This window comes from Nyctibius grandis, chromosome 6 (assembly GCF_013368605.1).
Source record: "Nyctibius grandis isolate bNycGra1 chromosome 6, bNycGra1.pri, whole genome shotgun sequence".
In the NCBI taxonomy this organism is placed as follows: Eukaryota; Metazoa; Chordata; class Aves; order Nyctibiiformes; family Nyctibiidae; genus Nyctibius; species Nyctibius grandis.
The window spans coordinates 79,395,247-79,683,604 of record NC_090663.1 but is presented as its reverse complement, the minus strand read 5'-3'; the positions used below and the strand labels follow the sequence as shown (position 1 = coordinate 79,683,604).

Genomic DNA, 288,358 nt, shown 5'->3' with positions numbered 1-288,358 from the left:
TGTATCCTGGTTTTGTGGGGATAAAATTTATAGAATCACTTTTCTGTTACATGTTGTTTCAGTTTGTGGCCAGCTGTGGGATGGTGATCAAGGCCACTAGCAGTGAAAGCCAGGGCAACTGCCCCAGGCTGGCCCACAGGTGTGTTCTGTAACATTAATGTCAGGTTCACCATAAATGGGAAAGCTGCTGGGGGTGGGGGGGCTCTTTGCTCTCTTCTCCATCCTTGTCCTCTCTTCTCAACAGTTGTGATCCCTGGAGGGACTTGCCACCACTCTATGGGCTAAGTATAATTTTGTGTCTTTTGTATTTGTATCGATATTGGTTTTTCTTATTTTATTAGATCTGTTTAAATTTCAACCCATGAGTCTCCCTCCTTTTCCCAATTCCCTTTCTTGGCTGGGGAGACTGAGTGATAGAACAACTGGTTATTGTTTAGCCCTGGGTGCAGGCTAAGTGGAGACAACTTCTTGTTAAGAAAAGTCAGACAAGAGATGTTATTCACAAAGTCTCATCAGCTTGTACTGCCATGGAAAGCAAGATGACAGCAATTAACCAGGTTGATGCTGTAAGTCCCCTTCTGCTTGCTGTATGAACAGCCAGTAAAGTAATGCCTGGACAGCAGGTGCTCCAGAGTGTGAATCTGGAGAAGGACAGCTACACCAGAAATGTCTTGTTTGAGGAAATGAAATGAAATAAGCAAACAAACAATATTAAACACTCCCAAAATAAAAAAAAAAAAGAAAAGCATAATTACTCTGAAAGTCACCTTCAACCACTTTGGAAAGAACAAGGAGAAAGGTGAAATCCTCTGCTGACCTCATTTGGTCAGCAGTTATTTACCTTGACATTTATTTGAGAGCAAGATCTAAGCTGACCAGTAGCATTTCTATATAGCAGCCTCCAGACCAACTGCAGCCTTTATTGTTGTCAGTGCACTAGGAAGAGTTGGTGGCAATCTCTTCCCATTCATAGCAAATAACATGGTTGAGAATTTATTTTTTTCCTTAAGAATTTGAGAATTGTTTTTCCCTTAAGCATAAGCTTTCTTCACAGCAGGGCATATGCTAAATGCTGGAAGCAGTTGCAAATTAATTTCTCAGTTTCCATAATATTTATACTTGTATATATTATGCTATACAGTTGGCTATGAATAGTAAAAGGTAACTAAAATCTATTATTGTGAGCAGAGGGCTCAAATGAATGAGACAACAGAAATCTTAAATTCATTTATAAAGGAAAGAAGCAGGCAGGGGGTCAAGGAAAGAGTTAAAGGACGTATGGCCTTCATCTTATCGCAAGAGGAATGAGATAAATTCTGATTTTTGAAGATTGCTTAAATATCTATGAGGGTTTCTCCATTCTTTTCTTAAGGTTTACTTTCATAGAAAAACTTCCTTTTAAGTACAAGGGCTTGTTGCAGAAATAACAGGGTGAAAGCAGATAGCCTGTGTTATGTAGCAGGTCACATTCTGTGATCATTGTGGTCCTTTCTGCTGCTAAAATAAAGCAGCTGAATATTCTCAGATATAGCAAGCAGTTTACGAAGCTCTTTGACAGCCTCATGTAGCAAAAGCTGTAATTAAGATCTGATATTATCTTAATGGGGACAGACAGTGATATGGCCACATCTACAGTGAGAAGTGAGAGCATGTATTGCACAAATCAGCATTAATGAGGGTCCTTGGGCTTCCTTTGCCTTTTGCCTTCTCAGTCCCCAGCATTTCTCCTTCTCATCCAGAAATCATCCCTGAAAAATTCAAGGCCAAGGGGAACTATGTCCTAATTGGAAACAAAGCCCCTTTGAGTAAGAGGGATCAGTACATTTTACTCAATTAGAGTCTGTGTTTGACACTGTGAGCCATAACTTATCTGGGAAAAATGTGCCTGTAGTTATAGAGCAGCCCTTCAAACTGACCTGCATCCTTGGGGAATGAATTTTGTTCTTGCATTCCTTTGAATCTATATCTACTGAACATTGCTGATAGCATGAAGGAGCGGTTTGGGGATTGCAGTGCTTTTCATTCGTCTCGATGTTTTCTGCCGTAAATATTGTTGTCTATGTGATGGCTGTGAGGCCGCTAACTAAGCAGGAGAACAGAGTATAAAGCAACTATTAACGAGCTGACTTCTCAGTGTCTGTGGGCAATAAGGTCAATTTAACAGAAAAAAAGGGGATCAGCAAAACATTCCATAACACCTAAATATAGATTTGCTATTTGAGTTCAGTTCTTTGTCAAAGCACAGCTTTGTTAATTCACCACTTAATCCTCTGACTGATGGAGGTCTTCAGGACCTCTTTGGAAGTTATTACTTTCTCTGGTCCCACTCTTTAAAGTATTTAACACCCCTAAATCTCTAAAAAGCACACTTATGATATCTGCTACTTTCCTATCAATATTCTGTCTCTATAGTTACTTGGAACTGGACACCTTTGGGCATCTGGCCTTTATAATACCAGTTATATCAGTCACAGAGGGACACCTGTACCTGATATTGGCTTACAGCTCATGCAGTGACACCTCTAGAAGATGAGCTGTCAAGCTCCTTGGTGCCTCAGGGATATCACCTATGCCACAAGTACAGGAGCTGAATATATAGGTGTTCATTCTTAGCAGCTGAATTAAAGGCACTTCACCAGTTAAATGACAATAATGTGTGAACAGAAGTTTCAGGATCGGTACAGAAGAAAATTTCATCCTCGATCCTGTTAAATGGCAGAATAAGTGTACATGGTTACTGGGGCGGGGAGTATAACGAGCTACAGTTTTGCTTTGTAAAGACATTTTAGAGTCTTCAATGTCTTTAAAAGTGCAGATATATCTTAGAAAAACTACAACTTGAATTCATTAATGAACAGTCACATTTGTCAGCTTTTTGCTAATATAAAACTCTTCACAAGCGCATACATTTCCAGTGTGGAACAAAGATCAGAGGCTAAGGTTATGTTTAGGTGGCAGAGAGCAAAAGGTTAACCATTTCTTAACTTGTCACACATATGTCACGAAGGCTTACAAAGCTCTTTGTCACATCACTGCTTTGGTTTTCATCTCACATTCATTGTTTCTGAGGTTTTTTTTCTGACTACTTTTTCTTAGATGAGGGTGATATACTGCCATTTAGCCTATATGTTGATCCTATTGATGCCCTACTTACCAGGAAGGGATGGTGTACTTAAGAGTTAAACATCTGAGCTAACTGTTATTCACATATCCTTCCTGTTTGTTGGCTGCCTCCACACCCACACATAATTTTCCCCTTCCCTCTACCTTTTCCCCTCCCTCTTCCTTGCTCCCCAGTTTTCCTGTTTGATTCCCTTTATTGTCCCATTTACCAGTTCTCTCTGACTCACTCTGACTTGTTTTATGTCAGTGAATAGTGAAAAAACATTCGCTTCTCACACCATCACCTTCACAGAGCCCTCCACCCTTAGTGTCCGAGCTGCCAAACCACCATAACCAAACCAGTGCTCAGCCCACATGGCCCCTGCCTCATATTGGGGCAGATTCAGGCTTATATTTTAATAACATACTTTACTTTGGAGGATTTGAAGTTTTGATGGATTGGGAGCTCTGGGAGGGCAAGAAACTTTGGGTTAGCAGAGAGAATATCACAAAGGATATACACAAAACCTCATCGTGTTCCTTGGGGTTGGCTACAGTCACTGGGAATTATCTCCATGTGCTCTAGCTGCTATGGCAGTTATTTCTTCACTGAGTGGTGGAGAGTAGACAGCTGTAATTTGTACATCAACAGATCTGAGGATTCAAGTCATGGAGCTTGGAACAAGGGATGAATTGTTTTGGTCCAGTATTTTTAGCAAAAAACATAGACATCTGGAGCCACAGTAAAATATTGTGATCTTGTACTTGATGAATGTGCTTCTTCAAAAAGAAAGACAAAAAAAAGTCAAAACTTGGGAAATTAGAAGTTTAGCTTAAATATAGTATCACCACACCTGTATGCCTTTACTTTTTAATTGTAAATGTTGCAAAATTTCTTATTTCTTTTTAAAAGTTGTCCTTTATGTGTCATGTGGGGTACCACTACTGACAGTGCTGGTGACAGAAATCACAAGCATGGCCTAATCAGAAGAAAAATGACAGCTTTATTCCTTGCAAAGGTCATGGCAACCACCAGCATCCCACCACTGCTCTCAATGAAATGTATTTATCTGCCTTTGCAAGGAAAGATTTGTCTTCCTGTCTTCTCATCCATTACCAAGTACATCAGCTGTTGCTCATTGCCATCTTATCCTGTGAATTCATACCATAAAGAGCAGCTTGCATGTCCCTTTGAGACTTCCTGTCCCAGCCAAACTTTACCTTCTTCACTCCTTTCCCTTCCTTCCCCTAGACAATGTCCTTCCCTGAACTGAACAAGCTCTGAACTTTGTTTTGCACTAATAGAAATAAAACTAGCTAATGACCAGGAAAGAGCAAGAAACCCTAGCAAGGGGCTGCACTACCACAGGTGTTCTTTGTGCTCCACCAGCCTGTAGGTCTCCTGGGATTCAGTGACGAAAGGCAAAAGGTCAATGGTTGGTGTATGTGGATAATTAAGGTCTAGGCATGAAGCTCATAAGCCCTACCAATAAAAAAATTTGAAGGTGCCCTGTTTTCTTTTCCTGCCTATGAGTCTGCTGTGGTCTTGTTGGAAAACAGATACATGGCTTCTTGAGGGGACCTGCTCCCCATCAGGTTTTAGTAGGCTGCTGGAGAATTCAGCTCCCTTGCTATGCTGCCTGACAAAGGCTGCCTGAGGTAGTGTCAGGTGAAATTCTCACCATAGGATGAGCAGAAGATAAATGTGCTCTATCACTCCATTATGTTTATCGATCACACTCAGGTTGTGCTAGCTTGAAGACAAATAGCCCAGGAATATAAGAGACAAGAACAATCTTTATACGTCTGTATATATGAAATATAGATTTGGAAGCTTCATTATATATATATAAAATGAAAACTTTACACAGGTTGGACAGTATTATTCCTAGGCTTGCAGATTGCTCTTGTAATGTAAACAGCTGCCTACCTTGCTGCATCAGTAAATCACACAACGCTCAAGATGATTTCATAGTTTAACAATCCTCTTCTCCTGTTGTGTGGCTGGGAGGGACTTCCTCCATTTCATGTAATCAACATGCAAATTTGAGAGCTTCCCATAAAATCCTGGCAGTAAACAGGATATGTTTGCTCTAAACAGATTTCATCCAGTAACAAGTCACTATACATTCAGCTAGCATCAACAAACTGTTATTTTCCCTCGTGTTCATCTAACATCTTTTTCTTGGTGTGGAACAACAGGAGAAAATCGCTGCTATTTGTCCCCAGATTGAAGTATTTAACTAAAGCTAAAGACACTGTGTGCCAATAATGATAGCACTCTGGGAGCCAACTAAACTCTTTTTCATTGTGAATGTAAAGTAGTAAATGGAATTACAATTGGAATCAATTGGATTCAGTAAGAGTAGTTCATAGGTATTGCAGAAAACTGAAACGAGGATAGTTTATTAGAAGTTTACTACTTGAGATAAAAAGCAATTTCACAGAAGCTATGTTTAGTGAAGTGTACTAATAGAGTACAGATAATATAGACTTTTAGCATGTTATTTAAAAAATTGTCTGGAAGATTGGCTCTGCCACTATGTTAGAAAGGAAAGAAAAATTAAAGTGGAATTTCTAGTTTTACACATGCTGGAATTGCTACTTGCTAGTTTTCAGTGCTGAGGAGAGGGATATTAACATGACAAGGCAGCCATAAAAACAGTAAAAGTATCTTCACCCAACAGATACAATGCTGTGTAAGTTTGAGACATGGCAATGAGTCTCACTAGGTATTTACACAATGCAAATTAAAATGTGTACAATCATAAGCTGGTGTTTTGAGAGAAATACTTTCAGAAATATGTTTTTTTTTAGCTTCAAAGTAGTCTCACCAGGGGTAAAAGAGCAAAGAAAGTAGATACTCAAACACAAATGTCAACAGTAACTTGGGCATCAAACCAGTGCCACATTAAAATATTTTGAGACTGGGATCAACAGTTGGCAGAGCAATAAGTGGGTGACAAAAATGGGTTGATTTATTTTAAAGGGAACCTAAACATTGCGTTAATGATGACAGTTGACAGTGAAGACACTGCTGAAAATTGAGTGCGAGGCAGAGGTTTTCTCGATAGCCACAGGATGTCCTTGGAAGAGAGTCCGCATCTCAATGAGCTAGATGCCACTGAGCACATTAGAAAGAAATTAGTTAGGGTTGAAGGTAATTATCATGTCAGGGTAGTTTCTAGTCTGAGATCCATCCTTCTGGTTAGGAACCATGTCATACTGAGAAAAAATTAGCTTGCTTACAAATGCATAGCAGATCATTTCCAGACCAAACATGATGCTTCTCTCCACCTTTCTCTTCCTCCCACTGTTTCTTTTTGTTTAAAGCACAGCTATAAAGACTCACATCACATCCCAGCTGCTTTTGTCAGGACAGCTAATGAGTTGGGGTGGGATGAGAAAAAAACACAGTGGGAATGGGGTCATGGAGAGGTTAAACTTCATGAATTTATTCATTGGGATTCGGCTCATGCCCTCCTGAAATGAGATGTCATCATTAAAATTGTGGATGGCTGTTGCACAATGATGCTTCGTGACAAGCTGTTAGAAAGACATGAAGGAAATAGTTTTCATTTAGACTTTAATACATCACTGTGATAAGAAAACAAGCACAAATTGAACAAACATTGTCAGAAAAGTCCTGAAAACAATATCTATATAAAGTGTTTGTAAGGGAGAAATGCTGCACTTTTCATTTAAAAAAAAAAAGTAAAAGTTGAGGATCTTGACATTCTTTTCTACTTTTCTGGAATTACTGTTGAGACATGGATAGCATGAGTATCTTGGAAATAAAAATATTGTTTCTTTCATCCCAAGAATTTTGATATAGCAGAAATGTTGACCGGGTGTTTTTTAACAGGAGCAAAGCACCTAATTGTTTGAAAAGGAGAAAAAGCAGAGTTACAATCAATTGTGATGGAGTCTGAAAGGTACAGACTAATTGGAGGTGTGACCCAGAGCTGAGCTAGCCCATTTCAGTGCACGGGCTCACAGCGGCAGAAGGTAACTCTAAAGGGCCATCCTTGCCCTGACCCAAGGCAGAAATCAGCCATACCTGGGTCAGTCCTGACAGGTGCTGTTCTGGCTTCTTCATAAAGGCTCATCATCCTCTCCCAAAAATCTGGTTTGGTGCATTACTATCCTCTACTATTAGGTGTTTTTCTAAATGAAATCATCCTTGCAGAAACCTTGCTGAGACCATTACTTCATGTCTTATCCCCAATAAACCCTTTCCTCTTTGTCCTCTGTGTATTTAAAAAATGTCTTACCCCACCCTCAATTTTCTGTCCCTTTAACTTCCAACACCTCTCCTCTCAGGCACGTTTTGGGGTCTCTCCTGGTTCCTGTTTCCCTACAGATTCCCCCTTGGTTCCCATCTATCTCAAAGCCACCACTGCAGGCAAAGTTGTTTCTAGCTGAGACATCACCAGAGGAGAGGAAAGATTACCTGTCTCAGAGCCTATACCCCCTATACCTATAGCCACTAACTTGCTTAAGCAGGTTAACCACCACTTGTCCATGTTGAACATCCCCTTATTTGCTGCAAACCAGACCTGCGCTTTGGGAAGAACATTTTGAATTTGAATCCCATCGCCTAAAACATCTCCAGCCTTTCCTGGCTCAGTGTGGCCTGCAAATCTAGGAAGCCTACTTTCTATTCATATATCCAGCTTATTATAACTGGATGTCTCAGTTATGAATGGTATTTTTCCAACTGTCCTTGAAGGCTGCCTTTTTTTCAGAGGATTTATGGGACTCTGAAGCTTACAGAGTTGCCCACAGAAAGGTTGCTGGCTCATCAGTGAGATTTACAGCCTGCTAACTACTCTGTAATAAGGTAAATACAGAACTGCTGGGTCATTGGGAAATCTGCCACAGAAGAAAACTGACAGCAGTTTCTGTTGCTTTCCCAAGCCCCTTTTCTCCTGATGTGAAGAAAAAAACCACTCAGCTTGGTCTGTGATTTAAAAAGAGAGTTAAGTTTTAATAAAATGGCAGGGGGGTTGGAACCAGATGATCTTTAAGGTCCCTTCCAACCCAACCCATTCTGTGATTCTATGAAACTTTCCATTTTAAGATAAAGCTCGAGCTTCTAGTGATATGTTTTAAACATAATTGGGGAGATTAAAGGAAGTCAGGACTGAATAAATACTGCGGAATGCTAAATGGGATTACTATCAAACAATAACAAAATGCCCTACAGAAGAAAGCTCGCTCGCTGATTATTCTCTAGTGCTTGGTAATTACCATCCATGTTATCGTGACTCTCCAATTTGGAACAGACTTGATTTTACAACTGAGAAAACAACATATAGGAGAAGACAAAGCCCCGTGAGACAGTGATTTTATTGGCAGGGAAGGGAAGCATGCATATGTCCAGTAGATAAACTAACCTGTAAATTAATTTTAATGGAATTGAGACTTCCTGGAAAAAAAACTTTTCTAGCAGAACCTATGGCACATTCTCTGCTCTTCATTGGTGATGTCTCTGCTTTCATTTTGCGTTGCTCTGGAATAGATTGACTTTCTGGATAGCCCTTGTCTCCACGTTTCATTGCGTCGCAGTGTTTTGTACTCCTAAGCTTTTTCAAAGACATTGCTGTACACCTACTGCTGGATCCTTTCTCTTCTAATCAGCTACCCAGGGAGAGCTTTAGACTGTGAACAAATTCTTTGTTTCCCAGAGTCAAAACATAAATCTTGATATGATGAAAAAAATCATATTGCTCTGTGATATTAGCTACTAAGTGACAATGTATCTGAACACAAGAAATTTCTTAATCAGAGCCCATATTAGCAGAGCTCCAACACTGAGAAGTACAAAGTATCTGGAGGACCACTCCTGCCTTTGGAAAAAGCACTTCCCATTGAAAAGTTATTTTTCTCTCTTCTCAGTACAGTTATTGACTAAAACTGTGTAACCTTAAGTAAGACAGCCACAAAATGCAGGTTCTTTTAGTAGTACTTTGGCTTAGGTGACTTTCAGAATACTGTATGAGCTGAGTGGGTTTTTTAGGCTCAAATAAACAGACCAAAAAAATTTGGTGCAGAGAGGCAGAAGTAAAAACTGACCCAGAAAATATCACATAAATGGAACTGCAAACACTGATCTTAGTAAAAACCTGGAGGAAAATGCCAGCCAGAATTACACATTACCCTGAAAAGAACAAAGTAAATATTTTTTTCCTAGAGCCACTGAAGTATCTATTCTGGGTCTACAGGAATATGGTGTGTTTTATCTGCCCGGTGTCCTCAGTTCTCTTGCTTCACTCCTGAGCTTAAGACATTCAATCTGCAATTTGTTCCATACAGGTGGACAAGTGCAAGCAAGAGAGTTAAGCTGATTGTGACAAATTAGTTCATTTGCTTGTAATTGCTGTCAAGTATAACTTGGAGGCTGAGGTGGTTGGAAAGTGGAACAGCAAAGATTTTCTAAGTAAATGGCAAAAACTTTCAGACATAAGCACACAAAAGCTCAACAGCAAGGTGGTAGCAAGGGACAAACTGCCATCCAAAATATGGAAAACAGCTTGGGCAAGGAGAAGGTCGTGCGTCGAAGAAGAAAATTTGGGAGAAAGTTAAGGCTGAGGTTCTCCTGGAAGACCTAGTTCTGCCAAGGGCTCTGTTTGAAGCGGGCAGATAGCAAGCAGTGCTTGAAGTGAGGTATAGAATTGTCATGAAATCGCTTCTTTATTTTGAATAGTTGTACTTTTCCCACAAAAATGACGTTTTTAATGCAGCAGGAGCTCCTACATGCCAAACCAGAGCAAGCCAAAATCAGCAAAAGCCCATATGCCACTTCCTCTGAGAAGAGCCAGATATGGCTTTCCATAACCTTGTTGCATCATCTGGTCTCTCTGAAGGTATTTCTTGTTTCTTTTGAAACCCTACTCTCATTTCAGGCACAGCCTGTAGGGACAGAGTGAAGGTAACTGTGCTATATGGCCATGGTGTGATGCCAAGGTGCTGCTTTCTGTCCTGCTGCTTGATTGTTCAGTCCCTTGCTGCTGTACACATATTAGGTACAGAACACGTACATTGATTGCTCAGTTTCACAGTGATGTCTTTTATACACTGGTAAAAATTACACCTATGCTAAAGCTCCTGACACAAATTCATAATCCTGATCTGAGTTTCCTCCAAGAGGAGAAAAATGTTTGCATAATAAAGATATGCATGGCCTCAGATCTTAATCTGGAGAGACAAGAATAAGAAGGCAGGGCTCTGGGATGATGAGAAGGAGTTTATATTCTCATTTCTGGCAACAACTCACTCTGACTTGAGGGAGTCATTTTGTCCCTGTGTACCTCGCTTTCTCCATGTAAACAGGGGTAATAATTCTTACCCTCACAAAGGTAATTTGAGGTCCATCACCAAAGGCTGCTATACACATTTATAACCACCTGGGAAAGTTTGTGTTTTGTTTCCTAGAGAATAACCAGGATATGCAGCTTCTACATAGTTTTGAGATGTTTACGCATGGCTGTCCAAATCAGCCCATTGCTAATACGAACCTCACGAGGTCTTTGGGAGCCTCCATATATTTGCTGTCCTTTGATGTGCACTCACAACCAGGAGGAAGCTCCTGTTTGGAGCTCCTGACGCTGTTTCTCTGTTCCAGTGAATTTCTACACCAGTTGCCCTGTTGCAGCGTAGCAGGACATGCTGGGGAAGGAGGAGGAGGAGGAGGGAAAGAGAACTGAGCAAAGACACAATTTCTTACAGCCCTGCTACATCTCTCTGGGAACTGAGCCCCTTGGGGCAGACCCTTCTTCCCATGCCCAGCTCTCCTAAAGGGAGCCCAAGATCCTCATGGGCTGCATGATGCCTCTTCATGATGTCACCTGGGTACAAGCTTGCTGTCACTGCTACCCACTTTTCAGCTCAGCCTTGCTCTCTGCTGTGTGAATCTGACCTTTTTATCTCAAAGAAAACCCCATGCATCTTTATTCAGGGGAATATTATTCACAGCAGCCCTTTGTGGGTTGGCTGCTGATGGCGGTTCCTTTCCCAGCTGCTGCAGGGTGTTAGTGCAGCTAGCCCTGTCTGAGTCACTAACCCCAGGCTGGATGTACAGGGTGCAAAAACCCTTCATTATAGGAACTTTGTCAGCTATATACATGGGCTTTCTTCTTTCTTGAACTTTGAAGTGGTTTTGCGATCATACAAAAAGCTCTTTAGTCAGCACAGCTTCCCTGCCAGGCAGCAAAGTGGTTATTGGGGTCAGGGATGGAGTGTTAGGAAAGACAGAAATCGCACTTTTGCATTCATTTGGAAATTATATGTTCATCTGTTTGTATTCCTGCAAGGTGGGAAGCATCTCAAAATTCACTTAGAAGAGCCACCACCTTCAGCTCTTCCCATCCAGGACTTTGAGTGCTCTGAAAAAAAGAACAACGTAAAAAGGGAACAGCTTTCCTGGGTAGATGTATTCAGCAGTGCTGGTGCATTTGAATGTGTGGTCTTCCAGGTTCATAACTCTTGATCTCAAACTCTAGTTCACTTTTGTAAATGTGAGAAGTTTAGTCCAGCAACAAGGGGAAAAAAAAAAAAAGAGGAAAGCAATGGAGCTGCCCAGTCAACATACTGCTCATAGAGCAAGACAGAGCTTTTAGCCTGAGAAAAGTCTCCAGTTTTCTGGCTCTTCATCTAAACATAAGGTACCACCTCTATCTATAAAATTAATATTTATTTATATTATTGTATTACTTAAGGATTGATTCATGGACCAGAAATGCTACATATGCAAATACATGCAGAACCGCAGAGCTGGTTGTTGCTGCAAAGAGCTGATCTTAAAGGAGCAGAGAAAAAAGATGAAAATGCAAAAACTTTATTCCCGATCTCACTCTCTTTTAACTTAATCACTTCTCTAATTTTGAATGTTCAAGAAATAGTCTCTTGTTTCAAGTAGCAGATTAGTCGATGTTTCTGCCACATTATAATCTGTGATATGATGTAGATTTATGTACGAGAAAGCTGTACTTTGCCTTTGTGTGGTCTATGTGTATGAAAGCTTTGAGTAGATTCCTTTACCTCCAGAAGATTGCATTGGTCTAACTAGTACACACTGATAACAAATTCATTCCACTTGATTTTCAGGACAGTCAGATTTTTACACATAATTTTTTTTCCTTCTCAGTTTGGCTTGTCACTGCCTTTTTTTCCCTTTCCTCCCTCGGTTCATTGGTCTCACCCTTTCCCTCCCCTCTCCTTGTCCTTCCCCTGTACATGCTGTCCTCTCAGGTATTCCTATTTGATGGCTGAAATATAACAGGGAGCAGCTTTTACTGCTACTTCTGTCACTACAAGTATAAGCAAAAGGGCGATGAGGCTTCAAATAACAGCCACGAATGTCTGTAAGTTGATTTTTTTTTAAATTTCTTTTGATTTGGAATTAAAGGTAAATCAAAGAGCCCAATGCCTCACCTGTGGTATGCTAAGTCCCATGCTGAGCGAGGCTGCATGGTGTGCAAGGGTATGTCCTTTATTAAGGAGCTGCACAAGTAGTGTCGTGTCCTGAGGGTCGGACAAGACCTGACCAGGGTCCTGCTCCCTGTCCAAGTGGAGGGCTCTGCTCCCATCTCACCGGCACTCTCCCACCACCCTCTGTTTCACTCTACCCTCCTCTTTAGAGTTATAAATAAAAACTCTGCTGAAAAGCAGACAGGAGTCACAACCAGGTTTTCAACACCAGAGGCCGGGAGGTACGATAGGCTGCTGTGCCATTCCATACCTGCGTGGTGCTGAGCAGAGCTGTGGTGGGATAGCTGGCGAGATACTGCTCACCAGCTCCAAAATTTTAAGCCGCCTTCTTCATCTTAGAAGTCCTCTTGTGAGACATATCTCTTCTTAGCAATATTGTTTCTTCTGCTGTGAAATTTATTATCACTCCTGCTCCTCTGATTTGTATGGATTTACACTAAAAAATAAAATCCCTTAAAGTTCTGAAGCACTAAACATGCTAAAAGACAAAAAAAGCTTCCTAAGCACATGAAAATGTTATCCTCTGAATATTTTTTCCTGCCGTACAAACGAATATAGCTGTCGTTAAAATTCAGCATCTTGGAGGTTAAAGCCTTCTGCTTGCTAACTGGAAGAGGTGGCAGCCTGTAAAGTCTCTCACATGGTTCCACCAATACTCTTGGCCTTCAGCAAGAAGGGGACACCTCTGAACATGGCAAAGCTAGTTGACAAGATGACCCGTCATGGCTGTAACTGTCTTGGCCTGAAACAGTGTTCTGGTTGAGAGCCAAAGTCCATCTGGTCAAGACTTGAGGCTCATTTTTATAGGGCAGAGCCCTGGTACAGTACTTGCCTGTCCTCCCAACGCATTTGGGTGAGGAGGTTTGGTTCAGTGTTAGCTCTGCTTTAAACAGCTGATTTCAGCAACATCTCTTCGCTGGTTTTATTTTAAATCTGTCTGAAGGCAGCTGCTGTCATTTGTCCCCATGCCGCAGATGGGATACTCAATGCCAGGGGTGCAGCATGTAAGGGGGATGCCTTTGAGCATCAACCCAGGCCCCTGCCCAGGTACCACTCTGCCTTCGCTTGTCCCAGGGGCACAAACCCTTGGTCTTCCCAGCCAGCTGACCTCCATGTAGAGGTACTGTGTGAGAACTGCCCCAATAGCCCAGCTGGGGCTTGCCTCTGACCAGCAAATGCTTCTGGGGTTTACAGCATCTCTGCCCCTGATCTTCCCATGGCAGTCAGCTGCTCGGTGCCAGCTGTCCCAGCACAGCTGTAGGGAATTATTTCATATAAAACTGCAGTTTGGAAATGCTCTGGATGCATTCTTTTCAAGCCAAGGAGACTACTGTCCTTCAAACAGGACTTTGATTTGTAAATAACGTCACTTGTCTTTATAGTAAAAGATGACACTCAGTTAATAGGATGGCAAAGTTCATACACTACTCTATAATTAAAAAACAAGGGGAAAGACAGACCACTTAAAATGGTTTCCCGCTGTGACAAATTCGGTGGATAATAACGTTTTTGCACTGCTGTAAAAAGCTACTACGTTGGCTGTAAATTCTCCAGCAAGGGTAATGAGTAGTGTAGTCAGCCTTTCATTTGTTTTGTAGTCTGATGCCCAATCTTTCCTGAAAATAAAAGCACAATGATTGCATCGCTTGATCAATTGATCCAAAATATATCTTGAAGAAACAGCTTTGCTTCCCCTCCAGTGCCTCATTTCAGTTGTCTAATTGAAGCAATAACATTTGCATTTCTGAGGTATGTGACTTTTGGTCTGCACAAACAAATGCCATGTCCGTGATTTTAGTCTAGTCTTTTTTCTCTAGCAGCTCACTTTTCCTATCTTTTTGCACATTGGCTTCAATTTTTTTTTTTTTTTAATTCAGTGTCTCAAACACTCCCACCCCCTCCTTGCACCATAATTTTTTGTGGCAGGGACCAACTTCTCTCTTCATCTGCCAGCAGTCTCTTAGCACAAAACCCTAGGTGAAGCCCACTTCACAGTAGATAGCATTTAAAATCTTAATGGACTGAACCTTTCTTTCGCACCTTATTTAACCTCAGAATATAGCAAGTTCACAGCTTTTTTTTTTTTTTTTTTTGTCTAAAGTATAATGAAAGAGACCCCTCCTCCCATCCTCCCATTTCCTCCTGAGATTAATTGAAATGCAGCCCTCTAAACCTCCACTAATTTGTTTTGAAGCCAGCTATTTCCTCAAACAGTTGCAGAAGATGGAAGCTGTTGATAGGAGCTGCAAATTGTTTGGTTTTTTTTTCCTGTTCCATTGCTTCACACCACTTAAATCCCTGGCTTTACTCTGCTATCTCTTGACATGTGCATCTGAGCTACCACGGATAAAACCCACAAGGCTCAAACTCTGACCTGCGAGAGGCTTGGTTTGCCTTTCTGCCCAGCGGTTTGGTGAGGGGCTCTGAATGCAGCAGCAGAGGAGGTGGGAGCAAGGAGCAGGGGTTTTGGCATTTAAGGTTAACATTTCACATGCCTGCTTCAGGGGTCAGATTTTTCCACCCTCTCCCAGCCTGAGCGCTTCGGAAGCACGCAGCTGCGGAGCCAACGCTTGCAGAGCCCGGTGCGGCGGTGGGCCGGTGCGAGGCAGGCAGGATGGAGGGCTCTCTGGTTCAACCTGCAAAAAAACCCCAATTACAAGACACATTTATTTGAGCACTGGGATTCAAGGCAGCATAGGGAATAATTTTACCAAGCCATTGATTGGGAGATTAAAGCTTGCCTTTAATATGTGCATGGTAGTACTAGCGAAAGCTGTTCTCCTCCTGAAGGCTACACATGACGGGGTTGTTCAGACAAAGCTCTTCCTCCTTTTTCCTATTTTTTTTTTTTTTTTTTCTGGCTGCAGTTAGCTTCATTTCAACTGACTCATTCTCATTCTGTGCATGGCACGCTCTGCGTATGCTTGCTGCCAAGTTTACATCCTAAGCTGGTTGTGCCCAAACCTTCTGTACAATTATATTTTTTTTCTTCTCAAATGTAGACATTTTCTTTCTGGGACTGAATCCCAATTTCCTTCTGTTTATTGTGGTCCTTAGTTTTTAGCTTGTTTGGGGTGGAGGGTTTCCACAGTCCTGTTGGTGCTGGGGGAAGCTGAGCTGCACTTGAGCTCGTACTTGACTGATGTACTATGTTTCTGTTTCATCAGCTTTCCACACAACCAACCACCAAATTAAACCTACATTTCTAAAGCCTTTCAAGAGAGCTGCAAAAATTACCCATTACGCCCATTTATTTGCTGTATGGGGTTTTTTATTTTTTTTTTTTTGTGCTGGTCTAGTACTTTGCATCTCAATGTTCCCATTAGTAAAAGATAAAAGGGGCATCTAAGGGCCACATAAGCAGGGAGACATGTAGCCACTAGGCTCTGAAACAAGGTGGTGGGTTTTTTTTTTCCTGCTTTTGTTTCCACTGGCATTGGCAGCATTAGTAGCCCAACAGAGTCTGTAAGAAAAATGTCTTCAAAGTGCAATTCTGTTGCTGCTTGACTGCATATGTCTATGGGTTTTTTGGCCATCACTGAAGCATTGACTTAAGAATCACTGAAAACTACCATCAATTTCTAATGAGTAAGACTTTACCAAGCAGGTATTTAAACAAGGAACAACAAAACCCACTTTCTCTCCGCACCAGCTGCTTTTGATCCCATTGAATACTGTCAAATGGGTTAGAGTCATGCGTGAAGTTTGTCACTTCTGAGCTGCTGACAGTACCTACCTCAATGTACTACATGCTATGAATTTTAATCAATTTTATTGAAATAACCCCAAATTCATTGAAGTATTGCCATCTGTGATGTAGTACTATTCTTCCCACTGGCAGTTTGGAAAAACAAGACAAAGTGGCTGCATCTCGCCATTAGGATTTTTATTTCTGGGAAATACGAACATTTCAGTTGCTGAATAAAAGTAGTCACTATGCCATATTCAGCCCATCTATTCCAGCACAAGTTCGATACTAAAATATAACTGCCCGCTTAGGGCTGGCTGTGCTTTTATATGCATAAATATGTGAGAGGAATAAATTTTCTGTAGGCTCGTAGAGATATAAAAACTTTGTAGCAGGTGAAACCAGCCCCCTTGTCTTCCAGCTTTCTAAAGGACACTCTTTGCTGTGCACGTGCCCTCTCTGTTTCTCAGCATGTTTTCATCAATACCAAAGGACCACGCACAATGACTGTTGCACATCAGACGATCCATCACGGACCCATCCATGGGTCCACACAACAGAAGTATAGGGTTTCCTTCAGTATCCAAAAGACTCCTCGGGATTATATTTAGTGTTGTATTGCAGACTTTTTCCAAAATATCTATTCCATAGAGGAGAAAAATCAAGCAAAATACTAGATCTCTTGGCAAAAATCAAGTTTAAGTATCAGAAATGTCTTTATCACTTACTGTGGAGAACACTTATTATAAAATAACCACCCCAAGCCCCACAGTATCACTGTTTCATCATATGTTTTAGACCACTTTTCCAAGACCCATAAGTAAGAAAATGTACTCATTGGGAATGGCAATTCCCTGTGGTAAGATATTAAATGAAGTTACTTTTTGTTTTGTTTTTAACCTTCAAAACCACTACAAATTAAGGCATCATATTAAGTGGTGAAATGGAGAAAGTCCTTTTTAATTTAGTCTCTCTGCCTGAACTACACTAGAAAGCAGAGTTATTTTCTTAGGAGACCAATTCTTCGATAAGATCTGTCTGTACCCAACTATGTGATAAACTGGGAGCTAGAGATCCAATGTCACCTTTTATTTTATTTACTTATTTATCTGTCAGTGGTGCAGGGATCTGGGGATACAGTCACTCCAAAGTTTTCAGAATATTCTCTTAGCCATAATTTATAAATTAAATCCCCAAATAACTTTTTTTTTAAAATCACAGATGAAATACTATTTTCTGAAAGGAAAAAAAAAAAGGTTTAAAAAGGTTTAAAAGCTGTAAATCATATCTCCTAGGGATATCTCTTGGCATTTGTAGTCCAAATCATACCATTACTAGACAGAGGTCACCTATGTTGTACTGGCCTAGCATTTTGACTAGACTAGTAATAAATCAGTTAGGTTGTTAAAACATTAACTGAGCTAACAAGCAGTTCTTAACTCCGTATAAATAGGTAGTTACCTTTTTTGCTCATAACAAAATTTTGTGTGAAACACCTTGGACTAGGATTTGGAGATGCGCCTGTTCCCAGGCGTTGTATCTTGGTCTGTCCACCTGACTGTATTTTAATGTTTAATGCTTTGTCTTGAAATTCAGGCTTGCTACTTCAGAAGAAAATGGCCTGGAAAGATGATTTAAATAAATAATGATCAGTCATTTATTATTATTCAAGGGAGACTGCAACATAATATATATTTTAACACCAATGGGGTTTACATAATGAAATTATTGTACTAGTAATGTAATTATGACAAAGCCACAGTTTGGGGCTATTTATTTATTTTTTGTTACTGTATGTGTATATAATGCAAGGCTTTCCACGGATCCTCCGTGTGGCTTTTTTATGCTCTGATTTGACCATATCTTGCTTTCCCTGATTAACGCACAGTGATTTGCAACTCTGTCTACCGTATTTAAGCTTTAACTTTAAAAAGGTTGCGTAGCGTCTCTGAGAGCGTGCCCTCTCCATGCCATTTTGTCAGGCAAAGTCATCACGAAGGAGGAATGGCAGGAATCCCACTCTGGGCTCCGCTAGTCATTCGAGCTTGACCTGTGACTCCGTGGCATTCCTCACGTCTCCTGTTGGGTCATTCCTTTGCTGCTACAGAAATTCCCAGGTATTGCTGGTAGCCATGGCCAGCTGCTTTGATCACCTGCCTTGCAGGGCACGCTTGCGATAGAGGAAAATTATGTACACTGATCCGGCACAGCTACAAAAGCAAAACTTAGTGTTTTCGTCAGCTTCTTCCTAAGTCAGTAGTCCCTAAAATAAAAGTGCGATAAGTTTAGGCATTATTTTGCCTATGGTGAGGAAGATGCTCAGCTGGGGGGATTGCTTTAGGGGCACGATGACTGTGAGCAAAATGAGGACCTGCTTCATCCCTTCTTGCTGCGGATTCCCTGTACTGTGTTACTGCTGCAGTTTAGTTGGTCATGGGAAAGGTGGCAATTATTTCTTTTTCCTTAAACACTGAAAACAAAAATCTTTACTTCCATTCCTGGACTATCACTTTCTAGTGAATACATCGGCTTCAATTCAAAGGCTGATCCCCAAGCTTGTTCCTTATCTTGTATTAGACTTTTCACATACTCATACTTTACACTTTCCATACCCTTTATATAGCTGCGTGAATATTTACGTAACCATATGATAATTTATTTTTTCATACGCATTTTGTTTTCATTAATTTTTTTTAAGTTGCTCTGGTACTTCATTTCGTGAACCCAATCTTATAAATGCTACTGAGAAATAAACCAAAACAAATTACATAAGGAACAGAGTCTTAGTAGTGCCAAGATTTTTTTTCTGCATCACAAATGCAAAGTTTTTCTAGTTAATTAAGAACAAACACGCACACAGCACGACTAGCTCCCACAACATGAATTTCATTTCATTTCCTTGAAGCTAAATAAAGACCAAACAAAACCGTTCTTGTTACAATTCCTATCTTCAAAGGAGTTTGTTTATTTCCTTTTATAAGTCCGGACAGCCTTGAGCTCTCTATGTTTAGATTAAATCAGCTCCAGAATCCTCCTGTCCCTCTTCTCTGTAAGCAATGCTGAAATGGGAATGATACCTCAGGATTAAAGCTGAAATCAGTGGGATTGAGTGGAAAGAGGTTGCCAAGAATCAAGAGTAGCCCTGGCCTAGACTCCCACAGGCTGGATCCCCTGCAGGTCTCCAGCACTGTGCTGGGAACAACACCATGGTTCCCTGTTTTTTTAGGGGAAGGGGTATCTGTTCAAAACACACTAACCAGCGTTATTAGAAGACAGACACTAACACGCTTGAATGTTGGTGAGTCTCTACGATGCCTTCAATAACCACCTTCATTTTCTCTTTCTTTGTCTTAAAACTGAGAGCTGCACCTCCAAATGACAAAAATGAAACTATTTTTGTCCGCTACATTCTCATGTGTAAAGGGTTTCCATCCCCTGCAGCTTACTAAAACACAAATCACTGCATCAAGTCTAAATTTTTGACTAGTCACAATTATTCCTGATTTTTTCTTCATAGTATTCAAAAAAATTGGTTGAACCTGTAAGCTGCCCGTGATGAAAGAAAATATTGTCACTTATTTTCTCTAAAAGCTCGGTTTTGTTACGTAGATTGTGAAGATACGCAGGAGAAATGAAGCCAGCCCAGGCTGTCTGGTGGAGCTGTGCTGAAGCGTGCAGGCGTAAGGACACCAAAGGCAGCATGGGGAGGGGGACTATAGTCTAAGAGGTCACCTGGCATGTATTTCTTGTTTGAGCACAGCAAAGACGTATTTGGGATACTTTGGTGTGCAGAAACTTCGCCTCTAATAGGTCAGGTGAGGACAGGCAATAGTGTGAAGGCTACCAAGCTTGTCGCTAGTTTATATCATCATCCTGGGCACGTTTTGCAGGTTGTCTGCCTCTTAATCTCTTCTTATAATTGCAGAAATAATTGTACTTGCCCTCCTTTGCACAGTGCTTTCAGATCCAGAGGTGAAAGTACTATAAAAGCATTAAGTGTTATCTTACAAGTGGCAAGTATATTAAAAATTACTTCAAATCTTGCATGGAGAAAATGTTGCCAAAGCTGAATGTCATTTTTATTGCATCCTTTTCATATTACACAGGCAATAATGTATCCGTAATAAAGCTGAAACACATGACTTTTTTTCATTAGATGTAATTTTGCAATTAGTTCCACAGTATAGCTCAGGAGACAAATGAGACCGATAAAAAGCATTTCGCTGTTTCATCTTCAGCGTGCATGATGGTTCAGACGTTACTAAACTGAATTTGCACCCATCCTCTGTGATTGCAGATTGGCCATGAGCTGCTGGTGTGGTGTACCTTCCCTGGAGAAGTCACCCTCGTTTTGCTCCAAGCTGCCCCACCATCACCACCACCACCACCCCCACACTCTGGGGGCTGTGAAAGCCTTGTAACCCACCGGTGAAATGAGCTGCTTGTTTTTCTACTGCTGAAAAGCAGGAAAAGTCAGACGTGGACTGGAAACATTTCCAAAAGACAAAGTTAGTCACAAGGAAGGTTTCAGCGTGATAACCCAGAGGAGGAAATCCTATCAGTGGGAGCAAGGGCTAGAATAAACAAGTCACTACAAATACTTCTTTCCCCTTTAATAAATATTTGACTGAGGTCATCAGCCTTGCCTGAACTGGACCCATATTTGATAGTGCAGACTATTCCTCCATCTTACAGCTGAAAAGTGGCTTTGCTTGTTTTAAAAGTCAGAGCTTGCAAATCTGTTTGCACACAGGCTTTTCTGTCCTGTAAATCAGCAAGCAATCAAGAACTGTTATTACTCGAGTATATTATAAAAATCTAATGACATGGTTTCTATTCTTTTTAATTAATGCTAGTTAGTGAATACTTATTCTTTGTTCCTCCGTCCCAGCCCACCACCCAAAATTGTTTCTGAAAAGTAATGCTGATCACAGCACCCAGAGCCATATGCCCATAAGGGAGAGACAACCCAAAATTTGGCATTTTACAGCCATGTCACTGTGCCACGCTCGTCACTAATGATTCAAATGAGTTTAGGTGACATATCCCTCCACTTATTTGTCTCAAAGACACAGTTTGGTCTATAGGGAAGAAATAATTCAAGCATTCCTCTGGTCCAAATTTCTCATTTTATGTTTAGGCACATTCAGTTTTATTGTGCTTTCTGAGCTTTCTGCCTAAATACCAGACCCCATCCTATGGGATCCTAATTATCTGGTGTTGGAAAAGCTCTCTGGCCAGCAAAACGCACTGGGATCTTTCCAGCCTTCACTTGGCTTTAGGGTATTTTCACAGATATCAGCTGCTTTGGCATCTGCTGCAAGATTATTTCCTTGTACCATGTATCTGTAAGTATATGGTCTCATTGTACAAATATAAAAGTTGTCAAAATATATAAGTCCCAAACAGACAGCAGCCATCACCTTGAGTTTGGAGGAAGATCCATTTGATTTCAGAAACAAGCATGGCAATTCTTTCTCAGATCCTGCAAGCTGACATCCTAATTGCACAGAACATGCTCAGCTTCACTCTCTAAAACACAAAGCAGCTGATAGCTCGCAAGGAAACTGCCTGGATTCCTGGTAACCAGAAGCTACAACAGCCTCATTTTTCCTACACTGGTGCTGCTGGAGCACCGACTTCTAAAAAATGTAGTGCTCCTATCTGTAATGCAGTTTTTCACGTAGCCAAATAATCCACAGAAAAAGGTGGCGAAGATGCTGTAACTCTATGTGAGAGAGCTGGTAAAATATGTTATGTCCTAAAGGCTAAAGAAAATATGGCACACGTTGCCTAGCTGTCTGAGAGCCAAGGCGTTTAGCAATTTTCTTATCTCAAACTGTGTCCTGTAAATTGGGCATAAAAAGGACTCACACATCAGCAGAGTTTGCAGCTTAAAATGCCACCACCGTTTATTGTAGCTGAGGAAAGGACATTACAGGCTGGTGCTTCATAGGGAACTCCAGGGGAAACTCTCAGGCCCCAAAACTTTGTGCTTGCTGTCACATCTGCTTCTTCACTGCATGCAGCAATTCCCCAAGTCTTTGGCTTTGCAATGGGTGTCAATGTTCAGAAACCTCCATCGCCCTTGGACTGGCCATGGGAGCAGAGTGGGCAAGCTCCCAAAACATGAAAGAATATCTGCAAATATAAAACTGCAAGCTTTCAGTAAGTCACGCATACCCCAACCACTGACACATTATCCATACGGTCCAGCCTCCTCCGAGCCATAGCAGGATGCCCACGACTGTGCTGGTTTGCTACCTGAGCCACCAGTAATAAAAATACTGAAAAACCTGTATGTTCATATAGAAACACGGAGGTATGGACCCAGCTTTCCTTTTACTAAAATCAAAATACACATCAGGTTTGACATCAGGAAGCTTGAGGACATAGCCTCAAGCTTCGCCAGGGGAGGTTTAGGTTGGACATTAGGAAGAATTTCTTCTCAGAAAGGGACATTAGACATAGGAATGTGCTGCCCAGGGAGGTGGTGGAGTCACCATCTCTGGATGTGTTTAAGAAAAGACTGGACATGGCACTTAGTGCCATGGTCTAGTTGACATGGTGGTGTCAGGGCAATGGTTGGACTCGATGATCCCAGAGGTCTCTTCCAACCTGATTGATTCTGTGATTCTGTGATTCCACAGCCTGTGGCACATGTATAGATCTGGATGTTTAAGAGGAACAAGCTTTCTCAAGCATTTTTTCCACTGCTATATTCCTTCTAATATTATTTTAATCTGTTTCTCAGGGTGTTCCCAGTACATCCAGAGAACAAGAGCAAAGTCTTTCTGTGGCTAATCTAGTGACCATAAATTCTCAGACCGTAGTGAAAGCTTCTGTGACCTCATGGATAAAGTGTTTGCTTCGTATTTTGAAGGTCATAAATTCAAATCCTGTTAATAGTCTCCTTTTATTAAATGTCTCATAGCTTATTTTCAGCAGCATAATTACATACTAGGTCAGTTAATTATTACTGAATTCTTCCAGCAACAGCAAAAAGGGCAAAGTATTCACTAAAAACAACTTAGAAAGTAATACTTACAAAATGATTAGCAATTTAAACAGTCCAATTAAACGAGACAATTAAGTTTAAGTAGATTCCTCATTAGAGTAATTTTCTGTACTGATAACTGTACAAAAGTCTTATGAGGCTTTTTGGGAACTGGGGAGCTTGATGCATTTCCATGAATGTAAGCGTGCCATGACTGGGGCTCATATGTACGTATCCGATGAAAGATTTTGGCTGGGGGAATTTATAAACACACGTATGGGAGCTCTCAGTCAGAGAGAGAGGTCTATTTTCTTTAATAGAATCTTGTTTAACTTATTGAAAGACATACCACAGGCCTTTCCTGAGTTTACTGGGGAGAACGGCCCTATTCCATACTATAAGAGCAAATGACACCTTGTTTTGAACCTCTGTTTCTTGGGCACGTGAGAACATAATACAAATAAAAGCAGCCTTCTCTGGGACTTTATGGCTGTACAGCAAAATTAATGTGCTGCTTCATTAAGTAGCTGTCGTGTTTTGCATGGATACACCTTACCTCTCCTGACTTGGGGGAACACAAATTTGTTTCTCAGGGCTCAGTGGCAATGCTTTTTCTTACATCGAATAACACTTGAGAGAATAAATAATAAGCCAGGGAAACAGCCATGTGTTGGAAAGTCAGTCTATATCTTTTAGTTTTGTTTTAGGGTTTTGAAGAGATTTCTGATTATTTATCATGTTTTATTTCCTGGTACCATCTGTCTTTATGTGTGTTGGATAAATGCAGCAATGCCAGACAGCATGGAAATGACAAATCATTCGAGCAGCTCCTTGGGCAAGCTTGCTCCTGGAAGGCAAGCCTGACCTGCCCACTGCTGGACGTGATTTCTGGGAGACCTGGACGAGACCGTAAGAGCTCTGTGTTCACCTTCAGGTGACTTTCAAACTAAAACCAGGACCGTTTGTCTTAAAGCTCATTTCACATTGAGACGTGTTTCGCACAATAGGTTAAGCCCTACGGGGATGCTAAGATAAAAAATGTGTTTTAATTATTTTGTATTGGTTAAATAAAGAGACTTGAAACTTTATCTCTGCCTTCTACAGCCATCCACGCATGAAATGAAGAGAACTCTATAATACACAGCTAGAGAAATAGAGTACCAACAGTACAGTGAGGTTCAAATCCAGCAGAGACCTCAGCACTGTGGGAAGAGGGCAGACACTTTTCTGTGTAGAAGTAATCCCACAAAATTCCCTGGTAAGGTTTGTGTACAAGACATACATGTATTTTTGCAGATAGGTTGTCTTGTAAATTAAAAATGAAATTAATTGTCAATAGCAGATATGAATCTAAGAGAGCAAGTGGAAGTTATCAGTGGTAACACGCAATGTTATTGATGTTTCACAGGTGAGGATTTACTTTCCCTATCTATGATATCATACAAAAATACTTAGCTATCCCCATCATGTGGAACACAATGTCTGAGGCAGGAAAAGAGGTGCTCTGAGGTAGCCTCATGTGTGCTTTCCTTCTCTGGGGCAAGAACGAACCACTGTTGTAGTCTGAGTTTATCCTCCTGCACAGCTGCAGCCAAAGGAACTAAATATTTCCCTCTTCCAGACTGCTGGCCAGTTTGGCAGTGGGGATTGACCTTATGCGTACAGCAGAGGATGAAATAACACTTGAAAAGGGTTCAGTGATGAGGAATTCATCATACTGAGCTGTGCCACAGAGACTCTGAGGTCTGGATTTGAGATCTAGAGGTAATAGGAAAGAAATCCCGATGAGCTGAGGATAGCGAATGACGCTTCTCTCTTGGAAGAGAAGAGCTATTCTCGCACATCTCTATACTGCCATACACAAATCTGCAATCAGTAAAGGTAACCTTAGTATTATATTTTCATTGCAAATTTGAAAACACCTGTTATATCCCAGAGGTATAGGACATGGCCTGTGTATTTGATGAAGATCTATTTAGCTCGTGCACTAACAAGCTTTCTGATCGTTTCAACTTAATTAAAATGTACCTTTGTCAATGACTAACTTATTCACAAAATCTACTGTCACAAATTTTATTTTACAGCATGCTACTTATCAAATAAATTTTCGTTGTTGCTTCCGTGATTGAGTGCCAAGTGATGGCTCTTTAGTTTCCAGAAGATTTTTTTTTTAATGGAAGAAGTCAGAGATGGTAGTCAAACAGCTAAATAGCGCTCATGAGTAACAAGAAAACAGAATTGTGCATTAGAATACAAGCTGGGAAAATTATTCATCTAGCTATTTTATTGGACATTCAATTAAGAAAACTGTATGAGTTGGGGCTCTTCAGCCTGGAGAAGAGAAGGCTCCAGGGAGACCTTCTAGCAGCCTTCCAGTAACTGAAGGGGCCTACAGGAAAGCTGGAGAGGGGCTTTTTACAAGGGCAAGTAGTGACAGGATGAGGGGGAACAGTTTTAAACTGAAAGAGGGGAGATTTAGATTAGATATTAAGAAGAAATTCTTTACTGTGAGGGTGGTGAGACACTGGCCCAGGTTGCCCAGAGAAGCTGTGGATGCCCCCTCCCTGGCAGTGTTCAAGGCCAGGTTGGATGGGGCTTTGAGCAACCTGGTCTAGTGGAAGGTGTCCCTGCCTGTGGCAGGGGGGTTGGAACTAGATGATCTTTAAGGTCCCTTCCAACCCAAACCATTCTATGATTCTATGTTTCTACAATTTTTATTTTTGTTCCTGTGTTTTATTTCTCATTTCTTTTTTTTTGTTCCCTAAACCATAAATCCAAAAGACTGAAAGGAAAAAAGTTTAGTAAAATTGGTACAAGCATATTATATAGAGAAAAACATTTTTTTAAGTCGTCTGGGTTTCTTTAGTCTTGGCTTGGATGATCTTGACTGAGGTTATAGAATAAATAAGCCACTGCCAAAAAAATAATCCTAAACACTGTAAACTGAGAAAATGACATTCTGCCCCTCTCCCAGCTCCACAAAACCCAAGTACAATCTAGAGCAGCCATATTGTCTTACAAAGCAAATGTCTGAATATTGGTCCTATCAAAAATCAATAATTATACTCCTCTGTCAAACTGTGGCCTGATTATGCTCCCTGAGAATAAATTTATTGGCAGTTTTGCATAATCTGTGTTTCTTTTTTAATTCAGTTTGAATTCGATGAATGGTTTCAAGGACATGAAAAAATAATGAAGAGTTAATTAGCCCAAGCAGTGGAGAAGAGCAATTAGCACTCCCTGGCTCCTTGCAAAAAGACAGAGCATCTTTGGGAAATACAGAAAAACAGCAGCAAATTGGAGTTTGTAGCATATTTACCATATAAGAAAAGAAAGCACACGAAAAACATATTTATGTTGCAATTCAAAGAATCCTTGCGTTAGGCTTTCAAGCGGTAGCTTTGCTTTATTGCAGGTGTTACTTACTCTCTATCCACTAGTGCTTTTGCCAGTCTTAATAAGATGCAGAGATCGAATTAGCGGGGTGATGTGGGATGCAATAGATGGAACCAAAGAGAAATCATACCAGGAGAACAGGAGCGGTCAGCTTTACTGCACTTGCACGAATAAAGTTAGACACGTGTGTGTGCAGGTTTGGGCCCAGAGACATACACTGCTGTAAAAACATGGAAGTGAATGAATACAAGGAGTTAATAATGCCAATTATTGTGGACTGAGTAGAGGTTTGCTCAAGATAGGGAGTTCATAGATGTCAAGTATTTCAAAAAGCCTTGCAAACGCCTGCCATTAGCTGTCTATCTTTAGCCAGCCCTGAGTGCTGTGTGTATTTGAACTGTTTATGTGGTTTGTGTTTTGTTTACATGCCCTCTTCTGCTACCGTGCCACCCATAGAAATCTCTCGTCTGCCACCCCCACAGAACAAACAGCGCAGCAAAGTAAATACGCAACGTGAGAAGGAAAATGTAAAACTGGGAGAGGCCACAGATGTATTTGATATGACAAAAAAAGGGGATCAGGAGCTGAACTTCAGTTCAGCGAGAACGCTGCTTGCCTAATAAATACCTCTGATCTACTGCATCAGGTTTTCAGTCTAAAAGCTGCCACCCTTCAGATAAACCAACCTCAAAATGTACTCCTGAGTAATCATGCAATGCAAAAGTGAACTATGTGAGAAAAGTTAGGAGTTTGCCTCAAATAACCAATGAAAAAGTAGGACTGAAGTCTGTGAAACAAGCGAGAGGCACGCAGAAATGGGAAAGCCAAGCTGTCGTGCATATTGAGTCAGGGCTGCGTGCTGGACTCCCAAAACTGCACATGAAGGATAGGGCTCCCCACATGGGTGCCTGTTCCCCAAACCCTTCTGCTGTCAAAAGTCCTGGCAGTTTCTATAGATGTTTCAAGAGTAAGGGAACAACAGGCTCAGCTGCTCGGGGAGCGAGGAATCTTCCTTCCCAGGAAAACGCTTCAGGATGCCAGGCTGGATGGTACCGAGCACGGGATCTTTGCTAGCCTCAGAGGTGCAGTGAAGTGTGCCTTCTGATAGCAAAAAATAAAGCAGGCAAAGCACTCACATAAATGGGCCCTATTTATCCCATAAATATGATAAATCCCCGCTGCTGCTCAAATCACTGAGCACAGGGCCACTGACTGCGCTTTGGACAGGGCTCTGTTACTCAGACAAGGGGCTTCAATCCACTTATTGACATAAAGAATCGTTTTCAATTATATTGATCTTCAAGGGACTGTTTATAGAAATAAGGCATTTCAGATAGTTTTAATTAACGTCATTCATAACCAGTGTCCTAAAGCTCCCTAGAAACTCACAGTCCACCACTATTTAAATTAACAGGAGTCTTTAATTGCAACAGAGTTTTCCATGGCTTCCAGGTAGGGAAGATGGAAGTATGTAGCAGAAAACAGTATTGACATTTCATAGTCGCTTCATTAAAGCATTCAGTAATGGGCAAATAACAGAAATTAAGGTAAACAAAAGAGTGTGCATTTGTAGAGGTACGTACAATACGCCTCAGGAGTGCTGTGAGCACAGAAGCGAAGTCCAAGTGACTCAGCCCCCAAGACAAGCACATTTGTCTCTGGGACTGTGCATGTTTTTGTTGTTCTACTTGCACAATGGCATATTACATTAAGAAGAGTATTAGGGTAGAAGTATTTACATGTTTTTAATGTATACAGACCTTTTGTGTAATAAACATTTCATTGTTTTCATGTCGATGGCATATGCAGTTACTCTGTTAGTATAGTTACTTCTCTCTGTGGTAATCTATAATTCTGCTCGGAGTTTCAGTGTACATCTCATACAGTGACTGCCATCAGAAGTATAATCAGCTTTTTTGTGACTCCTTCATTAGCTTTTAACCTTCAGTTTCCTATTTCCTATATAACTGTCACAAAATAAGTACCGACTCCATGGCCACTTGTACGCAGTAATCCTGTAGGCCTTTGCTTGTGCACTACTACAGGAAAAAGGAAACAGGGTTTTAACTCCTTGAGAACTGAATCATCACCAGCCTATGAAAGTGTAAACAGTGGTAAGCATAAAGGAAGAGCAAAAATGAAAAACAAGTTTGTGGAGACAGAAAAGTCAATACTGCAAAGCAACAAACCCAGTCCAGAGATGGGAGAATCTAGGAAGACTCACATGTCTGGAGGTGGTGTTAAAACAACAGCATAGGAAAGGAAAACCAAAACAAACCAATTAATAACCAGTATTTTATATTTTGACCTTCCTTTAATCCAGCAACATGCCAATTACGGGCAACATTGTTTTTAAAAGACTGCTTTACTCAGGAAAACTTTAAAGCCTGATGTGCTTTGATAAGCAACATTCTTTTAAAGCAAACCCGAACTAACAGTTTAAAGCCAAATAATAGAGAGGCCTGAATCAAAATTCTGGAAGGGTTGTAAGGTTAGGTCAATGAGCTTACTGGCACCTAGAAAATAAGTGCTACTTTCAGATACCTACTGAACAGAATAAGCACGACCATAGCTTATGACAGGATATTCTTCTAGGAGACTGAAAATCAGGCTTCCAGTTCCTCCTCCACAAGCTTTCAGAGGTTTTATTGAGTGACGGTTTCTTGCAATGTGGATGAAAAATCTTATGAAGAACAGATTTTCCCCTCTAAGGGCTGGGACCTAGCCACTAACATACAAAGTCATCTTCCTGTTTGCTTCCTTACTAGACAAAGAAGTCCAGGGGACAGAGCAAGGGAAGGGGCTGTTGTTGCTACTAGGGTTTTCTTACTTTCATTAAAGCTGCTTTGGCTAGAGGAGTAGCACTCTTCTGGAGTTTTTGAAGCCCTTGGTGCTTTCTCCCATTCTCCTGCTACTTCACATCAGCCTAGAAGTCTAGAGAAGATTAAGAGTCTGCTTTAAAATAAGAGGCACTTGAACCCAAGTTTCTGATGAGCAATGCTCTAATCACAGCATCTGACTGACTGCCTGCAGGTACCAGGGACTGCTTCTACGTCCTTGATACCCTTTCCTGCAGGTACACCCTGCCCCAGAGCCCAGCTGTAGCTAAAACAGAAAATGCTTAGCTGTAACCAGAAAGTCAAAGCAAAGCCCTCTACACCAGACCTGTTTTTTAATTTTATTTTAAAGGATCCCAAATGCTATTAAATATAAAAAAATAAAAGTGATAGACTTTGCCAGAAACAAGACTATCAGATGCTGAGAATCAATATAGCCCCACTACCTGAAAGATTCCTCGCTAGCCACTTAAAAAAAACAACAACCAAACCACCCCCCAAAAACCACAAACAAACAAACAAATAACACTTAAAAACCCTTTTTGCCCTGAACTGTCATTTTAAGGATTTTAACTCCCCTGGGCTCCACCCACCATCCCAGGTGAAGGACATAAGTTCTGGAGTCACGGCATGGGTGTTGTGATATATAAATAGTGCAGCTGGGGCAAGTAAGGAGAAGGTAGTGCTTATGTCTGAAGGTGAGCTGTTAGCAGAGCAGATCTAATATAGAGTGATGCACTTGAGACTGGATGGAAGGGAATAGGTGAGTTTATTTTGTTTTAATAAACAAGCAAGAGAAAATAGAGAATAGATGAAATTATTTTAAGCTACTTTTTCTTGTGGGAGTAAATTCTAAAAGAGGGTTTTTATCTTTCTTGATGTAATATAGCAACAAGTATTTAGTGAGACTGAAGGCTGTTTTATATCTTGAGAGATGCCTCCTGTGACTGCTTTTGAGGAAAAATAAGGAAGTGATAAGGAATAGTGATAATGGAAGAAGAGTGAGACTAGTAATTTATACAGCTCTTCATGCTTTTTTATAGCTTTGTGCGAAGAGGTAAGGGTGGCCTGGTACAGGGTCTGAAGACTATGTTCTGCATATCTGTTCAGTATTTGCTTAACCCACCGTAATAATTCTTAGGCTGTGCAATAGCTTTTAAGGTTGCAGCCAAAATTTAAAAAGATTAAATGCAGGATTTCACTGCTATGGAGAAAAGTTGTACTGATTCTTCATTGTCTTGCTGCTGATTCCGATGTCTCTTGACCTTATGATACTAAGCTGTGAAAGAGTTTCTGTAAACCAAGATGTAGACTAAAAGAAATGCAACAAAGCCCTTATTGTAAATGTAAATATCTGATGCTTAGGTTCTGGGAATAAATGGTATTTTTCTTATGATCCATAAGATGTATACAAATAAAAAGATGATTATGAGAAGGGACTAGGCTACTAAAGCCATATTTCTGCAATAAAGTATTTGCATAAGCATGCTAGCAATTCAGTGAAGTTCAAATAAAGTGTGATCAGGAACAGCATAATTAAATTACAATTTAAAATATGTGAACCATCTGCACTGCAATGTGAATCATAGTGCTAGATTGGGAATATTGATGATGAGTGTTGTATTCTGTAGTAAAATAAAATCTACTAAAGCTCTGCCTATTTTCTGGTCCCTTCAACGTTTGCTATTAGTAAAGCATTCCCCTTGGCCTTGTCTAACTTATTACTGAGTGTTACACTTCTATGGCTCCATAATTGCTTCAAAGACCTTGTAAAAGCTGAATTGAATGTGTTTTATGTTGCGTATGCCTTCTCTAAGTTCATAGTGAAAATAAAAGGAATAAGAAAGACACTGAGAGAGCTAGGTAAACTTATGGGAGAAAGATTCAAGTGAAGAAATTAAAGCAGGCTGGAGAGTATTCAAAATAAAAATAAAAGTTCTTGCTGGATTGTTGTTTTTATGCTAGTAGAAAATATAGGAAAGGGTAGCAGCTGAACTTAATTTAGAAGTCTGTTGGAGACATGAGTTTATCACTGATACTTTGACTTCTGACTTTTTTTTGACCTTGAGAGAAAGCCATAGGAAACATACCAGGAAAAGATAACTGACCTACTAAGCCAACAGGTATCTTTCAGCTACTGAAAAACACTGGTTTGTTTTAATGTAATTCTCTTTTTTATTAAAACCCATATACAGGAACACTCCTGTTGCCTCTGACTTCAAGACTGAAACCCCTATGAAGATGAGTGGGAGTGGATGTTTGGAGGTTATGGTGTGGCTGCTGCAGACATCCATCCCCTGAGATGCTGCTTTCCAGGAGTAACCAGGAAAGACCACATCCTCCTGCCATGTGGAAGCCCGAGTCCTTTGTCCCCAGCCTTTCCACACCTGTATTGAGCACTTCTGCAAGGGAGCAAGTGTCACTGAGGACCTGCTGATCTTCAGCTCTCACTAATGGACTGTGAAGCTTCAATATCAGGTGAAGGATTTCTCTTTGATTTGCTGCTTTGTTGGCTAATAGTGTGCTTCCCTTCCCAGTTTTACTTGGATGCCAGGACAGAGGACTGAAATGTGATGTAATGGGGGTCCAGCAGCAGGTTGCAAGCCAATGCTACATGGCAGCCTCCTGCTACCACTTGATCCTGCTGCAATTTCCACAGCTGATGGCTTTTAGCAGGATTTCAGGCTAATTTGAGGAGACTGGGGTAGAGGGGAGGCAAACAAAAGGGCCATTAGGGGCTCTGGTAGAGAGGGAGAAATTAAATGGGAGCAGCCTCTGAAGGGAATGATCAACTGGTGGAAATGTCTCTTAAATATTCTGAGAAAGAAGAGGAAGGGGTAGAAGTAATTTGTTAAGCAGTCTGGGCTATACAGTTGGACATCCTGTTAAATCAGAAGTGCAAACTAAATTGGTACTTTGTAGGATAGTTCAATGCAATTTCTCTCTCTCATACATTTTCCCTTTAAGAACAACCATAGGAAGACTTTGCTGCTTTACTGACCAAGGTAAAGGTAGGAAAACTCTTTAATTGTTTTGCATTGTATGTATTTTGGTGAGGTGATGTTTCTTCCTGGACTGTGACATGAACAGCTTGGCTATTTTAGCTCTTGGATTCATGAAAATCTGAGTACATTTAGGACTGGATTTGCCATCCCATGCTCTTGCAGACTTAAACAAGGAGAAGGATCAAAAGCTGGGAGGAGGGGGCAAGGACAGCTGGCTTTCAATGGTTTTCATAAAGAAAAAAGAATTTACAAGGGAAAAAAGAAAAGCAAGAGTGAAGAGTTAGCTTCATTTGTGTATTTGATGCCACCTAATTTTAAAAATTAAAAGATAATAAAGGGTCAGGACTCTAGAGAACATTTCACAGCAAAGTACAAGTTAACTAGGAAAGGAAAGTCAACGAGGCTTATACAAGAGTGAGAATTTTGTTTTGTCCCATACTGTTTAGACGTGTTTGTAAACTTGTTTTTTCAGGCCTAAGTTACCTTATACATAGAGGCAAAGGAAATTTGAACCACGCTGTATGAGCATGCAATCTTTTACAGTCACTCCCATCCAAAAGACACCAAAACTATCCTGGAGAGATCCCTACTGCCATGTCCAACAGGGCTCCTCTTCCTGACTGTTCTCAAAGGGGAGAAAGGAAAGAGTTTTTACAGACAAGCTCTATGTAAAAGTAAACAAAGTGGGTTAATTTAAAAAAAAAAAACAAACAAAAAAACCCCCACAAAACAAAAAAAAAGCATTAGAAGCTGGTGCAGAATTAATACTGCATTAGATATCCCTATATTTTATGGAACAATGTTACAGGGAATCTTGATGAACCAAGAAATTCAACACCAGAGCTGGGACAGCAGTCCTAGATGATTGATTCTTTAGCTATGGAGACTGCATCTGGATCAAAACTTCATTTCAATTCAAAACTTATGCAAAAGATAAACGATACAATAGCTAACTTTCTTCCAGTAAGTTTTGAGTACACTGAGTAAAATTAGTCATAAGCAGAATCTCACTAAAGCAAGAAAAGTGCCATAAGATACTGCAGGTCTATAAATCCATTAACAGTGATTCATTTCTAGTCTAGTTCCTGCAGCACATTACTGATAGTTGGCAACGCCAGTATTGCTCACTCCGAGGGGATTCCTGTTGTCTGTGTTAGCTGGGGACTGTGATCTGATGTGGCCAGACAGCTGTGGTGCTCCTCAAGCTAAGGACGTTCATGAGGAGTACTTTTGGACTGGATCTATAAAACACTCACATGCCTTACAGAGAAAGTCTAAAATACAGTTGTATTGAAAGTCCCAGGTAGATAACTTCCTTATAATCAAAGCAACAAATTACATAGACATAAGTTGTTAAAAGGAATATAATAGTTATGGCTTCCTACTTCCTGTAGAGTAGTATGCTGGCATGAGGGTGAGTGGTTTTGGTAGTTTATTTTTATTAGTTCATTGGACCTGATGTTTCATCTTTTTGTATGCATTCAGAAATATATGCTAAGTGACAATTTCCTTACACCTAAATGATCCTATTTTCATTGAATAAGTATTATTTCCTAGGACTAGGAGCATAGAGTAAATCCCATTATTTTTTTCTTTTGCTACAACAAACCTAAATCTGCATTTTATCAATTCTTAAACATAGGTCACAGGCTATTTATTATTCTTAACTTGAGAACATTTAAAAAAAAAAACCCCAAACACCAAACTGGCTGTTCTAAGTCCTTCTTACTATTGTACATGAAGAATAAGAAAACTTAATGTCTGTCTTCAGTGCGAAATATGGGCATGTTAGACCATTTTTTAATTAAATTGGTCAAATTGGACAAATTATTGTTTGTCTGGAACAATTATACTTTCCAAAACTCATTAAGATTATCATGTGTGATTTGCATGTCTAATAAATAATGCATATTCCAACTAGTCTCTTAAAACCCCCAGAACAAAGACTATGAACTCCCAAAGGACTGCTGGCAGATAAGACATATATATATTAGGTTAAATTTCTAACTTACCTCTTTAGACTTTAATTGGGGTATCTGAACAAAGTCACTACATATTGTACTTCTTCCTATTGTTCAGATCTTGCCTTTCAACAGTTCTCTGAGGTAAAGCAGCAATGCAATATAGCTTTACTTGATAGAAACCATCTTTCAAAATTAGCACAGTCTGGTTTTTGCTACATTTAATATTCAGTATTATATTAAATCATGTAATGACAACATTATCAGTTTGGTAAAAATAAAAATAGAGAGGAGGGAAGAGAACTGGCATGGGACAGTATTATGAACTGTACTCCAGCCACGAGCTTTTGTTTCTCATCTCTGGGATATGAACTTCCAAAAACTGCAAGGAGCAGGCAATTGTAAATACCTGGCCTCCTGGGTAGGTCTAAAAGCATTTTCCATGTCCTGGGTAGGTTTTCATATGCATGTACATGTCGTGTCTTCCTGCAGAGCCCAATCAGAGCTGGAACATTCAGTTATAATGCAGTGCTCTCAGGCCATTTTTTTGAGCAAGGCTGTTATTGCACCTGCATAGGGAGGCTGCAACATCAAAGGCAACACATGAAAGGGAGGAAAAAAACCCAGTAAATTTAGGGATTTGATTATTTGTGTAAATCATCATAGATATGGCATCTTCCTTTGATGTAACCAGCATGGCAAAAGGTTGGAAGGTCATACTTAAATGTAAACTGCTTTCCAGCTCCTGCATTGGTCCTCCTCTGGAGCAAGATTTTGGTGCAATACAGTTTCCCCCTTTCATTCCCCCATACAGAGCGATCGCTCGTTCATTACTTATGCAACTGCTGGAGAGAGCAGTACCAAAAGATGTTGATGTATAGCCCAGTCTCCCTTTCAGTATACTGAGGTCTTCAAACTATCCCTCCAAGTATAAATTATAAGAGGATGTTTCGATGAAGCTGAAATCTGCCTGCTGAAATCTCTTGGAAACCAGGCTAGAAGCACAACAATGAAGTGATGGTTCTTGCACAACCAGGCTGCTGCTGGAGAGGGGAAGGTGCTCTGAACCTGGGAGATGCAAACTGGGCTCCTCTCTGTGCTGAGAAGTAGCCTAATGCTGAATATCACTGAAGTTCCTCTAATCCCCAAACTCGCTCATATCAGAGTGGGAATATCTGGTTTGCATCAACAAATGGTAAATCAAAAAGCTTGCTAGCATTCAGATAAAAAGCATTTGCTGTTTTAAGCATACGTGATCAAGATAACTTAAGCAAATGAGCTATGGTTAATTAGCTGGGTTACTGTTATCAGTGTCTGCCAAATAGCATGGAGTTTTAGAGAGACAAAGGTCTCAATTAAAGGAACTAGGTAAAAATCTCATGTCGTTGGTCCATGCCAAAATAGCATTGCCTGACTTGACAAGTTTGGTGCAACTATGTTTACATGAGCTGCAATAATTATCTTTGTTGTCATGGATGGTTTGCTATGGGAACCCTTGCAAGCAGTGATTTCAGACTACAACTCAGGCATACTTTGGACTTGCTCCTGCAAAATCCTGCTTATGAAAGAAATCTCGGTGAAGTCAGGGGCATTACCTTAGTGAAACAGACTTTAAACATCAGTATTTTTAAGGTCTGATCCTGTTCTTGCATCTGAGTAATTTCTTATGCCACAAGACATCAGTCTCCCTGTGCTTCTAACTAAAAAGCATCTTTCAAATACAAAATTCAAATTTAAAATGCAGAGGAAAGGATTTTAGGGCTGTGAACTTGAAGGAATAAAGAAGTTCCTAGAGTGGAACTCTTTGGCCTCTTTGTCATTATTATTCTATAGGTATGGGTGAAGTATCAATAATCACTTTGGGAAGCAGTATGTCCAAGCTGAAGTCAAATTGTTTCTGTGAATTGGGCAGACAATTGGAGAAATGCATAAATGTAGTGGCAAATTACCCCCAGGGTATCACAGTGATCTATCCCATGGGGCTGCTGAGTGGATTAATTAGTAATGCTTGGTGAAATAGTCACAATTCATGTATTTTGTTAGCTTGATATTTTTCCTTTTATTTTTCCCCCATGAAATTGCCTATGAGAAGCTTATGGATTTTTAAAAACGCCTATAATTGGGATAACAGTCTGTCTGGATTTCAAATGCTTATTTAGCAAAGCAACTTTCCCATCTGTATCCTCTGTCACGTAGAGATTGTGCAGAGTGCAGTCCCAAAATGATGCTGAAAATGTATCCCCATGTTTCTTCATCTGCCTTCTGAATCAGAAAGCTAACAGGGAGCTGGCTCTCACCTATCTGAGACCATAACATCTACAGTTCTGCCTAGCTCTAGGACACACAATGAGCATGGGTGAGGATGGTTGTGCACTCACCCTGCAGAGTTTGCTGTATAATGCTTCACTCCAAAATTTTTGCCATCAGGCAACAGTTATGTCCTTTAATAGATTGTGCATCAGAGACTGAATTTTGCCTGTAATATATCAGTGATAAGCTATTGCAGGCAAAGACCTACCCACTTAACTCAATGAAGATGATTTGAAGAAAAAAATACCAGTGGTGATGACTTCAGAAAGAAAACCATACATTGTTGGGGTGGTATTTGAGCCTATACTATTGAGGGAAACAGATGATCTTTCAGATCAGGCTAGTAGTGACTTAAATATACTGTAATATTTCAGTCCAGAATTCCAGACAGCTCCAAGAGGAAACTGCTGTTTCCTATCCTATAATAATACATTATTACTTTAAAAATACTTCAAATGCATCCTGAGGCACAGAAAATTATCCTACGTCTTGAATACAGATCATGCACAGAGTACATAGAATAAAACAGGAAAAGTGTTCTTTGAAAAGCACATTTCATATATGTTTGTTTTGGTAAAAGATGGATTTTCTGCTCTTCTGCATCAACCTTAATTGTGTTAATCAATAGACTGGAATGCATATGGAAGCCTTCAGTGAGGTAGGGGAAAAATAAGTTATATTTTCTTAGTATGTAGGTGGCATTCTAAAGCACAGTAATAAGAAAGCAAGCAATTGCATCTACATCACAGATTTTGTATTCCATGGCAAGAAATTGCACTTTGTCTCAAGTGGTGGTGCAATGGATCAAATAATATGCATGAAAGCAGACCAGTCACTGTCATTTCAGAGAAAATCCCTCGGTGATTTCAGAAGGAACCAGGCTCTTGAACACCCATGAGCAGGTGGTGTGTTGGGGGTGGTGGGAATTAAAGTTCTCATGAGTCAATTGCTGCGGATTAACTTTTAAATTCCTTGAAAATTACATCTAGGAGAAATGCGATATGGCACGCGTGCTTGTTTATTTCTGGCAAAGCCATTTATTCTCATGCGAACGTCTCATTAAAGGTGAGGTCCAGGTGTAATTCCCCGAGGACTGAAATGGAAGCAGCAGCGAGTTAAACTGCCTGGCATGTATGCTCTTCCCCAGCCCTGGGAAACTGAGTGTGCATAGATCCTCCTCGCTTTCATCAAAACCCATCTGATTAGATTCATCAGGGGATTAAGAGAGCATGTTGAGAAAGCCTATCGTAATGTGGAAGCGATGAAGTCTTTCTTTGAACATCTGTACGCATAGCGAGAGCATCATTTTTCAGCGGCAGCCGTGCAGAAGGGAAGGGGAGCCAACCTCTCCGTGATCACAGCTGCGGCATTTATTCCAGCATAGACTTTGCATTTCTGCATGGGGAAATTCCCCCTTCATATCTCAGCACGGTTTAAGTTAGCAGTGCTAATTGCAACAAGGTCCCCAACCCTTGGAGGGGGGATGCTGCTCCAGCAGCTGGGTCTCCAAAAACATCCCAAAGTGCTGGCTCCCAGATTGCTGGTCTGCTGTTATTCTTACACTGATGAATTTTGATGGAGGAATTGCTTTGGAAATAGTATTAGACATCAGCGCGCTCAAAGTGAGTCTCTCATTCCCTTATGGATGTGATTATCCTCATCCTTGTTTTGTCGGGGAGGAGAAGGGCAGGAGGGGGGAAGCTGGATGCATGGCCCTCGTGAGCCAGTGTGGTCAGAGCTGCTGCTGCTCACCATGTTGTGCAAATCCGAGGGGGCTGACAGCATCAAATAAAGTATTGCAAATTACATTAACAGTACTCCAGGTAGCAGCTTTTGAAATTTCCGGTGACTGATGCGTATGAATGACTAAAACCATTAGCCTTTCCTACTAATATTTCCACTAATGACTTCCAGTGGGTTTCTCTAAGCCACAAAAGGGAAGTGAAAACAAAACCATTTGGTCTGTGCTGGATAAAGCTCTTCAGCTGGAGAAAATGGGACAGTTTTAATAATTGGACCTTTTTTCTTATTTTCCCCCAAAAGCATACAGGAAAATTGACAAAAGAATCCAACTAATAATTGGCTTTATGTCAGTGTCTTGCATGCAGCACTGGAGAGACAAAATCCTCCGTGTGGGCACTTTGTCTCAGCACCTTCAGCCCCTGCGCTGGCACAGCGGCTGTTTCCTTTTGCATCTCTGAAGAAGCCTTTCCCAGCTAATTGTTTTGCATAAACACAAAGGGTCTCTTCCCTTCAAAGGCAGCCTTTTGAAAGCTGGCAAGAAGCCTACCTCTCCACTGAGCAGGGCTTTTTGTGGGACACCTTTCTGCCCTGCTGCAGGTTTGCTTTTACAGCCCTAGCACCTTGTGTCAGCTCTCTCTGTGGGGTAAATTCAGTCGGGTAGCTCGGCTGTGACATCTCTTTCTGTGTGCATATATGTCTGATAGCTTCAGCAAAATGGCTTGATGGTAGGTAGGTCTGTATGTGACAGCCAGCATCCAGATTTCCCTCTGTCTGACAACCCTTCCCCAAGCATCTGCCCGCCTTTGGGTGAACCCCTGCTGTCTGCTCTGCTGTGGCAGCACCCAGGTGCACAAGCAGTTTCAGAAATATCTGTGGATGTAGTCATGTTCAAAAAGCTGTTCTTCCAAAGACTGTTTTATATTTATGCTTAATAGTATCACAAACCAAGCCTTCTATTTATACCTTGCATATATTTATGTACAATAATGCTGTATCCAATTCCTTTCCTCTTACACAGAATCTCAATTAGGAATTAATCTGCCTGGTGCAATGCCTGCTTTCTGAGACAGTAGGCATAAAGCTATTTTTAAGTGCCTGCAATGTTCTCTTGAGCCTGCAGTTTTCCCCTGGAGAAGCCTCTGACTTGTCTGATGCACCCCGTGGGTTACACCATGGTCTGTGCTGCTGCCTTAGCAGCACAACTGGGTGCTCTTTCCCAGGGATGCTATTTGCCTGCTCCTCTCTTCCCAGCTTGCTGCTTCCCCCAGTTTTGCTGGGGTCCCTGGGGGACAGCTCCGTGATAGTCTCATGCAGACCCTCGGCTGCTCTCATCACAAATGCAAAAATGAAATATATCCATTGCTTTTTTCTTTCTGAGCTCTCCATTCCAAAGAAACCCAACCAAACAGAAAGTGCTATTTAAGCACCTTATCCCCGTTACAGCAAATGTTAAAATGCTGGTGTTTTCAACAGAGCTGTGGTTTTGATTTTTTCCACCAGCTGTAGAGCATTTACTGTATTGCCACCTCTTTGTAGTCAATACACTGAATTCTAAACCTTGTGTGTCTTTGATCAGACCCCATATCACTTCAGGCTTTGTGGATTTCCTTCCCTGTGGTTCCTGCACAGACAAGGTAGCCAGATCTGTTGGCCACACATGGCAAGAGCGAAGGTCCTCCCATTCATGCCATGAAGCAAGGCTGTTCAGCAGTCAGATAAAGGGGACCAGAGGGGGAAAGATTAAAGTGGGTGGGCTAGAAGCAGTGTCCTGTTGGGGTGGTGGTGGTCTGTGTGTATGCCAGGCATGTAGGTCAGCAGGATGGGAGCATGGGTCTTCCATCTCACCAATGGCTTCTGGCTTTGCCCTTGCACAAGGCTGTGATCAGGAGAGGGAAGGAGTGCTGCAGCTTCTTCAAACTCAGCCATGCACAGGTAACAGCCTATCTCCAGTGGTTTCACTACTCCTGTGGGCTCCTTCTCCTCTTGGCCTATTTGACAAGTCACTATGTTTTCCCTCACAAGCCAAAGTCTGGCCTCTGGGCTGTCATTTGAACCCTGACATACAAGAGTTTGTGATATTTCTCTTAGGAGCAGGAGGTGGTTAGCCAAAATGTGCTAAACATACCCTAGCTTGAGGAGTCACATCTGCCTACACATACATAAAACTGTCTCCATCCCTGGAAAAGGGTAACTGTACATTTATCCTGTTCCTAAAGGTGCTGTGCAGTGCTCCTGGCTCAGGTCAGCTGCTTCATCAGGATGGAGGAGGTTGAACATCACCATTACTTAGGTATTGACTTGTGCTGGTGCTGGGAAGATCAGGGGAGGCAGCACTGGCCACTGCTGCATGTTCCCCAGATCCAGCCCCAGCCATACCCAGCATCTGCCCCAGGACTCTGGCTGAAGGGGACCACTGGTGCCCACAGCCCTGTTCCAGTGATGAGGTCCTGGCTCCCAGGGGCAGCCCCTTCACCCTGGAATGAGCCCCCGGCTCCTCAAGTTACCCTATTTATGGTCACATCTCAGAGCCGTGATTTAAAAAAAGCTCAAGTAGACATATCCAGTTAATCTGATAAAATGTCAAAATACTTCTGCGTAGAAGATAATCATCTGGAGGCTTCCTACGAGAATAATGGCAGCCTTGTTCAGAGAAAATACCTGGATAAAGCAGCACCTTTTGAGCAGGTAATCATCAGGAAGATATCCTGATAAAACAACCTGTGTATTAGAAATGAGCTGCAGCCCTTGCTGCAGAACTCCCCACAAACACACACTTGCATACCAGCATCACAAAAATTAAATGAACATCCAGCTCTTGTACGTAAAAACTGATGTAGACCCCTTGCCTCCAGTGCAGCTATGTCTCCTTTCACCAGGTGAGGCTGCGAACTGACGTAATCAGAAACTGTGTCTCAAGAGGCAGTTTTAGGCAGGGCAAAAAAAGATGATGGATGGCTCGACCACCTCTTCTTACATTCACCAAGTGCCTCTATGCTTATGGTTTTCATTTCTTCTAAGAATATCCAACCTAAATACTGAGCTGAAATTTTCCCTGTTGGAGGTCAGCTTTCTGGTGGTTTTATTTAGTCCAATAGAAACAGTTTGGTAATTCTGAGCAGGAGAAAATAGAGTATTTTACCTTCCTAATAATTCTGGCAATCCTCTTAAAAAAAAAAAAAAAAAAAGCCACAAAAAGACTAACTGTTCCCATTTTGAGGCAGAACATTTATATTTAAGGAAGGAGTGATTTCTGTATCACAGGAGTTTCCTGACATGGTAAAACTTTTTCTTTTGACATGACAGCATCAGTAGTATTATACTATTATTTTTCATATAACATTATTTAGAATAGTGCAATAAATAGAATGACTTCATTTCCCTTCGGACTCTCATTTCAGCTCCTTATGGACAAAGAGATACAAGGCAACAGGGCATGTAAGAACTGTAAATTGGAAATGAGTCCTTGCTGTAAGGCATGGCTTCAAACATGACTTTCTCCATTTCAACCTCAGACTAGCTTTTCATCTCACTTCTTCCCTATGCAAATTGTTAGCAGTGCAACAATAGTAAGGATAAAAAAAAAAAACACAACACAAAAATAAGAGTTTCAAAAAGACATGAGTATTTTGCTTCAGGAGCTCCCTGTAAATCAGAGACTGCCTTGCAGGTGTTTCGTAATTGCCTGTTACAGGTTTTCCTGCACCTCCATCTCCCATCAGAGACAGGGTATGATTGATCAGAACCAGGAGGATGATTGTATTAGCTTTATTTTGAAGTTCCTTTTAGGCTGGAAAAGGAAACTCGACACAATCCTCGTGTTATTGAGAAACTAGGGAGAGTTCGCTTTATAAAACTCTGAATTGAATTTAAACTCTGGTCCCTTTTAAATTGTCATTTTTCCCCACCACCTCCTCTTTTTTTATGAACAAAAGCTTGTAAGGTGATAACTTTTAGTATACCACAGTGATTCTAGAAGGAAGATATTTCAGTGTCAAATGTACCCCTCAGAAGCAAAAAGTATACTCCAGTGAAGAAACTTATTTCCAAATCAGAAACAACCCTTTCCCTGGGTGCCTGCAGAGTAGTGGTTCAATTCTTCATATGGGAGAATAGCATCTAGTTAGTGTTTTTTTGAGGTACTTATTAACAACAGATTATAAGCCTAAATCCTGTATGATTCTCACATCTGTATCATTAAAGACAAAATGTCTCAGACCAGAGGCAGCAAATGAAGAGTCTCTTATATTTCATGTGCACTGGAAGTTTCAGATAGTCTGGCTTAGATGCAGTTTATTCTTTTTCTTTGCAAGAAGAGCTTTCAGTCATGGCTGAGGGGGAAAAAAAAAAGTTTTACATCTTTCCCATGTTGTTTTGGATTTTCTCTGTTTCCTTTTCATTACCACGGTCACCTAATTACTCCCTGTACATGTGTGTTTCCTCTTCGCTCCCCACCATCTTTCTGCTGCATCCTTTCTGGGTTTCCCCTTCCATTTGTTTTCTGCTTCAGCCCCACTTCTGGGCCTACTGATCCCTATGTCCTTGTCCTAATTTCTTTTCCAGACTGAACTCATTTCCTTTCTTGGCCATATTTCTCCTGACCTAGTCCAAGCTTCCTTTACACCTGCCCAGAACTATTTTCCTGCCAAACCCAAAACACAGTAATTGTGCTATGAAAGCCTCTTAGAAAGGCCAAACACTGGAAGATGCAGAAAATGGTTGTGCCGAATGCTGTGTTGCTCTGCACTTATACGGCTTCTGGCCATCCATGTATGGGTGCCAGTGGAGACCCTATCAGATGTAGGGTAGCATGTATCCCGGAAACATTTCTGAGCATAAAAGGAGAGATGCAGAGTTTCAGTAAATTCATGTAGCTGGGTTGTGATAATAAAATGATATTTTATACCAGATGTGGATTTGATCCCTGGAGGAGGAAGATACTAGAGATTATTAAATAAAGCACACTGGGTTTGCTGGTTTGTTTGTTTTCAGTGCAATAAACTTCCAGAGCTTTGTTTTGCATTATGATGACATTGCTGGCACTTCTGTACTTTATCCTGCAGAAAAAAAATTTATCCCAGCCTGCTCTGTTTTGTTCTGAGCAAGAACTTCTCCGTTTACACTGTCCTATTCTGTTTCCTGTCTCACACTTGGAACTTTGGTTTCTTTACTCAATTTAAAAGTCCCCTAAAGGCCAGTCAAGCACTGAGTATTAACCCTGTTAAGATCTAGGTTTGACCAGAATTTATAAAGTTTCATTCCTTGTAGCCTCTCGTGCTTTAAAATTAGTTAGTTCAGTATTTCCTACATTTGCTCTACAAAAAAAAAATCATAGGAAACAAGTTACTATCGGAAGTTACTTCATGGTATTCAAATTGTGAAAGCAGTCTGTAGTCAAAGATTAGCTTTTGTTTTAAATCTGGCTGAACTAACGAGAAAGACATACAGAAAATGGCCCTCCACACCCCCACGTACTATACTGTGTGTGTAATCTAACGAGGGGCGATGGCTGCAGATGGTAATTTATGTCTCAGCCATAGTGTCTCATGCTGTGATCCTGCCACATCTTCAAGTAATGTAGCTTTCAGGGCTGTTCTGCCGTTGGGACACTTCCAAAGAAAACCTAAGTGTTATAATAAGTGACGTTGGTGATTTAAGAGGTGGCACTTTCCTTTCTGTATTAATCTTAAGCCAATGCCCAAGCATGATGCTAAAGAGAATTATGTTTCTAGAGGTGTTATGCTTTGCAGGAGATGCAAAATGGTGATCCATTGCTGATGTCTTCATTTTCTGTCATTCTGTGATACCCTATTTGGAAGTTTTGTTCCTTAAAAGGCAGCTCGGAGACAATTGTATTTCCGCAATAATTTGTTTCACGCTTGTGTTAGGTCTTTGAAGTATGTTACTGCAATGTTATTTTCTTATGATTATGTCATACGTATGAAATGTGGGTTATGGCCACTGCTTCTTGGTGATCTTTAATGAAATAGGGAGAAACGTCCATCAGACCAACTTGCAGAATGCAACTAGTATGTAACCAAGTGCTCTTGCTAATCCTATATTTTATATAGCAAGCTGAAGTTTCAAACCTTAATTCTTGCATCATTTTCTCAAGGTATTCATGTGCGCTTATGCCAACCTTGCTTCTGAATGCAGATAGGTACTTCCTTGTGCAAGTAGTTTTGACTTGATGCACTTAAATGGTCTTTTTGCTCAACTGTTTCAAGATGCATCTGATGGCTCTGTCCAGGAATGCATCCTAGCACGTTGTGTGTATCGAGAGACAGATAATAAATAGTTGGGAAAAACACAGTCACTTGCATAAGGAGTCTAATAACTTCTCCCTGTTGGTGGTATCTATAAGATACAGATGTGGGAAACAGCAAGAGGTCCTCATTGCTTGTGGTAGAGGGATACTGACAGCGAGAGAAATAAAGGTAGTCATAAGCCAAATATTTTTTTCCCCATCTGAAAGACCGGCTGTTCTACCGGAAAATACTATATGACAAAGTCAGATAAACACTGATTTCATCCTTGTTTCCTGCTGTTACATGAAATTTAACAGGCTCATGTTTTCAGTACTCCCCTTCTCCCCCAAACGCATGTTGAATTTGATAGAATATCTCCTGTTGGACTACACATTGTCCTGTATATTCCCTCCACTCCATCAGCACCTCTCTGTGATGAAGATCAGCTGTACCATATCCCAGATGGTTATAGAGTAGCCAACATCTCGCTCAAAACTCATCTTTCTTCTTGGCACTTGAAGGTCGAGGGATGTTTTTGAAATTGCTTTCTCTTCCTCCAGTTGCAAATGACCAATTCTTTTCCAGCCCTTGGAAGTCATCAGTTCCTCTGGGCTGCAAGTCCAGAAAGCTCCAGTGAAGAAAACCTTAAGGTATAAAAAACCTCTGTGGAATGGGGGATTTGTTTGCTTCATATTACAGAGACTTCACCTAGCATCAGGGTTTCACTGGGTTATGGGCTATGAGCACAGAGTAAGGCAGGTCAGGATGAGGAGCACTTGTAGAGGCAGCTGCAACATTTAAAAAAAAAAAAAGAAAAATGTAGTGCTTGAGCAAAGATTAATCAATCAGCAGGCAGCAATCACAACTGTTATATATAAATGCAGTCTGTGTAAAATGGAGCCATGGCAATTAAGGTTGTGACTGCTTTTTTTTAATGTTGCTGGAGAAGAGGTTTTAAATCGTGATGTTCCAAAAAAAGCCCACCCTCCTTCTGTTTTTAACACGTTTTCTTTCTGAAACTTTTACTTCTTCCAAAAATGAACTTGCCTCCATATGTCATAGCCATTCCTCAGGAAAGATGTCTGATAGTATTAAAAGATGTATATGAAACATTTGGGCTGTGATACACGTTTGAATATCATACTGTTTAATGCCCTCAGTCGCCACACAAAACTGTGGTGGTACTTTGAAATGTGTATGTGGCATCAGCTGTGGCTTTGCCAGAAACCCAAGGTGCAAACACCATTTTAGTACACTGCCCCAGGAGCAGAGGCCAAATCCTCATCTAATTTCCTTGGTAAACAGTGTTGACTGTGCGGGTGGGATGTGCTGTGGTACACTGAGACAGGTCCGCTTTCTGATGTGCTTGCTGGAGGGCAGTAAAAGTCCTACCTTTGCCCAGTGTACTCCCCCAACTCCTTGCTGTCCTTATTTCTCTTACAACAAAAGAAGGAAATAGAAGGTAAAAAATTCAGTTTGTCAGACTGCTGTGATAGCAGATGGACAGGCCATGGGTAGACACTAGAATAGACATAGAATATGTTATACTTAATAACTAATAATGTTATGACACCTTCTTTTTGCCTTCTCACTTCAATCTTTTAGTTCACAAAAGCCTTTACACAATGAACGCGTTATTTTGAGTTCCAACCAGATCAAATAACAACATTAATGGTTAATATAAACCAAAATGTGATACAAAAGGTTTTATTGCTTCCAAGAGAACATAACAGCTATATTTATAATAACAGAAAAAAAAAAAAAAAAAGAAAAGAAAAAGAATCCTGCTTACAAACCCATGGCTAAACCCAAGAAAATTCTTGATCGCTGTTAAGGCAATTCCAGATATTCACATGTCAGCCTCCATTATCCTGTTTCTTAGGCTGTAGGAAATTCCACTTACATCATTGACTTCCTGCTGCTGTGGAAAATAGGTTTTGGTAATGGCTTAGAGTTAGGATTAGCCCTCATCTACCTTGTTCTCCAGTCCTCGACCATGGCAGTTTAATTACCCAGAAATTATTAGTGCAGTCTTTTTTCTTTTTCCTCCTTTCATTCCCCAGCATTTCCCCTCTATTAAACAAAATCAAATTTTTGCAAGCCAGAGCAAAAGTAGGATTTAAAGCAGTTAATGCTGCTCAGAGCAAAAATCTCCTCCAGTCTAAAAGCTGTATCGGACACAGGGAATCCCAAAACTGGAGGGAAAATCGTTGGTAGGAACTGCAATGCTCATTTGCAGAGCGTTAAGGGCCAGTAATAATGCCTGCATCACCTGAGCAGCGGGAAAGCTGCTGTTTCTCCTAACTTCATCCAAAATGCAGCCATGAACATTAGATTAGGGCTGCTGCTGCATGTCAGAGATGCCTGACAGGAGCTGCCCTTTTTGCTGAGTGCCTTTTGGCAGTTTCCAGGGGTCATCGAGTAGCTGATACACCAGTGGGACGTTTCTGCTGGTTCGGGATGTGGCAATGACCTTCAATGAACCAGCTGGGGAGGGATTTTTACTTCTTGGAGGACAAGTGTGGCTGAGGCGCTGGTGGGACTGGGGCACAATGAATTAATGCGGGTGGTTTTAGGTCTTGTGCTTCATCCCCTCTTCTCAGCCTCACTGTGCAGGACAACGTGTATTTGTTGCTTGTGTCTGGCAAGCATAAGCAGCAGAGAAAAGGAGATGATCCCTATGGTACTGGCAGCAATTTGTGCTTTTTGTTGTATTTCATGTACTTATAATATTTTCAGGGATAATATCGTAAGGCAACACAACAGCAAGGGCAGCTGTTCTTATCCCTTTGACTGCTGAGAAGAGATTTGGAGCCTGAAATAGTAAACATCTTTCCTTGAGAGTAATTGCTTTATTGGTTTTACATTCATACCCCTAATGATGTATTTCAGGGAGGTAATGGCTCCTTACCTTAGCCCTGGAATAAATATTTGTGGGTTTTTTAATGAGCATTTTGCAACTCCCTTCCCATTCCCAAGTGAGGTCACTTGTACACGAGGAGGAGGAGGAGGTGTCACACTCATCCCTTCCCACCCCTCCTCTTGGGCTTGTTTTTCGTCTGACGTGCTTGCCAGAAGCTCGTTCCAAGGGCAGAGATTTCCAGCCCAGGGTATATTCTTGTTTACTCAGATCATTTTGCTGAGAGAAATGCCCTGCTGTGATATCAAACGAGAAGAAAACAAAGTGGGAGATTTGATTAATGAGCTGCCTGTTGACGTGGGGATGTGCGGGCAGATTAGGCACGAGAGCAAAATTACCCAGCCAAGCCTGGGCGCTGAGAGGGCTTCTCAAAGCGCTAAGATATTTGCATGTGTTTCATTCTCTAGATTGGCATCTTAATTCAAGCTCTTGGATGCAGCTTATTAATAGTGAAACTGGGAGGCGTTGCCATTTGTCAGCTTACATGGGTAGTAATTAGCCATTAGAGTGCAGTCCCGTTTTTTGTAATTAACTTTGTGTCAAAATTTCTCTTGTTCATTATCTGTGGAAAACGCTCACAAAACAATCAACATCCATTTTACTAGAAGTACTGTTGAATGCCCTTGTTTTCTTCAAGCTATTACCTTCTGATATCACCACAAAACCCCCCACTTCTTGCTATCTCCTTCACCTTAGCGTGCTTTGGAGGGACTGAAGGAGGGTGCTGTAAGTCTGAGGGCTTTCTTTTTTTATCCTCTCTAAGAACACAGAATCACAGAATCAATCAGGTTGGAAGAGACCTCTGGGATCGTCAAGTCCAACCATTGCCCTTACACAACCGTGTCAACTAGACCATGGCACTAAGTGCCATGTCCAGTCTTTTCTTAAACACATCCAGAGATGGTGACTCCACCACCTCCCTGGGCAGCCCATTCCAATGTCTAATAACCCTTTCTGAGAAGAAATGCTTCCTAATGTCCAACCTGAACCTCCCCTGGCGAAGCTTGAGGCTGTGCCCTCTTGTCCTAACGCTAGTTGCCTGGGAGAAGAGGCCGACTCCCACTTCACTACAACCTCCCTTCAGGTAGTTGTAGACTGCAATAAGGTCACCTCTGAGCCTCCTCTTCTCCAGGCTAAACAACCCCAGCTCCCTCAGCCATTCCTCATAGGTCAGACCCTCCAGACCCTTCATCAGCTTGGTTGTCCTCCTCTGGACTCGCTCCAACACCTCAACATCTTTCTTGAAGTGCCGGGCCCTGACACCTGAATACTTAGCAAATCTCATTCAGTGCAAGTAAATAATACATAACTTTAATATTTGTGTTTATAGTCATACCTAGAGGCTTAGCATATATCTACACTTCAGTAGTATCAGTGATGGCAAAGCAAGGGAAATGCTTTAAACTAGCTATGTTGTTTAGCCCTACCTAGACACAAAGTTTGTTAATGGTAATGTATAACTCTTTGGGCCCCAGTGTACCCTGCCCTGTTGATGCTACCCTAGAGAACGTGCAATGGTTATCACCTCTCCTTGTTTAATTCCAGGGAAAATAAAGGTTTGGTTGCAAGTCAAGGCTGAGGATGATGCACTGCATGTACTTTTTTCCCCCCTACCCTTCGATTCTTATGAGAAAAGAACACACTAAATTCAGCTTTTCAGACTGCTCTCTAAAAACAAAGGAGGCAGTGGGATCTGTTAGATAGGATGATCGCAGACAGATATTCATGGGAGATGTCTCCTTCCAGTGAGCCCCTTTTCACACCCTCAGGCATCGTGCAGGTATCGCACTCATTCAAGAATTCAGAAGACAACAAAACCCGTCCCTCTCCCAAACGTTATTCTTTTCACTCCCCTCTCGTCAGCTGAAAATATGTGCATCGCTAGCTTTGATGCCTAGCTGGTGGAAGAATACCCATCTCTGCAAATACAGGCAGGGATGGATCATCATAGCAATAGACAGACACTGACGCCCCCACCAGACAAGCCTGTCCTCTGAATGACCACTTTACTGCTAGAGAGCAAGAACTTTACCAGAAAAGGGACTTAGTGATGAACAAGGCAGAAACTCACTAAGGGAAAGTCTAATTGACCTAAAGGACATTCTTTTTCTGCCAAATCCAAAGTGAGCTAACGAAAATCCCTCGCGAGGAATTGCATGTCAGCCTTTCTTGTCCCGGGGCTCCCTGGCCTGAGTGTGCTCACTCTTAAGCCACCTACAAAGGAAGAGCAGAGAGGTTCCTCCAGAACCTCGCTCTGTCTCCTGCTCTTTCTGTCCCCACCCTTCCAGGTCACTTGCTCAGTCCAGAGGTGGTCCCCAAATGCTCATATAGGAAAGCCACCAACAGGGAGGCTTGGAGCTGCTGCTGCGTAAGTCCCTGCAAGATGTGGCTTAGCCTAGCACTCTCCTGAGGTTTCAGCTCTTTCCTTATAGCCTCTTATTTTCCCTTTTCATCCTAAGAGCAATTGAAAAAAAGCAGAATATAGGGAATTTTTTTCTTTCAGGCGAATATATCACCTCGTTATGAAATCAAACCAGATCTTTAATAGATCTCATCTCCCTTCATTTAAACAACAGGCAGCTACCAGGTACGGCATTACTACTGTCTATAATTGTAAAAAAGCTTGCATAATATAACACAAATTGGCTCCCCGGGGTCACAGGGACTAAACATAATGGTCCATCAACTCTAATTTTCTTTAAAAGTGGTTGGTATGAACTTGCGTTAGAGGAGGGAGTTAAAAATCCTGCATCGCACAGCTATTTGCTTGAACTGCTCTCCCAAAGGACAATTTTTTCCTAGGTTTACACTCTGAAATGCAACAGTTCCCTTCCATACCTGTTATTTTTGTGGGTGGGGGGATGTCTTTTTAAAAAAAGTTCTGATCTTTCTTTCAAAAAAAAAAAAGCTATTTTTTAAATCATGCTAAACTTCTCCGAGTTCCACCAGTCACTGAGTGAACAGGTACCTCAACATGGCAAAGGTAAAGCCCCCATCCACTGAATCCCCCTTGCCATTATTTTTGTGTTGATAAGAACGGGCAAGCCTATCTTACCTCCTTTATTTCCTTCTTTATTCTGCTCAGTTGCATGTTTTCTTTTAGTCGTCTCCTCCCTAAAGTAAGGGGGCCAATCTCATTTGTCACTCAGGCTTCCCAACCCTGTTCGCCAACGCAAGGGCCATTTGCAGGCTGAGCTGAATGCACTCATCCTGCTGCAAGGTACGTTCCTATCTCCTTGTGCCCCAAACATACAGAAATTGCTTTAAAATAGGAGTATCACGTTGGCTTGCTTCAAAGGAGCAGCTTCTCGGCTTTCTCATTTCTAACCCTGCTCTCCCAGCCAGCCTGACATTTGAAAGGAGAAGAATCACTTTGCTTTAATTGTGGCTTTTTGAGGCAAGTAGCATATAGGCTATTTTCTAAAATAGCACAGAAGACCATAAAGCTTTAGAAAAAGGTTTCCTATTTATTGCAGAACACCTTGTTTTCCTGTTAGTGCCAAGACTAAAAGACACAAAGACCCTCTTTCCCTCTAATCATGTTACAGCATCACAATATGGCTCTCTTTATAGGGGTCATTAGATCTTTTCTTTGGGGAAGAGAGTTCTTTCCTTAGCTTTGGTGAATTAACTCTTTTGTCTGTAACAAAAGGTGCTTCCCCCAAGCAAGCTTTTTTAGGCTCTACAAAGCGATCTCAACTGCCTGGAAGTTGCATGTTTATTTTACTCCCTTTGTTCACAGAAATACTTACTTTCTGAAGAAAACATTACACAAACTTCACGCTACCTCGAGTGTCTGTCTTTACATACTGGCTGGTTGTTTATATGCCATTAGGTCTCTGAAGAAACTTGGAATAACTACCACAATATTCAAACAGCGCAAAACTTTTTAGGAAGGCTGTCAATGAATCATAGAATAGAATCATAGAATGGTTTGGGTTGGAAGGGACCTTAAAGATCATCTAGTTCCAACCCCCCTGCCATAGGCAGGGACACCTTTCCTCTAGACCAGGTTGCTCAAAGCCCCATCCAACCTGGCCTTAAACACTGCCAGGGAGGGGGCAGCCACTTCTCTGGGCAACCTGTTCCAGTGTCTCACCACCCTCACAGTAAAGAATTTCTTCCTAATATCTAGTATAAATCTCCCCTCTTTCAGTTTAAAACCATTCCCCCTCATCCTGTCACTACTTGCCCTTGTAAAAAGCCCCTCTGAAATGAAAACTCTCTGGTGCTTATTCCTTAGCCTGAATTCTGGACAGCAAAGGCAATGTGCTTGAATTTCTATCCATTAACGCATCGATTTTAGAAAGGAATGCTTTTCAAATTAAAAGTTTGTCTTCATTCAGTCGAGTGGTGTATGTATTGGTTAATAATCATCATCTGGGTTTGTTTCCAATTTGCAACTTCTTTTCACATCAGACTAGTTGCCACTTCAGCTTCCACCTAAGAACACAGCACCTTGCTGGCAGCACTCTGCAACTGGGGTTAAGCTCTAGAGCAGATAAATATAGATATATAGAGACATATATAGAGATATTTACAGGCTAGAAAAGCCCTTTGCTACAGCTTTCCATCAGGGAAATCCGTAACAGAAAGTTACCGTTACCGCATTCTTATTCTCTAGTTTTCACCTCTGAAGAACTCCTCTACAATAACCATTGTTGCATTGAAAAATGCTAAATGTCCTTCTGAGTTGAGACTTACATCTCTGCTACAATTAACAGTAGGAAAATAAAAATCTCTCCATGCTTTTTATCTTGGGGGTCATTCATTACTGAAGCGATGTTTCCCTGCGAAGCCAAAGTGCCACAACAAAGCAACCCCTTCCCGAAAAAAGGGGAAACAATACGATTGAGCAGGCAGAGGAGGTGTTCTGAGAGAGCTGCAGTGACCTTGGACTAGGCAGCAGCCTCCAGGAGGGAAACAACCACGTCACCTCACTAGCACGTGACTTTACAACAATTAACAGATTTTACCCTAACCCCAGATGTTATCTACAAGTGGAATAATATCTCCTTGGTCAGCTGTCCCACTGCACATCCCTGTTGTGCACACAGTAATCGCCCCAGCCATGCTTTTGAGAGGGAATAGAAGGGTGATTGCTAGGGAACACCACTCTCCTCGTTCCCTTCCTTCTCCCTGCTCTGTCTGGCAGGAAACCCTATTGCTGTCATAACATTTTACCTGCTGCCTTCACCGGTTCCAGAAGTACCAAACACTCTGCCTGCTGCAAAAGACCAGACCTGGATTGCAGACGTCAGTCAAAAAACCTACCAATTCCTATTATATACATTACACTGTTCAGTGGACAGTAAAAAAGGGGTTAAATACATCCAAAAGAAGATAGGAAAGAAAAATTGAAGAAACTACATAATTGTGTACTATTTTTAAGAAAAAGAAATATTGCAGGTATTAAATGTGCCCTACTGAATATTTTCCACAAAGCCAGAGTAAGATGATGGCATCTAAGTAAAGGCTGAAACATCCAGCATTTCAATCATAAATATACATCACGAAATCCCAGGTGATCACGGTACGCTACCATGCGTGGGGCTCCCATGGACCACAGCCCACGTGTGATCTGGATGAGCAGCCTGGAGGGAGAAGACCTTGCACCACCAGGCTGGGCAGGTTAAGTGTTTGCAACCCCCACTACTTTTTCAGGTAACTTGGGGTTTATCTGGCTCTGCTATTTTATTTTTGTTAGACTTTTTTTTTTTTAAATGTGGCTTTAGAAGTCAGTCACCTTTCTGTGCCCATATCAAAATGATTTTGGAAATGAGAAGAACAAGGACAATTAGAATCTACAGGATCCTCTATTTTTGCTGGCAGTACTTGGCACAAGTGAAATCTGTTCTTTCTTTCCCTCTCTCTTTTTTTCATATACATATCCAATGCATTACAAAAAATTTTTTTGCAATTTTAATAATACTTTGAAAAATCAAATAGTAGTACAAATAATATGTTGCTTGAAAATTATTCCTGAGACATCATGAAATTCCAAAAACATTTTAACCTTATGAAAAGTATTGGCTGCCACTCAATATTCTGCTCAACTTTGTTATCACAAGCAGAAATGTATGATTTCTCTTCCTTGAAGCCACTCTAATTCTCCTTGTGTGTTATAAGGTCTCCTTCCTCCAGGAAATTAATCTTGTTTCCACTTGTGAAGGAAATTTTCTCCTTCTTAGATCATACTGAAAAATTTTAGTGGTTTCTTGAGAATTTAAGGCTCCTGTTGCTGCACTTTAACTTGAATGCCAGCAATTCTATGGGCTTTTCTTATTTTCTTTTTTAAAGGCTACGGTTACTTTTTTTTCACTCTTTCAATTGAAATCTTAAAAACATTCTTTTAAGGATCATCGGAAGAGCCTTTTTGTTATTTCTCCTTGCATTCTGTTGCACATACCTTCAGTACAGATCTTACTGTTTCCTCTGCTCGTCCAGATTGGTGAGCTGCTTCAACCTTAATCATCTCTTTCCATTTGATTTATTTCCCACATACCTGAATTTGCTAAATAGTCTGCACAGCCTTGTCTTAATTAGCAGCTTCTGGGCCAAGCAGTCATATAATTTAACTTATTATTCCTTATACTTCAGGACTTCTATTCCTGCGTTTGCGTGACATCTGAGCTGTGACTCTGCTGTGCATCTTTAAAATTGGGACAAGGATGCTGTCAGGATTGCATTAAGAGAAGTAACAACAGTAACACTCAGAAACTCCAGCTGAAGCTGGGACCAGTTGTAGGTGTTGCTCACTGTCTCCGAGGTGTCTTCTGTGAAAAGTTAAGCAAACAAATCAGGTAAAGGAACAGAGGTAAAAAGAGGTGATGTGATCACCTCTTTTATTTTTGATTTTATTATTGTCTCTGCAAGGAAGAAGATGCTGTTCTCCAAGCTCCTAATTTTTTACTAACCTTTTGATCACGCTTCTTCCTGACAACGTGTTTTGCTAGCAAACAATATTAATTATTATGTCATAAGCTGAACGACCCAAAGCAAACAGATGAAATCCAGCCTGGCGGCAGAAAATAAACAAGAAAGCCATGGCAACACAACTGAAAAAGTAGTGGGCTGCTCTTCAAAAGTCTTTTCAAAACTGATATTGCCACATTGTGCTCATTCAGTGACCTTTTAAAGAACAATCTTCTTTTGCCAAATACTATTTTGGCAGGAAAACTTAGGGAATAAGTTAATAAATCTAGCTACATCTAAGAGCCTTTTGAAGAGTATTTGCTTCCACTCACGTCTCCTCCTTACCCCACTCTCTCAGTTTACACTCCTGGCTTTTGTTTGTTTCACATAATAAATAATAGGGTTAGTCGGTAGCACGCTAGTAGTCGGAATCTGATACAGCATGGGGCTCATGTGAGATGCTGATTCCAACGTCTGTTGGACAGAGAATTACCTGCTTGGTTGCTGGAAGCCCATCAAAGCCTGAGTGGCGTGTCCCCTCTGTGGTGTGGGTGTGGCGGCCGATGGAGGACCCTGCAGCACACACAGTGCAAAAATAAAACCACGCACTGACAGATCTCTTCTCCTTCATTCAGCATGATTACCACTGTAGTGGTTTTTCATCCGTGAAGATGTATGTGTATCATTTATTTATGGCACATTTGATGTATCAAAATGCGTCAAACACAAGCCGCTGCATTTGGAGTCATCCAAGGACTTGAACTTGGGTGTGTAACTGAGCATGCAACAAATCAGCCAACGCAGAGAAATTGCACAAGCACCAGCACAGAAACAGCAATGGTCTGTTCTAGGTTCTGAATGAAATCAAGACCAACGTGTTTTCCATTCATAAACCCGCTGGTCTTCACAGTGGTTAAAAACACAGCTGCAGACACTAAGATGTACTGCTAACCTTTGTAAAGTATCTAAGAATAACTGAACTGTTTCCCCTAAACGTAACTACTACCACAAAAATCAGCTTTAAAGCTGTCTTTGGACTTACAGATATTTGGCGTATCTTTGCGCTGATGTCAACAAAAATATCCATGAATGAGGTCTGTTAGCGGTAGACTATGATAAGGCGTGTGTTTATTGGGGTAATAGCCTGTTATAAAAGCAGGAATGTGGGTGGTTATTTCTATATCTGAGCCTGATGGGGAGGGGAAGACGAGGCAGAAACATCTGCCTGCCTCATCCTGGGTGTCATTTTAACACCAGTGTTATTGAACCAGCAAGAAGCTGAACCGAACTGCTCCCACCTTGGTTCTGGGTGACAGTTGTCATTTTTTATGCTCTGTGATTTCATAGTGTAGTTATTTGAAGGCAGAAATTATCTCAAGATTAATAGGTCTTCTTTCCACAATCCTAATTCTTCTTGAATCTTGGTAAGCACACAGAAAAACTAATATATTTTATCTCTTAACCCGAAAAAAATTAATTCAAACCAAAGGGAAATGAACACTTTTTTTCTTCACAGCTGCTTCCTTCTTTCTTGGTGAGACACCTTTACTGTTCCAGCCTGTTGGGTTTATTATATTTACTTTTTTCCTCAGATTCATTCATTATCACAGGTAACCCCAGTTTTACCTCTTGATGATCTCAAAACCAGCTATCAGAATACCTGCGGAAAATGAATGCTCTGAAATGACAGTGCTTCTGGTGAAATCGTTGCTGGTGGTGTCTTTACTGCTTGGGGTTTTTTTGGGGGGAGGGGGTTAGATAAAGCAAGCCACTCATACAAATCTTTATCTATCCATCATTTGAGTTGAAGTAATAAAAATAAAATTATGATAGTGTTTAATGGTGGTGAACCAATCTTTTACCTGACACAAATAGTCATACTTATTTCTCTATAGCTGTCCCCTTTTAAACCAACTAATGCACATGTTGAAGTCAAAGGGTGGGGGAGACCACTTGGGAGCTCCCATTTTTGTGCTGACTTAATATCGTCTGTCCTACCCTTGACCTCAGTTAAAACACCTAGGAAGATGGAAATTCATCACCATCACATCAAAACTTCTGGCTCTGTAATATACCTTATCAGTATTTATTTTTCTGTGCTACTCATCTTTGTACATCAGCCTTACTCTTTTTTTTTTCCTTCTTCTTCTGTATGCGAGTCTAGAAGCAAACACTTCTTTCTCAGGCCTAGGACAGTTGATTTTCCTTTTCTGGGGGAACTACAGATGTTGGAGGCCTGAATTATGACAGAATAGCTACAAAAATGACAATTTCTGATAATGGCTTCTTCATTATCTTGTCTTCTGCAGCAGGAATACACGATCCATAGCTTCTGTTACAATGAGAGAGATGTTTGTTGATAGGCAAACAAAAGCATATGCTTAGCCTGGAAATAATATAATCTACTAGCAATTCAACAAAATGTTACACTGATGACAGACAAATACTCGATGCCTTGTCTATGATTTGCAGAACAAAGCAGCTGTACTAAAATAAGAACTATATTTCTGCAGATACTTCTGTTTTTCACACGTTCCTTCAATATTTGGAGCCACTTACTTTAAAAAAAACCAAACAGATAAGTAAAACTGGAAACCTGTAAACTTGCCAACAACTTCCCAGACCTCAACTTTAAAATCAGCTCTCTGCAACTAGGTGACAAATAATTTATTGTCTCACTGGATTATGCAGATGTTGAAAAAATCATGAGGTTTTCTGGGTTCCACTGCATCCTGCTAGGCTGCCTGGGCTTGCCTCCACAGTACTGGGATTTGGCCAGCCTGCCTTTTTTTGGACTCTTTGATGTTCATATGCTCTGTTGGGCTTCCTGGGATTTGCTCCTTCCTGATTAGAAAAAAAAATAAGTACTTTCCCAAGCCCATCAATTCCTGGCTTCTCTGAGCCGTGAGTCACAGGAGGCTGATTGAATCCGTGGTGCTCAATTCCCTCCATCCTGAGACCTGCCCCCAGCCCCCGGCAGTCAGGGAATCACAGCTGGGAGCTGCTGATATGCCGGGTATGTAGAGAAAAAAAAAGAAAGAAGAAGGATTCTGTGTAAGGAGGAGAGAAACGGTGACAGTTAAGTGGCACCTGAGTAAACGTTTACTGCAAATTAGTGAATAATGCACGTTTATGAGGGCTACTCTTTGGGATTTTTTTCAGACTAAGGCAGATTTCACACCTTCCTGTTTATGTATTCTTTGCCATCTATGCCTGAGCTTGCTGTGTCTCCTATACCTTGCCCTGTCATCCTTTTTTTCAAACTAGAGAGGCAAGTTCAACCATGCCCCACAACAGCAAGCCCAGCCAGAGCAGCCTCAGATGGGCCACTGGGAAGTGTGGCCAGAAAAATTAGCTCTGGAGATGCTCAGGGCTGTAAAAGACAGGCTAGGTAATACTCCCCAAAACAGAGTGGTCAGCGTCTTTCCATGCAAGCCACTTTTCACAGCTCCTGTGGTAGCTGTTACACTTCTCAAAAGAGAACAGAAAATGCCTCGGTCTGGAGACTGAGCCGTGCAGAGCCTGTGAGGTGGAGACTGAGCCCCGTGAGACGGAGACTGAGCCGTGCAGAGCCCGTGAGATGGAGACTGAGCCCCGTGAGATGGAGACTGAGCCGTGCAGAGCCCATGAGATGGAGACTGAGCCCGTGAGATGGAGACTGAGCCCCGTGAGATGGAGACTGAGCCGTGCAGAGCCCGTGAGATGGAGACTGAGCCCCGTGAGATGGAGACTGAGCCCTGTGAGATGGAGACTGAGCCGTGCAGAGCCCGTGAGATGGAGACTGAGCCCTGTGAGATGGAGACTGAGCCGTGCAGAGCCCATGAGATGGAGACTGAGCCGTGCAGAGCCCGTGAGATGGAGACTGAGCCCTGTGAGATGGAGACTGAGCCGTGCAGAGCCCGTGAGATGGAGACTGAGCCCTGTGAGGTGGAGACTGAGCCGTGCAGAGCCCATGAGATGGAGACTGAGCCCTGTGAGAGGGAGACTGAGCTGTGCAGAGCCCGTGAGATGGAGACTGAGCCGTGCAGAGCCCGTGAGATGGAGACTGAGCCCTGTGAGATGGAGACTGAGCCGTGCAGAGCCCATGAGATGGAGACTTAGCCCTGTGAGGTGGAGACTGAGCCGTGCAGAGCCCGTGAGATGGAGACTTAGCCCTGTGAGATGAAGACTGAACCCCATGAGATGGAGACTGAGCTGTGCAGAGCCCGTGAGATGGAGACTGAGCCGTGCGGAGCCTATGAGATGAAGATCAGGCCACAAGTCTCCACCTGCCAGGCAGCGTTGCAACCACGAGGGCAGGCAGTCATGTTCCTTCTTGCAAGCTCCCACTGAAGAGGGGAAGTACAGACGGATTTTGCAACACCTTTGATTACAGTTTCTAAAGTTTACGGAGGAGCCAAAACACACAAACGATATGAAACAATGAGAGAAGCTGGATCTTCATGTTTAGCATGAGGTTTGCACTGGAGTCGTGTGTCTGGAAGGCAAAAGATACCTTCTGGAGGGTTTTGCTGGGACATGTCCTTTTAGCACATGTCCTCTTTCTCCTAGGAGGCCAGAATGAAGGCACTTGCTAGTTCTCAGGTAGTGACATGATTTTTTTATACCAAAAAGCCTAGAGGAGAAAAATATGCCGGCTGGGACTATCTAGAGAAAATCCCTATTGATGTACATTTAAATGCAGCTGTCACTGACCGGTTAGAGCCAGTAAAGCAAAGGCAACAGGACGCGGTACTAAAATGTGCTCGCAAAGCCCCTCTCTTTGCTGCTGAATAGCCCAAGGTGGCAGGGAGAAAATGGGTGGCGATGAACGTCAACGTACGGGAGCAAACACGCGGCCCTCACCTTCCAGCTTAACACACGGTCAGTGAGGGGCACGAGCAAAACCCACCCAGCTCCAGGGGTGGACGTGGGGGCTCCATTTTTTCGAGCCCTCTGAAACACTTCTGAGTGTCGAGTGACATGTACCAACGATAAAAGGGAATACTTCCCCGGCGCTAGTTTTTAATTCTGTAAGTAACAAACGCTTCTTTCTTTAGTATTTCTTTCAACCCCGTTTTTGAAGTTGATTTATATCTGCCTCCTGTTTTGCTCCAGTTTCCATCTCCTGGCGGTGTTCCTTGCCAAGCCAGCCTAATGCCCACATAAGCCCCATTAAGCCGCATGCCTCTGTATAGGCAGAAGTGCGTTTTCTCTGGGCTGAGATTTGTCTGCCAAATCTGGGCCTGTTTTCAGAGATAATGACTTCCTTTTTGTCTCTTTCTCCTTCTGTGTGCTTTTTTTTCCACTCACGGCCTTTTCAAAACGTAGTGTGACCCTCATGCATCATTTTTATCAGCCTTATAAGCCCAGCATAGTACAGTATATGATGTATGTAAATTCATGCACCTAAAGGCAGTGAGGGAAAAAATCTTTCAGCTCTCTGTCAGGAACAGCAGATACCTCTATGTCATTCAGAGTCAAGGTTTTTTCTATCTGAAACTATTAGCTACAACAGCACTATATTTAGAATAAAAAATAGAAATACCTTCTTTTCAAGATGTCGTAATTAATTTCTGCATTTTTTCAGGTGGCAAGACTCTGACATTCTCTTTCAAAGTCACTTTTCATTTTGAAATGTATTTTTATGCAGTACTATAAAATCCTTTAAATCAAAATTTTAAAAAAAGTGACTGACCAGATAAAATTTTGCAATTTTATTTCACAAAATACTTGGAAGCTTTAGCCTGTTTTTCTCACTGGTTTCTGGAGAAATGCAAAAATACACTTTTGGAGTAGTATTTATCATGGTCATATTTGTAGAGTTGCATCTGTGTGCTAGCTACAGATTTGTTACCAATGAGGTCTTGGTGGATGGACCTTGGCCATTGAATCATATAATGGTTTGGATTGGAAGGGACCTTAAAGATCATCTAGTTCCAACCCCAAAGCACTCAGTTTTGCCACAGTAGCCAACCACAGTTTAAAGCTGGAAACTAGTTCTGCAAGAAGAGGGTTAGTTTAGTTAGGGACACCCTGAGAACGATGGGGAAGTTTTACCAAGTGTAAAAAACTTTCTCAGTGTGCTGTGAGAAAGCCCACACCAGCCACCAGCACTGCTGAAGAGCAAGCTGTCAGACATTGCATGCTAGCGAAGGATCCCCCATCGCTGGTAGGTCCTACGGTGCTGCACAGAGGAAAATTCAGGTCTTGGTGTTACAAAAGCACATGGGGCTATGAGGTTTCAGCTCGTTATGTTATACCCCTGTCTATTGATACTCCCTGATAGCATCTGGGATTTCTGAGCACTACAGGGACTTTTGTAAATGAAGTCGCCTTAACAATGTTTGTCCTAGACTGAATACGCTGAGGCAGACAACTGATAAGGGACCTACAAGCTTGACATCAATACACAGTTGTGCTGTCATAACAATACAACCTCAGCCTCTAGGTTACACAACTTCTCAGAAATAAGGAATGCTCATTAAGGGGAAAGATAATTGGGAGCAGTTTCCTCGAAAGGAAAGCCACTCCAGGCAGCTGCAGTGTTGAGGGCAGGCCCTCACAACGGTGGCATTGTTTAGAAGCCATTGACATCTGCAAACAAAAATCTATTTAACTCAGTGTTACAGTCTAAAAAAAAAAATATCAGGAATCTGTTATCCTTCCGCTCCAAATAGAGTGGGTGGAGATTCAGCAAAGCTATCTACATCTGTAGATAAAACAGGGTTATGTTTCTGAAGGCGTTAATATCAATGCCACGGATTTCCTCTGAGGTATTTTCTCCTCCTCCAGTAGATGTGTGACTAGGCTATCTTGGCAAATATCAGAAGTCATGTAGGGCTACAGCAGCAGAAATATTTTTCAGCAATGACTGTAAAGCAGAATGCCGTGGTGTCTTTTCACTTTAAAATATTTATATTTAGGTTTAAATGAAAACATTTATTTGAAATCTCCTAATCATCATATGTCTCTCAAATTCTTCAAATTTTACAGGCACAAGATGAAGCCGTTTCTTTAAAGAAGATCTACCTAGAATTAAATAAAAAGTGTTTAACATACAGGCAAGTATCTCTAATGTACAGACACAGAGACAGGTAATCTTTACCTTAGAGCTCTTTACTTTAAATCTAGAAAGCAGAGTCTGAAAAACCTCCACACCAAGCAAAAGTATCTCAGATCCGTCAGTGTTATCAATAGTTATTCTTTCCAATGTTACAGCAGAGACTGCAACCATGTTCTCTGGGCCATATCCTGCACTTGGTTAATGTCTAGTGTAATTCCTCTATGTTGACTTTTACACCACCCAGTGTTTTAGATCCTTCATTATGTGGAAGATAGAGAACAATTTCTATTCGGTTATTGGAAACTTTATTGGCCGAATGTGTGTCAGATAGAACCTGTAAAGGCACGTCCTACATGCTTACAGACTGGATGAATCAGGGCATTTGTGACATTATACGAAAACTTTCAGCCCCCCCGCTCAGGAGGTGGAGCGATACACACTCCAGGCTACACCTCTCTTCTACGTATGGCATATGAGCTAAGATACTGCAAGTTTTGTCAAGTATTTGTGTCAGACAGAGTAAAGCATGCTGCTTGTTTGTTAATTAGCATAGAAATTTAACACTGACTGGTTTACTGCCTTACAAATATATTTTGGCAATTACAAGAACCTACTGGATACACCCACAAGGTGAAATCCTGGGAATTTTTCCATTAATTTAAATAAAGCCAAGATTGACCTCAATTCAGTGGAAAGAAGATGAACATTTTATCTTCTTAGGCATCTCAGTATTTTGAAACCTTTCCTCTTACATGTAGTATTTCAAATATGAATATATATAACATTTTATGGTAAGCTCTTGGCTTGTTTAATCTTATCTATATTTTTTTAATTTACAATAACTGGACATATGGAAATGCTTGGAAACAGCTTAATTTGCATAAGGTCAGTGTTGTTCCAAATTTTCTTCACTTAAGAAATGATAGTAAATACGCCAGTGAAATCCATGCTCAAATAATCTCTGATATCCTACTACATTTAAAAACTGCAATACCCCTGTTCCTCTCTGTTCACAGTACAGACATTGATTTCGTGTTATCTTTACAGCCTGTATTACCAAATACAATTTGTGTTCCAGATTCTGATGCCAGATGCTGTTATCTTGGAAAGCATTTGATATACGTAAGTGTAACAGCCAATTCTATAGAACGTTTCATGTGTTCCCGTGTTCCCACACAGCATTGACAACATTTTGTTAATTAGGAAAATCAGGTCTGCCCAAGGAGGGAGAAAAGGTCATCAATATTAATAACGGCAAGATCTTTCTCTCATTATCTGAATCACACATTTCATAACAAGAATCACAAAGTGATGTTCTTTAGAGGACAGAAAGAAAATCAGTTTTGCCAGGCATCCTTTGAACAAGGACAGAGAGGTGCTCTGCAGACTGTGATGAGCAAAGTATTTGTTGTCTGAAGTGGACATACGGCAGCACAAGCTTTCAGACGTGGTTTCAGGCTCTAAGAAGAATGATGAGAAAGCTCTGCTCTAAAATACTGGTTAACGTGGACCTAGCAGTGAATATAACAGGGCTTTTCATTTCTGTGATGTAGCGCTCCCAAGAACGTCAGGATCCAAGATGAAATTTGGCTCACTGGATTAACTTTAAATGTGAAAGGAAGACGCGGATGTCCAGTTAGCAGATACGCAGAGGAGAGAGCTCTGTAAAAGAGTAAAAGTGTGGCTGTCCCACCGGCACTGAAGCGATGCCGGGAAGAGCGGGGTGTGCAAGCAGGGTGCTGCTCCGCACGTCTAACGCGCAACGCAGAGTTCACAGGGCGTGTGATGATCATTGATGTCTTTTTTTTTTAAATTAATGTTATCAGATGATATCAGCAAGGCTCTAAGGAAATACAGCGACCTGGAAAACAGAAAGGAATCAAGATGTATTGAGGGTACCAAGCACTACCTTTACTAACGTTGTAGGGAATGAGTGAGTAGCACAGGTGGACAATAAACAGGAGGAACTTTAGTTGGACCTTAGCAATTGGTACAGCATTTGCTCAGTAGCACAGACAGATTTTGAAGTCGCTGTTGCTAACAGAGCAAGGATCTGTGCTGTTTATTACGTTGAGACTTCTTTGTTCAGGAACAAAGGGATGCAGGACCAGCCAAGCAGCACGGGGTCCCAGCACAGAGTGGGGAAAGCCTCGGCAGCCTTCCCCAAACGCCAGGCACCTGCCTCAGTGCAGGAGGTGGCACGTCCACCCAGGAAGCGCAAATCCACCTGCAGCAACCACCGAGCAAAATACCCTTTCGATTTGCAGCATGGCACATTTATGCCACGGATTTATTTCAGGATGAAACAATGCATTTGGACTAAAGCAGCACTTCCTAGTAAAAAAGGTCAGTTTGCTCTACAGCAAACTACTGTAATCCAAAGTTAATGGGAGGATCCTAACTGGGGATTGTAAGCAATTGTTCCAGTAATCAGTTATGAATTATTATTTTTCTACATTTAGTCATCTTTTCATATCTGTTACCTATCCTCCAGAATACCCCATTTGACAGAGGTGAGAAAGCTGGTGTACATGGATTTCGCTTGCTGCAGAATTTAATTATGCCTTATGGGGATTGCCTTCTGTCAGTGATTAGTGGGATATTGATCCGCATAACTGGAGGGGCTTTTTATTTGTATTTTTTTTTTAATAATTGATCTATAAACAGACATTTGAAAGAAAACACATTAGGTAAGAAGAGCTTTCATCTTTCAAAATTCTGCCAGCAAAAAGCCTATGAATAATCTGTAGATATCTTGGACCTTGTCCTTTGCTGATGGAGAAAATTGAATATTTATTTCAGGGAGTGAACTGGAGTCAGAGTCATCATTCGGGTTTTTTCATTGTTTTATAAGACATCCCAATATTTTTGTGGCACACAACAGGTGCAGGGAAGATTATTCAGCCGAGGGCAGAAAGACCTAATCATAGGGCTGCTGTTTAGATGGTACCACCTTGATTATCCAAATGTCATGGGGACACTGAATATGTTTGCATAATTAAGGGCTTGGCTAATGGTAGTGCTTTTAAATGTAATTAATAGCTTTCCAGGGATACGATTATTTTGAAAAACGAGGAGATTGTGGTAACTGACGTTCAGATAACTGTGATAAAACTAACAGGACCTAGCACGAAATGAGTGAAGAATTATGTGAACTATTAATTAATGAAGAAATATGAAGTTATCATTCATTTTTGAGGATACTATCAAAACATATTAGCGGATGGCTTCCAGTCACAATATGTATTGAATTTAACAGAAAGCATGAAAGCAATATTATATTTAAAAAATTAAAAAACAATATGTAAGTGCTGTATCGGATTTAGAAAGGCAACCAACAAATTTGTTTCATCATCTAATTAACAGTTTTCCTTCTTTCTTATTGAGAGGTGGTCGTTCTCACTTTGTTCAAGGTTCCTTCCCATATATGTAACAGAAATAAGATACTTTCTTCCAGTACAATTTGTATTTTTTTAAATGATGAACGTGATTCAACCGAGCTTTTATTACCTTTTTTTTTAAAAAAAGTAGAGTAAACAAGAATACTATGCAAATATCATGCAAATGTGCAAATTTGCATGGCAAGGCAGGGCGGGACATGGTGGGGTGGGGCATGGCGGGGCAGGGCAGGGCTGGGCACACTCCCTGCCCCTCCACTGGTGGAAGGGAACACAGAAAGATGGCTTTGTGTCCAGCGCCGTTTGGAAATACAGCCCATCTTTTTACATGCTCAGACCTAGGCAGAGACGGAGAAAAGGGATTTACATAGATGCTGCGAGAAAATACCAAGGGCATTAGTTTTCACAAAATCTTTAACTTTTTTTTTCCCCCACTTTTTAAAAAATAACAGAGAGCTACTGTGCCCTGCTGAGACCAACATCTGTGCAGACAATTAAACCCTTTTAGACTCCGAGCTGGGGGGAAACTCGGAGGAACTGGCCCTTTTCTACTACATCCTCTGAAGGATTACAGTTAAATAAAAGATTTTGTAAATAGCTGGGCACATGCATAATGACAAAGAGGTCCCGCTGATTTGTTTTTAAATAAATTTGGTTAACAATGAAGTTTTATTTTCTGAAAAATACTTACTGATATTGGCACTTGGATCCGAAATTCACCACTAACATCTTTGTTGTGTACCCCCTTTGGAAGGAAGCCAGACCTAAGACAACAGAATAGGCAGCTGGACAAGGCCTTGGGTTTTATTCTTCAAATTTCACAGGAAATGATTTATCAAAACTTGATTCATGATGATATGACACCAAAAGCTCATTATACCGCATTCTGGTTTTCTTCTTTAAGTGTCTTTTATTTCCCTTAACTTTTTCTGTCATTTAGCTCGGGTTGGGCAAGGGATGCAGAATATTACTGCCAGGTATTTTCTCTATTTAAAGTTTATACCTGGGGTTATGGTTAAGAAAGGGACTCCAAACAAGAAGGGATGCCACTGTGGAATGGGTGGTTTAAACGTGGAGCAAGTTCAGTCCCTGGTCTGAAGGGCTTAACATCTAAATGAACAAGGTGAGGAGTGAGAGAGGAAACTGGAATTAAGAGTTCTGCAAAAGGAAGGTGAATTAAAAAGACACTATTGCAGATCCCATTTTAATGGCTCTTTCTGCTGAAAAATGCTTCTGTTGAAATTATTCTGACCCGGGGCTGTGTATTAACAGCTCTCAGGGTTAATCACTGTATATGCTTCCTAGTCCATATATTTATCAAATTACATTTTGTTCTGGGAAATGCCTACCACCAATTTCAGGTTTCCAGTCAAACAGGCAGCTCAGCAGGTCCTTCCCTGCACCCATCCTGCCAGCTTGCGCAGTCAACCAACTTGCCTTTATGTTCTAATGTAAAAACTTATTTGGTGCCAATTTCTATATATTATTGGGCTTAATTTCTAGTTTGGTAGACCTACCATAACTTTCATATGCAGTCTACTTTTTATCTTCCTTTGATTTTTTAGATTTATTTTAATAATGATCCACAATTCCAAACCATTAAAAAAATGTTAGCAATTTTCTAGAATTTGGTAGGAAAAAAAAGAAATACTTTAGAATCAGTGTTGTAGTTACCAACAACCCCTAGATATTTTTTTCTCTGATGAGTACTATCTGCTGATTTTACACAAGACATTTGATAAAGCTTTCTCTCTTAGTGTACATCATTAATCTCACTATAAAGTACATTTCTGTCTCATACTCAATTTTATAACATTACACATCAAAACGATTTGGCACAGATCTCATGTGTGAGTTAGTTAATCAGATCCAAGTCAATCAAGTAAACAATATTGTAAATGTATGGGATAGGCTTTACATGCCCCAGAGACCGGTCGCTCAGAAGGAGGGGTAAGCAGTTTCTGATGAATTATTTGCCTAATTGTGGCTCTACAACCGTATAGGTATGATTTAATGAAAAGCAGCTTCTCTATTTGACGTCCTGTACGTTAAGGCAAGACTAACCCAAGTACATTAAGTAACGGTAAGGCTGACTTTCCATTGAAGTTTGTGTTATATTGTGTTTACTGGAGTGCTCATATGTGTACCCAGACATGTGTATGAACATCTTGAACAAATTTCAAGAGAAAGTTCTCATTTTGCCCAACTCCAGGGTGATCCGTCATCTTATCAAATTCCTCTTATGCCTCAAGGGGCAGTTCTGTACAGAAAAGGTGAGAGCAATATTCTGCTAATCAGAGTTTACTTATTTCTTCTCAGGAGTGGCTGTTGGTGTTTAACACGTCTGTTGTGACCAGGGCAGGGGTTGCAGGAGAAAGCGGCTCCCGACCACCCTTTGCTCGGGACTCAGCCGCCTTTCAAGGAAATGTTTCTTACCTTTTTTCTTTTCGGTGACGCTAACCCTGAGGACGTGTGTGCAAAGGGTGTCATGGGGCTCTTCCTCAGGAAGCCTGCTATTGTTCCAGGGATGTGAACTGCCCTGGTACCCCCAGAGGATATCATCTCCGCTCTAGCAGCTCTCTTACAGAGGTCACAGACGCTTGCTCCTGAAACCCTGCACCCTTTTACCCTGGGAGAGGAGTTTGCAGCCCTGCAGGGAGACAAGGGAGCTGGCACACGGTGGAATGCAGGGCCATGGCACTGCCGGCAGCAGCACCAGCCATTCCCTCCCGGGTCCCCATCGCTGTCCTGTCCTCGGGGAGTCAGAATCATGGGGTGCCACAGAGGCACTACGGCTGCTTCTCCAGCAATAAGTAATCTTTCCTCATTTATCGTCACCTGATGTGAGTTCCAGCTGCCATTTGCAATTCCCACTGAGCACTGGGTTTGTGCTATTTTACCTTAGAGTAGCGAAGGTACTTTTTAGGATGACATTAAGTAGCGATATAAAGTGACTATGCCTTACCCTTAGGGTCCCTTCATACTCTGTTAGTATTTTAATATTACTGGCATTTTTTTGTAAAACTAAAATTCTACCTTAGTTACTCAATCAGTGAGAGATGAAACATTTAATTAACATAAAACATGTTGTATTTCACCTTCTGTACATCCTGAAGGCTCCAAGGTGTTTCCTTTTAGTATCAAAAAGCCTTCATAGTAAATGACCATATGATACTGGAAGCAAAGACCTTAAAGTCTTGTTCTGTGTTATTCCAAGCCTGACTTAATTCTGAGATCCTTATTTTTTTTATCGAATGTGAAATATAGTAATTTGCTTTAAGGCTATGTAGGATAAGGCTTATGCGCCACTTACATCTCACACAACTCAGTACAGAGCCTGCATGCTGTTTGCACCTGAATGCTTCACATTTTTTCTAAGGTATTTTTTAAAAAAAATGAGGGAGGTGGGTTTTTTTTCCCCCCTATAGAGAGTACACATTTCTGAATGCTATGCAGATATTGTCTCTTATTTAAATCCTTATTTAAACCAGTTCCTGGTGTTTCTTCACAGATTACTACCTATTAGCAACTTGGGTCAAGCAAATAACAACAAAGAAGTATCCCAGTGATGAGTCTGGGGAGATAATCAGCAGGGGCTGAGCCTTGTTAGCTGTACCTGCATCACCAGCTCAGTATGAGCTCATTTATTCGGGTTTATAAGTAAAGCCCTGCAGAAAGGGCTAAGGTAGAGACTTGGGCTGCTCTGAGACTTTTATGTCTTTCTCTAAAGCATCTGAGCTGAGGGTTGAAGGATGCTGGGAAGTGGGAGCTGCCTTCAGCTCTGCGCGTCAGCAGTGCGATGACAGGTGGAGACAGCCCTTGAAAACAAGTAAGTTATGGTAATATATGTCAAAAATCTTCCTAGCCAGACTTTCCTTGCTTTTCTGCTTTATCCTCTAATTACATACATGCTGAAATAGCTGCCATTGTAGGCCAAATTTATACCAAAATTCTATTCCTCTGAGCTCCAAGTCATCTTGATATTAATGGCTTTGCCGCTTCAAACACTGCATTTGAAACATTACGGGTACGTTATTTCTCTTCCTTGAACAAATGGCATAATGACAAGAGTCAGTAAAGCACCACTTAGCATCAGGAAGAATATCAGTGAAGCTGTTGGACTCCAAAGAACAGATTTAACTTTCAGATTTGTAGATTTGCAGAGCTGTTTGACTGGATAATAGGCTGTATTTCTGATTTAGAGACAGGTTTGGTTTTTAATGAAGACTGAGTAAAAGCCCAGCAGCTTCACAGTAACTGATGTACTAAGCTCTATTACAGATTTACTGGATTTAAGACAAATAGTCTGTTTTCTCAATGTCTCACTGTCAGTAGTTGCATCCCATTACTAAACACATCAGATGAGAGAATGCCCTCTAAAGAGTATGGTACACAGATGCTCGAAGGAGTAATGAGATGCATTCATTCTTTTTCTTTCAAATAGATAACTAAAGGCTAAGCAAGCAATGAAAAGCTCTCCAAATGTTTACACAGATTATGGGAAGAAAAAAAAGGTTGAAATTGAGCTTCTGGAACATTAGCAAAATTAATTAGTAATTAGTTAACAATGCTCTATGTTCGTGGTCCAGTCAATAGTAACTCGGGGTAGATTATGCTACTTCTCAGCCCAACTATACCATCTTGTGGGTTCCCAGGAAACTACAGTTTCAGTATAAAAAACATCTTTAGTAAGTTTGTCAGTCTAAAATTGCTGAAAGCATTGCTGTTTTTTATGACTAAGTGACATACTATGAACAGAACACTATTAAATCTCTTCTGCAATTTGCACCATCCATTTGTGACTTTCCAAGCCATAATAATATGTATACATCCCACTTATGCCAGCATTTTCCAGTTATTTTACAAACTTCTGACTTGATCTGTGGAAGTTTTACAGTGCAAACAGAAAAGAGAATGATGCAAACCTTCTGTTGCTATTTAGGCTTTTAAATCTTGTGACAAGCAAGTCAGAACAATGAAACTTAAAAGAAAGAAGAGAACAGAATAAAAGCATTAGCTTTTGAGAAGCATTTTCTTTCTCCTGGCCAGTTAAGGTGTCCTTAATAAGTGCCAGAGATCAGTACAGTTTTGTCTGGGAACTGCAGGATTTCTGCTTGTTTATGGGGTTTTTTTGTGTGGTGTTTTCTGTTGGGTGTTTGGGGGTTTTTTGTGTTTTTTTTTTTTCGTTCAGAAGTGATGGGAATTTGATGGGAATTGGACTTTGAGTGGGATAATGCTGAATTTAGCACTTGAATTGTAGAGGATGTTTTTAAAAACCTTTAAAAATGTGGCAGCTGCTGACTTCAGCAGGGTTTCACCAACAGCCAGGCCATGAGCTATTAAAAAAACCCCTTAATTTAAAAGCAAAAATGCTACAGCCATGATATACAGTTAAGAGCACTGCTGAGTACTCTAGCTGTTAAAGGAAAAAGAAAACACTGTTGCAGACAGGTGTTGAAAAATAAAACTAAGTTCAGACCAGTATATTCCTAGGCTATAAAACATGGCTGGAAAAACATTCTAATGTTTTTTTCCAAGCACAGCGAGTCTATTAAGTGCTAAATATCAAAAGACCAATTCAGCTCTCGTTAGTGTGACTGGGAAGGCAAATGAGAATTGCATCAAACTCAAAAGGGCTGATGCTGCTGTCCCTATCTGGGATGACACGATCCTCAGTAACACGTTATGATTATCCCAGTCTAAATTCTTTAGTGTCAGAGCAAGCAGAACTTGAATGTTAGAGGACTAAACATGGCATAGTGATAACAGGGCTCCATGAGGGATTATCTATTTTGCTTTTTTTTTTTTTTTTTTTTTTTTTTTAATTGACACACTCTGCTTATAGTGACATAGCAATCTCCCTCGCAGCCCTGGTAGGAGCCAAGGGCACAGCCACAGCAAGGGAAGGAAGAAATAGCTGACTTCTGCCAGCTGTTTCTGTATCCAGTTAGAAGTGGGTGTGCATCTTGAAAATAATAACGCTGCCCATGTCTGCAGATAGGATTTCCCATATCATCTCAATTTCCAGAAAGATTTTCTGCATTGAGGTCATAGCTCCGAGCCCCACGATAGTGTTTATCAAAAGGTCCTGGGCAGAGCTGATGGGGATAATGTGAGTCCCAGGGAGCCAACTCTTTCTCTCACCTTTTCCAGGAATAGTAGCAATCACGTATCTTCACATTTATGGATTTTCAAATATGTCTTTCAACAGATGACACCTCAGGAGATCCAGGAATGACTCCTGAAAGTCCCTGTGAAAGGCACTTGTGGAAAAGCAACCCTCTTGTCAGGAGGTTATAACTATCTGCAGTTACACTGCTGCCTTGCTTGCTCTTGGCTACTGTCTGGCTTGTGTTATTTCTAACTCATGGGTTGGCCACCTGTACTCAGACCTCTGTTTTTATGCAGAATAATAATGAAAAGATTGGGTTCAATACCTGTTGATTTAAAGTGACATCTTTCTGCCTCAGTGACTGCTAAACTGCATCCTGAGAAAAAATATTATAAAAATATTTAATTCCTATAATGTCAAAAGAGAAAGCAATGGAGAAAAGGTGTTTTCCACTGTATCTGCCCCTAACTGAAATACAAAGTGGTGTTACAAATTTGAATGCAGCTAGTAAAAGGAACCAATGGAGAAAAGCTTGGTAAAAGAACCGGGGAGGATTAGATTTACTCATTCATCAAACAGATGCTGCACTCTCTTAAGAAAGAAGTGTCTCAGACGAGGCAGAGGAATAAGACAAATAAATCCATTTTCAGATAAAAAGCTAGGAAAATCTTCTAGGAAATTGAGAAAGTGAACGAGAAGCTGGTAAGAAAAGGTGGGAAATTCTTGCCCTTTGCACCTGTATATTTAACAGTATGCAATTACAAAAACCCTACATTTGCCATCAAGTTTTTGTAGTGGGAAATTCACAATTTTATTAAAGACCTAGAATTTCCAATTATCATGCTAGTCTAGGGACTGAAATAACACTTCTGGGGGGAAGCAGATTCCAAAATGTGCCTGTGATAAACCAGTCTGAAGCCTCATCTCTTGGGCTGCTTTGAGGATGTTCACAATTCTCAAGTAATTTGGTCCTCATAGCAGTTTGGTCCTCATAGCACCTCCAATAAAGTCCTGCCAGAACATGGAAATATCACCTCTGAGGGGTTTTATAGGCCAATAAAACAAGCTGACTTGGACTGGTATTGAGACATGGAACATAGGCTTTAACAACAACAAAAGAATTATCAAATGTTGCTTTATGCAAGTAACGACAAGACTGGTCCTGTGGTAAAAGCTCTTGGAAAAACTCACACTAGACCACTGATGAGGAAAACATTTGTTTTCTTCAAACACAAATAAATATAACAAAAAGCAATATTTACTGTACAAGTCAAGAACTGTAGCTCTCATCTTGGCTGCTGTGAAATGATACGGCTTTACAAAATCCTAGTGAGATACAGAACTGGAAATCTACCTCATCCTGCCTGAAATCATTCCCTCCCCAAAACTGGCAAATAAAAATGAAGTTAATTCCCCCAAATAAAAGGAGCATAGGCAATCGATCTCAAACACAGACACCTACAAACGCAACTTAAATCCAAACCCTGGTATCAAGTGCTAGTTTAGATGCTTGTATTGTATTTCAAGATCATAAAATTAGGCTTATTGACTTTCTACTTAACACTAAGACTATAAGGCAGCATGGCTTGGAAAAATGACTGATAAATGTTGATATAAGGATGTGCTTTAAATTTTGACCGAGGTGTAATTCTGCCAGGAAAACAAATATTTTTTTAACTGCTTTCAGTGGTCTGAAAGATCTCCTCCACTCTTCGCAGCTGCTCACTGTATAATTTATCTCTTTTCCTGGCATCTGGTGGCTGGGTACAATAATGTCAGCAAAGCAGCTATGCAGGATTCTGTGCATTTGGAAAAAAAAAAGGGGGGGGGAGAATAATTCTTAGCTTCCAGGAACTGAAATGCTCATTTTAAACAAATCTTTGAATATATCAATGAAATACTAAAGACAGTCAAATATTAATACTATACATTTACACAGGCTGGAGACACAGTGGTTGGTCTGTTGTCTATCGTACAGTCCTGGAAGGCTCCTTTGGTGTGCAAGCACAGAATTAAATCAATGAATGCCAAGCTGGTTTGTAACGTATTTAAAAATAGGATTCATCTAAGAAACAAACAAATCTAACAAAAATTGAGTTTGATATTGGTTTTGTGAGCAGCAATACTAGGGTTCTTTTCTTTACAGTATTTAACTCAATCTCTTATGAATCCCGATAAGCTATCCCCGCTCAGAGAGCAGTCTGTGTTCAATACACCAACACAAGTGGACTGATAAACCTAAAAAAATTAGTTAATGAGTTGTCCTCATTCTGTGAAGGTGTTTTTAGTGGCTCTGCCAAGAACCACCTAGTCTTGTTCAAATACCATTCCAGACCTTTATCAATGGTCTAGAAGGAAATAAAATTAATTCTGATGAAAATATCAGCTGACAGCAAAATGTGTGGTGTAGCAAAATGTGAAATCACTTACTCAGAGGAATTTGGAACGCTTTATGACTGAGATACAGCACACACCATATGAAAACATAAAAATGAGTGGTAATGTCCCCAGACAAGCTGCATTATTGGTTATCCTTACCTACTGGGAAGAAGAACTCAGAACAAAATGCATTTTAATACAGCTTAGATTTGTGTATATAGGACCAAGGAGTGTCGCTCACGCCGAGAGGGTAGCTCTTGGTATATCTCTGGGACACACTAAGATTTTACAAAGATATTTGCCTAATTTCCTGACTGCAAAGTTCCCCCCACAGCGCAGCGCTGATGAGTAGTAAATGGATTTGATTGCTGGACGTAGGAGTACAGGAATATCTTCCTGGAGCCATGTGGTGACATTTCCTTTTTATATATCAGCTTAGTGAAACTAGGAACTCCTTCCTGGGAAGACCTAGGAGGTCTTCTGAACAGCTTCCAGCTCCACCATGTGCCCTTGTAGGAATGACACTAGGCAGGTGAGAAGATCAAGTTCATCCTAAAAGGACTCTGATGTCTCTTACTGTAAATGAAGCTGGGGTCTGGTAGATGATCAGAGAATCATTGAGGTTGGACAAGGCCTTTAAGATCATCAAGTCCAACCGTAAACCATAATGATGTGTGGGCAGGATTCGAGCTGCCTGCAAGAAATAATGAAAACGTCCAATGCCAAGTCCTGCATTACTCAGGAGTGCGGTGCATCAAACAGGGCTTTTGTGGTCTTGCCTTCAGCTCATCAAATACAAAACACAGAAACCTACCTACCAGATCTTCTGAATTTGTAATTGGTTTCTATTCTGGCTGCAGAATAAAATTCTTTGCCTGTTGTAATATCTGATTATAAGCCTGAGACTTCTTAGGACTGTGTGAGATAATAGGTACATGTCCAATTTTCATTTAGCTTACACAGGAGAAAAAAAAGAGTGTGCTCAAAACTTTTTTTTTCTTCCCTATAATGCTTTTCATTTCTTTCATGAGCCGTCCTTTTGCTTCTCTACTTTCTGTGCCTTCCAGAACAACATTTCAGCAGCATCATTGGCCACTTTAGGCAAAACAGCGTTGGAAGCACACTGAATGTGACAGCCAGATGTGCTGATCTGTTGACACTGGACACTATGAGGTTGCTGTTAAGACTTTGCAGTGGAGTGTGAGCTGGATGGTGTTGGGATTAGATTGCTTTTTCCGTATCTGGAGGTGAAAGCCTGATGAAGTGTTGGACTGTGTTATCAACAGAGCTGTAGGCAAGACAAAAAGTGCAAAATGACCTTTTCTTCACTTTATTTTCTTTCTTACAAGTTATGAGCAGTAGAACACTTCCTAGCACAGCCTTAACTGTGCCTAAATTTATTTCTGTTAATCTAAAAGGGGTCAAAACTCTAGCCACGCTTATGCTGATGTACCACCGGAGTAACTCCACTGACACAAACAGAGCTACTCCGGACTTAGGCTAATGAAATGTGAGGCAGAAGTTGGCTTAGGATCTCTCTCTGTCATGGTTTACTCAGACTCTAATAACTGCAAAGACGAAACAGATTGAGATGTAAAATTTCCAGTGGGCTTCAGGGAAGAATTTGAGGGGTTTCCTTGAGTTTTAAGACCTCTCCTCTTTTTTCTTCTCTCTATTATCCTCATGCTAAGCAAAAAACTTTCTTAAAGTGCCCAGAATTTTAGGTTTTTGAAGCAACTCCAGTAGCACTTCCACTGGAGACGGTCACAGTTTCCACAAGCTTTAGTTCTTTAGCAGCTTTCCTATGCCAACAAATTCATAGGTTTGTTTTGGTTTCAGTCTGAATGACAGGGACAAACTCTGCTGGGGGTGATGACTGATTTTTCTCCTGCTTCCCACCCCAGCAAGTTCCCCGTAACTACTCTTGCTCAAGGCAAGAAGGGGAGTCCTCACCACAGCTGGCACTTTTCTCATCGGAGCTGGTCCCAGCAAGACCTGGACTCAGGGGAGCCTCTGGCCATGATCCTGTGGCTGGCAAACAAGCTTCCTTGTTGCTGTGGTTTCCTTCTCTCCTGGCCTGTCTTTTTACCACTGATCTGTAGAAATAACTCAGTGTTTGTGCAGTTGCAACCGAACCTTCATATAAACAAATTGTTCATCTTGCAGGAAGCAAAAACGGGGGCAGTGGCAGAGGAAGGAACGGATCCCGAGGGATTTATCGCACTGTTCCATTAACTCATTGAAATCACGTCTTGCTGACAGCACCAGTGACAGCACAGGCGGGTTCGTGTTGGTTTATATCTACCATAGCTGCTTCAATTTCAATGGATATTTTTTTTCTTAGCCATTAAATTAAATGTTTTTCAAAAATAAGAAAGAATAAAGTAAAATTGTTGTTCTTAAAACATCTCCTAACTTTGGCAATGTTTGAAATAGAAGCTCATATCAAAAGTATAATATCACTGCAATGAGAATGTTATAAATTTTTTTTGCTTGAAATTGTTTTGGTAACTGAAAATTGGCTGTAAACTTTTACATAATTTTCTGTAAATATTTTGATCAAAAAAAATTCTGGATCCTATGAAATGGAATTTTGATATGCCAAAACACTTCAGGAATTTAAAGGCTGGATTTTTCTCTTTTGTGGGTGGCTTGTATCTAGAAATACATCTAAGCTAGCTTTACAGCTACGGATACAGAAGGCTTAAGCAAATTCTGTCTCCAAAACAGCTTGTATTTACAGTCATCATATTAGATCAGCAATATAATTTCAAATATTAAATTACACAGCATGTAAACTGATAAATAGATATTTTTTGATTCATTATAATATGTGAGTTGCAAAATTTTGTGATGTATCATTTTGTGTTAATATAATGCAAGGGGCACATATCATAATTCTGGTGTCTGATATTGACAGGCATTATTTGCGAGTGTCTGGAATAGCATAAACCTGGTGCTTTAAAACCTATTGTCTAGATATTCTCTTTTCCAGAATTTTATGCAATTTGCTCACCTCAGATGCACAGAATTTAAAAGGCTGATGTTGAGTTTTTGTATATTTGAATTTGCATCCTTTTGCAGTAGCATTTTTAATTTTGACATTGGAGAGAAGAGCCCGGAGGGAACTGCAAACTGTGGGCACAGAAAAGCTTGAACAATGTCGGAACAAGATTGTGTCTGTTCCACACATAAAATACTCAGTTAATGATTCATTCTGATCCGTTCAATAGTGAACGGACCAAAGTCCATTCCAGGGGGTGTCAGAATGCCCATTGTGTTTCTCAGTGCTGTCTTTTTGACTTGGAGCTCAAATTTAGCTGGCAGATGTGAAAAATCCCATGTAGTGAGAAAAACCTCTAGTGATTAAGCCATGGTGAATACTTGAAGAGTTATTCTAGCTAAGGCTGATGTTAATTTATGTTGGTAATCCTCCTCCTCCACCCCATATATTCTATTTTCTTTGCAAATACAGTATTACTGCTCTTTTCTGCTGACTCTAAACACCTCCTCTAAACTGGGGGCATTTTTGTAATCCAGATAAAGAAGGCACCTAGATACTCAGGGCTGCCTTTGGAGGAGACCCAGTGAACTGCTTGCTGCAGGCAAGGGTAGCTGCACGCCTGTAGATGGAGTTAAATATCAAAGAACTGGTGCAGACCTGAACAGCGTGATGTGACCCAAGCAGTCAGACAGGACCAACCATCTCTTCCAAGTTGTCGCGTGGGTTTACTGTCCAGCTTGCAATAGGGAAGGAGGTGTTTCCACTCAGAACAGTTTCTAGGTAAGCTTTCTATCTCCTACTGAACCAACTAGTGCAGCTAGAAAAAGCATAAAAGTGCTTCTCCAGGTCAGGAGCAGATACTGAAAAGTGCAAAATTAAATAGGGGCTGAGGAGAGCTGCATCCGAGAGGAAAGGTTCCCTGTGATAACATGGGGTGGCCATGCAGGGAGAAGGGCTGGGCACCAGGCTCCCCAACCACACCAGCCCTCCCAGCTGGCTGCAGAGCCCATGGGATCGGGCTGGCTGTGGGTGTGAGGATTTGCAGGAGTTAATGGCCTGAGGTAACTCTTTGCGTTAGATGACAATGCCACCCAGGAACTGCTTCTTCCTCACTAACCACGTCCAGTCAAGAGTCTTGCTAATGTTTATCTGATCTCCCTTTGTCATCATATCCAGGGGAACAAACCACCTTTGAAACCTTATCCTCACGGTTCTTCCAGCTCCATGTTACTCGTACCTTCTCCCTGTTTCTTTTTGCCTAAACTTTCTCTTTTCTCACTTTTCCATGGTGGAAAATCCACTGCCAGGTTCATTAACTACCTCACAAGGATCGATAAACTCTGTATTTGCTGATTTGTTACATGGATTTACCTTGTCAGCTTAACTGCTGCCTACAGGTTGGTCGACTGCCGTGTTTACATCTGTGCTTGCATTTAAAGGTTAACAAATCTAAAATTAGACTTTTGCTTCCATCAGCACTGCTGGCTTCAGGGCTGTCCCTGCCCTCACACCGGGCTGTGACTGCAGGCAGCTGGGATTAGGGTCAGTTAAAGGCGCTGCCTTTTCATAGAATCATAGAATGGTTTGGGTTGGAAGAGACCTTAAAGATCATCTAGTTCCAACCCCTCCTGCCACAGGCAGGGACACCTTCTCACTACCCTCACAGTAAAGAATTTCTTCCTAATATCTAACCTAAATCTCCTCTCTTTCAGTTTAAAACCATTCCCCCTTGTCCTGTCACTACATGCCCTTGTAAAAAGCCCCCCTCCTGCTTTCCTGTAGCCCCTTCAGGTACTGGAAGGCTGCTAGAAGGTCCCTCCAGAGCCTTCTCTTTTCCAGGCTGAAGAGCCCCAACTCTCTCAGCCTGTCTCCATAGCAGAGGTGCTCCACCCTTCGTGGCCTCCTCTGTTCTCGCTCCAACAGCTTCATGTCCTTCTTATGTTGGGGGCCCCAGAGCTGGATGCAGTACTGCAGGTGGGGTCTCATGAGAGCGGAGCAGAGGGGCAGAATCCCCTCCCTCGACCTGCTGGCCACGCTGCTGGTGATGCAGCCCAGGATACAGTTGGCCTTCTGGGCTGCAAGCGCACACTGCCGGCTCATGTTGAGCTTCTCATCAACCATGACCCCCAAGTCCTTCTCCTTAGGGTTGCTCTCAAGCCGTTCTGTGCCCAGCCTGTATTTGTGCTTCAGATTGCCCCGACCCACATGCAGGACCTTGCACTTGGCCTTGTTGAACTTCATGCGGTTCGCACAGGCCCAGCTCTCAAGCCTGCCAAGGTCCCTCTGGATGGGTGAAGGAAGGCGGACATCCCACCCGGACCGAAGATACAGTTTCCATGGGACGCTCCTGCATCCATGTGCTGCTCACCGTCTCCCCCCCCCACCCCGGCAGCGAGGACCCTCCCTCCCCGCAGCCGGGCCGAGAGGCGGTGGCGGGGCAGCAGAGGGCGCTGCCGGCCCGCGCGTGGCGCACGGCGGCGGGGCGGGCGGCGGGGCCCGTGGCTGCCCCGCACCGCGCTGCCGCTACTCGCGCTTGGGAAGTTTATCGCTGCGCAGCGGAGCATCTTCCCGCGGATTAACCCTGACGTTCTTTCAAGAGCTGCTGTAAAAATAAAGCCGCAGCCCAGCGCCCGCCGCCACGTCCCCTCGGTCTGCGGGGCAGGCGAGCCGCTCCAGCCCGACCGGGGCGGGGGGGCCCCGCCGCCCCGACTCCCTTCCCCACTCCGTGCAACAACGAACTCCCTCCCAGGGCGGCCGGACGGGCAGCACCTCCCCCCCCACCATCCCACCCGCCCCGGTGGTTGGTGCCGGGGCGGCCCCCCAGGTGCGCGGGGCGGCGGGGCCCCCGCCGGGCGGGGCGGTGGGCGGGGCGGCGGTGGGCGGCGCAGCCAATGGGAGGCCGTGGGGGGAGCCGGCGGCGGGCGTCAAGAGGGAAGGGATCCATGAGCGCCGGGCAAAGTTGGGGCCGGGCGGGCGGCGAGCGCCGCGGCCCCGGATTACAAACGCGACGGCGCCCCGCATCGCCGGTGGGTGCCCGGGCATGGTGGTGGTGGGCCGGCGGCGGCGGCGGCTGCTGAGGCGCGACGGGGAGCACCGGCGGTAGCGACGGCGGCTGCTGAGCGGCGATGCGGCGCGGCGCCCCCGGCCGCCCCTCAGCCCCGGAGCGGCAGCGGGAGGAGCGGCGGCGGCAGCAGCAGCAGCAGCAGCAGAACGCCCCGTGAGCGCGGCGCGCCGGCGGGTCCGCTCCCGTCCGTGGCGGGGCAGGGGCGAGCGGAGCCTCCGCGGGTGAGGAGAGAGGGAGGGAAGCGGGAGCGGTCGGGGCGGCTGCGGGGGGAGGCGGACCCCGGCGGGCACCGCTGAGAGCAGCGGCGCCGGGCCCCCGCCCCGGGGGGCTGCCCCCGCGGGGAGCCATGGGCCGCCCCCCCGCCCTCCGCGGGGCCCCGCCGCCGCCACCGCTGCTGCTGCCGGTGCTGCTGCTGCCGCTGCTGCCGCTGGGCGCCGCCGCGGAGCCCCGCCAGGTCTTCCAGGTGTTGGAGGAGCAGCCGCCCGGCACCTGGGTGGGCACCATCGCCACCCGGCCCGGCTTCACGTACCGCCTGAGCGAGCACCATGCCCTCTTCGCCATCAACACCTCCTCGGGCGCCCTGCACACCCGCGCCACCATCGACCGCGAGAGCCTGGCCAGCGATGTGGTGGACCTGGTGGTGCTCTCCAGCCAGCCCACCTACCCCAGCGAGGTGCGGGTCCTGGTGCTCGACCTCAACGACAACGCGCCCATCTTCCCTGATCCCTCCATCGTGGTGACTTTCAAGGAGGACACGGGCAGCGGGCGCCAGCTTATCCTAGACACAGCCACCGATGCTGACAGCGGCACTAATGGTGTAGACCACGGATCTTATCGCATTGTGGCTGGCAACGAGGAGGGACGTTTCCGGCTCAACATCACCCTCAACCCCAGTGGTGAAGGAGCTTTCTTGCACCTGGTTTCCCGGGGTGGGCTGGACCGGGAGGCCACCGCTACCTACCAGCTGTTGGTGCAAGTGGAGGACAAGGGTGAGCCCCGTCGACGGGGGTACCTTCAGGTCAACGTCACAGTCCAGGACATCAATGACAACCCTCCCATCTTCAGCCAGACTCTTTACCAGGCACGAGTGCCCGAGGATGCACCTGTTGGGGCCAGTGTTCTCCAGGTGGCTGCAGCTGATGCTGATGAAGGCACCAATGCTGACATCCGCTACCGCCTGGAAGGAGGTGATGGCAGCGGTGGTGGTGGTGGGGAGGGGCCTGGCAGCCTCCCGTTTGAGGTGGACCCTGAGAGTGGGGTGATCCGCATCCGGGAGCGCTTGGACTATGAGATGCGACAGCAGTACTCGCTGACGGTGCAGGCCACGGACCGAGGGGTGCCGGCGCTGAGCGGCCGGGCTGAGGCCCTCATCCGCCTGCTCGACGTCAATGATAACGAGCCCCGGGTGAAGTTTCGCTATTTCCCAGCCACCTCCCGCTTTGCCTCCGTGGATGAGAACGCGGCCCCTGGCACGGTGGTGGCCCTGCTGACAGTTAGCGATGCCGACTCCCCTGCGGCCAACGGGAACATCTCCGTGTCGATCCTGGCGGGAAACGAGCAGCGGCACTTTGAGGTGCACAGCAGTAAGGTACCCAACCTCAGCCTTATAAAGGTAGCAGCTGCATTGGACCGGGAGCGCATCCCCGCCTATAACCTTACGGTGGCGGTGGCTGATAACTACGGGGCCCTGCCACCACCCCCGGGCTCCCCCACTTCTTCCCTTTCCCCCGATGGGGCAGTAGCAGCTCCCGTGAGCCGCTCGTCCGTCGCTAGCCTGGTGATCTTTGTGAATGACATTAACGACCACCCCCCTGTCTTTGGGCAGTCGGTCTACAGGGTGAACATCAGCGAGGAAGTGCCTCTGGGCAGCTACGTGCGAGGCCTGAGTGCCACGGATCGGGATTCGGGCCTCAACGCCAACCTCAAATACAGCATTGTCTCGGGCAATGAGCTTGGCTGGTTTCGCATCAGCGAGCACAGCGGGCTGGTCACCACAGCCGGCCCCGAGGGTGGCACCGCTGGGCATGCTGTGGGCATGTCCATCTCCAGCGGGCTGGACCGGGAGACTGCTTCTCAGGTGGTGCTCAACATCAGTGCCCGTGATCAGGGGGTGCAGCCCAAGTTCTCCTATGCACAGCTGGTGGTGACCATCCTGGATGTCAATGATAACAAACCTCGCTTCAGTCAACCTGAGGGCTATCAGGTGTCCCTGGCTGAAAACTCCCCATCAGGAACTGAGCTGCTGGTCCTGAGTGCCACAGATGGGGACCTGGGGGACAATGGGACTGTCCGCTTCTCCCTGCAGGAAGCTGAGCCGGCACTGGCAGTGGTGGGCCCCTCCTCGGTGACCCCTCGCAGGATCTTTCGCTTGGATCCTGTGTCGGGCAAGCTCAGCACCATCTCACAGCTGGACCGGGAGGAGCAGGCTCACTTCTCCCTGCAGGTCCTGGCCACTGATTTAGGCTCTCCTCCCCTTTCTTCGATAGCCCGCGTTAACGTGAGTCTCCTGGATGTGAATGACAATAGCCCTGTGTTTTACCCCATTCAGTATTTTGCCCATATCCAAGAGAATGAGCCTGCTGGAACCTATGTGACCACAGTGTCTGCCACAGACCCTGATCTGGGACCCAATGGGACGGTCAAGTACAGCATCTCAGCTGGAGACGCCTCCAGGTTTCAGGTCCATGGTCAGACAGGGGTCATCACAACCAAAATAGCCCTTGACAGGGAGGAGAAAACTGCTTACCAGTTGCAGATCGTGGCCACTGATGGTGGCCATCTTCAGTCACAGAACCAAGCCATTGTCACCATCACTGTCTTGGACACCCAGGACAATCCACCTGTTTTCAGCCAGGGCATGTACAGTTTTGTTGTCTTTGAAAATGTTGCCCTAGGTTACCACGTAGGTTCTGTTTTTGCTTCCACTATGGACCTCAACACCAACATTAGTTACCTTATTACGACAGGTGACCAAAGGGGCATGTTTGCCATCAACAGAGTGACGGGGCAGATCACCACAGCCAGTGTTATTGACAGGGAGGAGCAAGCATTTTACCAGCTGAAGGTGGTAGCTAGTGGTGGGGCAATAACTGGAGATGCTATGGTCAATATAACTGTTAAAGATTTAAATGACAATTCCCCACACTTTATTCACGCGGTGGAAAGTGTAAATGTGGTTGAAAACTGGAAAGCTGGGCATACCATATTCCAGGCCAAAGCTCTTGATCCCGATGAAGGTGTTAATGGTGTGGTCCTTTACAGCCTTAAGCAAAACCCAAAGGGCTTGTTTTCAATCAATGAACAAACCGGTGCCATAAGCTTAACAGGGCCACTTGACATAAATGCTGGGTCTTACCAGGTTGAAATCCTGGCCTCGGATATGGGGGTGCCACAGCTGTCCTCTAACTTTATCCTGACTGTCTCTGTCCATGATGTAAATGATAACCCGCCTGTGTTTGACCAGCTTTCCTATGAAATTACTATTTTGGAGTCAGAGCCTGTGAATTCCAGGTTCTTTAAGGTACAGGCTTCTGACAAAGACTCAGGAGTGAATGGTGAAATAGCTTATAGTATAATTGAAGGAAATACTGGGGATGCCTTTGGCATATTCCCAGATGGTCAGCTGTATATAAAGAGTGAACTGGACCGTGAACTTCAAGAGAGATATATTTTAGTGGTGGTTGCCTCTGATAGAGCAGTAGAACCGCTCAATGCTACTGTGAATGTTACTGTAATTCTGGAGGATGTAAATGATAACAGGCCCCTGTTCAACAGTACCAACTACGTGTTTTATTTTGAAGAGGAGCAGAAAGGTGGATCGTATGTAGGTAAAATAAATGCTGTAGATAAAGACTTTGGGCCAAATGGTGAAGTCAGGTACTCGTTTGAGCATATGCAGCCGGATTTTGAGCTGAACACGGTAACTGGGGAAATAAGAAGCACTCACCAGTTTGACAGAGAAGCTCTTATGAGACAAAGGGGAGCTGCAGTGTTTAGTCTCACGGTAATAGCAACAGATCAGGGGTTGCCAAAGCCTCTAAAGGATCAGGCAACTGTACAAATCTACATGAAAGATATCAATGATAATGCCCCCAAATTTTTGAAAGATCTCTACCAAGCTACTATATCAGAATTGGCAGCAAATCTGACACAGGTTCTGAGAGTTTCTGCCTCAGATGTTGATGAAGGGGTTAATGGATTGATTCACTACTCTGTAATCAAGGGAAATGAAGAAAAACAATTTGCAATAGAGAGTAGCACAGGCCAGGTGACCTTAGTAGGCAAGCTAGATCATGAAGCTACTGCATCGTATTCGCTTGTCATCCAAGCGGTAGACTCTGGAGCAGTTCCCCTAAGTTCAACTTGCATGTTGAGCATTGATGTATTGGATGAAAATGACAACAGTCCTTCCTTCCCTAAATCCACCTTGCTAGTGGATGTCTTGGAAAATATGAGAGTTGGTGAACTTGTGTCATCTGTCACTGCCACTGATTCTGATTCAGGTGACAATGCTGACCTCCACTATAGCATTACAGGGACAAACAATCATGGGACCTTTAGCATCAGTCCCAACACTGGTAGTATTTTTCTTGCAAAGAAACTGGACTTTGAGACACAATCTCTGTATAAGCTAAATATAACTGCAAAAGACCAAGGAAGGCCACCACGGTCATCTACAATGTCAGTGGTAATACACGTTAGGGATTTTAATGACAACCCTCCTAATTTTCCTCCAGGGGACATCTTTAAATCTATTGTTGAGAACGTTCCTGTTGGTAGCTCTGTTATTTCTGTGACTGCTCATGATCCCGATGCGGATATTAATGGGCAGCTAACGTATGCAATCATTCAACAGATGCCAAGGGGTAATCATTTCCGTATAGATGAAGTGAGAGGGACAATATTTACCAATGCTGAAATAGATCGCGAGTTTGCTAATCTCTTTGAGTTAACAGTCAAAGCTACTGATCAGGCTGTTCCTGTGGAGTCCAGACGATTTGCTTTGAAGAATGTGACCATTTTGGTGACAGATCAAAATGACAATGTTCCTGTGTTCATATCGCAAAATGCTCTTGCAGCCGACCCTTCAGTTGTGATTGGTTCCATTCTAACGACAATTATTGCAGCAGATCCTGATGAGGGTGCCAACGGAGAAGTGGAATATGAAATAATCAATGGAGATACCGAAACCTTCATTGTGGATCGCTATAGTGGAGATTTAAGAGTAGCGTCAGCTTTGGTACCTTCTCAGCTCATGTACAATCTCATAGTTTCTGCCACGGATCTTGGCCCTGAAAGGAGAAAATCCACCACCGAGATGACTATAATTCTGCAAGGGGTTGACGGGCCTGTCTTCACTCAGCCGAAATACATAACCATCTTAAAAGAAGGTGAGCCTATCGGGACAAACGTGATATCTATCGAAGCAGCAAGTCCCCGGGGCTCTGAAGCGAAGGTGGAATATTACATCGTGTCCGTCCGATGCGAAGATAAGAGTCTTGGGCGCCTCTTCACCATCGGGCGCCATACTGGTGTCATCCAGACCGCTGCTATTTTGGACAGGGAGCAAGGAGCACGTCTCTACTCGGTGGATGTTTACGCCATTGAAAAATCATCTGTTTTGCCCCGCACGCAACGAGCAGAGGTAAAGCTTTTATTCAGTAATTATTTACCTGCTTGCTTTCTAAAGAAGCCATTTCGTGTATTTGTTGTTAGCTGTTGTACAGATGGTAGTGCACAGCAGGAGACCTAAAAGCTAAGTCTGCTGATTCATTAGTTAAAGATAACCTTTTAATTAGTATACCTCAAACTGTTTTCCTCAAAACCGCTTCCCTAGAAATTTGAGGGAGCCTTAGGCATAGTGCTTAAATTTGGCTACTGTAGGCACAGTGTTGGTCAAATAAATTTTAGGTACTAAGTACTTTAGGTGCTGAAGGCTTTAATCGCAGGTGTTTCGGAGTTTTGCATGCCTTCTCATTTTAGCAGTCGTTAATTATTTTAAGAGTTTCTGTTCCTATGTGAATTATAACTGAACTTTCACTATAGTCATCATGTCAGTATTTATCTGAGAACTGGCCAGTAGAGGATTGCTCTCTGAACAGCTCATCTAGTGTCTCAGGTCTTGGATGTGCTTGGCATCCCTACCTGGTTACGTTCCTCAGATAGGTCTCCTCATGCATCTTCAGTTTAAGTTACTTTATCCTTGCTGATGAGTATGAAAATGGTCTTGTTTCTGTTCTTGGATGTGACAGACAGTAAAAGTGTAATGTTTTAGCTGGCAACTTTCCTTATCACAAAGCCACTTGCCTTGGTCTTGACTGAAGGGGCTTTAAATGTTCTCTGCATGACTAGCTTGAGGAGTAAAGGGTGGACAACAGGTCTGAAACATCAGCTGTGAAGTACAAATGTTTTATTTGCTCTGTCTGGTAATTGAGTCACAGAGCGGATCACTTACACCATTCTTGCTGTCTTCTGTGGGAAGACTGAGAAGCCCGGTGTGAAAGGGTACATTGTGTTTGTTTTAAGTTGCACCGTCTTCTGGAGCTGCCTTCTGCATGCATGTTAAATGAGCCATTTAACTTGCAGTTCCTGGAGGTTTGAGGCTGGCACCGCTGAGTGGGTCAACCAGCAGAGGATGCTGGTAGTGTGTAGTGGTTCAATCATTTCCCTTGCTAGCTGAACTTATTATTACCTCAATATTGCGTAGCCCTGTGCATCCCAGGAATTACCCCCAGCTATACGTCCTCTTGGGAATTACATCTTAGTTTTGAGCCACCAAGGATACTGTGGTGGTTTGGGTTTTTTCTTTTTTATTTTAGTAGATGTGGTATTTCTTAGTTCTTACTTGGCAGCTGTAGCTTTTTCTCCTCATAGCCACTTTTTTGTTGTTTTACTGGAGTTTAAGTACGATCTCTATACGTATGTAACCTCATTCTCCTATCCTGGCAGAGACTGATGCTCTACAAAGTAATTGTTAGACAGGGAGTTTGTGCACTGTTGAAACTCAAAGATTTCTTGGCATGTGTGAGAGAGCTCATTTTAGCGTGTGTGCTATGTGCTGTTGATTATCATGTTTTGAAGAGCAGTAGTGTATTGGAAAATAGCCTGTTCTAGTAGTGCTGCTGGTTTAAATGACGCATGCTATTTTTATGAGAAGATCCCTGTTATATAGGTCTTTGTACCTGTGCTAGTAATTTGTAAAAGATTAAACTTTTATCATTTTTTTTGTTATTATTACATCATATTTTGTCTTGACAGGCAGTTGTTTTGAGGGTTAAGCCTTTGTCAGTGGGTATTTGGATCACAATCCTGCAACTTTGAGTCTTGCCCACATGACTAAAGAGTTTGTTGACTGGAGAAGGACTCATAGGAGACCCTATGATTGCGATAGGCTTGCACATTGTAAAAATATTTAATATGAATATTTGGTGAGCAGGGAAGAGAACAACCATTGAAACTCTAAAGAAATTGTACGTTGTCGAATACAAACCGCTCTGAAATCAAAGCTAAATATTTTATTCTGTAAAGAACACTGAAAGCAACAGTTTGGAGCTAGGATTGCATATTACTGGTTGCATCTTTGTAGCTTTTAAAATGCTGCTTCTCCCAAACGTAATTAGTTACTGTGCTTCTTTAGAAATAGATTATAAATTATAATCAGCTATCAACTTTTAAAAACATAACCATATGCAGTCTCTCTCTTGACTGATTTAATTTCTCTGGAATGGCTTTTGCTGTCCCACACTTGAACAAGACCTACTACAGTAAAATCCTTTCTGCCAGCTGACTGTCAGTGGGTGCTGAATAAGCAGTGCAGCTTTTTTCCATGTTGCTTTTGGATGTTAGTTTTTTTTGTTCACTGGGGTAGTGGTTTGATGTATCAAGTGCACGCGTTCTTAGAGTTTACTGCCAATCTTCTTTCATAAAAAAACAAACCAAAACAGCCAGCACCCAAGTACGTGAATGTTATCTCTTACCTTTGGAAACCCACTTTAAAACATGCTGATCCTAAAGTCTTTGAGCATCAAATGTGTAATTCAGAATCTTTAATGTTTTCATCCAGTCCTGGTTTTTAAAGCGATGGTTTGTGTGTTGGTACAACCAGAACACTGACAAGGGACGATGAATGTTCATGAACCTGTAGAATATATAAAGCCACAAAACTCAAGTGTTCTTTTGCACATGAGGTCTTCAACTTTTTTTGGTATATACATGACATGATGAAGACTGACTAATTTTAGATTCCCCTGTGAGAAGTAAGTTTTAAAGCATTGATGCAGGGGTGCAGACAAAACCTAATAGGTCTGGTACCACTATACCTGACAGTTTTCTGAGCAAATAAGCTGTGTGGATATAAGTCTGGTTTGTTTGTTTCCTGGGTTCTTTGTGGGAAAAAAGCTTGACTATTGTATATTTTTTTTCTTCCTTCTCTTATGAAGAGTATGTTGAGTTTTGTTTCTGAATCTGGTTATAGAAAAGGGAAAAAACAGTAATGGGATATGCTTGACAACTCCATTCTTCTTCACTGCCTGCTACACCTTCTGTCCTGATGTCAGACATCACCTTAATTGCACTATGGCATACGAGTGAGCCACTGAACACTTGGAGCCACCCAGTGTTAAACTTGCTGGCTGAGATTGATGAAGAGAGTAGCAGCAGTAAGAAAGTTAATAGATCTTTTGTCTAATGTAGACTTTAGGAATTGTTTTGGGTGGCAGATACCTGGTGTGAAATAGCGATATTTACTGCTTGGAAACAGTGACTAGGCTTTGTCTAGCTAGCAGGCAGTATGAAAGAAGAGCAGGCTTGTGTGAAACCACTTACTCTAGAAGTGAATCAATCTGTGTCCTTGCGAAATGGTGTGATTTTTTTTTTTTTTTCCTGAATTCTGTCACTAAACTCTGCTTACTTTTTTTGATTTTAATAATATCGACTATTTTGAAAAGTGCTCCAACTGAAAGTCTCTTTCCAGTCTTTCTCATCCATCCCTGGGGTTTGCCCTATAGGATCAACCTGTAGATCCACCGATTGCATCGCTACCGGGGTCGTATGCGAGCCCTTTCTGAAGAGAGGGTCCAAGGGAATATGCAAGAGCAGGACTGTGGTAAACCCCCTTCTGAACCCAAAGCAGCTGGCACGCCTTGAAACTGAAGGTTTATGTTATATTTTCGGTAAAGCAACAGCAAAGAGTTTAGAAAACAAAGAACAGTTTATTTACAGTTTGTGGTTTATTTTTTTTTTTTTTAGCACTAGGTTTCATGTTTGTGTATGTTTCTGTGTTTGTTGTTACTATATGGAGAGAAAAGTGGGGCAGGGAGGGTTCAGAAAAGTGCAAGTCGTGAGGTAAAGCTTTATGCTTAAAGTACCAAATACTTTGAGATTTGCAAAGAAAACCCAAGTTCTTGTTCAGTTGTATTTTACAACTAAAGGTATCATTTTGGATAGTTATTATTGAATTTGAAAGCTGCTTTTTTTTTTTATTTATTTTGGACTTTTAGCCTATTTCTGTGTAATCTACAGTGACAAACCAGATGATTTGACATTGTGTGAACGTGTTCTGTGATCAGTCTTGGTTTTTGCCCTCTTGTATTAATCATTAGGTGTTGTACTGTTCATCTCAGATGAGAAAAAAGCAATGTAGGTGCCCTGAAGGGAGCCCTTCTGTTTTCCATTTTACACCTTTTTATGTGTTTCTGTTGAAAGAAAAATCTCAGCAATTGCTTAGCTCCTTTCTCCTGGGTCTCCAGCATAAATTGTCTTTTAACCTCCTCAGGCAGGACTGAGGGTTTCACCATCATGATTTTACATTTCGTATAGAATGACTAATGCACATTGGCATCACTTGAAAACCACGTGACTCCATTTGATCCTGCCTCCCCAAAACAATGATGGTATGCTGGGGGGATATTTTGGGTGGTCGTACGTTGTACCATGTTTCTCAGCTGGCAGCAATAATAGGAACCCAGGGACAATACCTCATCTTCTGTGCTGTGTTACTGGGCATTAAACGGAATTAGACAGGATCTCTAGTTTGCATGTTTAACCCTTCAGTGGGTGGCTTCCTTAAAAGGAGCAGTGGGTTTGCTAGGGATCAGTGGTGCTAACGTATATCATGTGTAGCTCTGGGGCCCCCAACATAAGAAGGACATGGAGCTGTTGGAAAGAGTCCAGAGGAGGGCCACAAAGATGATCAGAAGGCTGGAGCACCTCTCCTATGAAGAGAGGCTGAGAAAGTTGGGGCTGTTCAGCTTGGAGAAGAGAAGGCTCCAGAGAGACCTTATAGCAGCCTTCCAGTACCTGAAGGGGGCCTTCAGGAAAGCTGAAGAGGGGCTTTTTACAAGGGCAAGTAGTGACAGGATGAGGGGGAACGGTTTTAAACTGGAAGAGGGTAGATTTAGATTAGATATTAGGAAGAAATTCTTTACTGTGAGGTGGTGAGACACTGGCCCAGGTTGCCCAGAGAAGCTGTGGATGCCCCCTTCCTGGTAGTGTAGACCTTTTGAGCAACCTGGTCTAGTGGAAGATGTCCCTGCCTGTGGCAGGAGGGTTGGAACTAGATGATCTTTAAGGTCCCTTCCAACCCAAACCATTCTATGATTCTATGAAATGAGAGGGTAACAGTTTGGGAGGTGAACTCCTTGTTCGCTTAAACATCTTTCATATACTTTAAATAGGTTCCTAGTTTCCAAGGAAGGGAGAGAAGGGTATAAATGAGGAAAGTGTATAAACTTTAAATGAAACATTTAGTGATGGTATTGATTTGAAAATGGAAACAGTTGGAGGGGCAGATCAGTGATCCTGGTAGCGCTTTTTACCCATGAAGGTTAACATGCCCTCAAAAGAGGGGCGATTGTCTTAATTTTCAGACAGGGAAGCATGAGGCACTGAGTTTTCTTTTGCATTTGTACATTCGTAGCTGCTTCTTGTGCTGCATTTCATGACTGGCACTATTGGGAAGCTTGGACTTCTGAGTTGGGGGAGGCTTTTATCTCCCAAATCCATAGTCTAGGGAAAAAGTGTTCTTTCTTTAATCAGGCAAGATACGGGGTTTGTAGACAATGCTTACCGCTGGCATAGTAAAGATCTGGAAATTCATGAAGACATGCAGAATGAATGGCCCTCTCCTGGAAAGAAAATAATAGGACATGTCACCTTGACTCAGTGTGAACTGCAGCTGTGGCCATAAAACCATGATCGCATGATGTAACTAGTTTATGTGGAGCTTTTTGCCTCAGCGCAGCCTAGGTCCTGTGGTTTAGCTAGCTCTGTGTCACTCCTGCATCCCGCAGGTCCTCGCTGGACCTAGGAGTGGGATGGAGGTACTCAGAAACTGTGTCCTCTGTTGCACGTATCTGGTGCAGAGCTCCAGAAACCCAGACTGAGAAAGGGAAGATGCTGCTGAGCAGGAATCACAGAATACGTTGCAGGAGAGGCTGCCTGAGCACGATGCATCCCTTGTGCTGTTTGGGCTGGGTACCGCTTCAGGGATGTGGGACTAGACCTCGCATCCCTTTGAGAGAGGGAAAGGGGGGGGATTGGTGGGGCAAAACATTGAAGGTGTTACTTTTCTAACCAAGCTGTCTAACGGTGGAGGGCTTTGAATTTAGTAAGAGAATTTGAAACCCACTTCAGAGAAGTCTTATCTGGCATGTCTCGTATTTACCAGTACAAACAAGAACAATGGGGTACTCCTTGTATTCAGACTATTTATAAATCGTTTTATTCTTTAATGATCCATGGCACACTAATTGTAGCTTGACAAAGGAAACTACTTACGAAACGTTTGAGTAAACAATGAAAATCTGCTGCCTTGTCCCAGGTCCAAAGCCAGCTTTTTTTCTTCCTAGTGCTGATATTACAGATTCTGAGAAACGTGTAATTATTTAAGTTATTGCTGTCACTTGCACTGATCTGAAAAGGGATCTCTAAGCTCTCCTTGAACTAGAGTGGAAGATGAATGTGCCTTACGTCAAAAACTGTTCCAAACCAATTTGTGAGTTTCGGTTCAAAGTTGTCCCTTTTTTTCATCCTCTCTAATTTCTTTAATGATTCTGCCTTGCTGCGTTTTCTTAATATCTAGAATTTCTCATTTCTTTGCTATTTTAGCAGCCTCTGGGCATTTTTGCATGTGAGGTCACTTCATAATTTGTATGTTAAAAATCACTAGACTTTAAAAACAACATTCTTTATTATGGAAAATATTATTTTTCATGCGTCTCTAATGCAAACACTAGAAATAATAGCCCAAAACCAGAGCAAAGTTTTCATGTGCTTGTTTTTGCTAAGTGTTAAATTCTTCATACAAATCTCTAAATGATTCTTGGGTTCTGTTGATGTTAATAAGCGAGTCCTTTTCCATGTAAAATGATATTCTGCCCCCTCAGCTGCTGGAGTGCAGGTTTCTTTCCATGTGTTAGTGTTAGGTGAAGCAGTTGGTGGCTGTTCCTTTAGGAGAACTGCAGAAGTTGGTCACGAAAGCCTGCTTGCCCTCTTGGTGTCTTCAGCTCTCACCGCTAGCTTTACTGGGGTAAGACTGCGTTGGCCTTGGCTCCTGAAATCTTTGCTATTGTCTTTTCCCGTTTCCTGTGCTTATCTTGAACCTTGAGACTGCATCGCATCAGAGGGATGTTCGTACCCTTTTGACTGACGGAAGGAGGCTCCAGAGGTTTCCATGGTCTCTTCTGAGTCTTTTCAGAGGTTGGATGTTGTTGAACCACCACTCCAAGGGCCACTTCCCACCCCTCCAATAACAAGGTGCCCATTTAATTTATATCAAAGCAACCCCTTAGCATGACATAGTTATACTGGTGTAGTTTGTTTTAACTGTGTCTAGGCTAGGGAGCTGCATTACTGTTAAGTCAGTTTGGTTTCTTACCCGTGTAATTGTGTCTGTGCAAAACCTGTGTGTAGACAAGCAGTAATGCTCTTGGGTTCTAATTAGAAAAGAAATTTATGGTGACTAAAATTGAAGTAAAACAAAGAGTTTTCCTAACATACTCTTGCAGTCAGGAAAAGTGGTGCCAGATCAGTGTGGTACATCAGTACCATACTGATTTGTTCCAGTAAATTTATGGCCTTGCTTCACTTTGCCAAGAATAATACCAGATATGTTAGAGAAACTGTGTCTTTGTTTTACTACAATGTTTCTCTCTATTCTAATAAATCTTATTTTTAATTAGACCCTTAGTCTAGACTGTCACCCAGGTTTGTTTTTGTGGTGATCTATTTTTGTTTACTTCCTCAGAGCAATAACATACCAAAAGGACAGTAGAACAGATGGAAACTGATAGCTATGACTGCACTGTAAAAATACATGTAGTCCCATTAGTTAATGCAAAAGAATTTCAAAGAGCCTATTGTGAAGTGGTGATTTTATGTGCCAACAGCTATGCAAAAAGTAATGAAAACAAGCATTTGCCTTAGCATTTCGTATGCTGCAGTCTTTGCACATACACACTGTTCATAGGCTGTTGCTTGTATTGACATAGTGATCTTTGATTAGTGTATAAGGGTTCTACTATATTTAATGCAGCCATCCAGCTCTACAGACAGAAAGACGTGCTCGAGGTGAAAACATTCAGCAGTCTCTGAGGCTCAGACAGACGGAAGAGCTTTGAGGGCTCCTTCTTTTGGAGAAGAGCATCTTCTCGCGGTGCACCACCTTCCCCCTCTCTCTACCCTGTGGCCTGGATGTGTCATTCCTTGGCCAAGTTTGGGTTCCCTGCAGCAGCCATCTGAGGGAAGCTAACTCCTAAGAGCCCCATGAAGATGATCTGGATCCTTTAATAGAGCTGAAACACAAAGAAAGGATTTTTCTCACAGACCTTTAAGTGAAACAAATGGGAATAGCTTTGAGGTGTGCCATGTGGCCAGTATGTGAAGTATCATCAGCGTTAACACAAAACCATAACTTTCTTGATTTCATATATCCACATTTTCCAGCCTCATGGCTAGCTATGCTCTTCTAAATACACATGTATGTGCACGTGTCAAATTCTCTCTTCAGCCATTCTGTTGGATGTGCTTGGAAAGCAACCAGACTGGGTCAATTAACACTGGAGTTTTCTTCTCTGTAGCATCTGCATGTACCGTTTTCAGTTCTCATCAGGTACCTATCTAGACTGTTCCCAGTGAGAGTCAAGCCCCAAGTTGCCATTACGAGTGAAGAAGTGTGTAAAAGGCGAGGAAAGCATAGCAGTGTGACTCTTTGCGTTAGTTTTTAGGAGATTTAGAAGGGAAATACTAAGGAAGCACTTGTTTCTTCCATAGTACCTGTGGTACAAGATGAGAGATGAAGGTTCAGAGCGACGTCATTGCGTTGTGTTTGGTGTGGGATGTGTGTGACAGTTTTGGGTTGTTTTTTTTAAATAAATATAAGGGCATAAGAGAACACTGAAGCTGCTGTTTCAAGGATTGACATTGGTGGGTGTCTTCTGGGCCTCTGCTCCAGCATGGCAAGAGGTCAAGTGCTCCTGCCTCTCCTGGGAGCTGGGGCTTTGTACCGGAGCTGTACCACAGCACCCAGCCTGCTGTGCCCTGTGTCTCTCTACTTCTTATTTAATTCTTTATGAAAGGCACTGATAAAGCTGATGCGCTAGAGACTTTCTGTGTCTTACGAGTTACTTTTGACTCATTTCCAGGCCCTTAGTTGGGTATATCTTTTATGGAGCAGCTTATTAGTGTGGAGCATAACGGTCGCTGATGGGAACGAAGAGTGGATTTATGAGCTGTGATATGAGGGTGACTGCTTTTGGAGGTCTCCATCATAGCTTCATGATTCATTCCTGTCCCCTCTCCTGGAGACCGGAGCTGGACCAGCGCTGCGGCAGCCATGTGCACGTCCTGTCTTTGGGAGCAGTCTCTGCACTCCTGCCAGTGGCTCTCTGCCAGGCGTGGAGCTGCTCCGGGCTGATTCATAGCTCTGCTCTCATATTGCTGCTGCTGAGAGTTTAACATCTACTGTGAAGCGAAGAATGAACAAAAGACAACTTTTCACCCAGTCAGTTATGCTAGTGAGTGTTAGTTTTTATTATAAAATAATATTGTTTTTTTCCTTAAGGATTAATTTTGAGGTATATTCAATTTTAATGCTTTTGAAGCCTTTTCAAGGTGTGTTTTTGTCTAGAATATGAATGAGTACAATAATAACTTACAATTTTAAGCAAGCGCTTCATATCTAGTCCTCTTTGGGTTTTTAGGTGAAAGCTTTATTTTTGGTAGCTGTGACATTTCTTGAAATATAATCCAGGAGAAGACTATTAATTTCTATTAATTCTAAGAATGTGTATATGACTACCCAAATCTGTAGTCTTCTTTTTAAGCTATGTTCAGAATTTACATCCTGCTTGGACCAAATTAATGTAAATAGTATCCGACACTAGATAGTGCTGAAATAAATTCAGCAATAGCAATTGGCTATCAAAACAAGAATTTGATGTGTAGCATCCTGAAGCAGCTGGGGAGAGAAAAAATAAACAAGTTCACATCATGGGGCATATATGTATATTAAGATAGAAAAAGCACTACTTAAAACTTTAAGCTAGAGATGTGGGTTTGCCACAGGCACTGTGTATGGGGAAATATGTGATTGTGTTTCCCTTGCAGTGTACTAGGAGATAAATTGTTCCTTGGAGAGCTAGAGAGAAAACTGAGTTGAGGGCTTTTCATGTCAACTCCTTTTTGGATCATTTCTGATAAATTAAGAGAATTCTACTGAAATAGTTCAGAGGAATAAATAAGATGCCTGAGCTATGGCACACATCTGTAGTGTATGTGCTTAAGGCTTGAATTTTCCGTAGGGTTTTTCTATCATATTTCACTTCAGGTTTCCTGGTGCTTTTCCCCATTCCACGTTCTTTATTCTTTTCAATACAACAAATCTTTTTAATCCATCAAAATGTCATGCTGTCTGAAATATGAGGACATGTTGCAATTACAAGGCTGTTTAGAAACAGAAGGCGAACTCGGTAGTTTATTGCACTCTTATTCTTTCGAGACCTGTGTTTTTGTTTGTGTGTATTTAAATGACTTTTTTCTGAGCACGATTCTATTCCCTCTGAAAGTTGCCTAATAAAGTTTTTATGCCCATCTGCTTTGAGAAAAGAATTTGAACCTTTATGATTTCAGTGAACAAATTAATGAAAATCCAGATTGTAAACCCCAGTAGGGTCATGTCAGATTGTCTGGAAACTAATTTATGGCAGTGGGGATCTTCTATGCAGTAGAGGTTTTCTTTCTGCTGTTTTCTGTTTCTGACAGAACTCTTAACTCCTGCACACCTAACTTTCAAGGAGTCAGCTTGTTTTATTTTATTTTTGCATATAAATTTCTTAACTCCAAATAATTCCTATGGTCAGCGCTGAAAGTTGCATGGGTTTTTATCATCTGCTTATTTCTCCGGGCCGTGTTATCAAGTGGGGTTGCGGTTACTCAGAATAAGGTTAAGTGATCGCGTTGAGATCGTAATTAATTAAACATAAGCACTGATACCTTTTTATTTAAAGTCCTGCCATCGACAGACCGAGAACGCTGCTTGACCCGTGCGCTGGTGGAGAGGGGAGGAAGTGGGAGTGGACTTTTTTTTGCAGTGCAGGATGATATTGGGTAAGAGCAAGCTGCACACATGCCTGCCAAAATACTTGGATCAGTCTAAAGGAACACAGATGGCTGAGGCTGATAAAGGTGTCTCTTATTGTTTTGTTTTGGTTTTTTTTTTCTGCTCAGTACTGTTTTGAGTTTGTGTGTGAGAGAGGGGCAAGAGGGGAGGAAGACGACTACATGAATATGTTTATTTTAATACATTTTACAGTGTAGGAAAGGAGTTGTATAAATTCAATACTCCGGCTCGGTAGGACGCCAAAGGCTGGAGCTAAGCCCTCCTTTTAGGTTCCTATAACAAATGAACAATAATGTGTCCTCAGGGATTTTTGTCATGCTGTCCGACCTTTGGTTCTTATCTGCTAATAGAAAAACCCCGATGCATTGTTAAAAGTAGCTCCTAAATGTTGGACTGAGAAGCCTTAAAAGCACATGCCCGCCTCTGCTCATAACCAATCTCAACGCTAGCTTTCCTCTTCCATGGCCCCTTCATGTCTCCTTGTTCCTCAGGTCGTTTCTTACCATGATTATTTGTTTATTACCATGCTTTATGTGATGTGTGTGTATGTAAAAATGTATGTATGTGTATATACACACACATATGTATAAAAAATATCTTGTCCTCCACAGAGGTAGTGCCTAAGTCTGTCTGCAGTTTGTTTGGCGGAGGAGAAAGCCAAGCCACCGCAGGACAGGGATGCGTAAGGGAGTTCGTAAGGGAAGAGCAAGTCCCACAGTCTCTTAATCTGAGCAAAGTCCAGTTCTTCTTAGCATTTGTTATTTATTGTTGTAGAAATTAACTAGTCGCCACTATCTAAAAATGGTATGTCTGAACTTTAAAGTTGCTTGCAGAAATAAATCGTTGTCACCAGACATAGTGGTTGTTCCAAGTCTGTCGGATCTGTTACACCCGTGAGCAACACCATCCATCAGGGCAGGGCTGAGGAGAAGGGAGTAGAAGCAAGACCTTTTTTTTTTTTTCCCCTCTGTCTATTTAAAGCAAAGTCTTAAACAGGCAAGTTCATTAGAAGGCCTCAAGAAAGATTCTTGTTTTATAAATGATAGCAGCAATGTTCTCCTGCTCATGACAGCTGGAAATCAGCAGGATGTTCTTGCTGGTGAGCATGAAAGAAAAATGGTACTTGAGACTTCATGCTAGGGCAAATAAATTTCATTTTGAATATCTCTTTCAATTTTCAGTCATTAAGTTGAGATATTGCAGTTGTTTTTCATAGAAACTAATGTAGTAAAAATCTAATTGCAAAGCCATACTCCTAATGGTATACTGTAAATAATTAAGACCAAACTTCATCCCAAACAGTGCTATTGTGGTCTATTGTCTTCTAAATGCTTTCTCTCCTTCCTTGATCACCCCATATGTATATATTTTTAAAACAGACATTGAAATACTAGGGTGGTTTCTTTTTTGGTGCAACAAAGCTGCCCAAAACTGATGGAGGGAGACAGTGTTTCATTCTGAGATTCAGTGCTATAAAAATGAATGTGCTTTTTCAATGCCTAGAGGTCTTGTATGTGCAAACTGTCTCTTCTATGAATACACCATAATATTATGATTATTAATTGTGGCTACTACTATACAAATAGAAAAGTAAATGCAGCCCAGCTACATTCCCTCTGAAAAAAAAACCAAACCTTCGTGGAAGCAGGAAAATGCTACTTTTTTTCTGTGAAAATGTATCATCATTGTTGTTACAGCTTTGGCTCTGTAAAGGACGTATAAGCATGAGAATCTGGAATTTATAAAAGAAATTATTACTAACAGTGGACTGGCTTTTCTTTGAGTTATGCTAATTTTCCATCACTGTAACTGTATTTTATTTAATTAAATTACTGTTCATTTACATTGGTGTAACCAAGCAGAAAATGAGTCCCTGAGTAAATAAGAAAGACCTTCTATTTGTGTAAATTAAAATCTATATTGAAAGTGACACAGAGTAAACACTAAACATCTAACAAAAAACTTGCCTTTGCCAAGGAAATAAGGAAACCAAGAAGTTCTGCAGTCTATAATTAGGCACTTTACATGGATATAGCTCAGTAAAAAGGAATAAAAGGCAATAGTATTAGCACAGTGCTCCAAGGAAAAGAACTAGAGATAAATTATAGTGTGAAGTGGGCTACAGGGAGCTTAATGAGAACAGTTTTGTAGGAGCCTCTGTCGAAAAGTCAATTAAACTCTAGAAATGCACTTGTAAACATGCACATTGCTTGCTGATCATGTAATTTAAAAATAAAGAGGAGCTTTATCTAGTATTAATTTAGAGTGCTTTCTGTTGTGGCATAGTTTTAAAAAGACAAAAATTAGCTGCTTTATCCGACCTAAGTCAGGGGTACGTACCTGATGTTTACATAGGCTGGTAAAAAGAATGGAGATGTCATCTAAAGTAGATCAGTGGGGGCGTGTGTCCTGGTTTGGCCTAAACCAGACCAGTTTTTCTTTCAGTGATTTTTACTTTCAGCTAAGTCTATTCTAAGTAACTGCACTTTCTGAGACTAACTGCATGTTGTGCAGACAGTGTCTGCTTCTAGGAATGATAACGCTCGAAGTTTGTAGTTATCACTGAGGCACCAGTAGGGATGTTATGCAGAAAGGCTCTTGCTGTACTTATTCTTAGAGAAACCAAGGTCACTGCTGAATTCCTCACTGCTTATGAGTGAGTGAAGAGCCGAAGGGGGGGTCACACCTGCAGGGAGGAGCAGACAGGGCAGGTGACCCAAAATTGACCAACGAAGGTATTCCATCCCATACACGTCATTCTCAGTATAAAGCGGGGGGATCACGAGGGTCTTGGCCTCTTTTGGAGGCCTCTGCTGTTTTTGGGGGCCTCTGCCTGCTTGGGCTGCTTCTGCTGCTTCGGGCTGCTTCTGCGGCTTGAGCCTTTGGCCAGTGTCCAAGGAGGACTCTGTCCGTTTTCCTGCTGCCCCCGATCCTGATCCGTGCATCCCTGAATCCAGTTCTCGACCATCGCTGGGCCCAGCCTGGGCCTTCCCGGAGCCTGCCCTGCAGAGTCAGTGGTGACGTGGCCGACATCGGGGGAGCTCGATCTTGGTTTTGTATATATTTGTATATGTTTGATTATTCCAATATTATTATTATACTCTTTTTCATTATTATAGTTTATTAAAACTGTTTTACCTTTCCAACCCATAAGTCTCTCTCCCTTTTCCCTTTCCCTTCGGGGGAGGGCGGGGAGGGTTAACGGAGAGCGTCTGCCACAGGTTTAATAGCCGGCCCAGCTTTAAACCGTGACAGCATGTAAACAGCCTAAAAATTGTACACGTACCACGTCTATTCCAGCTACTAGTAGCTGCCTGCACTTAAGAAAAGCAAAGAACAGGAGTAAAAAAAAAAAAAAAAAAAAAAAATCAAACAAAACAACCCCAAAAGGCAACGCTGAGAAGGGTTGTGTTGATATGCCCACCTACATAATCTTACAGGTTTTGTCTTAATGAAAATACTATTTAAAGTAATATTTGTTGGGAATGAGTGTCTCTTTATGGGAGGAAGATGTAGGCTTAGAAAATGTAGCTGTTGAGAAACTTGAGTGTGTGCACGCGTAAAGACCTAACTACAAAGTCCTGTTGTCTTCACTCCTCTGGTTAGTTCCTTGAAGACCAGAAGGACTACCAGTGTAAGGTGAACAGAATTTGACCTTCGGATAGCACCAGGACTTCTTGTAGACCACCTCCTGATTTACAGGAAAATAAAATATTTCCTATGTGAAATAAAATGGGCCACTCACTGAAACGGGAAATCCTTGAGAAATGTTTAAGTGTGCACTGTGGGGAAGGACTTCACCAAAGGCGGTTTGAATGGAGCTATTTTCCTCTTTTACTGCTGTCAGGACCAGCAATCCTTTCAGTTGAAGTGGTGGTGAGTTTTGGAGTCACCTGCAAGTTCTCATCCCCTGCCGGTTTTCTCTCTCAGTATTTGCTTAATGTGGGGACTATAATGCTATGATTAAGGTATTTCTTCATTTGGCTCTCCAGATGCATCTAGTGCTTACAGTTGAATTCAAAGCATGTAACTTTAGCTTTGTAAGACTAATAAGCCACTTGTTGAGACTTCCAGTATCTCCTCAGGGAAGAACAATAAATCCCCCAAACACTGTCCTTCAGAGGCAATCAAGAAGGGGAATGTGCCCATCTCTCATGGGGTAGGAGACTTAGCCTCCCAAACTGTCCATGCTGGGACCTGCATACTTTGCTTAAAGTAAGCCACTGCATTTGAGATTTGGCTAAATTTGGGTAGTGAATCCCATAGTAGATGCAAGTTTCTGTTTACATTAGGAATAGTGACCAGCAAATGCTTATAGCATGCTTGAGAGCAGGTTGGTGCTAACAGGTCTACCTTTCTATGGCCCCCAAGGTCACCTGCAGGTGGAAGGGTATGAAACAGACTGTGTATTCAATGGTTCATAAACATTTAACCAAGTTTACATGGTGATGTCCTCTTTAGAAGAAATTCAGTTTATTAATAGTTTTTAAATTTTCATTCAGGAAAGTTGTATTGAAAAGAAAGAATTGCTTTTGGTAGGCTGAAAGATAGTCTTTCACCACCACTCCAAAATATATTTTAATATGAGTATAACAAATACCTAGCTGTCTGTATTTCTTCATTTAAAAAACAGAAGTCTGGTGTTTAGAATAAAGGATCCTGAAACAGAAGCGGTGCATTAGATTTCCTTTATGACTCCTACAGACATTAATTGGGACAGTCAGCATGGCTTGCTTTTAGAAAGAAAAAGCGTAATGATTAACTAAGTTCTTTTTCTGTCCCCCCCACCGAGCATATAAAATGCTTATAAAAGAATGTAGAAATGAGGCAGTTGGAGTTGTTGTTGTTGTGCACAATAGAAACACAGCTGAATATTTCACAATGTACTATATATAGCCAGAAACATTAATTTCCATGTGATAGCTGTCAAGATCTGAATATAATAACATATGCTCCAAGTCATTCCGTGTTTTTTTGGAGAGAAAAACTGTCATTCTGCCTGGGTTGTAGATAAAGTAAAACCTATAATGAACGATTTACCAACACTTGCTTTTACGTGTGTTGCAACACTGGAATTGAAAACCTGGGGGTTTGTTAAGTTATTACCAATTCTAAGCCAAATGATGTTGCTCTGGCTTGACATATCTAAATGCCTCTTGAAGAGTAATGAGACTCAAGACGTGCCTTCTGTGAATGTGTGAATTTTTTCATTGGTGTCATCTGGGGAAATGAGAGATTTTTTTCTATAAATAAGGGAATGGTAAGGCACCCTAATGCAGTTGACAATGGCTGTCATGTTCCACTTGTAACTCCACGTTGTTGGTGACTGCCAGCAATGGTTGTAGCATGCTGAAACATGTAATTAAGCATCTCTTGAACGAAGCCTACATAACTCAGTATTTCTTTTGCCTGGATCAAATTCAGCTTTGTTGAAATTACATTTTCAAACTAACGTGATGTATAAAATTTGGGCATATGCTTTTGCAAAATGTGTTCTTGAGACTTGTTATATCGAAATATTTATCTTTTTATTTGTCTCTCTAAACTGGGATTTGATTTTTATCTGACGGGATAGTGGGATGACAGCTAAGCTTCTGTTGTGCTTTAGGAAATTATTTGCTTTTACATCATACAAATCTTCCAAATTATTTAAGAATGCCTCCTTTGCCTATGGGAGCCTGCAGAGTAGAGGTGCACTCGGTAGGGAAGGGGACAGTAAGAGGGTCGATCGACCTTGTATGAATGTATGTAATAGATGCAAAGCTTTTGGAGATACCATGATTTGTGGGGCACCACAGTTTTTGCACCTGTTCGGTGACATCGGTTGCATTTCTCTGTCCTTAACCTCTCTCCAGACCCCTGGTTTACTTTCTGGAAACTTTGCTCTTTTGGGGAAGAGTATTAGCTGATAGCGCTTTGTAAATCGCTGTGAATTTTTTCCCCTGCCCCCCCCAGTCATGTGAAGAAGAAGAGTAGCATATAGCTATATGATTCACCACAACTTTTGAAATACAGAAGTTCATGTGATGTTGTGGTACTCTTGAATCCGTTTAACAGATGTTATGTATAGACTGATGTGAAAGTTACAGCAGGTTAGTTTTAATGTGGTGGTTTTAATTTATATACTTTGAAAGATATACCCTTTGTAAAACTATTTAATAAATATGGCATTGTGGGTTTACACAGTCAATGCCTGTCAGTAGCTTCCAGCTCAGTGTTCTCGTCCGAGTCCCCTAAAAGCTGTTTTCCCTCTAAGTTGTTATACTCAACCAATGCTAGTTTCATAAGTGCCAGCTTGTGCACACCTAAGTATTTGAAATTTAGTTTATCTTGATGGGTGCTGGAATTAGGTCTCTTACAGCATGTGACTAGTGTCATCAGAAAAATTTACAACTTCAAGTCCAAGCCTAACATATACTTTTGAGGGAGTGTTTGTGTTACAGGCTGATACGTTTTGTCTGGCTCCTCTGGCTTTCTAAAACATTGGTGGGATGTTGACACAGTGGTGTGATGGTCTGGTGGTCTCTCATCTTGAGGATTTACTTTCTTTTGAAGAATGTAAAATCTACTCCAGCTTGTTTTGTATTAATTTTTATTGTGACAGTGGCTTTATTTTCTGAAAGTGGCCTGCATTGGACATTAGTACCAAAGCTTTCAATAGGTTTGAAGTGTCCAGGCATCTCGTAGGACTTGGCTCCTTTCTTGTGTGCCTGTTTTGAGTGGAAAGGGGTACCTCTTTAAGGCTGGACTTTGGTCTCAATGGGAAGGGCCACCATACTGTGTCCTTGACATAACTGGAGCCACAGAATAACCCCATTTTTCTTTAGAATCTTCTCCATACTGAGCCTTCATCTATTTTTTTAGTTTTCTATAAAATTCTGTTATCTGTCCTTCTATCTTGTTTTAATAGAGGCTTATACTTTTCTTTATCAAACAGAAAACCATGATTTTCATTTTTTAAAAACATAACTTTTGTGTTTAATAGCTATTATTTTGAAACCAGAAGTGTTGTTTTAGTCAGGTTTTAACTCTGTCTTGCAACAAGTCTCCCAAAAAAAAAGTAAGTTATCCAAGGATTTAGTTAGTAGTGCAACTGCTCCCTTATTTCAAATGGAGACCTGCCTCGGTGGATGATGGGATCCAGGAATGAGTGGAATGAAGGAATGCAGCTGCATCCCACTGCTCCGGAGAAGTCAAGGTCATCTACAGCCAGGGCTTCAGTGGTCACTGAGGATGGGCACTTACTTAGCTGATTGCAAAGTGGTTTTCCCCAGGCACAGAGGGCTCCTGGTTATTGAGTGCCTGGGCAGGGGAGGCTGTTAAACACCCGTGTTCCTCTTGCAGAGCATGGAGAGCCTCACGTAGGAGAGGTGGTCAGGGCAAGGTGTTAGAAAATGGGATGATATATCATGTCACCTTCCCTAGGGAAACAGGTGAAGTGGAGCCCCTGATCCAACTAACCATCATTGCTCACTCTATTTATTATTTTTTTTCCCCCGCCTTTGCCCTGGCTCTGAATCCTGTAGCCCACATCTCTAAAGCATCACCTTGGGAGGAAAGTCAGGCAGGCCATGAGCTCACTGCATGATGTGCAATGGTGCTACAGAGTGAAGGAGCCTTGCCCCAAGGGCTCCCACCATTGCCTGCCTCTAACACTTGGTTTTGTGAACTACTTAGTAGAGCTATCACCCAAAGTGAAATCATTGCAAGGTAATTCCTTGTGTAAGAACTCAGGCCTTGACTCAAGAGGATGGCTTAAAAACAGTCAGGTAACAAACCTTTACTTTAGAAGATAGGTGCTATTTTTTCTTGTTATTGTACTCTAGTTTTCTCCATCATTGATGGCACCCATGGGTACTTTACTCTTCTGTTAATTTCCAAATGTTAATTATATATGTGTGTGTTTATTTTAGTGTGTAGTCATTTGTAGTTATTGTTTTCATTTAACACTTCTTCCTGCTCTGTTACTGGCAGCAGTATTTGATTTATTTCTGTGATTAATTCTTATCCCTTTGAAATCCACGGAGCCATTAAAAAAGAAGAATGAAATCCTAACAATAATAGTAGCATTCAAGCTCCTTTATCTTCATGTTGTTCCAGTGCAGTGGTGGATATTCCAAATTCTCCATGGTAATAGAGAAGTATTTCAGAAGCAAATACCTTGCCAGATCTTTGCATTTTCATTACAATTATTGCTAAGGAGAAAGAGTACTTTATCAGCCATAGGCTTTGTAGCGCTAGAACATGAATGTTTAAAGCTGATGCAAATGAGCGTTCTCTTTCCATTGTGAGTTTACTGCTGAAGTCGTGCAATTTTTTAAGAACCAAAGATCTTTTCTTAGAAAAACTTCACTGGCATCTCTTTGGTAGGCAAGCGGCGCAATGCATCCCTGCAGTTTCTTACAGGCAGAACAGAAAGGTCTCCTTTACTCGGCCTATTTTGTTACTCACGGATTATGTGCATTAGCTGTTATCCCATTATATGGTACATTCATAACTCTTCTGTTCAGGGTCTGAAGTAACCAGGTTGAAATTGTGTGTAGTCCGGCTGACGTGAAAAGAGCACAGACAAAAAAGACCTGAGTGTTTGGCTACTGCGAGGACAAGTAATTAACCAAAGATTTTTATTTATTTAAACCAGTTCAACATTTCTTTCTTCTTGTATGTTTACCTGCCAACTGCTAGTCTCGAGCAGGCATCTCCCCTCTTTGGTTTCACGTATCACATCTGGCCTCAGCTGCAAACAGGGAAGTAATTTGTTGTTCCTGAAGGTTCTACCTAATCTTACAATGGTGCAGATAAGAGTTTGTTCCTACACTGTAAATCATGCAAAAACAAGGGTTGGAAACTGCAGAGCTTCTCTACATTAATGAAAGACACAGTTAAGTTTCAGTAACAAGTATATATCTTTTCCTACAATAATGTTGTATTTTTATTTTGTTTCATTCTCTTAATTTAATCCCATAACAGGTCCTACTTCGGACTGAATTTAGAATTACACTTGTAGTGTTAAACCATTTTAATATCCGTTTATTCTACTTAGAAAATTTATTGGACAAACACACTACCCTTTTGAAAGAAATAATTTTGTTTTTTTAATCTAAGCTTTTTTAAACCAAAAATAGTTTCTTGTTGAGTAAAGGGAAGGAATGAGTGCAACACTGTCCTTGACCAGGCTAATTACTGAATACTTCAAATCAAGGATATTCCTTTATTAAAATTAAGGGTATTAGTCTTAAACTGTCACAAATAAAAGTAAGTGCTTGGTTGTCCTTGTAGGCTATTTAAAAGTTTTGGAGTTTTTTGTCTTACATGAGCCGTATCTTCCTGCTTTCAGAGACATAGTTCAGTTGTGTTCTTGTGAGCTGCATGGGATTATTCATTTCTTGGAGGCGATTGAGTTTTTCTTATTTAACTTGCTGTCAACAAGTGGTTTTTTTTAAAGTAATGCTCTTAGAAGGTCATTCGACTTTTGAGGGTTATTCACTTTGTTAGCCCAAACACTAAAACCTTGTGTCCTTGGGTTCTGATTAGTGACACTTTAATAAAGTCATTTGAAGTTCAGTAGACTGAATTTTCCACCTTTTCTAATGTTTCTATGGTCACAGGGAAGCGACCTGTATTCAATCTTTTAAATGCAAATCTTTTAAAAGTTACTGTGCAATTTTGTGTACCAGACTTCTTCATGGGTTACAAAAAGTGCCTTTTTTTTAAAAAACAGCTACAGCAGTGTTTTCTCTTTGTTTTCTGTTTTCTTCCTCTCTTCTTTCTAGTGATGTGACACCAATTGACTAAACTTGGATCTTTTGGGATAACAAAGGATTGAGAAAAATCTTAAAGGTTTTTATTGCTGCACTACTATTCTTTTTTTTTTTGGCTGGGCCAGGGCAGACAAAGGCCTTTCCACTTGATTAGATAATAAGGCTAATGTGGGCTTTGAGTGAAAAATATCTTTGCATTCTGCTCTTCTTTTTCCTCCAACCAAAAAAAAAAAAATGTTGAAAAAAAAGAGAAAACTATGCCTAATCAGCCACAATTAAATCTTTCATGGTGAACTCACTTTGGAGGAATTAATGCATTTTGTATTGCCTAACAACTCGAGTGAACGTTAACAACACGTGAGAACTGAGGGGAAGAAAAATTATGGCCGTCTTTTTTTTTTTTTTGGTTCTCAAGGAACAGGGAAGGGCAGGTCATTGACTTGATTTTCATGGGAAGATTGACTCTGGAGCGCTCGCATATCCAGGAGCGGATCGAGGGGGTATTGACAGCTGGGGTTTGGGGAGGGGAGCGTGCGGGAGCAGGGATTGCACCATGGCTTGTTGGGGGAAAACAAGGGAAGATGGAAAACAAAGCCCAGAGAGGGAACAGTAGCTGCAGTGTCCCAGGGCTGAGGGGCTGCTTCTCCTTGGTGGCAGATACGTGTTGCACTTGGACTTGAGTGGTTGTGGTAGAGAAATATTAGTATAATGAAAGGGGCTGCCCTTAAGTGAGAAATAGTTTGCTCTTAGTGAAGCTGAAGAAGTTAGGGTACAGAAGATGCTCATTCAGCCCTTTCATCCTCCTTGGTGCTGAGAACAGCTCATGCAAAAGAAATTTGGGCATCCAGGTGTGTTTTCCCAAGATTTGCTAATATGTACTACAGGCTAAGAACAATAATTAAAGGTGGTGTTGATTATTTTTAAAAGATTTCTTTTTTCTGATACCTGTTTTGTTCATACTCTGTGATTAAAAATAACCTGGATGCTGACGTGTGCTCACGTGAGTGCATCAGTCCACTTATTTCCCCTTCACATGCATAGGTCCTGGACTTTGTCTGCCATAGGCACCCAGACAGACCCTTACGCACGCCTGGGAACGCGGATATTTATACAGTCTTCTCACCCCTTCCCCTCCGCGGGAAACATGCCCGCCCCATCCTAGGCTCATTGTGTGACCCCACCGCCTCTGCCACCCACGTCCCAGACCTTTTCCTCCTCCCCTCTCTGCTCATGCATGCTTATTCCCAAAATGGTCCCAGCCCTATTCACTCGCCCGCAAGACCTCAAATCATCGTTTGTCTCCTTTTACCCCATTAATCTCTTGTCTTTCTCATCCCTCCCTCTACCTCTGCCATCATTTCCCACTCTCACTGGATGCCAGCAGCTCTACCCCCAGCCAAGTTTCCTCTTAATGCAGTGGTTTTTCCAACTCCTTCCCCGGGAAGGTTTTGGTCCCTTTTAAGCATCATATGCAGGATACAAAATTGTTATTAAAAGTAAATAATTTTTTCCTCTAAGAACCCCGCACTTAAAGTGAAGTTGCAATGTGTTAAAGCCTAATCTTGTGAGCTATTAAAATAACTTAAATCAAACGAAATGCACATCGTATGTGGTTTTGCAGGTAAAGGAAACATAGCAAGAGCCAAAACAAACAAGTCTGGTCCTTAAATGCTGCCTGAGAGGAGGCTCTTACCAGTCCTTAAGGCTTTTACCTTGGCATCCAGGCTCTCATCTGGGCTCCGAAAGGTAGATACCCCCCGTAGCAGCCAAGCAAACCCCTGTTCTTGCTCAGGGTCCCACACCTGGTTGTGTAGCCCAGTCCTGAAGGTTTCACCACTGCATGTGGAAAAATCACCACCCAAAAGCTCAGAACCATTTTTTTTTTTTAAATACTTAACCAGGTTTTGGCAGCAAAAGGCCTTCTATGCTACATCAGAAGTTTCTTCAGTTCATTCAACTAATTCAGGTCATTTAGAACTGGGAAACTGATTGGAAGCTGGAAAAAAAAACATAGAGAAAGCATACTTTCCTTATCCAAAAATAATGACGAAACTGTGAGAGAATGAGATCTGCTAATTGTGGGCTTCTGGAGAGCAGGGTGACAAGAGATGATGGCTGGGTTCTTCCTTCCAGTCCCTGAGGCCAGAGGAAAGGTAACGAGGTAGCCAGCTCACTGTGATCTGTGATAAGCTTTTGTCTGACTAGCAAACAAGTAACTGCAATTTTTTTGTATTTCTCTGTTTTTATCAGCATGCGCTGCAGAATTATTTCTTAGCGTGCATTATTTCTTAGTGTGCATTGCAGGACTACCACAGTTTCAGTGGCTGTGACTTCATAGGTGACAACACAGTTAAGTACATCTTTGTAGTCTCATCTTATAGCCAAATTTTCATGAATTCTTTTGAATTGCCCATCGTGGGCTTCTGAATGTATATATCAAGGTATGCAAACATAAGAAAGCTTTTTGTTTTATTTAGGTGTATATAGGATGTTCCTCTGGGATGTGCCACCTCATTTTTCTCTCTCAGAGTCACAGAATCAATCAGGTTGGAAGAGACCTCTGGGATCATTGAGTCCAACCATTGCCCTGACACCACCATGTCAACTAGACCATGGCACTAAGTGCCATGTCCAGTCTTTTCTTAAACGCATCCAGAGATGGTGACTCCACCACCTCCCTGGGCAGCCCGTTCCAATGTCTAATGACCCTTTCTGAGAAGAAATGCTTCCTAATGTCTAACCTGAACCTCCCCTGGTGAAGCTTGAGGCTATGTCCTCTTGTCCTGTCGATAGTAGTCTCATTGCAGTACTTATTACTGTTTTGATAATTTGGTTTTTTTTTTCATGAATTGCTTAGCTGGTCTTGTGCAAGTACTTTTTATTTTTCTAATTTTTTTTAAAACTCTTCTGAAATTCCTCAGCTGCATTTTCCTTCTTAGAAAGCTGGAGTTATTGTTCATGCATGTAGCTCTTAACCAATTTACACAGTTGCTCTGAACTTGAACTGTTCTCTGCAATGGCACGTAACAGCTATCTCAACCAAAGTCTGCCAGTTTTGATGCTGACTGAAAGCAAACCGACACACACTCCCCAGCATCCAAAAAACCCTGGGGTTAGTGCTGCACAAAGATCACTATAGGAAGCGGCTGAGTTGTTTTTTTTACCACTGGCTTTTATCTGAATCCCCGCTTTGCTTGAGCTTTAGAAGTCAAACGAGCAGAAGAAATGCAGTCGATGATTTGAGATGTATGTGGGAAGAATGGAAGCTGAAAGATTGGCTTTCTGAAGGCTTCGCTCAGTTCCTGCCCTCCCAAAGAGACTGCGGGGAGGTTATTCTTCCTGACTGCATTTCTGCAGCAAAATAATTGCCTTGAGGATGGCACTGTGGAAAAACACTTATTTCAGATTATCTTTGTTTTAATGGAGGTAAAAAAAAAAAAAAGCCAAGGTTAGGGAATTGTTTTGGATCAATTTAAGTGCTTTATGGATAATTTAATAATCATGAATGGCATCATTAAAATCAAACAGAAACATGGATTCCTAAACGTGATGGCTTTAACTGACTCGCTGTATTTCACAGAGCGGCAGTTGTGAGTGCTGGAGCATAGCTGTGCTTTGCGAGCTCCTCAGTCTGGGTGGAAATGGGGGTTTCTTTGTGCTTTTATGTGGTGGGGGTGAAATGATGCAAATGATGGAGGAAGATCAGGTGTTAGGAGGTCTTGGTGCACTGGAAGCTCAAGGCAACCTTGTGGGCACCACAGAAATGGGACTGAAATGTGGCTTCTGGCAGCAAGTGACATCTGCTTGCCTGAGGTACCTCTTACTGGGTATCTTCCAGCGGTCTGCTTGAAGACCTGGGAGCAATCCCGGGTCCCATGGAGGCGTAGAATCATGGAATCATAGAACCGTTTTGGTTGGAATGGACCTTTAAGATCATCAAGTCCAACCGTTGCTCTCTCCCTAGTACCCGCCAGATCAAATGCTGTCCTCAGCTTAGACCTACGCTGCCTTAATCAATTAGTCCTGGGAAGCACTTCCAACTGTAATTGGTCTGATCTGTAATCTTGTCACCTCGCCTGGCAGATTAACCGTTTTTAGCTGATCTGTGGGCCAGCAACCTGCACATCCCAGCAAGCCCATGCTGTCAGGTCACTCCTTCTGCTTGCAGCATTTCTATAGCTGCCGCTTTCCCTTCTGGCAGCTCGGTGCCCCTCTAAACCAGGGCAAAGAATTGACTGAGAAAGGAACATCAGGTCAAGAGAAGGTGACATTTGAGTGTTCAGAGAAAGCTACATGTTATTGCTACTCATTCAAGCAAAACAAAATCTGATTTCATTGAATTCAGAGCTAGCGTATTAAGATGTCAAATCATGGTGCTCCACATTGCAGATAAGCAAATGTAATGTAGCGACGTTGTGTTAAATTATAGCAATATCTGTAAAGAACCGAAGGCACAAAAAATGAAAAATTCATTCGTGCTAATTGGCACTTGCCTGCAGCAATACTATTTTAATTCCTAAGCTGTTTCATAGCATTTTGGCTGTTATCCAATGTATTTCTGAAGTTGTAGCCCTTTTGTCTGATGTTAAATGAAAAATTTCAGATCCAACCCATTGTGCGTATTTAATGGAATTATTCCAACAGGAGAGTAGGGTGGAAAGTCGTTCCTAGACATGTGTCTTTGTCGGGACGTCAATGTGACTTCCAATTACTTGCCACACCTTCATTTCTGCCCCAATACAAAAAGCGAGAGCAAAAGCATTTTCACTGCCAGCGCCCAGGCTCTAGACCTTATTGCTGGCCTTTCTGCACCCCGCGCTTTCTGACTCTTTGGAAAGCCCGGGGTGTTTGTGTTTCTACCCTTTCTAACCTCTTGAGCACTGAAATGGTGGAATCTGATTTATCACTTCCATCGTGTGTATTAGTCTAAGCCTTGAGCACATCTATTCTCTGTCCTCAGCTTTTGTTACTGGTAGTTTTCCCAAGTCGCCTGGCACTTTGTGTAGTGGTTATGTGGTTGGGTATTGCAGAAATGTAACGTGGTGTATTTCTGTTTTTTCTGAAGTTAGTAAAAATCCCAGTGCCATTGGTTGCAGCAGCATTTTGTGATCTCAAAGAGCGAGCTGATTCTCTGTGTAGTTTCTCAACTTTTTCTCTGTGCTTTATTAGAATAAAGGCACATATTTCTACTTGCGATTTGGGACAGACGATTTAGATGATGTAGTTCTTGTGAGTTAGACAGCTTTTATTTAAAATGCATGTAACTGATTAAGTGGCTTGGCAGCCAGTCAGAATGATTGCTTAAGTACTGCGACTTCACAGTAACTCTAGAATGAAAAAGCAGCCAGTAATTTAGTGATATCATTGAGAAACATTCTTTCAAAGCAAGCAGAGACGTTATACACAAGGGGTAGACATCATCCCTGCTCTTGGCCATTGCTGGCTCATACATTCCTATACGCTGCTTTGCTCCACGTTAAGCAAAAATGAATGTTGAGTATTTTCTTTAGTCGAGTGCAAGCTTTCTGTTCGTTAAAGCCATAAGAGACATTAGAGCTCATCCACCCCAGAGTTACAAACTCTTGCTTTGTGCTGTGTTAATTGGATTAAGTTGTTAACTGTTATCTCTTCAAGAAGAAGAGACAAGCTCTCTCTGGCAATGTTACTATGGGACAGCTTGTTTACATGGAGTGGCTGTGCTCTGTTGTAGTCGTTAGGAAGCTAACTAGCAATCCTGGCTTGCCAGTGGTGATATTGTCTTTCCACCTACAGAAAACAGTACAGATTATGATCCAGAAATCCTTACCATTCACAAGACAAGACGAGCAGTAGCATGGGAAGATACAGGCACAGAGAAGTGAGTCTTCCGAGTCTCACCCCAATGCTGTCCCCTAGGTTTGTGTCATTTTACGTTTCTACTAACTTTTTTACTGAAGGCACTGTGCAGACCAGTGGAGCGTGGTCCAGCATGGACTGGAGAATTTCTGTTCTAGCTGCAAAAGCCACCTCGTAATTCTGCGGTGTTGCTCTAATTGCCTGCTGTTCATTTTCAAGACTACAATGAATCACTGTCAGGCTTGCACATAATTCCATGTTTGGTTCTAATGCAGTGGCTGCAGAGCTTGCCTATAAACCACTCACATTTATATCATGGGAAACACGTTTTCTTAAAAACGGACAAGGGGAAGCTAACAAACCATGGCTTGCTCTGATTTTCTTCGCAGAAGGACTGAGTTAGTTGTGTAAATCATCTCACAGAACCTACTGTCTGGAGGCACCCATAAGTGTCGTACGCTTTGGAGAGGATTGCTGCGGGTCTGGCAGCAGCTGTGCCACAGCGCTTGGGCTGGCTGACCTGGTTGTGCTTCGGGAACGACAGCACACTCCGGCTTTCCTTACAAATCAAAGCGGCTTTTAGGTCTTGCCCAACACAATTCTCAGGTCCTGTTATTCCTGCAAAGGTAAACCTCTCTAAAATTGGCATGGACAAGCAGGCGAGAGTCGAGTGCTTTGTCAAAGAGCCGCCTGTGTCGCAGCTGCATCCTGTGACTGAAGGGGCTGCATCCGGAGAGGAGCAGTCCTGCTGTTTGGGTCATCTTCTGCTTTCTGCCCACAGCATCTCTCACACACCCTCCTCGGTGGGTGCTGCGGACCCTGAGCTGATAAAAGGCCTCCTTGTCACCGTGTCCATCCTTGAATTATTTGGGAGATGAAGGCAGCAGCCGCGGTAGTGCTCCCACCGGCACACACAGTGGTCTTGTCTCTGTGCCCTCTCCTCGCCCGTACAGCGGTGCATGTCCCTAACTTGTGTCTCCACTGGCCGCTTTATCCAGCAACGACTGGAAATACCAATTACTGGATATTTTAGCTTCACTTGAGGGAGTAACAGATGAGACTTGTGTGTATCGTGTTTAGCAATGCCACAGCTTTAGGGATGGGAATGCCACTAGTTAAATGATCCATTTTAATGTGATTTCAGATCATGCTAGCTTTTGGATCAGGGCTTGCTTTCTCTGCACGGCTTACAGCTCCATCCTTGCTCAGGGCAAGGGCTTTTGGGGAGCCCAGAGGCGGGGGACGCCCTCACCTTCCCTGCCCAGTGGCCGTGGAGGTGGCCACCGGCGGGGAGGCTTGCTGCATCCCCCGGGGTGGTACCCACCTGGGAGCACTGTGCCAGCGCTGAGGGCTGAGCGAGGCAACAGACCCCAAGGGGTTTGGAAAATCCAACCCAGAGTTCCCATAAGTCAAACAGCTCTTCGTGGTCCCGAGGGCAGGAGTCAGCCTGATGGCACGAGCAAGCCTGGTGTTTAACAAGTTGGTGTAACCCAACCCTCAAGCTGTACCAAATGCCCCTCGGTGTGGTTTTGGTCTGTGTGATGTGGTGTGCACTTCCTTAAATTACATATAGCAAGGACATTAAGATAACATTTTTTTTCCCCTCCCTGTAAATGAAGGTGTTTCCTGAGAGAGTGCCAAAAAAAATCGCATTTGTTTGATAGGAAGTGTTTGTAATGTTAGAGAAATTACAGCTTTAAGCATTCAGTGCTTGTCGAGAACAATTTGCTCTTGAGAAGATTTCTTGATAGTATAGACTTTTAACACACACGAATGCCCTCAGTAATGACAAATTAAGAAAAATGCCCAGATCACGTAACTAGAAGACAATTTAGACAGGAATCTGTTTCTTAAGCTCAGTTCTTCCAGCTAATGATTTGCCTGTAGTCAGGGATATCTGGCAACTGCTACCAGGTGGCAATATCCTGAGAGCTAAAGCTCTAAGGCAGGGTTTTTTCCATACCACGGCAGATTGTATCTGCAGACCTCATTGCTAATGGATCAGTGTTGAACTGAGCCGTGAGGTAATTTGTTCAGAAGAAAAATCTACTGTGTAACTGAGACAGAAATGGAGAAAAAAGCTAGTTTAATGAACGACTTTTCACCCTCCATCTCACAGGTTAAAAGTACTAAGTAATTGACTAAGTACTTAGTAATTGACTAAGTATGGACCAAAAAGATCTTTTATAGTCACTTATATTGCAGAAAAAAACATGTGATCATACATCTTTTTATTAATTTGCTTTATTTAAAAAAACAAGCTGCTTTCAGTCCTGAGCAGCACTGCAGCACTACTGTCATTCTTCTTTCCATTAGCAAAATGAAATCTTTAGACCCTTCCCCAAGCTAATGCTATTCCTCACATGGCGACATTCAAAAACCCATTGACAAGCTGCAAATGATGTGTGAAGCAAACTCCAGGATTAAGTTTATAACCTTTCCCCAGGGGGAAAGAATTTGGAGGCAGGAATGAACTCGGGATAGTAAAACAAAAGGGCACATCTGAGAATGGATCAGGAAAACTCATATTCATATTTAGCTAAATGAAAAATACCAGCCAGTCTTAGTTTATGTGGTATCCTGGGGGTTTTCCGCACAGGTATGTAGGACGTTATTTTATAGCTCCTTCTCACAGGTTTTACTGCTCTCGCTAATGAGAAACTACATCTCTCTCTCTCTCTCTCTCTCTCTCTCTCTCCAGCTTTGCAGCTGGGAGTTGAAAGTGCAATAAATAAAATATAAATGGTAGAAGACGGTGGGCTTATGTCCTGTGGATATGTTTGCATCTTGGGTTTCGAAAGGCATGTACCTTCTCCTGGGGGGTGGTCATTTGCTACTGAGTTTGTTGTCAAATGGGTGTGAATAGGCTTTGGGGGCCTTTAGACACTGTTAAATTGCAGATGTTAATGAAGTGATGGAGCTAGGGACCTTCTTCCCCACAGTAATCAAAGAAACAGCTAGTTCCTTCGCATATCTGTAAGATTATTTCCTTTCATCTGCCAGTATTAGTTTCTTTTGAAGTCGTTTAATCTTTGCTCCATATGAATTGAGAAAAGTTATTTTAAGCAGCTCAGTGGGCCAAAGGGAGTCTTGTGACCAACCGTTCACAAAAAGAGGTCGGACCACAGGAGTTAACCCCGGTCACCCTGGCATCTGGCACTCGCTGAGAATGCTTCTAGTTAGTTGGCCCCTGCTGTCAGCTGGATGCCAGGGTGAGCCGTGCCCAGACAGACGTGTGGCTTTACTGGAAATAGATAATTGAGGAGAACCACAATATAAAGCAGTTTAAGGCTTGCCAATTCTGCCACTTCTTTAAAGAAAAAAACCCAACCAACCAAACAAACCCCAAACAAAACAAAAAAAATAAACCACACCAAAAAAAAACCAACTTGGGTCATAAATTCAATCACAGGTATAAATTGGGCCTTGGTTAATTCCTAGGAAAGCTGATAGATACTCTGAAGTAAAGTAAGCCTGGTGGGGTTAAAATGGAGTTCAGCCATGCCCATAAAGTGAGCAGTGCACTTCAGTCACAGAATCATAGAACGGTTTGGTTTGGAAAGCACGTTTAAAGCTCATCTAGTCCAACCCCCCTGCAGTGAACAGGGATATCTTCAACTAGATCAGGTTCCTCAGAGCCCTGCCCAACTTGACCTTAAATGTTTCCAGGGATGGGGCATCTACCACCTCTCTGGGCAACCTGTGCCAGTGTTTCACCATCCTCATCGTAAAAAATTTCTTCCTCATATCTAGTCTGAATCTGCCCTCTTTTAGTTTAAAACCATCACCCCTTGTTTTATCGCTACAGACCCTAGTAAAAAGTTTGTCCCCATCTTTCTTATAAGCCCCCTTTAAGTACTGAAAGACCGCAATAAGACACGGTGGTCTGACCAGAACTGACTTCCCAGTGCTCTTCTGTGCACATACGTTGCTCAACAACGTTTGACACTTGGGCTTTTGGCTTGTTTTTGTTTCCTGACAGCATACTTATGAAAATGAAAAATCATGATGCCTCGCTAACAGTTGCCAAGAATGCGGAGAACTCCTATATAAAGCTGAGCTCCATCGGCAGGACAATACAACAGGACAAATTCCTCTTGCCAAATTAAGATGTATGCTTGGAATGAGAGGTCAAAGCCCTGTGTCGTTACTCTGTCTGATGCTACGTTATCAGCAGTACGATAAATTACTGTCCTCTTCATGGTTAGCTGTGGAGCCTTGGTGCTCTCTCTTCTAGATTTCAGAGCTGTGGGTTGTGTTTTGTGTGTCTTCATTTTTAAGGAAAATACCACTTTTTTTCTCTCTTTGGGTCACTGCATGCTTTTGGCACTTCTGCTCCTTCTGCATGGGTCACTTTTTTTAAGGAGGAACCATAGTTTGGAAAGACCAGAAATGTGCTCTTTCAGGAATTCAAGACAGAAAACTATTTGGCAAGGTTTTTTGTGAGATATCTTTTGTAAATATGCTAGTTCAAAAGTCAATATGAAGAAAAAAGTTCAGGAGGATAGAAAAAAATGTTTTAGTAATAACCAGTCTCTTACATATAAGAATGGAGTTGTTGGTAGCGTTTATCTTTTTAATTGCAAAGCATGTTCATGCTTGTGTTTCCAGCCCTTCTCTCAACTCGCAGCCCTCACAGCCTGGGTCGCAGGCGTTCCTTCTGTGTGCACACCAGGGATGGTGGAAAGAGGCGACAAATGTTCTATTATGGAATTATTATGCATTGTGGAAAATATGCAAACACATTGTCTTCTGCCATTCCCCCAAGTACGAAAGAGTTCCTTGTAGCTGTAATGCCCCTCAGAAAATAAGGACAGGGCTCGGTCCCTGTGGAGCCCAGCCGGCACCTTTGGAGCGCGGTTTGCTGTGGGCTGTGCAAGGTTGGAGCGTGTGGGTCCTGCCTGTCCCTCGCCTCCGGAGGGTCCTGCCCTCCCTTCTTGTCTGCCGCTGCAGAGAAATGTGGGGCTGAGTGTTTCTGTGACCGACAGAGCTGTTACAGTGTGAGGGCCTGGGATGACATCTTACCGTCTTTCTCTTAACTAGGCTCGTGTAAACAGTTTTACTTGCTGCGTTTCGGAGAAAGGCGCTTATATTTGAGTATCTGCTTTCCTGAGTGTGGCATCCTGAAAAGAAACTGAGTGCCTGATGGGTTTTTCCTCCCAAAAGAATTAAAGCATCACCAGTTTTCATTCCTGAAGTGCTCCTTAAAAAAGTGGAGACATACACGTGCAATCTTTGGACACTTTATTATATTTGAAAATATGCTTTTCATAGAATCCTAGAATCACAGAATGATTTGGGTTGGAAGATATCTTAAAGATCGTCTAGTTCCAACCCCACTGCCATGAGCAGGCACATCTTCAACTAGATCAGGTTGCTCAAAGCCTCATCCAACCTGGCCTTGAACACTCCCAGGGATGGGGCATCCACAGCATCTCTGGGTGTTTTTGTTCCTTTTTTTTTAAAAAAAAAAAAAAGACCAAAAAAAACCTGTGTGTCACCATGCATTGTAAGCACTCTTCGTGGCTGATATTAATTTTGTTAAGTATTGAAATGTCTTTAGCAGTTGTAGGTAATTCAGCATCCATCTTTCCTTGATCCCTGGTGTGCTGTGGCTGACCCCTGTTCCCAGGTACCAAAGGGTGGTGGTTTCCAGTGACCTGATACCTGGCTGGTACCTCCAAGTCATAACCTGATGGTGGAAGGCCTGCTCTCTCTGGTCCTCTGGCAGGGATGCTTCTGTGGGGAAAAAGTTGTGACAAGAGGTGACGTTTTATAGAGCTAAAATAAAACTGGGGGAGGGAAATTACCCCAAAGAGGAATACCCTGAATGGGAAAACAGATGAAGACATAATTTTTATTTGTACATATTGTTGTGTTGGAAGGTTGTGTATCATCCTGCGGCTTTAAGCTGCAATATCCATCAAGTGCTTCCCTATTATTACTTAAACCCTTACACCAGAAAACACGCACATTCCTTAGGCTGTTTCGTTCGGGTTTCGGTGTTGGTGCACCTGTTGCTATTGTCTAAGCCAGAAGATGGAGATGACGGTAAAAGCAGATGGAAGCTGCGGCCATCCGGAGACGTGGCAGTGGCCAGCTGTGAGATTCCCTCAAGCTTGGCCAAGAAGCTCATGCTGGATGTCTGGCCTTCTTGTTTTCAAACAGGCTTTGTTTTTCCTTGCTGTTTTTTTGTAGTCCTGTTTTATAGTAGAAATAAAAGAGCAGATTACTGTTCTCCATGGGGAGAAAGGAAGGGAAGAGGAGACCCTTGCGCGGATCTTTGGAGGTTATCTCAGATGGTTTTCAGATGATCGCAGGAGGGGAGTGTGCCAAAAAGTTGAATCATTGCTACCGCGTCATACCAGAGGCTTGAGTTTTCCAGAATACTTTTGTGTTGCAAATAATGGCCACATCTTGGATGCTGAGCTCTGAAATGTTTCTTCGGAGATCCTGCGGTGCTTTGATGAGAAAAAGTCTTTTTGAATTACAGGGATTGGGTAGCTGTCCTTTAGAAAAATAAATTCCAAGTGGTCTTTGTTAACCACTGAATGATAGGTTATTGTGGCATAAAATAGAAGTTCACTTAGACTGCACATTTTTGTTCTGAAATCGGCAGGAGGAGGAAATGCTGATATGGGTGTATACATGGGAGGAAGATTTATCAAAGCAGCATACATTCACACACCCTCTCTTTTTTAACGTTATGGTCAGTAAATGATAGGCTTCCTTCCCTTGGTTTTGAATGCCAAATAGATTTCTAACGAAATTATTTATATCCACATCCCTTTTAAAAAATATAAAGCATCACCAGGTCAGTGCAAGGCCTCAGGGTCCGGTTTGAAGTGGGAGATTAGGAAACTTCAGGCAACCTCCAGCCTTTCCTGTCAGCACAATTGCTCTCCAGGACAGGAAAATGGATAATGTGAATTTAATGATCGATTTTGTTATCGATAGTTTGTGTATCAGATTCTTGTTGCTTATTTTAGTGTGTATCAATGTCAACAGATGCTCCTTGTGGTTGGCTGGCTTAAATTTTACTGCTGTAACTTTGAGCATCTTTACGGCTTTTTTGCTGCTTCTCTGTTGAATAAGGCTCGTGGTATCAATGGCAGGAGAGCTGGGTGTGTACGAGCACGATGGCCAGGTCGGTGCTGGCGGGGCGAGCGGGCACTGTGGCACCGGCTGGTACCCACTCTCTTGCAGCACAAACGGGTCTTCTCCTGCCTTCTCCATCATCACGGCACCTCCTGAGTTATGAGGTACCTTGGAGTTACCTTTTAAAAAAAATACAAGCAGACACAGAAAAAGGAAAGTTATCAAACCTGCAATCCTAAAACACTAGATACCGAGGGAGGTATTTTCCCCAGACCAAACAAAAATATATGTATAGAAAGTTTGTGCTTCATTGCTAGACACACACTATTTATATTGTTGAACTCGCTGAGACAGTCAGGATGTAGGTTTCAAAGCAAATGAATGTGTATGTGTGCTTGCATAGCCTTCCTTCTTCAGGGACATTCTTCCTGTTTCCTTTTCAGTGTTTCTTCTCAAATTAGTTCTTTCTGACAATAAACACAATTGAATACTTTTAGATAAAATATTATGAGTAAAGGGGAAAAATGTTACTGTTTTCGTAGTCTTGCTGTGGGTCTGAGTGATGCTGGCAGCAATTAATTAGTACCACTTGTTGTTTTACTTAGTGATGTTTAAGTTGTAGAAACCAAGGGCGTGCTTACCCATAAATGAGCGAGCCATCTCCTGAAAGACTTTGTTTGTAACTGGGTTGAATGATCCGTAATTCTGCAGAAATGTTTCTTTCTTTAGGCTTTGCTGCCAATCTTTACATTTTAATGGACAACTATAATTAGTTTTATGATTACCATTTGCCTAAAGATTCAAAACCTCTTCTTCCCTCCCTTCTGCCCCTAACACACGGAGGACCCTTCAGGGAAGGCGTCCTCGCCAAGGGCAGGCAGCCGGGCTCCCCGTGACTGCTGCCTTACAAAGGTGCCCGCTGCAGCAGGGCAGTAGCCCACAGAGGACAAGCAGAGGGTGTTTGCAAGCTCAGGTCCCTCATATGTCCTCTGACTGGCTCTGCATCCTCAAACCTCAAAGCCCGGTGTATGTCACCCGTGCAGCTAGGCCAGAAGGACTTTGGGGTCCCGAGAGCCTTAGACTCCCTCTTGGATCTGTCGTCTCAGAAATCACTTTGTTCAAAATCATAGAATCATAGAATGGTTTGGGTTGGAAGGGACCTTAAAGATCATCTAGTTCCAACCCCCCTGCCATAGGCAGGGACACTTTCCACTAGACCAGGTTGCTCAAAGCCCCATCCAGCCTGGCCTTGAACACTGGCAGGGAGGGGGCATCCACAGCTTCTCTGGGCAACCTGTTCCAGTGTCTCACCACCCTCACAGTAAAGAATTTCTTCATAATATCTAATCTAAATCTCCCCTCTTTCAGTTTAAAACCATTCCCCCTTGTCCTGTCATTACTTGCCCTTGTACAAAGCCCCTCTTCAGCTTTCCTGTAGGCCCCTTCAGGTACTGGAAGGCTGCTATGAGGTCTCTCCCTGCAAAATCCTTCATGTTTGCATGCTTCACTACTCTGTTTTAAAATCTTCTCCTCTTTAAAAAAAAAAAAAGGTCAGAAAAAATAGTGAAACAGAACCAAGCGATTGGCAGAAAACCCAGCGATCTTCAAGTTTGATCGAGCCGTGTTTTGCTGTACTGTGGTGGGAGCAGCAGAGGGAGCACAAGTTAACACATAATTCCTTTACCAAGAGCTGTACTGTAATCACTGATGGCATTTTGCTCGATGGATGAAGATCAAGAATGAAAAAAAATACCCCAGCCTAGTGAGTTTGCCATAGGACAGGAGGATAATGTCCTCTGTGTTAAATATGGAGGGGTAGCAAATGAAAATGTATCCTATTACGGCTTCTGTTTTAAATTTGAGGTTGTGCTCTCCATGCAGCTCCAGGTTGCATGATGTCAGTACGGTTTCATGCCAGGGTGCAACCGAGGGGAGATGGATGCTGTGCGGTTTTGGAGGGCTGTGCCACAAGAATCCTGCCTCACAAGAATCTCCTAATAGACCTGAAGCAGCAGATTAATAATTGTAGGTATCGAAAGGGAAAATGATGACGGGAAACAACTGGCCAAGTTATCTTTGGTGGGCGAGAGCAGAGCCATGAGCTGGTCAGGCTCTTGCACATAGCAGCCTGACCTGGCTTCCAGGCAGTGTTTAAACCAGAGCTTCATTTTCCTTCAGTTTACAACCATGTACAAAAAAAAAAAAAAAATCTTTTCCTTGAAGTCCATTGTGTCCACTCAGACCTGGGCAGTGTGGGCTCTCTTCATCTGCGCAGCCCTTGCCACCCCACCAGGGCAGGCACGTGGGCTTTTGGAGCAGATTGCTGTCACCAATGTCACTGAATCATATTTGTCACTGTCGTCTTAACCCTTAGGCCGGCAATTTTGTCAGCTGTTTTTCCCATAAACAGGACTTTGGACAGGACTGAATTTCCTCCTGTCAGTCCCCAAAGCAAAGTCCCGAATAGGGTCAAAGAGGAGAGAGATATTTTGTTTTTTTCCCCCCTTCCAGGAGTTTTAATAAACAAGCTTAAAGTTTTTCTTTCACATTAGAGATTGCTGATAGCAAATCTTTGCTTTATTAAATTATTAAGCAGAAGCAGAGGTTATTGAAACGTGCACAGATAGATGGCTGGAGACCAGAGTGATGATTTTAAAAAGCCCTGGCAGCACTGGGGGCAGGAACCGCTTTCAATCTCATACAGCAGAAAGAGTAGAAATTTCTTTGTGCAGAAAAAATAAACCGCTGGTGGACTTTCACAAATTCACCCTTTTCACCTTGCTGTTTTATTCAGCGGTCTGCTATGTTTCTGAGGCCACCACTCAGAAGGCGAGGCCACACTCGCCTGTGTACGACAGAGGTAGGCCCGGGCTGCTAAGAAATGAAAGGTTACCTGAGCAGGTCAGGCAGCAGGTTCATTGTTTTCCAGGAATGCTTGTTCCACACACAATTGTGTAGTGCTCGGAGCCACGGCGCACGAGTTGGATGCTCAGATGGCAGCCTTTATTATTCATTACCTATGAAATTAATTACCAACTCTATAGATTTTTAATGTAATTTTGCTTGATAATCACTTTTAAAAACCTTCTGGAAGGGGCTATTTTCTCTCCTAACTATTGATTTTCATGTCTCGGAGAAGTTTCCCTGGTGTATCTTACAGTTCTCTCTTGAATCTCCACAAGGATCAGCTGGACTCTGAGCATGTAAGCCACATTTCCCAAACGTTTGTAGGGTTTTCTGTGCATCAGAGCACCAGTCTGCTGCCACCCAGGAGCCCATCTGCTGTGGCCTTGAAGAGGGGAGTCTACAACTACCTGAAGGGAGATTGTAGCGGAGTGGGAGTCAGCCTCTTCTCCCAGGCAACTAGCGATAGGACAAGAGGACACAGCCTCAAGCTTCACCAGGGGAGGTTCAGGTTGGACATTAGGAAGCATTTCTTCTCAGAGAGGGTCACAGAATCACAGAATCACAGAATCAACCAGGTTGGAAGAGACCTCAGGGATCATCGAGTCCAACCGTTGCCCTGACACCACCCTGTCAACTAGACCATGGCACTAAGTGCCATGTCCAGTCTTTTCTTAAACACATCCAGAGATGGTGACTCCACCACCTCCCTGGGCAGCCCATTCCAATGTCTAATAACCCTTTCTGTAAAGAAATTCTTCCTAATGTCCAACCTGAACGTGTCCTCTTGTCCTATCGCTAGTTGCCCGGGAGAAGAGGCCAACTCCCACTTCACTACAACCTCCCTTCAGGTAGTTGTAGACTGCAATAAGGTCACCTCTGAGCCTCCTCTTCTCCAGGCTAAACAACCCCAGCTCCCTCAGCCGTTCCTCGTAGATCAGACCTTCCAGACCCTTCACCAGCTTGGTCGCCCTCCTCTGGACTCGCTCCAACACCTCAACATCTTTCTTGAAGTGCGGGGCCCAGAACTGAACACAATATTCAAGATGCGGCCTCACCAGTGCCGAGAAGAGAGGGACGATCACTTCCCTAGACCGGCTGGCTACACTATTCCTAATAGAGGCCAGGATGCCATTGGCCTTCTTGGTCTCCTGGGCACACTGCTGGCTCATGTTTAGCCGGCTGTCGATCAGCACCCCCAGGTCTCTTTCCACCAGGCCGCTTTCTAACCACTCTTCCCATTAGACATTGGAACGGGCTGCCCAGGGAGGTGGTGGAGTCACCATCTCTGGATGTGTTTAAGAGAAGACTGGCCATGGCACTTAGTGCCATGGTCTAGTTGACTTGGTGGTGTCAGGGCAATGGTTGGACTTGATGATCCCAGAGGTCTCTTCCAACCTGATTGATTCTGTGATTCTGTGGGATTAGTCAATAAATAGCTTCAGACTTCAAGAACAAAGAGACCACCGTGACACCCAGCCTGATCTCTGGCTTTCAGAGGCCACAGAGCTCTTCTGCTTATTAAAATGTGTCTCAAAGATACCTAATCTTTTCTAAAAGGCTGTGTAACTCCAGCACAAGTAGGAAAACCTTGCCTGTTTTTACTCATTTCAGTGATAGTTGTTTTTCTTATGGACAGTCTCATAATAGGTTAGAACAAGGTGAGATGTGGTTACTGAGTAATTTGCATGAAGAATCTCCTTATAAAAACGTTCAAGGTCTAATGCAAGACCTCTGGCATCACGTTTCTGATAGAAAACACGGTCGCCTGTTTAGTCTTATCTTTTTAAATGACTCCCTTTCCTTTACCAGAAGCAGGGAACTAGAGAGCAGAAGCCACAAGCAGGTGTCACCATGGCCATCCCTGTTACCAATGACGGATAGAAAGGTGACATTATCCAGTGTTGGTGCTTTACCCATCTAATACTCTTAAATGCAATAGTTTTAGGGAAAACCTCCAGATGCTGATACTGGCGAAGTAGATTTTTTTTTTCCTTTATAATGGTGTTGGCTCTGTTTCTGCCATGAATATGAATATCATTTATCACATGCTTTGGTTTAACTTCAGCCAGCTGTTTTTTATTGAAGAAGCTGATCTTGTTTCACCAGCAGGAGAGCTCAGAAATGATAAGAGTAGCACCCAAAGTGCAAAATACAGAGTCTAGTGTCATCTGTAAACTTCCAGCACTGGCTATTTTCGCTTCGAACCTTTCTGTTTGTTTAATGTAAAAGTTGGAGATTGCTTTGTGGCATTTTTGCGCGAGTGAGCTGTGAAGGTAGTTCTCTTCATGTGTGCCTCTGTCTTACCAATATCCTGTGTGGGGAGAGAAAAATGTACGTTTGCAACGGAAAACCGAAATTATTGTAATTTGTGACCAAGTTATTTCTTTGAGGTAGACAGCACAAAAAGTAATGTATGAACATATCCGCCTGTGCAGATGTAAAAAAATCAGAGCTTTGGGACTGGATTTACACAGCCGTTTTTGCAATTGAAAGACCTCTCTGCAAACAATGAGGCAAAGACAATTGGGTTTGTCACTTCTCATTTCTTTCAGTTCTTCTTTTCCACTTCCCCTGAGGAGCAGGGTTTGGCCTCCAGAGCTCTGCTTACAGTCAGTGTTTAGTGATGTTCCTTCTGGTGCTGTTTCGCTGGTGTTAGGTGTTGGTAGGTTTGTCTCTCTGTCAAGTCCTAGGCAGGAGGCAGGTGTAGTTAGCTATCACAAGAAACGGCGAAGAAGTGGACAGTTGCACTCCTGGTAGATCCATTTTATTCACTTTGTTAGATCTAGAGAGCAGCTTCCTTGATCCTAATCCGATATCCAGTTAGTAAATTCTGTCAAGGCATTGATCCTGTTTCCAAAATAATTTTCCTGGGTCTTGAGGGACAGGCTATCAAGATGAGTGTAGAACTATACGGTCTTTCAGAGTGGTACTTGCAACAGCACACATCATGTCGGTTTAAAGAAAAAAAAGTGGTTTAAGGAGCTAGCAACTTGTTTGGTCTCCAGAAGAGATGGAAGGTGGAGGTGCTTCTCTACACAACTGATGAGGCCACACTGTAGAGCTCGTCACCAAAAAGCATTGTGCGCGCTAACAGTTGATGTGGGTTCAAGGGGACGTTGGACAATACATAGAAACCACATCTTACTTGAGAATCCTTGAACTGAAGATGGCTGGGAAATGAGGAAGTGTGGGGGGAATTATCCTTATATGTATCCCTGTGCTTTTTTTTAATTTCCATGGTTTTAGACTTGATTTTTCAGCCCCAGATTGGGGGCGTAGAGGGTAGAGAACAGGACAGGGACAAAATCCCAGCAATAAAATACATTTTACTTAAGAAAATTTTCTGTATATGCTATTCATAAATCACATCTTTCACAAATAATAACTGTACTGAACTGAAGTTGGGCTCTTGCTTATGACAGTGTTGAAGGCCTGAGCAGGTGAACCTTTGGTCTGACCCAGTATGATCATTCTCATGCTGTTATATAGCAGTACAGGCAATTAAAAGACAAGAAGGCACCAAGAGAGGTACAACCTGACAAGACATTTAAATTAATCACATTACTTCGAGAGCATCTAGAGAAGAAACAAAAGGCCAAAGAGCTTTTGATCTTCATAGCTATTTAAGTTACCACGTGAACCTATTTAAGCTATTTAAGTGAACCATGTCAGTGCTCTGCAAAAAGGATGCTCAAATAATTGTTGTTGGACTGTTTGTGTTGAAACAGAAATTATTTTCTCACCTGTTTGTGAGAAAATACATTATTTTCTCACCTGTTTGTGGAGGAAGCCCCTTTCTGTGCCCATCACCTAAAGCAGACAATAGAAGAGAGGAGATATGCTAGCCCTCAAAACCACGGGTGGTTCCTGCAGCTCCATCTCTTTATTGAACAACAAAAAAAGCTATTTTTGGCTTACTGCATCAAGGGAGGGATTGCTTAGTCACTTGGAGAGCTTTTTAATGGCAAAGTTAGTAATGCCTTGTAAGGGCATGTCCAGGGAGTTTTTAAAATAGTTTTTAATATACCTTTCTTAGAGTGGTTACAGAAGTGCCTGTCTGGGATACCACAGGTACAGTTGATCCTCTCTCTGGGCATGGGATTGAACCAAGTAGTTGATTTCCAGATTTTTCTAGCCTTATTTTTTTGTGTTTGTAATGCAGGACAGAAGAACTTGGCATTGTTTTTGGGACTGCTAATCCTAGCAGGGTTGAATAACTCAGACGTACCCAAATTTTAGGCCAAGCTGAAATATAGTACAGTTAATAAATAGCAATTCAAACTGCAGTGCCCCAAAATAGGAGCAAATGTATTCTGAGCTGGAAAATTAATTAAGAGATTTACAAATTAATTGCTGTCAATGGTAGGAATTTTCTGTATGGCGGCTTACCATTCTACTTACTAATAACTGTTAGTCCTATAAACATTCTAGGGAGGTTTAAAAAAAAAAAAGTTACAAGATTTTTTTTTTTTCCCTTTTCCTCTTCTCCAGTAGATTTGACAAGAAGCCATGGCTTGCTTCCAACTGTTTCTCTTTCTCTAGCAAACACCTACCTGAGGTGTTCTGGTGGTCTGTTAAGGCACATGCTTTCTCTGCAGCCCAGGGCGTTGCGTTGTTCTGGCGAGAACAAGGGCTGCCAAAACCAATACTGAGCTGAGATTTCAGCTTCGTTTCTTATCCACTGTTGCCTTCCTGATGCGCATCTCTTTTTCAGTGAAGAGGGTGTGTTTCACAGTGTCAGGAAGGGCAGTGTTTATCCTGCCCGTGTTCATTTCTGAGTCTTTTTTGGTCATAATTTCTGTTAATAATGAAAGCTTAGCACAAATATATATTTTGGTTTAAATTTACAATTCTTCAGCTGCTGCGTAGCGTGTATGGAAAAAGGGTTTTGCTATTTGCAGCATTGTGGGGGGGTACGACAGAAATGCATAGTTTCAAAAACGTGGGCAGAAGCCGGTTGAGTGGCTGCCTTTCTCAGAGCATCTTCTTGAATGTAAAAGACCCCAAAGGTTACTAAAATATTCATGTACCCCCATAACTCTAGGGAGGAGGATACGTCACCCAAAGGGGTCGAAGTGGGGATAGATAAATCAATAATGCACATTCAGAAGCCATTGCTGTTAAGTACAGGTTGAGCGAGCCACAGGTTTTATTCAGCTAACGTGAAGTTTCTTATAAAATCTGTGAAGTCTAAGGTGGGAGATCTTTGATCTTTTTCTGTCAGGGTTTGCTCAGTTTTGTATAAGGGCATTATAGCAATGTGTAGATTACAACTTTAACTCCATAGTGTCAATATTTGCTTTTAAAGCATATGGGTTTTGAAAATACATGCAGGTGTGTATACATACATTAGGTAAAGACAGCAAATAGATTTAAATGCCACAAAGAAAAAACAAACAAACAAAACTGAGATAGTATTTATTCTTTTTTAATTGTATTTTAGTCTCTGTTTCTTTGATTAGAAGTGGAAGAGGCTATCTTCCATCATGTACTCTGTCACCTAAAATAGTGTTAATAATTTCAATCTTGAGTAAAGTAACAATATGTATTTTTGTGAGTGTTTTGTCATGGATGTAACTGAAACTTGAAATCCTAATGTCCTTTACAGGTGGTATGCCAAAATAGACAAATACTGTTCTCTGAACTTTACAGATGATAATCTGTCTACCAGGGACAGATTTCATTAGGAAAGTGATGGGGGTAATGAAAATGAAGGACAGGCTTACAGAAATGGGAGACATTTGTTACTGAGAGCCCTATAAAAATATTTCCTTCTGTAAACACAGCTGCCGTATGAAATGTTATTTTAAAATATATTGTAAGTGTCATATAAATGTCTAATTGACAGCTGAGATATTGCAGAATGTAATCTGTGTGTATAGGTCAGGAAAAGAAAGTGATAATTCAATGACGAGATTGTTTTTGACACAGTAGTCGCAAATTCAAACTTTATGTATGCTTCTCGTTTACAGATTTAGATAATATGTACCTTTTCTCATGGGACTTAAATCTTCCAGAACATTCCTCCTTCCCATAACACTGGTTTCAGCTTCATCAAGAGCCTGTTTAAAACACTGTGGTAGTTGTTTGTGGAGGGGAGCAGAGCAGTGTTTCCCTGCATTTTCACAGCCAAGCCTGGCATAAAAGCCTTCAGTTGGCCATGTGTAGATGGCAGCATTTACCTACTGTGCTTTCTCCTTAATGACTTCAGGCGATGGGGATGATTAGCTCTCAGTGCTGGAATAAAGCATCTTTCAAAAAAACAATATGGATAAAAACTAATTTTGTCCCAACGACCGAAATACATGGGGTAGGTGCACGGGTGAAAGATGCGTATGCACAGAAAGACAGCAGCTCTGCTATGGGGATGGTGTTTTCTCTACAGGGGAAATGTTAAAAGCACCATCTGCCTTTGAGGGCTTGGCTATTTGGGCTAAAAAAGGACAGCTCTGGGTGTTGATGAGTCCTGATGAGAGGTGCTGCCTTGGGACCTTGCCTCTCGGCTGTTGTGCCCGCAGTGGTGGATTGCCCTTCCCATAAACAGCATTGCTGTTGGTTTGGGTCTCCTCTGTGTCTCTGTTGTTTTTCACTGTGAAAAATCTATATGAGTGCTCTCCAAACTGTTCTCACCTATTTGAGGTTTGACTTTTTTTTATTAAATGGCTTACTTCTTGTTATTCAAGTTTAACTTGAATAACAAATGTGAATAATACAGAAATTCTTAGAGATCTCTCTGTAGGATTTTTCTTATTTATTTAGAAGCACTTTAAGTAATTGTGTGCAGAAGGATTACACTAAAAAAAAAAAAAATCTTGCCGTGAAGTCCAGCTTTTGGGCAAGTGAAATACAGTTTTGGGGGAGTAAACACCATATGGCACAGAATTTGAATGGCTGGCAAGCACTGCACAGGGCAGCCCTCTTCATTTTGCAGCACCGGGGAGACTTTTAGAGGAAAACTTTCAAGTCGCATTGCTATTTGCTTTTGACCTAGTTTATCCCTCAACTCTGTAACATGCTTATAATCTGTTTAAACTACTATTATTATTCCTCCCATCACCTTGCACCAAGCAATCTATCGCAGGCAGCTCACGAGCAGCAGCTCTTGTGCTTCTGAGCAGGCGACTAGCTGGTACGTGTGTGATGCTGTGAGAAATGCTCTGGGGTGGTTGTAGGGACACCTTTTACTCCGGTAGGCTGTAGGCTCAGATTTAGCCTAGGACAATGCTTAGGTCAAATGATGAAGCAACGTTCAGTGTGTGCTAGCGAGGATCACAGTTTAGTATTCTGCCTTCTTCTGTAAACTCAGATTAAGAACATACGGTACAAACTGCCTCTGCCCCAAGGAGTTTGCAGTATAAATAAAATCATCAGAGCAGAGTGCACTGGGGAAAGCAAAGAGGAAATACCTAAGAGTGGGGAAAAAAAAAATCTTCAAATTATTATTGTTGACTCATACTTCTGGCTATTATATTAAATATAAAATGAAATGAGAATAAAACAATACCTGGAAAACCCACGGTGTCTGAAAGTAGGAGGAATCTCGCTGTACAGGGTTTTAGTATTCTGAGATTTTTATAAGAGTCCATGACTTTGCAAGTTCTGTTGCCATAAGGATTGTCAGTGAAGCATAGTAAAGTAATAAAAGGGCAAGGCGTGGAGCCAAATACTTCTGTTTGTAATTGTGGTGGTGATGTGCAGTGCAGCAGGAAGAGCAAATCAAATGCAGATGGTTTTTGTATGAAGTCTTGACTTTTATTGGTGATAGTGCTCAAGGTGGTGTTGACACTGAAATATCCCTGAATAAAGGCTTGTGTTATGCAGTGTTTAAAAGGGATGCAGACAAGTATCCTGCACGTCATGGACGGTGCCGTGCTGCAGTCTGAAGCTTTGTTTTGGTTGCCCTCTTAGTTTTCTCACCGAGGTCTCTACCAGGTTGGTCTTATCAACTACTGGGAGTAACTGTTCAACTAAACTCTTTCCCGAATTGTTACGGTATCGCAGGAGAGAGGGTTGGGAGGAACTTGTGTTTTCCTGCACAGAGGCAGGTCCTGGGGAGTCTTCGTTGTTCCTGGCAGTGGCTTCTCCTGCTCCTTCCTAGACTCTCCCCCCTTCCAGTGCTGCAGCGTTTCCTCCTGACGCTGACCTAAGTTGCTTTTATTACTGTTTAAGTCCTCTGGTTTTTAGACATGCAGAACAATTTATCCTCTTTCTCTTCATGCTTTAAGACTATTTCCATATCATGTATCTCAGTCGTCTTTTTCTAGACTAGATCTGAGCTCTTTCAATTTTATCCAGTTGGTGGGTCCCGTTTAATGACCATGATCATCGTTGCTCATCTTTTCTGAGGTCCTTCCTTTGGATCCACACTATTGCTGGACTTCTGTGCTGCAGTTTGATCCAAGTGCTGTAGCTAAGGTGAGGCTATGAGTAGCAGAACAAAAGGATTATTTCTTATGCCATACGCATGGCATTCCTGGTTCTATGCCCTAGCACGTTGTTTGCCTTTCCTACAGCTGGGGCACATTGTGTTCAGATGGGAAGACAACCTCTAACAGAAAGATGTGATGTCTGTGGCTTTTCCCCTATACGTACAATCTGTTGCTCCATCGCTGCAGGAAATCAGGTCTGTTTTACACAGTTGGCTTTCTGCTGTTTTTTATCTCCTTGTCTTTTAGGTGCCTATGACCCGTTTCTTTGGTTGTCTAGGTGGCATCTCTCTCCTTTTGCGTTCTTCTAGAAAAAAGTCTACATAAAATCTCATGCCAAGGGCTTGGGAATGAGCAGGTCATCTTTCCTCCTTCCCTCCGTTGCTTCTCCTTCAGGAGTGATCCATCATGACACAGAAACAATGCCAGGACATAACTGCTCTCCAAAAGGGACATATTAAACACCTCATACCTCCCATGTCAGAGGTGTGTGTTGGAAGGTCACTTGTAAAACATCAGAATATATTGACTACGTGTAGCTGCGTTGCCCACAGCGTTGCTTGCTTGCTCAGGAAGGATACTGAAGCATGCAAAGAAGAGCAATAAAAATTATGAGAAAATTGCAGGTAGAGAATAAGGCCAATAAAGAAACCCTAAGGGAGCTAGTTAATTTTTCAGTGGTTAGAAGACAGACACTTTAGCCGGTATTTAATCTGCCTACTTATATAGAGAGACAGACATATGTGTTAACAGCAGTGGAATAAAAGCAGTGAGGCTAAGAAGGAACAGTGACCTGGGTCAACAGAAGGAAATAGGTAGGTTTTTGGAAAACTGTACCTTCTGTGGCACCACCACTGCCCCTAGTAGCTAGAAGAGGAGGGGATGAATTGTGGGTGAAGTTGGGAGTGGTAATTGAGGTGATCTTTTCTTCTTCTTTCCCTAAGGAAGTGGCAGACCCTGCAAATCCCACATTCCAGTGTGCAAATAGGTGAATACTCTGCTAAGGAATTATTAGATTCTTCCCAAATAAGTCAGATTTAATTAATACTGTTACAGTAATACACCTAGAGTCACATTAACTCAACCCATTTATAACTGTGCAGCTGCATTTTGAGCGAGCTGCAAACAACAGAAGAGATCTCACAGCATTTTCCAAAAAATGGGATCTATTAGGAAGCAGAAGTTGCACCACAAAGGTGCGTACCACTGTTGCTTCAGCAGGACGAGAACACAGATAGTACAAATTGCACGTCTAACAAAGGATTTGGACCTTCTCCGCTTGGTTCACATGTACTTGGCAGAGCTGAGACTGAAACTGAGATAAAAGCTCTCGTTTGCCAGCCCTGAAATAATCTCTGTAGTGTGCACCCAGAGGGGGAGCGGCCGTTCCCGCAGGGTACTGCTCAGCGTGGAGCTGGCAACAGAGAATGTCTCTATTAAATACTGACTTTATTTCACCTTCTGTTTGAAATCATCTTTCTGAGACTTCATGGAGGCTTTGAGGATATTCAGTAGCTTTCAGCTTTGAGGTGCGTCACACTTCAAACTCCCACTGCAATTACTTGGTTATACATCCGTCCTACTGAGATCCCCCTGCAGCTGGTCCAGGTTTGCTCTGAACTAGGTGTTAATTTGATACCTTCAGAAACCTTCTTCCTACAATATCAGGGAGGGTTAATGCTGACAGCTCTCTTTGGTGTAAAATGTGGCGCTTTGCTTTTCCTGACCATAAACTTTTTGTTTTGAGGAGACTTTTTACAAAAGTATGTTTAACAGAACATTTTTATTAAATTCCTTGTAAAACACCATGGCTAGCCAATGAATACTTATGATGAAGCTCTCCAATGGAGGTTTTTCTTTTGCTGATACATTCCTGGAAGGTGGCTCTTCCAGTTTCACACAAACCTTTTTGTGTTTGAAAGCACAAAGCCCCGTCCTACTATACACGTCTTTTTTTAAACTGAACTTTTGTCCAGTGGATCATTAGCTTAGTCCCATCAGTGGGTTCATACCCACTACATGAACTTAATATAGTTTTTTCACTTGGCTTGAAGAAGTTGTGAGATTATCTCTGGTCGTGTTTTTAAGGTTATTGTTGACAGTGCTGAGCAGGTGCACGCAAGTACATGCGAAGGCTTAAGAGCAGATGCTGTAATTACAGAATTGCAGATGTACTAATTTATTCTTGTTTTTAAGATGCGCATTAATAAACTGTTAGGAATTAAATTTACCTTTTGTTTGTTTGTTTTTAAACTGTACCCTGGAAGCGCAGGTGTATTTTCCAATAGGGTCTGCTGAGAGGATGGCTCACTCTAAAGTACTACCCTGAATCCATTGGACTTTAAGGCTGTATCTGGTAGCAAAAGCAGTAACAACGTGCTTTTTTCTCTTGTGCATCAGCTCTGTAAAAGCTATTTGGGTTACTGGAGCATTTGGCACTTGGCAAGCGTTACCTGGCCCTATGCCAAATGAAACACACAACTTTTGTCACTGTGCTGCATAAGTTGTACAAATAAAAACATTTTTATGCCTACAGGAAAAAAAAAACCACATCAACTGAAATTCTTAGTCACCTTTTCTTAGCCACATTTTAGAGAAACAAGATGGTATCATAGCCATTGTACAGAGTTACACAATTCAAAGGGGCATGTGGTAAGGGTGAAATAAATCTTTGTAGCTGGCCTTATTTTGTTACACGGTTGCTGTTTTCTGTTTTGTAGCAGATGACTAACATAATGGATCACTTTCTGGCATAGCTGTTGAAGCCAATAGGATTTACACCAGCAGGAATTTTGATGTAATTTAATTATGATTTCAATACCAGGAAATAAGCTCAAGTTTGGAAGAAAAAAAATTAAAGTGCTGCTCTGTTTCTGTGTAGCCTGGTATTATTTGTCAAACTGATTGTTGAATTTGTGGTGTTAATAGAGTTACTCTTAATAAGATGCACACATAAATGTACCAAAAAATCAGAGGAGCTGAGTTGTCTTTGTACATGGATTCACAAACTTCATAAGCTACTATGATATAAAGTAAGTGTGGTACAGAAAGCTTAATTGGGAAGTACCAGTGAGGTCAAGGACTGTACAGTTTAAAAATCAGTGCAGAATTTGATGTGCTTTCTGTGATGATTTTATTAGTTCAGCAATGTATTTGTAATGTTGTAGCTGTGTGTTAACTGGAAGAGCTACAAATACTGGAAATCATGGTCTGCACCACACTTTCTAAATCTGCAAAGTGCTAAGCCCAAGAACTAGAAGTTTAAATTTCATCAAGCTCTTACTGAAATACAGTGGATAAATATGATTTTGAAGCTACTTGCATATTCTTAATATTTTATGCAAAGTGAGTTATGATAATACGCTTCATAAGCTGCTTTCTAATGCTCTTCTGACATATGTGGTGTTTTACTAGAGACTGCTAGAAACATAGGGAAAGGCTTTTGTCTAACAGTAATGGGAAAAGGATGTCTTCGTATGTGTCAAACTACTTTAAGTAATTATCTGTCAGTAGAAAATTGATTTAGGATTCCTATTTGCATTTCTACTGTTCATTAAGTACATGTTCATCAGCCTGAAAAATAAGAAATGAGAAGGAGTTGTGGCAGCAGGTATGGATTTACCAGAAGTGCCAACAGGCGTGTAGCTCATATCTCCTGGGCGTGGGGACACCCAAGCTGCATGAGACCCCGAAACTCTGCCCAAGGGGATGTCAGAGCCGTTGGGCTCCTCCAGCGAGTTCGGTGGTCACCTCTGCTTGGCCATGCCCCACTGCGTGCCCCAGCCTGCTGTGCTGTGGGTGTGGGCTTGCAGAGTCCCACTGGGAAGCTTATTGTGCTTTGTGAGGTTTTTCTTTGTAAGATTTTTTCGTTTGCTTGTTTTTCTCTAAGGGCTAAGATGGGAAAAGTTTTAAAACCAACACAGGGTATAATTGTCGTAGGCCTCAATTGTGGCTTTGCCGCTGCTCTACATGAAAGGTATTGCTGTTTGAAGTCTGCGGATCGTGGGGAAATGAAAGGCGTTTGCTTTGCCTGGCTCCCTCAGCTCTGGGTCAGACCTGTGTTGCAGCTGGGCCTCAGTGGGCAGGATGGAGTCGGGAGGGGAGAAGCACAGGAGGTGGTTTGGAGCTGCTCTCCCATCCAAGTGTAATGTGGGTATCAAACCCAGAGAAATAAAAGGATTCCCTATGCTTTTGCGGCCCCTTACACCAGGATGACAGAGCAGGATCTGAAACGCAACATCTTGTGCCATATGCTGGCCAGAGTACCCACAGAGGTGTGCATGTTATTGTCCCAGCTGTCTCCTGGCCTGCTTCATGTCAGCCTTTCCCAGAGGGAAGGGGATGGTTCCAGTTGCAGTCAACTCAGGTGAACATGAGTTGCATATGCTATTGGGTATTTTGTATTTGCTCAGAGGTTCAAAGTTAAATTGACCTCTGGAGGCATTCCCAATTTCTTCAGGCCACGTGGTAGAGACCATGGGACTGATGGACAAAAGGGCCACAACAGAGCTGAGCTTTATAGGAAGCAAGGCTGTGTGACTCAACTGTAACTTTTCAAATTGGCACATTCTTTCCTTACTATGAGAACTTTTTTCCATGGATTCATTGTTTTGAAATGAGTATCCATGACTGTTTTCTAGCAAATAGAAAGCTTTGGCTGAATGAAGTTATCCAGCTTCTCAGCCCTGTCTCCACTCTCTTCTGAACATGAGCACCAAGGTGTGTGCTTGCTTGCCTGGTAGCAGCCTAGACCCCAATTTAGATGTTCATTACTTTGTTTCTGTGGGCTGTTATTAACAAGTTCAGAGTTTTACTGTGGCCTCAAGGGTGTGGGTTAGCAAAGATGATTAAAATGGTGGATTTGATCGCTCAATGAAGTCCTCTCTGTTGCATTAAAGGGGTAACGGACTGTAAAATATAAATACCACAGCTAGAAGAAAGGAATAGATTTTCTATAGCATTTATTAATGTGAGGCAGACTGTAGGTCCTAGCAGTCTAGACGGGAGAACTGTAATGTTTCTTCTGGCCTTTCTCATTAATTTTGACAGATTTGAGGGGTTTGCACTTCTGCACAAAAAGGTTTCAATTAACCCTTTTAACTTTCCTGTATCATAGGCTCATTTTAGTTCATTCAACCGTATTTACCAAGTACATTAGTCTGTGCAACATGTGCAAAGAAAGGCATTAACCTTGCTGGAGTCTCTCAGGATTTGTTTTGGGGTAACTGAAAACAGAATGTGAATCCAGTCATCAGTTAGCATTGCTACAAATATTTCCGCTTCATTTCTTTTTACTGTTGTTATTTTAACCTGAATTACTGTAATCATAACCTGTAACTTTCTTCCTGAAGCACAGGGCAAATACTTAAAGCATTTTACATACCATCTTATGTTGGGGAATTACCATGGCCTGGTCAGAGAGCATATGTGAATTACTGGGCTTCAGGAAGTAAGAAAGCTGTTGTGTGTTGTTTGGTGATGCCTGTGTAAGAAATAGGTTTGAAAAAATGCACAGGTAATAGTTATCAGGAAGGTGTTTTGAATATGCCAGCAATCTATAATTCATCATTTTAAGAAATGAAATGTCTTCTTTTTGAGACAAAATCTAACATGTTAGCAAACGGCACACAGCATGGTGTGTGTTGTTGGTTCATAAAGCATAAAGGAAAGATGACTTTAAAAAAGCATTTAAATCCTGTATTGAAAACTCCATGAATAAGCAGATAGAAAACACAAAGCAAAGTAATGTCTCTGAAGTTATGAGAAATTTATATTATCTGTAATATTTGTAAGTCAGGATGGTAACATAAATCCATTTTTAATGTTAAATGAGCCACACTCAGCAGATACTCAAAAACAACCTTAAGTATTTATTTCTGTTGCAGAAAATAATTTCCTGGCTACTTTTAATTTCTGCATCATTAAGTCTCATTTTAATGAGTTTCTGGTCATTTGTACAGTTAGCCCATACCATAGCTAATGATGAGAGGGCTGAGGACCAGGCTACGTATGACAAATTTACCATATTTATTCTAGTTTCAATGCTTCACATTCCCTAATCAACTCACATTTATTGCTTGCTGACAAATGTAACAGCTGACTATATATTTACAGTACTGTAGAAGGAGAGCAGCACTTCTTCACTTCATTATCCGTAGCTATCAAAAATCCCCTGGGGAAAGTTATTTTAAATTAAATTGACCTGGAAGATGAAGACATAAGAGTTATGAATATAACTGTACTGTAAGGTATAGTGTAGATGAGGGACAGGTGTTTACCAGCTTGGCAGGTGCTTGACTTTTGCCACACTATGTTTGCAGAGGCATTTACAACTTAGGACTTTCATTATGTCCATTAGGTTAGAGCAAATTAACGTACCTCTCCAAAGCATCAATACTGACCCTATCACAAATAGAAATGTTGGTGACTCAATCAAATACAAGAATGTCCAGTCTCTGAGATACAGCAAACAAAATTCCTTTACAAGCTTGGCGAGTTGTGGTCAGTTAAGGAGAGTGGTGGTACCTGTCAAAACTCTCCTTGAGTATCTAAAATGAGATGCAGCTTGGTTTTAAAAAGCCAAACTGAAAGAAACTGCTGTTAAGTCTAATTTGCCTTGTTCTGTACTAACTTCAACCAAATACCAGCCACCCATCCATCTAAAATTACTCACAAGACTTGTGCCAGACTATTCTGTACTGTCTGAATATGCACAGGTGCTTATGAGAGTGTAGTTCATTAAAAGTTGATGCCTGTTTTCCCTGATCATCAGTTTTGTTCTTCGTCTGGCATCTTGCTAGGCAGGAGCAGTCCTTTTACTTCTCTTCTACTGTTTTCAAGCCTCTTGGTATTATTGATGTCTCTGTAATTCAGGATTTATAGTTTTAAATGCCAGTTAAATATCCAAGGATAAAAGAGAAGCAACAGATGCACTACTTTTTCTTTACTCTTTGAGGAGTTTAATAATTTCATTCAAATGCTTCAGACTTTAATTCATCTGGTTTTGACAGCTAGGCTTGCAATATGGATCATGTTATAGAGCAGTGGTTGTAAGTCACCAAATGCTGAATTCACAAAGAATTTTCAAAAATGCTAATGATCTCCCACACTTCTTTTTTTTTCTTCCATAACACAGTGGTAACAGGTAGCAGTAATGGTATCTATGTTTAATCATTGCTGCAAAGCAGAATGATTCAGATCCAGATGGAGGTACAGGTTGAAGCTATCGTGTGTTATTTGGTTCGTGGTGGTATCGGTTAAGATGCTGGATATGGTTCAGGAAAGCACAAGTAAGTTTACTAGTGAATTAACTGAGCAAGTTATCAGTTTTTGCTTTGACTTGCTTCTTCAAAGGGCATTTGTCCACATAAGAAATGAGTAAAAAGTTTGCAGAGTTTGTGGAAAAATGCTGCAAAACATTTAATATATTTGGAACTTGTGCATGCCTGTGTGATACATATTTACTTAATAAATGGCATGAAAGTGTAATAGTGTACATGAACGAGGATTTTTTTGTTCTATAATTAGAAACACTCGAGAAACTTCTATCCACTCAGTTTTATATATTTGGGGAATGAGGGAACTGTAGCTAGATTAATTCACTGTTATGGTCATCACTGTAGCAATAGATGGTGAATAAACTTTGACGGTGTGGTAGTGCATTTCTGTGGTAGCTTTACAAATCTAAAGTTACTGTATGATTAATTTCTCATCTTTCTGCTGCTTGCAACCTGCGGATTTTCAAATTGCGGTGTGTCTTTTTTAGATGATGTACCTTAGGATTCCAAAACGGGGGTGCTGTTTATCTTGCCATCCCTTGAAGTATTTTCTGTATTAATAGCAGTCTCTGATTCTCTGTACTGTAGTTTGGTCACAGAAATCACTGAAGGAATGGCTACATTATACACATGCTTTTGGGGGCTTTTTTGGGCTGAGAGCAAGACAGAGATTTCTTGCAAGAGGTTTCCCTCCTCCCATTATTATTGGTGTCCATACAGCTTTTGGATAATGTCACATTCTGACTGTGAAAATGAGGAATGATGAGGGCTTAGGCTGGCAGCCAGATCTGCCATAAACTGCACTCTACCAATCATATCACCTGATTTCTCCGTCCCTTATTGTTTTCCCCTGGAAGACAAATACAGTAATCATTTTACTATGGAAAAGATGCCTTTAATCATGTTTGAGAAGTCTGCAGGAAGTTGGTAGTAGGCAGCTATTGATAAATGCAAAAATTGATGCTATTAATTTCTCACAAATGCTAATAGTGCTTATCAAACAGTATGTTTCTAGGTATTTATATTTTCAGTTATAGAATATTTGTAAATAGAGCACCTGCATCTCTACTTCCTATGCAATTACTTAGTAAGAGAAACAAATCCCTGTAAAGCACACTATGATGTCTTTGAGGCATAACGCTTTCCCAGTTGCCCTATCACCAACCGTTCGTTATGAAATTACATTGGTAATTATGTTTTTGTCACCATTAACACTATGAGCTAGCAGAGGCTTCTGACTTGTTGCCATTGGTTTAATTATTCAGAACTCTTTGACTGCCTCGTTTTCCTTCTTTCCACTGCTTGATGACTCTCTCAGAAAGCTTTCAGGATTATTACATTCATACCTAGAAAATAATTTTTTTTACATAAAAGTTTTGCTCTGGCATTCTTCTACGTTATGCTGAGGGAAAATAAAAATAAGCTGTGTCATACTCTCTGGATGGATCAAACCAGGCTGAGATTTAGGAATTTTAGGTAGTGCTGGGGGAAACAGTACAAAAAGGGGGGGAAAATGCAGCGTTATTTTCTAGACCTCTCCATGATGCCCAGGTTTGTTGCTGTAATTTTCTTACTAAGAGTCAATATATGGCTTTCTTTGGTTTAATATGTTGATTTTTGCCTACACTCTGTTTGTGTTCTCCTTTAATATAATATAATCACTTCACTGTAAACCATTCCATTTTTGTCCTCAAAATATTCTTTTCTGGATTGTTTGTAAAACTATTGAAATGCTTCAATTGTGAACATACAATGACTGATCATCCTCTAATCTGTTCCACATGGATAGTGGGGCCAGTTTGTGCATCCAGTACATAGAACTTCAGTTAAAACCAGCAAGATTGATGCTGGTGCAGTTTAACCTACAAGATCACTCCGAAAAACCATACGTTTCTTAAAAATCACATGCCACAGCATAAACACCGTATTGAAGGCATGATGTGTATTATCAGCTATGAGGAATGGAGAAGCAAAACAAAGGATAAACGCAAAGGAATTGAGCTTAGGTTCAATCTTCCAAAGAAAGAATTATCTTTTAGTCATGTATTTAAGGGTGGGTGCTTAAACTCTGTGAAGAATTTCTGAATATTTTATGGCTACATTTGAAAATTCATTCTGATTTTTTTTTTTCCCCCCGCCCCGTATGTTCCTCAGAAGGGAACTGGTGATTCTCAGCACTGCTAAAATTCTTCCCATATGATTTTAAAAAAACAGAGGCTTGTAGTAATGTGGTGAACTTTCAAAGGATCAAAGATTTGGCACGATCAGGATAATAACTGAAAAACCCGAGTGCTATAATGCAAGGGATAGCTGAGTCGCTTTAGTCAGGACATCAGACAGGGACCTGAGCAAGAAAAGTCTCTTTGGTTTCACTTGTGCTAGAAATACCATGAGAACTGTTCTCTTGTGGTATTTGTGCTTCCTGCCACACTAAAATTAAGCTATGCAGAAATGCCAGTCTATTTCTTTCTTCTTTTTTTTCCCTTTAAAGTTTACTAAGATTATAAAAACTCAAAGTTAGTTTTGACTTGATTGAAGGGAGGCTTTGGTTTGGTCATTCTTTGTCTGGAGTAGTCCAACTGGCCTTCCTCCTAACAGCTGTGTTTGTACTAACTGCTGGTGATATTTCTGACTCAGTAATCACAGCTTGCTTAGGACTATCCACAATAAAACCACATTCTTCTAATGTCCTTTGGGAGCAGGTAGCTGTGAAGTGTCCCCAGGTCAGTCATGGAGTGTCCCATAGGAGGGCTGCAGGACAGCATGTATCATGAGGCGTTAACCTCTTGTCCTCTCCTCCCAGGCAGCCTAGAAGTGTACCACACTAAAGCTAGAAAAAAAGAAGAGCATATCAGTCAACTCTTTGAGGAAGGAATTAACCACAGAAACTGTTAAACAAGTTCGATCTGCTCATGTGTTGTATATACATATGTCTGCATTCTCTCTTTGCCCTTCCCTTAAGGTGTCATCTTTGAACACCTTGAAGTCAATGAGAGATTGGCTGCGGTGCAGTCTTTGGTGTTGGGGGAGAGAGCTGTAGTATAGCACTTGGACATCCATATAGGATCTGGACTATTAAAAGTTCTCATTATTGACTGTAGTGGCCAGAGTGTAACTTCATAGGTTGATGTAGGTTCTACATATAAGAAAAGATGTAGCAGATCTTTAGGAACCAATAAAAGTCAAATCTCTGAATATATACTCAAATAAAACACTTCATATTCTTTATTAAGGAAGAAGACTGTAAGAATCCCACATAAGCACACTGTTCCAGCTATTCCAGCTATTTCTGTGAATGCCTGTTTTCTTTCACTTTATTTTTCTTCAGTGCACAAGGTTATATATATATTTACAGAAGTGATGAAACATTAAGTTTGAAAGGTAGCTTTTAATTAGTCTTTAATGCTTGATCTTCTAAATTCTTCTATGTCAAATCCAAAGTCCAATGGTAGAGATAATCAAAATTGAAAAGACAAGTATGGGAAACTAAAATTGTTGTTGACTGACATGAAAAACTTTATAAACTGAGTTTCAGCCACCTTCCACATTCCCAGGCCAAAAAAATGTGGTATTCAGATATTCAGAATATTTCTGGAGATCAAAGTTTGTAATTATATGTAAATTTGAACTTCCTAGTTTGGTAAAGATCCAATATAATTGTCTTTATTCAGCTTCAAGAAAGGTCTTACCGCAAAACTGCGTCACTAGAAACAGCAATTTTTTAAGGAGAGATAATGTAGGCCAGTTGAATGTTGTTGGGCAGAAAAATTAAGTTTGGAGGTGTGTGGGACTTTCTTTTTAGTCCAAGTATATGAGGTGGTCTAATACACGCTGCAGCAGTCTACTGTTAGCAAGAAGAACTTTCTTGATAATTGTAGTAGAAGTCGGATAGTCATGATTGACCAAAAAGATAACTGGGGTAAGATTTCCATGAAGATACAGCTGCCTAAACAAAGATTCTGATAGATGGGAGAAAAGTGGATTAAGGAGGGCTGGTGTGCCCAGAAAATTGAGGTTCTTGGCCGTTTTGCTCAATTTTGATGAGGTCAGCAGGGAAAGCAGCATAACCATGTATTTTGAAGATGCAGATTAGGAAAGAAAAGGGAAACAGAAGGATCTGCTTCTCCAAAGATAGGTTCCACAAACCTGCAGCCCTGCAAGATTGACCTTTTTCATCATTTGCAAGACCTTCAATGAGCCTGGAAGGCCTCTGGGCTGGGGCCAAGGAATGGCTGTGGAGTCCAAGGGCTTACCTTCACGAGCACTCATCCGACTGATGCCCAAGCTGACAGTACTCATGGAGCTGTTATTTCCTCCAGGAGGAGGCGAGGAGCCTTTCCAGCCAGTTCTCAGCTGTCTGACCCCATGGTGGAGCAATGCTCCTGCTGCCTTTGGTGACCCAGGGGACATAGCTCAGTCATGCTGCGCCAGTGGACACCGGCTGAATGCATGTGTTCCCATTTCAGAAGAGCTGAACAGCTCTGGTTTATTTGCTTTTCATAACCATTGTAAAGCTCCCCATCATGGACACTTGGGGGCTGTTGTCTGGGTCCCACAAATAAAAAGCCCCACATGTTTCTAAATGTCTCCTAATCTGATTAAGCTGAAGCCTTGTCTCTCTCCTTGGGAAATTTCCTTGAGACCAAGGTTGAAGGTGGATGAATCTAAGTTGAATCTCTTTTAGCCTTCCCGGGACTAGTGTTTACCCCAAAAATGTTCCAGAGAACGTACAATATTTTTTAAGTCCCATGTGACGTGTGTTTGTTTGAGCAGACCCGCAGGGACTTTTGCAGCCATGCAGAAGAGAGGAAAGGCAGGGGAGTATGAATCCGCAGCATACAGCCAGGCGGTGCAGATTCGCGGGCGCTGAGCAAACTCATTTTAACAAACCTCTTTGTGATCTTCTGAGTACCCAGAACCTTGCCCTGCTGGCAGAGGAGACCCCGCCACCATAGCCTTGATGGTCAGCTGGGTCTGCTGAGGGCAGCCACAATGAGAAGGTCCATCTGTGGCCACATAAAAAAGCGTTTCTGGCCACAAATGGCCCGTGGCCATGGGGAGGGACCCCCCCGCCCCGATGCTGCAGGAGCAGATGTGAAGCTACTGTAGAAGACTGCAGTCTGCAATGAGGAATAAGGTGAAGAGGGCATTTGCCTGAAATTTGTAGGAGGATGCAAAGATATTTGGAGTTTCTAGTCCCACAGTTCCCTGCTAGCAGCCTGTTGGTGCTGTGGGGGAAAAGCTTTTAGGCATTTCTAGAAAATGGCCCTGTTGTAAATGTGAAACTAGAAAGTAACACTTTGGCCTTGTGTGTTTTATTTGCTAAAATCTATTTAGACTCATATGGGGTTTCTTCTCGGAAAGGTGCCACTATAAAACCCTCGTAGCACTGCAAAACATCAGTCAGCATTCAGTCCTATATTTTTAATTCCCTTCCACTCAGAAAAAAACCTGTAGTTTCTTAAGTGACTATAGCAATGCTTTTTCTACCACAGCTCTGGGTAAAAAGCTTTTCTTCTCCTGTGTGGGCAACCTTCAGTGATAGAGTAGATGTATCCTATTGTCCTGGTGATTGAATGTGTCTTAAATGTCACATCTGTAAGTTCAATTAGGTGATTTATTTAATTTAGAGGTGTGACATTCCCATCCTTGAACCACTAATGCTTACTTTTTCTGTCTTTATCCTTTTTTTTCTGGCATGGACAGAACTGTTCTTACCAGTTCAATCCATTTCTTATTACATGGCAGTAGACCTCATTTAATTAAATGCAAAGTTATAAACTAAATGGTTCCCAAATGTATAATGTTTTGAGTATTTAACAAAAAAAAAAAAAAAAGAACCAAAAAGAAAAACCTCACTAGCAAGTGTTTGCCAAGTGTTTGTATTGGTTTGGCAGGTATTTGGAATAGGTTTTGTAACTAGAGGTACTGCTAGAGACAGAAGAATTAATGTCTTTATGAGAAAATCACCCCTTTTGTCTGGGGAAATGACATAGGACCACATGTGTGCGCATATCCCAGAGTCCATGGGTAGGCAGTGAAAGGATGGGTGGAGGAGTTTTTCTGGTCCCTGCAGTGGCCAAGCAGTGCTGCTGGCTCAGCGCTTGGGGGATGGATGAAGCCACTCTGCTCCCTCTGCCCTCCTTACCCAACGGCAGCGCAAGAAGCAATTGCACCTCTTAACATGTGCCGTAGGAAACTGGTCCTTCTGGTACATGTAGCATGTATACATACACACGTGCACACAGGTGCCGTATGCATTTAGAGCAGCTTACGGTCCTTAGTGCCAGCCCAGCTATGCATTGGCCCCACTGGATTGCCATTTCTGGGCAGACCTCGGAGAGGTCCTGGTGTGTTAGTTGGTCCTGTTGAAACGGAGTTCAAAATAACTTGTTCAAACAATCAATCTCTTATTTTAAACAGTATGAATATTGACTGAGCTACATGTGTTACTCATTTACCAGTACTGACAAAATAACCTGTATTTCATTATGGTTTTGGTGGTGAAGGGGGGGAAAACCATGACTGCTTGTGGCATTTCTTATCATTTTTATTCCTTGTACCACTTTGATGTTTATCTCTCATTTGTTGTGAAGCTGGATTACTTCGGGTTTCCATGTATGTGATTATGTGTGTTTTGATGTGTGTTTTAAAATCAACATGCTGTTGCTTTCTTAAATTAGCCAAGGTTTGAGTAGTGCCTTCCTTCACCCAGTCTTAATTCCCTCTGCTGCGTGTGAGACCGTGCCTCTTTTTAGAGAGCAGTAACTGATGTAGCACTTAAACAATTAGTTAAAAATATTGATTTCGGGAAGAGCGGGAATAGCAACATGGCTTGTTTTGCCTTTAGAAAAACACTTTTTGTGTGCCCCAGGGTGTGTAACACAACATTGTGACAAATCTTTGCCTGGAGTGACCTGGCAGGGCATCTGAACACATGAATGGTTTGGTTGAAGCAGAGGGAGTCAGTCTGGGGAGCCCAGAGAGCATCTTTCCTTCTGACTTCGGAGCAGCGAGGGCGAGCACCTGGGTCCAGTGCTTAATTCATTAACGGCTGTGTCAGGATACCTCTTATGTCCCCTTGTGTGATGTATGGTGTGCACGTGAGGAGTAAGCGCTGCAGATAAGTTTCTGAAGTTAATTTCTGTATGCTGCTCTGGTGTTTATTCATCTGTTTCTATGAGCATGTAGAGGGACACAATTTATCAGCCACACGTGTTTACTCACGGGCTACCAATGCTGTTTCCCATGTCGCTGGTTTTATGAATATTCTGCCCAGGTACTGATGGACCCCCAGCACGCATGGGTAAATCATACTGCATGTCTGCTGAAAGTGGTATTGGCAGCTCTCTCACAAGAAAGAGCCATTTCTTTTCAGTGGCAGTGTCATCTGGACTTTGCCGAGAAGTTAGATGTAACCACAGTAGGTAATGCTTTTCCAGACAATGCCTTATTGTCTGTGCAGGCTGGACACAGAGACCTTGCATACCTACTTAGAATCAAGATTAAATTACCAACCTTTTTGGCATTTTTATGTAAAATGTTCTTTGTTATGGTCTTCTCATAGCTAAAGCATGAGTCACTTGCAAGCCATAATAGATTTTGGCTATACTGCGTGATGAAGTGTTCTGGATGCAGTGAAACATTTAATCAAGACTCCAGGCAGTGCAACTCCCAGTGGTCACCTTAACAAAAAAAAATAAAATAAATAAAGGGAGAGAAAGAAAAACAAATTATGGCACCTTTTCTTTGCAGCACTAAGATGATATTTGTTAGAGACAACAGAAGAAAGTGACATCTTTTTAAGTAACAATGAAAGCAGATTTACACCTGAATTAGACTAGATATAAGGAAGAAATTTTTTACGATGAGGGTCGTGAAACACTGGCACAGGTTGCCCAGAGAGGTGGCAGATGCCCCATCCCTGGAGACATTCAAGGTCAGGTTTGATGGGGCTCTGAGCAACCTGATCTAATTGAAGATGTCCGTGCTCACTGCAGGGGGGTTGAACTAGATGAGCTTTAAAGGTCCCTTCCAACCCAAACCATTCTATGATTCTATGATTTTTGTCATAGTGTCAGTTCAATCACTGAGTTTTGGAAAGCACTCTGGTCTCCCAGCGTTTTGTAGAAAATATAGATGCTTTATAAAAGTGCGTTGGTTGCAAAACATCAGATCGCCTTACTAAACTGTAATTTACAATATGATTTTAACTTCAGTAAAGTTGTGCAGTGTTAAAATACTTGAATTAGAGCTCACAGATTAAAATTACCTGGGAAATTCCAGCATAAATTCCAGCATTACGTATAAATCTTATCAATCATGTTTCCATGCATGTTTGTATAATGGAAAAAATGGAACATGTTGACAAAATGCATTGAGCCCTAAGTTTCCAAACAATTTCAGGGCTGGTAATCAGTAGTAATTCCTGAATTTGTGAGGGAAAAGGAAATACTGCTATAATGCCTATCCTAGATGGGCTCAAACTGGTGTCTTTTGCTGGGTCAATATTTGATCTGCATTTGGGTGATTGGAGCAGGCAGTCGTGTGGCCCAGGACAGCTTTCGCATCCTCTCTTTCATTAAGGTACTCTTGAGCTCAGACATCAATATTAAGTCTTGTGCTCTGGTCTCCTTCTTGGGAGACATCCTGAGTGTCTAAGGTCTAAGTGTATGGCTGACACATCCATTTATTGCCTAAATGCTTTTCACCGTCACCTAAAATGAGGGACTTTGCCTAAAATGTACTAGAAGGAGTTTGTATTATATTCACTACACTGATTTTTTGTTTTCAAGGTGTTACCCCAGAACTCAAAGATCAAGTGACTTCTGCTGCCCCTGGACATTCAAACTTGTCTTTTTTTTTTCCAACTTGTCTTTTTTTTTCCAAACAGTGCCTTTTTAGAGTTGGGTTTTTTTTTTTCACATTTTCTCCCCAGCTGCAATCTTTTCGCTGTTCATAGCGGGATTCGTAACAACTTTGTATTTCTATTTAACAGGTTTGCTGGCCTGCAGCACAATAGACTAATGGGATTTTTATTGTACTAGCATGCACTGGGATTGTTTGCCTCCTGGAAAATGGGATATTCAGATGCCTCATTCGGCCTCTGTCTAAGCATAAGCTATTGCCTTGTCCCAAGACATTTTCTTTATAAATGGGCTTTCCATCTTGTTATAGAAATTGTAAATATGCATGGTCTGTAGTTCAGGTTTTCCACTTTCCTGAGCTCTGCTATTATTGGTTATTCAAGTAATTTTAAAACATAAGTGTTTATTTTTCACCCCCGCGCTTACTGTTTCCCAGTATTTTAGTTAGAGAAAGGTGGGAAACTGGTTCACGATAGCCTGTGGGTTTTTATCATTATTAGAAACATTATTTTAGAGAATTCCTGGGAATATCAAGATATATGTATATAGTTATAGATTATTTTTTTTTTTTAAAAAAAAGGATTTTTCTTCTTTTCTTCCTGGAAATGCATTTTTGCTTGCCTGGACTCTGATACTTAGTCTTTCTGGTCCCTTGCCTTCACAGTTCGGAGGAAGCACGCACACACTGGTTCTGCAAACACTTAGTATAACCATAACTTCACTAGTGTGAGTAGCCAATATGATTACTCACATCAATAAAAAAGGAATCTACACATGCATGTGTGCTTCTCAGGATTAGCGAAGCATGGTTTCCTGGATGAACAAAAAGGCCAAAGTGATGAAGGCAGGAGAAAAATGACTAGTGTTGGCCAGCTTCTTCAGTTAGTTACATGGACGTGATGAATTAATAGTTGAATTTTTCTCTTTTATCATCATGAATGATATTATTTAGAATATTTACCAAAGGGTGGAGAATAGAATCCTTTCACTTTTATTCTGTTAAAATTGATAATGCACTGCCACGGTCTCCATGGCAAAGAAGAATAAGCTCCTTAATTTTTTTAATATGAAGGATCATATAGTGGCTTAAGCATAAACAAAAGTCTTCAGGGTGATGAGTGCCAATGCTGCCTGTAGGTTATTAGATGGTATCTCTTGAGAGAGGCAGTGAATATCACGGCAGCAAGCAAAGGGAAGAAGAATGACTCAACAACGTATAAATGGAAAGAAAAGCTGTTGCCTTTCCACTCCGTTTGATCTTTAATCAAATAGCTGTAGCGTTTGAAAACGTATCAAACGCGTGAGACATCTGGGAGTTGCTTTCTCCTTAGATCGTGTTCTATCTGTAGATCTCTGATCGAGCGTGTAGCATGGCTGGGGTGGCTGCAAGCAAGAATTACTGCATGCGTTTCGGGGCTCGCGGTGAAACTTGCTGCTGCCACATGAGCTCATTCAGGTTTCCTGTGGCAGCTTATTTTCCCTTCATTTTCGTTCGATAGATGGAAGAACTTCAGAAAAGTTATTCTGTCTATAAACCCTCCTCACCTTGAAATCAAGGAAAAATAAATGTTAATAAGTGTAATAAAACAGAGGGATAGGTTCTGGCCAAATGAGCCCATTGGTTTATAGAAGGTGTTACGATCGGATAGAATTTGGCACGTTTCCTTCCAGTGCAATGTTTTATTTTACGTACCTTTGTAGCTCATAAACTTGGTAAGTTTGGTCACTAAAATAATTTCTTGTTCCAGAATAAAACTCTCATGTTAAGCTTTTTATGTTGAGCATGGAATTTGTCTAGCCTGTGCAGTAATAATTGTCTGGAGTACTAGTATTTTTGAAGTGGATTGGTTCTTTTGCTCTAAGAAGTGAAACCGTCTTTCAGCAACTGTTCCATGATTCAATGAATTATTTTGAATAGGTATAAGAATAGATTATTCAAATGCAAATTCATATCATTTTGGTTAACCAAAAAAATCTTTTTTTTTCTTGACTTCCATCATTATTGAGTTTATCTTTGCCCTCCCAGAATAAATCTTCAGAATTGTGTACGAAGTGTGAAGCTATTGAGGACTTTACACTGCAGCATCACTTTTTGTAAAGAGTCTCTTTCACACAGACTCCTCATAAATGCCATCAGTTAATTCAAAGAGGATATTTTCTACTTTCTTCCAAGTAAAGACAACATTTTGAAACAACAGTGAGTTTCCCAGTGACTTCTTGTGTTCAGGTTCATGCCCTAAATGCTTAAATAGATACTGTATGCTTTATGAAGTGAGGTCCTGGTATGATTCCTTAATCTATTAAGACCTGAGGTTTGTCTGAATGGAGAAAAGAACTCTTATTTTTCTTACATCTACGTTTAAAGTAAATTGAGGCAAAACGGATTGAGGTGAGTGCTGCCCTGCCTCAACCTGTTTTGAATTTGTTTATGGAGAAAAAACACAAGAGACTAATTTAAGCACTAAATAAGAATCTTAACGAGATCAAGGTAATTAATATTTCCTCTGCTTTGAAAATGTCCGTGACAGCAGGCTGCAGCAATCAGATAGTCACAGATGAGGATGGGTTGACCATCTGTAACAGTGGCAGGGGCATGGCATTATTGTGAGAATGTTACTAAGCCTGCAGAATGAGGAATTTGATCCAGACACAGGGAAATTTGTGGTATTGTTTGACTCGCTACTTTTCCTAATCCCTGTGGTTTGTTGTATGTCTGTATTTTTGCATCTTAGTTTAATATAGGTTGAATCAAACATAAAACAAACACACAAACAAAAAAAACTCAAAAAAACCCACCCAAAGATAGTTTGCATAGAAATTGATATGTAAAATTATTGTGTTTATTTACAAGGCGTAGTAAATAGGCAACACACAATAGACTGTGAGGGAAAGCTTTAATCTTCCGTGTTTTTTCTAGATGCATTAAAAGTATGAAGGAAAAGCATTATGCTGTAATTTGTACAAAAGTAGAGTAATTTTGTGGAGATGTGGATAGAACAAAGCTTTCTGATTTTTTCATTTCCCCTTGAACAAATAAAGCAAGGCAATATTTTGAATCTACTCATCAGTTTTTCATCGCAGACTTCATAGATTTAGAAGCGTCTGTGATTATGTTCCCATGTCTTCTGCACAAATTCAAGGCTGTTCAGAGGAGCAAAGCCCACATCAGTGCCTGGACCACCGGAGAGAGCAATTTAGAGAATTAAAAGGCACAAACGTGTGGGCAAACATGCTTCACTACCTTTGCTGATGCTGTATTTTATTATATTTGAGTCCTCTGAGTGACAGTAAGAAGTTTTGGCTCGTATTAAAGGTACTGTTGGTATAAATGGGAATTGAGGATTTGTCAGATGGAAGTTGCCAAAGTGTTTTGTCGGAGACTGGCCATAGTGCCGTACTTCGAGCGGTCCAAGGATCACTCACAGATGAGTGGTTTGTGTCTCTGGCTTGCATCCTAGAGTCACATTGAGTGACAGGTTTGAGGTCAGGCAAGAATATTCCCCATGTTGGATAGATTTGGAGAAGGTGGGGGGGTGGTTATCACTTTCCATGTAGCTTGGGCGTGTTGCTTCCTATGGTTGTACAGACGTTGTCACCTAATGGTTCCTTCCTGTTCCAGCAACCAAGGTTTGGACAAATCCCTTAAGCTCCCTTTTTTTCTTCCTGTGGCATGTGTCAGGTTTGGAGGCCTTTGGTTTCCTAGGTATTTCTTCTTGTACTTGCTGTTGTCGCTGGTGGGTGTTTTGCCATTGGTGCAAGCTGAGAGCACAGCACATGTTCTGTAGACCCTTCTAAACGCGATGCCCATGGTACAGGTGGCCGCTAATACTGCCATGACCACCTTGTCTTGCCTTCATTAAGTCTGAGACAGAATTGCGCATAATTATTAATTAGTAGCATATGTTATTAGTCAGACCATGTATTTCAAGAATCTGAGTGACACACACTGATATCTTTATGCAAATGTGATGTGGGATTAGAAAGCTAGAGGCAATTGGTTGGGGAGAGATTAAGTTTTGATGTTTGATTAAAGCTTTGTGGATTTTTTTTTTCCCTTTTCCTCCCCAGTAAAGATGTGATAAGACATGCTGAAATCTTCCAGTGCCCCTTGGCAATGAAAGGCGTTGTGGTTGTCCTGTGAGCTTCTGCTTGGGGTCAGAACTTCTGAAATAATTTCAAAGTGAAATTAATTTCTGAACTCCTGAAGAATGGACATTCAGTTTACACCCGAACTCGTTCAGGATGTATACTTTCTTAAATGAGGCCTTTGGCATAAAACTTAACAGATTCTTTTGTTTTGAGGAACATGTGAAGATTTTTCTCAAGTCTTTCTCAGAGGTATATTACTTGAGTGAAATTTCTGCAAACGGGCACATACCAGGATCTCATTCCTTAGGTTTGCAGTACTGTGTGTAAGCTGAAGTAATAAGTTATAGAAGAATTAAAAAGCTAGCTTTACACAGGGATGCTAATTAGACTTAGCCAACAGTGAATTATGAAGCAATATGCATTATCTGAGCCCTGTGGATAAACAGTAAATCACGGTGTAAATGCTCTTTAAAAATATTGTGGTCTCTTTCTAAAAATTTCTCTTCCTTATTTGAGAATTTCTGATTTTTCCACCATCTAAAGCATGTCTTTAGTATAAAATACAGTGTCTTAGTTTACTTGTGAGCTGATTTTTCAGGATAAAATTACTTCCTCTATTATTATTCTCCTTTTTTTCCGTTCTCTGGAATCTATAACTAATTTATTTTGTCCCACAACCCTCAGCCATCTGTATTCTTGGATTCTGACTATTTTACATTATGCTAGCTGTAGGCAATGCATAGCTCCTAACCCAAAACCCCAGAAGCTGTCATATATTTTTTCATATGATTTTTACAAAGGGCCATCTCTCATCATGAAAATGGGTTCTGGTGGTGAAATGTCACCTGCAGCTGAAACCTTAGCTGCGCGTGACATATGTGGCATGAATAAATAAATTGCAGAGCTGTGCAGCTGCTTTACCTTGAAACCGTATCTGAGGAAATGTTATACTTTGAGCAGAAGAGTTTGCTGTGCCAGTTCGTGGGGCAGGATCCGCTTGGCAAGGCTAGCTGGCAAAATCCTCCGTCTGTCATTTCTACCGCGTTTCTCCCGTTCCTGTGATTAGTTGTCGCTCACATGCAGCAGTCACCACAAAAACCAACACAGGCTGTTCTATTCTCTGAAAGTTTGTGTCTGGTTGGTTAGTTGTTATATCATTGCTTATGATGCTCCATTTCTTGTGCTTCTGTTGTCAGGGATTTAAATGTAACGATAAAACCTCCTGGGTTAATCTGTCTCAGGCCATGAAGTGTTTTGTGTACCATTTGTGAATGGTCAGAGGACTTAAATATGGTATAAATAAATAATGTTCTTCTATAAAAGGCCATGTAAGGCCTATAGGACCAGTGTTTTCTCTGCACTTCCAGCAGATATATCTACAATATTAATGTAATATTTCCTCTGTTCTTAAAGACACTTCAGTTCCCTTTAATGCTGTGGAAAAGTTCTGGCAGGCTGACAGTAACAGTAACCTACTGTGGGCATAAATACCCAACACAAACTGAAGAAAAAAAAAAAAGTAATTAAAAGAAAAAAGCTCACTTGCTTGAGGTGTCTGAGGGTGGCTTAGATCCCCAGGTGGAAGGTGTCTCCTTGTGTGGTGTATATACTGACCAAAGCCCAATGTAGCCATAATGTGTTCACAATGGTCTAGACCTCTCCACCCTCTGAAGAAATCCTGTTGGAGGAAAAATGCTGATCAGGGAAACAACTGAGCTCCTTGCAGCCTTCTCTGCATTAGAAATGTCCTCTGAGGCAGAAGAGATGGGTGTGTTAGGATCAAATATGGTCTCAGAGTATTTACATGTCTACAGCAATTTATATTTTCAGGGTCTTTGATGAAGGACAGTAGCACGACACACCAAATCTGTTCCATCACAAAGTCTAGCACTGGTGGAAATGTCAGGCTTTCTGAAACAGGTGCCTTTGGGAGGACAGAAAGATGGAGCATCCTTCAGGATGTGGTCTCAGGAAGCCCACAGAGGACTGATGACCCTAGCGTGCAGCCACCGAGAGCTCGGGGAAAGGTGCAGCAAGTGAGCCCGGGTGACTCAGTTGTTCTTCAGGGACGGCCAAGCCTCTGTCACTGAAGTGCTTATCTTTGGGACTGTCCTGGTGATCAAGTCAGAATGGCTTGGCTTGGTGGTCTGTATGAAAACAGAATGAAAAAAAAGAAAATATTATGGCAGGTGACTAGAAATTGTAGAATTCAGATCACCAGAAACATCTTCGTTGATTATATCCAGAGCAGCGTAACCCGTATATTTTCAGCTAAGTGCAAGGAGATCCCTGTGGATAATGGCAGGTACTGTAGTATAAATAATATTTTGTCTGTCAATCTAGGGATCTTCTTTAAGTCATCCATACCTTTGCCTCCCTTCCTGTGCAACAGCCCTATCTACCTTTCCCTATTCCCTGATGAGCAATAAAGACAGGCTTCCTTCAGCCACTCAGTTTTCTTGTTAGTCGGTCTTCAGAGTTTGGTGGCCATTTAATATTTTGGGTCCAAAACAAGCCTTTTTTTTCATGGTAAATGTAAACCAGCTGTGTCCTCTCTTTCTTTCTGTCTTTTTTGGAATATTACATGCCATACCCGGCAACAAGGGAAAAGGGAGCTCTGCAGCTTTTTGAATTAGCATCATCAGGGCAGCAATCTTGCTTATGAAAAACGAGGAATGAATAACACACAACAACCTTTCAGAAACTATCCTTACTGCTTGGAAAAGCATACAAATATTGTGTGTGAAAAGAACACTTGTTTAGGTGTGCGTGGGCAAGGAGAGTAGATGCTAGTGGTGCTTCTAAAGTAACGTTTATGTTTGCAATTAGAGGAGAGCTTTGAGAGAGAGAAAAACAGATTATTTTTTAAAAAAATACAAAGTGCAAGGGTGTTTTTTCCTCCCTCAGAGCGGAGAGTTGCCAATATATAAACATTTCAGGGAGAATTTTACACCACATCATCTTTATGTCAGACAGCATTTAATGGTTGAATGACCTCCTGCCCCGGGACTTGGCAGCTATCCTCCAGGGGCCGACTTTGAGGATTACAATGACAGTCTACCAGTGGATCTTTTCCAATATAAACTAGACTAGGACCATTTAAAATCAGTTGCTATCAACAAGTCAAATTAACTTTATTTATGTTAGAGGCTTTCCTATGAGTGTTTTATAACAATGTGGAATTTTAATATCCAGAGGGGCTTTTCCTGTTGTTGGTGTGATTTGGGAATGTTCTAATTCATGTGATTAAGAACAATTTGCCTGATTTCTTTCAAAATTATGTGATTTGTAACATTCAGGTCCAATCAGCGTCTAACTCACAGTGCTCACACAGCTTTTCCTGATTCTTGCTTTTTACAGGTGGAAATAACACTACAGGATATCAATGACAACCCACCAGTATTCCCCACAGATATGCTTGATCTCACTGTAGAAGAGAATATAGGAGATGGATCGAAAATATTGCAGCTGACAGCCATGGATGCAGATGAGGTAGGAGCATGGTTTCATATTTGAATATCTGTACTAAAAATGCTATTCTGGAAATACGTGGTTTTTACCTGTTCCCTTCATGAGAGCTTGGCCTTGGGCATCACTGCGGTCATGCTTTGAACTGCGTTTGGCCCATTCACAAAACTGTGTTCAGTATCATGGAGTCACACAGAGGCAAACACACATGAGCAAGTGAGATAAATGCTCTGTTACTGGAAGGCTGCTCACTGATTTGTATATAATCAGTTAATGTTTTCCTAACATCTCTTAACAAGCGGTTCCACTAATGGCAAAAAATGCCCCACATTTTGATTTCAGATTGTCTTGTTATCACTTTCATCATACACCATACCCGATAACTTGGCGAAGGTGCTGGACTGCCCAGCTTGTGATAAAGATTTATTGACGTTCAGTTTAAGACCACAGCCTGAGATCTAAACTAACTTTGAAGCAGAGATGTTGTAGCTGAGCCCAGTTTCAAGGTGTGCAATAAAATTAATGTGAGACAAGCCTTGGAGAACAATAGAACTTTTGAGAATGCCTGCTCACCCTTTGACTAGAACTACTTAATATCAATATTATCCTTTCCTAAAGAAGGTTTTCTTTCACCAAAAAGAGGGGAAAAGAAATAATGCTAAAATATGTGCTCTGTACATGAACCAGTTTGCAAAATCGTTTTGCCTGCTCAGGTTCATTACTGTGAGGACGCTGCAACTAAAGAGTTATTAAGAAACTACCAAAAGCCTTTGAGCAACTGATGTTAAACTGTTGGCCAGTCAGCTTAGCGAGGGATATCACAATCTTGTTGTATGCATCAGGCAAATATATTCATGTATAATTTGATGTATTCATTTCTTTTGGAAAGTAAGTTATGAGAATGATAACCGTATTGTTTCATTCACTTGAACTGATTCTTTCCACCGGGGAAAGGCCTAAAAAGTCAGTATGAGCGTGCAAAGAAGTTTATGTTGTTATTAAAATATAGAGTTACACTTGACAACAAGAAGCAATTCTTGCATTCAAATAATAAGGTAATTCAACCCCCTCAAGAGAATTGTATTTCTGGCCTTTTTTGCGTTAGCTTGGTTAGTTGTCCTGCAATTGTTAATTGATGTACTTAATCTTACTACTAAGTGGGGAACCACTGGAACACCCTCAGGAATGTTACGAATGTAATTATGAACTTTTTGTCCTTTATTTTCTGGTAGCAGCCTGACATACAGACAAAAAATAGGATTTTGGAAAGGTGCATAATTTGTAACAAAAATTGCAGCTGTTTGTCTTCAGTTTCAAAGAAGTAGATACTTTCTGCTGTGATACAGCAAACGGATATCTAGGATTTTAGCAATATATCGTGCTCCAGCCTCTTTTTGACCATTCCTAAACTGCACCTAATATGTTATCCATTCTGAGGCACTTCATCCAGTGGGAATTGATTTGTTACCTTAGACGGAACTCAGTCAATCTTTTTATAAAGAGGGATGATTTCAATTTCCCTACCAGAACATTTGTAACTCAAACCCTTTACAAAGAGTCCAAGATTTTTTAGCAATGTGCAGTTTGGGATCGATGTACTTGCCTTTCTCCCTGCTCCCCATCCCTCTTTGAAGTTGAGGGCACAGTGAATGCTCCTTGTTTTTCATACAATATTCCTGCAACACTGCGCTTTTCTGACTTCTTTTTTGCACATGCAACCCATATATGCAGCTCAATAAAACAGCGTGCTGCCTTTGCTGTGTGCACGGGTGCTTTCAGAATCAAAGTTTTAGCTTCAAAAGGGTAAGGTAAAAAACCCTTAAAACTCATGGCCGAGTTGTGTACAAGAACCCCTATTACAAATTACCCTCTTTACTGTGAGGGTAGTGAGACACTGGCCCAGGTTGCCCAGAGAAGCTGTGGATGCCCCTCCCTGGCAGTGTTCAAGGCCAGGTTGGATGGGGCTTTGAGCAACCTGGTCTAGTGGAAGGTGTCCCTGCGTGTGGCAGGGGATTGGAACTAGATGAGCTTTAAGGTCCCTTCCAACCCAAACCATTCTATGATTCTATTATATAAATATTTTTAAATGGTAGTATGAAGGCAGGGAATTTCAAATTGTCTGTCATAATAAGGACATTGTAGAGATCTAAGAAAAGATGTAAAGACATTCTCTGGGTGCTAAGTGGTACCAAAGGCTTTAACAATTACAACAGCTTCTAGCGCTTTGCGTCTTTTTAAAGTCAGTTGTCGATGGGAGATTTTTATACAGCTTTTTAATAGGTTTTACATACCTGTATTTTGTTTCGCTTCTCACCTAACTCATGCAAAGTTACTGATTTGATTAACCAGTATCACACGTGGCTGTGATTTTAGCAGCGCTCTATTAGGAGGCCACTGGCTAGTCAAACAAGTGGTGAAGAATGTGGTCACCTCTGAAATCTTAAATTCTCATCAGATGTTTTTGCTAAGCTGCACAATCACAGGAAAGCGTGTTACATCCCCCAGGTACACCTGAGCGCCCAGATGCTGTGTACACTGGAGCACTGCATGCAGCTCTTCAGGGTTGGGCACCCGTAGAAGCTTGTTTTCTTTCTAAATTTCATTTATCAGTTAGCTCAGCCCAACTCTTTGAAACAACACCCCAGAGGGAAAGTTTGGTACAAGGCATAAGGTCAGATAAGTAACACTTGTCTCTCATCTCCCAAACATGAACAAGGGTTTATCTCTGTTAGTTTGCTTTTTTAGGCAAGAGTGTTTGGAACAGCTATAGAATTTCTTTCTCCCGGATCTCTTTGATCTGTTGTTCTCCGCAGAACTGCCACGTGTGTGCCAGCGGCAGGTTTCAGCTGTGAAACCCCAGCTCTGCCGTGGTACCGGGGGAGGGCATGGTAAATATCTGCTCGCCCACCAAAACACATCGCCAGGCATAGTCAGCACGTGGGATGTAGGTACACGTTATCCCATGTTGGAGGGCACCAAACCTTCAGTGCCCTTAAGCCTGTCCTGGAAAAAGAAGGGCGTGATCCCAGGATCTTCGGTCTCTTTCTGTTTTCCTGTAAAGACCAATGTCAGTCTGCTAAGAAGTAAAATTTATAGCTGAGTCCTGGCTTTTGGGGGAAATGTCACCCAAGCTGTTGCTGGGTGCTCTAGCCAGCCGCTTATATCCCCTGGACCACCCTCTGGCTGCAGGGCCATGCTGCACAGCCCATCCCCAGGAGGTGGATGGAAACTGAGCTCAGGTAGCATCCCTTTTTCTAGGAAACCTTGGTATCCCTGAGTACGCCTAAGAGCTGTAAGGCGGGTTGATTTTCTTGTTAATAATCACTGATACAGACTGGATGCAGGTGACTTTTCTCAGTGTTTGTGACAGGGCAGGGCTGAGGCAAAATGCACTGTGTCAATATGTTTTGAATGGAAGTTTCCATATTTTTTTCATCAGTTTTAATTTCAACCTTTAAGGGGGGGAAAAAAAGATGTTAATTTTTCTATGTAACATTACTTTTCCTTAATTTTCCTTTTAACCAAGATGCTTAAAGTCCTTATGAATCCTTTTTTTTTCAAGAACAAATGAGAGACTTTATTTGACCCAAAAGCAAATGCTTTTGACTTCCATCACAACCCAAGAGATCAGAACTGTGATTTTAATGACAGATGATTTGTCACTTTGAGGCTGTTATATTTACAGGGGTAGATGTATTTCTGTGCAGAAGCTGGCCTTTGAGGGGCTGCTGCAAGCACAGCTCCCGTGAGGTTCTCCTGACCGGGAGCTGCAGCTCTTGCTGTGCATGCTGGCTGGTGGAGCTGCTGCGTGACAGCCCCTGGTCCTCCCTCCTTGCATCCCTCTCTCTCCTCCTCCCTCCATCCCACCTCCAGAGAGCGAGAAAGGCAGAGCTGAGCCACTGACACAGATTTGATTTAACCTTTGAACATAAAACAAGAAGAATAAACACTGATCCCTGTTAAGAGGGCAGATGTTACACTGCTCGGCGATGCTGGCTTGAAATTAAAACAGGTATCAGAGCTTTATGGTGTTGATTGGATGCGATCCTTTTATGAACGGTGGGGCAAAAAGTATCTGGGTAATCTCGTCATTTCACGTCTCATAAATAAAAACTGTGTGCGTATGCATCTTTACTGGGGGACTGAAGCAGGGACTGGCAGAAAGGCTGTTTATTAAAGGAAACTGCTCTGAAAAATATTCGCCAAGTGCAGTTACTGGAACAATTCTTGTCTTACTGAAAATTATGATGTGGTTTTCCTGGCAAATAACTTGATTTGACCACTTCTGCTTTTACTTAGGGAGCCAATGCCCTCGTCACATACACTATTATCAGTGGTGCAGATGATAGCTTCCACATTGACCCCGAGTCAGGAGACCTGATAGCCACCAAACGCCTGGACCGGGAGCGCCGCTCCAAGTACTCCTTGCTGGTTCGTGCTGATGACGGCCTGCAGTCCTCAGACATGAGGATAAACATCACTGTTAGTGACGTTAACGACCACATCCCCAAATTCTCCAAGCCAGTGTATTCCTTTGACATCCCGGAAGATGCCACTCCAGGTAAATAGGAAATGGCCCTAAAATTGACTGAATTTTTTCTTTTTTGTCAATCCACAGGGACTTGAGGGGGAGGGAATAGCAGACCTGTCTGACCTGACCAGGAGACAGAAGATGCTGAAGGCATCTATTGGATGGGCTGGAGAAACGAAGGGAATCACATCATGCTGAAAGTCTGCTTGCTAGGAAATCTGTATCCCTAGTGAGGTCAAATTTCTTTTCAATGGGAAATAGAGAAATGGTTGCCACTCAAATAAATCCTAAATGCAGAATAGGAATTGTGCCTGTATCCATACGCTATATGGAAGTGTGAATATGGAAGCCTCGGAGTGCAACTACTTAAAAAAATAGCGAACAGAAAAGCAGGAGGACAAACAACTTAGAGGATACCAACAGTATAACCTATCATGAAGATGTAATGATGATGCTAGTATTGATTTAGTGAGCCATCTTCAGTGAATATGACTTACAGTACTTAATTCATCAAGTGCAGGATCACAAAATGGGTAACCATTGGGGCAGCCAGTGATACACTGGTTCCTTAATAATATTCCCTGCATGCACTCAGTTACTAACCCTAACATCATATTTCCTTGAGCGTATCTTTGACTCCTGTTTTTGACAAGGTTTTGTAGAAAATCTAACCTTTAGATCATTAATTCTGATTCCTAAATATGATCACTGACCTCTTAAGTTGTTGTTTTCTTCTTTTAAAGCTTGTTTCGTGTGCAAGAGTGTTTTGATGTTTAAAAGTTAGGTCGTAAGCTAGAAAATATTTAGACCAAAAAAAAAGTTTTCAAAAACTGTGCTATATTGTATGTTTCAAGATGAGAAATTAATATTACTTGCAATGAAAAGTTTCCAGTGTTTTACACAGAATGCTAGTATAAAAGTAATGTCTGCCGGTATTAGTAACTGAAGCATCTTAGAAGCTTGTTCTAAAACATGAATAAACAAAGAAGATGCATATGACATGGTGATAGCTTTCAAGCTTTTATTAGGGCCTTGACTTATAAACGTGGGAGGCTCAGCTTGGGACAACCAAGATTACCCCCATGCCTCCAACTCTTGCACTCTGTCCCACAGTCACAGTCCCAAAATTCAGTGGTGTTTTGTGTTAAAAGATTACAGTGCCATCAGCTGCGCCTCAGGAATCTGATCGGGAAGTAACTGAGATGTCCGTATAGCACAGGGTGGTTTGGTTGCTGATCCCCAGCTATGCTCTTCTCTCTTGTCACTCAGAGTCCTGAGGCTCGGTCTGTTTTAGCAGGAATAACCCTGGAAACAGCCAGCATAATTCCCTCCATGTTAGGATTGAGGCTTCTCTCTTTAATCATTTATGGGGTGAACATTTGTGCCTTATTCCCTGACCACGCTGTGCTGCAGACTCGCTGGAGGGGTGATAATCCCATCCAGCTTCAGGACAGCCCTCTTCACCAGTTAATGTGCAACCAGAAACGTTAAAGCATGAGGTAATCAAATGGATGTAAAAGATACCAGCATATTCAGCTGGATTAAAGGTAATTGTAACACTATTCTTTATTCTGATGATAAGCAGTTTTCATTGTCACGTTGCTCGAAAATAGTTAACTGTGCTGCAACGCATGTAACTCATCTGGTTCCATGGAAGAGAAATTAAATCATTTATTTTCGTGGAAATTAGCTGATCTTAATTATAATTAGTGTTTGAAATACTAAAAAGTGACACTTAATTTCTAAACTTTCGTAAGAGGTCAGTTGTGCGAATGCAGCTATGCAGAAATGAAAACAATGGCACAAATTCACGAGGAGTTGAATTTCAGCAAACAGTGAAGAATGGACCCCTATAAGGTTTCTGGTTTTCTAACCACAGTTACCCTGCAAAGTCACTTTTTCAAAAAGCAGAGCTGAGATATTTGGTATGTACTGACATTTCTGTTTCTGCATTTAGAAAGAAATATCTAGAAGGTTTCAGAACTCATATTTGTCTGTAGGGAGGAGAGGGTCCTTTGAGTCAGAGAGAGAAAATATCTAGCAGGAGAAAAGGTATTTTTGCCCCAGTTGATATCTAATCTGTACATGTTCCCATTTAAAGATAGAAACAAATATTCCTGGCCATTTCTTGGGGGATTTTAGTGGCCCTTTAAAATAAACATCATACAGAATACTGTTCCTTTCAGCTTTGAAAAGCCTTTCATAGTAGTTAGTCATATAATATCAAGGCTTGAATTTCTACTGGAGGATACCTCTTACTCTACAGGGCTGCTTGATGATGAGCTGGCTCTGACCACACCGGTGAGCTGCCCTTTCCAAGTGACTGATTTCACTGTCCTGTCGTGCTGTGCAGGTTCCTTAGTGGCAGCCATTCTAGCCACTGACGACGACTCCGGGATCAACGGGGAAATCACGTACACCGTAAGCGAAGATGATGAAGAGGGTATCTTCTTCCTGAACCCCGTTACCGGTGTCTTCAACCTGACTCGCGCGCTGGACTACGAAGCGCAGCAGTATTACATTCTTACCGTCCGTGCGGAAGATGGAGGAGGCCAATTCACTACCATCAGAGTGTACTTCAATATATTGGACATCAATGATAACCCACCAGTGTTCAGTATGACCTCATACAGCACATCTTTGATGGAGAACCTGTCTCCAGGATCCGCTATTCTCAACTTCAGCGTCACTGATGCAGATGATGGTAGGCGTTTCCTCGTATTCTGTATCTCTGATGATAAATACATATTTTCCCTTAGCAACATATTAGAAAACCTAGTAGAAAGGGCAAATTAGGACTATCCTTAGAATGCCGTCATGTGCTTAAATTCACCGCACGCTGTGTAAATAGAAGTTATTTTTCTCATATTTCACATTAGGTTTAAGCAGGTGGTTTCTTCCTTATTTTTATATGTGATAAATTAAAAATACAGTCAAATACTGCTTTTAACTGCTGTTGTGGAAATGAGTTGCAGAACTGTATTTTACTTAGAGCATGTTGCAACAGTTGCACACCATGATTTCTCCCCTGATGCCTAGATTGCACATTTAGATTAGACCTAAGTGTTCTTTCAGATTGTTTTTTTCTTAAAGTTTATAATGTATTCTAAATAAGGTTTTGGCAATATCAGACATCATCTGCAATCATCTTAAATGTACTGTAACTTTTAAGTGTATCATGAAGAGAATTGCATGCTACAGGGTTTTGATAGTGGAGGTTAAAAAACTGATTAAAAGAGATCATGGGAAAATTTCTCATTAAAATAAGCTTTAATCTTGGGATTGTTTATGGCATCTAGAAGGTGTTAACGTGTTGGAGTGTAAAAGATACAATCCTTATAGCTTGCTTTACCATTTTGCCATACAGTTTATGTCCAAGCAAGAATTATTATAGAATATGGCCATAAAAATCACTCCATAGTGTACTGCCTTTTCTTAAGTGTCTACAGACATTAGTCAGTGTGTCTTAATACAAAAGTATTCATAATACTCATAGTGATTTTTCAGGTGAAGGTTATTTTTGTGACATGTTAAGCAACCTTGTCTCCTCTCAACTTGACACTGGCTCAGCAAAGCCCATGGAAATGTCTTGTACTGAAATGTGTGCTTCAAGCACAAAGCACCTACGTGCTTCGAGGAACCCCAGTTTATGCATGTAAAACGACTGAAGTGATCAAGATTTTTCAGTAAAACAGTTTTTCCTCAGGAAATGCTGAGTTGTTGAACTCAAACATTTTTGTGGGATCATAAATTTTGTGCTGATGGGTAGAACTTTCCATGGTATATTGTGCAACTGGTTTTGCGATCAAACTGAGAAAGTGAGCAAGAAGACATTCCGTAAGATAAGCCAACAAGTCAGAAATTATAACTTGGTGATATTGGCTGTTCTTGCATGGATCTGCCTTTCACCACTCTTGTTAAAGCTTTTATTTTATGTATAATAACTATAAGTTGGAGGAGAGGAACTTGTGCTTGCATCATGCATATCCGGGGAAGGGATTGTTCCTTCAGACTTGTAGATAAATGGGTTTCTGTCTAATCTCTCTCCTCTTTTATTTCTTGTTTTCCTGTTAGGAATACAATGCTTAGTTTCAAATCTTTTTGGAAGTTAATTTCACTTGACCATTATGAGTCTGTTTTCCTTTTCTCTTGCACCTCATACATTAATTTCCATCTGCGCGCAGTGGACGTGAACTATATCTTAGCACTGACATATCGTTTTACATTCATCATGCACTCAATTATCCAGGAAGCAAATGAGTATTTGAGGAGCAGTGCAATGAAAAGTCAGATACCTTGCCTTTTATATTTTCTGGCACACTTACTTTTCTAACAGGCTGGATTTCAAATTATTAGGGCAGAAATTTCATTCCAAGAACGTGCCAGGTTGAGTTCTCCCATAGGACTGTAACTTCAGCAAATGTTATGATCCATTGGTGTTTCTGTTTCAAGCCCAAACTTGTTATCCTGTGTCATCTTGTATTTATCTAGAGTACAGAAATAGCTAGTACTATACTCCTCTGCATGTGGCTCACAGATAATGCACTCAATGCACACAAATATCATTTCATTGATTATTTATGTTATCTGATCCCATAGTTTGAAGGAGCTCTGAAAAGACATTGTTTTATAACGAGGTGTGCCTGTTGTTTTAGGATAAATATTGATAAAAGACAAATTCTATGATTTTATGAAATACGGTTGGACTCAATCTTAAAGGTCTTTTCCAACCTAAATGATTTTATGATCCACGATTCTATGAAAAACATGGTGATAGTGAAACTGCTCCCATTTCCATTTTCTTGTTCAACACACTCCTTGGGAAACAGTATCTGTTTATCTCAGCTCGGGCAGTTTCATATACAGATGCATAGTAAATATCAGCTACAGCTCTTGGTTATTTACAGGGCAATAAAGAATTCAGTTTCCTTAAACACATTCATTTTGAGATTCAGATTTTAATTTTTTCCACATCAAATTAACAGGAAAAATCTCAGGGCAAAGCAAATGCTTGTCTATTTATTAAAAAGTATAGCAAGATGCACCTCCAGGCAAAAAACAGTGGGATTTCCCAGTTAGACTCTACAGGTATTTACGGAATGGGGGGGCAAGTAGGATTTTTTTTTTTTGTCTCATTAGTAAATAACTAGAAATAAGACCCTTGAAAGAGCATCATCATGAAATTGGTGGCTCCATGTCTGAGCTCTTGCTCAGAGTTTTATCAGGTTAACCCTCAGACTAAATAAACTCAAAGCTTGGCAACGAGGATTCCCCTACATTCTCCCTAAGAAAAGCCCAGCTCCAAACTTGGGGAGAGGGGATGGATGAGGGGCACAATGCCAGCTCGGCAGGATGTGTTTGAAAAAGTTCATTAAGTGGCAGTCCTGGCTCCACTGATATTTAGGCACTCTGCTTCTGCTTCACAATTTAATCTATATAAGCATTAGCAGCATCAAAACCTAGAGAATACAGGACAAGGAATGAAAAGATACGTGGAGGTGAGATAAAGAAGAACAAGCAGTAAATTTTATAGGAATAGATACCACCACAGAAAGCACTGGGGAAAAAAGAGTATTTTTAAAATAATTTTCTTCTGTAAGATCTAATTCCTACCCATCTCCAAAGTCAATTGACAAAAATCTTAAATTGCCAGAAAGTACTTTACTGAAACCAGAAGACTTTCATCCATACAATTAGTCATTTGAAAATGCAGCTGAACAAAAAATAGACTAGCATTAAACTTTCACAGTGCTTCACCTGATCAAAGTAATGTAGAAACACTAGTGTCTGGCATATAAATGTATTATTTTTTTTAATTGCATTAAAATATTTTGTCTTTCATGTTTGGTTCTATTTATTTTATAATTAAGTTTCTACAAGAGAAGAAGAGAGAGGGAAAGATGCCAATTAGAGTAGCCGCTGTGGGAAAGACAAGTAAGAGGAGAGTTCCCAAGTCTGAGCATTATCAACAGCAGAGATTAATAAATCTAATGCAGGAATAATTTTATTATCAAAGCAATTCAGTCAGAGGAAGAAGAGCTTCTGAGTAAAAATGACAAAACACACAGCAATCAGCTCCATAAGCAGACAGCTTGGTTTCATTGCATGAAAAAGTGAGTTTGAGGGGTAAATTAGTAGCTAACGGTCTGTTAATCTACTAATCCTAAATCACGGTCTTTATGACCCAAAATAAGAAAACAAAATTTTCAAAATTAATTAAAATAGGAGTAACAGAGATATATAGACAGGTATATATGGATATATATATCTCTATTTTTATATATATTAACGAGAGAAGACTCATTTCAATTAGGTGTTTCTAAAAATTAGTTGTTTAGAGTGAACTCTGGAATTGAAGCAGTAATGTACATTTGTTTCCTATATGGCATATTTAAGGTCATTTCACAGCCTTGTCAAGATTCAGAATGCATTTCCCTTACCAGTATTATAAATCTCTCCCTTGACCATAATTGCTAGTTTTGTTTTGATCATAAGATGAGGGCTGTTCATCTGATATTTTGGAATACCATGCCATATATGGGAAGCATACCTCTCCCCAGTATTCATTCTTGGCTTGCTCCAGCTAGGCTCGGGAGTTTCTGGTTGTGGCTTTTTTTAATTGGGTGGAAGAATTCATGAAATAATTACATTAATAATAACGTTGCTTAGTTGAAGTGGGGAGAATGGAGGAAACCAGCTGTTCAGCGAGCAGCAGAACTATTGAGTCTTTGTTTCTAAAGGCAAACCCTTCAAACCCTTTATCCCTAACCATTGTAGATGGGGAAAAATTGCGGATGTTGCCACCGTGCAGCTCCTGCTGAATGAAATGCAGAGATGAGCTCTGCCGGCTGTTCCCTCTGCGGCCGCTCCAATTAACATCCTTCCCTCTCCCTCTCTTTAACTCTTGTTAGAAAATAATTATTTCAAAGGCTTCTGCTCCACTGTGAAACTTGGCTGAAATTAGCTGATGGATTCAAAAATGGTGATGAGGATGCTGAACATGCAGCACGATCGTAGACCTCATTTCCATAGGAAGAGAGGCCAGAAACATTTATATCTAGGTCGGTGGGATGAAGTAATGTCCTCTACCTTTCTTCTTCCCACCCCACGAGGCTCCAACTCGCAGCTGTCCTTCAGCATCGCGTCCGGCGACAGCACGGGGCAGTTCGGCATCGATAACAGCGGCGTGCTGAGCATCAGGCAGCCTTTGGACCGGGAAAGCCAGTCTTTCTACAGCCTCGTCGTGCAAGTCCACGACATGGCCCCTCTCCTGGCATCCAGGTACACAAGCACGGCCCAAGTTTCAATTATCCTGCTGGACGTGAACGACAGCCCTCCAAGCTTCATCTCCCCGAAGCTGACCTACGTCCCGGAAAACACGCCGATAGATACAATCGTATTCAAAGCGCAGGCAACCGATCCCGACAGTGGTCCAAACAGCTACATCGAATACAGTCTGCTCCGGCCGCTGGGAAACAAATTCAGCATCGGCACTATTGACGGTGAAGTGAGGCTCACGGGGGAGCTCGACAGAGAAGCCGTGTCCAACTACACCTTGACTGTGGTAGCCACAGACAAGGGCCAGCCATCCCTTTCTTCATCTACGGATGTGGTTGTTATAGTCCTGGACATTAATGACAATAACCCGCTTTTTGCCCAAAAGCTTTATAAAGCAGAGGTGGGGGAAAATACTTTGACAGGGACGGATTTAATCCAGGTGTTTGCTACGGATGCGGATGAAGGTACAAACGGGCAGGTCCGCTATGCCATCGTGAGCGGAGATGCCAATAATGAGTTTCGAATCGATTCTGTGACGGGGGTGATAACAGTTGCCAAGCCTTTGGACAGAGAGAAGAAGCCCTCCTACACATTGACTGTTCAGTCGGCCGACCGCGGGAGCAGCCCCAGGACCGATACCACGACAGTCAGTATTATTCTGAAGGATGTCAATGATTATATTCCCACGTTTGAACTTTCTCCCTACTCTGTGAACGTCCCTGAGAATTTAGAGACGCTCCCAAAAGTTATTCTTCAGGTGAGTACGTTCAGCAAATAAATACGTATCTCCTACAGTTATTAGAGTGCCTCAGTATATGGTATTAATTTATAGTGTCTTTCCTCCAAAATCAAAAAGGTGCAAGACAATTTAAAAGTTGCCTCTTGGCTGTAATCTAACATGCAGTGGTCGTTGGCTTGTTTTCCTTTTTGTTTGTTTGGATGGGTTTTTTTGTTTGTTTGTTTGTTTTTTACCTAAAGTTTATATTATGCTTTGGAGGTTTGTTTGTGTTTTCCCTACCTATCTTCCCACTGACACTGGGGCTTTAAGAGTCTGCTCTCTCATCTCAATCTCAACTTTCATGCAACACACCTCTCAATCTGGCTGTTGCCTCCACGGGATGAGGCTCTGTGCCAGGCACTGAAAGAGCACGAAGTGGATTCAGGACGTGCAATGCTTGCTTTGGGACAGAGCTCAGCCTGTACCAGGTCATCTGTGGTTTTCACTGAGCCCCAACACAGTCTTTACTGTATTTATGCTTGAGAAAAATAAATAATCAACTATTTAATATTTTCAAACTATGCTTTTAAGTCCATCACCACTGTGCTAAGTCATTTTTACAATTACAGTGAATTTATACTAGCCCTTAAATCATTTGGTTTGATTCAATCTGTTAATTTAGATTATTGTCATAGAGAGTATTTCCTCTATCCCAATAAAATTTTACAGACCCCGCGTTCATCAGTTCTCAATATTTCTTCCCACGTGTTTGCATTGCTTTTGTAGGTTGTAGCAAGAGACGATGATCAAGGGCTAAACAGCAAGCTTACTTATGTGCTGGTGACTGGAAATGAAGAAGGAGCCTTTACTCTCTCGGCCAGCGGGGAGCTGCGCTTGGTGCAGAGCCTGGACCGGGAGGCGAAGGAGCAGTACGTACTCCTGATCACAGCTGCTGATGCAGGTAAAGCAAACGGGCACTCTCTTCTGGTGAAATCTCGTTGTCACTTGAAAACGTTGCATTCTGGATAGAAAGAAATATTTTCATGATGGTCTGAAACTTTAGTGGATAGAGATTGGTACCCAAGCTTCAGTTTAGATCTCTGTGGGGAGACCTGGGCTTAGCTGATGTCAAAGGGAGTTCAGTTCCTGGAAATCATGATTTTATCCTTATGTCTAGTTGTCTGATATTAGTAGGACTCACTGCAAATTTAGGTAGGTTGATTTTTGCCCTGCACTAGTAAGTGGTCCTACCCAGGTCGTAAGAGCCTCATGCATGACAATAAAAAACCAACATAAATGGCAATAAAACCCAATATAATGTTAACATCAGAAACATACAGACAGATCAAATCAATGGCCAGAAAACAGCTATGAACTACTCAGTTAATCTTATCAAAATCTTACCCCTGAAAAATAATGACAATTTACACTTCAGCGTTTTAATTTTCTGGTTTGCTCAGCATTCAGTCATGCATTTGCTCCAGAATCCCAAATGTATTCCAAGTTCCCTCAGTTTAAAACAGGATGTGAATTCTTGTTATGAAGATTAATTATGCTTTTACTTGAGGTGTCTGAGCACAAAACTTTGGTTTCAGATTTTGGTATGAATATTAGTAACGAAGACATCCTCCATCATATTCTGGAGTGATCTCTGGTCCCCTGCGGTCTGATGGATTTAATTTACTGCAGAACTTGTTCTTACTTTCTAATAATAAAAATAGAAGCAAACCCAACTTGTTGACAAGTGGATACAATTTTGTTTTCTGCCATATTGTGTGCAGTATCTTGTGTCAGTGACAATATCTATGGCGTATATTTTCCTATTGCAGCAGTGCTCAGGTATTTCACAGTCTGAGCACAGCTGAAGCTGCGAAACACAATTTTAGGACTTGACGTATCATTTGTCTTATGCTTTGGCTAGAGATACTGTATGCTTTGTGTTTTTCACACTGGCTTTCCATTACTCTATAGCCGCAAACTGCTCGCTTGTGACTTGGACTTTCTTGGGCTTGAACATCCTTACGTTCCTTCAGAAGCTGAGGCTGGATTTGTAAGGGAAAGCAGATCCTTGAGGTCTGTTTACTCTCCAAGTCCAAGTTGGCAGGAGTCAGTTAGGACTGTACAGAACTTACTAGCTCTACATACAAAATACCCAAAGGCTGAACTGATAAGGGGTGTCACAGAGCCAACAACTATTGTCCTTCTTGGAACAAGGAAGGGACCAAGAAGTCGGTTGTACCCCACGCCTAGCACCATGTGTAAGCCAAGAGTTTGACAAGAGCACAATCTTTTCCTAGACTCTGGTTCCTAAAAAATATGAAATCCAGAAGATTTACTCAGCCATTCCAAATGAAAATATTTATTTGTGTTGGGAGATGTCTGGGTTTCAGATAATCCAGGGGAGACTTGAATGCGTGAAGTGTGCATGGGGCCTTTGCTGTAAGTGGCTGACAAGAACAGCAGCATGTTTCATTAGTTCTTGTGTTTAAACATGTAGATATTATGCAGATTAAACAGTTTGAAGCTGTTTTTTTTTTAATTTGCTGTGTTCTTATAAAGTTAACACACACGTTATTATTCCCTCCTATCAGTTTAAAAGGTACTAGCAAAAGTGTTCAGAAGCAGATGTTCAGTAGTAACTTTAAGTTAAATTTAACTGTTCTACTGTGTTTAAATTTACAATCTGACTAATCCACAGTTAGTATGATTTGGTATAGTTTTCAGCCAGCCTGGTGAATAACATTAGACAACATCTTCTGATTAGACTGAAGAGTTGCTCTAAATTCATACCATCAAAGAATGAATTTAAAACTACATTAGTCATGATTTATCTAAACTAAAACATCACAGAAAAGTGTCCAGCTTCAGTAGAAGTCAATGCCAGAACTTCCCTTGATTTCATGGAAGTGGGATGTGGACCATAGTCATAATAGATACTTAAGTACTTCAAATATATTACATACTTAAGAAATTCTAGGGGATCCCTGTTATGTTTGAATTAGTCATACTGAGTTCAAGCAGTCTAGATGGTAGAGAATGCTCTGGCATATAATTCGTTTGAGACCTCTTAATAAGCCATGTTTGCCACAATAATATGGAACAAACGGACCAAATCACAGACTCCGGGATATCTGTCGAGCTGCATCTCAAATTTTGTATTACTATAAATGACATTATCATACACAGAATGTACATTTACTTCTGTAGACGTTTGGCAGCTGAGTTAGAAAATATTATGTGGGAGGAAGCCTTTCTAAAAGAGTTGCAGCTAATCAGAAGAAGAATGTATTTTTAAAAAATAAGAATTTTTTAAAATATACAAAACATTACAAAAGTTACCAGTATGGGTATGGGATGGATATCCGGGTGGTAACACACTGACCTTTGTTCGTCAGTGCCAGCTTCATTAAATCAGGTAGTTGTGGCTGCACTAGCAGAAAGATGGCAATGACACAATCTTGAAATAGGTAAGAAAAGTGTTTTGAGTATTATATTCTTGAGCAGCTGCTAAACGTTTATAAGAGAAACTCTCACAGGCATGTCCAGCTCTTTGCCTCATTTAACTCTTTCTTTGGAGTGTCTTAGTTTGTATTTGTTTGATAATGCTTAGAAGGAAGGATTTTGCATAGAGACAATTCAACCAGAAACACACGTGCAAAGCAGGTAGTGCTCCTCTGTAGTGCTCTGTGGCTGCCAAAATGTCGAAGAAAGCAGACTTGTCTGAAATTATCCACCTGCATATTATCTTTGAAAATAAATCAAGGGACAGGTATTATACTTTGCACTTCGAGTTTCGCTTTTATTTGCTGTAATAAACAGTCTTTCGGATTGTCTTTAGCAGCCCAAGCAACAGTCTTGCCATATATGGTGCATCTTATTTAGGGTTTTCGGGTTTTTTTACAGATAAAATCACGGTAGACATCCAAATGCAGTTAACTCTGCAAATGTCTGGGTAGCACACAAAGGGCAAAATCCTGTCTGTCCAACCCGCTTCCCATCTTTCTTAGGATCTGCATCTCAATTTTTGTAGGCTACACTGACTGGTTTAAAACATTAAAGGATGATATCCTGCTCCTGTAGAAGTCTATGCCAATTCTTCCCTTTCTTTCAAGGCAGCAGACACAATACATACTTAGAAGTACCTTTAGACATAGGAACTGATGGATTCTCAGCTTGGTTTTGGCTGTCTTCCCAATCTCTCTATATATAATCAAGGATTTCTTACTTTTCTTATGGTTATTATCACTTGATAAACTTGTGACTGTGGCTCTTACAGCGTTATCCTAGCCTGTGTATAGGGAAGTGGATGGAAGAAGAACAATTTTTAATTTTTCATTATTTTTATCTAGAGGTGACAGTGCAATGTACTGAAGACAATCTGTGGCCTCAGAAGGGGCAGGCGCTTTGGTAATGGCTGGTAACATATGGTAAAAAAAACATATGTTATTTCATCCTCAATACCTTACAGGTTTTATAGCGGGTATTGGCAGCACGTACACTGACTCTGTTTGCAGCAGGTGAAGGATTAGGACATCGCGAAGCAGCAGCCCACGTACGTGAAGCGTTGGCTGGCAAGGCTGCATGAGAAATCTCTGTGCTTCATCACACCATGCAGGTGTGCTCTTCCAGAGCCCAGATTTCAGTCCTTGGCATGTGAGAAGAGTTGTTGAGTTATTAAGAGTTGAGTTGCTTGTGAGCATGCTGGGCAGGTCAGATGGGGTCCACTGGCAGGACCACATGTGCTGGTGAGGGAAATTTGGGCAGTTGTTGAAAAAACGCTTTCCCAAGCAAGGGCTCCCCCAGGCCCAGAGAAATCAGTCATGATATATGCGTCGTCCTGGCTCTGGCCCAGCTATTCCTTGGCCTTGCCTGCTAATCCTCCACCCGGTCCTCAGGGTAGATCTTGGGTCATCAGAGAGTCTTCCCTCTTCTCTGGGGGAAGGAAAAGACTGATAAAACATTTTCTGGCACTTGGCTCAGTGATTTGTGGCCATGCAGCCTGCTTCGTGCCCAGTTTCCACGAGACAGTCTGCACAAAGGTTCTTGATTTCAACCTTGTTTTATCATCACTCTTCCCTCGCTTCTGCATTTCCACCCTGCTCTAACTTCTGCTGGGTCTCAGATACCAGACTGCTGCTCTAGGCAGTGGGGATTTACAAAGACACGCAAAGCATCCATCACTAGGAACATTCAGCATCTTCCAGAGCCGCACACCTGTGGCTTTGATCGAGAAATAAAACACAACTTAACTCCAAAGTTTACCCATTCCAATTTAGAGCCCCTCTGCAGCACAAGCTGTAAGACCAGAGTGCGTGAATTATAAATACAATGACAGGCAAAATGATGGACTGTGGAATAACATGATAGTGTTTAGATTGCAGATGCTCCCCCAAAATGTCTGCTAACATAAACGCCAAGAAACCTACATGCAACTATTTGAATGTGTCTTTATGGGTCTGTTTCTACCACATAAATCATTTGTTTTGCTTCTCTATACCCTTCTTCATGGCAAAATGGGAGGGAAAAGAGACTTTCTAAATTTTTTTTCACCCCATCTGGTGGGGACGCAGCACTGAGTAAACATTCAGTTCTGGCACCATGACAAGAACTGGTGCAGCTGCTTTTATCATCCCTGTCATTAACTCTTTGAGCAATTTTCTGGAGAAAATGTTAGCATTCCAACAGTCCTCCTCCTTTTATTTATTGGTTGCAGGGATGTCGAGTAGCACATCTGGAAACCTGCTAGCTGCCCAGGACTACTGTTTAAGTAACTGCAACCACCGTCTCTTGATTTGGTTGGTCAGAATGGCACGTTGCCACAATAAAACCAAAATCAAAATGAGATGTTTCTAATTAGAAGCTGTGTTCCTGTGGGGTTTTTTAATTATTTTTTTAAATAATCTATTTACTGACTTAGATAAATAGTTCTGAAAGAAATGAATCAGTGGACTGATTATTATATTTAGTTAGCTGTTCTTTGTATACATCCCTGGCCTGTATGAAAAACCATATGTTTTTTCTTTAGAAGATGTTGGCCTCGGACTTATGCATTCTTTCCTTCAAGAATGCAGGAGGGCAACCAAGCAGAGAGGTTATATCCTTCTCAGGAATTCTATGCTGAGATAGGCTTTTGGTTCCCTTCAATCCTAAAATCAAATTAAATCTGACAATGTAGTTGTTTTGTTTTTTAACACATATTAAGATATTTCCCAGTTTGGGGTGACAAGTAAAGGATGACTGTATTTTCTAGTAATGGTAAGAAAGACTTTTGAGGGTTAACATGCTGTGAGATTTATGTGACTGGGCATAAAGACATTTATACTTACCCTGTTTTCTTAGCATACACTGTACTCCTACTTAGCAGGCAGTCTACAGAGTGCAAAGATGTTGCCTTAAAAGAATGAGTTGTATTTTTAAAACAAATTCAGCTCTTTTTTAAAAACTTGGTGCTGTCAAAACAAACAAGCCACTCACAAATTTCAGTTAGAAGTGTCCTGTTTTCCATGCTTGCTGTGCTATATCTAAATATACACGTCACTTCAGGCATCGTGAGCTAAATGAAGCTGACATATGCTTACCTTGGTGATTAGCAGTTTAGACAATGATTGCTCTCGTCTACAGTCTTGTTTTATGCCACAGCTGTTTCAAAATGAATATTGGTTTCTGTCCCAGCTCCATTTATTTCCTTGGCCTTGTGGAAGCTCTTCCTCGTGTCAATGCTGTCTACTTAAGTCTAGTTTTACTGGTTTACTGTTTTACTAGTTTTATTATTTTTGCTTTTTTAATACTGGTACAAAAACTATTGTTTTAGTAGTTTTGCATGATTTTTAAATTTATTTCTAAATCACACAGTGGGAGAACTGAAATGGCAACAGGCTCATCAGGGAGTTCATAGTGTTACTTTTGTCTTACTATCATCAAAAATCAGAAGAGAAGAGAATTGAGAGTGGCTTTTTGTAGTTGCGGGAAGCTAATAGCAGGATCTTACCCTTTCACAGAGCCTAGAAACTGTTAGCACTTTTAAATTTTTCTCTAGAAGACAAAAGCTCAAAAAGCTATTTAGGAAGCGGGTTTATGGCAAAGTCAGTCCAATGTCCTCTAGAGAGTAATTGTCAAGGAAGAAAGTGTATGCATGTCATATGATGTGACACATTTACTCCCCAAAGCAGATGAGGGCTTTAGCCCATCCCTTCAGAGGACCGCCCCACGAGATGCACAATCCAGCCCCAGAATACCGTTTGAGGGGTTTAGTCTTCTATTTGGAATTCACCCTTCATTATTAGATCACTGTTTTCAAAATAGTTCAGCAAGAGCCTCTGGGCTAAATCCAAGCATCTGTGTTCTCTGGGGTGCGGTGTGGGAGAGACGTATGTTCAGGCTGGCAAAGGGCTCAGGCTGGCCAGCACAAGCTGAAATATTTGTGAAAACAAAGTTTTTCACTCAAGTTAAAATCATGGACAGAACTTCAGTTTTCAAACCAATTCAAACTGATGGTGGATTTTTATTTGGACAAGGCAAGCAGAATTAGAAATACGTGTTAAAGATGTTCATTCTCTATAGTTCAGATGTACTTGTGGGCTTTTCTGAAAGTCCTGTATTTAAGTGCACGTCTCTCCATTCAAACATTTCTCACGTGTGTTAATGCACTTTCTGCTCTCTGTTGGGCTCATGGAGAATCCAGCGAGTCATTGATGGGCTTATTTAGGATGAGATAAACTGCTTCTAGCTGAGGTTTGTTGGGTGAGCTGTTCTCCATTCCGCTGCATTCAACAAAAGAAAAAGAAGGGAAATTATTTTAAGTAATGTAAGAGCTTCTAATTTCTGGTTATTAGAAATTATTTTAAATAATTGTAAGAGCTTCTAATTTGTGATTATTAATGTATGTTAAAAAAATCGACCAGATGCTAAACTATAGCCTTTAGAAGTATTATTCTTTAGGAACAGGTCTTCAGAGATTTTGCATTGACAGAGACAGAGGCAAGAAGGTTCAGAAACTGGGGTGCTGGAAGAGAGACAGCTATGACATGGGAGGGGGGCATCAAGCACAGTGTGTGCATGTTTGTGTTTTGCAATATAAAAACCTGCAGACTATCGGCACAAAAACATAGTAATGTTGTTCAGGTCCAAATGGTATTGAGGAGAACTCCATAGGTTCTACCTCAGTATGGATGCAAATCCTATATGTGTTTTGTTGGCTGTTTTTTTTTAAGAGACAAGCAGAATCCTAATGATGTTAATGTACTTCTCCTCTTCTAGAGTCTAGGAAAGCATAAGATGAGATGTAGTAACACAGCCAAAAGTTTTAATCTCTCTGCAGACATTCTTGGAATTATAGTTGAAAATATCAGCTTTTATTAGGTAACTAAATCTTTTGCCTCTTTGCATCCCTCATAAGTAAAAGAAATCCAGCCTATTGGTAGAAACATCATTGTTCATTAAGAATTTTTGGTTAGTCATAAATGTTGGTGAGAATTGTTGTTGTCTCTTTCAAGGAGCATAATTTTATGCCACCTGAAAAGACTGAGTTTAGGTGATGGTCTTTCTTATTCAATCAAGTTACCTCATCACTAATGAGGTAAACAGGAATATCCAGTAATTCAGTGTTGTTTCTCATCATTCAGAGTTTCTTACAAGAACCTTGTAAAAAGAACAAAGGAAAAAAATAGAAATAACGGGCTACAAATATCAGCTTTGCCAGGGATGCATGTGCCAAAGCTGATGCAAGTGCAGCCAAAGCTGCACTGTCAAAGCTGATTTCTGCTCCTTCTTAAAGGGTTAATCTAATGCAAAGCAATTAGCATCATCTTTAATGCAGGATTACAGATTTATGTGATTAAAGTTTGAAACATTTTCAGTCATAAATGGTGAAAGTATTGATCTTTGGTAAGCTGAGATCAACTATACTACGCACTGTAGTGTATGGAAGACATGGTTCAAAGAAGTTCCTACCACTCTTGTTCAACTAGCTTATCTGCTTGGTAGGGATATTTTTTTCTCCTTTATTTCCATCCACGTTGGGATGGAAATTTCCATCGCACAGTTGGGAAAAAGTCCTTTCTTGCTTTGGTTGAAATACCATTGTTGCCTCAAGCTGCGTGATTGTATCTTGTGTTGATTTCTTGAATGTCACTCCAGTGTTCACAAAAGACTCATGGGCACTTACCGCAATATGTAGCAAATGTGAGTGGGATGCAGTCACTTTAGGGGCCTGCTCAAATTAGTGTGAAGCTCATTAAACGAGCCAGTGATTGTCCTGATCCTCAGTCTCATCTCACATGTATGAGCTTAAGATCTACTTCTCTCAGCCCTACCACTGTTGCAATACAGCTTTATTGAATGTATATTGGACAGTCAGTTGGGCACTGTTAGCAGCAAAGTTTGCTGTGAAGATAGAGAGAGGGAGTGTTGAGAAAGTGAGAACTGAACATATGAAATATGCCAGAGCAATTCAATTTTAATTTAATTTTGCCATGCTACAGAAAAACATTGTGCAGTATTGATCCAAATGAATGAAAACATGACTGTCAGATCTTCAAGCTGTCTTTGCTGCTGTCCTGGCTTTTTTTTTTTTCCTTTACTATTATTTCTTGACTTCTTGGTGCTAGTTTGAGGGGGAAAAAAGCAAATACATGTCTTTGAAAAAAACGTTCAGGTAGACTTATTTAAACTGGAAAACAAGCTAGAATATAATGCTTAATATGTAGGATTTAGTAGACGATCAAAAATTTCAAGGAAGAAAGAATTGTCAGTGTGTAAATTTTCAGGCTCTTACACTTCCTCTCTTATCTCTTCGTTCATCCATCTTGCTATGATTTGTTTGGAAGTTTTAAAGGAAAATTAATTTTAAATTATTGTCCTGCTTACATCATTTTTATAGGAAATTCTACTTCAAATGTGCTAATGAGTTCACTGAATGTAATCTGTTTGCAGAAGAATAAGATAACTAGAGTAGTCATTATGCTATGCAATTTCTCACCCTTTGAGAAATAGTAGGATTTTTCCAGTCTTGGTGATCTTAAACCATTTTTAAAATTAAACATTATACCTTATAAATTGGAAGTCTGCTAGCTCGTTCTTCAAATACAAAGCTACAATTTCAGGAAGCCTTAATTGCAAGGATAAAACAAGTAAAACACGCACATATGGCCTGAACACTTATCGTGCGGGTTAATCTTCACTATTTATACAGGGTGTTTTTAAAGCATAATTCAAAATCATGCATTACAGGAATTTCGCTGTGGGATATTCAGGAGTCACAAGCAGTCAAAAATTGCCTTAGTCAGCAGTCCCTGCAGGAGCCAGCTTCTCTGTTTCTTCTGTTTACAGCAATAACTTATAACACGGAGAAGTAATTTGGTGGTTTTAAGAAAATATTTTTTTAAATGCCTCTACCTTTCTTTTAAGTTGCAGTTCCACTTTAAGTCTTACTTCTGCCACCAAAGGCCTTGGCAGTGCACATGGTCATGCCTCCCTTCCCAGAACCTCCTGCAGTGTGGGCACGGGGAGATGCACCCTTACGACCAGTCATTTGCCAGGTTTTGTTATGAGCGTTATATTCAGCAGTGAAAAATTTTCCTTAAAGATTCATTTTCTGAAACTTAAGTGGAAGAAAGCAGCTCCTTGCTCTGAGATTAAGCACAGTTCTGGCTAAGAAACCTGTGATACCTGTCTCTGTACCGAGCACCACCTCCAATGACCTATACCTTTGAAGTTAATGGATTACAAGTGCATGTAAAGGGGTTTGTAGCACATGGGATTAATACTTGTGCCTTTCATGGAAGGAGAATGAAATCTGACAGCTGCAAGTCGCTAACTGGCAAATGCTTATGTCGTCAACCCCGTATCCACCTTACACTGTGGGTGATGGAGCAGGACTCTTTCAGCCTTCCCTTCACACGTTTTGAAATTTGCTAAACAAAAGCAGCAATGGGGAAAAATGCTAAACTGGAGGAAAATATGGAGCTGTTGGAACAAGTCCCAGAGGAGGGCCACAAAGATGATCAGAGGGCTGAAGCACCTCTCCTATGAAGAGAGGCTGAGAAAGTTGGGGCTGTTCAGCCTGGAGAAGAGAAGGCTCCAGGGAGACCTTCTAGCAGCCTTCCAGTACCTGAAGGGGGCCTACAGGAAAGCAGGAGAGAGGCTTTTTACAAGGGCAAGTAGTGACAGGACGAGGGGGAACGGTTTTAAACTGAAAGAGGGGAGATTTAGATTAGATATTAGGAAGAAGTTCTTTACTGTGAGGATGGTGAGACACTGGCACAGGGTGCCCAGAGAAGTTGTGGATACCTCCTCCCTGGCAGTGTTTAAGGCCAGGTTGGATGGGGCTTTGAGCAACCTGGTCTAGTGGAAAGGTGTCCCTGCCTGTGGCAGGGGGGTTGGAACTAGATGATCTTTAAGGTCCCTTCCAACTGAAACCATTCTATGATTCTATGATTATCTACCATTTTCTAGATGTATAAGTGATAAGTTTATGGTAATGTGCATGTGTATCTGTAGAACGAGATTGTTACATGGAACAGCTTGAAGTTGTGCTGAATATATACTATACTTTTGCTTTATTGCGTGTGTTTTGTTCTTGGTCTGTATCCGTGTTCCAGTAGGTCCAGCTCTGTAATAGTGCAACAGCATTTTTTTCGTCTCTGGGTAAACAGCTGCAGGTAACTCATTCTGATGAGCAGATGAGAGGACAAGAACAGGGATAGGGAAATGTATATACACCCGAGGACTTAAAACTGTCTCTGTATGTGTGTACAAGTCCCACCCTTTCAACTGCATGTTAAATGTATTGCAATGTAATGTCACCCCTGTTGTGGAACTGCAAAGCTTGGTGAATTCATAGGGTGCAGTCAGTCAGGACTTTTGATAGGAAACTATCCTAGTTTAAAAATCATGTGGATAAAACCAGATGAGAGATCCCATCTTGCATCGCTGTTTGGGACAAGGATTTCTTTTGCACTGTCAGCACACGTGTGAGTATGTGTGTTTGTGCTCGTGCATCAGCCTAAGCATGGCTGGACATGTCATTGCTTGAACAAGGTTGGACAAGTGAATTGGGTCTAGTGAATTTTTTTTACTTTTGATGGCTTGTGTTCCCAAACAGGTCTGTTCATTCCCAGCTTCTTTAGGCTGGTAGATGAAGGGAGGATATTGAGTTTTCTAATATCTGATGCAGTACAGAAAAATTTTTTTTTTTTTTCTTGTCAGATAATCCTTGCATATCCCAACAGTTCCCTTGTTTTTTTTGAAGTACAAGTTCTGTTAAATCAGCTTTGGCAACAACTACTACTTTGTACCTAACTATGAGAAAAACTCAGATTTGACACACTCAGAAATCTGGAAAATCTGGGTTCCTGCATGATCTCATTCACCAGTCACCTGCTGAACTGAATGAGAGTGGGGCTAGCTTCTAAGCTTTTTATTATGTTTGTTTATTAACTACTTATTTCAGCTTTTGTCTCAAAATATACCAGGTTCACCAGGTTTTTAAGACTTAGTATGAAAGCCTGTAGTGAAAAATTGAGTAAGAGGAAAACAACAAAATCAACGTATCTAGCCAGGACAAATATTTGTGGTGCAGTCTTGTAAGAAGATATTTTTTTTTTCTCATTTCACATATGCACTTTCTTTTGTGTTCCCAGTAAATAAGTTAATTTACGGTCATCCACGTTTCAAATCAAGCTTCTTGTGCACTAGAAATCCAAAGCTTAATTCAAGCTAGTTGTGTTTTGACTTCCTCTAGCTCCATACTTATTTTTAAAACTCACCAGTTGTGTGAGGCTCAGCACACTCTGTCTGCATTTAAATGCATTTAGAAAGATTGGCCGCTTTATTGTGAGAAAGGCCTTGTTTACTTAAGTGAAAAAGTTAATTCTCTGTAATAACACATACAAGTGCTAGTCCTGGGACTCATTCACCGAGTGTTTGACTGGAGAAGTGGAATCCGTTTTGTTGCAAAGCAACACATTTCAGTGAAGCAAAAATTCCATTTCTGTTAAATCGCTTTGCAATTTTCAGGATAATGATGTGTTTAATTTACCACAAAACATGGTAAACTGCCTGCAGTATGAGTTTTGATTAGTCATTTAAATTCATTTTACTTAATTTTAATCCCTTTTTTTCATTTTAGTGAAATGTATCTGTAGTTTTTTTGCTTAAGTTTATTGTTAGTTTTCTAGCACTTAATTGTGATATTTTAATGCTGGCAAAAACTTTGAGTTCCTGGTTTCTGAAAGGAATGATAGTTTTAGTATCTGCTGTGCTAACCATGGCACAGACAGGACCCAAGAGCCATTAAAGCTTCAAACAATATGTGGATAATGTGCTGAACACATTCTCCTATTTCTCATTTTTACTGTGAGCCATACAGTACCACAGAGCCAAGATAATTTCCAATAACATCATCTTTTCCTGAGCTTCCTTGAAGAACGTAAATGGCTTTGCAAGTTTCCCTTGATTGTTTTCTTTTACTACTCCAGTCCACTGAGTACTCTGATCATTCCCCACTCGTCCTGGTGCCCAGCTACGGTTTAGAGAGCTGAGCATACACTGGAGCAGATGGTGCCATGTGTTTGGGGATTACAGGGAGCCAAGACAGCTTATCTTTCCCATTCCCTGGGACAAGGGTGAATGAAGATAGCAAGTGGCACTCCCTTCTTCTAAGGGTGCATGAGTAGGCCAAGGTGAAAGTGAAAGCAGTCTTCAGGTGCATCCCTTGTGGATGACTTCGTGGCTCATAAGCATTAGCACAAATTAGGGGAATGAGTGACTGATGATGAGTTCACCCAGAAATGAGTATTGTCCTCTCTTTGCTGGTTATCCTGTATTTGAGAAGTAGAAATTGTCAAGTTAGGTGATATTTCTCCCCACTGTCACCTTCCTGCATTTAATTTCCTTTCTTCTACTTGCCTTGCTGCATGTAGCCAATATTTTTCGTCCCCCTTCTCCTGGATGGTGAGGAGGAAAAAGTTGAGAGGGCTCCTTATAAACTTCTAAGCGGACATGTTTCCAATATCATCATATTTTTGTGGCAATCGGCCACAAACAGGCATTGGTGAATGGAGCAGAAGACTAGCTTGTAGGTCTTTGCCAGTCCTGCTTTGCTAGGAGAGGAGAGGTCCTGCCCCTGTCCTGCTGTCTGCCTGCCCCACAGCCCTTTCTTCACATCAACTCCTCAAATGTCCCATGCAGAGAGGGGAGCCACAGCCCCAGCACTGGCCAAGCCCGAGGTGGCCTCTTGTAACCTCGCCCTGTAACTCATCCTCCACTGTGGGCCTCCAAGGAGCAGGCTCCCAAGGTCTGCTCCTTCTCTTCATCCCAGACACATGTTTACTTGCAGATGTAAGCAAAAAGCTTACATTTTTGGAAGAACATCCGTGGGAAGCAATTTTCTTCCTGAACTCAGTGTTACTATTTTGACACTATCCCAGGTTAATCTTTATTTCGACAATGACGTGTGGACGTTTGTGGGACTGTCTGCTTAATGTATATGTACAGCTGTCACCTAGAAAATAAACTGTTCGGTTCATAGAAACAGACCACAGCACACAGGGACGGGAAATTCAAAATAATGATAATAATAATATCTTAATGTAATTGTCTTTTAAATTTTAAAGATTTGATTTTCACTGAACAGTCAACCCAATTTCTTCCATTCAGTTTGCATAGTTAACTTTATGTTCTCCAGTTGTTAATCATTTGATGGTTCTTTCATTCCTCCGCCTTTCTAGAAAACTTTTTTTTAAACATGGGTATCCTAAGCTTCTGTGAGACATACTATTTTGGGATTTGACAAAAACCTCATAGTAGTATAACACTAGAGAAATGCTCTAAATAAGAGGTGTCTGACAAAGAACTAGTTGATGCTTCTGCTGAAAAATAGTTCAGACTATTACGAAAAATTGGTAGAAATTTTAGTGCAAGTTCACTAAGGGAAAAGTGTATGTTTCTTTGTGGCTTTAGCCCTCAGGGCTGTTTGTAGGAGTACTCAGAGGCTTGTGTGGCTGTGTACAGGAATTTTATATAGATTGTAACGTATCTGGTTTATTAAAGGCAGTTTGGGGGCATCTTGAGTGTTTGGCTAATGTTGCAGAATGTACACAAAATTTACTACACTTATTTATGCAAAATATTAAGTGCAGTTTGAAAAAAAAAAAAGAGATGATGCTCTAGCATAATAATAATTACTGACTTGGGGAAGATTTGCTATCGAAGCAAAACTAAGAAATCTGGGAACTCAGCCCGACCATGGAAACTACTTCTTTCACCACAAATATGACATGTACATTTTATGAAACCTACTTATTACCAGGGACCAAATTCTGTGGTCCTTATGCAAGCACAACTTTCACTGAAAGTTCACTGAGGACGGTAAAATTTGGCCCAGAGCTATTTCTTTTCCATAGAAAATTACTTCATTTGTAATTTCCTCTTCTTATATTTCTCAGTAACTGCAGAAATGTGAGCTGGTAATTTAATTTCAAGTGAATAAAAGCTTTGAGGACTCTCTGAAATTGCAACTTTATCTTTCAGTGTAATAGAATAAAGGAGTAAATTTGTGGACGTGATGTTTTACTTAGAGGAAAAAAAACATATTTGAATAACTGCATAGACAGGAAACCAATATAAATAAGTGATTTTTTCCATCTAAGTAAAATGAGAAAGACTTTGGGTTTTGAACTGAAGAGCAGTGACTTGGGATGTTACAAACAGCTGAATTAATATTGGACTTCGGGGATGTTTCTGCAAGCGCAACGCAGCCACAAGCTAGTGCTGAACGAGATCTGGGTTACTTACGTTACCCTAGCTAATTTTATTAGTATGGTGCTCAACCTTGGCTGGTATGTTCACTTCTCTGAGACTGATATAAACCCATTCGTGCTGCGCTGTACAGTGCCTTGTAGACACATCCAGTGGGGAAGTGGAATTGGAGAATAATGGCAGGGAATATATAGGGGGCTGAGGCGAGGGCTGGGATTTGACCCTCGGGGTGTGCGTTTGGTACCCTGCAACTTCAGATTCCTCAGAGAGGAAAGGGGGCTGGGGCTGGTTGAGTCAAAAGCTGCTGCTATCAGTGTAACACTGAGCAGGAGAATATCCATAGCCCATAAGCAGCTATTACCTCTGGCATCCCTTTTGACCATTTCCATTGTGTGACCAAAGATTTAATAGCTGTGCAGGAGAAAGAACAAACCCATTGCAGCGTTTTGCTGTTAGTGTATGTCCACGCAGTACTTTGCCAGCAGACGTGAACGCGTTCTTCCCATTCTCCTCTCTTCACCAGTCCTGTGAGCGTGGTTTCAGGTTTGAGCTGTGAGTTAGCTTTCTTTTCCAGACTGAATTGCGTTACTGATGCTCTTTGAATGTGACTTACACAAGATTAATTTCTGAATTATGTATAAATTGTTTAATCACCTGTGAAACTTAACAAATTTCAACTTTCATTTCATTAGCTGCGAGATGAATGTCAATTAAATGTGTTTGGAAGGCCAGAGCTTGATGACACATGCAGCAAACATCGCTGAGGACTCTGTTTCATTTAATGCAGTAATAATAAACACTCCACAGGCAATATTTCAGCAATCAAGAACACTTTTGCAGTCTTTTCTATCTCTATGTTTTTGGCTAAATGACAAAATTGGGGTGGGGGGGAGGGAAGAGTAAAAAATGAGTCAGACTTATTGCCTTAATGTAACCTTCCTGGCTGAAAGTATATTAATTGGCAAAATGAATTACCTCAGACTACAGCAGAGAAAGGCCTCCATTGTGCGTGGCCGTGGTGTGAAACCTATACTCTTTGGCTTGCATGTTCTTTCCTTGGCCTTGTGATCTGTCCCGTCTGATCAGCAGGCTTCAAAGTCAGCCTTGAGAGATTTATAGCACCTTTCCATTGGAAGCTCTTTCGTTCAGTCCGTTTGTGCATTAAGACAAGTTACTTTGAAGTATTTCATGGTGAAAAACCTCCTTCCCCATGGTGAAAAACCTTCTTCCCCTGCAGAAGCTGCTCCCAGCTTCTTCCCCCAATGCAGTGTGGTACTTCCTCAACCCGCAAGGGTTAACATGTGGGAAAATGGGTCATTATTTCTTCTTTTGTACAAGAGCTTGATGTCTGGAACCCTTGCCAGGACCACATGAGACCCGAGAGCAGAGCCTGCCTCCTTCCCAGCCCTAAGGTTGAGGTCCAGCAATAACCTCAGGTAGCAGCGACCCGATCATCTGCTGGGTTGGAAGAACTAGGGCGGTCACATGGGGGCTGCCTGTGTTTCATCAAATGACAGCTCCATGTAATATTGTTGCCTTGTGGCAGGGACTCAAACCAGTCTCTGGCCCAAGGCATTTCCTTGTCATCGCTTTTTTTCCCAGTCCAGCAAATGTTGAATTGTTGTATCTGTTTGAGACTGAAGGGGAAAGCGACACAATTTTGGGTAAAACAGGCATGGTCATCATCTGTCTTTTGAGGTAAAGGAGCCATAACTTATATGTTTTACGCTCCACTATCACTCTCACTTTCTCCTTTTTGTTATGGATTCAAAGAAAGGAAGGATCTCATTTTTTTCAGGGACTCTCAGAGAAGAATTTGGTTAGCAGGAGATGTCTTGCTGATTCTTGGCTGAAAATAAGTGTAACAGGCTGGCAAAACTAACATGAACTTGTAAAACTCTTCATTGTCTTTTTTTGGATTTGACAAAGGAAAAGATTAAGAGAGTACATACTGAGAGATTGCACATGAATAAACATGCTATTTCTCACTTGTTTCTGCTCATTAGAGTTAAGTGTTAGAATAACAAGGAGGATGAAAGCTGTAGGTTAAATAAGTTCAGTCCGATTTCCCATAAGCCAGTATCTTATCCGAGCAAGCATTATTTGCTGCTATATTGCTTCTACAGAGAAATCGAGTCTGAACGGGGCTGGAGACTGTGCAACCTTCTCATCCGCTCAGAGAAGGTCTCCCCAGGTCAAGGGTGCGACTGGCAGTGGAAAAACCGCACGGAAAGCTGGGGTTTGCCGCTGTTTCCACTCTATTTGTTCTGCAGATAAATAAATTGAGGGCTAGAGTTTTCGTGGCTGTCGGTGTGCCACCTTTGAACGTCTTCCCTTAGAGAAATAGGAAAGTCAACCACATGTCCAAATTGGTCCTAATTGTTACAGGAAGGCTTCTGAGCGGTTCCAAGACCATCTTTTTCCGCTGACCTTGTATTACAAATTATTTCTGGCATTAGATGGAGCAAGAAAAATAACAGCTATTTTTTTTTTTTCTTTCACAACTTGTACTTTATGTCAAGAAGCCTTTGAAACAAATCTGACCCTCTTCTGTATATCAAATTGGTTTTCTTGCTTTGTGAACCATGACATGCTCAAGCACTAGGCTTTAAATCGGGGATGGCAGACCTCGGATTAACATAGTGATATTTGTAACCTCTAGCATCTTATATCCCGCTTTCCTGCAGGATCTCCTGCCCTCACTGGCACTGGAACCATTGCTGTCACAGTGGATGATGTCAATGACAATGTCCCCACATTCGCCTTTAACATGTATTCTGCCACTGTTCCGGAGGATGCTCCTACGGGGACAGATATTTTGCTCGTAAACTCCTCAGATGCTGATGCTTCTACAAATGCAGTTATTAGGTAGGTCGCTTACTGTTGCTGTATGTAATACTGCCTCATACCCTGCCTGAAGATTTTTTTATTTACCCCCAGTGTCCATCACCAACATACCATGAAGCTGTAAGACACAAAAGGACAGCTGTATATATGTAGCTAAATTATTTCAGCAAATCTGGCTCTTTTTTGTTTATTGGCTTTTAGAATTATATTAAGGACAAGTAGAGTTACAGTGTTATTTTAGTTTTTCACCAAGTGAAAAGCAAACAAGTTTAACTTGCACGAGTGTCATTGTTAATAGGCTAGTTTTATATTTCTCAATAAGTGTAGAGGTAGACGAATTAAAGAAATAAGAAACCAAAGAAACCCTGAAACTCTAAATAGTATCATAAATGGATTAAGCACTTCAGCTGGCAGTCTTTATATATACATTCTCTGCGTAAAGTAATATGACATAGGCTGTGAATGATCATCATTACTGACTGCCATCAGCTCGTGTAGCCTTTGGAAAGGCTTTCTTCTTCTATTTAGCATAGCTTTTAGAGTTGAGGCCTTGTGGTGAAGGATATAGTTAATAGATATAATACAAATCTTTTAAAATATATTCCTGAAGAAGCTAGAAACTATTGTTCTTGGAGGCTGACAGACTTCTTAAATATTAATTGAAGGAGCTTTCAGGAAGGAATTGGTGGGGAAGAGGAAGATGGACTTTTCAAACATCGTTAACCAATTTGCTACGAAGGCTGACTTTGAGGCAGAGTTAAATAATAAATTTATTTTTTCACTTCCATTCATATGCAACCACTCACCCTAAAAAAATTACAGACTGTATTTTGCAGCTTTAGTCATCTTTAATTTTTAAGCTAGGCAAATCTAGAAATCAGTATCACTTTTTTGCATAAAAATGTTCAAACTAGTGGATAGTGTTAATTTGGTGATAGCATACGTATATTTGGGAAAGGCTTCAGTACCTTATTTTGAACCTTAAATGGCTTTTCAAACCTAAGTGTAGTTTAGATGACTGCTTATGCAGCCTTGGATGCATTTATAACAAACTAGCTGAGCAGGTACAATATCACCCAACACACTAATACACATGTTACTGGAGACACCGCACACCCCTGAATGCTCAACAGAAACCACGACCTGCCTTGCTGCTGTGTTCCTTTCTTTTCATGTAGTAAGCAATTTTCACTGAAAGCCAACATTGTTCCTTGGGTAAATTTATGGTCAGTTAATGTCTTCAGTTTAGAACAAAAATTACAGGAGGCAAAGCGTAAAGTTTATCCCATTCAGAAAACCAGTAAAAAGTTAGAATTGGGCATTTTTGCTTTAAATGCCAAATGGTTTGCAGAGATTAGTTGATGCAACATAACTGGGCACTGGGCTGAACACTGGCCATTCCCAGTTTCACAGACAAGAGTAATGAAGATGCTGAGTGGCAGTGACAAGCTGAAGATTATCCACTGAGGACTGATTTATTGCAAATGGAATACAAAGCAGATTCGTATTAGTTATTAATCGGAAGGACACGTAGGTAGTCCCATCACATTTCACTACTGTGACCGCAAACACCTGTATCACTGTTTCCAAACTTACAAAACAGGATATAAAAGTACCTCCTTTATTTACTTTTGTTAGTTCACCTCAGTTCATTCTTCAAAGTGCATGAGAATATCACTGTGATTGTCTTTTTTTTTTAAAAAAAAGGAAGTAAAATAAAACAGATCTGTGTTATGGCAAAGCAAGTGTGTATAAAATACTGTAATATTTTCTTTCCAACTAGCTACAAGCCAAAAATAGAAACTTTATGTTTTGGCATCTTCAAATATTTGAAAAGCATCCAAAATTACCATTTATTAAATTGTGAAACAATGAAGCTTTTAATTCTATTCACTCTCACTCTAAGAAACTATTTCTGACAAGCTCCTTTAGAAAAAAAAGAAATCCATACAAAGCATGAATGATTGCATCCCATAATCAGAAATTATCAGGGTGCTCTCGATCCCTTTAGTGTGGTTGAATTGCTTTAGTATCTCTTCCATTAGTCTTTGTCATTCACTCAGTACCTCATAGTAGAATGGTTGATAAAAATATTTTTTTCCTTCATACGCAGCTATTTAAAAAATATTTTCAGGTTTTGTTTTATATTTTTTAGGCTCAGGAACATACTTTGTTTTTCTTGGACAGAATTTGTCCAGATTCAGCACTTAGAGTAATGCAAATCTTAAAAATATGACTGGTATTATAAAACCGGCAAAAGCTAGAGGGAGCAGAACATGTAAGGTGGTCTTGTCAGAGGTGTTGAGTACTCAGAACTCCTTTTCAGTCTTGTTAGAGCCTGTTTCAAAGTCAAATCTTTGTTTTCCAATGATGGTATGTAAAATCCTCTGCTAAAATTTTCCTGTAAAGTCAAAAAATGGACTGTGTCATGCAAGAAGTAGGTAATCTTCTGCAAAACTGTTACGTATCTATACGTGCCAACTCTTTTTCTCTTATTTCTGGTCATAACCTGTGAAGTCATCAAAGGAGGTTGATGAGGTTGTTAATGGCAATGCATACTTGAGCAGTCTTGTTAAAGATAGTATAGATAAGAGGGGTAAGTACAGACTAGGGGGAAGTCTGGATTTTCAGCACTTCAGTCAAATTCCTTTTATGCCAGTTGTCACCATTAAAGTTTTGGGGTTTAATTTGTTTTTGTTTTTTTTTTTTGCTTGGGTTTGGATTTTTTTTGTAACTATGCTAAGGCACACTTCTATTGTCCAGTTGGTTTGCATGCAGTTGTACTCAGATATAACTCAGAATATCCTATGGCAAATGTAATTTGTCTTTACTCTCTTTCTTTTAAAAAAAAAAAAAAGTTTTCATAGCATCTTACCAGTGCTAAAGTTTGAGTCATTCTATATATATATATATATGGAAATATGGAGGAGAAAGTCCCTGTCTGCTGCGACACCTCACACAGGGTTAAAATATTGCAAATCACAGATGAAATTTGCCTGCGCTGCTGGTATTTAGGGAGATTTAAGTGGTGCTTTAGGCTTTGTACACATTCTTTCCACCCCAGATGCACATTGCTATGGCTGGAGAATAATTACATATGGCCATCACATTATGTCATAATTAAGCAATTAAAGCATGCTCATGGCATTCTGTAGAGATTAATGACTGAACAGGAGAAGATGCCACAGCTTATTACACAGGCTGGCTATCAATCCTTTCGGGGTAAACCTTCTGGCCTGTGTTATTATTTCTGTCATAACCTGTTTTGATTTTAAAAAGGTGAAGATAGGAATATTACTCTCTTCCATAAAAGCCATTTTCTTCTGAATCTTTTATACAATCATACACCTCAAAAAGCTGCTACTGTGCTGTACGAGACTTCTCCAAAGAAGCAATGCTAATCCCAGCTGTGTTGGTTTTTCTCAGGGTTATAATATTGAATATGGGAATTGTTCGTTTTAGCCAGTTTTTGTTTCCTTTGTTTTGTAGAAAACCCATTATCTGCATTAATAAAAAATGGAATATTAACCAGTTACCTTTAAAAATACAGCCCAGTGCTGCACATATCTTTGAGATTCATTCTGTATGAACACCAGCTGGGTAAGCATTCAAAGAGAAAGGACAAATTCACTGTGCTAGTAAGCTAGAAGTAGCCCATACTATGCACTTCGGTAAGCACACAGTCAGTTCTTATCAAATCACATTTTTGCACACACACACGTGTGCACATACAACTACACCAATCAAGGGCCAAATTCTGGTCCCAGTTAGTGTCTATTAACGTAGCTCTGTGGTTACTAATTTGCTATGAATTACCATGAATTAACATTGAAATCTCAAATAGCAAAACTTAGCTCAGTATCAGGAAAAATATGAATTATAAATCCTCATTATTTTGTAAAATTTCATTTCAGAAAATAGTATTTTTTTAATTATATTCTGCAGATTCAGTTAAGAGGTATGTCAGCCTTTCGGAATAACACTTAATGCATTAGCCCAGGGAAATCAGTACTGGAGGATGCCTCCAGTAGGCAATTTTGAGAGTATGTCGGACTGTATCTCCAAATGTACAAAGGCTCAGTCTGCTCCTCATTTATTACAAATATATCTGCGTTAAGGAACTACGCTTGGAAATCCCCAGAATTGTCATTTGTGACAGGTGTCAAAGTATGGAAGAGAAAAGAAGTGAGGACAGATGGACAGTCAGAAGAAAATCGTGTGTTGACACCCATCAGTATGGTGGTCTGAGGAGTATAGAAAATTGCTATGATCTTAAGGCAGCAGGCTGCCTTAGGAAATACTCATCGAATTTTTCTTCCTTGTTTTTTCTTTCAAACAGCTACAGGCTTACTGGTGGGAATTCACAATTCACCATCAACCCGTCAACAGGACAAATCATCACCAGTGCTCTCCTTGATCGAGAGGCGAGGGAGAACTACACTTTGGTGGTGGTGGCGAGTGATGGGGGCTTCCCCAGGGCTCTCTCCAGTTCCACCAGCGTGCTCGTCTCCGTCGCTGATGTGAATGACAACCCTCCCAAATTTCAGCACCATCCCTACGTCACCCACGTCCCATCGCCTACCACTTCAGGTAACCTGATCAGTGGCAGTACTTGGGATGCTTCAGATTGCACAAACATCTTAATGAAATACAAAGCTCTGCCACAAGAAGGGTTTCTGAGATGTTCCTCTACAGCTGTTTTCCAGGTTTCGTTATCTTCGTGTTGCATGGGAACAAATAATGGCAAGGCTCAATGTATCACCCACAATTGGGCAATTTTTTTTAGTTTGTTCCTTCCATCCAAATTCAATTATTTTCTTGCAGTTCTGTAAAGAAGACATAGTGTAAATGAGCACCCACTCGAACAAGTGATTAAATTATTGTGCCAGGATTAGGAAGGCAATTGGCTCTTTTTTTCCTCTGAAAGTCTCCCTCTGCATGTAGATGTTCCTTTTTCTACCCTGAGCAATTCTTAAAGAGGATTTTATCAACCTCTTCCAAAAAGGCCGTATCTATATCAGATGTTAATTGTGTTGCCTGTCCTTGAGCTAAGTGGTGAAGTAAAATAAAAGCCAAGCAGCAGCCTTCCTTTTGTGAAAACTACACCCAAATTAAAGTGACTTCACTCAATGGAGGAACTGATTTCTGATTCAGTGCATGTTTAAACAAGCCTGATAAATAAATACATTAGAAATTAGTAAGTCCAAAATACTAATATTTTCTATTTGCAGAATTGCCATTGCAAGGGGAAAGAAAGGAGAACATGTATTTGCATGAGGATGGAGAGAATTTACTGAAAGATTCTGCTATTTTGAGGGGTTTTTTTTTTCCAAGATTTAAAATGGACTAATACCAGGACTTCTAATGTCTCAAAACAGTAAAAGGATTTTATGATATGATCATTGTATTACCACAAATTCACCAAACTGCAGTCAGAGTGGTTGGCTGTGGAAGTCAGCGCCGCTGTGTGTTTTCACATGCATACGCATACATGGATATGTGATGCCTACAGAGAGCACTCCAAGACAAATGGTTTACAAAACAATTTTTCCTTTAAAAGAAAAAAAAAAAAAAGACTTATTTCCATGTCTTGGGTTTTCTCTCTAAATTTTAAACACTTGCAAATACTTCTCCTTTTTATGGAAGAATGAATTTGTTTATATTTCTCCCTGTTTCCAGAACAGCATTATGAAATTATTTTTATTATTGCATTGGTGAATCTTTGTGTGTTCTGACTAGGGCACAGTGCCTTTGTGTGGTTCTTTTTGGAGTGTTTCTTTAAATGTGATTATGAGGAGTACACATAGGTTTAACTGATGTTTTCTGGCAATGTCTTTTTAGATGCTTTTTGTATGAAACCTGTTATAACTAGAAACATATAGAAAGCCTAATCTATGTTTACTCTGTTTTTAACTTAGCAAAAACCTAGAGATGCATGCACTTTTTTATTTGCAACTTTTTTATTTGCAACTTCCTCAGTTGATAGTTCACTTTCATTTAAAAGGAAATGTTAATATCTTTTCACACTATTTTGAAAGGCTGTTGACAATGATGTTACTAGCGGGCATGGAATCCATTAAAAAAAAACCCCAGCTTTATTGCAGTCTAATGTAGCATCTGAAGTAGCTTTTTCAAAAAAAACACCAAACCCTCATAACTTGATCAAGACTTTTGCTTTTATTCCAATCACAGAATATCTAGTGTACATTTTGAAAAAAATAAGCTTAATTTCCTTGTTATTTTTTAATCAAGTTTAAAAGGGGGAACTAGTAATAGTAATAATTAATATAATTTGCTTAACTGAAGCAAAAATCTTAATTTTTTCCTGTCCCATTTCTCACAAGGGTTTGGGTACTGTTCTTGTCTAAATATTCCTCCCCCCTGGAGTACAAATCATTGCACATGATAAATAGTGACATGAAGTATAGTTTTAAGGGGATGCTGTCAAAGTCATTCCTGCCTGTAAATGATTTTGCCTTAAGAGGTTGAAAACAACATGAGTTTTATACAGGAGTGGGTACTTTCTGAATTTCAGGACCAGTAAAACATCAGCAGAATGTTCTGCAAATTGGTTGGACAGTGTCAAATTTGAAAGACGTGACATGCATTAGATCTGTAAACTCCGGTGCAAAAGAACACCCTGGATTCTCCTTGCAGACAGGCAAATAATAGAGGTTCATGCAAATGGTGCCCATATAGGCGAGCTCATTCTGAAGCATAAATTCGAGAGACCTGAAACATAGTATATTCATGTTATTACAGAATCACAGAATGGTTAAGGGTTGGAAGGGACCTCTGGAGATCATCTGGTCCAACCTCCTGCCAAAGCACGTTCACCTAGAGCATATTGCACAGGGTCGCGTCCAGGCGGGTGTTGAATATCTCCAGAGAAGGAGACTCCACAACCTTCCTGGGCAGCCTGTTCCAGTGCTCTGTCACTCTCAAAGTAAAAAAGTTCCTCCTCATATTCAGATGGAACTTCCCATGTTTCAGCTATGTTCCCATGTTATTGCACTAGTGTGCAATAGTTTTGTACTTCTGTGTGATTTTACCCTTATCTCTGAGGACCAGCATGCTTTTAAAATTGCAGTCCCATTAGTTACTGTCCATGGAATACTCTTACAAAATCAGAAGCAAGAGGCTGTTGGGGACAAAGGAGTAGCATTTGGGGAATAGGAAGAACAGCAGCTGCAAGGGCAGGTGGGTGTGTAGGGTAAATGTCCATGGGTGCTGCCTGTTCACTTACGTAACCTTAATAGTCATTGAATTCCAGGGGTTTTTTTAAGTGGATAAATAAACTATGAGTAATTTAAAAAAATCAAAATAACATTCAATCTTATTAGATTTATGGCTTTCATAATGGGAATGTTCTAGAAATGGGATGCTAGACTGCCAAAATCACGGATCCGTTTTCCAGTGCAGACATATGTGCAGCCACGGACATCTGTACGTGCATTTCTCTGAATGCAGTGACCTACTTTTCAAACCCCCATTTTTTGGCTGCATACATGTCTTGCAGGCTCACAAACTCACCTACCCCTCGTTGAACTTATCTTCTGAAAAAAGCAGTTCGTTTTCAGAGGAGCGTAAGGGAGAGCATACTGCTCCAGGACGTGCTTCCAAGTGAAAGCTGGCATCGCATTTCCCGCAATCAGTGCATTCATTAAAGAACTGCCCTAACTTTGTTCTCCGTTTCAGGCTCATTCGTGTTTGCTGTGACCGTCACCGATGCAGATGCCGGCTCCAACGCCGAGCTCCATTATTCCCTCATGGGGAAAAACTCTGAGAAATTCCACATCGATCCAGCAAGGGGGGCAATCCTGGCTGTGAACTCGCTGGCAGGAGAGTCCGAAGTCACCATTTCTGTTAACGTGAGGGATGGCGGCCGGTACCCCAAGACAGACTCTACAACCGTCACTGTGAGGTTTGTGAACAGAGCAGAATTTCCTCGTGTTCAGGCAGATCAGGAGACCTTCACATTTCCTGAAAACCAAGCAGTTGGTACGCTCATCACCACCATCTCCGGATCTTCAGCCAGAGGAGGCTCCTTGTCTTACTACATCGCCAGTGGTAACCTGGGCAGCACCTTCCTGGTCGACCAGGTGACAGGACAGCTCTCTGTTGGGCGGGCTTTAGATTTCGAAGCCATACAGAAATACGTGGTTTGGATCGAGGCCAGAGATATGGGCTTTCCTCCCTTTTCCTCATATAAGAAACTGGAAGTAACGGTGATAGACGTCAATGATAACGCGCCAGAGTTTGAGCAAGATCCCTTCATTGCAGAAATAGTGGAGAACCTGTCCCCGCGGAAGATACTGACGGTGGCTGCTGTCGACAGGGACAGTGGTCTAAATGGACAGCTAAATTATGAAATAGTTGAGGGCAATACGGAAAATAGTTTCAGTATCAATCGAGCCACTGGTGAGATCAGAAGTGTCAGACCCTTGGACAGGGAGAACTTGTCTCAATACACACTAACCATAAAAGCTTCAGATAAAGGCACCCCTCTCCAGAGCACGACCGTCAAGGTTATCATTAATATTTTAGATGAAAATGACAATGCTCCAAGGTTTTCCCAGATATTTAGTGCTTCTGTGCCTGAAAATGCACCTCTGGGTTTTACGGTAACCCGAGTCACGACATCAGATGAAGACATTGGGGTGAATGCAGTCAGCAGGTACTCCATAAGGGATACGAGTCTCCCATTTACCATAAATCCCAGTACTGGAGACATCACCATCAGCAGACCACTAAACAGGGAGGACACAGACCGCTACAGAATCAGGGTCTCTGCACATGACTCCGGGTGGACGGTGAGCACAGATGTCACCATATTTGTTGTGGATGTCAATGACAACGCCCCACGATTTACAAAGCCATCCTATTACCTGGAGTGTCCCGAGCTTCCTGGGATTGGGTTGAAGGTCACCCAGGTTTCAGCCACTGATCCTGATGAAGGGTCGAATGGCCAAGTCTTCTACTTCATAAAATCCCAGTCCGAGTTCTTCCGAATTAATGCAACCACAGGGGACATTTTCAACAAGCAGTATTTAAGGTACCAAAACTCCAGCGGTTCAAGCAATGTCAACATTAATAGGCACAGCTTCATCGTTACTTCTTCAGACCGAGGCAGTCCTCCGTTAATGAGTGAGACAACTGTCACCATTAACGTAGTAGACAGCAACGACAATGCACCGCTGTTCCTCGCTCGCAAATATTTTACTCCTGTTACTAAGAATGTGAGGGTTGGCACAAACTTAATTAAAGTTACTGCAGTGGATGACAAAGACTTTGGCTTGAATTCTGAAGTGGAGTACTTTATCTCTGAGGAAAGCAAAACTAATAAATTCAGACTGGACAGGAGTACAGGCTGGATTTCTGTGTCATCTTCACTAATGGCTGATTTGAACAAAAACTTTCTGTTTAAAGTGAAAGCAAAGGATAAAGGTAATCCTCCACTTTCATCCGAGGTAGCTGTCGAAATAGTAGTAACAGAGGAAAATTACCATACACCTGAGTTTTCTCAAAGCCGTATGAGCGTTACTATCCCAGAGAGTCACTCTGTTGGAACAGTGGTCAGGACGGTTTCAGCCCGAGACAGAGATGCTGCTATGAATGGATTAATCAGATATAATATTTCCACTGGAAATGAGGCTGGCATCTTTGCTATTAATATAACTACCGGTACACTGGCACTAGCAAAACCACTTGATTTTGAGTTACGCCAAAAGCATGAGCTAGTTGTTACTGCCACAGATGGAGGTTGGGTATCCAGAACAGGCTACTGCAGTGTCACGGTTAATGTCATTGATGTGAATGATAATTCTCCAGCATTCAGCCCTGAGGACTACTTTCCCAATGTGTTAGAAAATGCACCCAGTGGGACAACTGTTATTCGTTTAAATGCCACTGATGCTGACTCTGGATCTAACGCTGTGATTGCATATGCTATTCAGTCCTCAGATAGTGACCTCTTTGTCATTGATCCCAATACAGGAACGATCACCACCCAGGGGTTTTTAGATTATGAAACAAAGCAGAGTTACCATTTAACGGTAAAGGCTTTTAATGTTCCAGATGAAGAGAGGTGCAGCTTTGCTAGCGTCAACATCCAGTTAGAAGGGACAAATGAATATGTGCCCCGTTTTGTGTCCAAGCTTTATTATTTTGAGGTTTCTGAGGCAGCCTCCAAAGGTACTGTTGTAGGTGAAGTTTTTGCGAGTGATCGTGATATGGGAACTGATGGAGAAGTCCACTACCTTATCTTTGGCAACAGCAGAAAGAAGGGCTTCCAGGTAGATGAGAAAAGTGGCCAGATCTACGTTTCAGGACCTCTTGACAGAGAAAAAGAAGAACGAATCTCTTTGAAAGTCCTCGCAAAAAATTTTGGGAGCATTCGTGGTGCAGATATAGATGAAGTAACTGTTAATATCACTGTACTGGACGCCAACGATCCTCCTGTTTTTACCTTGGGAACCTACAATGTACAAATCAGTGAGGGTGTTCCTCCAGGCACCCACGTCACGTTTGTGAGTGCCTTCGATTCAGATTCCGTCCCTAGCTGGAGCAGGTTTTCCTATTTCATTGGGTCTGGCAACAACAACAGTGCCTTTTCCATCAACCCACAGACAGGACAGGTGACGGTCACTGCAGAGCTGGATCGAGAAACATTGCCTGTGTACAATCTGTCTGTGCTGGCCATCGATTCAGGGACGCCATCTGCTACAGGAAGTGCCTCTTTATTGGTAACTTTGGAAGATATCAATGACAACGGTCCTACCTTGTCCACCAGCCAAGGAGAAGTCATGGAGAATAACCGTGCAGGAACTCTTGTGATGACACTTCAATCATCAGATCCTGATCTCCCTCCAAACCAAGGTCCCTTTACATATTACTTGCTCAGCACTGGCCCCGCAACCAGCTACTTTAGCCTTAGCACTGCTGGCGTGCTAACAACAACAAGAGAGATTGACAGGGAGCAAATCAGTGATTTCTACCTGTCAGTGATTACGAGAGACTCTGGTGTTCCTCAGATGTCTTCCACAGGAACTGTGCAGATCAAGGTAATAGACCAAAACGATAACCCATCTCAGCCCAGAACCGTAGAAATCTTTGTTCATTATTATGGCAACCTCTTCCCAGGTGGAATTTTGGGCAACGTAAAGCCTCAGGATCCAGATGTGCTAGACAGCTTCCAGTGCTCCCTCACTTCAGGAGTTACCAGCCTTTTCAGCATTCCTGGGGGTACCTGCGAGCTGCACTCACAGGCGAGGTCCACAGATGGCACGTTTGACCTGGCAGTCCTCAGCAACGATGGGTTGCACGGTGCTGTTACCAGCAGTGTCCGGATTTTCTTCGCGGGCTTCGGCAACGCCACCATTGACAACAGCATCCTCCTTCGCCTGAGCACCCACAGCGTGCGGGATTTCCTGACGAATCACTATCTCCACTTCTTACGCATCGCCAGCTCCCAGCTGACGGGGCTGGGCACCGCTGTCCAGCTCTACGGGCTGTACGAGGAGAGCAACCACACCTTCCTGATGGCAGCTGTCAAACGTGGCAACAACCAGTACGTGAATCCCAGTGGCGTGGCCACCTTCTTCGAGAGCATTAAAGATGTCCTCTTTCGCCAGAGTGGGGTGCGGATCGAGGCTGTGGACCATGACTGGTGCCTGCAGAGCCCCTGCCAGAACGGAGGGAGCTGCCTGAGGAGGTTGGCAGTGAGCCCAGCTCTGAAGAGCCATGAGAGCATCCCTGTGATCATTGTGGCCAATGAGCCCCTCCGGCCCTTTGTGTGCAGGTGCATGCCGGGGTACGATGGGAGTCTGTGCGAGACAGACATCGACGAATGCCTCCCTTCCCCCTGCCACAACGACGGGACTTGCCACAACTTGGTGGGGGGCTTCTCGTGCAGTTGCCCAGAGGGCTTCACTGGCATGGCCTGCGAGAGGGACGTCAATGAGTGCCTTTCCAACCCATGCAAGAATGGTGCCGCCTGCCAGAACTTCCCAGGAAGCTTCAACTGCGTTTGTAAAACCGGATATACAGGTGCGCTTTTCCTTCTCCATATCTTACAGTCCAGACGAGATGGAAAGAGGGTGGAAACGGGCCTTTTTAGCACAAGATTGTCTGAATATGAGCATCCCCAATAGGTGAAGAGGTCTTGCAAAATGAGGTATTTGTAGTTATGAAAACTCAGAAGACCGGGTGCCCACAGTACTACTTAATTTTAGCTCTGTCCTCAGGCAAATCTAACTTACCTGATTTGCGTTAGGACAGAAAGACTTTCACAAGAGCTATTTTAATTCATTAAATATGTAGAAACCATTTCCAATGCTTAAGTATGATTTTTCTGTTCTTGTTATTGTTATGCATATTGTGGTAGCATTTCAAGTCTGCTAGGAGTGTGCCAAGGAAGAAAATCTGCCTCTGCCCCAAATTGCTTACAGTCATACAAGACAGAAAACAGATGAAGGATATGGGAAAAAGCTGAAGTCAGGCAAAATGATCAAGCGTGTCTGTTCTGTATTTTGTCCCTTTGTCATTTATTTTTTTCGTTAACAACAGAAATGTCTGCAGCATTCCTACCTCTTCTGAGTATTTTTTCTCTAATATTTGTTACACATTCAAGCGTAGCAGCATTTTATCCCTAGAAAAGCAGGCTGATGTTTGCTTCTGTCATGAGTAAGATACTTAAGGAAGGTCTGAACAATTTTAACCATTGCTTGTGGCCACTTTTTACAGACATCATGAAAAAATCTAACCAGAGAAGATTAGGTAAGGCTTTCATTACCTTTTCTAAGGAGTATTTCTGTATCGCAGATGCCCCAGGGCAGCCCAGGTCGGCACAGCCATGCTCATTATGGTGTGGGTATTCGGGCTGGGCACCACTGCCACCAAAACTCATTTGTAACCAGTGGAGTGATCAGGGTGTTGATTGTTCTTTTGTTTTTTTTCTTAAACCAGATTAGTACAGGAGATGTGACACACGTTATTGCAAAGGAGAAGGCTAATAATTTCAAAATAAAGGTTGCTACAGCAGTGGATACATATTCAGTGTGAAAGGTCTGTTGGTATAAAGGACACTGATGTGATCTTTTGTGTGAACCTCATAAATGTACTGTTGAGCCTCAGGTCAGGAGCAATTATTGTTAATTGACAAGCAGTTCTAATTAAGTCACCAATCCAGGATTTTATTTCATGTTGCATTAGTACATCAAATTATTTTGCCAGGAGCATGGCAAAATAATTCTAGTAACTCTTCAGGCCATTAGTACCACGGATTACATGGGCATATGTTTGCTGTTGCAACGAAGCAAAACACTTCATTAACTCTAGCACCATACTATAGTATATGCCTCTAGCCTATAATTTGAAACATTAAAGAAATGTCCAGCTATTTTTTTCTGGTATTAAAGTGCATATATTAATGTTCAACCATTATGTCAGCTAAAAATAAAGCTCTGCATGTGAGAAGCTCGAAAAAACAGGAACGTTTTAACTAAGAAAATGCGATGAGAGACTCTTACAGTTTGAAGTGTTGGATTTCTTTCACGCCATGAATTAAGTGTGACATCTGATATGAGCTTTCTTAAACTCCTTGTCAACACAAATAACTTTAAAATAACTACCGCTGAGGCAGACTTTTCTATTTGGGAGTCAGATCTTTTTAAATCAGTTGGCCATTGCAGAATCAAGAATTATTTAAGTGTCTGGAGATTAATTGATCAAGACAGAAAACAAATGGCATCAAAGTATGTAATTAAAAAACAAAATATCTTCTGAGTTGAATATCAGCAGAGATTATTAGCGAAGATCACAATTAATATTCAGTATATTTACATAATTTATGTCTGCAAAAGCATATTTGAAATTCTGCAAATTTAATATTCCGCAAATTTAATATTCAATAGGTTCTGCAAACAAATGTCAGAATATAGATTGTTTGAGAATGCTTGACATAAAGACTAGTATGTCATTATTATACTGACAACAGAAAAAGAACACAGCTGCTTAGGCATTTAATCCTGATTCATATATGAATAAAGATAGCCATAGTGAATGTAAAAATAAAGCCTGAAACTGTATATGTAAAAATAAAGCCTGAATATAAACCTTGAGTGCCTCAGGAAAAAAAAAAAAAAAAAAAAGACATCCAAAATAGTGGATTTCTAATTCAGTTTACCATATACATAGCTTTGCTGCTTCTCTTGGAATGAAAATACAGTCTCATAATTTAATTTACATGCTCAGTAAAAAAAATTTACATGGTACTGCATGCAAGGAGAAATTAGTATTTTCTGAGACAGACTCTCTGTTCACCGTAAATGAGAGTACATGAGCTGTAGACCTTTATAATGGCCTACCTGAAAACTCAGTCTTGCTTTTCCTTGATTTATTATGTTTTGTCAGCTGCATTTCACTTCATCATACTGCAAAGGTAATGTCATTCTTTTTGCTGAATAGGATTGTAAGGACTGATTACCTCAGAGCAACATCATTAGGGTTTAAACAATCTGTTATGATTACATCTCTTAATGATGATCAGGTTTTGTTTTTAAAATAATCACTTTCTGGAGGGAATATACTTTGTGATTTACAGTAGTTGTCTGCCCTTCCTTTGAACCCTTCATTTCCTGTTTTCCAGGACTCATTAAGATGAAGGAATGTAGGTTTGTGAAACTGTTTCAAATGCAAGGTTAAAATATTACAACTACCACTTTAAAAGATGGACATAGAGAACCACAAAAACTAAAACTCTCAAATCAGCTGAAATCTAACCCAAGAACATTCAGCTCGTATCTGTTCCTGTTACATTTTTCAATTTAAAAAAAATTCTCAGGGAGTTAGATTTTTGCGATAAACCCCTGCATATGATATCATCAGCTCGAGGTGATGAATGATAAATGGTAAATGCTGGATGCTGTCTGCTATCCCTTATCCAGCATTACCCTCGTTTTCATGGTCTTCAGAAAAATATTTCTGACACAAAAATGAATCCGCCGAATCTTTCAATATTTCAGCTGAGAAGAGATCTATAAACTCAACTAACTGCAACGTTCACCTGAACTGGAGTGGCTCTGGTTTGGAGTCTCCCTGGTTCCCAAAACATTGTCTGAGAAGTTTTCTTCCCCTCTCTGGATTTGATACCCTGGAACACTCGTCGAACATATATGATTAGCCTATATATGATTAGCCTAGTTCTTTATGCTGTCCAAATAAAATGATTCCCCAGCTGAGAAGTGCATAGTAGTCCAAACATGTGAAAATGCTTCTTGAAAACTGACTTGTGTAAGCCATGAAAACACATACATCTTGTAATTTTTCGAGGCACATTACGTAGATGGGGTAAAGGTCTATCAGAACATTATTCTTAAATTCATGTCGTGAAACTTAAATCAGCAGACTGTTGTGGAATATGGCCTCTGAAAACCAAAACTACTCTAGTTTTGTGAGGCTAAGATCAGTGGCTTCATCTTTCTGGAAAGCAGTAAAACTGAGCACTTAGGTTCAGGTGAGGATGCTTTTATGCATAGTGGCAAACAGTTTCTTATCCTCTTCAATCCAGTAAGGTTCCTTGAATGATCTGTTTTATCTGTGCAAGAGAGAATTTCAAAATAGCTAGTACTTGTGTAAATTCTCTATTCAAGAAAAACAGTCCTCTCTAAAGCTCCTTTCTTCTTTTTTTTTTCCCCTCTCCACAAAAAAATATATCTAAACAAAAGCATAATATCGTAGGCAGAACAGCAAAAACAATGCAAGCTATGTTTTGTTTTTCCAAATGTAAATCTTTAGTACAGACCTTACTGTGTCTGTAACCCATGAAACCAGTAGGCCATCAGGGTGGACTTGAACAAAGACCCTTTTTTACTAAGGTACTGAAAGCTAGCATTAGCCTGCTGCAAGGGAGATAACTGCAAGTGGTAGGACAACCTGCTGCCATCTTCGATAGCTCTACTTGCTAGAAGAATAAGGTGTTAAAAGAAAAAAGTTGAAGTTTAGTAGAAGTTGCAGGACCAAGTACCATGTAACTGGTATCCCAGCAACTTATCTGGAGGAATCCCCATGGTGAAGAAAAGACAAGCAAGAGAAAAACCCTGCTGGGTAAATCTCTGAGCAACCTAATCTGACTTTGAAGGTTGCCTTGCTTTCAGTGGGGGTTGGACATCATGACATCTAAGGTCCCTCCAGACTAATGTTTTCCATGATTTCTGGATTGTATGTCCTTGTTCAGAGGTCTAGAAAAATCCACTTCTGCCAACCAAGTCTGGGCAATAACAACAGAGGGAAAAAATAGGGGCACAGGAGGGGAGGAACATGGTTTAGATGAAAAGGGAAGAGTAAGAAGGTGCAGTTTGAACACTGGTTGACCATCCAAAAACCAGGAGTTGATAGAAACTCTCTGGTTCTTGGCAGAGTAACCAATGCAGGCTGCCAATAATAGCTTGAAATATGAAGGCCTTTCCTTAGAGGATGGACAAGGAATGCGCAAGAGTTTCTGTCTCTGGGGAGTCTTAAGGAGGGACTGACCAAAGATCTGAAGGTAGCAGGAAATTTGGATGAATTGATGAAGTTCAGGATTCTTCAGAAAAGAGGGAATGAGGCCTTGTAGCAGCAACTGTCTTCAGAAGAAGCTGATATAAGGTAATTGGTAGGTTAGTTTGTCTGGAGGGATACACATTACTTTATCAAAGTAATTTATTTTAAATCCTTATGCAGAACAACCATAGTGATACACTAGAATAGTGTTCCCAAGTTATACTTTTGTCCTGCTGATATCTGGCTGAAGGACTCTCGCTTTCTAGGGTAAGCATGCTTAATATGCATTTAAAGAGGAAAAATAAGCTTCATAGACATCTTTTGTTGGATCGTTATTCCAAATGTAAATAGATACATTTTCCCAGGTCTTTAGCACTTCAGTGAATGGCAAAGAATAGCCGAAATTTCTTCTTCATTTTAAATAAATATTAGTTTTAATAGCTCTGATGAATTGTTAAATCAGAGTATTCGTCTTCTCCTGTGTCAAAACAGTTGGAATAAATGCAAACACACTTTTATTAGTTTCATGAATTATTCAAACAATTGTTAAATATGAAGAAGTTGTTGTTATTCGCTGGTTAAAATATGTGCAGCTAAAATAAACATCCATATTCTGTTGCTGACTCGGCAAATATGTCAGCTTTAATGTTAGCTGAGAAGAAGAGTATTTAGTTAGACTGAATTGCAAAAAACTGAGTAAGCCTTAGCTACACTTGATTTTTATGAAACTAAGAAACATCATTGAGCTATTTTAAGCATCTCTGCCTGACTCTTGCTACGTGTTCTCCTCGGTAAGTCAAAAATCTGTACTATGTACCATAATTTTAAAATAAAGAAAACAGCAAAATCCAACGTAGAAAGTTAGCTCATCCTTCAGTCATGCCCATTAGAGAATAAAATATAAATAAATACCCCCAAAGCATAATTAGATTCAGACACTGGAAATGTTTCCTGGATTTATGGTGAATCTACAAGTTACGTATTAACCACAGGAATCCTCCAGCGCTCCATTTCCATCCTGCTTGCAGTCACACATGGAGGGCTGCTGCTCACGTGGAAGAACTGCCTGAAAACTTCTTTAGGTTAAACAGAAAAGTAGAGGGGCGGGGAAAAAAAAAAGATATTTTCTTAATTAGGTGACTGCAGTTGTGAAATTCTGACAAAGCTAGCAGAGTTAATGTAGCACAGCCCTGATTTTCTACAGTTTTAGGGACCAGCAATCCCTAAGGACTGCATATTGTGCATTGCTGTCACATGAGATGGAAGAATTATGTGTGACATATAAGAATGGACACCCTCTATGCAAGCTCATGTTGTACTTTTAACTTAAATGCATATTATATTTGTATAGTGTGAGGCATAAAATAATTCATTATCAGTGCAATAAGAAGCATTAAGGCAGCCTTAGCCTTTTATATGTGTATATATATACTCGCCTAGGTGAAGTTCAAGGAGAGGTCTGGAAGAGAGTGGCTGATTTGTGCAGAGAAACAGGAGGGACAAACATGACGATGCTTTCACGTTTTTGCTGAACAGGCAGGGAAGGCAGGTACCAGGAGTGGGTATATAGTGGAAGTGTTGCTAAACTGATAAAAGCTAAGCGATGAAAAACTCAGAAGTGAAGACCAATACTTTTGCAGTTAATGTTTCCATACAAAGAAAATTTTAGTTTTGTACAAAGAATCCCCTTGTCAGTATTCGGCATCTGTTAAAATCTTCACTTTTTCTCTTGGTTCCCTTCTGTGTTGAAATGAATGATGTGATTTCAGTTTATTCTCTGGTGAATAATATTTACCACATGTGACAAGGTCTGCTTAGAAAAAGACTGTATCCAGCGTAACTTGTTTTAGCTCCAGAGGACCGTGGTCCCTCCGAGTCAGGAAGGAGGTTGTAATTGATGAGGAAAAATAAGAAAAATCATATAATGTACAATAGCCGTCTGTGTTCAGCATGGCGTGTTTATACAGGGTCCAGTAAGGGCTGTGTGTATCTCCTTCACGCTAATGAGTACATTGCATTCAATAGGGGGAAAAAAATATTTTTTTCTTTTTTTCATGATCTCTCTTTTACAGACACCAGTTAATTAAAAAAAAATTTAAAAAGCCCAAACACACCACCAATACTTTTATGAGATAATTACAATGAGACACTTGAAAAGTAAAGTTAATTTCTCTGGGCCACATATGATGCCTGTGTCAGGGCTGGGAGCAGCCCAGCATCATGTCTGTGTTTCCTCTCTCCATCCCACAGCCACAACTGGTCCCTGGCACCCTCCCTCCTGGTCATGCCTTCAGCATTAGTTCATGACCTCATTACCTAAATACCAGCCTGACTTTCCTATTGACCTGAACACTCTGACCTGGAAATTGCCTTTATTCTCTAATTGCAGGGAAAACGTGCGACTCCACCGTCAATTACTGCGAGTGCAACCCCTGTTTCAATGGTGGATCCTGCCAAAGTGGGGTGGAGGGGTATTACTGCCACTGCCCCTTCGGTGAGTGCACCTTTCCTCTCCTCTGCTTCATCTCCGCTTTCCCTATTCATTTATTTTTACCTATATAAGACCTATGGGCGTGTAGATGGATCCTGGTCCTTGGGCAGGTGTTGGTCATCCCCTAGCCCCATCCTCGCTGTTTCTCCTTGGAAGCAAGAAGGAGAAGCTGATATTTCTGCCAGCACAGCAGGAGATGGAAGCACGTGATATTGGCACTTTTATATTTAGTAGATTCGATTAAAAGAACCTGACCGAATCAAACCAGCTTTGTTAGCCCACACCAGTACTTGCCCATTCAATTTATTATCTATTAAAAAAGTTCTGAGTTACAAAACCAGAGTACAATTCCAAGAATGAGAGAAGCGTATAGTACTGCCAAAATAGTTTAATAGTTGTTAGAATTTAATTATCTCAAGTTTGGTTTGTGGAATGAACCCAATGAAGACATAAAACAACACAGATATTTCGAGGTATCATGATGTAATTGCAGCAAGATTGGTTCTTATGCAGATTAATCCAGAATTGTCATTGTTCATACAGAATGCAGAAAAGCATGAAAGTAAATGCAACAGCTTAATCAAAAAACAGATAAAACAGATAAACCTGAGAAATCATCTACAATGTTTTAAGGCTGCTGAAAACCCTCACACAAAAGTATGGTTCTCAATACACATTTGCAACTACCTCTGAATATGGTTTTCTACTAACATGTGGATTAACTTCTTTATTCTATTTCCTTTTCTTTATGTTTCCTCAGAGTTTATTCATTTCCTATGTAGTTATAGTCCATTGTAAATGTAACTAGTATTCATAAATTAAGTAAGTTTTTTCTCATTACCACTGCAGTAAAAAGAATAAGGGAAATTATATGACAGATATCTAAAAAGAAATATGTAGAATGCACCAAAATATTCAGACCAATAAAAATACTCAGAAGGCATAATGTTTTCTTCACATATGTGTTTATATCATAAGTGTAAAAAATGGACTACTGATTGAGAAACAGTTCAGATAGCAGCTATAAAGAGAAAAATAAGCTCAAGTTGCAAATTTATTTCCATACCTCAATTAACAAATGCCTGATGATAATTAACAACCATATTTGACATAGCTGTCAAACTCGCTTTTTTCCTGTTTTCTGAAGAAACCATAGAGCTCAATGAAATGTGCTTTGTTTTTCAATGGATGTAACTGTCATTTATAACTCAATTTTTAAGTTTAAATTTACATACTTCAGCACCCACCTGGGGGTAATTCTGTTACCCCCAGGTGGGTGAAGAATTCTGGATTCTTCTGTTCAAGTTGAATATTTTTTAATCATACATTAGAGGTTTCTAAAAGAGCCTGTGTATCATAGCCACGTCTAGAGCACATCAGTACTTTGTGTCTGGGAGAATGCACAGTGAGGAGAAAACTACTGGATACCAAATTTTACTTTTCATTTTGCAGGTGTCTTTGGGAATCATTGTGAACTGAACAGTTATGGATTTGAAGAATTGTCATACATGGAGTTTCCCAGTATGGATCCAAACAATAATTACATCTATATAAAGTTTGCCACTATAAAAAGGAATGCCTTAATGTTGTATAACTACGATAACCAAACCGGAGAGCGGGCAGAATTTCTGGCCCTGGAAATAGCAGAAGAGAGGCTGAGATTCTCCTACAATCTTGGCAGTGGCACATACAAGCTTACCACAGCAAAGAAGGTGTCTGATGGGCAATTTCACACAGTTATCGCCCGGAGGGCTGGAATGGTAAGAAATGCTAAAATGAGAATTTAAGACAAGTTCAGCCAAGTCACTTTGGCTTCCACATGAACTCAGAGGAACATAAAATTAGTAACATTGCATTTGCTAGCAGAACCTCCAACTTTGGAAAAAACCTCCCTCGTTTCTGTCTTACTCCAACTGACTCGAAGACCTATGATGGTTTGTTTAGTATGATAATGATAAAGAATAATTAAAAAAACATGTGCAATGCCCTGTACTCTAAATGTGAAAAATGAGAACCAGGAGTAAAAATTGCTACACATGAGGCTAATTAACTGATGCAGATTACAGGGAAGATTATCAGGGAAGGCTAATTAACCATAGTAACTACAAAAAGCCTCAAAATATTTTTTCTCAACATTTGGAAAATAGAAGCGGACAAACTTAAAATTCCAGGTGTCCCTGACCTCCTTGAGCTGGTTCAGAGAGACTGGAACCCTGTTTTTCCTCTGTAGCGTGCATGTAAAAATTTCAAAGGTGCTACATTGAGAGGGTTTTTTGGGGGGAAGGAAGGGAGTTACTTTTCTTTTTGTCCCCCAGAAAGCATCTGAGGGGAGGAATTCTACCAAAAACTGGACTGGGACAACTGATTGCCGTATGCCTGGTACTCTGACCCCTCTCCTGCCTTTGGGTTTTTTCCAGTAAATGTTTTCTATTCCTCTTCTCTCATTTTTTAATAATATTTCCAAAGCAGAACGTAAACCAAATGCTCTTTGAGTTCAAGCCAAGCTTTTTGACTCCACAGTGTTTGAGTTAGAAATGAAACCAAACCTATTTGCCATCCATAATCAGTAACTATTGCCCAACAGCTCCCTTCTCAGGCAGAAACGACCAGCATACGTGGAATCCCATATTCTTCCCATGTTTGAAATTAAAGTCATATAAGAATAAATATATGGTTGGGGCTCCAGATTTTGTTATATATATTTCAAGCCAGAAGTGACGTAGGGAATGAAAGAATAAACTGTTCTTCTACCCAGTGTGGCTCGCTCCCCCTCAGCCCTTGTAGAGATTTCCCATGACGAACTGCTGCAGAAGACACTGAGATACAGCCCTTTTTGTGTTTTTAAGCTGCTCTGTTCAGAGCACCCTGCTGAAGAGCTTCAGGTCTGGGGTGAGATGTCCATAGGCACAAATGTCCCGAGAGCAGCAGAGGGATGTATTACCTCGTGGTCTGGGGTTCTTTGTAGGACCATGGTTGTCTCCTGACCTTCCTAAATGGTGCTTTTTTCTTCTCTCTCAGAGAGTCTTGAGCCTGAAACTGCATTTCAGTTGCATAGTGCAAGACCTGATTTCTCCATTTATTGAAGGGGGAATGGTTTAGTCTTCAGCAGGATTTGCAAATCCAATTTGCGTGTGTTTGTAGGAGTTATATATCCAAATAAGATGAAGGATAATGGTGATGTTGAGCAATGACTTTGCTTTAACGTGCCTTAATATCAGATACTTAATAATTTGCATCGCAGCTTCCAAATAGTAAAGCCCAAAGGTGCACTGAAATCTTGAAAGGCACCAGGTTACCATTTTAGCAACTAAATTAATGTGATATTTCTATCAATAAGATTTAAATGGCTAAGTATAGGAGCACACATTGAAAATTACAACAAATAAATGAAATACACTGAAGAAAAAAATAGAGGAGGAAAATGTTTTACTTGTAGATATGCCAGAGGCTAGACCATATAAGAAGAGATAACATAAAAAGGACTATTTGCAGAAAATTTCAGTTATGAATGCTTCAGGCTGAAAGAAAACATTTAAGACAACCTGTACCTTTGTGTGATTTTTTTTTTTTTTTTTTTTTTTTTTTAATGTTTAAACCTTCTCAGTAACGTCAGCTGTTTACAAACAGTATGTAAAAAGAATCGCCTTTGTCTTAGGTATTTCTGCTGCAGGAAAAATGTCTCCCAGGTGTCCAAAACTGTATAAAATAGCCCCCCTTCAGGATTCCAAATCTGTCATTTCCTACAGCACAGTGGGATTTTATCGGAAACTGGTAAAATCATTAAGTTGTCAGTCCTGAGCTATTGCAGAGTGACAGGATAGAAAGTCTCATAACGCGGCAAGGTAACCGTAGAGTAATGCTTAAGTAACAAGCAGGAACATTTGACTAACATTAGAAAATAAATTGTATGAACTCTGGTCCAAGTAAAATATATTCTCAAATATCTAGCCCTTCAGCTGGGGTTGTAGCTTGGCTTTCACAGCACATAGCGATGTAAGTTAGGGAGATTACACTGATTGAGCTAAGAACAAAAAACTCATTTCATTTTTTGTTGTTGATATTCTGAAAGAAAATATTTATGTGCATGTGATGGCATACAGACCAGCCAGCTTATTATTCTTTCTATGAATTGTTTCATTTATACAGGGCTATAATCTGCTTTGGAACTGCAGGCTGACGTTTCTCGGGAGGAGGAGTTTGCTCATTATGTATGGAAAGAAATTCAAGATAAGCTTTCATTAAGAATAGCAAATTGAACAATTTAGGCATACTGTAGGGCATGATTTAGGGCTAAGAGCTATGAATTTATTTGGTCAATACAATGCATCAGCTCACAGTATGTATTTGGAAAAAGCATGGACGATCTATGAGGATTTCAACAGGACATTGTTAGTGAACTTAGTTGCAGGCAGGAAGAAAAGCCATTGCAGAGTAGTGACGTACTGATAGCTATTGCTGTTTGCTCAGCTCCTGTAGAGTAATCTAGATCAAAATATAAAAACCAAGGCATTTTTAAAAGTGACATTTGATTTTAAATTTGCCGTAAAACCGTACCACACATCTAGCTGAAACAAGAGAAGCTGATATGTACAATTTGGAGATCATGTTTATTTTTCTGAAAATTTGTTTTAAGGAATAACTAACCTTCAGGGGTTCTTTTTTTTGCAGCGTATCATCTGTTATTAATAAATCGCTGTGGGGAAAATTCTTTGCTAAATAAGGAATAAAATAAAAACTTCTTTTTAAATCAGCAGGAATATGATTTTAGCGAAAGCTTTGGTTAGACTTTTAGAGGTTACAAATAAAAGTGCCATGATTCGCTTTAGTGTAAATGACTGAGATGGGCAATGAGGCAGCCCCTCTGTCTGGGGCTTCATGGCTTGGAGGTGATAATAGAGAGAAAATCTGCTGTAAGTGCTGGTGATGCCTGGTGCTTCGCTGAACATCAGCTTGGTCCCACTGCTATCCACATGTTTCACCATTATCAACGTGGGGCAAACATTCCTCATGACATTTCAGCCTAAGGGTTTCCTTGATCAGGTCCACTTAGTTATTCTTTGAGTATTAGTGAGTGGTTGGTTATTATTTTTAAGTAGCAATGCCAGTGTTTGTACTCCCAGCTTGTGTAACATGCTTTTTGTTCAAGCAGTATGTTTAATGTCACGGTCAAGCCCCTGCAGGAATGCCCTTTGTGTTTGGAGGGAGAAGCTCTCTGTTCAGATCAAGAGTAGGATATGGTACGAGCCAAAATAACTGCAGTTTCAAGGAATAAAGCAAGCAAACATAAAAGAAACCCTACCCAAATCTGAAAACTTTGTGTTTAACTGATTCTCTGTATGGAGCAGTCAATTAGCTCGCTCTCTGTTAGTATCCACATCTTGGTATTCACTATGTTGATGCAGAAGGGAGTTGATCAGTAGCTCTGAAGCACCCTGTGATCCCAAGTGACATAGTAATATACAAGTGCTCCATTCTGGCCAAGTCATTGATATAATATATTTAATCATAAATATTTAATGTGGTTGGGGACTACAACTTTGTAATATTCAGCACATTTGCGTGTGTGGCTTTTGCAGGCAGCATCACTGACGGTGGATTCCTGCTCTGAGGATCAGGAGCCAGGCTACTGCACTGTTAGCAATGTTGCTGTTTCTACAGACTGGTAAATAATTCTTCATTTTTGTGGAGGTTTTTTTGGAGTAAAATGAAAAAGCAATAACCCTCTAAAGCCAGAGAAATTTGGAGTAACGGTTACATGCCCTTAGCCCAGCCTCAAGCAAGGGATAGACACCTCAGCTGCACTCTTTCAGAGGCATGGAAAGGCAAGGCTCTCAAGTCTCATTTTCTCCCATCTTTGCAGATGGGAGAAATTTTCTACAGGTACTGCTGCTTGCTAACTCAGGCTACCTTTCTGCATGGAGTTTATTAAAAAAACCCCAATTCTCAACTCCGTCTCCATCCCCAGGCTCTGGTGGCACACAAGAAATGTATGGCCACGGGTAGTCTGCGCTGTGGTGTAAACGGGGATAAGGCTTATTGCCTAATGCTATGAGATTTGACATCATAATCTAGAAAGAGTTAACAAATCAGAATATCAGGTGCTCATAATTACAACAACTTGTAAATCTTACTTAGACAGTAAAACACAAATGTATTTGTTATAATCAACTAGCTCTTAAATATACAGCACTACTCTGACAATTTGAAGTTCTACAATATTTAGTGCTACAAATCTTTAGCAAAGCCTCCTTCACTTTTACATATCTATCTTGCCAAAGCCAGGCTCAGGCTCAACATGCTGTTGCTCTAGTAGAACCTATATTTCACTCCAGTGTTCAGTTTTGGGCTTTGATTTGGGGTCTTGTGTTTATTTATTTATTTAAACTGCACCTCTCATTTCTTATAAAGATGTAAGAAATATCATCACCTGATTACTGCTTTCTTTGAAAAACATAATATTAAGAGTAATTACTTTGACATTGTTTTCAGTAATTTCCAGATGTCATCTTTTACAGTTTTCATTTCTTAAACATTGGCCAGTACAGAGAACAAACCTTCTTTCTTGTGTTTACCATAACTAACTCAGAAGCCTTTCTGTCACATCTTTAGATTCTCTTTGGAGATAATGATAACTTTATTCCCAATCACTTTGGCTAATTTCTTACAATAACCGCAATCATATTTCCTGTCACACGTGGTTTCCTTACTAGCAAAGGTGTTACATCTTTGTATAATAATAAATCTGTCTTCCAGCTCTTTAAATATCATCTACAATTTAAATGATAATTGAGGAAAAAAAAAACCGTATTCATTATTATTTCAAGCACGCTGCTCAGTCAAGTGAATAGAAATTTTGACATACAATAACTGAGTGTGAATTTAGAGTCATACCCATTATAACTGTTAATTCAAGCGCTACTGATCTCTCTGTCTCCCCTTCTAAATGTAAAATACGAATTTTGGAAGATGAATTTTGGCTGCAGACCATAGCCAATGGTTACAGTTCCTGTGTTGTCATTGCTATCTTAATGTCTGATACTGATAGATCATTTTTCTGACTCTTTTCTAGGACTCTCGATGTACAACCAAATCGAGTTACTGTTGGTGGCATCAGGTCTGTAGAGCCCATCATTCAAAGGAGAGGACAGGTGGAAAGCCATGATTTTGTGGGCTGTATAATGGAGTTTGCAGTCAACGGACGTCCCCTGGAGCCCAGCCAGGCTTTGGCAGCTCAAGGAATCTTAGATCAGTACGTCTGCTATATATGGTATCGAATGGACCACGTTTACAATAAAGGAAGCCATCATGAAAGTCAGACGCTATTCCATTCAGACACTGACAGATATTTCTTGTAAAAAAATTAATGTCGAATTTATTGTAAAGTGTCAAAAATGTAGGAAGAAAGTGAATTTCGATAAAAGGTTCACAACAGATTACAGAGGCTTCAAAAAAGCAACATCATTACATTTCTATTGCCAATTATTATTAATGTTGCTTTGCAGGCTGAAATAGAGCAGCCTTGTTGTTGGGTTTCTTTATAAATTCCACCTGGGTTTGACTGTACTCACGCTGTTTGCTAACCCTCTACTCCCTCTTATTTCTTTTTATTCCACAGTGTCTGTTCTATCACTTTGCCTCTCAAGTATCACTGAATTCCCCTCATATCCTCTGAGTGGTCTTTCAGAAATGATGAACTACCTGATTCTATTGTTTTTTCCATCTCAGTATTTGAAGTCACAGTTGTAGCAATAACATCAGTCTTTCATCCAAATTTGCTAGCTCACCCTTCCTCTTTCAACCCCCAAGTTTGTGCTGTTCGTTGTGATAAGAAGTCTCTGGAGGTCTGCAGCGTAAAAAGCACCTAAAAGAGTTCCTTCTGCGCTTGCGTAACAGATAATAGGAGTTTCACTGTCTCCGAGTTCCTTTCTCTTTCGTAAGACTGTTACAAATGAATGCTGAAAATTGGAATCTGTTTAGAAACATGAGCTGTCTATGGAGAAGAGCCTCTCCATTTTTTGCATCTCTGGGGGGAAGAAAGGGAGTATCATCCAAACACAGGACACTTCCCAGCACATTTGCTCTGCTTATTTGTGCACACATTCTTCAGCATCTACTTTTCTGTTTTGTTTCAGATGTCCCCGACTAGAAGGTGTTTGCATGACCAGCCCCTGCCAACATGGTGGCACCTGTGTCGATCACTGGTCGTGGCAGCAGTGTCGCTGCCAAGATGGACTGACGGGAAAGCACTGTGAAAAATGTACGGAGGGGGTTTTACTGTCTTCCTCTTTAATGTACACCTACCTATGGTTTAACCAAATGCTGTTAAGAGTTTATTTTCAGGGGCATGGGATAATGAATTTTATAAAATAATGAAAATGAGAAGCATGCTTGCCTCTTAAATAATTTTGAAGGAGAAGTCCACAATGGACTATTGTCCTTTCACGAGCTAAAAATAGCAACGAGTTACATATATTATGTTTTCTGGTCTGTATATCACATTTCAGGTAACTTGCACTCATTTAAAACTACTGCTTCCCAATAATGTATAATCAGTAACTAAACTAAAGCTATCCCAAAGGAGGGATTTGTCTGCTATGGGGAGGTAAGAGGGTAAGGGAAAACCCTTCCCTTCACATAAACATTGTCTGCATATGCTTATGGCTTCTCTGAATTGTAGACCTTTTTATCAAACAACCGTCAGATTATATGCAAGAAAATATGGTAAATGTAAATAAAAGCAAGCCATTTACACTCTAGGGTTATTAACTCGCATATGGATAGGTCTGTAAATCAATACGGGATTGTCTAGGAGAGCAAAGTGATTTATTTCCGTGTAGTTGGAGTGTAATGACTAGGCTTTGTTTTCTTACATGTCCCATTATTGTTTAGCTGATTTATATGTTTTTATTGTGCCTGTTTACAAAAGAATTTAGCCATAATTTTCACAGCATTTGGTAGTCAATGCTCTGCCATTTTTTATTCTTTTTTTTTTATGCCATAACAAATAGAAAGTCATTATCTTTGCCCTGAAGAGCTTAGAGTTCAATATATCATGAAACCCTGCTTGCAGTAATGGAAACAGTAACATCCCTGGGAAGGAATTACAGTTCTGAGAGCCAAATTTTTTTCCCTCCTCCCTCACTTGTTCCCTAGCGAGTTTTAATTTACTATTGACTGATAGCAGCAGTAAATTACTAGCACACTCCCACTCTCAAACACACATTCTGGTTGAAGCCAAAGAATAGAGGGGCTGAAATTGTCATTCACTCCTGCTCTCCCGCCCTGACCTGCTCTGAACTTGATCTCTGGTCTGAAAGGAAGTGGTCGTTATTCGGCAGATGATCGCCATAGCTGTAACGAGCTGTATCCTTCCCTGTCGCTGTCCCAGATATTACTGCCGACACCGCCTTATCGCTAGAAGGCAAAGGACGATTTGACTACCACATGAGCCCAAACAAGAAGCGAGAATACATGATGAGACGCAGCACTCGAGGCGCTGGCCCGGGACCCCCCAACGTAGACAGCTTGGAAGTGAAGTTCAGGACAAGAAGCGAGAATGGTGTTTTAGTTCATGTCCAGGAAAGCAGCAACTTCACTACCGTGAAGGTAAGACTGCAGCTAATGCTGAGTTTGATTTGATTGGACAGCCTCGTGCATGGTGATCAAAATCACATTTTTCCATTACTCTTGCTGTTTCCTTTATAAAATATTAGGTCTTTAACTGAGGCCAGGCACTGCTCCAGTATCATTCATCTTCTCAACAATTCCCTTGCTATTTGCCAAGGTATCAGAACATCTAGATGGTTTTGTATCTAATCAGTTTTGTCTAGACTCCAACTAGTGACTGTTTTAAGGCCGCAGGAACTGTGCTCATTGCCATATTTGTTATCATCATTAAGTTACACTTTACAGAAAAAATAATTTTGTTATTGGCCTTTTATCTTCTGATTTTTTGGGCCTCAAACCCAGACCCTTCTTAAGCTAGCAAACAATTGCCAAGAAGTTTTCATTAATTCCTACTAGCGTAGCTCACGGTTATCAAACTAGGAAGTGAAGGGATAACTTGAATTCATGAGGTTAGCCATAGACCAACGTCAATATCAAATTATTTTGAGATAAGTGGCTGAATTAATGCTTTAGATGCCACACAGTTTTGGGTTTTTTCCCTTAAGAGTTTATTGCTGCAGAAGTTACCTTTCTCAAGAGAACGTGATGGTTCGGTTCCTGGCTATGACTCAGTCCATTTACTCATAACTCTAAATGAGTACAGCAGTGATGTTGGCAAGCCCCTTTATTGGGTTGGTGTAAGCTCCAAGTTTCCTTGACTGCTGTAAGGCTTTCCAAGTTTTTTCCCTGACTTTTAAAGAAACTCATACAGAAATTCACACTTTCTAAGCTTCAGCCCCATGGATATTCTCCACCTGCCTGATCAGAGGTACAGAGCTTTCCTGACACACTGGCTGCATTTAAGGAGCAAGTCTGCATTACTTCCCTGGCATACGCTTTTACCACATCATTTGATAGGAGATTTCTGGCTCGGTCATATTAGGAGATAAGATCTTATTGTTTTGAGTTCTGGAGAGAAAAAAACAAATACTACCTTTTTCTCCCTAGTAGAATTTGCTAGGTCAGCTCTACAAGCATTTTTTAAAAAAAGAGAGAGTTGCCCTTCCTGGCTGAAAGCACTAGTGGTGTGTTTATGCAAACACTCTTATTATTGTTAATATTGGTGAAGTTATACAAGCAAGCAGAGGGTGTCAAGTCCCAGACCCAGCTGTGCAAGGGCAAAGAGCAGAGGTTTGCCTAGTAACAGATGCAGCATTTGAGGAAGGAGAGGGAACATCACTGTACCGATTATTGCCGAAAAGTTCCCAGATGATGCTAGTTAATAAAACTGTAGTAATTTAACTGTAGTTAGTACAGTATGGCTTCTGTGCCATTGCTCATACCCCGAGCAGGTATCACGGCGAACAGTTCCCGAGATGTCAGTGAAGCCAACCCCAAGCGTAGGTCTCCCTGGCATCTCAGTCCACTCCCAGTGCAGAACATGAGCTTTAGGGACTTCTGTTTACAAGTCTCTTGTCAGTCTTCAAACCAGACAATTTTATAACTTGATTTTTAGGTCTTTTAATTTGCTTGTTATCCAAAGTGTAAGCATTCAGAGAAGACCTGCCATGTGGTTTTTTAATATTAACTGTGCTAGGGAAAAGCTACAAGTCCTGTGGCTACATCCATGCCTCCACATTTTTTCTTCTCATAGTTAACTGGTTTGGGGGTAAAATTAAAGAAATGGTAATAAATCAGACCCACTGAGACTGCGAGCAGCTGATTCACTACGTGATGGATAAACTACATGATGATGAACTCCCCCCAAAGAACCCAAGGGAGGTCTTTATGGTATAAAGGGATCCTTAATCCAGGAAAGACACAAAAACTAGCAGATTAAATTAAACAATGGTCAAATTCAGATGGAAAATGCCCCCACCCCAAAACACAAAGGAAGAGGGTAGGGGATTTCTTATTAGTAAAGCTCTTTGTCACAGCTTATTTTCCTACAACTAATACACATTGCAGCTAATTCAATTAGAAATAATGGGATAAATCCAGCAGGTTAAAGGTGAAATTGCCTGCCTTGTTTTAGCTGAAAATCTCATCTAAAATCAGATTAAATTAGCGTAACTGTAGCTATAAGATCTATGAATTGTACACGTAGAGAATGTAGATTACATATTACCTATATGAGCTAACATATACATATGTTAGGGTGGTGAGACACTGGAACAGGTTGCCCAGAGAAGGTTTGGATGCCCCATCATTGGAAGTGTTCAAGGCCAGGTTGGATGGGGCTTTGAGCAACCTGGTCTAGTGGAAAGTGTCCCCGCCTATGGCGGGAGGGGTGGACTAGGTATCTTTAAAGGTCCCTTCCCACCCAAACCCTTCTGTGATTCTATGCACGTATTGAGTTGCAGGAATAAGTCAGAACATAACTCATTTAAATGATATCTCATCCAGTGGACCATAAATCAGTAAAGGCTAGTGCTCAGATTTAAGACAAATAAGAAGCAATTTGTTCAGTAAAGGAGACTCAGAATATTAGTAACATTAGAATCGTCCTTGTAGTTAGGAATATGTTTGCTTTAGTGGTTCATTCTTTTAATTATATTGTCAGTCACTCTGCCATTTAAATAAAACCCAGAAATGGGTGTTACTCAACGTTGTCAGTGTCAGCATTTGTTTCAAATTTAGAAATATGTTGTGCTTCAAGGAACCGAGATGAACATTCCTTATTTTTTCCTGGTTGAAGAAGTCATGGACCCGTCTTGTCTCTGGAAATTTTGTTTTCCAAATGCCGCTAGTATATTATTTATGAGTCTGTTAGCGTTAGTCACATGCAATTTTAAAGAAACAGAAATAGAGCTAGAGTCGTAAATCAGTATGGAAAATATCAGTTGCTGACAGGTAAATAATTCTACAATTCTTCTCTAATGTGGAATTCGAAGTTACGATTCTAAGTCTTCCCATAAGCTTAGAGGATATTGTCTGATATGTAAGCAATTTCCTATTGCTTACATAAAGACCAAAACACAAGCTAGTATTTTCATGGAGCATAAAAGACAAAATAAGACTAACAAACTAATTACAGGTTACAGACATAAATATATGTATATATTCTGCCCAGTTCATCATTTTATAAATACTTTTGATTGTGGCAAATGCTGTTTAATATGTTATAATAGTCTGTGTGACTGCATTTCCACAGGTGGGATTTTCTTTGTGCTGTGTGATGGTTTAGCTGTATGCCACCTGTGTGTGCCAACAAAAGCATCCTATCTCTGAGGGGCAGCTTTGTTGAAGAGTCCCTCAAACGATACATTTTCAACTAGTCCAAATTGTTGCATTTATAAATGTGCACATATTAACCATTGTATTTCTTGATCCAAATGGAATGCGTGCGAGATACAGTCACTTCAGGCGGCTGCCAAGACATGAGCGTGGTCATACAGCCACGTTAAAGCTGATCTGTATGAGCAAAGTCCTCAGCTTGCATCACTGAAGAAGTAAATCCAGAGCATTTAACAGTTTCTGGAAACGAGAGCAGCATTCTTGTAGCCGGTGTGTCACCTCACAGTTCTTCCCAGGTGAACGTCATTTTTCCTGGAACAAAGCACGCAAGGCTTAGAGAGCTTTCAGCAAACCTGGGGCTTCGACCTTTCCTGGACTGTGCGTGTGCACGTTCTGCACGCTCGTGTTACAGATCACGGACCGACTGAGCTGCAGCAAGGAACGCAGGAGGGAAAACAGTCATCTTATTTAACACGTATGACCAAACGTGCAGAGTATGGAAAGAAACCTGCAACAAGTTGCAGCGCCACCCTATATGAGCTGTACACAAGTCCATACCCCATTAGGAGGTCAGATGATGTCCCCGACTTTTATGCAATATTTGAGAAGCTGGCAGGTTCAGATGTTAGGGGGTTTTTTTCTAACTCCTATGTCTTAAATGTAGAATTTGCACTGATCTCATTTTGGGATCATTTAATGTTGAGCTAATAAGAGGTTTGAAATCCTGCATCTCATGATTCAGTAGAATTGCGAGGTGTCATTCCTAGAAGAAAAGCCAAAAAATTTTTCATGGAATTTAATAGTACCTTTTTTTTTTCCTAACAGCTCACAAGTTTAAAAGCAGTTTGCTCAAATAAGCAGAATTTGAAAATTCACACAAAATAACACACTCTGCAACGCTTCAGAAAGGTTTCTAAAACACAACTATTTTTCTGCAAAATGAAAATTAGCAGAAAAATCAGATAGGAAATGGGAATCTTGCTCAAGTCCTGCCATGCCATATATGTTCCTACTGTGTCATAATGAAAACTAGATGCAAGTTTTTTGGGCAAGGCCAACATCTGTTTACTCTGCAAAGCATTTTCCACACTTGCATTGAAGAAGGAGGAAGAATTATTCTTTTATTGGTAAAAATGTTTTGTCATGCGTGTGCCCTATTGCTGGCTTCTCGATAGGTTTTTCTCCTATGAGATTAGCCAGGGAATGAGTGGATGGCAGCTCTAAGTTTTCTACAGATGCAATGATGTATTTAATTGCGGCCAAATTTTTAGTACTAAATAATTAATGTGTTTTTAGTACAAAACAATTATTTGGGGAAAAATACACACAGGCTTCCTATTACAACCAAAGCCACGTGTTGCTGTAGCTGTACTAAATAGTCATTATATTGGTTATGTGTGTATAGGAGTGGTTATGTGTGTATTATTTTAAAATTATGCATTTTCCTGTTTTCTGATCAGATAAAAGGTGGGAAAGTGCATTATGTATCCGATGCTGGAATTGCTGGGAAAGTGGAAAGGAATATCCCAGAAGTGTACGCTGCGGATGGTCAGTGGCACTCAGTACTCATCGAGAAGAACGGGTCTGCTACTATCCTGTCGGTCGACAAGACTCATAGCCGAGACATTCTCCACGCCACGCAAGACTTTGGTGGACTGAACGTTCTTACAATTTCTTTGGGAGGAATCCCATCAAGCCAACCTTTCAAGAGCACAGTTGCAGGTAATTTTTATTAATTTTTTTTTTAATATAGTGCACATACGCAGATTGGAGCAGACAAAGGGTCTCTGTTGGCTTAAAGGTTGCAGAATGTATGGTAAATCTTTATTAGTAACTAATATACTTCCATACTTTGCCAGGAAAACTGCAAATTGAATGAGTAAGGATTGCAGACTCTGTTCCTTCAATACACATTGCAGCCTTGTTTCCAAAGCAGGCACTCCATCTGCAGGGCTTTTTGGAGGCGGGGGGTGGGTTTGCTTACTTGTCTGTAAATCAGTCGTTACAATTTTGTTATGCTAATGGAGAAGAAAGGATCTATTCTTCACCTGGGTCAGAATCTGCAAAATCAAGGCAAATTTTTTACTTGGGAAAAAAATGCTAAATGAGAACTTTGTCTCTGCAGGGGTTTGGTAAGTACTGGGGGATTTAGCCTATTTTGAATATGATTAAAATATTTTCTGAAACTCCAACTTCCTCCTCCTTTATCATGCTGTCAGATGAAGAATAGGATTTATTTCTGAGCAACAGAAACCAAGGACAATAAGGAACCACCCTCTGACTGAAATCTAGCTGTTAAGAAGCAAATCAGTCTCCCTTAAGAGTTAAAGCAGCTGTCTTAGACCCTGGCAAAAGAAGCAGATAACGTATTTGATATCATTCCCCTAATGATAAGTAAAGATGGGAGTGATTTTTAGCTACAAACTGTGACATACTCCCGACAATGCAGGCGTGGGTTTCACAAAGTTTTTATATCGAAAAATCTCCCTGACTTCAAGAATTGTGACCAGGTAAAGGATCTTTGAGTGGAGCAAATTCACACTTGTGTATTGTGAATTTGTATGAAATCATATGAATGCTACGCTTACCTTGACCATTTTTATATGTATGTTTTATGAGCAGTGTATGCATGGAAAAGCCAGAGGCTTTTAGGAAAGCTGGAACAAAGGAAATTGAGGACGCTAAAATCTCACTACTGCCTGATGCTGTGGCAGGCAAATTAGGCATGTCTGGCTTCCATTAGGAATACACAATCCAAAATCTCTTATTCATATGATTTTATTTTATTTTAATATTGGATTACATTGTGTACAACATACCAAGTATTTACAAGGGGGAGGTCTAAAATTCTGCATGAACTCAGAGAGTCAAAAATATCTGCAGGACTGTTAAAGGCAGACAAAAACATACGCGGGTGACAATCCCAAGGCTTTGAAGCTGGTATATCCAATAACGTTTTCAAATGTGGGTAGACCTGACAAAAATCCCAATTGTTGTTTATCACATCACTGCTGCAAGGGACCACCAAGCATGCGGCAAGGTAGTCATCTGTTTTGCTTGGGCTCCCACCTGAACCTAAATCCTCAATTTCCTCTCTATTTGGGAATGTAAAAACAAGAGAAAATGAAAATATAAGTAACATTGAAAGAAAATACCTCTCTTTCAGAATGGAACTAATACAGAAATAGCATTTTGGCAACACTTAGAAGGCTCTTTCACGTCCCTTTACACCACATGACTTGCATTTCTCAGTGAAACGTATTTGATGTTGACACCTGCTCGTATTTCATTTCTGACATCAGAGGGTGTTCAAATTTTAAAACATCATACTTTGAAGATTACAAACCTGTAATATCACCTCATACAACTTGAGTATGTTTTCTATTTCATGACAGAGTGAATATTCATAACATTTATCTCTGTGCTACCCGTTTTTACAGAGATTTCCACAATTATTCACAAAGTTACCATTCATAGTGGCTGTTATTCCATTCCAGCAATATGTTTGCAAAAATGAACGACTACTAATGCATGGAAAATTTGCTCCTGTTCGTTCTTTCACCCGAGTGTGATGCTTCAGAGCTGAGTAGTGGCACTTTCCTTCTCCTTGTTGATTATTTTTATTGACAGTAGCTGATAAATTTGGTCTGGAATGATATCCTCCTGTAAACCTAGCACCATGCACAGCATCCCAAGGACAATCCATCAGAAGTTAAGGAGAAATAAACACGTTACTTACAGCAACCACGCATACAGACACCGAGAGCATAACTTACACACCTCTGCGTACCATTTTGTCACAGCTCTGAGTAGAGGTCGGCGTAAGGTTGCACTATCCTACCACCCTTGCAGAAAGGATTAAGTCTGGGGAACACAGAGAATTATTAGGCTGGGAAAAGGCTGGATTTTCCTGCGACCTCACATACAACCACCACACACAGGCTGGGGATAATCCCATTTCCCTGGGCTCTCACATCACTAAAACTCGGCATCAGCACGGACAGGGTAGTGCTACAGCCAAGCTGTGGGAAGTTTGGGAAAAGGCCACTCGAGATTCAGAGGCATACCACTATTGCCGTGATTTTAGGAGGCAGTAAGACAGGAGGCTCAGCTGAAGCACGATAGGCAACTTCAGCTCAGAACAGGGGAAACTGGAAAGCACACGAGCAAAGGGGAATGGAAGCTAATGTTTTCTGCAAGCACAGCCAAGCTGCGCACAGGTTTCTCACTGTGGATGATAAGAAGTTTTAGAAATATGGGAAAATTAGGAGACAAAAACATTTAAGTATATTGAATGAAGTCATTAGAAGGAGTATTTGTTCAAATTCATTTTAAAGACGTTAAATGCTATTAGAATAGATGTTTCCCTATGGTAACCTTTTGAATTCTTGGCTTGTTTGCTGAACAATGGAGCCTTTCATTTAGCTTCAGAGAAATGGGTCTATAAATTGAAAACTGAGTCAGTTTAACAATATATTTTTAGAAAATATGTTTCTGCAAAATCCAAGCATTTGCTCATTGCTTAGTATTTTGGCAAAATAATTTTGCTTCAAGGGGAAACTACATTATAATAAAGAGCTGAGAATATAACCTTCAGACTTCCTTCGATGAGTCTATCTGTAAGATAAGCACACTAGAATCACAAAAGTATCCATCTGCATTGCAAACCTCGGATCTAATCTGCTCAGTGAGCAGCCGAGTGGAGTCTATGTGTGAGCAACCTGTTTTTATCCAAAAAGCATTTTTTAATTTCATTTTATATTATGTTTTTTCATCTATTTGAACTTTATTCCCAGTCTCCAAGCTCGAGGTAGATACTTCCTAATCGGACAGTAGTTCTTTCTCCTGCACAGCCTATAGAATTCTTAACAGCCAGATCAACGTTTCAAATTATATTTAGGCTTCTGCTTACAATTGCCTGTTTTTTTCAGATTTAATGAAAGCAATGGGAGTGCAAAATGTCTTACAGGCCTTCCAGAAAACATGATATGTTAATTTCAGTATCTTAATTGCAGGTTTTGGTACATTTTATTTACTCACCTAAAAATATTTTCGTTGCTTTGAAATCTCAGTGTTGAAGTTAAAAACTATGGCCTGTTTCTGAATTCTTATTTGGCAAACTTAAAAGAACCAAGGTGTCTTGGTATCATTTATATAAATGCCATGCATATACCTTCAGAGAAATTACTTAATTACTTTCTTATCTTTAATCTCCATTTCTATGCACAGGTTAGATGTGAAAATCATTAGTTTTAAAAGCTGCATGTATAGAAGTTATGTCAGGAGCTCCAGGCACGACCAGCCTTTACTTAATCTTGTTCTGCTTAAAAGTAGATTTCAGTTCCTACCTAATATGAACCCCAAAAAATTATCAAAAGTTTATGAACAAAATAGTTATTACAATGTTAAGAGGAAATATTTAACAGAAGCAACAAAATGTTCCTTACACCTGAGTCTAAATGGTTCAGCACCGATTGTCAGATACTGAAACAGCTGCGAGTGGGCCATCCTTCTAGTGAAATAAGTGGTTACTTAAATATTACAGTGTTGTGGTTAACATCACAGATATTTGTACATTAATCACAACAGAAGGTAAAAATGTGGGGAAGCACTCATAAGCTCAGTACACATAAGATTCACTCGTGAAAATAAGGAGGCTTCATGTGTGTAACTAATAGTGTGATTTACAGAATCACAGAATCAATCAGGTTGGAAGAGACCTCTGGGATCATCGAGTCCAACCATTGCCCTGACACCACCATGTCAACTAGACCATGGCACTAAGTGCCATGTCCAGTCTTTTCTTAAACACATCCAGAGATGGTGACTCCACCACCTCCCTGGACAGCCCGTTCCAATGTCTAATGACCCTTTATAAGAAGAAATTCTTCCTAATGTCTAACCTGAACCTCCCCTGGCAAAGCTTGAGGCTATGTCCTCTTGTCCTATCGCTAGTTGCCTGGGAGAAGAGGCCGACTCCCACTCCGCTACAACCTCCCTTCAGGTAGTTGTAGACTGCAATAAGGTCACCTCTGAGCCTCCTCTTCTCCAGGCTAAACAACCCCTGCTCCCTCAGTAGCCTTACCTTCAAGCGCTGCTTAAAACCACATCATGAAATAAGGCTGTTACCTCCATTGTGGCATTGGGTTTTCCATTTTGTTGCTTCTATGTTTGTGCTTCCCCTTTCATTTCAGGGGGCAAGAGGCACATCACAGATCTCGTCATCTGCTGATCAAAAGGTTTCTCCATTAGCGTGATATTGATGCTTAGAGTGTCTTTGGCCTCTGTTGACAGTGCATACTCAGTCTTGAGGTCCCCACGTGACTGTTGCTTTTCCTCCTAGGCTTTGATGGCTGCATTTCCTACATCAAGTACGGCGGAGAGAGCCTTCCCTTCGCTGGCAAGCACAGCCTCGCCACTCTGTCCAAAACAGACCCCTCGGTGAAGATCGGCTGCCGCGGCCCCAACGTCTGTGCCAGCAGTCCCTGTTGGGGCGAGCTGATGTGCATCAACCAGTGGTATGCCTACCAGTGCGTCCCGCCGGGCGCCTGTGCCTCCAGCCCTTGCCAAAACGGGGGCAGCTGCGAACCTGGGGTACACGCCGGCTTCACCTGCAGCTGCCCCGAGGCGTACGCAGGACGGACGTGCGAGGCAGTGGTGGCATGCTTGGGGGTCTTGTGCGCCCCGGGCCATGAGTGTAGAGCGGGGATCAACGGTGGCCACATCTGCCTCCCATCCCCACACCCCGCCGAGCTGTCCCTGCCCCTCTGGGCCGTGCCGGCTATCGTGGGCAGCTGCGCGACAGTCCTGGCACTGCTGGTCCTCAGCCTCATCCTCTGCAACCAGTGCCGAGGAAAGAAGTCGAAAGCTCCAAAAGAGGAGAAGAAAACAAAGGAGAAGAAGAAAAAGGGGAGCGAGAACGTGGCGTTTGATGACCCTGACAACATCCCACCCTATGGTGATGACATGACCGTCAGGAAGCAGCCCGAAGGGAACCCGAAACCCGATATCATCGAAAGAGAAAACCCATATCTCATCTATGATGAAACCGACATCCCACACGCCACAGAGACGATCCCCAGTGCCCCGCTGGCTTCCCCCGAGCCCGAGATCGAGCACTACGACATTGACAATGCCAGCAGCATCGCCCCCTCGGACGCCGACATCATCCAGCACTACAAGCAGTTTCGGAGCCACACACCCAAGTTCTCCATCCAGAGACACAGCCCACTGGGCTTCGCGCGGCAGTCCCCCATGCCCCTGGGAGCCAGCAGCTTGACCTACCAGCCTGCCTATGGGCAGGGCTTGAGGACATCATCTCTAAGCCACTCGGCATGCCCTACTCCCAACCCCTTGTCTCGGCACAGCCCCGCGCCCTTCTCCAAATCATCAACTTTCTACAGGCACAGTCCAGCGAGGGAGCTACACCTTGCCATAAGGGAAGGGAGCCCACTGGAGATGCACAACGATGTCTGCCAGCCCGGCATTTTTAATTATGCCACTCGGCTGGGGAGGAGAAGTAAGAGTCCACAGACCATGGCAAGCCACGGTTCCCGACCAGGAAGCCGCCTGAAGCAGCCCATCGGGCAGATCCCTCTGGAGACTGCTCCTCCGGTGGGGCTGTCCATCGAAGAGGTAGAGAGACTGAACACCCCTCGCCCCAGAAACCCCAGCATCTGCAGTGCAGACCATGGCCGGTCCTCTTCTGAGGAGGACTGCAGAAGGCCTCTGTCCCGGACGAGGAACCCGGCCGATGGTATTCCTGCGCCCGAGTCCTCCTCCGACAGCGACTCCCACGAGTCCTTCACCTGCTCGGAGATGGAGTACGACAGGGATAAGCCCATAGCATACACCTCCAGGATGCCCAAGTTATCCCAGGTCAATGAGTCCGATGCGGATGACGAGGACAACTACGGCGCCAGGCTGAAGCCCCGGCGGTACCCTGGCCGCCGAGGCGAGGGGGGGCCCGTGGGGGCACAGACGACCACCACCAGCGCAGGGGAGAGCTCCCTGCCTGCGAAGCTGGGGCAGCAAGCAGGAAGCTTCAACTGGGACAACCTCTTGAACTGGGGCCCGGGCTTTGGGCATTATGTAGATGTTTTCAAAGATTTGGCATCACTTCCTGAAAAAACAGCAGCAGCAGCAGCGAGTGAAGACAGCAAAGGTGGTACAACGAAGCCTGGTTCCAAGGACGGGGAAGCAGAACAGTATGTATAGGCTTTATCTCCTGGTATTGCCGCAGTGCAAAGCCACGGGGACCGGTCAAACCATTATATGGTTCTAGAAAAGCAAAGGTCAGCATTTGAACCCCAGGCCAGTTTGGTTGGAGGAGACTTAAAAAATAATAACCATTATGCTGCTGAAAGAGACTTCAAACGTTTTTAATTTAATTATGCTTGGATGAATTTATTTCTCCTGCATGCATTGTATTTGAAAACAAGATATTTGGCATGCAGCCTTTGAAAAGGGTTTCCTATTTACCATTGTTTGGTTTGTGATTCTTAAATTAATAATGCTTTGTTCTGAAAATGAACTAATTTTTTTTTTTAATTGTGAAGGATGTGCATATTGTCTCCAGCTACTAACATGTTTTACGATGCAAGAGTATTGAGGATTTCATTTTCCTTAAGAAGTGCATGGAAGAAGGATTGATGAATGAAGGAATTACAGTAGTAAGGTGTCTCAGAAAACATAGCTACCATATCCTGCAGTTGCTCACATGTAACTTTATGGATGAAATCAGCTTGAATAATTGCTGGCATCAGTGCTGTAAGTCTTATTCCACACAAGAGGTGCTAGAAGCAGCTCAAGCCAGTCAGCACTTTAGGAGTTTTTTTCTTTTCAGCTTGTTTATTTCTTTGGGTGCTTTTCCTTTCTTTTTTCCCCTCTTTTTTTTTTTTCTTGTTTTGTTTTTTGACAAAGTTGTGTGAGAGCTTCTGAATCTCTATGAAATATTTGGGGATGTTTAACCCTGATCCCTGCCGGCCCACCTCAATGCTTCCAGTGGGAGGGGAGCGATTGGCGTTTGCCAGCCCAGCCCAGTAGCCCGGGTTGCAGCAGCGGCAGCAGAACCATCAACGGGAAAGAGGGAAAAACCCCTCGATTCCCACATCTCTTGGCCTCTCATCTCGGCTGTGCTGCTACTGCAAGTCTGTGCTTCTCCCCAGATTTCATTTTCCCATCTGTGCTATGGCAAGGTAGGAATAACACTCACCTACCTTACAGGGGTCTTGTGAGGACTAATTAGTTAACTCATCTGAAGTGCTTAGACATTATAAAGCACTATAATAAGTATTATCTTAATTATTATTAAAGCACTGCCTAGCCTTTGTGACCTTGGAGTGGCATTTTCTGCATTATATGATTTTCTATGATGGAAACTTTGAAGAATTATTTATTGTATAGAAAATTACTGCACTCTAGCATTTTGGAGCGGATATGAGGGAAAACTACTTGTAGATTCATTAATGTAGCTTACTGTTTGTCCCAAATTCCCTAAAGTTTTAGGTGAAGTAGAACCTCACAAAGTCCTTACATCTTCATGCAGATCTGATGAACCTATTGTACTGTGTAAAAACTTCGAATTTTTTTTTTTTTACCTAAGCTGTGTTTTTATATCAATATTTTCCTATGCTGAATAGTTTTCTTACTTTCAGGGAAGGTAAGAAAAATACTTTTTTTACATTTGTTACTTATGTAACATCCATATTTTTCACATTTTGATAAAATTGTAACATACTGTATGCTTTCTACCTGTAAATGCCAATAATAGAATTAAAATATTTATTTAAAATCTTTAGAGTGTGTTATTGGAAACCTTTCCTCTTTTCCCTCTCTCTAATTTTCACTCCTTGATCTTCAGTTTTATTAGCTTTTTATTCAGAGAATGGGCTTTCAGAAGCAAGTTGATGTAAAATACACATTCAGAGTTCATTTGCAGCGAAGGCAGCATTAGCATCACTGTGGAAATTAAATTAATGTCTCCGTAGAGGGGCAGCACAAGCCCACTTCACTTCTTGAAGTCGTACTGAGTCCAGTGTGGTTGTCCCTTGCAAAGGGATGAATTTCACCCAGGGTAAGAGAAGAGTTCAGCATATCCCTCTTGTATTTCATGAGTGACCTTGGTACAACTGAAAAACAGCAGGCTTCACCTGTCTCGGGAAGATGGAGAAGAGATGGTGTTGTGACATTGTTGAGCCTAAGATAATGTCAAAAAGTACCAAATCTACTTTCAGATTTCTAAGAACATCATAAAACTGTATTTTAGTCCATAGGGGTTTGTTAGTAGCAACTGGTTTTACATTTGTTAACCAAGACTTTCACCTCAGCTCAAAGCTGAAGCTTTCCAGTACATAGATAGTTAGGAATGTGAGAACAAGAGCTTTCTTTATTAAAGCAGCAGTTGATCAATAAATAACTGCATTCTTGTGTATTTACAAGAGAATAAATCAAACTTAGACAACTTGCTGGAGAATGCAAAGAGTGAAAAAGTTAAGACTGCAGGCAAGAGGTGAGTTCTGAGGTTACACTTTGAATTAGTGGTATTTTGTTTAAAGAACTTAGAAAAAGAATAACAATTCAAGGGTTTTTATCTGTTACTCTTTTTTTTTTTTTTAGAGTTTTTTGGTCAGCTTGTCTTGGAACTGGCAATGAGGAGCCAACTCTTTTTGGCTAAAAATGCCGCCAACTTGCCCCACAATAGTGAAAAGATAACAGGCCAGAGTAGTCCACATTTGTATATAAGTAGTTTCATCTGAAATAACAAGAGATCCACAAATTATTTCGGAGTTTGAGAAGCTGCTGTAATTAAACATCTGTTAAAAAGCTGTATGTTTAGTTTGAATATTATCCTTTAATATAAACTGTACCACATCCAAGCAGTGATTTTAATAACACATGAAAACTTTAACAAATGAAATCTTTTAAATGTAACACCAAACATATTGAGAACTGCATTATGCCAGTTAAGCATTCTAAGATTATCAGAAAGTTTTGTTAAAGGAAAATAATATGCGATGTGGACTTACACAAAATTTGTGTCATAACTTTAATGCAGTTTACAGTTTATGTTGTAGTGCATTCCTCTAAATTTTGACACTTTCTATGATAGACAAACTATTTTACTGATTTCCTTGTTTCTCTGTTTCTGAAGAGCATAGAGGTGTTTTAGACACGAAAACATATGATCCATTTCTGCCTTTTTTTTATAAATTCTTTCATGATGAGGATCAGAAAAGGGCTCCAAGTGAATCATGTGAAATAATCATCCAACGTTATTAGAGTCGTGAGGAGTGAGCTGCATAATTCCCTGGGTTCATCGTCGGAACTGCACAGTCCTGTTTCAAAATCTGGGACGTATTATACGTCACAAATATCTGGAAAGGAAAACAGTCTGCACTGCTCACTTCAGTGCACAGAAGCCTCCAAACACATCTCATGTCAGCAATGTGACTTAGTGACCGATCTTTCTGCTAGCAGCTTGCAGAGAGACACTCCTGTTTCTGTCCCGTGGGATGAGGGAGGGAACTGTGCCACTGTCCACCTTCTGGAGGGCTACAGCTGAACTGTCATTGCTGTCTCAGATGGGGATGTTTTCTGCTGTTGACTAATCAGACAAAAATGGACAGGGATATGACAGATTTACTCGGCATTCTCTTGTATACCTATGAAAACAGAGTTTTGAAATATTGTAATTTCTGGTAGAGGGATAAATTGTTTAAAGAAGTGAAATCTAGATTTGTCTGATTCAAGACCTTCCAATATTTTTCATCACAGTTATATAATTTAAAAAGCATAAAATTAATAGAAAGACACACTACATTAAAAAGTAACGTAAAGTCCCACATTCTGGTGAAAACCTCCCTCATCAGCAAGCAGACTATGAGTCTACGCTGCAGTGTCAAAGAGTATCGGTTAGCAGTTCAAAACCCAGCTGGAGCCATGTTACTTCAGTCTGGAAATGAGAAGGCTTGGGGTGGGAAGGGGGTGTGGGATCTCACTGGTGCCTTCAAAAACAGAAGATGGAGCCGGACACTCCTCAGAGGTGCACGGCAAAAGGACTAGAGCTGCCAGCAGTCATAAGGTAAATTCCTGTTGGATATGATGGAAACTATTCTGGCAATGGGAGCGGTTAGGTGCTGGAAGAGATTGCCCAGCAGTGTTGTGGCATCCCTGTCCCTGGAAATATTCAAAACTTGCTTGGATAACATACCGTTGAACCTCATCTAACTTCATAGCTGGCCTTGCTTTCAGTGGATCACAGTGATCTCTCCCAACCTGAACAATCCTGTGCTTCCAGGTATGTCCAACACCCTCCATTTCCCCTTCCTGTTGTTATAGAAAGAAATGGGTGAAACATGCTGGCCTGGGACAGCACTCCTCTGGCACTGATACATTTGAAGATCTTCCCATCAGAGTCACAAATGAGAAATACAAAGAGCACCTTGAGCTGATATCAGCAAATTAATCTAGCTTCACTACAGGAATTTACTGTATTTCATTTATTTCTTCTGTGTAACACTGATCGTATTTAATTTTTGCCAGCCAGCTCCTACAGGTGATATCTGAAGTGCCCCTGAGATGATGTATTGTGTGCTTTTACTGAGCACCTCCTGTGCCATTTTGAGAATACTGTCTTTTTTACTGTATTTAGGTTATATTTCTGAAGCATAAAATTCAAATGGTAATATTATCCTTCAGTGTAAGTATTTAATTTTTAAATGTTGCCATGTAAAGAGCACTTTCTTAACTGAAATCCGTAAGAGACTCCTAATTAATGTTTTCTGTTCTGAATCTTCTGTTGAAATTTGGGAAGGAGAGTGAGAAGGAAAAGGTGATTAAGAAAACAGGTTGCTATTTTTTGAAGTAGGACTGAGGGAAGAAGAAAATTAAAAAGTTTGATCTCTCTGCTTTCTCATGCTAGTGTTTTGCTGTTCACTCTTTTATCCTTTTCCACGTCCGTCTATGTATTCATTCGAGAATCTTTCCTCTGCTCTGTGAAGTCAGCGCTTTGTTCATCCCAATGTGCTCACTTTGGTTTTCTATAAATAGCACTTAACGAGGATGACTGACAGCATGGGTTCAGGTTGTCAGTGAGCATCACAGCCTGTCTTTTTTTAAAATTTGGATATTTGCACTCAACTGGCCTTTCCTATTTTGTATGAACCTTGCCTTTCATTCAGCCAAGCCTTTACAAAAGCTTTTTCCAGCAAACAAATCCAGTGGATTCTTAGTCATTTTTACAGCCTTTTCTTTTTTTCCAGTGACTTCCAGATTTCATCATCCTTCTGTACTGAGATGATCAGCAGCGGATAACGTGTTTCTAAGTTGGATTTTGTGTTTAAAAGTACCTTTATCTCTGGCATTCACAAAGTAAATTCACAACAGAATCACTCTTCAATTTTATGGCCACATGTACTTCATTTAGGAGCACGTACAAAAAATAAATAAAAAAAATACATTGTAATAGTAGCAGGCGAATTTCTCAACAACTTCTAAATGTAAGGGGAAGAGTCTACAAAAGCAGTGCCAGAAAGTTTGGCAACCTGCTAAAACAAAACCACAGGGCATTTCAGTTGATTGCATTCTCCATTGGGAAGAAAAGTACTGACAAGCGTGTCTACCGCTAACGATGAAAACTGCTTGATGTTTAACCAGCTAACGATGAGACGCCCTCAGTAGAGACTGCGTAGAAGCCATCTTGTGTGTGGTGCCTGTCAGACCTGGCCACCTTGCAGGCCTCAGCTGGGATCCGCTTCTGACAGCACCCAAGGCCAGAAGCTCTTATAGTGTGCTCTGAGTTTTTCAAGAGCCTTAGCTGAGGGCAAGTTCAAAAGTGATACTATCTTTTGCCTCAGACCAAAGCAAAGGGCTGGTTTCCAGGGACTGCTCTGAAGTAATTCCACATGAATGACCAAAATCTGTTCTTCTAATTTGCCATTTACTGGTGGGGAAGAAAAAGGCTCTCAATCTGTGGTTCCAAGGAAGTATTTCGTTTTAGGGGATGGATGCAATTTTCAGAAGTTTCCACCAACTTGGCTCGAGCTCCTCAAGCCCTTTTTCAGCTAAGGACTCGCAAAGGGCTGGTTATGGGAAGACCCTGCACGGCGCCTTATGCCAGTCAAACAGTGGCATGCTCTGCCTGTTCTTTGTGGTTGTTACAGATCATACTGTGGCTGCTTGCAGCTCTACATCATCCCATATCTTACGCAATCTTCCTGCTTCTCTGCTTTCAGCATGGGGCAAAACGAGGATCCAGGAAAGTGTTGCTTTCCCCCCTCCCTTACGACTGGAAAGCACAACTAGCAATAGATGGAAAATGAGTAGATATGGCTCCTCCTAACCACCGGTGAACACGAATGCTAAAGTAAATACATTTAACTTTAAATCCTTTTAGAGGGAGCATTTTCAGGGAGTCATCAGTGTCAGCTAGAAGAAAACTAAGATGAAAGCCATTGGAAAGTTTATTTCAGTCAGGACAAATCAACAGCATTCCAATTAAAAGCTGAAACCATTACAGTCTTTCTAGATTTCTGCCTGAGCCCCAAGGACAATGTGTGATATTTCAGATAACTCACACAGTTGTTTTGTCAACTATTGTGTTAAAATTGTCAAGAGAAGAAATTGAGATAGCTTGGGGTGGAAATCATAAAGCAGTAGCCACTGAAGATCAGAAACTTCAGGGTGAAAAGATGTGCCAGACTGAAAAGCCAGGAACAAAAGAGGAGATCAAGGGAGCAGCAGCAGAACACAGAAGGCCGTGATGGAATGAAAATTTTATATATTTTTTCCCAAAGACCTCCCCCCTCATTGAACACCCTCATTGCCACAATCAGCACACACAAGGGAACAGTTCAGGTGTGTGTGATCAGCAACTACTGTGTAGCCTGAAAAAAATATGTCAACAGAAACTGTCTTTACAAAGGGAGGGTAGTTTTATGCACACATGCGTAAGTTGATGCGTGCACATAGCAACATATGTATGTAGAAATTCATGAACATGCTTTCCATATGGCAATTAATACCTTGCAAATTCCCTGGCAAGACTCTGTGATGGGAAAACAGATTAGCGACTCCCTCCCTCCAGTAATAAAAAAACAAGCCACCGGTACATTCTCTTAAAATACTGTGACTCTTTGTGCAGCCCGTCAGACAAAGAATAGGGAAAATAAACAGGTCCCGGTCTTCCCATTTGTTGTTTTATTTCCCCTGAGTCTTTTAAAAGCCAGAGTCTGATTTAGTAATTAGTGTTTGTTCTTGCATATCTTGTGCAATTAGCTAAAACAGCAAATTAGGGAATAAGAAATAAACATTAATATAAAAACCAAACATTAATATAAAAGAACATAGACCGGATGAGGAATGGATATTGTTGAGTCATTCAAAAAGCATACTTTGGTGTAATGATCTAGAATACTTCAAATCTGGATGGTAATTTCCTTTTAAAATACAACTCCCTCTTAATAATGTAAGTCTTTATTAAAACAGTTTGTTAAACCTTGGCAAAGTCACTACGTGACAGCATCGTTTTATAAGAATTCCTTGTAGTTTGTAGAAAGCTAAGTGAGAACTAGAATAGTTTGTCTCTCTTAAAACAACTGCTGGTAAGCATATTAAAAAGCAAAAGGAACAAATTTTTACAGTTTTTTTACACCTGTAGAATTCATTGCAATCATCAAAACAGGCTGGACTTTGTAGAGCCGCAGAACACCATGTGGGAGAGAACACCATTTTTGTAATGACATAGAGATAAGACTGATGACCCCTCCTTGCTTTGTAGAAGGGGGTGACGATTGACAAGACACATTATTAGGAAGAAAGTTACTACACATTAGTGCCAGAAGCAAGACACTGGTTTTGAGAAAGAGTGGTGAGCTCTGATACAGAAAACCTGCCCTCAGCCTCAGAACATTTGGACCAGGTTCGGGTCCCAAATGCAGCTATTGCTTGCGATATTGCTAGGACAGCATTGATAAATGCCTGTGAATTTCTGCCTAAATATTTATTTACAAGGGAGAAAATGCTTTTGCAATGGGATGTTGATTGGTATTTCAGTCTGAACCCATTACTGTCACCAAGAAAAAAGATAGGCAAAAGCTTGTCATCTTCTCAGCGTTCCTGTCACCTTTCTTGTGGTCCATTTTCTCCTTCAAAAGTGTTTTGGGCAGACCAGGTGAGCAAATAATACTTTGGGAGGGCAGGAAAGAAGCATGTTTTCTAATGATGGCTGCAGAAGCAATGAAAATCAATACAAGTATTCCTTTTCTTTAGGAAACTCAACTTGAATGTTTTCTGAAGGCAGTGAAGGAAGCTATGAGGACAGTCAAAGATGGTTCTTGGCTCTTGCCTCTTGTGCCAGAACTGCACAACCTGAGAACATGTTCCCCTTCCCAGAGCCAAGACCGTGTCAGGACACATAACCATTCCTCCAGTTGTGTACTCATTTTCCAGTGTGTGGGCTGCAAAGGGGTCACTGTGCCTGCTGGTTAGGTACTGACCCATCTGACCCATCACACAAGCAGAGGAGTGCCCTGGCAGCCTTGGCACTGCTACACCAACAGGTACTGTTTCAGAGCTACCATTGTATGGTTTCATCTGACTGCTGTTCCATTTTTGAATTAGAATGTATATAAGCAATGTAGACTGGAAACTAGATTTTTAATCAAAGCTGAAAGCACTTAAAGGTACCAGCATGTAAGAATGCAATCCTTTAAAAACCAAAAATTAGTGTACCTAATCTACAGGAGCACCCCAACGTTTCAGCAACTGTATTATGAAATCGCATAAAACTCTGGCTTCCCAGAAATGCCCCAGGAAAGCCAAATGACCAGATTATTTTATCCGTATCAAATATACTAACAGCACCACCCAATCACTCAAAGCACAGCAAGTAGAAAACAGATCCTGATGGAACAAAGAGGTCCCAAAGGACGAAAATTGTTCCCTACTTCTCCTGAGGGAGGTCATTCCTGGTAAGTGCCAGTGATGCTCAAAACTTGGAGCCTCAGTTTTGTTAGGAAATCACATTTCAGCTAGGGCAAATCATGGACTCCAAGTGTCATTTGGGGCTTTTCTAACCCTGTTATGTTTATGGTTTTGATCGTTTTTTCTTTCCAAAGTAGTTTGCAGCTCAAGTCATGTGAAAGAGGTAAGAAATATTCTCATTCCTTCAACATAACTGATTTTTGTAATTGGAGGTTTTAACTGCAGTAAGGAGTAGTTTATTATGAGGGAGATTATATTAAACTGTATGCACTTTGACTTCTTTTCCTAGTGTTAGCAGAGATTCTGATGTTTGCTGTTCTGTTACCCCATTTGGTTTTCTCAAGATTAGTTTTGTTCACCTGTTCTTAGCATTAAAACCTACAGCAGTTCTTTTATTAAGCTAACGCTGCGGATAGCAAAGGATGTGAAAGCTTTCAATACTGCTCAGCAGTTTGCGGTGAAGGGGGCCCTCCTTTTTCATTGATTTGAGTACGCTTGCTGAATAATTGCATCTGACAAGGCTCTGAAGCTTTGTCAAAGTTTCCTTCGCCTTCTGATTTTGGTTGCTTCTGTTTTGACTTTAAGATGTCCCTGGATGTTTGTCACGGGAAATGAACTTGGCTGTTTGTTTTGTTTTAAGTGACATTCAATACCCTGAAGAAAGAAGTGGAGTATGACAAGTCTGTAATTGTGTCAATTTTTCTTTTTCCATCCATGAAATAGCTAGACATGTACATATCTAACTGTTCTGCTCGTGCAGTACATTATGTCCTGGATTTTTAATGGGACTTCTCTGTAGCTAGTTTAGGAGTCTAGGATTGGAGAGTTTTTTTACACTTACAAATGAACTTTATGACTTTTGTAGAGCACTGAGAGTTTTTAATCTGGCAAATGTCAGTGACAAGAGTAAAGCTGTGGTATAACAACTAAGAGAACGTTCTCCAATTTGTCTCATCAACATTTCTCTGCCCTTTGGCAGGAGACACTGTCACTTCGTGAAAAGCAAAGCTGCAGAGTCTATGGTGCCTGAAAAAACAAGGTAATAAGGAAAACCATAGAGTTCATACACAGCAAGCAACAGGTTATGAAGCTAAAATCTGCCCTTAATAAATGTTTTTAATAAGATCAAATAGTGCAGATTCCTGGGTTTAGGCTCCTGTATTTCAGAATTAACACAGTACAGGTTCGGTTGTACTTTTAAAGGAGGGAATCAGAAAAGGCTTCATGTGGCCACAGGTGGGCTCACAAGTAAGCAGAGAAACAGCACACCAGGGGAAATCTGCATTTCGAACTCCTGCACCGACACACATTGGAATTGCTGGTTTGGACAAGATGCTCCAGCTCCTTAAAAAGGCACCTGATTTACAAACATTAGTGGTCCGTAAATGCTATCATTTCTCACCGAGTGGCAAGGGGGTTATATGGATGGAGAACTTGTTTTGGTTCTACACTGCTGCGTGTCTGTTGACTACCACGGCATGACAGTATCCCTGAAGGGTTAAAAAAAACAGATTTGAAGCAAACAAGGCTGCCATCTGTGAACCTCTTTTACCACCTAAAAAAGATTTTGCTCCTCTAATAATAATTAGTTATTAGACTTTTTACATCTTTTACTTAAAAATATAATATGTAAGACATCAAGGGATGAGGCAAGCAATGTCTTAAGCAAAAAGAGGCTCAGCTCTGGGTCCAATGTCCAGCTCGAGTGGTATTTGCTGTCTAATAACACTTCCATAGCTCCACTGAATTGCCTCCTTAGTTGTGTAAGTATAAGGAAGAGATTAATCCTCCCACCAGCCCCCATCCCTGCTCTGTATTTTATACACCTACAGCTGTAGGACATCTGCTGAGACAGAAGATTCTACATAAATAAGATGTTAATGTAAAAAATGTTATTTACATTACCTAAAATGAGAACTGTTAGGGAAATGTCCAAGGGGCTGTGTATCTTTCCTGTGACGGCTGGATGGAGGTTCCTAAACAAAAAGCAGCAGGCAACGTAATGTTTTCAAGGGGTCCTTTACATTTTTGTAAACTCTAAGGGTTCTGTGGAAAAAAAATCTTTTAAGGTTCCTTTTCCACAGATCTTTATGGTCTTAATTGCTCTATTGTACTTTCCTTTCTTCTTGTTCTAGTGGGTTCCTACCCCTACTTAATGAGGCTTAAAAAATGATTGGGAGGGTCACACATGACTTCCAGATGACCCTCCATACCAGACAAAACCCACATGGACGAGAGAACTCCTTGTCCACTTTTGAAAGGGTTCAGCTTCCAGCGTGAGGCTTTTCTTTTGCTTTTCTTTCTTCTAGACCCAATTTGATGCCAAAATAGTCAACCATCACACAGATCTGTTTTTTTGTTGAATCTTTTTACTTGATCCCAGGTAGAGTCTTGTTATGATCAGCACCGTGCTGTATATCCTGGGATTCGAGCCATACAACCCCATTTTCAGAAGACGCAGGTTACCCCAACAACAATTTTAACAAGCTTATGCAGATCCCCACCGCCAGCAAAAGGATCTCAGGCAATTTCCTAGCTACGGGATCATTAAAGGCAACAGCTCCTGAGTTTTCACAGCCAGCACTGACTTGCGAGGGTGTGAAAGGCAAGCAGCTCTGTATTGCCACGGCAGCACAAAAGAGGCTGTACTGCTCTTTTGCTGCAGAAAACCATACCAAAGTGACCTCGGTTTACGGGGTCCCTTTTTCTTGATTATACTGATCTCACATCTAGACACGGGTGACACGCAAGGAGTTGCCTATTGATTATAATCATAGAATCATAGAATCATTTTGGTTGGAAAACCCACACTTTTGCTACAGAGAAAGCAGTCTCTAAGTTTGCCAGACTTCAGCGCTCATACGGCAAGCGCAGTCAGCAGGGAAAAACATGCCATGTCAGCAGTATAATATGAACAAATAAACCCATCAAATTATTTGTGGTTGGATGTTTGTTTCATGACTCTTTTGTCACTCAGCCGCCCTTCTCTTCATCATGCTTTTTTCTTTCCTGCTAAACCGCTTCGACAAATTTTCCACTCTATACGTCACCGAAGATTGCTGCCCTGGGAGAGGCTGTGGTAGGACGCATTCCTTCCTCTTGATCCCTGATTTCTGACATTCGTAGTGAGGGAACAGCCCTTCAGAGAACGACTGGGTGCTCCTGGGGTTCAGGGATCACCTCAATGCTCCCTGGCATCTCTTCTGCTGGGGATGTGAACGAGGGCTCCGTACCTACTTGCTCACCACAGAATTAAAGCAAAATAAAAAGATAAGCACAAGCAAAGCTGTGAGGTCTCCTGCTGATGGGGAAAGATCTGAGGGTCTGGTGAGACCACACCATGTTGCGAGGATGTTCTGTTGCTCATATAAAGTCTGACCATTTCCAAATTATCTTGATCCCAAATGTTTAGATCTTTAAACTTCCATGAGGCATTCAGGTGTTTTAGGTTATTCTTGACAGTTCGAGTCCAGCCGCCAGTTATCTAGAGCCTCTGTGATGCTTTTGAGACAATGCAGGACTTTTTATCACAACCCACTTGGAGCCGATTTACACGACCACATCTCTGTTTCCCAGCTGGCCTCCCAGAAGCTAATCAAGCAGAAAAGAACCAAACCTGGCTTCTCGTATGACCTTGGGTGTTCAGTGCAGCTCGCAGACTGGAACCATCAGGGCTCCTTGTAACCATCAGCACCCAGACCAGGACTGCCCGGAGCCATATCCAATCTCAAAGCAGTGTAAGGGGCAGCAGATTGGTGAAAAGAGGCAGGCTTTATTAGTGTGAGAGCCACAGCACAGCAGGGACTTTGCTGCTGGATGTAACCCCAGTGACCAGAGTGGAACAAGGAGAGAAATAAAAGTGAGGTGCGGCTACTGTATGGTAAGGCAGTAAAACTACCTGATGGTCACAGAGGTGCACACACACACAGACTCCACAGGGATCTTGTTCAGTACAAGATCCCAACATGATGTTCTTGCTCTGAATGTTTCCTGCCATTGGTTTGACGCCCGGGCTACGGGTTGCTGCGGGCTACTTCCCTCCTGCCTTGGCAGTGGCTAAGGGCATTACTTTTACAGGCTCATTTGGTCCTACAATAAAGAGTGAGCCTGCCAGGTAAATGGCAGAAAGCTCATGAGCTCTAAAAGTGGTTTCTCATCAGCTTTGGATCTGATAGCAGGTGACCCATGCTTCGGACACGTTTGTCTTTAAAATCCTATAAACAGCAAATTAATTGCTCAGCAGTGTTCTTAGAGTCATTACGTATTTTAGTATTTGTTATTTACTCACTGTGCACCGTTACAAGAGATCTACTATCCTGAAATCTAAGCGCGCAGCATTAAATTGTGTCACTTTGGAAGGACCTCCAGCATTGGCCTCCTTTCCTTGCAATGAGTGACAGGAAACAAACTGCTTATCTTCAGAGGCTTTAAGGAACGTGTGTTTATGGTAGTTGCTGATCCTAGTTTTAATGTTTCCACCAGGCCTGTGCTGAAAGACACACCATGTTTAGCAAATGTCTCTTTTGGACTCTCAGTCTTGCAGAATGGGCTAATGAATTTCTTTGTGTACTGCTTTTCATTTGGTGCTATTTCCCCAGCAGCTGTTATAAAAAGAGCTCTGTCAAATGCTGCACTCAGGGTTTGTATGCGTAAGAAAACAGGCATGTGCAACAGGCACAGAGGAGAACTTTTATTTTGTTTTAAAAAAAAAATCAGTTGCCATTGCTTTTTACCTTTATGAAATTCTGATTATTCCACAAACCAGTCTCTTCGGTCCCAGCTGTACCTAGGTCTACCTCTCTGGGATGTGGTGCAGTGTCTGGGGGTCCAGCAGTATGCAGCTCTTGGCAGTGTGCTGCAGCTCTAACACACATCGCGCACCCAGGCTCCTGGGCACAGAAATCAGAGATGTGTGCACAGGACAGTGTTTAGGTGCTGAGGGCCCTCCTTAGGATAAGAGCATCCACAAAGATTCATAGGCTGAAATGGAAACACACGAGAAGTGATACTGGGTTAAGGGGTAGGATGCAGCTCAAAACATCGAAACTTTCCTTTCTTCAAGTTATGCACAAAAATACTGCAGTAGCTTTCATTAATGTATGTGATGAGTTAGGTTTTCCCTGGGCCAGTGGGATTCAGGGTCAAGAATCAAGAACAAAGACAAAAATATACATAAACTATGTTTTACACCATAATGCTCTGGTCACCCACTAACCAAAAATGCTGAAATAGCGAAGTAAATGAATCCGTCTGATGCAGAACCGCATGAAAGACTGTCTTAAGGAGCTCCCCACTGCAGACTTGCCACTCTCTGTTTTTTTCCCTAAGGACACCAGCTGTGGTTTATCCTCTCCTCCCCTCCTTTCCCCACTTAAAAAGTGCTACATTCTCGCTGAAATCTCCATTCCCAAAGCAAACAGAATCCTCAGTTACGGGCACTTTAAAACCTATCAAATCTTCCTCGTCTGAACCTCATCTCAATGATATATCAGAAGGATGTGCCACTCTTTGCCAGAGCAAGCCTTGCCTAAAAGAACTCGGGCTATAGGACCCTATTGAGTCACCCTCCTGGTTCCTCCTTGAATAAAGGATTATCCTCCAAACTCTGTGCTCCAAATCCCGGATATAAGCAGTGATATGTGGGCAGTATTTAGGCCCATTTCCTAGTTCCACAGTCTGCAAAGATCTGGGGTAATCATCTACATTTTGTTGTTCAGTCTTTCCTGGCTTTGGATGACTTTTTCCACTTGTTTATACTGCACTTCTTTTAGGAGTTTATGTGATCTGTATATGGCCGATCAATTATAACCAGAAGCTGTAAATCTAGGAAAAACTCCAAAGAAAATGTAGCACTAAGTGCTGATGGAGGCACACCCAAACAGAAATTTAACCCTCTCTTGTCTGTAGAACATCCTCAGGGTGCTCAGCATTGCTTGACTGGGCTATGAGAAAAAGTTGTGCTGTGAAGAGCCTGCATTTCTCTTTGTGACCATTCCCCACTCCCCCGCCTTGCTAATTAAAGGCAGATTTATTTGGCTTCATTGATGCTAACAGGGCTTAGAGCTGCATGGGGGTATGTGAATTTTGTGAGAACTTTGTCACTTCTAAAGGACTGATAGCACAAGTGTTGCTTTGCCCACTTGTGTCGAGGCACCTAAGGCTTTGGGAAGCAATCTCCTATGTGTTTTGGGAATAATACTAGTCATAATAACATCTATTCAGCATTTCATGCCACAGAGTACAATAATATGCTTCTCTAGTGTGCAGGTTCAATGCCATTAATCACAAAATGTTCCACATTGTCCACGTTTTTGATGGTTTTGTTACTGGAAAATAGTTACTAAGAAAACTCTCTAAACCAAATGATAGTTTAGAAAGCTGACATTGGTTTATTGCAGTGCTGGATGCATGGGGGATCTCTCCTCCTAGCACGCACACCTAGGGACAAAAGCACACTCATTATATACGTTATAGAAAAATGAATATTCATACATTATCTGAGAAAAGCCCGCCTATTCCAAGAAACCTTATGCTAATATATTATGTAATTGTCTTTGTGCATGCGTACTAAATTGGGGAAGGGGTCTCGGATGGTCTCTGGTGGTATCTGGGGGTCGTAATCCCCCCCATAGTGGTGCTGTCTGCTGTATGACCCTGTTGCTACACAAGGGTGGTCGAGGCCTTTTTGTTGACACAGGCAGGTGGCTCCAAGGAGAAGATGCTGTTCTGGTTCTTACAGGATTTATCTCTACTCCTGGCATCAGAGCTTGTGAATCAAGTCAATTTAGACACTACAAAGATGCTGCTCGCAGTCTTGTTTACCTCTGGCCCTTCTTTGTAATTAGTGAGGAATTTAACAGAGAGCTTGGATTATCTAAGACTAAGCGCAAGAAAGAATCAGTGACGACTGTAAGTATTATCAGTCCCAGATGCAGACCCTATCTACAAAACATGTAGTTAGCTTCAGAACATACTGTTATTTTGTTATTTTAGCTGAACGGAAAATTACTGACAGGAAAGTTGATTCTGTCTAAAGGTTTCACAGAGTACGCCTTTTAGGGCCTACTTTGAGTTTTACTAAACAATCTGGTATCAGTTTTAGCTGGGAGAGCTGTTATAGTCAGCTAATGAAACCTCTGCCTTGCTTGGAGAGATCGTTCTTTAAATAGCAGATAGAAAGGGACCATCAGAAAAGCAGGTTTGATTGCACACTCTGCCATGCAGAAAGAAAAAGCGCCTGTGCTGGCTTCTTCCATTGCAGCCTGGTGTGAGCAGCCATGATGGGCCTCGGCTCTTGAGCAAGCCCAGGCTCTACCTGCTCTCACAACACTGATTTCAGCCTATCATTGTTAAAGCCAATCTCAGGTCTGAAATTTACTCAGATGAGACATCAGAGTGCACGACTACAAGGAGGTAGTGATTGCTGTCTTTAAGTCTGTCAAAGCAGCCCCACATTAGCCCTGTGCTCTGCCCACATGGCCCCTATATAGTGTTACATAAAGCAGGGCCCAGTTATACAGTTCCTTGCGTAAACTTTTTCTATAAAATCAAAATGCTAAGCCAGCATCTCGTGATTCCAAAATATGGAGTTATCAGAACCTAATTACTTTTTGTTTGCTTTCATAATAATGGGAAGCATAGCAGAGTGTTGTCAAAGCGGCTTATTTCTGTAATTGCTGTTGGAAGTGTCTGCTGGCATTTATATTGTGAATGAGTTCATTGAAATGAAGTAAGATAGATTTACTATGGATTAACTGGGAGCAAACATTCGACCTTACAACAGCAAAAAATAGCAATATTATTCTTGCTATCTGCACATTGTCTTTACAAGAGCACTCTTTGTGTTGCTGGGTGGTTCTTTTTTTGGAGGGGAAGGGTTGTTTTTAATACTCAGTGATAAGAAGACCCTGAAAAAATAAACAAACTTGCTGGGATTGAGCCCAGGGAGGGGGGGGACGAAAACGACGACTGCCCTCAGTAAACCATTGTGTTTCCAAAGCTTTACTCTTTCAACAGCCTGGCTCTGGAGTCATGACTCTGTATGTTTATTATTGTATTATCATTGTATATATTGACAGTCTGACCAGTAAAACTCCACTAGCATCATTCCACAAAATGCTGGTGAGAGAAAACAGTGATGAACCGTCCAAAACAGTACTTGCTGAAGCTATTTTTGTCTGTCAAGGATCTAGCAAACTGCAGTGAGTTTGTTCATATGGCCCCTTTCTTTCCCATTTCTCCCCTCTGTTTTGTGACTTTCTCCTCTCCTGCCTGCTTATTTTTTTTACCCATGTGGCATATGGTGGCATCACGCCAGGCCACAGAATATTTGGTTGCATTTTTCAGGAGAGAGGGAAGAGAATTGTGCTAAAACCTCATCCCAAATTCATCAACAGGCTTGATAACGGTCTGAGCTGGTGGCAGGGATGGGAACAGAAACTTGAGACCAATTGCTTTCAAATTCCCAGTACTAAATTATAGTCAGGCCACTTTTGAGACTGCATAAATTAGATGCCCCAATTTAATCATCTATAATAGCTTCAACACGATTTCTGTATGGCCCATCAGCCTTCAGAAAGGTGAGGCAAAAAAACTCCATTTGGTTCTGGATTGATGCTGCATCACCCAGCTGGAAGCCCTTTTTTTTTTTTTTTTTTTATCCTTTTGTTTTCCTTCTTGACTAATTACTGTCAGATTCCGGGCTAGTCAGAGCATCAAGTCAGTCAAAGTGCTTTGCATCTCTATAGTCTTGAAATGCAAACAAGGGTGAAAAAATCCTTTTCAGCGAGACAAACTGGTATTAACACTGAGTGAAGGGAACAGTCCAGCACCTATCCAGCCACCAGTGCTTTGGAAAAATGTGTTTGCAGGTTTTCTTCTTAGGCTGAGTTATCTGAAAGGAGCCGTGAATGGTGTGATGTGGTGTTGACTGCTAGATGTTCCCCAGCTGATAGCATTAATTGCTAGATGTCCCCTAGCTGAGGAGCATCTGGGAGTGGTGGGCAGGGGCTGCAGAGCCATGCTGCTACTCTCTGCGATGGAAGGGACAAAGAGCAGCAGTGCTGGTTGGTGAAATCCACCTCAGGCTTGTAGCCTCATAAGGAAAAATATGCCTTAATAGAAGGCAGTAATTGGCAGAAAACAAGGGAGAGGGAGAACGCAGTCTAGGTCTCTGTTCTCATTAGTTTTAAATTAGTGGAGCTCCATTGGTTTCACGGGAGTTATTTCTGATTTACGCTGAGATAACTGAGGTCAGAATCAGATGCAAAACCTTTTGAAACCCTTTGTCTTTACAGTTGTCCTGCAAAAATAGCCTGGATAATGCTGTATTTGTCCTGGGCTGCCAAGAGGCCAGGGCCCAGCAGCGCACCAGCACCATCCAGCACCCTGGTACCCTACCCACAAAAAGAGAAGCAAAGCACAGCAACGTTTTGTCGCCAGCCTCGCATCGTGTGACACTCCACTGGTGTGCTGGGTATCACCATCAAGCATATAATGCCTTTTTCACAGAGGTAAGGAAAATCCATTAGCAGAATTAATCTTTGCTTTGAGAGGTGACCTCTCTGCAAGAAAAAAAGCTCGTTCAGTTAAATACAGTTTGCTGATAAATAGCTTATGATGGTGCTGAAGGCCGGTATTGCCGTGATTATTTACACTGTGTTAGAGTGTATCTGCTATGGACAAACTGCACTGCCGTTCCTTCAAGCCTTATTTCTCAAAATGAAATGTACACTCAGCAGCCAAGCTTGTTTCCGTAATTAATAACATTTAAAGTGACAGAGGCTTAGTTTCTCTCTACAACTTTTCCTTCAATACTATTTACACTGCAGAGATTCATTGACTTCTTTCAGTCAGTACCAGTTAAACATAACCTAACATTACTGAGGGTTGCTGTTCCGTGATTTTTTTTTTACTAATATTTCAGTTGCACTGATTGCGTTTTAATTGGATAGGAAATCAGCAGAGTCTGGTGGAGGCAGAAGAACTGAAACCTGAGAGTCAGTGTGTTACAGCAAGCCAGGCACACTCAGCGTGTTCCGTGGCAGCTCTGAAATCTCTCTGCTGACAGCCAAATTTTCATAGTATGGGCTTTGCTCAGGTTTACATCTCCACTTCTGTAGTTTTGAGTGGCTTGGGCTGCGCTATCTCTCTCAGGCATGCACTGAGGTAACCAGAAGCAGAATCTGATTTGCAAATTAAACTTAACAGTGAAACCAAAATAATGACGCCATGGTGGATTCATTCATGTCATTCAAAAGCCTTTAGTATGCTATGAGTAAAATTTGGGCTGTTCTGCTTCCGTGCTCATTCAATATTGTCAGAAGAAAAGAGCCAATTTGAAGGAAATAAGTGATATATTTTTAAAAAATAGAATACCAAATGTTATTATTTTATTTCTAAAATCTGCTTATGCTAAATAGGTGAGCATATTATAGAAACAAATAACTGTACATTTACCTATCTGTATATACATTCTGTACAGACACGGGCTTGCTTCTTGACCATCTGCAGTGATTTAAGGTCCTGGCAAGACAGCATTACTGAAATGCAGCAAGAAAAGCTGTGTTTCAGTAAGGCCCAAAGCTGTTGGGCCTTTCCAAGCAGAATAAGGTCTTAAAAGTACCAGAAATCCTTCATGAAAGCATGTTCCCAAACTTACCTTTTAAGGAAGTTTATGATGATTCAGATAAGACTGGAAAGAATTTCCCAACTTTCAAGCACTTGCTCTTTTCTATAAACAAACTTAACACCTAAACTTTTGATAAATTACTCAAGGGTTTACCCGCTGCACACTGCAATATATTCAGAGACAGTGCCGATGGATTCTGCAGTTAGGGTCTGGTAAAGGCACCGGGGAGAAACTAAGATGTGCTGCATGACCTGAACCATAGTTATTAATTTCAGGGTAGCCCGTTGTATCTCTACCACAGTCTCTAACCACATGGCTGTGATTCAGCTGGGAAAATAGATTTGCAGTGACATGTTGGGTAGCCTTGAATATGTCTTCCCCCAGCCTCAGCTGCATGAGCTCATTCACAGCCTGCCTCGGCATTTGCCATACAGCTGGTCACCGTGTGTGCCCTGACCCTCCAGCGGGTCCCCTCTTTCACTTTGTCCTGCTTCTCTTTCTAAGCTTGTCTTTGTCGATCAAAATTAGAGTTGTGAAACATAATATAATGACATTACAGCCTAATAAGAATGAAAAAGGCAGGAAATCAGAGCTAGGGTTTGGTCTGATTGCTCCTGGTGGAGGAGCTCTGGTTTTAGGGGGGTTACAGATGGACTGGGACGCTAGTGCCTGATGTCTTCAATATTGCTTCCTTTACAGGCTTGGGCAGAAATCTGCTCAGACTTAAGGTTTTTAGTGAGCTGATGAGTGTGAAGTTGATGATGACCTTAAAATTGATATTTAACTTCAGTTCAGACTGAGAGTCCTTCCTGACTAATTTGGGGAGGGAGGGAAGGCTGTAATTAATCGGTCTGAAGGCAGTGAGAATTTTCACAAGAGCCAGACTTCTAAGGTGTGATCATAAATCAATCCCTAGCTTTACAGTGCCATTCCTGCACCCCCAGCTCTGAAGGCAAAGCACTGAGCAACATCTTTACCTGGCTGCTGGGCTCAAAAGGTCGTATTCTGCAATGCCTCCAGCATTACATCCTCCTTCACAAGGCAGCTTCGGCACTTTCCCAGGCTTGTGAGGCAAGTTTGGCATCGTGCTCAAACTACATACATTGAAGGACGGTTATATGTATGAGGGAGAAATCTTTTAACCCTTTGGAAAGTCCCTGCTTTGGAGAACCTATTGTGCAATAGGATCAAAGAGGTGGTGTAGTGTGGTGTTTGGTGGCCATTTTGCAAATATTACAGTGAGTTTGCTAAAAAAGTGATTTGCTTGGAAGGCAGATGTAATTCCTGCTTATAGTGTCAAATACACTTTCAGCTGGGCACTCTTCTGAGGGGGGGAAAACATCCGGAATGAAGATTTCAGGGGCTTTTCAAAGGATGGTCCAACCCATTAACATCCATTCAGCTACTAATGCTTCGATATTCTGCAGAAGGAGCTTTAAAGCAAGCAGGCAAAGAGCGAGAAAAGAGAGGAGACAAAAAATGTCAACAGTCCAAATGCTCCTAACGCTTATGCAATGTGTATGGTGCTAATTGCCTTTCTTGCTTCCAAGCCAGCTCATCATCTTCTTAGTTTGAGGTTTTCCACAGATCAGTGTAAAACAATTTTCTGTAAATCCTAAGCCTGACAAAAATAATCCTTTATTGTTTAGCACTTCATTATGGGTCACCACTACAATTCTAAACATAAAAAAATTACTGTAACCTGTAGAGGAAAACAAAAGCACATCCTACATCAAATCTAGTAAGAGTCACTGAAGTACATAGGTAGAATATATTTTTCTGCTAATTAAAAGTCAGTTTGGCAATCGTTGGATGAAAGTCTCTGCACTTGTCAGCTTCAAAATAGGCTGAGATCACACTGAATATTACTTACTGTTAAGTCAACTCAGATTAGCTGTGTCCTTCTGCCCTGGAAGACAAGGCACTGTGGCAATACAGACAAAAAGAAAGATGCTTCCCTCATGGGAGATATTCAATAAGTAACTAATTCATAATATAAAAACATATTAATAAAATTTTGATATTTGATGCCTGATTCCAGAAACTGAGTTGCTGCTGGATGTTTTGAGCACCTGGCAATTAGAAAAAAAACTATGTGGCAAATTCTTTCCTGCTGTGACTCTAGCAAGCTTATTGGTTTCAGCAAAACCAGGCTGGCTTATGCTACATGTATGTATAACTATATGGTACCTCCTCAAGCTATGGCATGGGTTATCATAAGGCTGATATACCCTTTTTTGAGCATGTCCAGCTCCATTTTAAAAGCAGTTTGGGTTTTTTTACCGGTGTTGTTTCTTAATGGTGAGCAAATTTAATGTGAAAATTGCTAGAAGACTTAAATGTGGACCTCAACACTATCACTCTGACAGACAGTTTGGTAACAGCACAGCTACACCCTGGTATTGCTTAAATGTTACTTGTTCTTTTTTGTACTCTGATCTAATTCTTCTTTCCCCCTAATGGTCAAATAACATTGGTCTAATTAAAATCAGGCAAATATTTTGTGTCGTGTGTAATAGGTAATATAAAGAACACATGCAATGATTTAACTCAACATGTAAGCTTTGGATAAAGAAAAGTCTTCATCTGACATTAACTTCCCGGTAGACGGAGACCAATGACTGTTGCCAGTCCTGTCAGATCTCTCTGACAGATGCTGCACGGGTAGCAGCATCATACTATAGGAATTATTCAAGCACAGCAAACTCAAGATTTTTTTTTTTTTTTTTGGTAGCTTTCATTTGCATGGGAAAATTATCCTCAATGATAACAGAAGAAGCTAGAACAACAGCAAATTTTTGTGATACTTCTCTGAGAGTGTCCCAATCTAATCTCCATTTGGTTATGGTAGTTGGATTAGTATGAAACATTACCAAATTGAGTCTCTGGCCTCACAAAACCAAACACAAATATTTAACCTGGCAAAGGATTTTTCAGTAACAATCCCCCAAAAGACTAAGAGAAAGTAGGTCTTGAAATACTTTTAAACTGATAAAATACTCATGTGCCAGGCTTCAGCCACTGTTCAAGAATAGCAGAAAGGAATTCACTCCAGCCAGGAATATCTATTCAGAAACAGAGATGTGAGTGTTTTAGTCCCTTATGAATGTTGAGAAAGAGTCCACCTAAATTCCTACTTTTTCTCTTCAGCGTTTGAGAGGTGAAAAGTAAATGCAGGTAATTTTCTATAGCTCTGGCTGGGTCCAGTGAACCCAGGTTTTAAATCGGTGCAGTGAGAGGAGCTGGCTAAGTCAGTCAGTGGCCATCCACCGGAGGAAGGGGTAAAGGGTGAGCTATTTTACTGCTGAAAGAATGGTACTATTATTTCTATTCCCTCCAAGGTTTATGACTCTGTAAATTGCAGCATACAACTATAAATCCCTTCCCCTTGTTTTCCAAATCTATGTATCAATGGTGGTTTTCCTATTCTGTTTTTAAATAGCTGTTTGCTGCTATTTCTATTTTTCTTGGCTTATTAAACAGAATCATCTACAAAAGACAATGGCGGCACTTAAAAAACTTAGAAAATACACACACACAAACACTCTTATATGTATTGGCAGGTTATAACAAATATGTGAAACTCATTCTCGGAAGTTATTACTGATATAAAGGATTTGACAGGAATTGAGAAAGTTTAGGTGTTTATGTAAAATCACATCTGCATTATGAAGGATTAAAAAGTAGCATAGGATTAAAAAGAGAAAAAGAATAGCAATCCTCATGCTTTGTGGTGTAAGCCAACCATTAATTCACAGTGCTTTCCCTTGGGGACCTTTTCTTCTGCTTGCTTTCTCTTTTTGAGACCTCTCCCACTGGCTATTATCTGAGAGAAAGGATAAAGTGGCTCTCTGCTCTGAATCGGTATGGAAATGTCTATGCTTATATTTAAGATGTTTCTCCCAATCTCCACTCTCCTGACTTGGATGAGAGTGGGAGAGCCTACACCAGGAATCAGCACCAGCAAAAGTTCCCAGGTTCTGGTCCTGTTCACTGCAATTTCTAAGGCATTGTTTTTTTATATTAGGAATTGAAAAACACTAGTTTAATGTTAGAGGAAGGAATTATTTCCTTAGTTTTTTTGTTTTTTTTTTTTTGGAGGGGGGTGTCTTTTAAAAATTTAGGCACCTAAACTGTTAAAAAAATCACTACCATGAAATAAAAACTTTTAACTTTCCTTAATTGAAATAATTTGCATAGTTACTATTTGGCAACTCCAAAGAGAATTAATTGTGATTTTCTTTGATTGCATGTTTTCTTCTCCCCTAAAACGGTGGTCTGCACATAGACTCTGCTCTCAGTCGTCTCCCATTCCTGCTTTGCTAGCTGGGGAGGGATGGGAGTCAGGCAGCACAGCACTGGCCTCTCAACGAAGAGCCCTCTAAACCCTCTGGCAGAGGGAGGACACTCTCTGCAGCCCTCCCTCCAGCCAACCCTCACCACAACAAGGATGTGCACTCAGGAGCATCTATAACTTGGTCTACTCAGATTTGGGTACACCTTCACTTCTAGCAGCTCTGGGTACAACTAGTGCCAGAGCCTGAAACAGACCCCTCAAGGCAATGCTTACTTTCATGAATGAGACTTCACCTCTCAAGTTCATCATCCACTTGCCCTAGAGCACTTGTACCCCAAGGGGACAACTAGGTGGAAAAATGTGGTGGAGACTTTGCTGTGAACTGCATGAGCCCTCCAATAGCTTCAGGCTAAACACATACCAAGGCAGCAGAGAAATATAGTTACCAAGAGGCCAGTTCTGTAAAGGCAAACATCTCTTTTTATTAAAAACTATGGACTCTTAACCCACCCTGAACAGAGTTTTGAAGGTTTCATTTGACTCGCAGGAACTGTAAATTGCATGGGTTTGTATTTAGCCAAGGCTCCAGTCCTTAATTCCCAAAATCACGCTCACAAGCATGACCAGTCACTCTAGTACTAATAAGACAGGCTGATTTTTTTTCTTATGGCCAGTCAGGAATTGCTGTTTCAGCACACCTCTCCCTATCTCCTCAGCCCATGCCTCCCACCTGTCCACCCCTACATGGTTGCTAATTGCATCTTCATGGAATTTTTGTTTTAGCCTGGACTAATTGCACCATCATTGAATAGGAGCAACAAGCTGAGTGGCCAAGCAGCTCAGTAGCAAGACCTTTTTCCCACAGGAGTGAATCAGTAAATCCAAGGCCTGCTCCAATGAATTTTGAATACTTAAAAAAACAAAATCACTGGAGTAAGGGATTGAAACCTAGATCTGCCCTCCAGGCATGACACCTGCTTTATAGAGCTTCACTCCATCCTTTGGTTGTATGATTAATTCCATGTAAAGTGGAAAACCTTTTTCTGTCCCAAATTTCAGTGGCTCGGTGTGAAAGCAGTCAGATAAACTCTTGGTGCTAAGCTTGGAGGGCTTTGGGAAGAGTATTGCAACACATGGTTTGTGGTGGCTGGTGACATACACGTTCAGCTGACTCCTGAAAATCTGTCATCGATTGCACCATCGCTGCTGACTGTGAAGGACCAGATTTGAAGGGCTGGGTGGGGACTTCCAGCCCCATGTTACAAAAATCAGGGGCTCCAGGAAAGAAGAAGGGTAAATTTATCTAAGTATTTCATATTCTGGATGAGACCTCCTTGGTTAATAGGGGAAAAGGAAAGTGGGCACAGCTACCTTATTTTTCTGAAAGGAAAAATACCCACCTTGGCTTTATTCACCCCTCTGAAAGCCAACCCAAGCCTATGAATCAAAACAGGATGGAAATATCTTTTCACTTTAATGAATAAAGGATTTCGAGTCCTGGACAGATGTCAGGATGAACAAGTGTTGGTATGTGGCAAGGCCAAATTTAAAACTGCTGTATGCAGTTGGGTGTAGACAGACATGGATCCTTCTGCTGGCATTTCCTGCCAGCTGGACCCCTGCCACCTCCTGCCCAAACGGTGTAGAGTTGTGTCAGTGCTGTGGTGTGCCTGAGCTGACGTTGGAGAAGGGGACACGTTATCCCAGGCACTGCACTCATGTTTCCAAAACATCTATAAAAGAGATATCAGAGCAAGGTAGTTGCTACATGCATTTGAAGACAGTTTTGTCATTTTGTGGCCTTGCTGCTAAGGAGAGCACCTGCAAATAACAGATAACCTACTTCTTCAAATCCAAACAAGCTTTTAAAGATCATGCAGGTTTTATGTCTGACTCTGCATACTGCGGTTCATCTCGTTTTGTATCTTTAGACTAAATCTAATGACTGACTTGGATTAGAATGAAGCATTTCAGTTCTCTGGAAATTTAGCAGTCATTCAGAGATGCAGATGGGGGCCAGACTAGTCAAACCCTCCCATAGGAACCGATTTTAGCAGCCGAACTATTCCTGTTTGATCCCAGCCCCATTTCTCCCTGCGGAGAGGAGAGGGGGAAAGGGCTGTGCGTATGTGACCCATGGGCAGTCTCTCTGGTGTTTCTGCCAATCTCATGGAGTGAGTTAGATGCATCAGACACTTGCTTCAAAGTCAGCACCTTGAAGCATGCCTGAGGAAGAAGGTTGTGGAGGCAGAAATGTGCAAGGCTTGCTCTGGCTCCTGTTGTAGCAGTAGTACTGGCTGTATCTAATCTGCTGTTAAAGGCTGTTGTAGTTGCCAGCACTGTTACTCCCGAGCTGGGAGAGCGCTAAACCATCCAAACGTTGTTTGGGTAGACAAAGTAGTAAAAAAACTAAACCCAAGAAAATGTTTGGCTGCCTTTCCTATTGCAAATAGCATTGCCAGTCTAAGATAGAGGACTTCTCTAGAGGAAGGAAACTAAAGGTTTACTGATGCTGATTAGTTTCTGAAAAGATTTAAGAAATCTGTTTATACATGGGCTGGTGGTGATATAATTTTGTCTGATGTCTGGGACGAATGAAGCCTTCTTTAGTTTGCTTATTCAGACATTAAGATCTAGGAGGTAGACAGAGAAGGCACCACACTGCCTCATCACATCAGTCAGAAAATTCACAAAAAAAGCACCAGGCCACATAGTCTAAATTCAACAAGAACAGCTGACTTTGAAAGAGAGCAAAAGCCTTATTTGTGTCTCTCTTTTCAGGCAGGAGCCTTTGAGAAAACCTATGTAATGTGCCTGCTGGGCAGAGCAAGGGAGCAGAAAGCCATGCTCTGCAGTGCCTGGTGTGCTGCCGTCCGTCTGCATCCCTCCTGTTCCTAATCCACCAGGCTGCTGGGGAAGGGGTTTTAAAACCAGTCCTTTACAGCAGGACAGCTGTTCTTCCCCAGGAGGCAGTGGCTGAGTGGGCAGAGCAGCTTGCTCAGGAGCAGGAGGATCTGCTGAAAGTGCTGGGAGGCGATGGTCGCAGCGTGGGTGAGAGAAAATGCAGAAGATCCAGGGAGGAATGAGAATTTATGGATACGGTAGACTGCAAAATGGAGTCTGATGGTGAGATTTTAAAATTGACTGGCTAATTTAGTATTTACAGATGCTGGGGGCAATTAGATGGCTTTGGTTTGCTCAGAAGGTAGAGTTAATGTTTCAACACTCAAAGTATCAAACCAATATGAAATCCTAGCCAATACTGATTGAATAAATCACTGATCAATAGAAACAAGAGAAGTTCAAGGAAGTGTTTAAGAGCACCAAGTCTCCAACCATCTCCTTTGAATGCAAATGGATGTTGTCCCAAACAACCTGCAGAAGGATAGGCTAGGTTGTGATTAAAACTGAAGATGCTTCTGCTACAAACCTGATCCCAAAAAACTATGATTTCTACTGTGGTGTAAAAGGGGAAGCGTTTTTCCCACATGGCTGGGGTCAGAAGCTGATTGTTATTCTATAAAGTAGAATCTACTTTGGTTTTCTAAGTGTTACTTCAGGTTTACTTGGTGTCTGGTTGTGTTACACAGGTTATCTTTCAAAACTGTAGCACGAAAGCTAGGATGGACATACAAATCACCCTTCTGAGGACCCCTGACAATCTAAAACACGGTCCACCTCCTATGCTTCTCTGTAATATCTCCTTTATTATATGATCGTGTAATTCTCTTTCATGTAGCATCCTGTTCAGCAGCTCTCCTTTATGAATTTCAGGTAAGCAATAGCATGAAGAGAGCATAAAAACCTGTCAGATATGGAAAGTGCAGTGTCAGTATTTAGGAAATTTGAGACATAAGGATTGGATATGGAGGGGAAAAAGGTGATTGAAGGAAGCCTAGGGCCTGAATGCTTTTAAAATGCTGGCTCAATGTCTGCTGTGCTCTTAATTAAATCCTGATCCCTTCTAGCCTTATGCATATGTTTAAGTGTCACTGAAGCCAAAGGGATTTCAGAAGACTCTGTTCAGCACATGACTTCTAGAGTTGCTCAAATTGCCGCCAGAGTTGCTTAAGTTGCATGTTATTAGTGAGGATCTGAAGAATTATGTATTTCAATAGTTTCATTGTTTTATAGGGTTCTTCAGTGTCATGATGAAATTTATATCCTGTGGGGGGAAAAACACCTTATTCAAATTGACACCTTCCATCTCCAGTGGAGTGTAGGTATGGGAGGGAGTAAAGAAAGAGGAGAAAGTTTCTCTTTTTTTTTTTTTTTTGTGTTAATAGAGAATGAAGAACATACTGAGCACTTAAAGCAAAAGTCCAACGCTACCTTGCAGATAGTAAACAACCAACAAATGGGAATTAATGATACCACTACATAATTGATACTTTAAAAGTCTGCATTAATAATTGTGAGATTTCTATGACTTTGAAACTGATAATGGTTTATGTAATGACCTTTTAAGACTATAATTACTGTAGAGTTTAGTTTAGCCTTTATTTTGCTTCTCTACCTCATTTAGTGCTTTTGCATCCGTTGTTTAGCCTGTTTGTTGGAAATTATTTCTGTGTTTTTAAGTCCAATATGTGTGTTTTTAATGTATTGGGAAGACAAACCACTATCTTTCGTCAATCAAGTTAGAGGCTGTGGCCAAATCACAACTTTGCAGAACAAAAATGAGTCCCCTGTTGTTCTGGGTATATGGAATCCTTTTGTTACTATTATTTTATGTCCAGTTTTGAGTTAGTATAAGGACACCTACTTTTCTTCCTTCTTGGGGAAAGCAGTTCCCATCATTTTGTCTAGCCTCCTTTAATACTGCCCATTTTTTCCTCTCTTGGATGCTGTTTATTCAGGCCATGGTTATTCTTGCTGTCAGTATGAGCTGGTCAGCACTTATAAGGTCTCTATAATATAAGTAATATTCATGCCTGTCCCAAAGCCTTCTAGACTTCACTGGATACATATACAGTTGCAAAGTTTGTTGCTCTAATAAGAAGCTAGTGGTTCCTTACCTCATGAAAGTACATATTCACCATGATCTTTAAATTTAAAATACTTTACCAGACAAGTCTTTCAAGACTGATTTTTATTATTTTTTTTCTTAAAATTGTGTATTGGGAAAACAATGTTTTATAACCCTAGTGCATAATTTCCAAAACAGTATATTCATAGGACAAATGCCAATAAGCTAGAATGTTACACAAACAAGAAGGCTATAAATTACGTGTGGACTATTTACATAAAAACTTCAGTTTGAGAATTTACACAATAATTCATTTTTAAGTATTTTACAGCATATTCAAGAGAAAAGAGGAAGGTAACAGAGTTAAACCATTTCTTTTGTAACTCAGGAGTTTAGAAAGGAAGATTTATCAGATGGTCGGTCAAATTTTGCATAGTCATGAACAATAAACCCTGAAGTTACTGCAGCGGTAGTTATGTGAGAGACAAGACCATTCAGCCACCATAAACCAGTAACACTAATTGTCTAGTTGTCACTGTAAACAAATGTTTGTGTGTTAAACTCCAGCAACAAGGGGAAGTAATTTTGTTGGGTATCGGGTATGTCTTGCTTAATATTAGTGGCATTATATATGCACATTAGAAGGGAAGAAATCTTATTCCCCTTTCTGATAATAATACTTGCACAACTAAATTTGGATCTCTGCTAGTAATATTTCTCAAGTCTGGCAAAGTTGGAGAGCAAGGAACTGGATGTAAAGTCAGTCCCCTTGCTGCCTGACTTGCCTCTCTCAGAGTCAGAACTCCTCTGCCAGACATGTAATGTCTCTGACAAAGCCTTTTCATCACGGTGGGCGTTTTGACAGGATACTCAGTTTTAACAGATCCTTTCCTTTGCATCAGCTAAAGTGAAAAATTTAACACAATTTATAATCATTTTCTTAGTTTTAAACAAAGAAGGTCATGGGCTGAAGTCTAGGATCTGAGTTTTCCTGATGAATTAAGAATGTTTCTTGAGTTCAGTTCTGTTAGTGCTTAATATGTCATTCTACAGAAAATTTATTAACGTGTATTACAGCTGAAATGTAAAACCAACTTTGTATACAAAATAGAGATGCTATTTGTTTATCTTCTGTTGTTTTTCTCTCCCCTGACATAGCAGGGTTAAGCAGGTTATAATAAAACAGGTAGAGTTGTGATCTACTTAAACCTGCTGTGTCAGGGGAGAGAAAAGAGCAAAGTTTCTTATTGAAATACTTTAATTTATCATGAAAACTTCAAAACTTGTGGTGATCTGACAAGTTGCAAAACTCATTTTTCTTCAACCGAGTGGCCACAACAACCCAAGAGAGTATGAATCTAAATGCTTCAGTCAGATATGCTGCTTGAATATTTTTCAGAGGGAAATGTCATCTTCTTTCCCTCTTTTACAATAGTCTATTCCCTCTGTCTTTGTTTAACCTGAAAAATCAAAAACTTCAGAGACTTAATATTCTACTGTTTCCCAGCACTCACGGTGTTAATTGGTCTGAAATACTGCCTCCATCTTAATACCCACAAACACTGTCTTTAGCACCTGGCACTCTTGAAGGAGTGGTGTATTCTTGGACACTGCTCCTATTCAACACAGTTTTCACAGATTCTACAAGAAATGTAGAAATGTATTTTGAACAAAAACCTTTCTGGAATCTCCCTTCTTATATGGAAAGGAGTGGTTGGTGAATTCCCCAGCTGTATAATTTCTAGCCTGATTTTAGGCTTCCACTGTCTTCATGGTGACCAACTTACACATTCAATCACATTCAATAATTCCTAGTTTTGTAACTTGAAAAAAATGTTCTTCAGGGCAACATCCCAGTTCAGTTTCTTTGGAGATAACACTGTGATGCTTGTCAACAGCATTTCAACAAATTAGGGTTAAATGAATTTTAATATTCAGAAGCATTTATTTCACTTGGCTCTTTAAAAGGAGAATTCTATTCATTCTTCTTTTGTTTCTTCTGTCACCTTTGTCTGAATTAAATGCACAAATGTAGTAACATCAGTGAATCTGCACCTGTATAAAGCTAGTGTTTTGTGCAACAGGACAGGGCTTTTTGTGTCTATGTATAGATAAAAATGTATATATGTGGTGAAAGTGAAATTAACAAATAGTTTTGAAGATATGACTGACTAAAAGTTGTTTGTATGTTTACACACATCTGTTTGGATCCTGTGAGTGGTTAGGTTTATGTGTGTCAAGCTGACTGGAAAACTCATGAGAGCTGTGAGCTGACTCCCGCTGAAGGCAGGCGTTGGAAGGAAAGGCCAATTGAACTCAAAGATACACTTTTTGTAATGTTAAACAGAATTGATGGTCTAGTGATCCGTCATCACATTTTTCTTCCAAAATGAATCCTGGTTTTGGCCACTATTTTGTAGCATGCCATCTTGATTTAGTGTACAAAACGCTTGAGCTGTTGGATATGACCATAAAGATTTTTACCTTAGTTTCAGGTTTTAAATTTTATCTCAGTAATAAGCACCTACATTTCATTACAAGTGAATGAGACTGTCTGACTATAAATCATTGCAATTGGTTTTGCTTCCTTAGTAGATGAGTAGACTCCAGATTCTTCCACAGAGCTCAAGTGCAGGGGTAGGATGAGAGCGAAAACAGTTTACTGGAGTCTCAGATATAAACAGAAAGTCATCCTCTTCAGGATAAACTTTAGTCAGGGTTAATCCAAATTTAAATTTAAGTCTGGCTTTGGCCAACACTTCAATGCGGTTTTAAGTACAGCAGCCATAAATAAAATTCCAGAAGAACAAATCACACTGAGTGACATCCCTCTTTGTTCCCTGGAGTTCGTTGTCCTGGCTCTGATGAACTATAAACTCTTCTAACAGACTAATATGTTTCTTTTAAAGTGGTAAGCATACCTAGGTACAGCTGTATTTAATTAGCTCCCTGTTGGCACACCTTTCTGTGCAATGCCTGAACCCTGGCTGGGGTGAAACCTTACAGTATTGGAAGCCTCAATGGAGCTCTGTCCGAAGAGGTCCTATATGAGGTATGAGGACATCTATGTTTGATTTACCATATTTCTGGATTTTCTTTTTTCTTCTGAGCTGTGTGCTCTTTGTCCAAGATTTTTTCAATGCTTTACAGCTGTGTCAGTCAAATAAAAAGATATTGCACCTTCTTACTAATGATTCTTCTCCTATGCTCTTAGACCGTTACAGCTGCAACAATACTGCTGCTATTAAAATCTTTGCATTAATCTCTTTTGTTGTTGTTACTAGCTTTTCTATGAGAGGAATTACAGTTTACTCTGGTAAATATATTTTTCTTCAGCAAAGTAGTAATTCTGTGGGTAAGTACTAACTTCATTGTTATCATTTTATGCAGATTTAACACTTTTTTTAACCTTTTTAGGAAAGGCTAATGAATTTCATACTAATTTATGCAAGCAAAAATAGCTCTTCCTTTCTAAACTTGTGAGTTACAAAAGAAACGATTTAACTGTTACTTTCCTCTTTTCTACTGAATACGCTGTAAAATACTTAAAAATGAATTATTGTGTAAATTCTCAAACTGAGTAGCCAGATTTACGCTTTGATGTATTCACTGCTAGAGACTATAGCTCTCCTGCTAGAAGGACACCTATTACACTCTTGGATTACCAGCAGAGCGCAGGTTAGATGGTAGCCTTTTTCCTTGCACAAAAAGAGAAACAGCAAGAAACTGCAAGATGGTCCTTTCTTACCACAGTTTGAAGTGAGGAAAGAATAGATCAGTGTGTCAGGCTATTACTTAGTTGTGGTGTGACTGATGATTGAGGACTTTTGACTTGTAAGGCTGTGAAGGCTTCCATGTCTGCACAAATAACACACAGCAAAAACCCAAGTCAGTTGGCTAGAGTGCTGGGTATTAAGAAGAATCTTGAATGATTAGCTTGTTTAATAGAAGAAGTGTTAAATACAATTATTTTCCTTTAGGTTTCCAAGACCATGCTAACAGAGTTTGTCAGCCACTAGTGTCATACAAACTGTAGTCACAGAGTAATCATACACAGAAGTGATCTTTAGTCAGCCAGGCTGAACTATAATTCAATAGAGAGTCAAGATTTGAACTTTTGGTATTCCATATGAACCTCCCATAATACATGTTTGTTAGTGGCTTGCTCTTATTTCAAGCTTTCTTTTTTTAGTTTCCTCCCTCTCCCTTCCTTGTCTCCTCATCAAAACCAGTCATTTAGGTACTATATTTTTATCTGCATTATTTGGACCTGTGGAAAAATATGACTAAATACAGCTTAGGTGTCATCTTTAAAAATGCACTGTGAGTTCAACATAACATTTTATTTTCTCCTCATACTTGATCAGGTTTTAGTTATACTTTAGACACATAACTTATTTATGCCTTAATGATGTAATTCCATTGATGATAAACACCAAGAGAGAGACCACTCCTTCCTACCCACCTAACATGACCAGTGGCAGCAGTCAGACCTACAGTGCTTTGAGCACATGAGAGTCACAGCGACGGGAACCTGGTCATCTCATCGCTGCTTCAGTTCACAGCTTGTAGTTACAGACACTCACTGTAATCTCCTGTGGTGATAAACAGGATTGTCTTTGCTGATGGCATTCAACAGAACGTTGCTTTCCTTCCTATTGCTCCTGCCAGCTCAAAGAAGGAAAGAGGTATCCAGGAGAAGCAGCACTGAAGGATGCCTGTAGAGACAGGCAGAGGAAAGTCTCGTACGAGAACCATATGTTTCTACTCGATTCTGTGATACTCTTACTTGCTGCTCCCTAGCTGGTCTCTAACAGTACATCTTCTTCATGTGGGAATTCAGGCTGTGTCTACACTAACTGGTAAGACTGTGCCTGTTTCCTCAGACATCCGAGCAGGGGATGTATGCGGTCCAGCTCACATTTAGTGTGGGGTGGGTTCGCTGCAAAGGGCTGCATCAGATCCATTTGGACATAGTCCTGTGTTTCCTGGCATTGCACACAGCCTCAGAGACAGTTTCATCCCAGCAGATCCTGAAATGCTCTGGCTTTTGTCCTTCCCCTTCAGTAAGATGAAGTGCTGGATTAAATTCCCATGTTGCTCATGCAACGCATTGCTTTCTCCCCTACTACTCTTTCTCGTGTGTGTTTCTTTATTCATTTCATGTGGATGCTGAATGTAATAGCCCCTATTGGTGAAGGACTAGTACCCCTATCACTTAGACTATTAATCCTGGGGTGACTAAGAGAGCAGAACCTGGCTGATCATAGTATTTAACTGGTCTCCCACACGCCCAAAACTGTCCCTTGGTGTAATTACTTTGTTAAAAAGAAGATACATCATTTTATGATTTGAAGATCCTGAGCAAGCTTCTAAACATGGCATCACAGCAAATGCATGTCTTGCAAGACTGACAGTATTCAGCTGCAACCTTTATGAATCTAATTAGCATAACTGGAAAAAATGCTATAAATTCACTGTGGAGGGGTGCATCTGTACATACGTTATCATAAGTATTTCCTTTTTGGTAGGGAAAATATTAAGCTCAGACTTGTATGAACAACCTAATTTGTCTGGGCATGTGATATTCATGAAGAACAGATAAAAGAAAAGATTTAATAGTTTCAGTCCTTGGCAGTATATTTTGTTCCAGTAACCACACAGAATTTAAGCTGTTTGTGTTAAACTTGAACAAAGCTAAACAGAAGAAAAGAGAGATCATGCTGATTTTCACAGCCAGTCAGAAGAATCTTCTTGGAAACCTACAAAAGGATGAAATATTCCCTTCCCCACAAAACTTTCTTTAGGATCAGTAAGCTCCCATTTGTGGGGTTCCTCCGAGGTTGTTCAGAACAAGAGGGTATCTTTCTTCTTGATCAGTCAAGTGGTTGCCAGGTACTGCATGCCAGATTCTCTAAAGTAAACAGAGTTATTTTTATTATTATTACTGTTAGAGTTATATGGAAGAAATAGTGCAATCTCAGACATGATTCCAATCATGAGCATACAAACTGGCACTCTGGTACCTCCTGCAACTTTAGTTTCCTACAAGTTGCTTTATAAACATTTTTCTACTATCTTTTGTGTGAGTATTAGATGAATTCCCAAAGTCAATCTTTCTGGTGCATCAATCATATTACATCTTTTGCCAAGTTTTTTTAATCAGACTGAGCACAAGTTATCTGCTCGTGAAGCAGAGAGAATAATAATTTGTGAAGGTATTGGCACCGCTGGACTGTAACTTATAGAGTGTGTTAGGGCTTATGGATGTGCTAGAGTGCAGAGGAAGAAAATGTGAGAGCAATATTCTGGACAATCAGAAGAGAAATAATAGTTGAGCAATAAGTTCATGCTGTCTTGAAACACCTTTACTTTGATAGCTGGATGTGGCCAACCACACAGGAAGGAATAGTCTGAGGAGCTCTTTTTTGCACTTGCTTTGTCTGACTCCCTTGGCTCTGCTCTATGTGTAACAAAATTAACATTTTGTGCAGAAAGGAACAGAGGAGAGGTTTTACACTAACCTCATGATCGACCTACCATGTAAAAGGGGGGTAAAGAGCCGTTTCAGTCTCGCTCTTTCCTGTGCTTCCTATTGGCAACCTACCTGTTCTTCCTTGTCAGAGATGAAAAAGCTGTGAACCATGGCAGAGATCCAGGTGAAGGATATCTAGCAAGGAAAAATAAATTAGTGGACAAATATAATATTCAGTCAAATGTTGGTAAAGAAATATTTTGAGAGTTTTTGCTAAACTTCTCCTTAGCTCCCATGCACTATTGAAGTCACTTGAAATTAATAACTTTTCAGTACTGGCTGGCAGCAGAAGAACTTCTATAAAGATGAATTAACTAAGAAATGAGGGAAAAGCTCGCATCGGAACATAATGGCATTATAATTTGCAGAAGAACATTAGTCAGAGAGGAAATTATTACTAAATGCTACAAGAGAGTCCTATAACAAAGGAATCTTATGGGAGGAAATGTTCAGAGTTTTTTATGGTCTGTTCTCTATTTCAGTGCCTGATGTAACAACTAGCTCTAATGTGCACAGTCAAGGTCATTCAGTGGAACTTGAGCCAGCAGCCATTTGTTCCAACAGTCCCTCTATTTCTTCTCAGGTCTTACTGAATTCCTGAAAGATTTTCTTCCCATTGTTTAACAGAGGCTGTGTGAGGTCTAGGAGTTTTCTCCTATTCTTTTCTTTTTATTGCCTTCTTTATAATTTCTCATTCTCTGTTTTCATTACCCCTACACATTTCATTTTCTCCCACAGATGCTATATGCGAATTCTCCATGTCCCAAGAGGATAAAAGCTGTAGATATAGGTGCGAAAATTTGGTCTTTATTTTCCCTGTTTTATGCATCTTCGAGATGTATTGCTCCTGTTTGAATTTCTCTAGTGTGCTCCAAAATCGGAGTAACTTTCTCTAGCTGGGAAAATTTTTCAGGCCAAGAAAGCTGGCTAGAAGTCATGATGTATTTTTCCTCCTACTTGTGTGTCTCCATGCCTGTGAGGTCTTAAGTGTTTTGTGAGTTGTAATATTTGCAGTGCAGTTTAGGACGATTCAGCATTATCGCCTTGGTTAGAAAAGCTGAACCTTCAGACTGTGTTGTCTCATGTAGAACATGAATCCTTGAGCCTTATATACATGAATTTTATAAAAATTCCTCTTAGACGTGTCACTGCCAATTATTGGAGGCATCTCAACCCACCAGTATGTCATCTTGGAAACCTGCCACAGATCCTAAAACCAGACCAGCAGTTGTAAATTTAGTCTAGAGTTGAGCTTTTCCTTTGGCAGGATGAAGGGAGTGAGAAGAGACTCAAACGCCGCAGCCAGTCCTGTCCTAGGGAAGATGGGAACATGGCTCTTGACTATGCGGCCGGTGAGGTGACAGCAGTGAGCACTTCCTAGCCATGGCTATCAGGATCTGCAAAGGGTTACTGCAGGCAGGTAGTCTGAATTCACACCCCCCCAGTGTCTGACTGTGTAGGTGTACACTAATTTAAAGAAGTAATATTTCTAAGTGGCTCAAGATATTTGGATCAAAATAATCATTCCAATTTCTTTCGCAGAATGGATTGCACTAGAATAACTCTGTTCGCTCAGAAAATTATCTATTTTCATTACTAGTTGCTATGATGATATATTGCCAGTGTTTTCCTGGTTATTTCCTGATTATAATATAGCTCTGTTTGAGCTAAATTAAAGTGTGGTATTTTCAATATGGAGTTTGGAGTCCTAGCTAGAAAAATGCTTAAAACTTTTCAGATTTAATCAGATCAGCCCCATCCTTAATCCAGAATTTAAAAACAGATAATCCTCTGTTTCATTTTCACTTTCCCTCAGAAATGGCCATGTAACTAAGGGATCTTTCAAGCCCCTGATGTTGCAAGCAACTACACATGGAAAATAGGTAGTTTATAAAAAGTTTCCCTCCCATATCCAAAAATTAACTACACCTGTTCTTATTCAGGAAAGTAAGTGCCACTAAATCATGAAATTGCTTATGATAAAACCGAAGAAAGTGTGAGTGAAAATGTAAACACAATGAAGACTTGGTGGTGCCAAAATTAAAGCTTATATTACACCAGCTGATAGCTAGCTGGAAGTCAGAAATATGATACATTAAAATAAACAGTGTGAGATTAATCTTCAGCTATCTGGCAGAGCATGAATTAAAGCAAATTTCAAATAATGTCAACATCAGTTTAATTCTACTTCCCTTACACCCTCTTCCATTCCCCAGCCTCATACACATGTTTTCAGTTGAATCACAAGGTAGAGGACGGACTTTCAGCTGCTAGCTGGTGGACCCACTTTCACATGCCCAGACGTCTGGGAGCACAGTATTTTAACAGGAAATTCCCCAGGTCATCTGGAAAAGGAGCGGGACTCTCCGTCATTTGCCAGCCGCTCTGCTTTCAAAATAGATCACTGTGAGACCTTGGAGTTGTTGGGGTTTGTTATTTATCTCAATTTCTAGAAAAAAAAAATCTAATGTTTGAAATTCAGGTTTGTCTTAAGGCTCCCCTTACTGTATGTCACCTGCAAGAAAGCTTTTTGGTTTTGTTGCAGAGAGCTGCATGCCAAGCAAAATTGAGTAGTGTTTGGATTTAATATTGAAGCGAGGGCAGACCATACAGAAAATAAAAAACACTCCCCTGTTGTGCAAGATATACTTATATGGCTCTGTTCACTTGAAAATCTGTTCTCGTTGATCTTAGTCTGACTCTCTGCAGGGTTTCCTTGGTCAAGGAGGCTAAAATTGATTCAAGGCCCAAAGCTCTTCAGCTCAGTGTTGACAAAACCTAGAATCCAAAGTCCTTGTGTCAACACGCTCTGAGTTTCTTGGATCTTCAAACCGCATTTTGCTGTATGACCAAAAATGGAAGGTGGATCACAATGAGAAACATATGGCTGGGAATGGAATTTCAAACTGTAGGAGAAGAAAGAAGGAGGAGGAGGAAGGAGACTAAGAGGAAAAGAGCAGAGGAGGGTAGAAAATGAAAAGAGAAATTAAATTTAGGCTCCTCTATTAGGAAGAAGAAAAACAACACTCTAAACTCTTCTGGTGACCTTACATGGGAACCTCATAGAGCTTTGTTTTTTATGACTTCTCCCTCTTGCATTTATTTCCTTTCGCTGTTATTTCTATAATGTGCTAGATATTAGATTTAGGGATAAGCTAGAGAGCTACAAATTTTGAATTATCTACCTGCTTTCCAGGATATTCCAAAAGAGTGTGCAATATGTTTGAGTATAAAGGCAGGAGCAGCTTTTTAAATTAAGAAGTTTGGCTATGACTCTGTAGTTCAAGGCTATTCACAGAAATGTCTGAAACAAAAAACTCATCCGATTAGTTCATAATTAGAGCTGACTGAAGGGCCACAACAGTTCTGCTATGTGGCAACGTGTGAGGTCCAGAAATTTGGTTTTGCTCAAACATGGCTTTGTCTACTGGGAATTTAAAAATGTCCACTTTTCATTCTAACATGGAACAAAGTTTGGGGCTTTTTGTGTGTTTTTGTGAAATACCGATGTATTTTTATATGGAAGGGAAATGGACTTTCAGCAAGTTGTGCTTCCTAAGGCTTAGTTGCAAGAAAGGACAGCGTATGGGCAGTATCCCTTACAGCGCCTGCCTATACGTGCAAGGTGCCCCCGGCTGTCCTTGAAGACAGTGTTGGCCCTTGCTGGTGGCTGCAGAGGTCTTCCTCAGATGGGTCCCACAAAACCCACTGCCCTTTGGCCTTGGCAAAGCTCTGCAGTATGACCGAGGAGTTCTGCCAAACAGACGAACGCAGCCAAGCGTAAGTCAGGTTGGGGAAGAAGAAAACACATGGGCTGCAAGCCACCCACCCTGTGAGGGCTGTATGGTCTGCTGATCGCCCTCAGGAGCTGGGAAACCAGCCAGCAATGAAATGACTGTGGCTGGGGTCAAAGGTAGGGTGGCTGTAGGGAACCAAGTGATGCCCTTTGTAGTCACACAGGTGAATTTCCACGTGGTCCTGGTGGCTGCAGACTGACTGGTGCCCACTCCCGTGAGGCTGAGAGCAGGCTGGTGTTGTAGCGACGCTGGAGACACAATGGGGTGGGGGGGTAAAGGGACTTGTCTCAGAGGAGGTCTTGGAGGAGCTGGCTTCTGTAGATACAGGTTTCAGCTGGGGCTGTCACTGCTCTATGGGGGCACCTTTTGGGCAGGGGCACTGATTTCAAAAATGGCTCTGCGTTTTTGGCCAGGTTGTAGCAGAGTCATGTCTTACAGCACCTAAAGCAGCACAAGGTACCCTGTGCTTAAACAAATAAATGTATCCTGTGCTATCCATAGTCCTTAGAGTTATAGATGCTGGCTATTCAGAGCTGAGAAAGATCTCTTTATATCATACATAGCTGCTCTTATCATGTGTTACATACTCTTGTTTTTATAATGACCACAGAAACCAGGACTTCCCTGGCTGGATTGAGGCATTATGTCTCTTGCTGTAGCTTTCCAAACTGCGTCATGCAAAGAAAAAGGCAAAAACAATACCAAATAAGAGATGCACATGATTCATACCAAATTCCCTGTTTCTAAAAATGATGATGCAGTGGAGATGCTACAATTACGCTGCTTTAGTCCTAATAACACTTGACAGCTAAAATCATGTCCCTTATTTTGGCAACATTCCCTGTGAACATCACAGGAACAATGGCTCGGAGGTAACATTTTAAATGCAGGGGCTGCTGCTGGACCCTGCTTTTCAATTCCGTATACGCCAACCCTGCTTTCATCTAAATTGTTAACAAAGTTCCCATTGATTGCACTGAATGGTAATAATTGAGCTGATTATAAGTGATTTGTGGTACATCAGCTGAGATTTTAGGGGTAGAACAGAAAATCAGGTTATTATTGACAGGTACTTCTTTGCATGATCTTGACAGTGCAAAGAGATTTTTATACAGATAAAGAGCGTGGTTGAACACCAATGTAAGAGTCATTCTGCACTAAGATTTCTAAGAGGAAACCAGATTATATCTCTAATGAGTAGCCATACTAGATGCAATAAGCACACTTCAGGTTTTGATTTATAAAATTAACTTGATATGACATCAGCCAAGGTTATGTGAATGTTAACTCTTTCATACAAATGGATATCTTGGAGCATTTGGAATTTGTTTGCTTTTCAAAAAAAAATAAAATAACTCATCTGTTTTGGACAGCCTATTAAGTACTACACAGTACAGACTGCTTTAAAAATAGCATAAGCTAAACATTGATGGTTTTTAATAAACCAGACTTAAACACTGGGTAAGTTTAATAAAGCGGATACTTAAGACAAGCATAATGAAAGGTGAAGGTCTGTTTTCTTTTTATTCCATTTCTTAACCTCTACTCTTCAATCCTATGTTTGGCTTGGGGTTTAAAATTAATTATTCTCTTAAATGAAGTAATAAGAGAACTAGAGTGAGGAGCCGACCTGTGCAAAGAAATTTATTGCAGAGAAACTAGCAGGCGGGGAGAAAAAAGTTCCTATATTAACTACAAAACAGTAAGTGCTAAGACTTTAATAACTTTATTGCAATGAAAATGTTTTTCATAGAGTCAAAACAGATTAGTTGCAAGAAAAAATATTTAGTTCTTCTACTTGAAGCCAAATGGTGAAAATTTCAGTTAATCTAAATAGATTTATGTCTCTCATCATAGTCTGTTCCCTCTGATGATTTGGCACCTTTTTTTCTGTAAACAAACACCTTGGGACTGTACTCAGCCTAGAGAGGAAAGCGATCGCGCGTGCCCCACTGCCCTTTCATAGCCTCCCGTCTCCCTCTGGTTTCTCACCAGCTCTGGTCAATGCGCTGTGATGCTCTCGCACATTTCTAAGCGCTGGTTTGGAGGAGGTGCGTGTAAATCGTTGCCTCTTCTTCCCAGCTTCTACAATTTGAGGAGATATTTGACTTCAAATTTTATGATGCGTTGCCCCATTTTTTATTAGTAATTTTTGCAGCTGCTCCTGATTTTTTTTTTTTGCCAGCACTAACAGGCCTCAGTAAATGCAGAGAATTTCCCCCAAAGCTTCTGTCTGTATTGAAAACAGCCTGGCGCTCTGAAGGTTTCAAGCAGAATTGTTTCTGGCTGAAAAAGCAGTTTCAACATAAAGTGAAGTAGAAAGGAACAATTTTCAGTGTTCATTTTACTGATTCCTGAAAGAAATACAGAGGCATACACGTATGAAATCGAGTTTAAACTTATTTGTATGTGAACAGTGTCGAAAAGGGTTTATTAGTCATACAGCAATATTGAGGTATTGTGTAAAGCAGCTTTTCTTTGGAGAAAAGGTATTGCAAAGTCATGAAGGCTGTAAACAATTTAAATTTGACAAGTGAAGGAAAAGGAGAGGGTGTTTTAGTTTGTGTACTTGTATACAGATAAGCACCCACTTACGTTTATTTATGACCTCTATCAATTTTATTGGGAGGGACCTCTGTATATCTCAGTTTTACAAGTTATCTTTTGCAACTATTAGATGATAGTACTGTAGTAATATATTACTTTAATAGTATATTTCTTGTAACAATGTTATTTGTTTCTCCAATTCACATTCTATCTAAGGATAAAAATGAAACTTTCCTAATGACAACATCCAAATTAGGGCCACTGGCATTAATGGAAGGAGTTGATTACAGTGGGCTTGGGTGACTGTGAGCTGGTGATGGGAAAAAATGCTTAAGACATATGTGGGTTTTGCTTTATTGAAGAGAAATTTTAGAATTTTAGTTTCTTTTCCAAGTTTAAGAATGTTGTGTTGCTAAAACAGAGGGATGCCAGTGTAGGTAAGAAAGAGAATAACTCTGCTGACAAAGGAGTTGGTGAGATTAATTAACAAAGTTACCCAACGCCATTTTCTAATCAACACATCTCTTGAGCTTTCTCCTACTTAGTCTGTTTTTCAGATAAAACATTCCTGATGAAAACAAATCAGCAAATTCTGCAAGCATTATGTGACGTTCCCTAAATAGGATCTTCTTTATTTGAGTTTAAAAGTTACAGATACAAATTAAAAAAAAAAAAGATTTGTACGTCCTTGTTGGTATGGCAGTGCATATGTCATGAGATGTTCACTTGTTTTTGTTTTCCTGCAAGCAGGTATATAACGCCCCTCTTAGCTATCCTACAGGAGCTTAGGATTCAATGGCTGATGGTCTGAGAATAAAGCTTAGTCAAGCTTTTGAAATAATATAGGCAGCAACTTGAAAAGCGTTCGCTTTTAGTTATAGTGGTGTCAGTACTATATTTGACTGAAAGTTGCATTCTTTTTTCCTCTGCGTGTGGAAAACCATTTTTCTATGCTCCTACTGTTAACAATGTGCTCCAACTCTCTTGATATTTTAAGTAGGAACATGTGTTGTCCGAGAGACCGCATTGTCTTCCCTGAGATATTTCACCTGTTTGCTGTGTTATTCTGAATTCATAGAAATAATTTACAGTTGCTGTTTTCATGATACAGTTGCTGTTTTCATGAAACAGAAAGAGAACCTCATTTTAAGAAAGATAAACACGCCTGTCAGGCTGTCGCAGGTCGGAGAAGGGATGGCTTTCCTCTTGATGGGCAAGGTGAGCACGGATGGAGCATTCCCAGAAAGCATAGCCCTGCTCTGAGCTGTGAACTGGAAACCAGCTTTCTTTCTCTTTAGCACTGTACTGAGAAGAAAAAGAAAAAGCTTTTATGTTTTTCCAGCCACGATGTTGTTAGGTAAATCTGGGAAATTCTGGTTACAAGGCAGCAGCAGTTTGGGGAGTTTTGTTTCGTTTTTTTATTAGTTCACTGCGACAACAATCTCAAAGCATTAGGGAGCGGGTCTTGTTGGAGAGGGGGACTTTTTTGGAACTGTGAAAATGTGAGAGTCCTGTATAATATCACTGTATTGGTTCCGACACTGTTTCTGACAAGATTAACTGTGATAACATGCAGAGATGAATTTCAAGTGAGTGTTTATACAAGATAATCTCATCGCAGAACATCAGAGAAATGTGACCCCCTCCTCAGCCGTGCACGCCTTCCCGGCCTTGTCCCAGTAGGAGCTCATGCATAATTTCATGTAAGCCTCGCTCGCTGCTGGGTGCATCAGTTATTTCTGCCACTTCAGCTGCAACTCCTGAATTTGTCATGTGGCACGTTAAATAACTCTGCTCCTGATCCCAAAGTGGTTAACCATTGAGAAGACTCCGTGCAGAACCATAGATACTCTGAGAAACCAAATAGCATCCATGTATTTGGGTTCCCAGCTTCTCTGCACATGTGGAAAAGCTAAGATGCTTTTGACTGTGTACCCACTGCGTTTTTTAACTCCTGGCTTGTTCTACCTGTGCTCCTTGTGGACCATGTGAGATGCCATGTCCAGAGTGGTATCACACAATGTCCTTGCACGAACCTGGCCAGTGACCTCTCCTATTCCCACATGTGTACCGTGTTCAGCAATCATAACCAAGGCCCGTTCCACCTTAGCTGTCCCTCTTTCAGACCCCTACTCTGCAATTACAGTCTGCATGTCCACATTTGTCCATGCAAGGACCATGACTGTACTCAACTGGCATCTCCAGGAGGAGCTACAGTAGGGGACCTGAGATCTGAGCGTGGCACAAGCACACTGACCCCTGTGCCTGGGTTAGGGACTGCCTACACAGAGGCAGATGGCTCTTCAGGGTAGTCCTGAAAGCAAGGATGTGGTGAGCTAGTTTGGAGGGGATGCAGCACGTGCAACAGAGGGTGTGAGTATCTCGGGATGTTTGAATATTCCCCCTCCAGGCTAGTATAGAAAGGATATAAATGTCTGCTCTGTCTTTATGTTAGGGGAATGGGGGACTGCGATGGAGCCTTGGGCAGATGAATTATAACTGAAGTCATACATCTGGATTATTTTTATTTAAATACCTTTTATTTAAGTTTATTATACCTGGAAATAACACAGAAATAGTCACAGTGATTATTCTATGGTGGTGCATATAACAATTTATGCATATCATGCCACATAAATTGCACGTTAGTTGCATGAGGGATCCTGATCCTTCAGTTGTTGAAGAGGACTCAATTGGGTTGATCTAATTTAGGTATTTTGAATCTTCCTCTTGAGATGTTTTTACACAGTCAAGACTGAGAAGCTGAGTTGTTTTCTTCCTAGTAGTATGAGAAACCTACAGTTTGCAGTAAAACGTCTATTTAGCTTTGGGTTTTTTTTAACAAAAATTATGTCTTAATATTTAATGCCTTTGTAAAGAACTTGGTCATCCAGAGAAATATGGAAGGGGATATTGCAAATTTAGACTATTCATAGCACTTACCAAATGCCTTACAGCTTTTGAAGGACTGCTCTGAGCTGCTCTCAGAGATCCTGGGAGAGAAACGCAAAGGCTGTTCACTGCAGCCACACATTTCCTTGACTGTGACACTGGGGTGCTTTATTCGTACAGCTGGACTGTAGCTGGGGAGGTGGTGGAGCGCACAGCTGTGCTGACTCAACACCGGCGTGGGACCCCAGCTGTGACCGTCACACTTGGTTTGCAGTTTCCTCCCTGCTGCCAGGGGGGACTTGTCACCTGGCAGTGCAGTGTGGACACCTTTCCTTCACTGCAGCGCCTGTCCTGGGCAGGGACATCTGAAAGCCTCCAGAAAATCACAGGATTTTCCACCCATTCACGCGAGAGGGTGGCAGTATCCTATAATGGGGTGGACAGGCTCCTGAGATGAGGGATTTATCTGCCCCACACAATGATGCCCAGAGAGGCTGGAGGCAGCTCTGAAGGAGGTTGTGCGCAGATGCTAACTTGGGGCCTGAAAGCTGTGATGTCACGTAGGTACCACTTTGGGCTAAGGTTGAGAAGCCTACAAGCAAGCACAGCCGTACCATTTCTAGCTCACACCTTTGGTTCTGCCGAAACGCATTGCACGCACTATGCACACTCTTTGGTAGCCCAATATGTTTTATACGCCAGCATTGGTATGCTCGGCTCCCTGGCTCCTTTAGTTTTCTTCTCTGTCCACCTCCTTCCTTCAATCCCGTGTTTTCTTTTCTCTTTTTTTTTTCCCCTAGGCTAGGTTTGTGGTGGGCATAATGGAAAGAGTTAAAAGGTGCTAAATTAAATTAGTTCACAAATTTGGAAGAAAGCCAGTCAGGAAATAGCAACTGCTTTTATAAGAAAGCATGAGAGAGGGAGGGAGAGAGAAAGAGACGGGGAGGATCTGTCTGCCTGTGTGCATGTGCAAATGGAAACCCTGTGCCCAAAACCAAAGTCAAATGATTATAAATGTTTTTGGATCGATGCAACACATTTGTGAGTGACTTCTAATACTTCCTGGAAAAATCCCTTGTTTGTTCATAGAAACAGCCAGATGTACAGCACTCGTTGGGAGCAGGTTTCATTTCTGTGTTGGTATTTTGTATGTTTAGAGATGATGTTGCTATGCTGATCAGTGGACTACCTACCATCTATACCTTATTAAGTTGATATAAGGGTGCACGGTAGAAAACAAGTGCAATGTATTCAGCCTACTAACTACGTAGCAATGGCCTACATTGCTTTAGTTCTCCTCTGAGCTTACTAATGCAGCAGCCATGAGGAAATCTTTCCAGCCACAGCTTGCCTTTGCTTTACAAGTTGATCTCATTTCATTTGCTCATGTGACTTCCAGCAAAGTTAAATCTGCGGAGGCTTCCTCTCACTTCATTTCATCCTGAACTTAAAATAGTCAAAAACCTTTTATATGGCTTGCAACAGAAAACAGCCGTGGTGGCTTTCAACCAATTACATCATGATTATGCGGTAATCTGTGTTTTCTCTATGTTCAAAGATGTATTTTTTGCCACAAGTGCCTGTTATTGTAGATTTATGGAAGAAAAAGGGGCACTCTTTCTGCTTTGTAAACTGAATATTTTATTATATTAGGGGCTTGCCAAAGTTCTCCTAATGTATTTTGTGTCAGACTGTTGTGGGAAACAGTACAAAATGGAATACATTTCTTACTTTCTCATGATTACTAATCTCTGAAGACAAGTACGGACTATACTCCACCAGTTTATTCTTGGTGCAACACTAAACATCTATATGAGATTATAACTCTGGTAAGTTCACTGTACTCCTTTAATTCTCCATTATCAGAGGCACACAATATATTGAAATACATTGCTTGAAAAATGGGAAACATGGTTATTAAATGTTTTGAATCATTTGCATATATGTACCTCTACTGAAGGTCTTCACAGTTCTTTACAATGGCTACCTTGCACATTTATTTATTCTACATTTATAAAACATATAACGTAAGCTACATAATAGGTATTAGATATATTATACATCTTACTTCAGTATAAAGTATAAAGCTAGAAACCAGGAGAAACCAAGTAAATGACTTGCCAAAGTCAGAGAAAACTGTGCGGCAATGTTAACGATGCAACATTAACAATAAAGATCAGGAGCTGTGATTCTTGGACCTTTATTCTAATCATTAAGCAGTAGTTTTCTATTCTGCATTGGCATTTTATAAAGACTTGTTGTTTTGGAGAGGAAATGCATAATGAAACTGCATTGAGGAAGTTGTCTTCAGCTTCCCAAATCTGAAATACTTTGATTGAAAGTACCATATGACCATAGCTCCTTTAGAGACTTGACAATGTGATAAAGGCAAGTAAATGCATAGGTGGCAAAAGCCAGCCGGGAATAAATGGTAGCCAGAAAAGTAGTTATCTTGCTGCTGTCTCCTTCACATGCTCTTTTCCAGCTTTCAGCATCCTAACGATATTGATCACTAACGACAAGAAAAAAAGAGGTCATTTTCTTCATGTGAAACTGAAAATGCTTGATAAAATGAGGAGAAAAGGGTAACTGGCTGTTCAGACTTTGCTCACCTTTGCTCATAGTGTAATAGATTGACAAATTTCAGGTATATCTACATCTCATAACTGCGTGGGTGAATGTCACTCAGTCCCAGAAACTGATCTCTAGACTGGCTGAGCAGTAAAGTGCAGATTGCTGAAAAGCCTCTTAGCTCTGAAAATAAAGAGGGCCCTAAACAAAATATTGGCAATTGACTGGACAGAGGAACACTTGTTCCACTGAGAGATCAGAGCATCTTTCAAAAGAGAAGTACTTCTGGAGTTCAGTGTGGGACCTGACACCATTGGGTTCACTTTAGATCTTGCCTTTCTGCTCATGTTTCTCCTCATCTTCCTTCTCAGTCACTTTTATTTTCATATGTGAAGATCACTAATAGAACTAAATGCTTAATAATTTTGTAACTCTGACTGAGCCTCTGGCCTAGCACTTATTTACAATGGTTGCAGCTAAAATCCTTTCATGAATGACTCCAGAGCTCATAGCTCCTGTACTTAAACAGGAAAGACCCATAAAACAGGCTGTGTAAAGATACCAAATGAGACACCTTTCATGTGTTTGCAAACTGAGACTCTGTTCATCTACTTGGCCTTGAAACATCATTAACCTGTTTCACACAGCTGAATGACCAAATTCTGGGCACTTTGAGATGCTTTTCTCTTAACAGCACCTTCTGTCACTGAGATCAAAATGATAAAAGTAATTAATTTGTCTTACATGGCATTGATAAGGGCTTCGTTTAGCCACAGCAAGTAATGTTTCATGAAGAGCATCCTGTGTTTCAGATTTTCTTTTCACCACGGTACCATTGCACTTATTTAGATGCAGTCATCCAGAGGTGCAGGCTGTTTTGCAGTCTATGTCACCAATCTCACAAGTGTTTCTAAAGCAACCAAGAGATGTATTAGAGCATCTTGCTTCAGGTAGAGCCCTTGAAGGTGTCCTAGCATTGAATAAAAATCAGATAAAAATATGATATATCATGCATAGTGTGTTTCTGAGAGGAAAATGGGTCCCTGAGTTTTTGAGACTGGAAGACAGATTGCATTTCACTTAAATGAACACTTTGCCTGATTACTTGCGAAACCTAATATTCTGAGCTTTATTTTAAGTTCAAGTTAATTATTCATATGATTATTTTTCTGTCCTAGGTACCACATTTCTCCATTCCATAGTCTGACAATAAGTAATATATCTAACATGCCTGTACTTTTGGACCAAGGAAAACACACTCAACAGTGAACTTATTTTGTGTATGGCAATCAAAGCTCAATAAATATAAAGAATTAATCTGTTTTTCATTTCTACAAGCACAAAAATGTTTTAAGAAAATTCAGTTTTCTTTACATTTTACACTCTTTAAACTCCAACTCGGCTTTAGTGACTTTTTTTTCCAACTTAAAACCTTGTTTGCCAAGATTCAGACTGAGTGAATTTTTATTGCACAGTTATAAACCATTGAGGGGGGAGAATTATATAATGGAAAAAAGTTGAAATGGCCTTAACTCTAAAAGTGCAAATAGCATACAGCAACCATTAGAGAGAAAAAAAGGTAATCACTAATATTTTCATTGACACACTCCTATAATGCTTTAAAATGCACCGAGGGTGCATTTCACAGGTGGAATCAATGAACGTAATTGAGGAGTAATGACCAATGGGGAGGGCATTTCCTGACAGCTAATGACTAGTTGGGGTAAAAGGTATGGTGAAACCACCAGGCCTGAGTTTCACAAGTCATTAACTGCCAGGAAATGCCAAACTTGAAGGTCATCATTACAAACACAAGCTGTGAAAATCCAAAGATGTAAATAAACCTAACTAATATTTTTGTATATTGAAAATGTACAATGGGGAAAGCATGGGGAAAGCCCGATCGGTAAGCTTGAGACTTTGCTCACGGTCATCATGAAAGAAGATATGCATCAGGTGAAGATATTAAGTACAGGAAAGTAAGTATGCTGTACTTATTATTAGGCTCAGCATCAATTATAAGCAGAAAGGTCATGTTGAAATAGCTAGTCTAAAGGTCAACTTCCAGTCTTGAAGTCAAGCTCAAGTCTTATTTATCAGCACCCTGTTTATGCTTTCCTGCAACTAAAAATATTTACTGATTCCCTGTCTGACCCACCTGTCACCAAATTTACTGGGTGCAGATGGTGGGTGCAAACAGAATGAGGACATTTTGGAGAAGAGAAAGGGGAATATTGGGGTCCTGATGACGTTCAGGGTGTGGTGCTTTGACTCTAGTGGCCAGATGAGCATCCCGATGCTCCTAGTTGTACAAGAGGAGGAAGAGAGGGCAGAAATACCCAGGGAGATGTCAGCTTTATAATAACCATCCAGACAAAGCTGGGAAATGTTTGGTCTCTGTTAACAATGATTTGGATATGCTTCCAAATTTTTCTTTTTGAGCCTGACAGCTGCCAAGACCTTCACCAGTTGTTACTTTGCATACTGGGATGCAGGTCTCGGTGATTATTTATCCCAGAGCAGAGCCTCCGGTATTTTTCAGCATAACCTATATGGTCAAATCTTTGGCTAGTTCAATGATTTAAACTGAAATACCATCTGGCAGCAATATAAAGTCCAGTGCAGTCACTCACTGAGTCTGGTGAGAGGTGAAACGGAAGAGTAGGAAAGGATCGCTAAAAAGATACGACTGGAAAAAAAAAAAGGTCTGTATCAGCAGCAGTATCGGGGTACTGCTGTTGTCAAAATACTATCAGGGTCAGTCTAAGAAATTCTGTAGTATGTCTTTTTAGTTCCCTCTTATGATTACCTTTTGTGAGGGTACTGTTCATGAAAGAAAACACATAGATTTAAGGAAAAGAACCAGGGTTCTCCTATCATAGGAAACTATTTTCTTTTGGTGGAAGATGCCTATTGCCATTTACAAATGCATAATAATGAAGGGGAACAAATAACATTCATCATAATTCTCTTGAACCAACAATTGGAGTCTGTTTAAAAGTCAAGTGTCTAGCAGTACATGAATTAACTTGACAGAATTAGGAAAATACTACGGAAACTGGAAAATGTACTACATAAAGCTGGCTCTGTTTTCCCAATTCATACTCCAGTGCATTTGTATAATTTTTATACGTAAATGAAGCATTGTGTAATCTGTGTAAATCATTTATAAGTACTGGGAGCTGTAGTATCTAGAGCATGAAGTGTATGGAGCCAGAGAAAAAGCTCTGAAGAAACAGTAATGTCGATGTGATGACTGAGAAGTAATCATGTATCTTAATCATCTGTAAAATAGAAAAATGTTAACTGTTACACAAGAGGCATAATTATTATAGCACAGTTTTTGAGGATAGCACATATATCTTCATGATTTTGTGTAAAATTGTGCATCAATCTACACACCAATTTGAGAGCAAACAAAACTTTTGACTTTTTTATTTTAACATCTATTTTTCTATTTATTTTTCTATTATCACTCTATGAATAGGATAGCAAAATGTTCCTGTCTCATGTAATTCCATGTGACTTTTATTAACATCTGATCTTTAGTTTGGTGATACTCCATTTGTAATATGTTTTTCCTGTGAACATTGTTTAAATTAATTTCTTCAGGTTTCATAGACAAAATGTTTTAAACACCAGTTTCCTACTGCCTGCTGTGTTCTGAAAAACAACGATCAGGACAACAGGCGCCTTAGGTTTTGTTCTTTAAATGAAGAAATCCTGTAGAGGCCTCAGCTGTTGAGCATGTTCAGAAAGCAAATATCCAAAGGCTCCATACTCAACACCTGGGAAAAAAACCTCATGACAAACTCACTCAAGATACAATGCACAAAAATATTCCTTAGTCAACAAAAATCTCGTAATTTTAAACAATGGAGTCTTTACCTGCCTGCCATTGTTCAGTAATTCTGAATAACTCTTATTTGTTACAAAACTGATTTTTTGTCAGGACATTCAAATACTATGAAAGTAAAAAGTCTATATATAGATGTAACAATCTCACATAACAACAGGATGGATCCTCAGTAAGTTTTGACATGAGAATATCCAGAAGCATAAAAAAAAGTTGATATTCAGTAAAACAAACCAGTTTTGCATGTTGAAGAAAGAGTGAGACTTGAGTTTGAAAAAAGAAGAATGAAATGGCTTTTAAAAAAGATGGGGGGCTCAACAGAAGAAAGAAGAGATCGTTAGGGGAGAAATTGATAAATTTTCTATTAAAGGCCAACCAGAATGGAGAAGGAATAGTCAATTCTTAAGGTTTACTAATCTCTTATCCTGGTTGAGGGCTTACAGATGGTCCCACATAATACCACATTTCTTTGCTTTTCCTTGGGTAATTGCAGTCCACTCTTCATAGACTGCAATTCCTGTGTCTGACATCCACAGTACGAGCAGTGGTCCAGATCACCATCAGAAAACAATACAATAACAGTTTGCATGGGTAAGTAAATAGGGACACCTGAGCTGAATTTCCTTTCAGTGAGCTGACTTGTGAATTTTGTTCTGGCAATGTCATAGTGCTTTAGTCTCTAATATGGGTCACCAAAAGGTTCTTTGTTGGGTGATGAATTTTGAAAAAATTCATTCAAAAACCTTATCTTCCTGGATATCTTCATAGTACATGCAAAGACCAACCACTTTCCCCAGCTTTTGGCAAAGTATGAAGTACCACTATTCATTGCCAGGTCAGGGATATTTGAAACTTGGTTGTTAACAGCCTAATAAAAAGCTTTCTCTTGAAAAACATGGAATATTGATCCAAATTGTAATCCATATTTGTCCATTAAGCATGAGTCCAAGATCATAATTTCAGTGCTCTGTCATGACTGCAAAAACCTGCCTCACTGTGATGAAACTCTTGCTAGATTTTTCTAGGGTGTAGATATGAACCTCGCCTTCTCACTTGCTCCTTTTTAAGAGCATAAGGAACAAGGAAACTAATTTCAATAACTGATTTAGAGCTATATTTTCCACAGCAGACAGCTGCTGAAAAAGCAACAACCCACCCGTTTGCTGACACAGGAATCAGATTAATCAGAGAGTTGTATTTTTTTTTCCCTGACATAAGGCTGCACAATCTCTGTCTCCAAGAGTTAAATGGATCAAAAAACTTCTTTCTAGTTAAGCTTTTTCGTTGGAAATGGACTTACCATAGGACAGAGTGGTCCTACAGCAAGTAGGCAAAAACTTCAAAGGCAAACTTCTCATTAGAGGTTTGGCAAGTAAAACACGAGAAGCCTCTGCCAAGCATCCTATGTCCAACAGTGCCTAGCATCCTACGCCGAATGAAGTCTAGTGAAACTTTTGATACCTTAATGAGCTAAAGAGGCCATAAAAAAGTAGTGTTTATAACATGTGCATTATGCCAGAGACCAAAATGAATCCACTTGTTCTCTCCTTGTGCAAAGGATAAAGAGGGAATTCATGGCAAAGAAATAGAAGAAATTACCTCAGGCTTACGAGATTTTTTTTGTTTGAAACTTTTTTATATGCCTTATCAATTAATTACCATAAAGTAATGTTTATCTTTGTTGCATTTCAGTGGCAGCTCTGGCTCCTTATGATTTCTTTCCAAAGTAAATGTTTGAGCCTTTTCAACCAAAATGACAGAATATACCATTTCCATTAAAAAACAAAGTCATAAAAGTCATGTAAACAGCTTTTACAGACTCAATAGTTACCGATCTATGTTTTTGTAAGCAGACCAAAGGACACAGTACTCTGCCAGAGAAAAAAAATTAGCTGGTGATTTTGGCTGGCGACTGGCACCGCAGCCTGGTGTGTGTGGGCAGGCGCCTGTGCCACCGCTGCTGCCATCAGCAGGATGCCAGTGTCTGGGCAGTCAGGGTCTCAGCTCACCCTTCTGCTCCTGCAGCCAGCGGGGGGGTCCCCTGCATCTGTATGTGCCCATCCTCACCTGAAGCTGCTGCCCATGCAACAAGTCTGGCTCTGCTTCCACCCTCGCTGAAGTTGATGGGAATGGTTTATGTGAACTTTGAAGTGCGGTGAGATACTCTGTGTGAAAATTTTCATTAACAGGCTGAAATGTCTATTGAGAAAATACACATTATCTCTATGCACTGAGGTAGCCTGTTATCCAGGGAATTTCCTTTTTTTTTTACTTTTTAATAGTATTTAAAATATATTTTCATATTTTAATTTATATTTTATATTTATATTTTAATATATTTGTACCTATTTCTATTATGTACCATCACATGCAAAAACCCCTAGGAAACACAAATGTTATTCTTCAACAGCAATATATTTATAGGAACATAGCTTTTATATATGATTTAATATGTACATATATATACTTGTTATACCATCTAACCACTATTTAGCTGTCGTTCATAATGTCAGGAACATGCTGATGATGTCTTGAACTTCAGCCTCTTAAGCAGATCGCTAAAAGCCACACGCTTACACAGAGGAGGAAGCTGCTGTACTATCTTGGAGTTTTTATTATGAGAGCGCATAAATTTTAAAACTCAGAATGTCTTTTTGATTTACTGGGCTAAGACTAAGATGTTCACAATGGCTTTAAAGATTTCTGTGGGACGGTCTAATGTCTATGTGTAAAAGACCAACTCAAGCAAATCACCTTTACTGCTGTTAACTCACATAGGTCCAGAAGGTAGCATGAAGCTTTCAAAACCAGCTAGGTTTAGCAGACAGGCCTTTGCATAGGGCACGTGAATCACAAGAGGACAAAACTCTGGTGGTCTGAGTCTGTTTAAAGCCTTAGGTCAGAGTTTCCATCTATAAACATTCTCTTGTATGTTTATGTTTTTATACAGCTTGATTTATTGGAGGTGAAAAACACTGTATACTAACTTTTTTAAGCTAACTGATTAATTATTGTTGATAGCAGAATATGCTCATCAGCAATAACTCAGTTGATCAGTGCGTAACACCATACTATTAAGGTCATCTGCATGATGAGCTCTTTGGTTAAATGTCAGAAAAGTAGCTGTGGATTTTCTCACCTTTTGAAAATAAATCAGTTTTATAATTACAGTGTTGCTGTTTTAAAATATATGTCTCCAGAACAGATGAAATTATTTCTGTCTATTAAATTTCAGTCTGGGTGAAATAACAGACCTCTGGTACACTCAGTGGGTGTTTGTTCATAGAGTTTCAGTGTGAAAAGAACTTTATATTGGGAGCTGGGAGTCATTCCTGGGTCTTCTCTGTAGACACACAGACACACTTCATGTTTAGGGTAAGACATTTAAACTTTGGCCTGTAGTTACAATGGCAGTAAAATAATACTTTACTTCTGCTTGTAGAGCACAATAAAAGCTCCATGTTTGTTTTAAAGTGAAATATATTAATATATAGCAAGATAGTTTTCATACACGTACACTTAAAGCGTACCTCTGTGTACAAGGCAGTTCATAGATATGCTACTGCAAGGACTATTGAGTGAGCTGTGTGATTTGGTCCCAGCTGAGTGCTTTATTCCCAAAACAAAGGGGGTTTGCACAGCTGCTGGCCAGACACAGAAGGAATCTGCGGATCTGCCTTATGCTCACTGCAGCCCTCCTGTTCTTCAGTCTCTTCTGCCCCAGGGTGAGAAAATGAGTTCGTGTGGCACTGACATCCAGTGTGATCTTCTTGCAAGGCTGAATTTTTCAGTAGCAGCGCTTTAGGAAAGCAGTACATCTTCCACTAAAAGCACAATTCTTTTTTTTTTGTATACCAAAGCCTTGTAATTTTTTGTGTGTTCTTGTCATTGCTTGCTACTGGAGCAGCACAAGCAAGACTTGTAACCTTTCTGAGTGGTTTCTCTTTCATTTCCATATCTATGACATCAACTGCTCATATTTTGTACGTTACTCAATGTGTACTAAACTTTTTTTTTAAGTCCAACTTTCCTTGTTTCTCATAAGCCAGATTCACTTCCTTCAAATGCCGGACTTCCTAACCTTGTAGCTAACTAGAAATGTGGAGTAGAGAGTACCATTGTTGCTGTTCAGTCCTATACAGTTCGTGCTAAGCTCCAAGTACATAAAAGTAATTAAGTGATAATACAGGGATGAAAAAGATTTCTTTGGGTGTATCTGGCAACCCAATGTTTGCTGGTAAAAATAAAAGCAGCACAAAATGTTGCTTTGAAATCCAAAATCAGTAATTGTTTTTTAATTGTTAATCTCCTATTTTGAAAAAAAAAAAAAATAACCATGTTGTTCCTGGGGTTTTTTTTGATCCATTTGTAGGCAGAACTGTGTGTTAGTTATTTTATGATGTGTGGTCTGATCACAGGTAAACAGTTTATGGCACTGCAGTCATATGTAGGAACCATCGAACATCAAAAAGCAAACAGCCTCTCTGACTTTTACTGTTACACTATTAGGAAGAAATTTAGTTCCTGGACCTGAAGTAGCAGGCAGGCATGAAATGTGATATTGTTTAATGGTGAATTCCAAACCTTTCAAAGGGGGAATCCAAGAGAAAAAATGACCTCTGAGCAGCCAGAAATCACTAGCTGCCAACTGCTGACATCTGTACTTCTGGTGATGCTCTGAAATTCCTGACATATGAGGTTGAGCGAACAGAGTAAATTAATAAACCAAACGTAATAACTCTGGATTTCAGCTCAGTTTCGTAATATTAAAAATAGTGAGCAGGAAGCTTCAGTATGGCAACTCTTTCCGAAGGAAACACGTCTTGCTTTGATATCACTCCGATCCCGATTCAGCTCTGTGTTTGAATCAGTTAATACCTCTAGATTCAGCCTTTCATGCCATGGTGAGGAAGTGTTCCCTGGTCTTGCATTCAGTGTGGGATTTTCTCAGTCTTGAGATATTCTTTACCAGCAACCCAGAAGTTCCGGGCCCAAATCAAAACTTTCAGCATGGTCAGTCCAGCTCCAAATGTTATAGCTCGATTTCTTTTTGTTCATTACTTTCATACCAATACTCAAATAGCTACAGGGAAATCCAGTATATAACCATCATTTTCCGCTTTCTGCTACGAAGTTTTTATCTTTCTGCATTTGTTTTTATGGTAGGATAGTTTCTGGTTTGAATTTTATCTAGCAAAAAAACTGCCTAAAGGAGCAGACCTAGATACTATTCTATTATTCCTTTCAGATTTTGGCTGAAACTGAAACATGGAGGAAAACCAATTGTCCTCCTTTTTCCTGTTCTAAAAGATAAGTGTGACATGAAGCATATGCCTCTCTTAAATGCTCTCGCATGTGCCTAGCACTTTAGGTCAATAAACCCAGCTCTGGAACAAGGCTGAGTCAAACATTATGGATTAAGGGTTTGTCATGAGGGCCAGATGCCAGGCAGAGGTTTCTTTGTTCCTCCAGAAGACTTTATTCATACACATTACTCCTCTTTTTATGTATTTGCTTTTCTGTGCTTAGCCACTCCATACTAACAGGATGCAGCCGTGCTTCCCCACTGCCCCCGTGCCTTCCCCATGTCCTTCATCCCTTGCAATGCAAATGTTCAAAGGGTGTAGGTAGGGATGCCCATGTCAAGTCTCCCTTGGCAGGTGGGAAGATGTCACCACTTCTGTGTTTCCAGGACTCCCAGCAACCCACAACTTGCAGCTTCTTTGTTGTCTTTTACACATACGTTGACCTCAACAGGCACCTGAGTTTTTAAATACTTTATAGAGTTGTAGCACCTAGATGCATTACCCATCAGCGGAGGTGCTAAACTTTTTCTTGGCAACATTGCTTTGGGACATTTCTCAGCCAACCATCTGTGTGACACACTTAGCATCTCATTATGGGCTGCATCACAAAAAAGATCGTGTTCTGCCAAACCCACTGACTGTTAGGAGACAGCAGCAAAGGGGTGGTACCCAGTGCAGTCAAATTAGAAGAAATTATTTTTTTTAAAAAAAAGGGTATGGACCTCCACACTGCTGTTCCTGTTCGCTGCTACTTCACGTCCTGAGAGAAAGCTGTGTGTGTGCTGAAAAAGCCCCTTCATACTTCAGCCACCCTCTTCACATTTTAAATCTTTGTTTTGCTACTCCCCAGTGAAAACCACTGTCTTCTAGGAGAGGCTGAGTAAGAGTTTCTATTCGTTACGGCCTCTTGGAAAGCAGCCAATTCTCAGTTGAAATGAATTGTATTATCTAAGCAAAATCTGTGCGGATAGCATTTGCTGGTTTTCCTTTGTTACCTGCCTAAGGATACCCGGAATAGGTGCACCAGACATCCATATATTCAGTTAACCGTTAATCGATTAACGGTTGTTCCAAGCCTTTCAAGAGAAGGTCCACACAAAGTAGACCATGATTTCAGCCACCCAAAGCAAATTAACTTGCTATCGGGCAGATGAGACTTCTTACATGGCTTTTAAATTGCATCCACTTTCTGCTGCTTCATTTTCAAGCGCCCCATTCTCTTTTTCTTCTGCTGGTGCGATTTCTGTCCCTGGAAGCAAGGCGGCAATGGCTGCACGAGCCCTGTTTAAGGAGCAGAGAGCGCTGGGGCAGGAGAGGCAGGAATGCTCAGCTGAAGACAGGCTTAGTTTTGTCTTCCAGTGCCTCCACTCCTGGGGATTTTGTGTTACTAAATAATGCTCTTAATGAGATTTAAGTATCCCATAAAAATAATTAAATTAAGTCTGTCGAAAGACTGTTTTCCTTTCTGACAGCAAGATGGGAGATTAACGATCAATTGATTGCCTGTTCCTTTCTCTCACCCCTTTAAAAAAAAAAAATTGTTGTAAGTGTAGATTTAAAAGGATATGAGAGAGGTGAGAAAGGAAAATTATGGAAAGACTGGGGACTTATTATAGGTCTGAAGAGTCTCAAGCACAGCCTGTGGCTCACCATAGGAAAAGCTGGGTGGCCAGCATTAGCAGTCAGAGCTGACTGCCTTACCCACTTCCCTATGGTTTGGCTTAGCTCCTCTTCCCCCATATTTTTACCTTTCCTCAGCCTTCACACCTATATTATTTGTACTTGTCCACTAATGATATCTCAGTCAAAAAGGTTTTTTTTGAAAAGGGAAGGTTATGGAGCAGATCATCTTGAGTGCCATCACACAGCACGTACAAGACAACCAGGTGATCAAGCCCAGTCAGCATGGGTTTCTGTGATTCAGTGATTCTGTGGTTTATGAAAGCCAAGTCCTGCTTGACTAACCTGATCTCATTCTGTGACAAGGTGACTTGCTTAGTGGATGAAAGAAAGGCTGTGAATGTTGTCTACCTGGACTTTAGCCAGGACAAAAGTCTTTGACACCCTTTCTCCTGGAGAAGCTGGCTGCTTATGGCTCGGATGGGTGCACTCTTTGCTGGGTAAAATACTGGCTGCATGGCCAGTCCCAAAGAGGTGTGGTGGATGGAGTTAAATCCAGTTGGTGGCCAGTCACAAGTGGTGATCCTCAGGACTTCAGTATTGGGGCCAGTTCTCTTTAATATCTTCATCAATGATCTGGAAGAGGGGATCAAGTGCTCCCTTAGTCAGTTTGCAGATGACACCAAGTTGGGTGGGAGTGGTTGAGTCACCATCCCTGGAGGTATTTAAAAGACATGTAGATGTGGTGCTTAAGGACATGGCTTAATGCTGGACTTGGCAGTGCTTGGTTACCAGTTGGCCTTGATGATCTTAAAGGTCCTTTCCAACCAAAACAATTCTATGATTCTAAGTTGTACTTTAAGGATGTTCTTGCAAGTAGTGAACAGCAGTGCAGAGGTTCACATTAGAGCATTCGCAGCAGGTGGAATTCAGATCCCAAAGTAAGCATTTCTCCTCTGATTTTTGAATGCTACATGGCACCAGAAGTAAATGACCCAAGAAAAATAGCCTCATGTGGAACAGTGAGGCAATGGAAAGCCCCTCCAGAGCAGAAGGAGGATGAGCTAAAAGGATTCAGCTGTGCTTCACTTTATAACAGCAACTACTGCTACCAACAGAATGAAAACAAACAACTTCCTGATGATTGTATCTTCTGGAACACCTGGATTACATCTAGGCATTTCCTGTTCCACATTTAGTGGATAAAAGGAGCAAACTGAGCTTAGAATAGGGGCTGAAGCTGAGGACAAGTTTTTCTATCCCAGGTACTGTCCTAATATTGAAGCAAAACTTCTCTCTTAGTGACTAACTGCTTAAATGAAAGGGAGGTTGTTATTTTAACTTTGAGACCTAGGAATGTCTTTCCTTATGCCTACTAGAATAAGTGGAAGAAAATACAGTCCTTGATCTGTACTTTGCTATTTCTGGTGGAAAGTCTCTGGTCTATAAATTAAAAAATATGTAGTTTGGAGTAAAGAGGTCATCCACATGCCTGCATTAGCAATCTGGAAAAATTAAGAGCTACAGAGATGACAGAGACCACCACCTTAGGTATGAAGCAAAAGCTGTTCCTGTGTTCTCTTCATTTGTTGTAATGTTTAGCAGAACAGGCTTGTATTATCAGTGGTCTTATCACAGCTGAAGGCATTGTTTCTTTCTTCTGTGTTTTAAGATGCATAGATCCTGAAGATGTAGAGTTTAAATCTCACTCGTATCCTCAGTATTTCCTGTTGAAAATCTTTAGGCACTGGCCTATTCTGTTGTTCTAGCATGCTATATTGAGGTAGCACCTTTTGGATCATCTGGTTTTAAGGATGGCAACCTGAGGCAAGTTGCTCACAGGGTATATATATGCTCATTGTATGTAGGAGGCCTGGATACTTAAGTGAAGGCTATGAATCTTTGTGGTGGTTAGACAGCTGTAAGTTTAGTACAGTGACAGTTGTGACAGCCAAAATTACTCTGTACACCTAGATTCTAACTCTGCAATATCTGACCTCTCTGCTTAGCTAGAACCCTTTTCCTCCATGGGGAGAAGGTGATGGATTGTATGGCTTTAAACTGGTAAGAAACATTGAAAAAATAAGAATCCTTTTTTTCCTTTAAAAAAAAAAATGATTTGGCCCTGAGGTTTCTTATATGTTTACTTTGGCCCTAATGTAAAGGAGGCAAATGAAATTCATTTCTGAAAGGAAATAATGTTACTTCTGCTTAGAAGAAAGGAAGTTACATACACTCCAAGAAGCTTTCTAGGAGCTAATTATCTCAGTAATAATAACTACAGTCTTAATGGCTAGGTCTTGCTTCTGGTCATGTCAGAAAAACCTTTAATAACACTGTTCTTTGAAGAATTTTCTGTATAATTTCATTATCACAGTTGGGATTGCCTCCTGATTATTTTTAGCCGTCCTTTGAAGAGCTCCTATCTCTCCCATGCCATTTCTTAGGGCTGGGGAACTGCCTTATGGAGTGAACATATGAGTTCTGACACTAGTTTAATAAATGATTACAGATGCTGCAGTACTTTTGCCAGTTGTTCTTTAAAGGTATCTCCTGAAAAAAAACCCCAAACGTTCAGGGCTAATTCTGATTTTCCATGTACCAATCATCTGGTGGCTTAAGTCCATCAAAACTAGCCAATTCACTGATAGAGTCCAGAATAAAAACGGTAATTTATTGCTTGCTTTTAATATTTCTGATAGGAAAGGTGTGTTCTTGAATGAAATATAAAAAGACTGATTATTGGAGTTACTGAGCGAAATGCCTGGGTATATTATACTTACTAGTAACTTGCAAATTTAAGTTCAAAAACTGAAGGTAAATTTCATTTAACCTAATTAATACCTCTAGAATTTCTCTGTGAATAAAGCATGGCAGCAAGTATGGTATATTTAATAGTCCCTCTGTTATTGCTGGCATTTTCAGATAGCTATTTCCTAGAAAGTTCACGTCCTCTTCCCGGTAATATCTGGTTTGCCCCAAGGTATTGGCTCTTTCGGTTATTAACATATAAGGTCTGATTTCTAATCGTGGGCATGCCAGAACGCAGGTTTTGCCTGCGCAGGCAGTTAGTTCTGCGTACAACCAGCCCTGTGCATTTATCAGTTGCCCTCTGAAACGGCAGTAATGGCAAAGGCACAGAAATGACTTCGTGTGTGCAACTCTGAAAACCATACCAGCACTCTGGAGAATGAACAACTGTGTTTATTCCAGGTTTTCTTGTACCTGCCTGGAACGGGCTGAGTGAGCAGATGTACCAAGTGGCACTGTGCTTCCCATGTAAGTCAGCCTTGGGTATAAGACCCAGGAAAAAGTCATGTCATTTTGCTCTTTAGCAGTCTGCTGAGCTTCGAATAAACACAGAGGAATAAATCACATATAAATCATTTCGAAATATCTAAATATTAAGATTTCAGCTCCTTCAGTTCTTGTATTGTTTTTTCTATTCTCCTTCTATATTTTGAAATACATACTTAAACCATATGCTTTTCTAATCAATCTGAGCCAGTGATGGCAAACTTTTGGCTGGCACGTCAGCATTGTCACACAATGCTGTTGTACAGCAGCAGACACCATCCCCTCTGGTCCCCACCGCTCTTCTTCCACCTTGTTCTGGCTCTGCAGCTGGGGAAGATGAGCTGCCCCACGGTCAGCTTCTTGGTATGAAACACACAGGCATGCCATGACTGGTAGGAGCTCTGTTTCTGGTCATATAGGTAGAATCCATTAAAGGAAGCTCTCTTAGCTGGAATCCTTCAAGAGATGAGCAGGATCTGGCCTGATCCCTTGGTCCTGCCATGTCTGCATGACTTAAATGCTGGTCCGGCAGCAGCAGGAAAGGGCAGGATAGTGGAAAGGTTAAAGGAGCATCTCTTCTTCCATTCGGTCCAGGGTGGTTCTTGCCTAGTCATGGATGAGGGCTTGTGCCTGGCTGTGAGGGCACATCAGCAACAAACCAAGGAATGTCTTAATTATGTCAGCTGAGGAAAATGATTATACTCAAGATCCGGATAACCCGACATTTTTTGTCTCTCATGGTAGCAATAACATATACTTTACTTTAGAAGGACTTCCCAGAACAGCCTCCTTCTCAAGTGAATATTTCTATAGATGAAGCAGACTTGTCCTAGTATTTTCTGTTTATCTATAGCTGAAAGAGGGTGTATTAAATTACTTGGTAGCAGCTAGGATAGACAGTTCCATTTTGTCTTTATTAAATCACACGCCGAGGAAAGCTTAAACCATTTGAGCAAAACAGTGAATCAAAGTTCAGAGCTGTTGCAAACCCCACTGATTTCAGCTGAGTTATATCACTTTCACCAGGGTTGAGTTATTTGTGAAAGCAAACCTTTCAAGGCTATTATTGGGGTAAAAGGAATGGAATCCCACATTATTTTACATATGATATTGTATCTGTTTTTTCTGCTTCAAGTCCTGTTCTTTACAAAAGCCTTCAGTTTAATTGGCTTCAAAGAAGAATTTGCCCACATTTAAGTTATCAAAACTTTAAGCAGAGCAGATAGGAGTAAAGCCAATTATTTATACTTTATTTTTAGTGGACCAAAATGATGAGAGTATAAAAGGCAAAAAGATTAACCCAAACTCTCCAACATTTTAAGGTCTCAAAAAACAAGATTAGGACTTTGAAAAGCATCCAAGTAATAAATCCACAGAACCAAAACACACAATTTTAATAAGTTTATTACAAAGAAACACAAGAGCTGATGGGCATAGATGCTAAGCTAAGTTGAAAAAACTTTAGTGGCCTTTCATGTTTGTGGACTTTTAAAAATACAGTAGTCAGAGGTAATAAGCTGATGATGCAGTTTGATTCTCTGATGCCAAAGCCCGGTGAGGTGCTGAGGGAAGGGTACAAGAGGAATGGGAAGAAAAATGCTCCCAGCCTCCTGCCTGGTGTACTGATACTGGAGAGAGGTAGCAGAGGTACTGAAGAGATACCCCACCCATGAGGGGCTGTACCCTCGCTGGCCCCGCTCACACTGCAGATGGAGAGTGTGTCTCTCAATGAAATGTAACTACCATTTTCAGACCCAAATCTACTCATAAATGTAAACATCTTGAACTTTATTAAGCTGATCTGTTACCTGGGTTTTGTTCGAAATAATAGCTGCTGGCTTTTGGGGAAGGGGGTGTAACTTTTATTCCTCTATAGCCTTGCAGATTTTGCTGAAAAACAGGAGATGGTTCTAATTCTTCCGAATACCAACAGAGCTGTTTACAAATGTTGAATAAGCTATTCTTTTGCAAATTCACTGGAGACTTAATTTAGTCTGATGCACTCACCAGGGAAAATAAATTCAGCTTTATTCTGAAATTTCTGGTTGCATTTCAGGACTGACAGAAAGTAATGCTCTAGAAATCAGCAATTTTGACAT

General features: G+C 41.1%; 1 protein-coding gene across 1 annotated transcript; it reads left to right on the top strand.

The window, feature by feature from the left end:
- Window positions 1–79,959: 79,959 nt before the first annotated feature.
- Window positions 79,960–225,537, top strand: FAT4 (FAT atypical cadherin 4). Its single transcript, XM_068404183.1, has 17 exons — window positions 79,960–85,257; window positions 153,849–153,980; window positions 158,256–158,517; window positions 160,841–161,191; window positions 165,600–166,522; window positions 167,270–167,444; window positions 184,927–185,107; window positions 189,426–189,676; window positions 192,785–197,134; window positions 204,015–204,119; window positions 205,569–205,876; window positions 209,693–209,778; window positions 211,186–211,365; window positions 212,249–212,373; window positions 213,505–213,722; window positions 218,420–218,681; window positions 223,303–225,537. The coding sequence occupies exons 1-17, from the start codon at window positions 79,960–79,962 to the stop codon at window positions 225,174–225,176; spliced, it is 15,081 nt and encodes a 5,026-aa protein (XP_068260284.1). The 3' UTR covers window positions 225,177–225,537.
- The last annotated feature ends 62,821 nt before the right edge of the window (window positions 225,538–288,358 follow it).

Coding starts and splice junctions, on each gene's coding strand:
- FAT4 (XM_068404183.1), top strand. CDS start 79,960: ATGGGCCGCCCCCCCGCCCTCCGCGGGGCCCCGCCGCCGCCACCGCTG. Junction 153,981..158,255: donor CAGCCATGGATGCAGATGAG/GTAGGAGCATGG, acceptor GCTTTTACTTAG/GGAGCCAATGCCCTCGTCAC. Junction 205,877..209,692: donor TCGCCCGGAGGGCTGGAATG/GTAAGAAATGCT, acceptor TGGCTTTTGCAG/GCAGCATCACTGACGGTGGA.